Source organism: Triturus cristatus, chromosome 1_2 (genome assembly GCF_964204655.1).
Source record: "Triturus cristatus chromosome 1_2, aTriCri1.1, whole genome shotgun sequence".
NCBI lineage: Eukaryota > Metazoa > Chordata > Amphibia > Caudata > Salamandridae > Triturus > Triturus cristatus.
The window spans coordinates 491,821,245-492,109,602 of NC_140580.1; the positions used below are offsets into that span (position 1 = coordinate 491,821,245).

At 44.2% G+C, this 288,358-nt stretch overlaps 1 protein-coding gene across 1 annotated transcript; it reads left to right on the plus strand.

Moving 5' to 3' along the window:
* Positions 1–73,564: 73,564 nt before the first annotated feature.
* On the plus strand, positions 73,565–218,028 carry C1_2H10orf143 (chromosome 1_2 C10orf143 homolog). The gene is made up of 5 exons (XM_085606208.1): positions 73,565–73,834; positions 124,400–124,485; positions 160,025–160,201; positions 160,324–160,389; positions 216,591–218,028. Exons 2-5 carry the CDS (start codon positions 124,411–124,413, stop codon positions 216,618–216,620), a joined length of 348 nt encoding a protein of 115 aa, XP_085462334.1. The 5' UTR covers positions 73,565–73,834; positions 124,400–124,410; the 3' UTR covers positions 216,621–218,028.
* The last annotated feature ends 70,330 nt before the right edge of the window (positions 218,029–288,358 follow it).

The window sequence follows — 288,358 nt, forward strand, 5'->3', positions numbered from 1 at the left end:
TCCTTATTTCCATGCACCCTCCGCCCCTGATCCTAAATACCGCGTATTATACTCATCCACACAGCCTCTTAAGGGGTCGAAAAGGCTGGCGATAATCATTGACAGGCACATATTTCTGATAAAGAACAAGAAAGCTTTGAGTTGCTCTTTGTGGACCATAGTTCACCACCCTTCTCTGGTGGTGTTTTAAACAAAGGTTGATCCAGCGAAAGAAATGTAAAGCAGCTTTTCAGTGTAAGACGTCAATTTAGAAACATAATAGGGCATATTATCAAGAACGGCGTTAAAATTATTGCCGCTTTAGTGGCAGGAAACTGCCACTAAAGCGGCGATAATGGGCTTGATAATATGCCCTTGTGAATTCCCATAGCAGCCCAGGTTCTGGTGTGAAGCTGGGCTTCTATGGGAATTCACAAGGGCATATTATCAAGCTCATTATCGCCGCTTTAGCAGCAGTTTGCTGTTGCTAAAGCGGCGATAATTTTAACGCCATTCTTGATAATATGCCCCTAAGTGAGCCAGGCAAAGCGTGTGTTTTCGTAGCACTACAACAAGACAGTGTGAAAGGTGAGAGCAGGGTTGTGCTGGAGTTGGCTGTGTGTGGTCGTCTCCAAAGGCGCAACCAGAGCGAAATTTCGGGGGAGGCTAATTCTTTCAGCAATAGTGGGGATGTAGGGGCTCTAAAAAGGGGTGAGAAAGAACAGAGCATCATTTACAAGCAAATGGTCTTTTGAAGACCTGTGAAGTACTTGGGTGCGGGTCAGTGTGTGCGATTGGGAAGCTGTCTCAGGGAGTCCGGGGCAATGGGCCTTGCGCTCCTGGTGGTCTCTCTGCTTATCACACCACGATGATGTTGCTCCTGCACTGCAAAAAGAGAAGGGAAATCGTGAGAGAAAATGGCTCTCTTTAAAGGATTTCTTTTCTCCTACAACGCGACTCACCTGGCATGATGGCTCCACTTCTCAGTAGTGAGCAATGTGCATGCTCTCACTATCTCACTACAGTCCAATAATTAAAAAAAAAACGGACTACCTTTGCGAGGCCCGAAAATAGAGCTGCATACAGATCCGTTTCAAGGGTCCAAAAAATTAACTGCCGGTGCTCAGACCCCCAGAGACCCCCCCACCACTTAAAGCTTTGGATGTAGTGTTATGTTTGCGAAGTTGTAGATAAAATTGTTAGGCTAATAATGGTAATTTTTCTGTGTGCCGTTTGTTTGATAATATCATCCTAAGTACATAGATTACAATTTTTAAAAATACTATCTATAAAGTTGTCTACGGTGGGTTGCAGAGGGAGTACTGTGGGGTGGTGGGGTGCGATGGAGAGGTGAAAAGTATGAGGTAGTGCAGTTACATGTAAATTGTAAAGGTGTATGTAAATAATTAAATAAATACTTGCTGTATGTTCTATGGCAGTGTTTCCCAAACTGGGGTCCGAGGACCCCCAGGGGTCCGTGGCACATTCCCAGGGGGTCCGCAGGCAGCAGTTTTAAAAGCACTGCAAAGTTCCTTGTAAAATTAGCAGTTTTCGAGCAACTATAAAAGTGTCAAGAAAATGCCAGTGATTAATGTACCTGCTGGAGAGAGATGAGAGTTTTGTCCAGTGGCAGCTTTCACTTACCTAATGTCACACAGAGGGTTAATATGCCTACTGCAAAGAATGTGTACTATGCATTTTATAAAACAGTATTTAATGTGCATAGGTCAGTGGGTTACTGATTTTGTCACAGAGATTATTTTGTCACTGTCATAAGGGACAATCGTAATCTAGCACAGTGTCCCATAAACTGTCAAAGAGCTGCTTGCAAACTGCAAGGTAAAAGTTAGTAACATGTGTTTATTCCCAGTCTATCATTATCCTGATGCTGCTATGTTCCCACTTCCTGCACATGAACAATTTTGTAATGCCTTTTTGTCACTTCTATGTGTGCTGCCTAATGCAGCACACATGGAAGTTACAAAACGTCATTTTTATTAAAGATTGTTTATGTGCAGGAAGGGTCACCTTCCTGAACATAAACAATCAAAGGTGTTTTGCTTTTTCCGTTGGAAAAAGCAAAAACAAGGAGAAATAAGGCATTTCTCCTCATTTCGCCAGGTTAAGACCAGGTTTTTCATGGTCTTAATTTTGGTGCTGTCTCCTATTTAGGCTGACCTTGTAAATAGAGGGCAGCGTCAAAATCAATGGGTGTTGGAGTGAAACGCCCACTGCAACTTCCACTGCCCACCTTTTTCACGCTAAGCATTGCGTGAAAGGGGGCCTTATTTACAAGGCAGCGTTAAGCCACAATAAGTGGCTTAACGCTGCCTTGTAAATAAGGTAAAGCCCCTATTGCCACAGGAAGATCGCAAAAAGTGACGTTCCCATGGCGATAGGGACTTGGAAATATGCCCCATAAATCCTTAGTAATTTGAGTATTTGTTTTGTGTGCACACGTGTGTTTATTGTTTTTTAATTACTGTTTTAATGTTTGAAATGTAAATCCTACAAATTGCTTGGGGGTCCCCGGCTTAGAGTGGTGATTCAATGGGGGTCCTCGGGAGTCAAAAGTTTGGGAACCACTGTTCTATGGCACTACCCGTCATCCTACTGCTCCCCTGCCCTGCTCCATCACGTTGCAGCACTGCCTCTGGAAGCCATCAGTAGAACTTACGGAATTGTATGTTATTTTTTTAATAAATTTAACTGATGTAAAAAATAATTGAATCTATTTTTTTTCAGAAAATTATTTCGTTTGGATTAAAATTAGAAAATGCCTAGAAGAACTGAAAAATAAAGACAAGAGAAAAAATATATATATTTGAAGAAAAGGAAACATTTTCAATTAGAAAAAAATTAGAGTACTACACAAACAGTTTCTTCTGGTAAAAACACTAGACAGTTTCTGAAAAAAATATTACGAACAGTTAATGAAAATAACATCACACAAAGGAAAAAGAAGAATTTTTCAAGTAAGGAGAAGGAGACTTCAATTTCAAATAGCAGGAAAAGAAAACATGATAAAGAAACAGTATCTGTTACTCGGAGACAAAAACAATTTCAAGAAATTCGTCAGAGACTTTTTCGAACTAGAGTGATTCAGAATTTAATGAAAACATGCTGCAAATATAAAAATAAAGTGCTGCATTTCAAACAGAAGCAGCGTATTGAAAGTATAGTGGATACTGCTTTAAAACAGAAGTTATTCTTTGTGATTTTGAAGAGGATCAAAGTGTTGGATAAAGTAATCAAAGTGTTGAAAGAGAAAAGCAGAAGAAAAAGACTTGTGAACAGAACCAACTTTTGCAAAATCTTTAGTGGACATTGGAAACATACTTCTACTAGTGAGCCTTTTTTTTAATGAGGAAAGTTACTTCCAGAAAAATAGTTTACCATTTGCAGGTGATACTGGAGGTCGTTGCTACAAAGTTCAGGATGGTGTCCCCTTCCAAAAGAGGAATTGGTTGGTAAAAGTGCAGAAGAGTTAATAGCTGAAGAAGTGCAAGGGAACATACACAAGCTCCTATGTATAAGTGGAGTTGTAGCAGTATTTGTAGTATTCGACAGGAATCTATTGCTATAATGCGAAATTTGCTACGAGAATATACACAGAAAAGTATTAAACAGAAGATTAAGTTGTTGCAAGGATTAGATCCATGTAATGTAAGAAAATATACTGAGAGGCATGGGCATTCTCAGGCTTATCTTTCAAGAAAAGTGTGTAAAAGTGTTTTTCATCACTTGAGGATGTTAGCAGTCCACCATTCAGAAATGCAGGAGTTTGTAAGGAAACTGAACTATGTAAAAAGTCCTGCATTATGTTTAAGTGAACTGAATACAGCTCTTTTATATGGTTCTTAATCAGATGTTCAAAAAAAGTGTGATGATATTGAAATGCGATATTTTGGTTCAGAAGAGCAGTCCATAGAAAGTGAAAGTTTGACAATTACAGATGTTGAAGGAGATGGGAAAGTGATTAGCACTGATCAGTGTGAAGAAGAAATTGGAAGGTTTAATGTAGTGTACTCTGAAATACCAAACTATGTTTGTGTTTGTTGTCGACGTACTCATTATAAAAGTCAAACTAGGAATGTTGATTTGTATTTGAAAAGTGAAAAGGAGAACAATAGTAAGTGGGAAGAATTTGCAACTTACTTGTTGGTGGAAGGTCGATTTGAGTTAGGTAGAGATCAACGTATATGTAAATATTGTTATAACAAATTAGAAGAGAAAAAATGCCTGCTAGAGCAGTACATAATAACTTAGAATTAGTAGCTATTCTGGAGGAACTGGCATAAATGAATACCTATGAGTCGGTTCTAATTCAATCTGTTCATCCTTTTCAAACTATAATACGGATTGAGCCTAAAACAGGTAAACTGCCACCAACAGACTTGCAAAGAGGGCTGAAAGGAAGAGTGGTGTACTTACCTTTGGAATTTAAGAACAATATTGAAACTATTGCTGGAGAGAAAGAGGAAAATGAGGCAGTAGTCATTCTAGTAAATGGTGTACCAAAAAAGAGTCGGAAAATATGGCAAGAATTTGTGGATGTTAATAAAGTTGAAAAGGCTACCTTATATCTTATAGAGAACAATATTTATTACAAAACTGTAAATGTGGATGAACAGGTGATAAGTTTAGAAGATGAATGTGAAATTTCAAGTGGTCAAATAGAGAAAGTGGACAAGTCAAGTACTGAAGAGATTTATGAACCTTACACAATATGTCCTTTGCATTCAAAAGAAGTAATAGGAAGTAGCATTGAGTTATTTCAAATGAAAAAAGGACAGGGAACTCCAATGAGTGTATGGGAGAAGAGTTTGGAAGCTCGTTGTTTTCCACAGCTGTTTCCTACTGGAGGAGGTGGACGATAGGATGACCGACCTGTACGGATTCCAGCTTCAGAATATCGGTCAACAAGATTATAGTCTAAAGATCCTAGATTTCAACAGTGCATTCCATACATATTTCACCTTTTGTTTAAAAGTGATCTGTCTTCTCTCTCATATGCAATGAATCATATACTTAAAACTGGAGTTCATGAATCACTTCTTTCTGCGAAAGAATTTGTGGAGAAAGTTCAAGAAACAGATGAAAATTTAGAAGCACAGTTAATCAATTTGATGGCATGTCATCGTGGAACAAATGTATTGGTATCGTCGTCATGGAGAACTCAAGTGTATATTACGGAAGTGAATTCCAATATAAAAAATGTTGAAATAAAGACTCCTGGTGAACTGTGTTCATTGGATCCTGTAAGTGTGTGCAGATATTTTAATCATAGGTTTCAAGCTATGATGTCTTTTATTTGAAATAAAAAGAATCCACCTCTTGGAGAAGTTACCGATTTCTTTTAGAGAAAGGAGTACCAAGCAAGAGGTGCACCTCATATACATATGCCATTATGGGTCAAGGATGCACCTACATTTGGAACTGATTCTGATGAAACAGTATCGTCTTTCATTGAACAGTATGTGACATGCGAGATTCCGAGAGAAGAAGGAGATAGAAGCTTGAGACAGCAAGTTTTACGTTTCCAAAGTCACCGTTGTGGAAAGTACTGCAGAAGAAAATACAAGTCTAAAGGAAAATTTTACACCAAATGTCGGTTTGGTTTTCCACGTCCAGTCATTCTGTAAGGCACACAATAACTCGGAAATCTCCAAAGAATACCTACAACTTAAAAAGAACAGAAGTGTCAAAGTATATCAATGACTACAATCCAGTCATTTTACAAATGTGGAATGCGAACAGGGACATCCAGTATGTTGCAGATAACTCAATTGCTGTTGTATGTTATGTTACATCGTACATAACAAAATCAGAAAAAACAGTGATGAAACCAATGTGGGAAGAAATTGCACAAGAGAAAATCCTTAGCAAAAAAATGTACAGCTTTACTTTGAAAATGCTTTCCCACCGAGAAATTGGATCCTATGAATGTTCAGACCGCTTGTGCTCTTCAAGTTTACATTCAAAGTCACGAGGAATCATTGGGTAAGTTTAGGTCTTGCCTGCTCACGGAATAGAGTGTTGAAATCATTAGAAGAAATTGAATTCTTAGCAGCAAATTAACCAGACAGTACAGACATTCTTAAAACTAATATGTTGGACACATACTATCCAAAAAGGAGTCGACATCTGGAACAGCTATGTCTGTATGAAGTACTTCAACATTACAGCTTCAAAAGAAATGTTAAACAGAATTTAAAGGAAGGAAAATATGCAGTAGTTGGATGTCATGGTTGTTTAGTAAAACATGCAAAGGGTAATCTTATAAACCACAAGAAACTCAGTTGTGAAACTCCAGATAAGCGAGAATTTTACTATTTAGCCGTTTAAACCATGGCGTAGCGAAAGTGAATTACTTGAAGACTTTGACTGCTTTGACTGCTACGAAGATTCTTTTAATGCATGTAAAGATAGCATTGCATGTACAATTTTCCCTACATATTTAAAAATGTTGAATAATGAAGTTGAACAGGAAAAGACTATTACAGCTGAAATAGCTAATGAAAGTTCTCAAGATAGTCAAAGTAGTGGTCAATGTAGTCAAGATCCTCTTGGACAACCAATACTGGAAAATGAAGCAACGATTGCTATGCATGAAGTCGAAATTGCAATGCAACAAGCACACGAGGAGAATATTACATTGGAAAGGTTAGAAGAACAACTAAATGTTGAACAGAAAGAAATATATGTACAAGTGAGAGAACAGCTAGAACATGGTTTGTTGCGTGAAAAAAAGAATGTGTGTGTTCATCTTTTAAACCTCTTCTGATGTACATCAGTGGTCAAGCTGGGACAGCTAAAAGTTTTTTAATTAAAGTTTTGACCAGTTATCTTCAAAAAACTACTGGTTCACATTTACGTTATGTGGTAACAGCTCCAACTGGATTAGCTGCACACAATGTTAAAGAGGTTACTTTGCATAGATTACTGATGTTACCAGTTGAGCATGATAATAAATTACAATATCAGAAGTTGTCTGGAGAAGCTTCTCATGAAGTGTCAAGAGTGTTGAAGAAAATGAAACTATTAACTATTGATGAGGTGAGCATGGTCTCAAACGTAATGCTTGCTTTTGTACACTTAAGATTGCAGCAGGTATTAAAAACAGATTACGACGTTCTCTTTGGAGGAAAACATTTAATTGTATTTGGAGATCTGCTACAACTAACCCCTGTAAAAGGAGAACCAGTGTTTAAAACTCTTCTACATGAAGGCACAAAGAAATCTCTTGGAAGTATTGGAAATGTGAATCTGTGGTTAAATTTTGAATATAAAGAACTCACTCAGAATATGCGACAAGCAAGCAAGAGATGAAGATTATGCTAATTTTCTAAAAGATTTAAGAATTGGTGTTCCAAGCAAACATGGTAAAGAAGCTTTTCAAAGTCTTCTACTAAATAACTTGTTTACAAATGAAAACACGCCAGCAGAAGTAATGTACAAGAAAATTAAAGGAAAAAAGTCTGTAGTTTGATTAATGCCTATAGTGGAAGAGTGTTATACATTTAATAGAGAGCTTATGAAATTAGAAAATCAAGAAATAGTTCACATTGAAGCTGATGATAAAATCGAGCATCAAGGAATAACACTTCTTCTTTCAGAAAAACTGCAGACTAAATTGGATTCTCAGGAAAAGTATGTATCAAAAACTGCTGGCTTAGTATTTTTACATGTATGTTTAAACTGTCGGGTAATTTTGAGGCGTAATCTGAATGTAGAAGAAGGTTTAGTGAATGGAGCAATGGAGAAAGTTGGTGATTTTCTGAAATATCAAAATAGAAATGGAATTGAATTCTTGAAAGTTAAATTTGATCAGATTACAGAGGTAAGACAGATTGAGAGTTGTGCTGTACATTTTTTGCTTGTAAAAGACTTGTATGTTCATAGACAACAGTTTCCCTTCTGTTTAGCATATGCAATAACTATTCATAAATCTCAAGGTTTAAGTGTAGATAATGCTTTGGTAAATGTAGGAAAAACTGTGTTTAAAGAGGGAATGGTATATGTTGCATTATCTCGAGTTAGAATGTTGTCTGGTTTGTATTTAATTGATTTTGATGAGAACAAGGTTAGTGCTGATGTTAATTGTATAAGAGAATATAATCGTTTGAGAAGGCTTTATGCTCCAAGTTTAGGTGAATATCCTATTTATGAGAAACGTGTTGTGTGTTCAAAACGCAAACATGATGAAGAATCAACTATGGTTGGAATGAAGAAGCAAAATCAAGAGAAATAAAAGATGTAAAGAAACAGAAAATACAAACATGTGATGATGTTGTCGGATACCAATTAGAAAATGCTTCTGGTGTCAACTGCTATGGTAATGTTATTCTAAACGTTATATTTTATCTTGAAGATTTTTATGGTGAAATTATGGAAAGTCAGGAAAAAAGATTATGCTCGGCACTTTATACTTTATTTCAAGAATTGAGAACGGATAGAAGTAAGATCCATTCTGCTTCTGGTATTCGCCAACTGTTGGATACATGTACTGGATCTTTAACGTTCAGTGCTAATATACAACAAGATGCACAAGAATTTCTGATGGTTATGCTTGGAGTACTAGAAGATAAAGAAATTCAGATTGAGAGTTTATTTGGACTCAGTTACAAATGGGAACATATATGTGAACAGTGTTCATTAACTTCAACCACTATAGTTGACAGAGAACAATTTTCCAAATTAGTAAAAGGAGCTGATCACGAGATGATCTGTTCTCATTGTAAATTAACAATGCTATCTACATTATGCCTACAAAGATATGGAAAATATTTGATTATAATTAGGGCTCCCAGTTTTATGGTATATATTTTTTTAACATTTCCGTCTGTATTTATCCATATTTATTTTATAGCCATCTTATTGGTATTTATCCATATTTATTTTGTGTTTCTAGAAAAAATGTAGCTATAAAATGGCATATTCCTGCATTTATATAACTCTTCGATGTGCTCGCAAACATGGATGCGTAACACGTTTTAGCAAACTAAGCAGCCACGTATAACAAAAGACTACACTCACAATTACATATTAGCATGATACTACAAATACATGTTAACATATGCCTGTATTCAAGGAAATCTCATCCTGTATTTTAACCCACCATGCTGTCTGCCTGCTTAGCTGTTGTCTAGAATTCATGAAAGATAATATGGAGAGTTTCTCACCAGAAGCACCATTTTCAGTATTTTTCCGCTTTTAAAAATAAATACAGACAGGAACACATTGTTTTCTGTCTGTATTTATCTGTAAAAATCTGTAAAAACGGAAAACTGGGAGCCCTAATTATAATGCTGCAATGCTGTAGACCAAATGTAAGAAAAGTGGAAACCAATATTAAATGTTTTGTTGCTAGTCAAGTATCTATTTCTGGAAGAACTTTTGCAACAGTTGTTATTGTTTTCCATGCTGGAAGTACTACCACAAGTAGACATTATACAGTGTATTTAAAGTGTCATAATGGTTGGAGTCACTGCAACGATACACACTTGGAAATGAAACCGAGATTGCCTTATGAATTACCCAACTCATACTTGATATTTCTGAAACAAAGATTTTAGATACATCATTCGGTCTAGTGGGAAGGTGTAAAGATACTTTAAGGAATTCATACTGGATGATTTCAAAGCGAAATTTTTGATACATTATTTGTGGTATTGCAAAATGTGAACAGAAACTACAAAGTAAAGGTAAGATTTGAAGATTGGAAATAGTATTGGATGTGTTATTTGTGTTGATTTTGTATTATATTTGCGAGAATTAGGGATTTGGTTTTTTTTAACAATCTAGTTGATTGTTTTTTTTTCCCCTGCTGTTTATGATGAATCTACACTGACATCACTGTGAATAGTGAAGTTAAGTAAAAGCTGATGACAGCAAAAAAGGGAGAATAATTGTTTTCTGAATGTTAAATTAGGTTGTATTATTTAAAAACTTACTGTAATTTGTGAAATATATTACATTACACAGCAGTTTTACAGTTTATTTTGTGTAGCTGAAAAGTTAGAAAAAACAGTACTAATGACAAATAGCACAAAAGTAGTTCGATATTTAAAAAACCTTTGAAATTCACTGAAAAAAACATAGGTTTTACAGACGTTATAGTTAGGAATTAGCATTTAAAACACCTTAGAAATTCACAGAAATAACCATAGGTTTCAGAGACGTTATGGTTAGTTGGACATTTGACTCATATAAAGCCAGAGAAATTCGCCCGTTATAGTTAGTTGAGCTAACTATAACTTGTGCGCCCGCAATGCACTGGTGATGACATCACATATTACATCACTCATGACATGGTCAGTCACATCACTCATGACATCACTCATGACATCTCAAATGGCATCACTGATGACATCATCGAGTGAATGTGTGTTTTTTGTAAAGTTTAAATATTTTTCATATATATCTATGCCAAGGTCTATTGAAGAATGAGTGGATGTAGAAGTGCCTGAATGGATTATTTAGTAGATGCATGACTGACCGCCTTGATATCACAGCCAGTGCCTCTAGTGAAATTAACCACTGCATTAATTCCCCGTTCGCCAAATTGAGCTGGTCATTCATTTATTAATGCACTTGTGACATGTCTGCATTGAAGACCTATACCGCCCTAGTGGGCCTTTTTATGATTTGTCCAAATTAATCATTTCATCTGTAAATTTCATCACCGCAAACTGTACATTGCATTGACACACAGCGCCTGTGCGTAAACCTCATTGAATTATATACCTGTCCAGTTTAATCTACCTGTTTGTGACATGATCAGACATGTCACAAATGCATAAACGACAGCTGCTCCCTCGGTGGAGCGGGAGACTACCACCACCTTACCTTGGGGCTGACAACACCATTGCTGGGGCACGGACGCTGTTGGTTCTCCCCCGCAGCCGTAGCTTCTTGCCTCGCTCGGCCGTCGCGGGGGGAGACTACAGCTCCCAGATTGCTTAGCGGCCTTCCGCACCACCCACTTCCCGCCTGGTCGCGCCCAGAGGCACATAAACGACAGCTGCTCCCTCCGCGTCGCGGACGAGCGGACGGCGCCGGGCGAAGCCCGGGCAAAGGGCAGGCCGTCTGTGGCTGTCAGGGGCCAGAAGAGGCCGGGCCGAGCCACCCCTCTTAGCCGCAATAATGGGTAAGAGTAAAAAGCTGGGAGCAGAGGGGGATGGGGCTAAGAACGCTAAAGTGCCACGTAAGGCAGATACCATTATCTCCTATTTGACTTCCGCTGTGGGGGCGATTGACCAGAAAATCGCTAACGCTGAAAAAGAGCTTGAACTTGAAAGGGTTTCTGAAAATGTGGACAACACACCCTTTATTACTCCTCTATCTGGGTCTACAGAGGGCGAACGCCTTAATCCCGTAGTGAGTACAAAAGCGGATAATGCTCCCTGCTCTTCCCTGTCTCCGCATGCAAGGGGAGGCAGGCCTGGTGGCGTGACTTCTCCGGCCAGAGCAAAAGCTAAGAAATGTGTGCGCAAAGTCAAGCATTCGCAGGGGGAATTGGACTACGTTACCGGCACAAATCTGGGAGACAAGATGGAAGAACTGTTTGAATCACGTATAGAACCCTTGTTGGTGGGCATTGTAAAGGACATTTTAGACTCTATGAACACTTGCGTTGCTGACCTTTTAAATAGATGCGATAAAATTGATTCTTTTATCAAGGACTATCGTAACGATGTATCGCAATTGGCTAATAACAAAAAATCTGTCATTAATACAGGCCCAGAGTCTATGGTTTGTCCAGAGTCACACGTGCCTCTAGGTAGTTCGCAACCTCAAGCGCCCCACACACCACAGCCAGCGGTTCAAAACTTAGGTAATAAAACCACAGAGATGGAGGTTCTCCCAAATTCCCCAAGAGCACATTCCTCTAAATCGAACTTGCCCAAGAACCTAGTAATGCATCCCAAACCCTGCAGCCACAGGTTGCACCTCCCGCCAGACGCAGCGCCGTTTGTGGCAGTCTTAACGGGGGTCCTGCCTCTTGAATCCAATACGAGTGAGTCTACGGAAGACCTCTTAGGCAAATCCAGGGATTGGTGCAGACATTACTCCTCCGGGGGGGGGGGGGCGACATTTCATCCTCTATTATTATGGCCAGAAGAGTGGGGTGGGTGGGACAGGGCCCAAAGTTACTTAAAGGGGACTGCATCGTCGTGAATTTCCGTGGGAGAGACGACGCTGAAAGCTATTTTGGGATGGGTCTGATTTATTTAATAACAATTGTATAAGACCGTTACCACTTGGTTTTTTCTATCCCCCCTGGGGCACTCGGAAAACACGCCCTCCTGTCTCAGGTCTATACCCAAATAGAGATATTAGCACCTTGAGACCGCATTATACCATTAGGTCCCCTATGCCCTCTTTGAGTCCTGTTATTCGTCCACAACGCTCTAACTCGGTCTCCACATTCCCTCAGGCATCTGATAATACCCAGAGTGGGGGACTGGCCCTGTTAAATCGCTTCTCCCCCCTGCGCCATATACAGGATTATGACTGACTAGATAACACACGTTGCAGAAATGATATAACCGTGCACAAGTCAAGTATGAAGACCTCATGTAAAATTTTAAGTTGGAACATCGCGGGCATCAGATCTAAAAGGCAGGATGAGATATGGGCTGGCTATGTTATATCTCATGACATCATAGCACTATAAGAAACTTGGGATACATCGAATAGTTTCTCGTTGGATGGTTATGCCAATTTTTACATCCCAGCTAAACCTAGCTTGGTGGGTAGGGCGAAGGGGGGTCTTGCACTTTTAGTCTCATTGAACCTGAAAGGATCCGTAACTCAGTTAGAATCAGGCTCCCAAAACTGCCTGGTCGTTGAACTGGCGGTAGTAAATTCTCCCACTTTGTTACTTATTAACTTTTATAATTCACCAGATAGTGTCAGTCCAAACCAGCACCTAGAATTTCTAGGGGAGGTTTTGGACAAACTCAGAGTGTCACATAACAGTCCCGAGGTCATCCTGATGGGCGACTTTAATATCCACCCATGCAGCTTGGAGTGTATTGTGGAAGACGATGGGGGATCTCCTTACTCATCATCCACACACTTCGAACATACCAAACAAGGTGAGGTTTTGGAGAGTCTTTTGGCCTCCTCAAACCTCTTTGAATCAAGTTGTTGCATGGATGGGCAGAGGACTTTTACATTTAAAGGAAAAGATTCAGGAACAGTCATTGATTACATATTTTTATCTTCTTTGATTTTGTCTTCGGTTTTAAACTATAGGGTAGAAGACTCTGTTTTCAGTGACCATAATCCCGTGATAGTAGAGGCTGTCCCGGGGGGGTCACTGGTTTATAAAGATATAAAAACCATAAGAGCAACAGACCTTCTTTTAAAGGATCAGAGTAGGAGATTCAAATGGGCTAAAGTGACCCCGGCCACCTTCTTACAAGAGGTTCTGGCCAAGGCTGAAACGGAGGTGGGCATATGTCTAGATCACGCTAACACCAACTCAAGGATAGTTGAGGCTTTCGATACCATCTGTCTTCAAGTAAACAATGCCCTATTGGTAAAAACCAAGTCAGGCGGGCAACTAGGCAAAAAATGGTTTGACACAAATTGTATGGAGCTTCGCTTCAACCGCGAGCCTTGTTTACTTGTCGCGCACCTTTCTAACCCGCGCACTTCATTTTTTTAACTAGAACTTGAATTCCTATTTGCACTCTTGGTTGAATACTGGAATCGAGCGTTCTTTTGTCACACGCCACACTGATGTTTCGAGGATTTAGTTTGGGCACGATTTACACACTTGCCGTTTTCTTTCTTTAACCTATCACGGTACACGCTCAGGGATGTATTTCCCTCGTATTTTAGATATGGTTGTGAACACTTTTTTTACGTTACTCTCGGACACGATCTACCATTTAAACCATTGATGACACATATAAATATGGATATAGCACGTTCTTTTAACGTATACTAATCTGTGTTAAGGCGATGTCCCATTCTCTTTTGTTGAAGTGGCTGTTCCCTCATTTCTTACAACCTACTGATATGCGCAAATCTTTTTGTTATTTAGATTCCCCTGATGAAGGGCCAGGGGGGCCCGAAATGCATTGGGACCGAATTTTACACTTAAGCTAGCATCTTGATACTGTGATGTTACTCTTCGTGATGATTTCCGATACATGATGATATGAATCAACTTTATGTTTCATGAATTAAAACTTGAAATTGAAGATTCACTTCTACGCCTCATCAATCTTTAACAAACATCTCATTCGCGTTCAGCGAAGTATTTTACGGCGCGCCCAGAGGGACGTTGACTGTTGTCAGCCAACGCGTGAAACTTCTTTTGACACAAATTGTACCAAGGCCCACTCTGCTCTTTTAAAGGCATTAAAAAATACTCCCAGAAATAGAGCACTGATAGTATCCTTGAGGAAACAATATAAATTGGCCATCATAGCTCGGAAAAACCAGATCAAGGAAGATGCTTGGAACGACCTACAGTCAGTTGAAATCTTGCGGGATAGTTCCAAATTTTGGGGGGTGATAAATCATCCTTACTTTTCCGGAACCGAGAACCAGGCCATGGAATGTAGTATCCCAGATGAGCGGTGGCTAGCTCATTTTGTAAATATTTACAGTCTGCACTCTCATGGGCGCTTAGACGAGATGTTAACTTTTAACCGGGGTGGTTTAGTCCTGGCCTTTAGAGAGGAGGATGTGGAAAAAGCTATTAATGAGACAATTAAAAACAAGGACCCGGGTCCAGATGGTGTCCCTGCAGACCTATACAAGTCCGCTCCCAAATTTTGGGCCAAAATATTGACTAACGTCTTTAATGCCGCCAGAGATAACAACGTCCCCGAGTCCTGGGCCAGATCCATTATTATCCCAATTTTTAAAAAAGGTCAGAGGGGTGACCCAGCCTGTTATAGGCCTATTTCTTTAATTGACTCGCCCGTTAAAATCTTAGGCAGAGTCATCTTGGGTAGGCTGACCATGTGGCTCGAGGGCAGCGACATACTGTCTAATGCCCAGTATGGCTTTAGGGCTAATAGGAGCACGCTAGACCAATGCCTTAATCTCCACTTACTCATCTGTAAATATACAATCGCGAAGGAGGGGTCCCTGTATATGGCTTTTATGGACCTCTCCTCAGGTTTTGACCTGGTAAACAGGTCAAAGCTGTGGAGGATCCTTCTGGATATGGGGGTTGATCCCCCTCTGGTTGGCTTCTTGGCGGACCGACATTGTGGCTTACTAGCCTCGGTGAGAGTCACCCAGGGAGGAAGGTGTACCAGTTGCTTTAAGTCAGAGAGGGGTGTTAGGCAGGGGTGCATTTTGGCACCCCTCCTCTTTACACTATATATAAACGCACTGGAGCCAGCTTTGGCCAACTCAGTGGTGGACGTTCCGCGTGCAGGAGAGACCAAGATTCCAGTTCTCCTATACGCTGACGACACTGTTCTTCTGGCCCGTTCAGGTGTGGCCCTTGATAGACTACTGGCCACATTTGGTGAATTCATGACCTCTCTAGACCTGAAAATCAACACTCAAAAGTCTCAGGTCATGATTACTGGTCAGGCCAGTAGGAAAAAGAAATCTAAAACTTTTTTTTGCCTAGGTAACGAGGTAAAAAGAGTCCCCATCTTTACTTACCTGGGGGGTGATCTTTGATGAGAAAGGAACGTGGGGTCCCCAACAAAATCTAAAGGGCAACTCTGTAGCAAGATCTGCCGTGGCTATACTAGGTTTTGCCAAACGGTTGGGAGCACGCCCCATGGAGGCTATTCTAAAGGTTTATAAAGCTAAATCTTTGGCTATAGCCACCTATGGTTCTGCCATCTGGGGTTACACAATCATCGATTCCATCCAGAGGGCGGAGAACATGTTTTTAAGATCTCTGTTGTCCGTTCCCCAGTCCACACCCACCTTTACGATACACTCAGAGTTGGGTGTGGGGTATGTTGCAGATTTGATAAAAGTGGCCCCCGTTATTTGCTGGTTAAAAACATGGCTCAACCAGGAAATTTCTTTAACCCACCTGATTCTCAAAGATTGCCTTGCCCTGGACAGAGCTCACAGAATCCCTTGGCTTGTCTACTTTAAACGGACACTTGCAATAGTGGGTCGACCAGAGCTATTTTATTCCCCCAATTGTATTAGCAAAAAGGATGTCACGGTCATTAAATCCGCATTAGTAACCCTATTCAGGGTAGAGAGGGAGGACTTAGAATTTAAAAAGCAATTAGTCAGAAGAACTATATGCTCATAACTGTCTCTGGTCTTGAACCCTATTTGGCCTTTGTAACCAGACCATTTCATCGATCTCTCCTAATCAAATTTCGTTTTAATCTGATACATTTTTTGCTTGGTTTTTATCCCACATGGGCTACCCCAGAAAATGCAACCCCATGTGATTGTGATAACTTTTCCGCCCAAGACACGCTACATTTTATTATGTTCTGTGAACACTATGCACAGATTAGGAAAAAATACTTGTTACCTATTCTGAAGGAGGCTGGTTTTTTACAAGTGAGGCCAGCGCTCCTGTTCTTGCAACTTTTACCCAGCATTAGTATTGCATTTCATGTAGCAAGTTTTTTAGTTGCGGCTGTCCGTATAAACAAGAAGCGTGTCAATGTACGGACAAGCTCTATTATGATCTGACTTGGTCTGAAGGGATGGGGGATTTTCTTTTTGGAGTTAATTTTTACTCTATCAGATTCTTTTATACTGTAAATATATCAATGTATCATATTTATTATTTTTTAACTTTGAACTGAACTCATGATATATGCTAATTTTAATTTTTAATATTGATAATGTTATTTATAATTATCAGTGTAATTGATGAATTTTTGTTCCGTATTTCATGTGACTATGGGCCTTATGTAGGTAAATTACATTTACCGATTCTTAAATACCGAATTTTACCGATTCGGTATTTATGAATCGGTAAATGTAATGTAGGTAAAAAAATACCGATTCGGTAAGTGTCAGTATTTTAGAATCGGTATTTACCGATTCGGTAATGGTAACCTGTATCTGATTGATTCCTATGGGCCAGGAGGCCCATAGGAATCAATGGGAAGCCAGTTACCATTACCGAATCGGTAAATACCGAATCGGTAATGGGGGGAGCTCAATCAAGGGTGGCAGGGTGTCACATTGACACCCTGTTGCACCCCTGATTCCTGCATGTGTGCACATGTGGCACACATACATGCCCTGAGGGCATGTGTGTCTGCCACATTGCACACATCTAAGGGCCAAATAATGCCTTAACTGAGACATTTGTCATTTACCACCAACTTTCAGTTGGTGCTAAATAATGAATCCCCGCACCCACCACACACTCCCCCTACATCTCATTTCTGTATTCGGTATTTACCGAATCGGTAAAATTACCGATTCGGTAATTTTACCGATTCGGTAAATTACCGAATACAAAAATGATCCCCATACATATCAAAAGTCTAAATACCGGTCGGTAACGGTATATTTACAGAAAATCGGCCGTTACCGACCGGTATTGGGCTACCTACATGAGGCCCTATCTGTTTGTTATGTCTTTTTTTGATTTTTATTAATCGAATAAAAGTAATTGACTGACTGGCATTGAAAAATGAATGACCAGCTCAATTTGGCGAAGGGGGAGTTAATGCAGTGGTTAATTTCACTAGAGGCACTGGATGTGATATCAAGGCGGTGTTAATTGTATATACAAAGCCAATACACAATTCTAAATTTAGTTGAATGTGTTTATAATGTCTCCAATGGTCATTTATAGCACAGCTATAATTATTTAACAATGGTTCTATGATTTGCAACCTCTTTTGATTTAGCGATATTAGATTGGTGCAATGTAACAATCAAAAAAACTACGAGTATGTCTTCACTTTTTATGGTTGTAGTTTGACACGTGACACAGAATACATGCACGGCTTAAAATCCCAAAAAAACGTTATTGAAGATGTTAGTGAGCAAGCCTGCTGGGCAGGCGAAACACGTCTGACTCTTTTTAGCTGACATTAAAGAAATTTCCCAAACGACACGGCGTCGACATTCTGTTCGAGGAAAGTGAGCATGTTGTTGGACCGGGCTTCGGAGGTCTGTTAACGCTGACGCGCCTTGCATTCAGGAGGCGGTGGGTTACAGAAGCAAACAAGGAACCTATTTGGATACCACCGCCCCCCCAACCGTGGATGTAGGAAAGCGGCATCCGTGACCTGACATAGAGGCAAGAAAGCTGCCGGAAGGTCTGACTGCGTGCATCATCGAGTCGGAGGACTCGAGGAGGTAGCGGACGGGACCGAGGTAAGCACTTGCTGAATACAGTGTTGGGGAGCAAGGAAAGCCAGTACAATTATTGTTTTTCCGCAATTACTTTATAGTTGTGGTGCCTGGCGGTTCGTTTGGAGCTAAATAATTTACACGCATTTGAACTTCATGGTGATATCATATCAGCTGCTGAATTAAAGGATCGCGAGGAAGCAGCACTTGCTGTATTTAATGATAATATTACAAGCGGCAACAAGAACGCAGTAGCAGCAAATTTGAGCACTAAGTCCACCGATGTGCAAGCCCGCTTAAAAAGACTTGAGAAGCTCAAACGGACAGAACTTTCTAAATTGTGGGAGGCAAGATCATTGAATAGATATTTGGAGGTTAAAAGGATGCCTCGAGGCCTCAGAATATTAGTAGCCCCAATATATGAGGACCCTAATCCAAATATGCTTAGGGAATGGGCTGACAACAACCAGGAGTCATCAAGCAGGATGTTAGCAATCCTAATTAAATATGCATAAATAGACCGAATAAAGATCATGAAAGAGATTGAACAAATTATGGACATGCTCAGTAAAGAAGTTGACGAAGGACCAATCATGCAATACTTGAATGAAATGAAAGAATGTCTAAGCAAATTAGAAGCTACAATTAAAGATAGGAAAGCCCAGAAGTTCCTACGAGATCAAATCGATTATGATAGGGGCCAAATTTACACCTTTACCAAGAAATTTGACAACATGAGAAGACAAAGGATGAATGTAGGTGGTTCAAGTATACAAGCTCAACAATCGGATTTGAGTAGTGTACAAAGTTCCGAGCTTGACACCGATTTGGAAGAAGGATCGTCTAATGTCAGAGTGGCATCGGTTCCATAAGTGATTGATGAGTTTGATTTTTTAAGGGAGGAGAGATGCTTCAATCTCAGGCCAAGACCCCCAGTAGATTTCAAACCACCAAGAGGAAGAGGCAGAGGAGGAAGAGGCGCAAAGGCACCAAGCTATGCAACAGCAAGCGAGAAATTGAAATCCGAAAACAACAAATGAATGTCAAGGATGATCCAACATTCATTAATCTCACTACTACTAGTCTCACAGATGATGAAAACAGAATCCTGAAACTGGGTCCCTCTTTCTGTCCAAGAATGGGCATGGACTATACAGCCACAAGAGTAGATCTGTTCAAATTTGCCAGGTCACTAAAATTGAAGAAGTTCTTTGCAATAGCTCCCATCAAATCAGCCAATTCTGTCACTAATCAAGGAGACCGTAATGATGGGGACTTGGTGGTGAGTGACATCAATCTAATGGTTGAGATGCGAGAACTGCAAATTGAAGAAACCTTGACCAGTAATGAGATGGCCATGCAAGACCTGCCCAGTACATCAAGCAGGGCAATCCAGTTGGCCCAGGAAGAGCAACTTGAAATTGGAGGCAGTGAGACAACACATTTCAAACTGCCTTCGAAATTCATACCAGTGACATCAAGGGACTCTGTAGACGTGTTTAGTGATTTAGTTGTTAATGAGGTGAAAGAATTGTATACTCGAATAAATACGAAGAGAAAACCTTCTACTCAGCGAGCAAAAGAGTATCATGCTTTAGTTGAGAAACTTGCTAATGATAGTGATTGTATTGTCCGCAATGCGGACAAAGGTGGGAATGTGGTGCTATGGGGAAAAGAAAAATATCTCGTTGAGGACAACAAACAATTGGGTAATAGAGTTAACTATGCTAAAACCCACAATGCTGTTATGTATAAAAGCTTTGATGTTTACAACACCCACTTACTGGAATGGCAAAGACAGGGTTTGATCGGTAACGATGAGCTGTCTTATCTGAAAATATCTAATCCCACCACACCGGTGTTTTATTTAATTCCAAAAATACATAAAGACATAACGAATCCCCCAGACCGTCCTATCATTTCGGCCATTAACAGTGCCTTTGAACATACATCCAAATTTGTTGATTCGTTTTAAGCCCATTAGTTACCAAGCTTCCTTCTTTCATCCAAGACACCGGAGATTTTTTTACGTAAAGTGTATGATGTGCCATGGGAACCTAATTTTCTTTTAATGACAATAGACGTGACGACCCTATACACCAGCATACATCACAAAGACAGGCTAAATGCAGTCAGATATTTCCTAGGAGGGAGACCTGCCAAACTCTGGCACCATACACAGATGTTGGTATCTATGATTACTACATGTCTAGAAAATAACTTTTTAGATCTGACAGTTTACATCCACCAAGGGAGATTACATAAAAAAACTATTTCGCAAACCCACCGATGGGAATACGTTGCTACATGCAACGAGCTTCCACCTGGCCAATTTGGTGAGAAGCATCCCCTATGGGGAGTGTCTCCGAGCCATGAGAAATTGCAGTACCAAGGAAGATCTAGAGGTAGAAATCAAGTGCCTAAGAAGTAGATTTGCTGCAAGAGGGTATTCAGTAGAATGCATCGCAGCAGTACATAGAGCAACTAAACTGTCAAGAGAGGAAATACTCTTTAATCCTAGTAAAAAGCAGGTCACAAATAGAATAGAGAACTCCCAGTGTAGAATGATTACCACTTTTAACAACCAACACAATGATATACATCTCATTTTACAGAAACATTGGCACATCATTCGTAATGATCCAATTTTAAAACAATGTGTTCAAAGGAGGCCTCTCATCACTTTTAGAAGGGCACATTCGTTAAAACAAGCATTGGTAAGCAATATGTTACCAGCTGGCAGAGTACCCAAGACTAACAAAATATGGTTAGCTAGGAAGGACGGGTTTATAAAATGCACAAAATGCAAGGCCTGCACCTTCGGTAAGAATACCAGCAGTTACCATCCAGGGTTTACAAAGAAAGAACAGAAAATAAAAGGACAATTTCCATGCAAAACAGAGTTTGCTGTCTACGTACTCCAGTGCCCATGTGGCCTGAGGTGCGTAGGCAGCACAATTCTTCAGGTGCATAAACGGGTGCTACAACATTTGCGAGCTATAAAGAATGAGGACCAATCATATTCAGTTGCCCGCCATTTTAATCAATGTCATAACAAGGATGTGAGTGGACTAACATACTTTGTTATAGATGCTGTACCAGTCAAAATCAGAGGGGGTGATCGGCAGAAAAGCCTACAGAGACTGGAATCGAGTTACATTATTAAACTTAACCTCTTCAATGCCCATGACGAGATAGTCTCGTCATGGAGCACGGTTGCGCTGTGCCCATGACGAGACTATCTCGTCATGAACCCCACCCACTAGTGCAACGCCCGGCACAGGAGGGGGAAAGGGCGTGGCACTGAAGGGGTTAATACCAAAACCCCTATGGGGCTAAATATGGAAGAGGACCTTTATACATACTTATGAATTATCCTTGAGATCCTATATTTTTAACTGTTTCCGTATGTGTGTTTTTTTATTCACTTGCACATTAGAATTTAAGGTGGAGAAGACAACTCGGAATGTTACAGTATCTTGTATAATACTTTATATTTATGTGAGTTAGTATGCCCACTAGGGCTGGACAGGTAGATAAATCAATGAGGTTTACGCACAGGCACTGTGTGTCAATGCAATGTACAGTTTGCGGTGATGAAATTTACAGAAGAAATGATTAATTTGGACAAATCATAAAAAGGCCCACTAGGGCGGTATAGGACCTCAATGCAGACAAGTCACATATGCATTAAAAAATGAATGACCAGTTCAATTTGGTGAAGGGGGAGTTAATGCAGTGGTTCATTTCACTAGAGGCACTGGCTGTGATATCAAGGCGGTGTTAATTGTATATACAAAGCCAATATACAATTCTATATTTAGTTGAATGTGTTTATAATGTCTCCAATGGTCATTCATAGCACAGGTATTTAACAATGGTTCTATGATTTGCAACCTCTTTTGATTTAGCGATATTAGATTGGTGCAATGTAACGATCAAAAAAACTACGAGTATGTCTTTACTTTTTATGGTTGTAGTTTGACACATGACACGGAATACATGCATGGCTTAAAATGGCGAAAAAACTTTATGGAAGATGTTAGTGAGCAAGTCTGCTGGGCAGGCGAAACGCGTCTGACTCTTTTCAGCTGACATTAAAGAAATTTCCCAAACTACATGGTGTCGACATTCCGTTCTTGGAAAGTGAGCATATTGTTGGACCGGGCTTCAGAGGTCTGTTAACGCCAACGCGCCTTGCGTTCAGGAAGTGGTGGGTTACAGAAGCAAACAAGGAACCTATATATATATATATATTTCCAAAAGATAAGCTCCTCTCGTCGGGATAAGCCAGCGCTCTTCTCACGGTGCGGTGCCCAACGGCAGAGCCAAGCCGTTATAAATCCACCATGACTCCTTCCAGCACGGGAAGGAAAAAGCAGGTTGCACTCACGTCTGGAATGTTTTCCAAATTGCAGATTTTATTTTCAATTATAAAAGCATAATCTAGGCAGAAGATCTGCATGTTTCGGTCTTAGCATAAGACCTTGGTCACGATCAAGATGGTACTTCGACACCAACAGTATTAGTACTTTATTTAAATTTTACTGATGTCACTTCCTGTCTTTTTTGGGTGTCACACTACTAGCATTATGAGATATGTAAGTCCTCTTAATTTCATATTTTTTGTATGTGTCTGTGCACAGTGTGAGAAACAAAATATTTTTTTCATTGTGAATCATGTGTAAAAGTAAATACATATGAAACCTTGGGATTGTTAACCCATTATTTTGCAAGACATTATTAACAACTTAAAGTAGTTCTTATTTACGAAGTCTGTAAACCGCCAATTACTAAATAAATTCATCATTGTTCTTATTTACAATTTATCAATAAAGTTTATTTCTTATCCATTTATTTTCTTTTTAATCTTTGTTTCCATATATTCCCTCCAGTGGGTGTTTGTTGGCGGATTATTGCCGTTCTTTCGGTTTCATAGGTTTTTTAAAAAGAAAAGGTGATATCTTTTCTCTAAATCTCAAAAAATGTTTTTATGCAGGGGGTATTCTTTAGAACTAATGGGTCAGGTTTTATTTACAAAGTTACAGGTGGATGTACATCTCTTCACTTTGGTTCATTCCATACGGTGCAAGAGTTCTCAAATTCAAAATATGGCGAGATTCTTTCTGGCGTAATATATATATATATATATTTTTTTTTTTAACCAAACAAAAGAATAACTCGCACTCTCGCACTCCAGGAGTTTTGTATCAAAACTTTTTACTTCAGTATGATACAGCTATCACCATCAGGTCCTCTCCTAACCAACGCGTTTCGACCACTCTGGTCTTGATCACGGTTAGCGGTGATCCACATTTCTGGTCTTATATACACAATTTGTCCATGTCGTCATTAAAATGCATTCTGGGAAATGTGGTTTTTTATGCAGAAACATATAAATTGTGACAGTATTTACAGTGCACAGACTTGATATTTACAAGTTAATAATATCACACCTTTTCCGTTATATAGGCCACATTTTGGGATCTTTATATTCACTATTGCCCATGTGGCCATTATGAGGCATTATGGGAATTGTGGTTCTATTTATGCAGCAAGTGACAATATTTATAGTGCACATTTTTTGTTTTTACAATGTAGTTTTAGTGAATATATCGGCTCAATAAGTAGTGGCTTAGTGCCTGAGGAATTATATGTTCACCTGAGTGTTAGCTATGTTTACTAACACTTCTTTATTTTACTGGCGTAGTGCCCTTGGACTCATTTTTCAGTACTGTTTACAAGAGTACTCTGTAAGTGCTTCATTGATGATCAATGTCTCCATTCATTTTTTTGATACGTGCCCTTTCTTTCATTTACGTAAAAATTTTCAATTTCGGTGACAGTATTTCTGGTGAGTATTTACAGGTGTACATGAAGTTCTTTGTCCCCATTCAATCCAATAGGCTGTTTTGTTTGTAATCTGATGATCAGTCTTCATTCTAAGCGTCTCAGTTTTCTGATGTTTGGCACGATTGTTGCCAAGCCCCAGTATTTCATTTGTTGCCATCCATGTTTCTGGTGTGTTTTCATATGTTTGCTCATGGCGTATGTTAGATCATCATTTTGGATTGCCCGTATATGCTCCAGAATTCTCTTTTTGAGTTGGCAAATCGTGCTTCCAATGTATCTGCATCCATAGTTGCATTCCAACATGTATACGGCATATGTGCTTTCACAGTTGATTCTATCCTTGATTGTGTATCTTCTTCCTTTAGGGTCGGTAATTTCTTTTTTGTTTTCTCCGATTTTGCATGCTTTGCAATTTTTGCATTTTTTGAAGCCCATTTGTAGATCTGTTAGCCACGTCTTTGTTGTTGGTTTGTAAAATGACTATGGACAATGTTGTCTTTGATTGATGGTGCCCGTTTATATGTTATGCTTGGTTTGTCTTTTAGTATTTTCTTCATATCCGGATCTTTCAACAGTATGTGCCAATGTTTGGTCATTATTTCAGATATGGCATAATTTTCTTTGCTGTATGATAGAATCATCCTTATATCTGGACTCTTGTTCTTCTGATCATCTCTTTTGGTTTGTAAAGTCTGTTCCCTGGGCATTTGTTCTGCTTTTCTTCTCCCAAGTCTTACATCTGTTGGTTTGTATCCCCTTTCTAGGAATTTGTTGTTGCTTTATCCATCTTCCTTTCCAGTTCTTTCTCATCAGAACAGTTGTGTTTCATCCGTAAAATTCACCTTATGGTATGCTTTTGATTAGTGGTTTTGGGTGATAGCTTGAGCCATGGAGTATACCGTTTGTGGCAGTCGGTTTGCGGTATGTTGTCATTTTCAGTTTGCCATCTTCCTGATATACCTCAATGTCAAGGAATTGTATCCTTGTTTTGCTGGAGTTATCAATGTTCAAGGCCTACAATTTACACATGTTTAGTTTTTCCACGTATTGGCTGAAATCCTCTGTTGTGCCACTCCAGATTATAAAAAGATCATCAATGAATCTTAGCCACAGTATGATTTTTTCTGTGTTCATATCCATGTTTTTACTCCATGCTCTTTCTTTTTCCCACCATCCCATTGTGAGATTCGCATAACTGGGTGAATATGACACGCCCATGGCGGTGCCGCACACTTGACAGTAGAGTTGTTGGTCCAATAAGAATATGTTGTTTCGTAGGCACAATTCCACCATTTCCTTGATCATTTTGGAATGCTCGAGATATTTAATATCTCTTTGTCCCAGAAAGTAGTCCAAGGCTTGAAGTCCAGTATTGTGGTTGATTGATGTGTAGAGTGATACTACATCAATGGTGGCTAGCAGATAGTCTTCTTACCAGTGCGTCTAATTCAGGATTCTCAAGAAATCACCTGCGTCTTTGATGTATGAATTTAGCGTGGTGACCATAGGTGCAAGGAAGGAGTCCACATATTTTGAAAGGGGTTCATAGAGGCTGTCACAGCTCGATATTATTGGTCCTCCAGGTGGGTTAGTCAATGTTTTGTGGATCTTTGGTAAGAAGTATATGGTTGGGATTGTAGGATTGTCCTTTGTTAGAAATTTTACCTCATCATTGGTCAGAAGACCCATTTCTGATCATATTTTTAATTTGGATTGAAGTTCCATTGTTAGTTGATTGATTGGATTAATTTTCAGTTTTTTGTAGTTACTACAAAAAACTGAAAATAAATCCAATCTTACCAAAGATTCACAAAACATTGACTAATTCACCGGGAAGACCAATAATATCGAGCTGAATGCATTATAATGACCACATGGACAAATTGTGTATATAAGACCAGAAATGTGGATATATTTATATATATTTATATTTTTTATTTTTTTTCACTAAAAAACAAAGATTACAGGGACGGTATAGTTTGAGTCAGGTTTTACTTGGACAAAATCTCTGAAATTCAGCAGTTGTAGTTACCTGAGCTAACTAACTTTCGCCCCCGCAATACACTGCTTATGACCTCACATATTACATCCCTCATGACATGGTCAGTGATGACATCTTAAATGAAATGACTTATGACATCATCCCGTGACTGTAAGTGTTTCATAAATGTATCTGAGACTTAAAGATATATACTAAGCAACAGCATAAGTTAAATTATTATTCTTTCTGTGCTAGTACTAAGTCATACTATTTCTAACATATCTAATATGAGTTGCTCTGTGACTTTATGTATTAGTGTGTGAGTGGATGTCAGAGTGTCTGTATGGGTGTGTGAGCGGGTGTGTGAGTAGATGTATGGATGCGTTAGTGGTTATGTAAGTAGCTGTATGGGTAAGTGAGTGACTGCATAGGTGTGTGTGAGTGGGTGTGTGAGTGGCTGTATTGGTGACGGAGCAGCTGTGTGAGTGGCTGCAAGGGTGAGGGAGTGGAAGTGTGACTAGCTGTATTGGCAAGTGAGTGGCAGTGGCTGTATGGGTGAGTGAATACCTGTATGGGTGAGTGAGTGGCTGTGTGAGTTTCTGTATTGGTGATTGAGTGGGTGTGTGAGTGGCCGTGAGGGTGTATGAGTGGGTGTGTGAGTGGCTGTAAGTGTGTCTGAGTGGGTGTGTAAGCATCTGTATGTCTGTATGACTAGATATGTGAGTAGCTGTATTGATGAGTGAGTGGCTGTGTTAAATTCTGTATGGGTGATTGAGTGGGTGTTTGAGTGCTGTAAGTGTGTATGAGTGGGTGTGTGTGTCTGTGTGACTGGATGTTTGAGTAGCTGTATTGGTGAGTGAGTGGCAGTGTGATTGGTGCTTAGGTGTGTGAGTAGCTGAATGGGTGTTATATATTTTTAAAGTAAATATGTAAAAAAGTAAATATGTAAAAAAAATGAAAATACACTGTAGTACACAATATTTGTGAAATTTAGTGTAATCAGTCTATTTTGAATGTATTTTACCTATTTCTTTCTTTTTTAATTTTGTTTAATTACAGCAGTACTTTCAAGGTAGTCCTGCTCTACTCAGTTACTTTTTTTTTTAAGTATGTGCAAACTTATAATTGATGTAGCATACCATCAAGGTGTACCACTGGTGGGTGAGAGTTATTTAAAGCAAATAATTTTTTTCCCCTTAGGTCGACAAGATGCTTTTTAGATTTATCAAATAGAGTTGGGCTCCTTAGTTTGTGTAAAGTTCTGTGTCAGAGAAGGGTTAGTTCATGTTCTACAGCACCACCTCATCACCCCTTAAATTTGTTTACAGGTATCTGTTCAGGGACACACAAGCAAAAGGACTCCTGAATCCAAGAGGGCCCAGCTGACTAAAGAGATACTAGACCCTGCAGGTCACCTAGCTGGAGTGAGACCTTGGGCCCAGAAGCCATGTCCTTTCTTTACCAATAACATATTGTCTGCACTAACTTCTGAAACCATTATTCAGTGACTGATGGAGGCCTCATCACCTGCACCTTCCGCTCCTTGTCACAATGGGAAGTCATTGCTAATAAGTCCTACAGTGGTCTTATGTTTTTCCTTAGCAGAACATTATCAAGGACAGAAGGAATGCATTTACTAAACAATGGTAGCTGTATCCTACGTCTGGGCCTTTGATGTGGCTAAACTTTCCTGTTCGGGCATATCGCAGGCACACAGGCAGGTAGGCTAAAGTAAGGCAAAGGTAACCCACCTCTGTAGTCAGAGTAAAAAAAAGACTGGAGTTTTGTGCACAGGAATAAAACGTGTACTGACTGCATTCGATTTTCTAGTGCTTGGACATGTACATAAGGCTGAGGAATTTGGCAATCATCAATTTCGGTTTCATATAAAACATTTCAAAGCGTTTTCTCTTGTAAAAGCAGACCCTCTGAATGTCAGTGTTGCCAGTGATTTTACATACATAGGAAAAAAGAGTAAGATTCACATGCATTGACATTTGTAAGTGCTTATGTAAATATGATGCTACTGCGAGAAGAGTAATAGAAAAGCAGGTCATAAATCAAAAATCTAAATTACGTTATCCTGGTACTCCATTCTGGATTTAGAAATGGGGCAGCCGATGCCGCGCGCCGACCAAAGGATTCTGTTTGTTCACATCGCATTCTTCATACCCGCGAAAAACAACCCCCACGGCAGTAAAATCCTCACGTGCGCCAGAGCTTGATTGCCGGATCTCCTCATATCTCCTCAAGTTACTAAGTGTTACCAGTTGCCTAGCAAGAAAGAGTTCGTCATTAGCCATACGTGACAAACACAGATCAGACTTGCCGTTGAAACAGCGGGGGGTGGGGGTTGTTACAGTCTGAACTTCAGAAGCTTATTAGAATAATTAATCGGATACTTCTGAAAAGCATGTTTTAGGCCCCACACCAACTGTGCTGCATCTAGTGGAAATAAGTAACAAAATTATTCAGTCTTTTCAGAATGTGCCGCGCTGCTTAAAATTTCGATCAACGACATGTTCGGTTCTGCCTTTGAATCTGCTTTGCTTGAAAGGAAGATGTGGCGATTAACAACCGGACTCCTTTTATTGCGGCGACAACATTGGCTTCAGAAAGGAAAACTGTTAATAAAAGTGTTTTCGTGCATTAGCAATGTTGCTGCTGAGTAGGAAGAACTCATACATACTTTGATTACAAATAAATGTTTGGTGATTTTCAAGTCGGTTCTGACGAAGTTCAAAGTTCCCTTTTGCAAAGGAAGCAGATAAGAAGGACAGATGGCTGCCGGAAGTATGCGGATAGATGCTGACGATGGTGCAGATTCTCTGATAAACTCTTTGCTAGTTAAGTGTTTTCATATGTTTCTTTAAAACTGTAGGAGAATGCACAAGTGATGAATTGCACCAGTCAAAGAAACCCTTATAAACGAAACTTTTCACTTGATAAACACATCACGTTAAACACAATCTTAAATTACTGATTGCGGCATTCATTCACTGCTATCAAATACTGAAATTATCTTACAATAAAGCCTTGCAGACAGTTTTTCAAAGAGTTTTGGTAGTACGAGTATGCCTCGGAGCTAATAACCTTAAAGTTTTTGCAAAACTTTTTATTTATACATCTGGGATATCGTTTTGATAAGGTAAATGCCTTATTAAACCAAAATTACATAATTTTTCATTTAAAAATGGGCAAACCTACCTCACTGGCTGTATCCCTTACTAATAATAAAAATGTGTTGTAGGCGTAGAATATTTTTGGTGATAGGAGGGCTATGGTATTTTTTTTATTAATACGTGTTTTTATGTCTGGCTTACGGGATCTTATGTCATCATAGAACAAGAGCTTTAAGAAACACTACGGTAAGAGGGGATTTGGCGCCACAAACCTGCTTCTATTGCACTGTTATTGACTACTGGTGAGTGTCCCCTAACAAATTATAGTCACTGTACCTAGTGCATCATTCCATATTTGCCAGCAGCCCAATGGCTCTTGCTGTATATATAGTGCAAATGATGGAAATGGAAAAAACACTTTCATGCTTGTTTTTGTTTGTTGCCTTCTCTTTGATGGTGAGTGATAAGTTGAGCTGCAGAATGACGCTTTAGAGACCAGCCACTCCATAAAGATTGTACCCCTTGTTGCAGACTGACCAGAGAGAAGTAAGCCTGTGTTCCCAGTGATGTGCCATGTTTCCACTACCCCGTCCCCTGGGAGGAGCAATAGAATTGTTATTTTTAGAGCCGAGGGTCTTGGTACCTCCTGTTGGGTTGGGCTGAGTCAGCAGGCCTGTAAAAGATTTATTGGGTCATACCAGTCACCTGTCCTAGTTGGCCCTCCAAAACCCTGGCAGGCATCTTGCTCTTTGTGCTATGCCGGTGATACAGTGACTCTGGTGTTGTGACAACAGATCTTCACGGGTACCCAGGCAGTCTGCCTCAAGCCTCTTCGTCCCTGGCCCACTATTAGTCAGTAGTCTGTCTCAGCAAGGTTCAGTATGTGGACTGCTTCTTCAGGCACACGTTCTCCTCATTTGTCCTGCTGTGGCCTAGCACTACTTTGCTGCCCTCTCTGGGACCTGTTGTTTTTGCATTTGTCACCCCGAGTGGGACGGGTATGCGCAGACGTGAGTCCCGTGCTCTCCATGCCACTGGAATCAAGCTATCCTGGCTGAAGAGGGGTGAAACCCCGAAACCGGTCCTAGGATGCTTGTTTCCAGTCCAGGGAGGACCTGGCTTGGCAGTTCGGACTGGACTGTTCCCATGAGGCACAGGGTCAAGACTGATTTGCATATGGCTGGGTTCAAACTGGAATTGCATGGTGAGCAAAAAAACGATGGATTTAGGCCCAGATCTCTGTACTGGGGTGAATGTATGACATTGTTCTACATTCTGTTCATCAATTGTTGTTTTTGCTCTCTGGGACCTGCAGCACATCCTCTCGCTACCCATGGTTGCTGTCACTGGCTGCACCCCAGGATGTAGTCAAGGCATATTTCTGCATTGAGGAACCTCATCACAGGAACTGCAGGTAGCCAATGTTCTGCACATCGTAGATAAGTATAGGAGGAAGCTGGGACACGAGGGTAGTGTGTCCTTTTGTGCTTGCTTGTGAGTGAGTAATTAGGTGAAAGCATGTAGGGTGTTTACATGTGTGTACGACTGTGAGTGAGAGTGTGTAATAAGGTGTGGTCGTGGGTTAGCTATAGTAGATGAAGTTTATGTTAGATTAATGGATGGTACAGATTGGGGTAGAACTAGGTAAATAGTTGGGAAAATTAACTTAATTGAAACAAACCACCTAAATAAAGGTGGGTGCAAGAGCAGAGAAGAGCTCTGATAGGACGAGAAAGTAACTCTGGTGCCTCTATCTGTTGCTTAAATTGCTAAGTCTCGGCCCTGCCTTCTCCAGTTACAGTTCATTACCTTAACAATTCGTTTTCACATATAGAGTTCAATTACCATAAAATGTTAAGACATCAACTAAAACATATCATCTTCAAAATAAAAAAGCTCTGCTGTAATAACATAAAACCCGATCATAAAATGCTGTATCAACTGAATGCGCCACCAATATTGAAATATAAATACATTTTTGGTGTCTACTTAATATCCCCTTGCTTGAATAAGCTATTAGATCCAGGGTAATTTGAATGTTCAAGTTCTTTTTTTAGAAAAAGTAGAATTGAATTGCAAAAGTAATTCAATCTAGGGCATTGTCAAATCATGTGAGACCAATGTCTGACATCTGGGGATTCAGATCTAAAATACACAGTAGGGTATTCCTAGTAGGCCTTTCCTATCTTTTTATGTGTGGAGTTCTTTGCCCAGACTGCTGAGTCCCTGCAGTCATAAAATTACTATTAGTAACATTAAACTTGTAGTTTGTGACTACCAAAGAAATAGTAAACTTACACAAAATTGTAAATTTACCTTTGTGAACCAGACCTTGTGTGTTATGCATCTGAACATCGTTTCATACAATATATAATCAGTTTAAAAGCCATTGCATTAGGAAAACTGTTCCACTTGCAACTTAGGCACACAATACTATTTCTGCTTTGATAATATGCACTGGAAAACACTTGAGTACATTTCTTTTGGAGAGGTTTCTTTTGAAATTGATTTGCAAATCCAAATATGTGTTTGAATTGGTGGATTAATACAATGATCCTATCTGTAGCTTGGCTCCTAAAATGCTTCATGATGCCCTGTGTTTTAACAACTGATATGAATTTCTGTATTTCCCCATGATAATGTATCTTTTATTTCTGTCAAACATTTTCAATTAAAAAATCTGGTGAATTTCTAGAGCGTATTTTTCTCTGTGTAAGCAAACAACACCTTAGAGTGTGTCACATATTGTAAATTTCCTAAATCATCAAATAATACACGCAACACTGATTCTGTTGATAAACAGTGTAGGAAAGTGCCTCTTTTGAGATGGTTAGCCTGCACTTTTTGCCTGGAACATGATGTGATTTCGAATGAAAGTTCACTAGGACACTGCTAACCAGGATTGGCACAACTTCAGCAACCCCTGTATGTCCCTAGTAAAGGGTGCACCTGCTATCTAGGGCATTGGGACTGAAGAGGGTCCACTAGGGCTGCAGCATGAATTTTGCAACCCTAGGGACCCCTCACGAAGACCATGCAACCTGCCATTGCAGGTTGCATGTCTTGGTGTAGGGAAAACTGAAGAGTCGACATGGCACACATCTTTGTGTGCCATGTCCACATACACTGCATGAGGTGTTGGTAAGTTACCCTATTGCAGGCCTTACTGCCCTAAGGCCGGGTGCACTATATAACATGTGTGGTCATATCAGCCTGAGCAGATATGACCCTATAATATCTAAGTCCGTTCTTTGAATATTGCAAGTGCGCAGGGAAGCTATAACGAGTACATGGGCTGGACAACCGTCATTACAAGTTCCCCAGCAACATGATGACTTCACTGTACCCAGGGATGTTTGGTACAAATATTTAATTTTAATAAATCCACACTGATGCTAGGGTTGGACTTATTCATAAATGCACACAGAGGGCACATTAGAGGTGCCCCTGAAAACCTACCAAACACTGGTATGGTCTCTGAGCAAGCCTGCCACCACCAGACATGTATCTGACTTCATGGGGAAAGATCCTTCACTCTCAGAGGGCAGGAACAATGCTTGCTCTGGGCAGAGGTGCTTCACACCTCCTCCAGGCCAAAATGGCATTCACAGGTGGGACGCTTCAAAGGTGAGGCTGCATTTGAAATGCAACTCAGGCATCTGCAGCTAGTGGAGGAGGCCAACCCCCCTGTCCTGCTCCACATTTGTCAGGTGGATAGGCGATGTGCCCATATTCAGCCAGCACCACCCGTAAGGGGGGGAATGTGATGTGGAGCCTGCTTTTTCAATTCCTCCATCTTGTTTTGAATTAGCCAACCAGGGTCAGGGTTATGCCCACTATCCAATAGAAGTAGTCATATGACGTTGACTATACTTAAAAGCTAGGTAACCATTAGCTACTACCAGGTACTCCTTTAACGCCCCCAAAATGTATTATTTAGGTTGCACCTCTGGACCCTGAACGTCAGATTCAACAGATCTAAGAAGAAAAAGGACAAAGAAGAGCTCCTGACATGAGAATGGAGATCCTGTTGCAGAATGTTGGCACAAACCCCTGCCTGCTGCCTCAAAACCTCAACCATCATGGTGAGCAACTCCAGCCCATCAACAATTGTCACAGAACTCCCTTGGAGCAGAGGAACTACTCCTCTGTGGTCCGCAGGCACTGATACCGCAGAGTCCGGCTTACCGACTTGCAACTCCCTGTCGATACAACAACCGAACCAGAAGCTGTACCCCTGCTACGGAGGGACAGACATGTCCCTCCACCAAGAGAGAGGACACCAGGATCTACCTGAGATGTGCAGTATCAATACCCAAGGTACTGGACCACCTGCAACCAACACCAAAAAGAAGAGTCCAATCTGGACTCCAACTGCCCAGGAGGCAAGAACCCATTGAGGGACATTGGAATCCATGAAGACCCACTTTGTGCGTGGCCCAGCTGTGCAGAAATTGCCCCTACAACCTGCTTGTCCCTGGCCACCAACACCATCTTGATGCACAGCAAGCCCCATCTTGATGCACAGAGCCCGGCTTGCTACCTGCTCTGCACCCGGCCTGCCCGGCCTGGGTACCGACGAATCAGCTGGTCTCCTGTGGTCCAGAGGTGCTTGTGACCCAATCCCTTGTTTGGGGTCCCCTTGTGCAGCCTGTTCTGAGGTGGCCCCCTTCTTTGTAGAGCCTGCTACCAATGACCTCAGCACCCTGCTTCCTGCCGCATCCGGGATGCTCCCGACGATCTGCTGATGGAACATCGGACCTGGCCTTGCTACTCTACTAAAACCCAAAGGTGAATCCAGACAACCAACTATATAATTTTTTTAATATATTTTTCTATTTTCGTCCCCATAGACTTCTATTGGGCGTAATTGCGCACAACTGTGAGTTATTTTCCGAATTGTAAGAACCATAACAAAATAAGTACTTACCTGTGAACGAAGTTCTTAGTCTTACAAATTATATAACATTCTGTGTTATTTTTGCAAATTAGTCTCTGTTTATTCTTGAGTGTGTGTCTCATTGTTCGCCTCTGTGAGTACAACAAACGCTTAGTACTACCCTCTGATAAGCCTAACTGCTCGCCCACAGTAGTACAAATAGAGCATTAGCATTATCTACCTTTGCCTCTGTATACCAGTCTGTGCCTCCCTGGACTCTCTGCACAGTATACTTACTCTGTAAAGGTTATTGTTAGAAATGGGGTCTCTAGTTGGCAGTGATTTACACCCTGTCCAAGCAGGGACCCTCACTCTAGTTAGGCTAAGGAAGTCACACAGCCAAGATAACCCCTGCTCACCCCCTTGGTAGCTTGGCATGAGCAGTCAGGTTTATCTCAGAGGCAATGTGCAAAGCATTTGTACATATGCACACAGTAACACAGTGAAAACACTACAAAAGTAGTCTACACCAGTTTAGACAAATAGCCAGCATTTATCTGAATAAAACAAGACCAAATAAACAAACATCCAACATACACAAGTAAAGATATCACTTTTCAAAGTTTAAGCAAATGTAGTCTATAGAAATCTATAGATGCGTCACTTTCTGCTCAAAGTACCTGCGATGCGTCAAAATTCAAAAACAAAAAGAGGCGCAGGGGATGAGAGGCGCTCGAAAAACAAAGTGATGCATCAGTTCCTTACTCCGAGGGGAGGTGATGCATCAGTTCCTTACTGCGAAGGGAGCTGATGCATCGGTTCCTTACTGCTATGAAGGGGAGTTAATGCATTGGTTCCTTAGTGTCATGGGAGGTGATGTGTTGGTTTCTTACTGAAAGGAGAGGTGATGCATTGATCTCCGGACACGCAGCCTCGATTCCTTACTGCTGGGTAGCGTCGATAAAGAGACAGCGGCAAAGTACAATGCGTCAGAATTCCAGAGGCGCTGTGTCGATGCGGCTGTGACAAAGCAGGTGCTGCATCGATTTCACAGCCAGGAAGCAGGCGATATGATGATTCGGAGTCCGAGCGGGTGCAACGGACGTAGGTGACACAATGCTCAGTCCTAGATCTGTGTTGATTTCTTGGCTACACAGCATTGATGCGTTGATTTTTTTCAGATACACGGCGGTGCTGCATTGAAAAAATGGGGGCTGACTGTGATGGGTGTATATTCTCACCAGTTTGCACTTCCAAAGGGGCCAAGAACTGGATTCAGCACTATTTGATAAGTTGGGGCTCTCAGCAGAAGAGCCCAGGCACTGGTAGGTGAAGTCTTTGATGGCCCTGAAACTTCATAACAGGAAACAAGCACGCGCAAACCCATGGAGAACCTTGAAAGCGTGGAGAAACAGCAAAACCCAAGAAGCACGCACCGCCTACAAGACTGCCATGATAGAACACCACCAACTCGTCTGAACCACGAAGAGGAACTTCATCCAGTCCAGAATCCTCTCCAACTACAGCAACTCTAAAGAACCCTTCAGCATCATACAAGAATTCACCAAACCCCCCCAGCGAAACCTCTGTCGTCCCTCCAACCCAGAACCTCTGCAACAAGCCTGGCTCCTACTTCCATCACAAGATCAGGACTCTCTACAACAACTTCAACAAATGGAACCAAGACACCAACACAACACCTACCACCAATGCCACCCAGCCTACCATCACCGCCTGGACCCCTGTCTCCATAGAAGACACCGCCAAGACCATGAGGAGCATACACTCAGGTGCCCTCACCGAGCCCTGCCCGCCGCACATCTTCAGCAGAGCCACCTCTGCCTTAGCACCAGAACTACGATAGACAATCAACTGCTCCCTTGAAACAGGCACCTTCCCCAACAACTGGAAACGTGAAGAAGTTAAGCCCCTACTCTAGAAAGCCTCTGCAGACCCGACGGACCTTAAGCACTACAGACCCATCTCTCTCCTCACCTTCGCAGTCAATGTCACTGAGAAGATCATCAACAACCAGCTCACGAACTTCACAGAATCCAACTCGATCCTCGACAGCTCCCAATCCGGATTCTACACCAACCACAGTACAGAGACCCCCTTCTTGCTGCCATGGAAGACATCCGCACTCTCCTTCACCAAGGCCACACTGCTGCACTCATCCTACTAGACCTCCCAGCTGCCTTCGACACCATCTCCCATCTCACAATAACCGCCAGACTCCATGACACCGGCATACAGGGAACCACCATAAACTGGATCTGCTCCTTCCTCGCCAGCCAAACTCAAAGAATCAGACTCCCGCCTTTCCTCTCAGAACCCACAGATATCAAATGCAGAGTACCCCAAGGATCCTCACTCAGCCCTCGCTCTTCAACATCTACATGGCCCCCCTCGCTACCATAGTCAGAAAACACGGACTCAGCCTAGAATCCTACGCCGACGACACCCAGCTCATTCTCTCACTCACCAAAGAACCCGACATCACCAGACACCGTTTACAGTAAGGAATGAAAGACATTGCATCCTTTTTGCATTTGTCACCCCGAGTGGGATGGGTATGTCCAGACGTGGATCCCGTGCTCTCCATGCCACTGCAGTCAAGCTATCCTGGCTGATGAGGGCTGAAAGTCCGAAACCGGTCCTAGGATGCTTGTTTCCAGTCCAGAGAGGACCTGTCCTGGCAGTGCGGGCTGGACTATTTCCATTGGGTGCAGGGTCAAGACTGATTTGCATATGGCTGGGTTCAAACTGGAATGGCGAGCAAAAAAAAATATGGATTTAGGCCCGGATCTCTGTACTGGGGTGAATGTATGACATTGTTCTGCATTCTGTCCATCAATTGTTCTTTTTGTATTTGTCACCCCGAGTGGGATGGGTATGCCCAGACGTGGGTCCTGTGCTCTCCATACCACAGGACTCAAGCTATCCTGGCTGATGAGAGCTTAAAGCCCGAAACCGGTTCTAGGATGCTTGTTACCAGTCCAGAGAGGACCTGGCCTGGCAGTTCGGGCTGGACTGTTCCCATTGGGTGCAGGGTCAAGACTGATTTGTATGTGGCTGGTTCCAACCTGGAATGGCATGGTGAGCAAGAAAACAATGGATTCAGGTCCAGATCTCTGTACCGGGGATGAATGTATGACATTGTTCTGCATTCTGTCCATCAATTGTTCTTTTTGCATCCTGGATGAGCAACAGCTGCCTGAAGCTCAACTCGAAAACGCAAGTCTTCGTCCTCGGATCCACCCCCTCTGCATGAGACAACAACTGGTGAGCCTCCGTCCTCGGCGACCCTCCCACACCCACAGATCATGCCCACAACCTCGACATAATATGGACTCCTCCCTCACCATGAACCGACAGGTCAATGCCATATCTTCCACGTGCTTCAACACCCTCCACATTATCCGCAAGACCTTCAAATGGATCCCCCCCGAATCCAGAAAGACTGTCACCCATGTAATCATAACCAGCAGACTGAACTACGCTGGAATCAACAAATCTCTACTCCTAAAACTGCGGACTAGCCAGAAAGCCGCTGCCAGACTCATCCTCGGCATCCCACTACAAGACCACATCCCCCTGCACCTATGAGACCTCCACTGGCTCCCTGTCAAAAAGAGTGACCTTCAAGCTGCTCACTCATGCCTAAAAATCTCTCCACAACACTGGACCCCAATACCTCAACCAATGTATCTCCTTCTATGCACCCAAGAGAATCCTCTGCTCCGCTGACCTTGTTCTCGCTGAAATCCCATGCATGCACAGAGCCAGAACGGGAGGAAGAGCCTTCTTCTACATCGCGGCCAAGACCTGCAACAAACTCCCCCTCAGCATCAGGCGATGCCCCTCACTGCAAGCATTCAGGAAGAGCCTCAAGACCTGGCTCTTCGGATGAGACGGAGCTGCTCAAATCCCCACCCCCCCAGCGCTTTGAGACCCTCACGGGTGAGTAGTGCGTTTCACAAATCCCTGATTGATTGATTGATTGGAAGCAGAATTCTGAAAGCAAAGTCCAGTCCTTTCACTCCCAGGACAGAAGCAGCAAACAGCAGGCCAGCACAACAAAGCAACAGGCAGAATGTTAGTTCCTCGTACAGCATCCAGCTCTTCTTCCTGGCAGAATGACCTTTAGTCCAAAAGTCTTCTGATTTGAGAGTGTCAGAGGTCCAATACTTATACCCCTTTCTGCATTTGAAGTAGGCAAACTTCAAAGGAAAGGCTCTGTAGTGCACAAGAGACTGCCTTTCCTTAACCTGGCACTAGGCACACTAAAATGGGGTGGAGACAACTTTGTATGAGGACAAGCACAGACCTATTCAGGTGTCAGTGAGAACTCCTCCGACCACTCTAGCTCAGGAAGGCACATCAGCCTGGTGATGGCCCAGCAGGATATGCAAAGCACACCTCAGTTCCCTTTGTGCGACTGTCTAGAGTGAATGCACAAGAGCCCATCTGTCATCCTAACTCAGACGTGGATTCTACAGACGGGCAGAGGCATCGAATGGTTAAGCAAGAAAATGCTCACTGTCTAAAAACCAAAGGAAATGATGGACGGAGTGTTGAACATTGCAAGCACTCACCCACAGTCAACTGATCTGGGTTTAATCCATCACCATTCTTTAGCCCACTCTGCCACCCCAGTTAAGACATGGCCACATGCAAATCAGTCTGACCCTGTGCCTCATGGGAACAGTCCAGCCCGAACTGCCAAGCCATGTCTTCCCTGGACCGGAAACAAGCTTCCTAGGACCGGTTTCTGGCATTTCAGCCGTCTTCAGCCAGGCTTGCTTGAATCCAGTGGCAAAGTGAGCAAGGGACTCACGTCTGAGCATACCCTGCCAACTTATGGCGAACAAAGCAAAAACCAAAGGAAATGATGGACGGAGTGTTGAACATTGCAAGCACTCACCCACAGTCAACTGATCTGGGTTTAATCCATCACCGTTCTTTAGCCCACTCTGCCACCCCAGTTCAGACATGGCCATATGCAAATCAGTCTGACCCTGTGCCTCATGGGAACAGTCCAGCCCGAACTGCCAAGCCATGTCTTCCCTGGACCAGAAACAAGCTTCCTAGGACCGGTTTCTGGCATTTCAGCCGTCTTCAGCCAGGCTTGCTTGAATCCAGTGGCAAAGTGAGCAAGGGACTCACGTCTGAGCAAACCTTGCCAACTTATGGCGAACAAAGCAAAAACCAAAGGAAATGATGGACGGAGTGTTGAACATTGCAAGCACTCACCCACAGTCAACTGATCTGGGTTTAATCCATCACCGTTCTTTAGCCCACTCAGCCACCCCAGTTCAGACATGGCCATATGCAAATCAGTCTGACCCTGTGCCTCCTGGCAACAGTCCAGCCCGAACTGCCAAGCCATGTCTTCCCTGGACCGGAAACAAGCTTCCTAGGACCGGTTTCTGGCATTTCAGCCATCTTCAGCCAGGCTTGCTTGAATCCAGTGGCAAAGTGAGCAAGGGACTCACGTCTGAGCATACCCTGCCAACTTATGTTGAGGTCCGCTTTACCTGGACATTGCTTTGTAGTGCTCTGGATTCATTTAGCTCCTGTAAAACAGCCAAACGTTTATGGATGTCAAAAGGTTTTCCATCCGCCATTGTGCAGAACCTATACCCTCATGTGCTGCTGGATTTAAACCTAACTTGCAATCCATATTTGGTATTACTCTATCCCCTACTCCAGGAATCTGAGTAAAAGGAAAGTTCCTAGCATCTAACTTGTGGGAGTACTTTAGAGGAAATCTTGTAGCAGCGCACATTTTTCTAAAATGGTAGCTGCTAAGCTTTTCCCTTCACTTTAAAGCTCATATCCAATGTAAAGGACATTGAGGTGGGCTATCTTTGATTTTTTTTGATTAAATTTGTAGCCTTCAGAGGCAAATCTCAATATTATGGTATTTACTCTGTTCAAATGTTCCTCCAGGAAATCATCCGTTAGATAAATTTCATCCACGCAGGACAATGCGTCTTCATCCAGATTTTGAAGTAATTCAGTTACTCTGGCCGAAAATAACCCCGGGCAGTTCCTATACCCCTGGGGGAGTCTACAAAATTGTCCCTGTGAGCCTAACATGGAGAATGCGGTTAAATACCTGCTTTCAAGCACTATATTTTAGCAAAAAAATAAATCCATTTGAGATATCTAGGGTTGTTTTGTATTTTTTTCACACAATGTTATTCATTAGTGCGGCACTTTGTGTATTTTGTACTGCAAATGTCTTTATGCAGGTGTTTAAATGTCTGTAATCTAAAACTAGACGATATGAGTTGTCAGGTTTCATTACAGGAAACAAAGGATTATTCATTTGAGAGGTGCAAGTTTCAATCACCCCTTGGTATTCAAGTTGATCTAAGATCTCCCTGGCCTGTTTTGTTTTAGCTTCTAGCTTTATTGGATACTGCCTCTGTGGAGTCAGAGTATTTTTAATGACATTTTGTGGTGGGTTGAGTCCTCATCCCATCCAACATGGTTTTTATATAATGCTGGGGCTATGGCTACCACCCACTCCCGTGCATATGTGTATTTTAGATATTTTTTATTTGAGATATTTGGGAACAGGGTCAGAAAATGCTGGTAAAATTACTGTGTCTCCCCTAGTGTAATCTATGACAAATGCTGGCAGCCAATCTTGTTCAGCTAATAGGATGTCATAATCAAATGTCAGGTTCTCCCAAAATAGACCTTTAACTTTCCTGGGCTTGTCCACCTCCATTTGGAGTGTTATTTCATACAATTTATGTGGGACACTTACCCTAGTATCAGGTGTTTCCACCATGATATCATCATTCAAGTCCGCTGTCACCAGAAATCCCATCAGGTTCTGGCGAGCTATTTTACTTCTGACGCACTATCTAGCATTGTCAGAGGCCATCCCCCGTTCAGTAGTTGAGTCCTAAGAATTCTGGGCATGTTTGATCTTTAGACCTGCAAACTTCTTCTTTTTGAACTGAGGTATTGGGTGGCTTTGTCTTCTTTTTTGGAATTATAGTCTTGAGCGTGCTGCTAGTCTCTGGGCTGTGTACGCTCTTCTTGTCTGTCTGACCTTCCTTCCCTCTCAGAGTTTTTTGTTGAACCCTGAAAGGAACGAGAGGAATGTGTATTTGTATCCTGATGCCTGTCAGGTTTTCTAATATTGTTCATATTCCTAAGGTTGTACCTCCTTTCTGAGGGCTCCTGTGGAGGAGATCAACCTTTGGATTGAAATCTTTTTTCTTTATTTTTTTGCTTTTTGTTGTTGTCCCACTTCTTCTTTGAAGAAACAGGTGGCTCCTTAAAGGTGTCTTTTTCGGGACTACCCATTAATTGAGGTTTTAATGCTTTCCCACCCAAACTGTCTCTGCCTAACTCTGCATACACAGTCTCAATTATTTTAGGTAATTCAAGTTCCTGTTGTAAGGAACTGAACTCCCTTACTGATGCTGCCTCTCCTCTAATAGTTGCTAATATTATAGCTGATACCTGGGCAAAATTGCCTAGTAATATAGGGCCATATGTAGGTAGAACCGAATTTGCGATTCTCAAATTGCGTTTTTTGGAGAATCGCAGTTTCGGAATCGCAAATTCCGATGTAGGTATTTTTTCGCAATTATTTAGCGATTTCCAAAAAATCGCGGAATTATATTGCGATTACCCAAATAGCGATTCCTTAATTGCGAAATCGCAAATAAGGAATCGCAAATCCGGGAATCTGCAATTCAGGTGCAGAATGATGACATCACACCCAGGAAGTGTGACTGCCCATGCTGCACCTGATTGCCAGCAGCTGTGATTGAGCCAGTAGCTGTGTGAGAGCCTGTGTGGAGAGGAGAACAGTTTTGCTCAGCTTTTGGAAACAAGCCAAATGGAGTCCCAGGGGCCTGAGAAGCAGCATGATGAACCACCAAGGAAGAAGAAACATAAATTCAGTGACAGGGAGCTGGAGGTCCTCACACAGGAGGTGGTCACCAGCCATGATCTCCCTTTTGGGAAAAGTTCCCTACGAGTTCCAGAGGCCTGAAAGCGCAAGATATGGAGTGACATCCAAGAGAAAGTCAATGCCATTAGTGTCACACACCGCAGTGTCGAGGACCTACGAAAAAGGTGGTATGACATGCGGCAGAGGTCAAAGGAGAAGGTGGCCACAAGACTTGCAGAGGCCAAAAAAAACGGTGGGGGGCCTTCCACTGCAACAGAACCGATGCCCCTGGAGGAGCTGGTGGAGGGCACACTGCAGCCTGAGAGTGTGAGTGGAGTGGCTGACCTGGACAGCTCCGAACACACAGACACCAGACAAGGTAAGATGCATGCCAAAACCCCCTGATACATCCCCAACCCACCCACAACCCCCAAAAGGCAACCTGACTGCAACTCCAGTACATGTCACACAGCACACCCAGAAATGCATTATGGGAGACGTAGTCACATGCACTGATAACTGTGCCAGTGAGACACAGCCAGGTGGAATAGGGAGGACTCCATCATGTAGATAGTGAAAAAGACAGATAGTACCCATGTGAATTTATTGTGTAAAACTAATGCATTACAAATGCCAGACAGGACACAGAACTAATGTGTGCCATTCAATCCACAGCACCACCACCAACACAGGGATAGTGAGGCTGAATGCGAGGCAACAGCTGAGATGGAGGACGAGGCAGGCCAGGAGGAGCAGGGTGAAGCCAGAACTGCAGACACAGCACCATGCAGGCGCCGCAATATTGTAACACCACTACCACTGTTGGAGGCACAGACACCAGACACAGCAGAGGAGCAACAGCCAGTGCACAGGCAGCGTGCAGGACAGCACAAAACACAGTCCCCTGAACACTCCAGAGTAGGGAGAGGGATGAGACGCAGGGCACGGCCGTCCACCAGCGCTGCTCCTGGTGAAGAGGACATGGTGTTCTCGCGCCTCGAGGGCAGCATGCTCAAGCAACAGCGCCTGCAAGTAAAGGGGATACGGTCAATCCAACAGCAACTGGCTGCACATAACCACAACATGACCGAGTTGCGAGGGACTGTGCAGGGAGATTGCGAGGGACAGGGCAGCCCGGCGCCGGGAGAGACATCGCCTACACACACGGCTGGACCGATACACCAGGGCAGTGAGCCCCAGTCAACCGCCACATCCCTGCTGGCCAGAAGATGTGTCAGCATGCAGCGCGCGATGGCCCACTGCTGCCAGGACGTTGGCAGTGTCCTGGTGCAGGTTACACATGCGGTGGACCACATGCGCGCAACTGCCACAGGTGGCATAGGCACACTTGGTGCCATGGACACTGATGAACAGTCAAGCAGGAGCAGCATCACTCCCCCAATTCCACAGGACAGATGCCGGAGTGCATGCCAGGGCAGAGTGGATGATGACTCCAGGGAGGGCACTGCGCAGACACAGCGAGGCTCAACAGGCTGTGCACGTAGGAGGTGAAGGGACACAAGGGACTAATGGCCATGTGTGACGCAACACAGTCCATGATGACTCAGTGGCTGATGGTAGTTATTGCACTGTGACACTAACATGTGCATGCAGGGACTATAAAGTCACAATGTAAGATAACTTCATTCCTGAAGATAAGGAAATAAACATCCCTGTAAGAAACCAATCAGTCGCATCGTGTCCTCATTACTCACTTAGAAGTAGTTTTGTGTGATCTCATCTCGTCTCATGCGTCCGGCAGCCGCACCAGCACCACCTGCCGGACCGCGATGTGGTGCTGGTCCATCCTCATCTGATGATTCAGAATCTGTCAGGTCCACTGGGGTTCCTTTTTTGGTAGCGATGTTGTGTAGCATTGAACAGGCAACCACAATTTTGCAACATGTCTCAGGGCTGTACTGTAGCGCTCCTCCACTCTTATGGAGGCATCGAAAATGGCTCTTTAGGATTCCAAAGGTCCTCTCAATGGCACAGTGTGTGGCTCTGTGTGCGCTGTTGTCCCTCCTCTCACCTGCAGTTGCTGGATTCAGGTACGGTGTGAGGATGTAGTCTCGTACAGCATACGCACTGTCACCTGCGGGGCAGAAGCAGATTCAGATTCAATAGTGTTTTGCCACTGCATCACTCTACTGCCTCTGTGTGTGTTTGGCATGCATTTACCTAGCAGGTAGCCCTCTCCAAAATCACCATTTGTGAGTCTTCGATGTAATGCACAGTGGCGAAACATAAATGAGTCGTGTGTGCTTCCAGGGTATTTGGCCACAATATCAGTGATTATATGTTGGGCATTGCACACTACCTGGACGTTCAGGGAATGAAATGACTTTCTGTTGCGAAATACATACTCATTATGTGATGGGGGTGAGATTGCGACATGGGTCCCATCTACGCAGCCAATGACATGGGGGAATTGGGCAATTTGGTAGAATTCCTGCTTGGTCTGATCTAGTACCTGTGGTGTGCTTGGAAATTGTATGTGGTGATGCAGCCTCTGTACCATTGCATCCAGGAAAGCGTGGAGGAAGCGCGACAGTGCACTTTGTGAGACACCTCCTGCTGTGGCAATGACCCCCTGAAAACTCCCTGATGCCAGGAGGTGCAGTGAGCACAGCACCTGAACATGGGTGGGAATGGAGTGTGCCCTGCGTGTGGAGTGTTCAAGTATGGGTGTCAGCTCCTCTATTAAATCCAGGATGCTGTGTGGGTGCAGCCTGTAGTTCACATGGATCTCCTCATCGGTCAGTTGGAAGAGGGTGATGCGTGCTCTGTAGATCCTTTCCTGGCGTCTCCTTCTCTGCGTGGCATCCCTGACTCGCAGCCTCCTGGCTATCACGTACAGCCCAGCCATGTTGGGAAGTCCCTGTGGCATTGTGGGCCTGTTTAAATAGGTTGCACTTGGTTACCACCTGCTCAGAGTTGGTGGTAATTGAGAAGTGCTAAACTGCGATTATTGAGGAATCACTATTTGCGAATTTTTTGAAAATCTGATTTTGCGAATTCGCAAATTGCGATGTCGGTAACAGCGATTTCCGCTAATACTGGGACGCAGACTGCGATTACGCTAAAATATTCGCAGAATCAGCTTTACGCAAAATTGCTAATCGCTAAATTAGCGATTCGCTATTTTATGCAGCGGACACCTTTCCTACATAGGTAAAGTCAGTTTTGCGATCGCAAACACCCAGATTCTTGCGATTTGCAGTGTTTGCGATTGCAAAAGTGTTTCCTACATATGGCCCATAATCCCTAAGTTCAGAGCAGGCTCTGCTTCCTATTCATTTTGTATTTGTCTTAATACATCTGGTATTACTGCTAATGACGGGATACCATGTGTTCTGGTATATATGCCAGCCAAAACTGTACCCCAAAAGGTACAATCTTCTATCTGTGGTGTTTGTTTTTCCCATGGGCAAGCAGATTGTTAGTTTTCTGTGTTTTTCATACGGGCTGGTATTTGGGAATACTGCTTCTAGCTGGGTTATTTTCTGAGCTACCCAGAATGGCATTCGTTCACTTTTTGCGTGCATTTTACCCATTCTGGGTGTAAAGTTTGTGGTGTGATTTTAGTTGCTGTATTTTGAACTGTATTTGTGTTTGTTGTAGCCATTGCTGGCTGGACCGTAAGTGTCCTCATGACGAACTGTGTCATGTTTCTGTACATTTTTATCAATTCTTTGTGAACTGTAAGTAAGTCTCCTCCTGGCGTTGTTTCAATGTCAGGATGTAGAGTGTAGGCCGCTAATACTGGCCATGTCGCTCCTTCTCTTCCGAACGGACCAAGTCTTACTTTATTTCTTGTATAGGGGAGGGCTCCTTTAAACCAGTACAAATGTTCCCGGTAAGTTAGTGGAACTTCAATGTCCTCATAGGGACAATATTCGTCCGGTATTGCACTTTCTTTGTAGAAGTGAAATGTTTTTGTTCTTGCATTTGCAACTGGGATGTAACCCATGAATAGAATACCTCTGTTTTATATGATTCGTGTGCCTCAATCACGAAAGCTACCGGTCCAGCCCTGGATGTTAGACCGTGTGCACCTAGTTTTATGGTGATGGCATTTCTAACATTTTCTGCAATGTGAATTGCATCTGCATCTTCTTCGTCTGCTGAGAGATTTAGTTCTTGCACAACTCTATCTACGTTTACTGTTTCTTCAGTCATTATTTTAGAGAGGAAGAGCTTTTCAAGGGAACTAAGATAAGGTGTTTTGCACAATTATAGGAACAATGTGTCCTTCAAGCTTGATTAACCAACAGCCAATAAATAGGATTTTTGCCTACTCAGTTGTGGCGGAGTTTGTGCCCACCCACTCCAGACGACTCTGGGGAATTGTGAGTAGAGGTCTCTGAGACTAGCACGACTGAACTACTGAGATTCTACTGTTAAATAAGTACCCAACCAAAGTTGGCGGCACCATGTCGTCTCGTTCCTATACAACCTATACAGGATCTTCGCATTCAGACAGCTTACACTGTTGAATTGGTGTCAGACTGATTCTGAACACCCCCACCGGGTATGTTGGCCTTTTGTACCAGCTAGCTCAGAGTGCCACTAGAATCTCCTCTTACCAAGGAGAGAATAGTTCTTCGCAACCATTGAAAATGACAACCCTGATCCCTCAGGACCGTGGAAACAATATATCACTTTTTGCTCAGTCACTTGTGCTTTCTTAGTCTTTCTTAAAGAGATACACAGAATAAACAGGCTGGATTTTTCAATAAGTATTTATTGAACAGTTGTTATTCTGGTGTAAAATAGATGAGCTGCAACAACCGTTAGACAGTAGCAGATATACAGGATTAGAAGTATTATGAAAGTGAACGGATGATAAAGCTCTATCATCTTGCAGTAATCATGACTACATACAAGTATATAAAATACATGATAATAACAATGCGTACTCCTATTATGCCTCCCTAACTAGATGTACCTAAGTGTACCTAGCATGTGTGTAGGTATTAAGCCACGAATCCCTCTAGGATAAAGTCAACCCCACTACCTGAAGGGAGAGACTGGGGACCCCGTCTTGGTCTCAGGTTTGACACCCCATGAGGGATGTATTTTTTAGACCACTGCGAGCGGGAGTGTCTGCATACAGGAAACTTGGCTTCTCTGGTCAGTGTGTCGGATGGGAAGTCCTGGTCTCCTCTGTCTTACTTAGAAAGGTGTGATGTATATATACCCATAGGTCTCCCCAGGGGTCCTACCTCGCTGTATTACTGTGTCGGAGTTAGGATGATGTTGGGAATGAACTTTGTACATATATATTATACAGGAGATGTTAGTCCTGCTGCGCTTCCAAGAATCCTCATGCATAATTTCGAACAAGGGAAAACCTGCATTCTGAATGCAGTGTCCTATCTAGGTAAAAGATCAGTCCCTGTAAACCATTATAAGTGTAATGTAGGGAAGAATATAGGTGAAGGGTTACGAAGTTACCTGGGCCTATATCAGGGTACCTATATGGAATATAACAGCCTTAAAGGATACTGTTTCCAATGCAAAAGCACTCCACCTTTGTGGATACAATGGGCTACATCATAGACAGCTGTGGATGTAGTCTTTGTGTTTGACCCTTCTTTGCAAACACAAGAATTTTTGCAATATGATCATATTTTTCCTTTGCCGTCTTCTGTACTGCCTCTTGATCAACATAAATATATCATTTATACTGATGGTTCTGCACAACCTGCAATAGGTTCTAAGCAGCAGTATTCTGCTGAATGCGCCATCATTGTTGGCACTATGTTTCATGGTGTTTTTCACCCCCAAATAACTCACATATAGTCTCTAGGAGATTGCAGTGTGCAGTTGGCCAAACTGAAAGCTTTACTCCTTGCACTTGAAAATACAGCTTCTGAATTCCCCACACTTATAGTGTGTGATTCGTATTATCGTGTACAATCCTTTAATGATAATTTAAATTTTTGGCATCAAAATTACTATAGAGATTCCATGGGTAACACAATCAAGCATAAGCTGCTTTGGGTTAAGGTGGCTGATCTTAAAGATAAGTTGCCACAAACTCATGTTATACATGCATTGAGTCATCATCATGTGGGAGCACACGCTATTGGGAAATTCTGTGGATGATGAAACGGGCAAATCTGCAGTAGCCACAGCTAAAATAGCAGTAGTAACACACTCTAAAACTCATATCGATAATGATATTTTGGCTGCCTTAATTGTATTTAAACACGGCACCCCTTTGCCAAAGGTCTTTCCTTATAAATATTCTTATTATTTAAATTACCAGAATGTTCCTTTGTCACTATTCCAGGTGTTGGCGATTGTGTGATACCCACGCAGACTGCAGACATGATCTTATTGTAGCTGCACATGAAGGTGTAGCTTCTGCTCATGTGGGAGTGGCTGCTACTGTTTTGCTCTTACAGGGACGTTATTGGTGGCAGGGTTTATACCAGCAAAGTAAAAAATATGTTCTCTGTTGTGACACCTGCCAACAGTTCTAATGTGTCTTGTCCACCGCAAACATCTTTTTATTTCTAATAAACCATTTGGCTGCATTTGACTGGATCATTGTGGTCCATTGATTTCAGATACTGCATTCAAATGTATCTTGGTTCCAGTGGATTCTCGCTCTAGGTTCCTCTGGGTTTGGCCACAGCGCTCGGGTGACGCTCGCACCATTATTAACGACTTGCGGGCCTTCATCAGGACTTATGCCTGCTGTGCATTCCATTCGGGCCAAGGTCTGGCATTCATGTCTAAAGCGTAAAGCGATTTGATTTAGTTCATGAGTGTACAAGTGCATTTTTGTTCACCGTATAGGCCCGATAGTATTTGTTTAGGTCTCGCCTTGCTATCGCGTAAGCGATCGCTAAGCGAGACTATAGGAGCTTTTAAAAGTGCTCCCAAAAAGCGGATTGCATTGCTAGCACGTGCACAATCACGCGCTTGGTGCCGCCATGCACTCCGCTTTTTGGGAGCACTTCAAAGGGTTTGCTCCCCCGCCCCCAAGCGCGCGCGCGCCACGCTCCGCCGGGTTTCTTTTTTTTTTGTTGGTTTTTTTTTAACTTTCAGCGCGATGCGCGCGTGCGGCCAATGCTTGTTTGGGTAGGTGCGTTGTTAAGGTCCACTGAACACCAAAAGCGAGCAGTTGAAACACAAGCACAAGCAAGCGATAATGCACATGTGGGCATGCAGGTAAAAGTTTTTTCTACTAGGTATTCATTAAATAAAGAGCGCTTTGAATGCTTATGTAAAGAAACTTTGGTTTTTTAATGTTTCCAATATACTTTTCAAAATTGTTAATCCACGTCTTTTTATGTTGAATCTGCGGGCATTGTCTGTTTCGCGATAGTTGCGTGGTCAACGGTAGGAAAGGACGTGCTGCTGACTCTTTACGGTAAGCGTAACTTCATTGGGACGCTTTTTTTTCGGTTTGTATTTTGTTTGCGATTTTTCTGTAGGACATTAATTAATCAGTCTGTTTTTCTCTATTCCGCCTGCATTTTACTTTCAATCGTATTTGCTTTTCCACGGACTACAGTAAGCGAGCAGTAAGTACACGTGCAGACCGAGGTGCAAGTACCTTTTGGTTAACTATTATGTTTTTTTTTTCATTTTCATTTTAACCTTGTTTTTCGTATTACGCGTTTGCCTTAAACAATGGCGGACGTGCTTTTTATTTCTCTCCTTATACTCCCCCCCCACCCCGTCGTCCTCCCCACCGCTACCCGCCCCCTTTTCAGTGCTGGTTTACTTTATTTCGGAGCGCAGCGCCAGATTTAGGGTCACCACGCTCCGTTTATTTATTTAACTTTTTTTAGAGTGCTTGTTAACTCCTGTCCTGAAGCTGTTGGGCTGTCACTTGAACCTTCGCTCCCACCACTGGCCACGGAAGTAGAATAGCCCCCCTGCCGCCTGCAGTGGTAGTTGTCAGTCTGTGCCACTGCTCCGTCACAAAGCTACAAGTGAAAGAAAGTATTCATGGGGCACATCGTAGCCACTCCCGTGGCTCACCCGCCCCTTTTATTCTCATTTGGATCACTATCTTCAGTGTGCTATCCGTCCCGAAGTGCTGCGAGCAGCTGAGCGCTTATCTCGTACATTGGCTTAACACATAAATTGTTCTCGGTGCGAATGGTTGATCACACGTCCCATGTAAGATGTTGCCGAAAAAATGCTATAGTGCGCAGCTCTCTTTTAACCTGGCTTAAAGTGTTACAATCGACCCATACAAGGAAAACTAAGCCACATTCTTAAATTTTAAGTAACAGTAGAGGGCCTTGTATACATCTCCCTCTTTCTCTGACGTTTTTTGCAACAGGAACTGACACCAAGATCAATAAGCCATATCATTTATTTCAGCTTTAAGGAGTTGCCTTATAATGAAGTATTATCCAGAGTGTGGCTGCAAGTATTTTAACGTGTTGGAGCGAGGTCTTGTACAATTTTAGCTTTCCTCCGGTCTCCGGAGATTACTTAAATGACAATCCGACGCTATTCAGCCCCTGCTGTTAGAACGCTGAATTTTATATTGTTTATTAATTCAGTTTTAATAATGACGTATGGAACTTCTCTAAGTTGCTATGGTTTTCAATATTTTGTTTCAGAAAAACGAAATGGTTTTAATTAACTGAAACAAACTTACTAAGCAAACTGTTAGAATTGCGCTCGTCGTGCCTTACTCTTTTTCGGAGAGTTCCAGTGGCAGAATGTAATGCTTCCAGCACCGGGGATCTTTTATTACTAACAAGGCAGTGTGAAAAGAAAAACAATCACCGTTAAATACCTGCCAAGCTCTGACCTAACGATGATAATGTAGTAATTCATGATCATATATATTTTTTTGGTAGTGTGGGTGCAGAAGGTTTTCTTTTAGCCTTACTGTGCTTGTTTTTTTTTTAAACTTAAAGCGCGAGGCGCGCGTGCGGCCAATGCTTGTTATTGTTGCCTCGAAAACTGCAGGACGCATAAGGAACTCTGCAGCAGGTGCTTTTCAATGGAGTTCTAAACACGGCGCCCGCTTTCCCCATCCCCCAAACTGAGCAGGGCCGATGGTGCACACTGTGCGTGTGGGAGCCGTTTGGTCCAGGTGTAGGGAATTGGAAGCCTCAAGTGCTGTGGGGGCTGGGGCCGCAACGGACGCTGTGATATAAAACGCCGGGTTTGCTCAACACTAGTTTTTTTTTTTAAATAGCTTGAGGCATTTTGAATGTTTCTGCAGTGTGCTCGTTCCACTTTCACTATTTAGAAAGGTGAATTTCCCAATTTATTACAAAACACAATCTCACTTTCTCCCGCCAAATCTACTTCTTGGATATTCTAAACGGGTGGCATGCAAAACGTACTTTGACTGGTGAGAATATCGCACTTTGAACATGGCGCACCATGAAATAGCAACCCGAGGCCTTGCTGCCTTTGTTGAGAAGAGTGCGCCTTTCTCTTTGAATTGCTTCAGCTCTGATGGAAGTGACAAGTTCTTGACTCTGTCTACACTCTTGGCGCCATGTTGCTTTGGTCTGAAGGGATTGATGACGTGGCTTTGATGGACTCCAGCCTGCTTCTTCACACTTGGCAGTGTGATTGGCGTTAGCTCTGTATGTTGTGAATAGCAGCCACTGTCTTCAGCACTGCGAGCGAGACAGCAGCTTCCACTTCAAAGGAAGGTAACACAAAATGCACCTCCTTTTAAAAGGGGTATTTGAGGGAGAGTTAGAAGACACAGGGGACTCGCCTCTTTGAGACACCAGGCTTAGACTGACCCCCACTGTGCCGTCTGCTTGCATCAAATAAACAGAAAAAACATGCTCCCAAAACTACACATTGACTTCAGGTTGGTTAGAATTTTCTTTTAGGATCGAATGCATACGTATTTTTGTTTTCTCAAACTAAAGAATAATAAGCTATATAATATTTCTAAATGCACCTAGTAGCTGCAGAATTACCCAGAATTAGATAATGTTTCTCAGACAGAAATGTCAGGTCACCCAGTAAATTTCCGAACCCTTTTTCTCATCTGAGCGTCAGCAGTCGTTTTTAGGTCGAGCCTAGAACAGCGCATGCGCTGTTGCTCGAATTTGTGTAAGGGGATTTTCAAAGTGCTGCAGCCGCTGGCCTAAAGCCTGCGTGCATGTGCGCGTGAACGCGCGCAGCCGCCATATGTCTCCGTCACGGGTACTTCATGAAGGCGCTTTTGCTATAATCGGGCACCGGCGCTTTACTTTTAATGTTAACAAGCATTTGCAATGCAATAGGTCTCGCATTTACGTGAGTTTAAGTTATTGGCATTGTAAATAACAATGCCTTTTTTTTTTTTTTAAACGGAAACAAAAATAAAAGGCATTGTCATTTGCAATGTCAATAGCTCAAACTCACGTAAATGCGAGACCTATTGCATTGCAAATGCTTGTTTTGGAAATAATTAACTGTGACTTGAAGCAGTCCTTAACATCGAGAGTATTAGGTATAGGGCGTGGCTGGTTGAACCATCTCGTTGGGGTGTAGCGAGCATTAAATAACCTCCCTAAAAGATCTCTGGGTTGGCAGACCCTGTACGGAGTGCTTTTTGTCATCAAGATGTATGTTTCAGACCTTAACAGTTCAGACATTGTGGCAGCAGCCGCATCCTTTGACGTAGATAACTATTTTGCTCTTTTACAGGACCTACAAAAGTTCAGTGACACTCAGTCTCACAAATACTTGCCTGCATCTTTCTCTTTGAGTACTGAAGATCAAATTCCAGTTTCTGGCTGCCTTCCGAAAGTTGGAGATCTGGTTCAGGAAAAGATGGCAATGAAAAAAGAATTCAGCCCAACATGCTGTGCTACTGTTCCACTACCTGGTGTCCAAGGTACATGAACTGTGATTGTGCCACCACTTCCGGGTAATAAAGCCAAACACTTTGTCTCCAGTGAACGAGTCAAACTACACCATGTGGCTGATTCTCAATAACATGCCACAGAGTGCCAGTACCTTACCACAGGACTTTCCTTTGCAGCTGGTGAGCACCCTGATGCTAATATTCCCCAGCTGGGGAAGGGGGTCTGAGTCCTCCACCCACAACTTAACTGACACAGTACCTGTTTCAACTATCACATCTTCTACAATGGATGTCATTTATATGGATGCAAAGCAAACACAAGGAGATGATTGACGGAGCGCTGAAACTTTTCAGACACTCACCCCCAGTCACAGATCTTGGTTGAATCCTTCACCGTTCTTTAGCACACTTTGCCACCTCAGTTCAGACACAGCTATATGCAAATCAGTCTTGACCCTGCACCTTATGAGAACAGTCCAGCCCGAACTGCCATGCCAGGTCTTCCCTGAACCGGAAACAAGCATCCTGGGATCCGTTTCGGGGTCACACCCTTCTTCAGCCAGGCTAGCTTGAATCCAGTGGCAAGTGAGCAGGGGAACCATGTCTGGACGTCTGGGCATACCCTGCCAACTTAGGGCGAACAAAGCAAACACAAGGAGATGATGGATGGAGTGCTGAACTTTTCAGACACTCACCCCAGTCACATATCTGGGTTGAATCCATCATCGTTCTTTAGCTCACTTCGCCACCTCAGTTCAGACCCAGCTATATGCAAATCAGTCTTGACCCTGTGCCTCCTGGGAACAGTCCAGCCCGAACCGCCAAGGCAGGTCTTCCCTGAACCGAAACAATCATCCTGGGACCAGTTTCAGGGTCACACCCCTCTTCAGCCAGGCTAGCTTGAATCCAGTGACAAAGTGAGCAAGGGACCCACGTCTGGGCATACCCTGCCAATTTAGGGTGAACAAAGCAAACACAAGGGGATGATGGACGGAGCGCTGAAACTTTTCAGACACTCACCCCCAATCACGCTGGTTGGAACATTCCACACTGTCTGCAGTGAAACAACATCTTTCTCTCCTGTCTGAAGACATGAATTTATCAGATTTTCTTTTAGGTCCTAATTCCCCATGTTCTAAAAGATTTATATATTCTACTTATAATGAAACTTGGAAATTATCCCAGATGGACGCTGCTGCGCATTTAAGACAAATTGACCAAGATAATGTGAATAAAGTGGTTGCTGTTGTTGACAATAGTATTAATACGTTATCGTATCGTATTTACAATTTAAATAACTTTGAATCATCTGTTATTGATATTATGCAGAGTGACAATGTTGTATCATGGGCAAAGTCAGCTTCGATCTATAATCGGGTTTAGTTCAATGCTTCAAATACTCAAAAATGTACATGTTCCATGGCATCACTTGAACTGCAGCAATTTTTTTCTGTCTTTTAATTTAGCACATAAGCAACAACTGATGGCCATGAAAAACGTGACCTCCCCATTGCTGTATTTAGAAAAATTAGAACAACTCCCATTCAACAAAGCCGTAACATCTTCGGTGGTGTGGTTAATACATGGTGAGATTTCACTCCCTATCTCGACATTTCAATTCACAGCTTGCATGAAACATTTCCTAGTTGGTAGATATGAACCCCTTAAAAGTAGCTTAATTCATGAATCATGGTCACTTCCCTTTACATATCATTGTGAACATACTAATAAGAAAGTTTTTATTACTGGAGAAGATGTAACTCTACTGTCAGACATTCACTTTTTTGTAAACAGGTTAAAATTTACGGCGCATTTAATACTTCAGCATCTAATTTAGCTTGTTCTTTGTTAGGAATTCCGGTTCCTGCAATTCTCACTTTCAGTATGGTACTCACTAATGAGAGTTGTCTCATGCTTAGTGATCAAGACTGTTGTGGAATGTGGGCAGGAGTCCTGTAATTTTTGTCTGTTTTCCATTTAGTCACTTGTTGAAACAACGTCTTGTTTCCCCCTCCACATGAGAATGCAGATAGTTCATTGTGTCCTTCCCTTCCAACTTTGAAGGCAGATTTCAGAAAGCTAAGCAGACTCCAAGCATTATTGTTCCAACAAGAAGTAGCTCTTACATCTGCTCGGGAGACCTTCATATTACAGGTGGCTAGAACATCTAGTGCGATACAGTCATTCTTAAATACAAATCTTTCCCTGCACTTTGGAGAATTGGTGCATCAAATATTTAATCCCTCTAGTATGGCCGGCCTTGCCAACTTTTTTAAGATTGTAGGCTCAGGTCTTGTTAGTTCTTTTCAAACAACCTTTGGAGTAATACCGGCTTTTATCCACTCCCTTTTTCTAGTGCATTTGGAGGAATCTCGTTGCTGTTATTCCTCATTTGCAGCATTATCGTCCTGTTCCTGCTTCTCCTCAATGGATGCTTATTTTGCGGGCACTCTGGAACTGCCACCGCTCCAACACTATAGTGAGCGCATGCTTCAGATCTTTGGATTGTTTCTACTGCAGGAACTGGATCTTGATTGGTCCCTAACATTTTGACCTGCCTGGTTTGCCTGCATACAACCATGTTCCATTGTATCTGGTGCCCCTTCGAATGGGCAATGGACATTTGCCTGGCTTCGCAGATGCCAACTACCTTGGACATTGGACTGCTAATGAGTCCCTTTGCGACCCATTTTCAGGACTGTCCTTTGGGTTTGCGACTTCTTCAAAATGCAAGGTTTGAGCGACTAGTCTATGAAGAGGCATGTGCATCGATCCATGGGTCACAGGACACAGGCTTTGCTAATGCAGATGCAGTTTATCCAGCAACTGTCTCAGCATCGGCTGGGACCAGAGATCATGTCTGTTCTTTGAAACTCGTGACTTGGGCAGTTGACCAATCATCGTATGCAGAATCTGACTCCTTTATGGAGTCTTTAGCCTTTGAGATGGCGAGTGACGCAATGAATTCCTCCAAAGCACCATCATGTGATTATTTTTCCAAATTGACATTTTCTTCCATTCATTTTCAGTTAATCCCAAGTCTGAACTATGCTTTGAGTATCTTTGCCTTCTGATTGCATTTATTACATGTAGAATCCTCTTCAGAGCTATTATCCTGACCAAAGGGAGAGTGTTATGTGTTTTCAGCATCGCCCATTGTAGTTTTCCATATGTTACTCTAATTTTGCAAGTTGTAGGCCGCATTTTCTGTTGGACACTTTACTACATAAACACGCTTGCTTTTGTGCCACATTGTACTTTTACACAGAACCTGCATATGTTTTCATGTTTTGTACTTTTCCTGGGATTTAGTTTGAACATCACAGACAAGGTCAACCAACAGTGCCCCTTGTTATTCTCTCTGGTCAGGCACTAGCACCTAGACACAACACGAGAACGAAGCTGCTGTTTTTGAGCACACATATCTTGTCATATAACTGAGCACAAAAGTTTAAGCAACGACTCTGAGCGAAGGTTTGGAAACATGATTGCTATATCAGCTGAGATGTTGAATGTCCATCTGTGAAGGCTAAGGTTTGGGGTCCATCACTAATCCCAGAGATCTCTGATATAAAATCATTTAGTTTCAGTAGAAGGGGGGTTTAAGCTACTCTGTCTTATCACATGACAAGACTTTTACAGTACATGGTTTATTGACCAAGCTGACAGAATTTTTGGTATGCATTTGTTTTCTTATTGTGACACGAATACTGCATTTTAGAGGACAATAGTTTAAATAAATATTCAAATCTTCCTGCATGTCTCTTGGTTATCTTATTGTGGACAAGTACGAGTGAGAGAGTGAAAGGGGGTGTCCTGTTACCAAGATCTCTGAGAGGGTCGATAGTGTTGTGTTCTGGGTTGGGAATTCAATTGCTTCTCTGGTAATATTAGTAGGGCAAGTTAGGCACTATAGCTAGTCAGACTCTGGCTCATACGTACTGAGGTGGTGTGGTGACTTACTCCCAACATGCCTATGTTCTATGGTTCCAAGCTTACTTCTGTGCCATAGCAGAATCCCTGCAACACCACAGAAGGGAGTAGGATTTTCCTCCTTTAAACTTCTGTTTGGTCATCCTGTAAGGAAGGATGAGAGAAGCATATCAAAGAACCTAAACAGGATATTGTGGACTATGGGCTTGGCCTTCGTTCCAGAATGGCTGAGTACATGGAAAAAGCAAACAAAAACCTTGAGGCGAGCCAAGAGCTCCAGAAGCTCTGGTATGACCAAAACACTGCCATGGTGGTGTTCCAACCAAGGCAGAAGGTGCAGTTGTTGGAGCCTGTGGCTCCTAGGGACCTCCAGGACAAATAGACTTGTTCCTACCCCAGCCTTGAGAGAAAAGGGGAGTTCACCTATTTTGTGGACCGATTGCAGCGAGGTCCTACCAGAGCCGTGCCGTAGCGATACCCAAAGTACTGGACTACCTCCAACATATACAGAGACAGAGTACAATCCGTACTCCAACTGGCCAGGAAGAGAACACTCATCCAGGGACGTTGGAACCCCTGTGATCCACTTTGTGTGTGGCCCAGCTCTCTAGAAATCGCCCCAGTAACCTGCTTGCCCTTGACCGAGAGGACCACCTTGACCCACAGAGCCCAGCTGACCTACCTGCTCTGCACCCAGCCCGCCCGTCCTCGGTGCAGACGAACCAGTTGTGCTCCCGAGGTCCTTGTGACCCGATCCGTTTTTGGGGTCCCCTGGACTTACCTGTAAGACCCCTTGTGCAGCTTGTTCTGAGGTGGCCCCTTTCTCTGTTGTGCCTGCTTACAACGACATCAGCACCCTGCTCCCAGCCACATCCGGGATGCTCCTGACGATCTGCTAATGGAAAATTGGACCTTGCCTTGCTATCCTCCTAATACCCGAAGGTGAACCCTGATAACCAAATGTATGATTTTCTATACATTTTTCTCCCTAGACTTCTATATTGTGTAATTGCGCACAACTTTGAGTTATTTTCTGAACTGTAAAAATTCATAACAAAAGAAGTACTTTCCTGTGAATTAAGTTCTTTGTCCTATAATTTATATAAAATTCTGTGTTATTTTTGCAAATTGGTCTTGGAATTTATTCCTGAGTGTGTGACTCATTTATTGCCTTAGTGAGTACAACAAATGCTTAGCACTACCTTCTGATAGTTTGATAGCCTAACTTCCTGCCCACACTCCAACAAATAGAGCGTTAGTATTTTCTACTTTTGCCTCTGTATACCCGTCTGCATCTCCTTGGACTCTCTGTAGAGTGTACTTCATTTTAGTACACTATATAGAGAGCCAGCTTCCTACAGGATGATTTTCTAAAGCAAAACAATAGTTCTCCCACAAAAGAAGAATGTAACAAATCATATAATGCAAAGCAGATGAGCAGCCGATACAGCACTCCATGTTAAATTCATATCTTCAAGCACTTTTTAGCTGGAAAAAAGGATTTTGTTTCAAACAGTCACAGATTGAGTATAGCACAGACAACAGACCATTCAAGGATTGTTTGTAGGTTAGCCAGTAAGAACATTTGGAAATAAATCAGCTCAAATGGTGCATTTTATAAAAAACAAAATTCTTATATATTGCCTAAAAAGCAAGCAGTCACTGGTGTATATTTAATGGCGTTATTGTGAAACAAAAGTGAAATAGTCTACACTCCAAGACACCACACCAAGCCCACATGCATTGATCCTTGCCTGTCAGATAGTTATGTGCTTAGTAAAAACAATAAAGCAGAGGAAACTGTGTGGCAGGAGAAATATCACTTTTTACTTTCTGTGCCAGGAGATAATGAAGATCGTGGTTCTAGGAACAGCCCTTCAAATGTGTGATGTCAGAAAACAAACTGCTATCAAAACTGCAGTGGTGGCTGGCTTGTACCTAGGGTGGTGGGGCAGGGGCGCACAAAAAAATAAATATCAAATAGGCTTACCTTGGTGAGTTGCAGGGCGACGTCCTCCTCCCTCGTGCATCTTCACAAGAAGCACTGATGCAGGAAACTGCACTACCTAATCCTGGCGCTGCTTTCACAGCATGAAAGCAGCACCAGGATTGGATAGAGCGGGCTCTCCCAAGGTTTCTAAGAGCACAGGAGGCCTGCACGTTCTCTACCCCAGCTGTCTAAGACAGAAAGGTTAGAGAAATTTAAAATGCGCATGTCTGGCTGGCCGGCTCAAGATGGCCAGCCAAAGTGACATGTTAATTTTAAAGTGCATAGGTCTCTGCTCCTGCCACACTGCAGCTCTGACCCTACCCCATCCTAACACTTAGTTCAGGGCGGGTGGCTGCAAAATAAAATGGTAATAAATTAACTTTATTACCGTTTTATTTTTTAGCTCTGGGGCTTGTGGAGCGACACTCCTCCGCTCAAATGGAGGAGCCACCCCTGTGCTTGCACAGCGCACATCCTGAACTAAGGCATTTAAAGTGCAGTTTAATGTGATAAAGAAAAAAAGAGGCTCTAAATAACGTTTTTGCTTAGGATCACACAATTTGGACAAGCAGTGAAGTCAGTAATGATACCAGATTATCTGGTTTCACATTTTGAAATTCAGTCACCAGATGGGGACCGCTCTCTCTCTTTCCCTCGCTCTTGTTTACATCAAAGGTCAAAGTTTTTTTTGCCTTTCATTCTTGGTTCACAAGAAGAACAAGCATTTGCAATGCAATAGGTCTCGCATTAGGAAAGTTTGAGCTTTTTGTATTGCAAATTGACTGTTGCAAATGCGACACCTATAGCATTTTTTTTTTTTTTTTTTTTTTAAGTTTCCAAAACCTTTATTGAATAAATCTGGATTACAACCTTATTTTTAGATGCAAGCACATACAGAATGGAGGTATACAATATGAGCAATTCAGAATTTTTTTCCAGCTAGCAGAGCCTAAGAAAAAGCTTTTAAAGCAAATTTATCAGAAAATTAGAAAGGGAGAAAAAAAAAAGGGAGAAAAAAAAAAGGGAAAAGCTAAACAGAGATAAAGGGAGAAGAGAGAAAAAGAAAAGAGAGGAAGAAGACCAGGCTAGAGGCCATTCCAGTATTTAACTTTTGTTGTTTAAATCATTCATCCAATCATTAAGTGGTCTCCAGATCTTAAGTCCCTTAAGTTTTCCTCTCTTCCTCTTATGGGCATAAAGAGCATTCTCCAAATTGAATACATGTAGTAGACGCATTTTCCATTGCCCAAATGTAGGAGGTAGTGGGTCGAGCCACGAGGAGGCAATACATAATCTAAATATGGTCATCACGATATACAGAAACTCCTTACATTTATCCTCTGGTGTTGATACCCCAAGTAGCATAAGTTGAGGAGTTAACAGTACCCTTCTGTTCAAAACATATTGCAGAAACGTAGTGACCTCCAGCCTAAGTTTATCGAGCTCCGGGCATGTAGAGAAGATATGCACCAAATCTGCACCCAGGGTTTTACATCTAAAACAATGGATACCCTCCGATCCCCCCATTTAATAATTTTAGCAGGAGAAATATAAAGATCAAAGAATGTTTAAAGCATTGTGCCCGGAGGTTAGCTGTAGACAATACAGTATTAGCTAATACAATAGCACTTTCCAAGCCGAATCAGTAACCTCCAGCCTTTCCTGCCATTTAATAGAATGCTTTTCAATATCATCAGGTACCCCATCAAGAAATATCCTATAAAGCTTCAAAATTGTAGGGGGGTCCCTGCCAGTAATGACCTCTAGCAGCGGAATCGCAGAGTACCCAGTTATGCCCCCAGTTTTCTTAACAATAAAATCCCTTATTTGTAGAAACTTAACAAAATCACTATTAGTGAGGTTAAACCTATTTTTAATTGTTTCGAATGTAGCCAGCTGCTCTCCATCAAGCAGGTCTGCTATATTGCGCACGCCCGCCCTTGTCCACCGGTCGAAATATCCATCCATCAATGTTACAGGGATCTGGCTATTATCAAGAAATGGTGTATATCTGCTAAACCTGCCCATACCAAGTTTTTTTCTAACCCAGGTTCAATTTGGGAATGCAGTGATCAAGGTCTTAAATCGGGTTTTTTTATAGTAGCTGGGCTCATACATTTTTAACAGACAGCCACGAACTCCCGAGCCCATTAGCATCTCATATATAGTGGGTAGATCATTTGATATCGCGATCATATTATCTTCTGGTCGAAACATGGGCCAATAATATTTAAATGAAGCCGCCAAGTAATATAATCTAATGTTTGGTAGTCAGAGTCCACCTCTTTCAACTGGTAGTGCTAGAAAAAGATTTGCGCGACGCGTTTTTTTATAGGACCATATAAATCTCGCTATCTCACGCTCGATCTGTTGAAACCATATATTATGTATTTCCAGAGGTATTGTGCGGAAAATATATAATAATAATAATTTCGTCAGAACTACCATTTTAATCAAACTACATCTCCCAATAATAGATAGCTTCAAGTTGTCCCATCGACCCATGTCCTTCTTAATTTTATACATTATAGGGGTTAAATTTGCCTCTACTACCTCCTTAGTTTGGGTCCTAACTCGAATACCGAGATACACCGCCTCCTCCACTATTCTGTCATCTGTAGAGATCATGAATTTATTAACTACAATCTGGGGTTTCTCCCTATTAAGCCTATAGCCAGAGATTCGACCAAACTTCTCGGCCAACATTTCGACTTCAACCAGTGTGGTAGATAATTCCGACGTAACAACAGCCACATCGTCGGCATATGCCAATATTTTAGTATCCATATGATCTAGGCTAAAGGGGGAAATATTCTCTGAGGCCTCCAGGAGCCTAAGAAACGGATCCATATATAATGCATATAGCAAAGGCGAAGATGGGCATCCTTGTCTTGTCCCTCTTTCTATAGGGAAAGTTTCAGAGAGGCCTCCCATAATCTGTACCTGCGCTGACGGTTTATACTAAAGAGCCTGCATTGCCCTAATGAAGCCTTCTGCTAAATTATTAGCTTTGAGGCATTTCCATAGGTAGTTCCAGGAAACACGATCAAATGCCTTTTCTGCGTCTAGAAAAGCCACTGCTAATGGAAGTTTTAAGACATCAGAGGAATCCAACAGTGTGATAAGTCTCCTTATATGATCCTCTGTCCCCCTTCCCTGTATAAATCCATGTTGCCACCGGGAAACCAATTGCGGCATGACTCTATTAAGACGAGAGGCAAGGATCTTGGAGTATAGCTTAGCGTCGCTATTTAGAAGTGTTATTGGTCTGTAGGAACCCATATTTAACGGATCTTTTTCTTTTTTTTTAAATATGACGATATTCGCAGAGCCCCAGGACGTCGGTGGTGCATCTCCCCCTTTGACAATATTAAAGAGATGGAGAAGCTCCGCACTTAACTCCTTAAAAAAGGTTTTATAGAATTCTAGCGGTATGGCGTCAGTACCGGTGGCTTTGGATGATGGTAGATCGTATAGCGCTTTCTGGAGTTCCTTATCTGAGATTTTTACTCCGAGATGACACACCTCCTCATCTGCCAGTTTTACTTTAGGCAAGAGAAGAGGGTCCCAGCCCTCACAAGGTAACATATCTGCTGTGTATAGAGCCCTATAGAAGTCTTTAAAAGTGTCTCTAATCTCGCCCTCGTCAGAGATTAAAGCGCCATTCATATTTTTTATTTGGCTTATATGTCGAGCCGAAGTTTGTTGTCTGGTCCTGACTGCAAGTAATCGCCCAACAGATTAACTATATTCATAGCATTTTTGCTGCTTGGCTAAATATAATCCTGCAAGCTTATTTAAGTAAAAATCATTTAGAGTTGATTTAGTCACTAAGATTGAGTCCAAGATTGCAGTAAGTTCCATTTTATCTCTCATGTTTACTGTTAATTCAGTTTCAAGCTGGGAAAGCTTCTGATAGTAGCTCTTCACCTGTTGAATATATCTCTTCCTTCTAGATGCTCCAAAACTGAGAGTCTCCCCTCGTATCCAGGCCTTAAACGTGTCCCAGACCACTCCTGGAGATGCCGTACCATTATTGATGCTGAAAAATTCACCTATCCTGCTTCTCATATAATTTCTGTAGTCTTGATCTAAAAGGATAGCCCTTTCAAATGACCATTTTTAGGTCTCGCCTGAGACAGCGCTTTAGCGCTGCTCTGGCGAGACTTATAGTAAGCACTTTTGGAAGTGCAAACGAGTGCTTTCAGGCCGCCAACTACTGTGCATGTGTGCCGGGCGCGCGCACCATTTGGCAGCCTGAAAGCACTCGTTGTCTTTCACTTTCTCGGCCGCTTTGATGTTTCCGCTTCAGTGCGCTCTTGTTGTTATTCGGCCGCGACTGCTTCCACCCCCCCCCCCCCCCTTTGCTTCTCAGACCGGCTGGATCTTGCAGGCTGATCTCGCTTCTTTATCAGAAATGTTATCGCTTGTCAGGATCACACTCTTGTTGTTATTCGGCCGCGACTGCTTCCACCCCCCCCCCCCCCTTTGCTCCTCAGACCGGCTGGATCTTGCAGGCTGATCTCGCTTCTTTATCAGAAATGTTATCGCTTGTCAGGATCACAGTATTGCTTGTTCCTACTGCAGGCACGACGTACTTTTGTTTACATTCAACTTTCCAAACAGCCTATCACGGTAGAGCGCTATTCCAAACTGAGCCTTCCTTTTCCCCAGCGAGCGCATTGCTCATCTGAACCCCCCCTACTCATTTTTTCACACATAGTTTTGCCTTAATTCCAGCACACTAAAATGAAATCACTCGGGCGAACTCTTTCACAGTGAGTTACATTTTTCTTTCCATCAGAGCTGTCAGCGCTTTCCTGTTTGCTTCCCAGTGGATATTCGGTCCATTGTGATCAGCGCGGCACGTCCCTTCTTGTTTACAAATCACCCCTCCCTATCTCCTCAGCAAACTTGGAGTTCCTCTTTGTTCAAATTACAGGGGCTCCTTGCATGTCACTTCCCAGGCTAGTTTTTTGGGGCAGCTTCAGCTGCATACAAAAATGGGGACTGCACATGCATTTTTTAAAACTTTTAATCAGCCCGACTAGGGCCAGGCTTTATCTTTGGCAGCCGCATGCTTTTGCTGCCTGTTAAATCTTTATAGAGTAAGCACGCTTCTTTAAAGATAACCCTTCCCTGGGAGCACAACACCCGATCCCCCGTCGCAGGCTCCCTGTGCGTTTACCTCCAGTGGAGAGACATGTGCAGAATTGTTTGTCGTGTCAAGATCTGGTGCCGCGTACTTTGATTGTGGTATGAGCGCCTCAACAAACTTAGTTTTTTAAATATATTTTAATATATTCGTTAAACATCAGGCACGCCTTTTTCATTTCATGCACCTGCTGTTTGAGCAGTGCTACAGGGAGAGGGCGGGTATATGGACACTATTTATTTGTTGTAACTCCCTCGGGCCGTCCCACTGCTCAGTCAGTGCTTGTGTTTTTTTTTTTTGGTTTAACAACATGGCACATCCACAACAATGGCGCCTGCTGCCCGCAGCCCACTCTGGTCCCGGGCGCCATGCGTTATTTAGGTTTCAGGCCCGCTTTTACAAGAACATGGGATTTCAGGACTACTTTGTTTGTTCGAGCACTTAAACGGAGCACCTATAAAGAAAAGCGCTTGTATTTTGCGAATCCAGATCTCAACAATACTGAGCGCTCCACTACCCCTTCCCGCCCCCCCCTCCCCCACTGCCTCTGCAGGCTTCAATAACAGTAAGACATGCCCTGTCTGCTGCCATGCGCTTTTGTGGTTTAATGAGTGCCCGTTTGTTAAGTGTTTGTGAAATAATGCCAAATCTGTTAAAATAGTAGGTGTAGTAAGTAAGACCATCCAACAATTCTCCATCAGTTGGCAAGTAAGGGGCCATGCTGGAATGGTAAACTCCAATTCCGGACTACTTAACTATTGGCCTGCCCACTGTTTAATCTGGGAAAGATGGTGCTTGCATGTGCCTGTGGAGAAGGGAAAAAATAATAAAAAATGTATGTTCGCGCGGCTCTTAAGTATGCACCAATAATAATTTTCATACAATTTTTAAGACCTAAATGTTCCGCTAAGGCACTTCGCATATGCTATTTGTACCCTCAAAGGTCCTTAGGCCCTGAGAAGTGAAAGGTGATTGGTGAGAGCAAGTTCTGCTAAGACATTTATCATTTATGGAGACCGCTGTCCTACTCATACTTGTTTGGGCTTATGTGGATGTTTTTGGGGAGCATGGACCAAATTGGCGGCCCAATGTACTACCCTAAGGTCACTGGTTCGAGGCCCTGTGGTTCCAATCAATCTTCAGTTTGTAAATGCTCAGTCACTACTGGTAAATAAATATTTGAGTGCGTAGACTTTAGCATGTGAACTGCCAGAGCCGCGAAGAAATGGAAAACAGGAGTGAGGATAGTATTTAATGTTCTTTGCGGCTCTTGTTCTGTGAGATTTCATGCAGCTGAAAGCAGCCCCGTCCTGTACATTTTTTCTAGGTGTCAGAAGCAGACCTGCTGGCTGAGACCCTCTTGGTTACTCAGCGAGTCTGTTTCATTTTTGAAACATTTCTTCCACCAGCCTGTTAATTTGTAAATGCATGAAGACAGGGGGAAGGTAAGATTCTTTCTGTTTCTCTTGTAAGCCATGGGCCGGACATTGGAGGAGGGGGAGGGTTAGAGCCGGCCACGGTATTCGAAACAAGAATAATCTTACCTCCCCCCCTTGTCTTCATGCATTTACGAATTAACAGGCTGAAAGACAAAATGTTGCAAAAATGAAACAGACTCGCTAAGTAACCAAGAGTGTCTCAGTCAGCAGGTCTGCTTCTGACACCTCTGGAAACTTTCAAGGCAGCTCTAATCACTGTGCCTCCTGCAGAGCCCGGAACTTGCACAGTAATTATCTACCGAGTGCGGGAAGCACGAGTCACCTACAAAGCATTGTGAGGGAAGCCGTTAACAACAAGCATTTGCAATGCAATAGGTCTCGCAGTTACACGAGTTAAAGCTATTGGCATTGTAAATGACAATGCCAATAGGCATTGTTATTTGCAATGTCAATAGCTCAAACTCACGTAAATGCGAGACCTAATGCATTGCAAATGCTTGTTTGTGCTTATTTACCATACCATCCATAGGAAATTCGAAGATCAGTGGGTTATGGTCTGATAGGACCCTGGGGAGTAATTCAATTTTTGCTTCCTTTAATAGCGATGGCGAGACCAAAAAATAGTCCAGCCTGGCACATTTTTGATGAGGGGCTGAGTAATAAGTGAAACCTGGATCCACACCCCTTAGTTTAGGCCACACATCAATAAGCCCCACATCAGTTATTAAATCATTTAATGCCCTACGCACTTGTGGTTTGCGGTCCGCAGTTCCAAAGCTGCCAACATTTTTAGCCCCATTAATGTTTAAATCCCCGCATAGTATATAAGGCTCTGGCCAGGATGGAAGCTCACTAGATAAATGTCTCAAAACTGATGGATCATCTAACACTGAGGAGTATACTGAGCCCAGCGTAAAATAACACGATCCACATTTGATAACCATAAGGATCCATCTACCCAATTTATCCACATTTTTTCTGTCACAGCTCACACTGCTATTTCTAGATAGCACAGCAACTCCTTTTGTCCTACAATCCTGGGTGGTGTGCGCAACTCTCTTAAGCCCCAAGGTATCTAGCAAATTACAATCTTTATTGGCAATATGTGTCTCTTGTAGACATACCAAGTCTGCCCCAAGGAATTTGAGGTCTTCTGTGCCCTCCTTCTTTTATTCTTATCATTGAGCCCACATATGTTGATGGTGGCTATACGGAGATAAGAGCTAGCCATAATTTATTAATATTACTTCCCTCGGAATAATAATATCTTTCTGAAGTAATTCTTTAACTTTCTGGCCTACATTATTTAGAGACTTAACATAGACAGTAATCCTACTGATCATGGCATTCAGAATCCATAAATAACAAATTAGGAAGAAAACCTTGCCTCCACCCAACTGTACTGTGCTTGCAATGCTTGCAAAACTTGCATCATTTGAACCAAAAAAACGGTTATATTTTTCTCCCCCCATCCAACCCCCCCTCCCCCCTCTCCCCCCCTGACCACCCTGAACAAACCCCATCCCCATCCCCCACCCCTACACCCTCCCCTTCCCCTTAGGCACGGCAAAAGGACCAGGGGTCCCTACTGATGTGGAGCCGGAGGGCTCCCCTGTGAATATCCCAAAAAATATCCAATTACACCAGCTCGTACATAATAGTCACAAGTCTTGACTGAGCTAGCCAAGAAAAGAGAAAAAGGAAAAAGTAGATAAGCTTCGGGTCATATAATTGTTAGCACAAAGACCATACATCCCGAGACACAAAAGCCTCTTACAATGTATTTAGAAATTCTTTGGCCTGTATTTCTGATAGAAAAAAAGATTGTTTTCCTTGATGCAGTATTTTTAACTTTGCAGGATTGAGCAAGAATACTTGTGCACCTGCCACCTTCGCTCAACTGTAGCCTGGCAGAAGTCTGGCCTAACAAAGAATTCTTGTCCCTTTCCCTTTCTCTTTCGATTGGGTCTGGCTGCATTGTAAACGGCTTCACGAGCCAGAAAATTATTAAGAGAGATCAGGATGGCACGAGGTAGCACGTCATCTTGGTTTGATTGTTGTCGGATCTTAAAGGGGAAGCGATGAGCTCTTAATATTTCAGTCTTCCAGTCCCAGCTCTTTAAATCCGGGAATGATTCCGAGAATAGCTCTACGACAAACTGACGAACATCTGAAGTTTCTATTCCCTCCGGTATCCCAAGAATGCGAAGATTTTTCCTTCTCATTCGGTTTTCTAAATCAGAGAGCTTCCAGGAAACATCCTCCCTCTGATTTTTCAAGCTCTCTGTAACCCCTCTCTGTGCACTCAGTTCATCCTCAAGTTTTGAGACCCGCTCTTCGACTTCGCATGTTCTGGCTGCAATATCAGCACAGGTTTTGGCGACTCTTTTGATTGAATTCTGTAATTTGCGGCAGGCACTTTGGGCCCTTGAGCTTTCTGCCCTAGTCTCTGCTCTGTGCGCCATGATGAGCTGATAAATAGAGTGAAGAGTGACTTCCTTAGGAGCCTCCTGCTCCCCACCAGGACCCAGAATATCGCCCCCTTGTTCAGTGATTACATCATTAACATTGCTAGAAAACGAATAGTCCCAGGCCAATGACTCCTGTATATTATTAGCAGGCGGCTCCCCCAAAAACCCATGTACCCTAGCTTTCCGGATTGTATCTAGCTCATACGGTGTCTTTTCTTCCGGATGGCTTTCATCCTCAAGAGAGGAAATGCTGTCACTGTCCTCTTCGTGCGGCTTTTTAATCGGGCTGCCGTCTTCTGATGACGTTGAGGGATCGGACATTGAGTAAAATTTATCCCCCATTTCAAGCTCCTTGGTATGTTCAGGTCCTGCAGCTGCTAGAACCCCCACAGAAGAGATGCCTCCAGCTTGATTGGTTGTGCCACTTAGAATGTTACATCCACTTTTCCGGAGTGTATTCTCGGGATCCGCCGGTAGGACTACGGGACCCACAATGCCTCTGCTGCACTCAGTAGCGCCCAGCCCAGGAGCGCAGCTCCCATCCTCGTCGACCAGAGGCGAAATTACTCCAGGGTCGGCAACCGGCACAGAGAGTGCACCCCCCGCTGCTGAATCAGAGACGGTGAGCTCCTGCACAGTTGCCGATTTTGTGTCGATCTTCGAGCTCTGCGGTTTAAAGAGCGGGTGGACACCTTGTTTGAATCGGACAGGCTTGGGTGTCAACTCCCTCGGAATACTATGTACCGGCAATTTTTTAGAGACCTTTGCCGGACTATTAGTGCCGCCTGCGGGCTGACGAGGCTTAGCGTTCTTGGGGAGGGCTTTCGGCGCCATACCGGTTAGCACTGACCACACCACCGGACTCCTCAGCAGGAAAGCACGAAGCGGACTGAGAGCTCTGAACAGGGGCCGCGGATCCGTTTGTGGAGGTAGAACCAGCCGCCAAATCATTCCGAATCGTTTGCTGGTGATATTTCCGTAGATGTCAGCTAGAGGACATTAGAAAAGAGACATTAACAGGAGAGCCCGTTAGGCCAGCTCACTCGGCTGACTGACCAGCCGCCATCTTGCCGCCACCAAGTGTCAATCATCTTGACACCTATAGCATTTTTAATGCAATATGTGTTGTATTTACGTGACTTAAATGTATTGATATTACAAATAACAATGGCTTTTAATTTTTGCAAATAATTAATACTTAAATAAACCATTTGTAATAAAGCCTAAATATTGAGAGAACATATTAGAGCCAGTTGTTGTTGAATGGTTGTACAGATTGATACTGTGGTGGCGGTGAGTGATGTTGTGGTGGTGTCGAGTGATGCTGTGGCGTTAATTGATGCTGTGGTAGCGCATAGTGATGTAGTGGTGCCCTAGAGTGATGCTGTGGTGGTGCTAAGTGATGCTGTGGTGATGCGATAGATAGATAGAGTGCAATAGTCCGATAGATAAGATAAGATAGATAGATTAGATAGATAGATAGATAGATAGATAGATAGATAGATAGATAGATAGATAGATAGATAGATAGATAGATAGATAGATAGATAGATAGATAGATAGATAGATAGATAGATAGATAGATAGATAGATAGATAGATAGATACTGAGGGCGATAGATAGATAGAGTGTAATTATGTAGAATATAATTATGTGGCACTGAGTGGTTTTGTGTGGAGTGTATGTTGATTTTAGTGGCGTGTAATTATGTGGCATTGAGTGTTATTTTGATTGTATCTTGCATTCTTTGCATTGTAATTAATTGGCACTGAGTGTTATTTGGAGTGCATGTGGCATTGAGTGTAGTGTAATTATGTGGTGTGTAATTATGTGACGCTGAGTGGTATTTGAAGTGTATGTGGCATTGAGCGCTGTGTAATTATGTGGTGTGTAACTATGTGGCACTGATTGGTTTTTGGAGTGTCTGTTGTATTGAGTGCATTGTAGTTATGTGGCATGTAATTATGTGGCTCTGAGTGGCATTCGGAGTGTATGTTGCCTTGCCTTGTATTTCTATGGTTCCTTAAACCCTTAGAGGCAATTCTTTTATTTTAGCTAAAAGGATGGTCGTTAAATAGTGGCTATGGAGAAGCTGTGTGCTGAAAGGCAAAGAGAACACGGGCATGAAAGTGAAAGCGAGGATGAAAATGGAATGAGTGTGGCAGGATGTTAGTTAAATGGTGGTTACGGAGAAGCTGAGTGCTGAAAGGCAAAGAGAACACGGGCCAAAGCTGGAAGGAAACACGAGATGCGAGAGGCATGTGTGTGTAGCAAACACTGGTGGGGCTCAGAGCATTCTGTTGCTGCCTTGATGCCTGTGTGTGTGAGCAGTGGGGCTGTGTGTGAAGTGCCTAAATTTGCAAGAAAACATATGGTTATTTAAATCCTTAGACGCAGAATTAATGGAGCTAATGTTATCGACCTTAGAAGGATGAAAAGGGAATGAGCGCGGCATATGTTAACTTTGTAAGCGCAGAAAGCGTGCAGGGCAAACTTATTATTTTGGTTGTTTGAGACTCAGATCTGGGCAAAGCTGCAAGAAAGCACGGAGGGGGGAGGGCGGGCTGTGTGCTGAAAGACAAAGAGAACACAGGCATGAAAGTGAAATCGATGGATGGCAATGCATCCGTGAGACTAGCCCTGTGGTGGGGGAGGGACAGTTGTGAGAGGCGCCATGAGGAAACAATCTCTCGGCATGCTGTGGCGGGGCGGGGGAGCGCATTCCAGGCGGGGAGTGGACCCTTTGAAGTATGATGCCGAGGCTGTGGCTACACGTGCACGCGCCAGTGGGCTGAAGCGCTTCCCCAAATGGATTGCATGGCAGCACGATGCACATGATTGTGCGCGTGCTCGCCATGCAATCCACTTTTGGGAGCACTTTGAAATGCCCCTCTTACTAGAGTCTCGCATAGCGATTGCGTAAACGCAATAGCTAGGCGAGACCTAAAAAGCATCAGTGAAAGAACTGGATGAATGATAAGATTGCAAGCAAGCTTGTTTATTAGGGTTATTTAAACCAGAGGAAAACCAGCCTTTACATTTCACAACACTTAATATTTGCATTGTTTTCCTACTTCGTGAGTTAAAAAATTATAAGGTTGAATAACTGACTGCCTGCATTTGCAGTATTGTATCACCCTCGTGCGTCAAGCAATGCAAATGCAGGCAACTGAAAAAGAATTGTAATTTGTGGCTAAAACTGGATCAGCTGGCTAGTGTCAGGATATTCTCAATACGAAGGAAATTATCGAGTCTGCCTACACGCACACATGGTTTATGCCCTGGCATTTTTATGTGCATTCGTTTTAACAAAAGGTATTTAAACAAGCCAGGATGCAAGGCGTTAAAAGTGTGCAGTAATGCAAAAACAGATCGAAAAGTTCTCTAAATTAGAATAGTTGCTTCCATTTGTGAAGTAACTAACAGGTTATCTGTAAGGCAGTAAACAATGATTTTCTCATGTGAATTTCATGGTATTGTGGTAATAAACTGGAATCGGATTTTTGCGCTGTAGTATATAAAGATGTGACTAAGCATTTGCTAAAGCCATATTTCAAAAGACACAGTGTAAAATGAAAATATTTCACAGTTCTTAGTGTGATCTTGGTTTTATAATCGTGAAAGCCGTTAAAACACAATGTGAAGTTTTACCACTGTCAGGACTAATAGGAATATATGGCCGCCATCTAAATAATGCGGCCAATTTTTCAAATTAAGTGTTGCATTCTCTGGCAGTATTTTCATTCATTTGAGGAACAAACAAAATTTTGCAAATTGTGTGGCAAATCCTGCTAACCTATAATTAGACAATATAAGTTTGTGCCACAAAACCTCATAAATCCACTGGCCCTCACCACGATCTTGTTTAATCAATCATTCATTCATGATAAGTACACCGAAACAAACATTCTAATTCCAATCAGTGACCACTGTGAGCTTCATCTTGAACAAAAAAGCTTTTTCATGGTTCGGGCGGATGTTGGGAGAGGTGTGGGCAAACGTGCAAGAAATGAAGCAGCGTATTTCTCCTACATTTCTATGCCACAGAAGATCGACATATAAAAATCACAATAAAATTAATGGAAAATATAGCACAGGCCAATCACTTCAAAATATAGAATCCAGCAATTCACAGTAACCTAATACTTATTTTCTGTGATGAAGAAAAGCGCTCAGTGCTCAAGTGATCATATGTGGGTATACAGAAGGTGACAAAGGGCCACAGAGATTCAAAGGTAATCTTTGTTACACAATCAAAACAATACAATCTCTCGGCATGCTGTGGCGGGGGCAGGGGAGCGCATTCCAGGCGTGGGAGCGGACCCTTTGAAGTATGATGCCGAGGCTGTGGCTACACGTGCACGCGCCAGTGGGCTAAAGCGCTTCCCCAAACGGATTGCATGGCAGTAGGATGCACGTGATTGTGCGCGTGCTCGCCATGCAATCCACTTTTGGGAGCACTTTGAAATGCCCCTCTTTCTAGAGTCTCGCATGGCGATTGCGTAGACGCAATAGCTAGGCGAGACCTAAAAACCTACACAGAGATAGTGGACCTAACTAAAGGGCCCCAGACCAAATTGCCAAGGCAAGAATGTGTTTATTTGGCAGGGTGGGTGACACACCCCAAAGACCCCCCCAGGGTTAAGGGTTAAGAGAAATTGGAAGATCATGGATATATAAAGAAAACAATAATAGAGGTACAATGCAATCCCTTTTTAATTCATTACCTAGAAGAATTTTAGCTGATTGCTCTTTATGCTTTTCCAAGTTCGTGTGTGCCCATGACTTTGTGCGGAATGCAATTAGTAGCGATACAAGTGCATTAGGAACCCCCTAGTGGCAAGTATAGATGCTAGTAAGTTGCAATCAACCTTATAAAAAGCTTATTCAAAATCAACAAAATACAGCGATAAAGGGCCAGCTCTTATATTTGCTCAAGGATGAGTTCAATAAAAATATATATCATTAAAGTTGCGTACGTTAATCTAAAACCTTCTTATTCTCTGGGATCGAATTAAGATTTTTTGCACCATTTTAAACAGTTTGCAGGCAAATTTAGGCGAAGGTTTTTGATGCCACATCGAGCAAAGAGATAATTTAACTTACTTAATACCAGATTTAGTATGTAAATGGTAAAAACAGATTCATTTAACATTCGAACATTGGCACTTGGCCTACTGTTGTGTCATAGTTGCTTTTACTATTGGCTTGGATTTAACATCCCACATATATGTGTCGAAAGCCTTACTGCGACCCATTTAAGATATTCGACTTTTTTTATAACCTTTGGAGTGCTGGCCAAGTTTATCAACTAACTTGTTGCACATAGGAGATGCAACTACATCACATGGATAAAGTGTATTGTGCAGTACGCTGAATTCAATGTTACGTCATGAATTGAATCCTAGTAAAAACCTCGGTGGGTTCGTGCATTTGTAGTTGTGGAGCCCCATGCAAAACCTGAATTAGGTTGCGAGTTCCAAAACAGGCAAGATAACCGCAACATCACCAAAGACCTGCACGTACTAAAACATAGTCCCTTACATCGCGGCAGTCACACGAACTGGGCTAGGGGGCATATAAAACTTTCCTTGACAGTTCGCTATTCCAGACTGAAAGAAACTCGTTGCTCCTGATTTATTTCACAAAATACGAACAAGGCAGCCTCTAGGTTCTAACAAACTCGAAACCAATCAGTGAGGAGGAAACGTATTCTGCATGTGACTGGGAAGCCTAGTGACAATGGATTGGTTGAAAGGAATTCTTGTCAGAGGATTGGCCAGCTGAACAGTGCTCCGTAATGTGGTGGCTCGAATGCTGTACACTGGTTGACGATTAGCCGGTGAAGTGTTTGCTGGTTGTTCATTGGCTACGATGGTTTTTCCATTGAATGCACCATCTTCGGCACAAAATTTCCCGGTGGCCGGTGCTGCCCGTCGCCGCCTTTCTTCTTTGGCGGGCTGCTTGACTCTTCACTTGTGACTTTTACCTCTTCATCAGGAGTGAGGTAAGGTACACTGCGAGAACACGGTCACAAGAGTACGCTTGTTCTTGGCGCTCTAAGCCTGACACCCGCTGCCCTGGCTGTATCTGTGCCTTATTAGTCCAGCTCTTCTCCGGTCCTTGCCTAAACTCTCTTTGGCTCTCGCGTAGGCTGCTCTTTACAGCACGGCGAGGAGTTTGACGACCAGGTTTTCATTCCCTATCCGCCACTCTGCGACTGCAGGACAGGGCTCACACGCTCTACACCCGCCCGCCCCTTGCACCACCAGGCATCACGAACGCTTGAGTCGGCTGGGAGTGAAATCCTTCGGAAATCAGGCCACACTTACTCCTTTATTTTAAAGTCTCCGCGTTTTCATGCATTACCTGCTGCCCATGTTGCTTCCCTAGCTAGTGCAATAATATGCTTGGAAGGTTCCGCGTAGAATATGATCCTAGCAACTGTTGCTCTTTTGAAAACCGTGTCACTTTCGTAGAGAAGTTAGAAATCCTTATGCGGAGCCTCTGCTGCCAGGGCATACCAAGATAAAGCGTGAACCGACCAGTTGAAAGAAGTGGCACGTAAATTAAGCAGAGGTGGGCGAGCCAACAAATTAGCAGGAAGAGTCATCCAGAGCCGAGCCAAGCGTGCAGCATGACACTATGAACCCGTGTAAGAACAGAGTCCTGAAAATATTCAGCGAGCATCGTATTCATTATAATTAAGTTTCTTCAAAATGAGTATATATATATATATATATATATATATACACACACACACACACATCCTTAACATGTGAAAACTTTACTTCACCAGATTATATCACTAATTTGAAAGGCATTTATTTAAAGGGATAGTTGTTAAGCATGAATTTAGAAACGGCCCCGCCCTGCCCCTGACAATGTCACCAGTAAACTGAGAAGCAAGTCAGTTGTGTGTGCTGTCTAGATTCTTATTATGCATGGAGCATCATTCTCATCTATTTATTCTATCACAAGATGTGTCTGTACAACGCACATTCTGAACTCGCCTATCTGAAGGGGTTTTCATGTGCGATAACGAAGAAAAAGGATGCTCATTGTTATAACATATTTGCCTAGGATCACAACATTTGGTCAAGTGGTGAAGCAAAGCTTTGATCCTGGGTTTTGTGGTTTCACGCAGTGGAATTCAGCCGCTAGATCGAGATCTTTCCCCCTCGCTCTGTCTGTTATTTTGCATTTTTTACATCAAGGGTCACTGCTTTGGTTATAATTCCGTGAGCATGAGGTTATAGCATGGGTGGCAGGCGGGAGCCAGGTCAAAGCTCCGTTCTTTTTGGGCTTCTGGGTCCAAGAGGACACATTCAGTTACATTTTTAGTGGTATAACTTAAGTTTCAATTTAACATGTTGAAGCACACAATCGGCCATTAAAATGTTACTTGGTTCTATGTGTAGCTTAATTGCTTTCCATCCTTCATTGAGCCAGAGAGCAGCATCTTTGTATTTCTAAAACTGCAATAGGGAGGGAAAGGAGCAGCGTGTAATTCTGTGCTTGACTGTTTGAAGGCTCACTATTTCAATGCAAAAACAACAATTGATGGACAGAATGCAGAACAATGTCATACATTAACCCCAGTACAGAGATCTGGGCCTAAATCCATCGTTTTTTTGCTCGCCATTCCAGTTTAAACCCAGCCATATGCAAATCAGTCTTGACCCTGTGCCCCATGGGAACAGTCCAGCCCGAACTGCCAAGCCAGGTCCTCCCTGGACTGGAAACAAGCATCCTAGGACCGGTTTCGGGCTTTCAGCCCTCGTCAGCCAGGATAGCTTGATTCCAGTGGCATGGAGAGCAAGGGACTCACGTCTGAGCATACCCTTCCCACTCGGGGTGACAAATGCAAAAACAACAATTGATGGACAGAATGCAGAACAATGTCATACATTCACCCCAGTACAGAGATCTGGGCCTAAATCCATCGTTTTTTTGCTCACCATGCCATTCCAGTTTAAACCCAGCCATATGCAAATCAGTCTTGACCCTGTGCCCCATGGGAACAGTCCAGCCCGAACTGCCAAGCCAGGTCCTCCCTGGACTGGAAACAGGCATCCTAGGACCGGTTTCGGGCTTTCAGCCCTCGGCAGCCAGGATAGCTTGATTCCAGTGGCATGGAGAGCAAGGGACTCACGTCTGAGCATACCCTTCCCACTCGGGGTGACAAATGCAAAAACAACAATTGATGGACAGAATGCAGAACAATGTCATACATTCACCCCAGTACAGAGATCTGGGCCTAAATCCATCGTTTTTTTGCTCACCATGCCATTCCAGTTTAAACCCAGCCATATGCAAATCAGTCTTGACCCTGTGCCCCATGGGAACAGTCCAGCCCGAACTGCCAAGCCAGGTCCTCCCTGGACTGGAAACAAGCATCCTAGGACCGGTTTCGGGCTTTCAGCCCTCGTCAGCCAGGATAGCTTGATTCCAGTGGCATGGAGAGCAAGGGACTCACGTCTGAGCATACCCTTCCCACTCGGGGTGACAAATGCAAAAACAACAATTGATGGACAGAATGCAGAACAATGTAACTGAATGTGTCCTCTTGGACCCAGAAGCCCAAAAAGAACAATGCAACAGATGTTAGCAAAGGACTGATATAAGACCACCCACCTGTACAGCACATTATGCAGTTGTTAGAAGTTTGAAAATCATTTAACTTTTGACCAGCCACCCCAAAGTATTTTAATGCTTCCACCTCCAGAGTGCCTCTCAAAAGCTGTATGGCAGGGCATTTTTAGGGCGGTCAAGTTTGGGAGATGTGAATTGGAGATATAACGATGCACTGTCTCCAAACTTAGTAAACATTGCCAGTTTGTTTGGGTTTAATGTGCTATTGAAAGTAAACACGGGAATACCAGGCCTAGAAAAATATACTCCCTCACTCACTATGGTGAACCATATTTTATCAGTGCGAGCTATTTAGAGCCTGTTGGCCTGTTCTAAAGCTGGCAAAGAACAGGCATTCTGTTCATTCAGAAACTGAATGAGCAATAAAGATAACTATAATCTTGTTTTCATCTCGTCACATTTGTTGTGGTCAACAGAGGTCAAATGTCACCTTATGTCTTATTACAAATTACTGCTTATTTTATCCTATAGACTAGTACTTGCTTTGATTTCCCTGTCTGCAAAGTTAGAGGATTTTGTCAAGTGAATTGTCGGACAGTTCTGATGGGGTACAGGGAGTGTGAAAGTCTATGATGTCAGTTTTTTTCCAACACACATTTAAATAGCTTGCAAATCGACTATATAAATCTTTCAAAATATATCGCCTGTTAGGAAAGCACTTTTTTTTTTTGTATTTCGGAAGTGTGTGAAAACAAAGGTTTTGTGTTAAAATTGTTTTATTGATTTTGAGAAAAAGGTATACAGTCGGATGATGCGACACAATCAGGAACGATGAGGTACATGCTGCACATGACAAGGTAATGATTAACATATAGCAGTTGGGACATACGAAAGTCAAATAACTGCTCAGTTGTATGAGTGTAACAGAAGCGGGCCGTGCCTGCCGTTTAACTAATATGGAAACAATCTAAAGGCCCCAAGGATAACGTAACATGTGTAGCCTGAAATCAACAATTTGGCAAGTTACCAAGAAGTGTGGCAAAATATGTGTTACATGTTAGCCAAGATACGCCAAGCAGGGCAAGGGGGTGTGGGGTCAAGGTGCGGGGCAAGAGGGGGAAGGGATGTGGAGGGATATCTGCTTCATGTTCATTGTACTAAATCCTAAGGAAGGAGCCCAAGGAGATGTTGAGCTGCAAGACCCTGAGAACTTGGGGGCATATTATCAAGAAACGGCGTTACAATTATCGCCGCTTTAGCGGCAGAAAACTGCCGGTAAATCGGCGATAATGGGCTTGATAATATGCTCTAGAGAATTCCAATAGAAGCCCATGTTCTGGTGTCAACATGGGCTTCTATTGGAATTCTCCAGGGCATATTATCAAGCCCATTATCGCCGCTTTAGTGGCAGTTTTCTGCTGCTAAAGCGGCGATAATTGTAACGCCTTGCTTGATAATATGCCACTTAGTTCCATATATCTATCCAAGGAGCGCCAAACAAGGTTAGAGTGTTGGCGTAAATTGTCTTCACGATTGAAGTGTCAACGCTCCTCGAAGGTATGACACCCAATCCCACCAGGTGTGATATGAGAAATGTTGGAAACATTTCTATTCTGTAAATAGGACTTTGACTGCAATGGTTAGAAGTAAGTCCAACAGCGCCATATCAGCAGTATCAAGGGTCAAAGGAGATGGTGAGGCCTGAGGACCCTGCATAACCATAGAAAACGAAAGGATAATGGGTATATTAAAGATTATTTACAGATGCTTCTGTATAGAAACCTAGTTTGAGTCTAATAATTTGCCCTTGAAGAACATGTGGTGCTATTTTGCAGGCTCCAAGTTCCAGCAATTGTCATTGTCTCATAGATTTAATTTCTGTAGGTGAGCAGGGGTCCAGTGTAAGAGATTCATTGTGAAGAACTTTGAGTAAGAGATGGGGCATTTTTATAAATCAAGAACATGTCCCAATCACATGCCATGTATCGGGTGTAATCTACTGAAACCCCCTTTCGTCAAAATGTTTAGACCTTTTGGCACAGGTAATTGAGACCTGAGGGGACTGAGCGTTGGGCAGGAATTTGTAGATTTTGGATGCTATAAGTCCAGATTTTATTAGGATCAAGACAAATCAGAACACTTAGCTTGAGGATGCGCAAACGAAAAATGCTTTCTGAAGCCCGAATTCCTCACATTATTGGTTTTTGTGCTAAATATTTTTATCATTAAAAGTGCTTGTGATTGGGAAAGGTTGTGGCTATTTCAGTGGCAAATGTGCTGTATGTAAATGAAAGTGAACTACCACATCATGCTTTAGTTATTTGTTAAAAGTGAGAGTTTTAAATATGAACTGAGAAACATTCCTACTCCTACCCTGATGGCAGTGCTATTCTTATTGTACATAGAACAAAAGTTTAGCTTATTAAACTAAACGAAAGATCTTACATATTTGAAGGCGCTCTCATATGAGATGATGAAAGGCGACTCATAAAAAGTGACATAAAATATTTGCCTAGGATCACACAATTTAAAATCGGTTTATGGGTCAAGTGCATTAAAGTTAGGTCGAGTATATTATTCAGTTCACTAGACCTTCAGATCTGGAAACGTTATTTTGATGTTTCAATGCTTGAATACACAAATGCTCAGACTTTTGGAGTTTTGTCACTTTGCAACCTGTTGCTTAGAACAGCTTGGGGACTGGACAATTAGACACATAAACAGCACAGAAATGAGCAGCTTGCACAGCGATGAGGCACAAATAGTTTTTGTACATTTGTTCATATCTTTTTATATGTGTTAGCATATTAAAAACAGAGCTTTTGGAGTTGTCATTGCTTATTTTATCCGGATTGTACCAGTGCAGCTGTCAAACAGTCCTGATGCGAACAATATATTTTAATTGGACATTGGCCTGCCCTTTTCAGTGTGTTTCTACAACCAGCCTCTTTCATTCTTAGGCTGGCACTTAGTCAATCACGTCTTGGCTCAGTCCAGTGGAGTATTCACCTCTCATCTATACTGTGGCTGTTTGGGTGTATCCTCCTACCTTCAGTCCAGTGATTGCATTGAACTACATGAGGGGCTACTTTACAACTGTAACCCTTCCTGTCCGATTGTGCTGGCTCCCTCTCGGGTGTCTTTCTATTATGAGATAATGCTGCATGATTGAGCACATTGAACCCAAACCTTTTGGCTTTACCAATTTTTGTATGTATTTCCCCTGAGTACAAAGTGTGCACTCAGAAATGGGTTCCGTGCATGCTGTATCAAGCATTCCAGTTGTACTTGAATGATGAGGCCCAACAGGCCAAAATGTACTGGGTTTTCTTGTGTTCCGTTTAGAGGGGATGTTAGAAATTGGATTACTGGTTGACTGGGTTGTGAGTCCTGGTGAAGCAGCAACCACATTCCTAGTCTGTGTAAGGTTCAGACAAACCCTAAAATTAACTTGTTCTCACCCTCTGGTATCTTGGCACAGAGAAGTCAGGCTTAATTAGAGGCAATGTGTAAAGTATTTGTGCAACACTTCAAATATTCAAACAGGGAAAACACCAGACAAAAAGAGTCTCACACCAGGTTAGAAAAACAGAACTGATTTTAATAAATAAAACAAGACTAAAACTACAAAAATCGAATGGGTAAAACTGGAATTATTGATGTAAAAGTTTTTATAGTGAGAAATAGTGCCACATAGTGCTATTGGGTATATCTGGTCGCGCCGGTCTGGGACAAAGTCACAAGTTCAGGCTGTCCACGATGGAGCATGGTCCGGCTACATGGACCCTGTTAGGCCTGATGTACACATCACCTCAAGTCCTGGTTGCTGAGCATTGCATGGATCCAGGTCGAATATGCGGCGCACAGCCAAGGCGATACGCCGGTTCCGAGATGCAGCGATTCTGCTCTGTGAGTTATTGTTGCGTTGATGTCTAGCTCTCCATCGCCAGGGCTTGTGATGCGAAGTCCGATGTTGGGGATGCGATGCGCAGTCAAGGCAATGTGTCTATTCCTGTGAGTGGTAAAGCTGTGATGCAGAGTTTCATCGTCGAGGCTGCCGTCAATGAGAGATATGAGGACCTGCATCAGGGAAAGCGTAGTGCAGCGGTGCTTCTAAACGCGATGTGTTGTCCCTGAGAGGGCCAGGTCCAACAGGAGCTACTGATAATAAGTTCAGGCTGTCTATTGTTATTGAGGCAGGTTGCATATATATGGTTGGGCCCTGTCACTAGTAGCACAGTGAGCAAATTAACAATGGAATGAAATGTGAACGGGAATAACTACACATGGCTTATTTTAAGTGAAGAATTACACTCTTCATTTTGTTTTTAGGTCTCGCCTGGCGTAGACTGCGCAGACATGCGCAGTCTCGCTGGCGAGATTTAATGAGTTAGGGTAGATTTCTCTAGTGGGCTTTAAGCCCTGCCCCTCTTTTCCATTGGCTGGCGTCACCGTTTATGCTAAACTGTGGCCAGCCATTGGAAAAGAGCGTCTAGTGACGTACACTTTTCTCTTTTAGAGCCGTCCCAGTTGGATTGCCTCGGTTTCTTTACGTCTGTGGTAAAAGCTTTTCTTATCTTTATGGGGCCATGTGTTTCAAACATATGGCCCCATAAAGACCAGAAAGCTTTGCGAGGGATGAAAGTGAAAGCTGACCGTGCCTTAGCAGCTCAGCCAGGCGTGGCGAGACTCCACCCCTCTGCCATGCTATTCCCGCACACGCGTTCACGGCTCCTGACGTGCTCTCCGAGGGAGCCTTGGTGTGCTGCAAGCTTGGGTGAGTTTTGTGCTGTTTCGCTGTACACTTGTCTTTACATTGTCAGTGCCGTTGGCTTTGGCTGCACTTGTTTGTTTATGGCGCCGACATGCACCAGAGCATGGGCTCTCCACAGCGCACGAGAAAAGGTATTCTTAGGCAGCACTTCATTCTCTTTTCGTTTTTCACGGTGCGGCTTGCCCAACTTAAATTTTTTTTGTCGCAGCGCCCGTTTCATTTAAACTATCCAGCAAGGCGACCATTTCATGAGCGCTTTGCTTTCATCTTCAAAACGCGATCTCCCTATTTAGCGCGGCGCCCATTTCATGAGTGCTGTGCTTTCATCTTCAAAACTCGATCTCCCCGTAGGGGGCCCTCCCTCACACCACAAAAAAACAGGCTGCCTGTTTAATTCTCCACTCTTCCCTGCTGCCGGTTAACAAGTTGACCTCGGGGGCCTCTGTGAGCACTGTGTATTTTCGCACCCCCCTTCCCCCGCCAGCACTCCGCTGTCCATGCATTGCAGCGCCGCTGCTATTGATGCTGTGCCTGGCCCCCGCCGCCGCAGGGACAACACAGCGGCAGTCCAGGCATGCTAACCCCATATCCCTACAGCCAACGCTTGCAACTCCAAGGAAGCTGGTCGGGAGGAGCTCTCGGGAGACCCTCACTCTACCTCTCAGGTATGTCCCTGAACAAACCCGGTCTCAGTCTCTGCTCTGCCTGGGAGATGTGTGCATGATCATCCATCATGATTTCGTGTAGCACCTTCCTTTGAGATGTGGCAACTTCCGTGCGCTGTCTGTACAACCAGTGTAGACCCATCTAAATTGCCTGTATTTAACATATTTAGAATTGCTCTGACCTTTGACAAGTGTATTCAAACTCTAGGTGATTACACCGTGTTCCAAGGATCACTCACTTCAGAGGAGGAGCGTGGATTAGAATTCTTGTCTCCTGGCTCTACCTCTGATGCAGTTGTTAAAAACCATCTTATCGGTTCTGTCCCATTTAGAGCAAGGCCCCTGACACGTCTGGGCTATTTAAACAGGGATACAGATCTTTCCGTTTCTAACTTCAAGTTTGTGGGGGTGATTTGTCTGTGTGGAGGCTGTTGTCGACAGTTGTGGAAACGTGTCTGTATATGACAAGTGTTTGTGAGGGGCATTCATGCATGAGTGTGTAAGCAGTTCTCTGCGTATTTGTGTACGTGTGTGTGGTGACCTGCGTGCTGGATGTAGGTGTGTGTTGTAAGTTTAGTGTTCCAAGTGTATTTGTATAGATGGAATTGTTAAGTGTGTGGGACCAAGGCTGTGTGTTGTCTAGGTCTGCATGTGTATGGCGGATGTGTGTGGTCTGTAAAACGGCATCTTATGTCAGGGGTGCTGTGTGTAGCGCCTTGAGACCTGTGTGTTGTGAAGCAAGCCAGTGTATACACAGTAAGTGTGAGCCTTGGTTCTGATCAAAGGGGCAAGAGACAGCCTGCTCTGAACCCGTCTGACCCTAAAGTGGGTTTGTAATTAAGCGTAGCCTCGAATGCAAGGGGGTTGCAGTGAACATAGCCTCGAACACAGAGACCTGTAATTACAGAGCATCTCTGTAATTGAGCGGAGCCTCCAACGCAAGGCCTCATGAGCTTCTGTTGATGAATACAAGCCCCAGCTAGGCCCGCAAGAGACAAGGGTTCGCTCTTCTGTAACGAAATCTATAAGGAAGTTGGCACGGAAACTGCAAAGTACAAAAACAACGTTTATTAACCCTTAAGGGTGGTCCTACAATCCACACAACACTCTTCAGTATTGCAAGGAGTAGCACAAAGAACTTGCATACACAGTCCCCTTTTATACACAGCGAAGGGGCTCATGAGTGGGTGGATACCACAGAGTTGAAGAACATTACCATGTAGGGTCATTCTCGATACCGAATCAATACATGGGCGGAGCTAACACACTCCTTGGGCCCGCGAAAACACATGGTCAAGCAAAGCTAATTATAACAGATGTGGTCAAGTCTGGGCATGCGCCAGATGGACAAGGGAGAGCTATTTATAACCTGTTGCTAGGCAGATTACAAGAGCCACTAACACAGAAGTCGGACTCTCCTCGTGGTGAACACATGGCAGCATGTCAATACAAAATGGAGTCCGGACTTCGGCCAACATAATGGGGAAGACACGATAAAAGGGAAACACCAATGTTTTCAGTAAATGCTTAATCATATTCTGCCTTAATTTACAACAGACGACCCTTTCAGCATTTACTGAAGACATCTGGCTTCCAAGAATAATCATCGTATATGTCAATTATCATCATTCCTTTAACCTCTTTAGCTAGACCCTTCTGGCGGGCAACTTCGGCAATAGCTTTCTTGTCTGGAATGCAGAATGAAATGCATACAGAACAGCACAATGGTCCACATTGAATACACATACAAAGAAAGAACAGAATTGCTATAATAATGCAGAGACCAGTTAGAACCTTCCAACCCCAGGCAGTAACCAACGCCCAAAACCATCCAGAAAAGGACCAAGTGCCGTTTTCCGTGTGGATTTCAGCTGCTATTTTATGCAGCTTATTAATGGCGTTATAAACGGATGGCGTATGATCAGGAATGAACACACAGCAGCTACTTCCAATAATTTTACAGGCTCCTCCTCGATCAGCTAGCATTACATCCAATACCATACGGTTCTGCAATGCAACAATTCTGGTAATCTGTAACTCTTCCGTAAGATTCCCAAGAGCAGCAGCAGTCTGATTTGTCACAGCTTCTACCACTCTTGTTAATCTTCGGATCTTCCTACTATTCAAAGCGGCTCCGACAAAGAAAAACAGTCCTAAATTAAAATCAATATACTGTTGCAAACTGGTATCAGTTTGATCCACATCATCGATCGATAAAGTACGTTTATATCTATTTACAGTCACATTATTCAACAACTTCAAATCCTTATGATAGGACGCGGGTGCTAGAAATACAGGAGGTAATAGGAATGATACATAGCATACCCCAGACCACCCAGCCGGCAAACGGTAATAACCTTTATTTCCACATACAAAATAGGTATTATGGGATGCTAGGAAGGTGCTGTTGTTCAGCCCATCGATGTTTAATACGGTTATACAATCACTGACACCGACAGGGATAAAACCCACACTCTGGACACACAGGTCCGCTTGGGCTTGGGCCACTTGGATCACAAATTTTTCCTTCCCCACAGTGTCTCTGGTATTCGTGAAGATATAGGGAATGGATTCATTGTCCGGTCGGTACTCTTCCCATTCCCAAATTGTTCCATTCGCTTGTGGATATCCACTCTTATCCTGATGGCATTCTTTATTAAGTCTGAAAAGCAATCGTCCCACTGTCGGTTTTCGAGTAGCAAACAACAGAGTGTACCATGCTCTACAAGAGCCATTGTGAGAGAAAGGAAGTGGTATGAATGGCGTACCTCCTTTCTTCTGATGGGCTGGCATCATCCCACATATCCAACAGTTCGTAGCATTTGTAGCAACGTGGGTGTGATGCAGCATCTGAATGAAAGTGTTATTCAAATAGGATTGCCGATGCTTCAACTCTTGGTATGGCAATGTGTAAAAATAGTGCTCCGCAGGCACTGGAGTCGTCAACACAAGCGTCTCTCGGGCAGGAGTTGCCTCCTCCACAAACCATGTGGTTATACCAACAATAGCTACTGTTAGCATGAACCCCAACGCACAAAGAATTTTCTTCTTCTCCATGTCAAAGGAAATAATACCCTGATATCTTCCTGAAACTAAAAGTCTGTCAGAACTCTTCCCCTTGGGCAGCGGTTGATTTCTTCACCAGCGGGCCAAGACGGGTGTCACTACACTAATGCAGGGCTGATCCCCCCCCCCTTGCCTCATCGGCTCTCCGTTTCACTAACCCAAGGGCCGTTCTGACAGTATGTCCCGGTACTGGAAACCTCACTTCCTTGGTCGCAGATGATATCGCCTTCCTCCAGAAGTCGTATGGTCCGGAAAAAACTCCTCAGTGTCGTTTGGCTCCGCAGCACGGCCTGTTTCTGCTGCTAAGATGTCTCGTTGATCGGTCAACACGGCAGACTCCACCAATCCGGGCGGTACCTTTCGACAGTGCAAGGAATGGATCCAATTCTTCCTGTTCGAGACTCGCACTGCCGTCCTCGTTGCAAGAAGGACCTGCTCAGGTCCGACCCATCTCGGCTCCAAACTGTTCGTCCTGTCGAAGACCTTCAGCATGACATGATCCCCAGGGCGGAGACCATGTCCTTCACCGGTAGACCGATCAGGGAGCGCCTCTCGGACCTGTTGATGAATAGAAACCAAGTTATCCGTTAACTGTGCCAGATAGTCACTCATCATCACACAAGGTACATCATACACAGCCTTAGGCCTTGGTGGACCCCAAATATTCATTGGGCGTCCAAACACAATCTCATAAGGTGTAAGGCCGGTTCGAGAGTGTGGCACCGACCTAATTGACAATAACGCCAGTGGCAAGGCGTCTGGCCAAGTCAAAGATGTTGAAGCTTGAATTTTGGCGATCTTAAGCTTCAGTGTACCGTTATACTTCTCGACTAGTCCTGCAGACTGAGGATGGAACACGGCGTGGAACTTCTGGGTGATGCCTAGGCCCTTCAAGACATACTTTATAACATCTGCTACAAAGTGAGGGCCATTATCACTCCACAGAAGTCTACAGACGCCGTATCGGGGGAAAAACTCTTTCAGCAATAGCTTCGCTGTAGTCATTGCAGTATTGTCTTTCGCAGGGTACGCCTCAACCCACTTACTGAAGGCGCAAACCACTACTAGAACATACTTCAAATTGTTACAGCGCTCAAGCTGGATGTAATCCATCTGCAGAACCTCAAAGGGTGCAGTGGGTGTCGCAAATCCTCCTGCTGGAGTTCGCGTGCCTTTCCCTGGGTTGTACTTCAGACAAATCATACAGGTCTGCACCACCCTCTTTGCTGTGCTAGCAATCTCTGGATGCTCCCAGACTTGGGTAAGCAATTTCACAATTGCGGAAGCTCCAACATGTGCTAGCCCATGTGCCATCTGGACCATAGGTTGTACAAAAGCCGTGGGTAACTTCCATCTATCCATCTGCTTATTTCTCCAGCAACCCTCGTCATCCAGTTCTCCTTCGCTAGCCCATTGTTCCCGCTCTTTGTCAGAAGCGGTCTTTTGTATTTCTCGCACTTCCTCCTTCGCATCATGCCATCTCTCCACCTGTGACTTCACTACGTACATGGCAGTAGTACCGGGCTGCATCGCAGTCTCCCGTGCTACTCGATCCGCTAACGCATTTCCTTCTCCAACCTTATCAACCACTTTCCTATGGGCACTACACTTAACAATGGCAATTTTCTTTGGGTATGTCAATGCAGTTAAAAGATTGTGGACTAACTCCCCATGCATTATCTGTACCCCATGTGACGTTAGAAACCCTCTCTCCTTCCAGAGTAGGCCGAAATCGTGCGCTACTCCGAAGGCATAGCGGCTGTCTGTGTAAACATTCACACACAATCCTGTACTGAGCTCACACGCTCGTGTTAACGCTATCAGTTCCGCTGCTTGAGCTGATTTCTGTGGTATGCGTGCTGTCTCCACTATCGTCTGTAACGTAGTAATTGCATACGCTGCTGAAGTCGTACCATCTGGTAGCTTCAGGCATGATCCATCTACCCACAACTCTCCATCTACATCTGAAAAGGGCGTATCCTGGAGATCAATACGACCCTTTGTTTGTTCCTCAGTCACAAGAATACAATCATGCGCTTTCTGTGCCTCAGGCTGGGTCTCGGGGTATGGCAACAATGTGGCCGGGTTTAATGTCACGCACCTTTTTAACGTAATGTGAGGAGCTAAAAGCGTCAACTCATATCCCGTTAAACGGGCACTGGTCAAATGCTGCGTCTTTGTTTGATTAAGCAGGGCATCAACAGCGTGGGGAACTAACACCAACAGTTTATGGGACAATACAATTCCTTCACTCTGCCGTATTGACACAGCTGTTGCCGCAACCGAGCGAAAACACCCTGGTAATGCTCGGGCGACAGGATCAAGCACAGCCGAAAAGTATGCACAAGGGCGCTGCTTATCGCCGTGCATCTGCACTAAGACTGATAATGCACATCCATCTTTCTCATGCACATACAACGAAAAGGGTTTTGCATAATCAGGGGTCCCTAACACTGGTGCTGAACAAAGGGCCTGTCTCAATTGCTGGAAAGCAGCGTCACACTCATCTGACCAGGGGATCGGGATGGGCGTGTCTTTTGTCAAGAGCGCTAGTAATGGCTTAGCTATGTGTGAAAACCCCAATATCCACTGTCTACAAAAAGAAACAAGACCCAAAAATGCACGCACATCCTTCTGCGTGGATGGCCTTGGTGTGTCCAAAATTACTTGGATACGATCTGGTGTGAGTGCACGCCCCTCCTTAGACAAAAGGTGACCCAAATAAGTCACCTTTGGTCTACAGAATTGCAATTTCTTCCTAGAGACCTTATGGTTGTGGGACGCTAAAAAAGAAAGTAAGGCTATCGTACTTTTCTCACACAACTCCAGGGTGTCAGCCGCCAACAGGATGTCATCAACATATTGAATGAGGGCGACCCCCTCGAGTAAGGCAAAGGAATCCAACTGCCGCTTCAAAGCCTGACTATAAATACTAGGGCTTTCTGTATAGCCCTGGGGAATTCTACAAAAACGATAAGATCTATTGTTTAATGTGAACCCAAAAAGAAATCGGCTATCAGGGTGAATGGGGATAGAAAAGAAGGCATTTTTCAAATCAATCACTGAGAACATGGTCGCCGTAGGCGGGACCAAGGTAAGCAACGTCGTGATATCGGAAACCACCGGGTACTGAGGTATCACGATCTTGTTCACCTCCCTCAAATCAATTATGAACCGATAAACCTTTGCGTCCGTGTCCTTTTTCAGAATAGGGAGAATCGGGCTGTTACAGATATTATAGGGGACTTCTTCCACTACCCCCACTGCGATCAGGTCTTGCACAATCTGTATGAGAGCCTCCTCGCCCTCCTGAGAAATACGATACTGTGGGAGGCGTGGTAGCACCGCCCCCTCCTGGACACTAATGTGGACCGGAGGAATCACCATTTGAATTTGAATTTAAAAACATTTCTAAAGCGCACTTTTACCAAGCGGTTTCTTTTTTTCTTCATTTGTCCGACATCTGTGTCCGAAGTCGCCCACAAAGTTTGGGGGAGGGTAGCCAACAACGCGTCCTCTGAGATCGTACACATCCGCCCAGATCGGGGGTAGTTGTCATTTAATATCACCCTCACACCCTCAGGGGAACAGCGAATTGTAGCCCTAAAATGCTTTAACATATCAAGGCCCATAATGTTATCCGGTGTGTACGGAGCAAGCAGAAACGGACAAGGCGCAGAAAAACAATCAACTTTAAATGCAAGGGGCTGTGAAAGAGGGCTTCGGGAAAGTGTACCGTCAAACCCTACCGATGTAACTATTGAGCCGGATGGGGGAGCCCCCGGAACCAAGTACCTAGACAATGCACTACGTGTCGCTCCTGTATCCACTAGGAACTGATCAGTAGAACCTAAAACCTCAGCCGATACATAAGGACCCGTCTGATCGACCGGCACCTCAACTGATTCGGACCCCCATCCTACGCATTCCTATGCATGCTGAGAATCGTGATATCCCAATCGATCGCTGTCCGATACATGATACTGGTGCTGGCGATCGAAAACATTTGAGCTATCTCGGTGCTGTCCGGCAGTATCGAAACGGACATTATCGTTGGAATTCCCTCTAAAGTTCGAGAAGCCCCCTCTACCTCTCGGCCCACCCGGAGTGTGCCCCTGCCGCGAAGCACGCAACGCTGGGCAATCCCTGGCCCAATGACCCAACTGCTTGCAATACGCACACTGGTTCCTATTCAAATCAGATCGGCCCGAAGGGGGACCATAAGATCCGCCCCTTCCTCTATTATTATTACCCCGGCGGGGCGGGCCATATACTTGTGCTAACATCACTTTGGTTTTAAGATCTTTCGATTTCTTCTCCTCCTGGCCCTTCGCCTCGTGCTCCTGACGCTCATAATACTGGGCAATGGTCAGAAGGGCCGTCGGTGTCGCGGAGGACCAAGAACTCTCACTCGCTTTTAACCGGGCCGCAACTGCCGGCAGCAGATTGGCCACATATTTGTCCGCGAAAAGGTGGCGGCCCGTGTCGTCAGTAAGCGACTGGCCACTAAAATCATGGAACGTTTCCTCAAAACGCGTAAAGAAGTCCGCGACTGACTCGTCAGCTTTCTGTTTACATGCTGCTAACATATTCCAGTCAATCTTTTTAGGGGGGATAATCGTCTTCAACTTAGCCACAATAGCCGCAGGGAGATCTAAAATATTCTGGGGTGGTTTCTGTGCGGGCTTCCGTTCCCTATCCTCATCCTCAAGGTCGGACCACCGGGCCTTGAAGGCAACCGCATCATCTACCTTCCGGACAGAGCGCCACGTATCCGGCGGTAGGATAAGGCCAAAGAACAGGTCTATATCCGCCAAGGTCATAATGCAAGAATTCAAGGCCCCCTCGACTTCTTCATAGAAGGCCGCTGGATTCTTGCGGGGGTCAGGCAGCGCATTCTTTAATGCCATAACATCGGCCCTATGCCATGGAGTATAAACCCAGTTATATACAAAATATCCCCTTGCATCGGCGGAGTTAACATCCGAGCTAGTCCCCGCTCCTTTAGGAGGAACATACAAAGGCGCCGCCTCTCGCATCGGTTTAGCATGCACTACATTATCCTTATCTGACTGGGAGGTGGATGAGTGGCCCCCTGCCGCAACTGAATCCGACCGCTTCTCCTCCTCCGCTCGTTGGCGTGCTTTCTCTCGAAGGGCCAGCACCTCGTCCCGCAAGGCGAACAGCCGCCGAGCCGCCTCAGGAGCCTTAGAGGGAGAAAAAGCACCGTTACGTATTGCTCTGGCATCCGAAGACACTTCGTCAGGCTCAAAAACATGAGAATATTTTCGGAAAGCATTAATCACTTCATCCGCGAAATGACCCAGAAAATACACTTTATCTCTCTCCTGCCATGGCCCCCAAATTTGAAATAATTCCTCCATAGATACCTTGCCTTTAAGCGCACGGAAGGAAATTTGCCGAAGCTCAGCCATTTGCTCGGCCGGCAACATGGACCGTGTGTCTACCTTACCCGAAGCCGGGTCAGAATCCTGCGGCCGCGGAGCGGATGCGCCAACATAAGGGGGCGGAGAGCGATCTAGCAAATAAAAATCATCATCAGGATTATTAAGGACAGGATAAAGCGGCTGGCGAACAACATATTGACCCGAAACTTGTAGCCTACGCTCTTTCTCTTGTCTGTCCGTTTGCTCTTTATCCTCCCGACGCTTCGCTTCCTGCGCTCGCACATGATCATTCTTTCGCTGCTCCTTATCAAACAGCGCTTTCTCACGTTTCTCTCGCTCACGCACTTCCTTCACCCATAATCGCACACACTCAAACATATCCTGACGAGCACGTCGCTTACACATACACTGTTCCACATACTCAATCTTACGTATATCAAACGATCCATACAAAGGCCAACGCAACTCAGGATCCTTCCTAGTATATTTCCTCCATAACGTGCTGTACATTATGGAAGAAAGACCATGCTTCACGTACATATCCCTATTAGGAGTCCCCTCTGGGGGAGCTGGAGCAGATTCCTCGAGGTTCAACCGGTTCCCAAGACAGCAACACCACTTACGGAGTGCGCTGAAAGCAGGCATGCTAGGAATAATGCAAAATATGCAGTATTATCAAAAATGGCACTTAATCGTTGCGCCGTTCAAAGTTTACACAGCTCCGGAGAAATTTCTCCACATTACCTGCCTATATGTGTTGCAACGCATATATTTTCACAAAGACAAATTCAAAATATGACTAGTCACCATCAATCAAACTCAAATAGCCAGACCAGGCTTCAAAACTCGGAGCAAGTACCGTACAACGGTTCTTACCAATCAAGAGTCCAGGTTCCAACTGCCAAGCTCCACAATCGCCCAAACGGCTCTCACGGCAGGACCGACAGAAGAGGTCTCAGTCGATGACCGGCGCCACCCAGATGGTCAGCTCGGAAGGGAAGGAAGAAAAACCTCGGGATGCCAAGGCTAAGACGCCGCTGGCAGTGATCACGTCCCTGGCCAAACTCCTCACCTTCGTCGCGACCAGTCCTTCGAGCATCCGAGTCGCCGATGAGCCCCACGTGACGGGCGCCAATTGATGAATACAAGCCCCAGCTAGGCCCGCAAGAGACAAGGGTTCGCTCTTCTGTAACGAAATCTATAAGGAAGTTGGCACGGAAACTGCAAAGTACAAAAACAACGTTTATTAACCCTTAAGGGTGGTCCTACAATCCACACAACACTCTTCAGTATTGCAAGGAGTAGCACAAAGAACTTGCATACACAGTCCCCTTTTATACACAGCGAAGGGGCTCATGAGTGGGTGGATACCACAGAGTTGAAGAACATTACCATGTAGGGTCATTCTCGATACCGAATCAATACATGGGCGGAGCTAACACACTCCTTGGGCCCGCGAAAACACATGGTCAAGCAAAGCTAATTATAACAGATGTGGTCAAGTCTGGGCATGCGCCAGATGGACAAGGGAGAGCTATTTATAACCTGTTGCTAGGCAGATTACAAGAGCCACTAACACAGAAGTCGGACTCTCCTCGTGGTGAACACATGGCAGCATGTCAATACAAAATGGAGTCCGGACTTCGGCCAACATAATGGGGAAGACACGATAAAAGGGAAACACCAATGTTTTCAGTAAATGCTTAATCATATTCTGCCTTAATTTACAACACTGTGGAGTTTGTGTTTTGTATTCTGTGAGTTCTTGTTAAGCACTGTGGGGGTCTGTATGTGGCTGTGTTATAATTTAGCTGGTCTGAGAGAGTTGTGTTGACCTGAATGCTTTGTATGTGTGCTGGAGTGTGTGGTGGGTATATGAGACTTTGAGCGTCTGTGGTGTGTAGGGGGATCTGTGTGTGGCTGCATCAATGTGTGGTTCTGTGAGACTCCAAGCTTCTCTAGAGGTTGTGTGTAAGGGTGGCTTGTGTGCAGCGCATTCAATGTGTACACTCGTGGAAGCTTCTTGGCTCTCTGTCGCTGAGATCAGACACCTCTACTGGAACATTTTACGTTAGTGTGGGGAAAACTGGAGAGAAAAGCAGCAGGGAGAGGGAGCCAGGGCACGAGGATCCGAAATATCTGTAAAAGCAAGCATGGACATAGCCAATAGGTCTCGCCTTTGGGACCTTATAAGTGTTTAGCCATGCAACAGTTAATGTCTTTGCACCAAGGATTTTGTGCTGAATTACTAAACACTTATAAGGTCCCAAAGGCGAGACCTATTGGCTATGCCAATGCTTGTTTTTACTAGTTACAACTGTATTGTATTGTATTAGTATTTGTATAGCGCAGCTGTGACCCTACGGGTATCCAGGCGCTCTGACAGAACGTAATCACTTGTGCTGAGGGGGTATAGATGTTATTCCTAAATTGCAGTTAGTAGTTGTGGTTGTTTCCCTTGCTGTGGTGGGAGATATTGAGAAAATGTCGGACCAATGCTTCCCAAAGTTGAATTCGGAGAACACAGTTGATTTTTCATTGGTACATGGTAACAATCAACATGCGTATGAATTTGTCAATCATAAATAAAAGTACGAAGTAGGAGTGAACGTATATAAAAGTTGTATCAACCATAGGGACCAAGCAAAAGATGACTCAAGTTTTCAATACTGTTTCTAATGTGGATATAGCATGCATATGTAGAAAGGTAATACAACTGAAAAGTGCTGTGGGCGCAGGTTACACCGCAGAGAGATGCTCAAGTGAAAGATTATCATAGTATAAGGAAGTGTGCTGCAGGCTGAATCTTAAACTATTCTGTGAGCCCAAAGGTATAAGTTGGAGAGACTCTATTGCTATTTGAAAGAATGGTGCAGTTCTATTAGTAGCTGAGTACATTTCAACCAAGTCAGTGGGTCTACGGCACATCAGAGTATTACCTATCGAAAAACTAGCTTTTACAAAGCCAATAGGTCTCACCTTTTGGACCTATTGGTTTTCCAATTCAGTTGTGAATGCTGTGCAGCATCAGCAAAAACGGGAAAAAGGCGTAGCTGTCAGTCACCCCTTTCTCTAGGCACATGCATATTACACAGGTCCCGTTTTCCTTTATTATTTACTGATCCAAAATCTCAAACGCAACTTGGATGGGTAAATAAAAATTCCATTTTTTTTTTTGCGCCAAAAAAATATAAAGAAATGAAGGAAGGAGCGGGTTAGGAGACAATTGGAAGAGAATTGAGTACAGAAACAGGGCTCGGGGAAAGCAGAGCCAGAGTTTAAGAAGCAACAACGGGACTGGATATATGCAGATTGAGAAACACTCGAAATGCAGACGAGGACGGCTGTAAGTGTGAAGACGGACCCAAAAACTCTGGCATACTAGACCATGAATCTGTACACAAACAAGGACAGAACTCGATGTATAGACACAGAACTAGAAACACTGGAATACAATGCAAGGAATCTACACGCAACCAAAGGCAGGACTGAAAGTATGCAGAGTGAACAAGAAACACTGGAATACAACAGACATATAGGTGCTCTAACTACAAGGAATAGGAACCAAGACACTCTTATGCAAACAGGTACTGGAAAGACGGTAACAGTGGCCAACGCACACAGAAAGTAGGAGCTAGACCTAATGCAGAGTAGCAGTTGAGTTCTGGTTTGTGCAGTCTCCGCAGTAAAGATGCCTGTGAGATCGTTGAACACTGGACTCGTAGGGCAGAAATGGGTGCAAGCTCAGTGGAGGAGCACAAGTGCAGGGAAGGAGCCCAGTGTGACTGACCGGTTGATCCGAATGAGCGCTATACCAAGGGAGAGACCAGGAAAACGAAAAGCTAAGAAATCCAGAATGCACAGAAGGCGAAATAGGTAATATCCATAGGAACCAAGACCCCGGATACTGAACAGGACTCTCCCTCTAGGACGTGATCTAAGCATAGTTTGGCGACAAGAAAATGCATGAACCATAATACATGAGCATGAAAGTATGGAAAACAGCTCTTTAGTGATGTGGAGCAAGGTATGCATTATGTTGGAGACTGGTCTAAAGGCAGGATCCCACTGGGCCTTTGTGAGCACTACCTGGTGGCAGGATTACATAATCTCAACATCAGTTATCCCTATGGCACAAAAGTGCATCCTTTATTTTGTTTTGGCTAAGTTATTGTCCAATCTGTTCAGACAATAAATACTTTCCCAAAAGGTAGCACTATATATAGTATTTTTGTGTGTATTTTCTAAAATTTTACAGCCACAACATCAAAGCATATAAGAACATGAATACACTACACGAAACATGGAGAACTACAGCTTTAGGACAGGAAGGATGAGTCTTTTATAAATCCCTTAAACAGTAACATTTTAGCAGTCTTAAATTTGAAACTATTAACCAAAAGTCGCAAAATAATTTCGCTTTGGTTGTGCTGTAGTGCAGTAATTTTTTATGTGTCTAACTAACAGTTGCAAAAGTGAATGGCACCAGTTGGTGTATCTCTTCAGCAAAATGCAACAATGCGTTACATTTAATAAAATATTTTTTTTTTAGAAGTGTACTTGAAGTCAGGAGAGATGGGGTAGAGACAGTCGGTTACATGAAGGCCAAATCCTGCTCCCTGACCAATTTCCTCACCCTCTCTAACTGTACTTTAGGCGCACTGGCTTGCAGCAGGCCACCTAGGTAGTACAAGCACTATATCTATGCAATAAAAAAGCCTCCCAAAAGTAGAAAAAAATCATACTGTCACAAGGAATGACTGGTCAACACTTCTAACAGATATTTGCTTTAAAAGGGTCATATTTTTAATAAACAATGTCGTTTTTTTTTCTTTTATTTTCACAGATAGAATGATGATGCGAGATGTGGGGACGAATGGAGAAGTGAGAATGAATTTGTTGGAGATTATAGGATGTATCTGTGAATATGAGAACTGGTTGTGGTGGACAGAGAGGATAGCAAAGCATTTTTGTAGGTCTCGCCTAGGCAGCCCTTCCGCTGTCTCTTCAAGACATGCTGTATTCAGGATATGGGCAATAAGCAACCCCCATCTTTCTAACTGGCTCCTTTTACTGTCCTATGTAAATGGCTGTTTTCATTGGTTAATATAGTCACTAGTATGTATGTATGTGTATATATATATATATATATATATATATATATATATATATATATATATATATATATATTTTCACCACCACAGTCGTGGGTCTCCTTGCCTCTTTCTGGCGGCGGGCTTGAGATGTCGCGACCCTCAATAAACACTCGCCTTGGTCCGTTTGTACTATGCGTACAGAATCCACTCAAGCCCAAATATTCTTGAAGCGTGTTCATTTATTTAATCATGGACCTGTGACCAAGGTGCTCCGGCACCGAAGCGCGTCGGGTGTTTATTTGCTGCATGTTTAAATAAATTTACACGCTTCAAGAATATTTGGGCGGGAGTGGATCCTGTACGCATAGTACAAAGGACCAAGGTGAGTGTGTGTGTGTATATGTATGTATATATATATATACATACATACATACATACTTCCCTTCTTGCATGTGCTGTTACGCTTTTATGTTATTTACCATACCTTAGGTGTGCTTTTTTTTTTGGTTGACGATTCCATTTTTGAGCTAACACACACAGCATTTGCAATTTTCTGTTTCCTGCTAATCCGACACGGTCGGAGGGCGTTGCTAATCTGATGCGTTCCCAGGACCCTCTTCATGCATCCTTGCACTTCCTCCCTCCTGCTTTGGCTTTCCCGCGGCATTTGCATTTCTTTGATCGGAGTGGTATTAGGGCGCCCTCCAGAACGTTTGTTCACCTGATCTGGATGCGTTTAAATTTAATTGTTACCATATGCATTTTTTTTGAGCTGATGCTGAGACTCGTACCCAGTTCCCCAGGTCCAAAGACTGCAGCTCTGTTTGTTAAGCCACATCCCTAAAAATGTATACTTGCAGCCAATCACAAAATGGACACCATTTACGGATGATCCTAACCGGACTTTTAAATTCAAGTCCTCTTTCCATGTCAATCATTTTGGTATTTACATGACGTCCGAGGTTTAAACAAGCTTCTTACTGTTGCGTTGTCTACAGCATGTTGACTCAAAGATGAGGCTATAAGACAAGAGGTGAAGAATGCTTTTTTTAAGGCAACAATTTCTTCTCTTTCTCCCACTTGTTTATATAAATCTTTCTACTAGTAGGTATCTTTTTTCAGTTCAATGTACAGTTAGTGTCACAAAGTGCTCTTAAAGCTTATGCAAAGCAAATACCGCTCTATGCAACAGACCCCAACCCATTCTGGTGTTCACATGTATGTAATCATTTGACACACCGAGCCCATCTTTTATTGTAATTTCCTCCTCCTTCCCATTGTTTGAGAAATTAAGATGCCGTTTTGTTTTTTATTGCTCTCTTCTGTCATTCACACATCTAATGCAGTATGGCGATGGGAGCGCGTAGCAGAAGCCGGTGCAGCTTTACTGTGTGCAAGTCGACTCAGTGAACTGTGCAGGCCAGACCGCAGTGTAGAATTGCAGTGTTTATTACGTTGTTGTTCGCCTCTAATGAGGCCGGGCCCTAAGCAGTCATGGTTTGCATGCACATGAAAGGTTATGTTTAGCAAATCCTCCCCACCCCACCCCAAAAAGAGGTAGGTTTTGACTTTGTACCGTCAGCATCTTATGCTAGCATATGTTTCTTGCCAAATATATTATAAATGCAAGACGTTTGCCAGAGGTATGCACATCTGCTCTTTAAACTTTTGTCCTGTTCATTGTAAGTGCTTATGTTTTGAGTGGCGTATAAAAAAGATGCAGAGCATGCAGCTCTTAATGGGTGCAGAGTTAATGGGAAAGAGGCTTTTAGCCCTTCTCTGGAATGATTGCCCAGATTTGGAGAGGCTGATACTCGTTTGGGTAGAGTGTTGCTGGTGGTGGCGTGGGATTTGTTATTCTTGGTCAGATGTCCTTTGCTAAGCGGCACAAACGTTTCTCATTTGTGATATGTTTATGGCGTAGCATTGATACTATTTGCTTAACAAAACCGCAGTGTTGTGGGACATTATATTTAGCACAATTTTGATGAAGCTGTTATTGGTTTTTCACCTTTTACCATTCATACATTTGCTTCCTATTTTGAGGATTCTTTTTGGTCCCTGGTGGACTGCTTTATTTGTGTTTCAGGTGCCGTAAATGCTTACTAATCTGTTGCATGTTGGTTTTGTAAAGTTAACATCTGGACAGGCTCTCTAAGCTTTGGTCCTTGGGATTTTAATCTCTTGAAAGTAATTGGGTTAACTGAGGCTGCTCCAATTGCTACTGTGGTGATACAGGCTGATGTATAGGGAATAAAGTACTCTGTAGTGTCTTGCTTTAAGAGCAGATTGTTCTGTAAGTTCTGTGACTCAGCTTAGAATGTAGAATCTGTAGGTTGCTAAGGAAGGCTGCCTAACTGTGCAGTTGACAGTTACCAGTCTTCGGTGTTGGATGGGGTTTCTAATGTCTTTGACTCAATAAAGACTATCTACCCTACTTCATCTGCCTCCTGCGTTCTTGAGAAGATGGTTCTTACATTTGGCGACAACGATCGAAATAAGAAGGACCCACTCTTACAAGAGACCCCAACACACTATTTTATTTAAGGCGCCTCGCAGGGAACTACCGGCCTCATCTCCTTCAACAGACAAGATAAACACTTGTAAGTTCTGCTCCTGTGGCGTTTGTTTTTGGGGCGCTGACCACAGATGTGTGTGCCTGTTTGCACCTTTTTGGCTGACGACCCTATCCCCTGAAGAAAGCAGATCGTGTGAGGACTTTCTGGCCTGCTGCGCATTTACAATGAATTGGCTGACGTCGTTATCTACTGTGTGGAGCAATTGTTGTGCCAATACTTTGGTGAACATTCATTGCGTGACATTTCGGAAAATATTTCGAAACCCCTTCTTGGCGCGAAACAAATTTGTCTTGTAGCACGTGTAGAGCAACTGGTTGCTTGGAGACCTGCTTCGCTTTTGTTTGCCATTCTCCAGCTGCTAACGTTTTTGGTGACGTCCGCCACTAACCTGCATTCTACAAATGTGTTGCGGACCTTCACCGCTGACACACACAGTGTTAGCATTCTTCAAGTGTGTCACGGGCCTCATAGTGTGACGTCTGTTTCTATCCTGTACTCTTCGAGCGCGTCACAGTTCTTCACCACTGACACGCACAGCGTTTGCTTTCTTCAAGCGTGTCACGGCTCTTCACCGCTGACACGCACAGCATCTCTACAAGTAACGTCATCACCGCCATTTTGATTGGTTCTTCGATGTCACTGAGTTTGAGCGCTGACGCGCACAGCTTTTCTTGGGATGATTTTGAATATCAATCTGCCTTATTAATGGGCATCGCGCGTGACACGCACAGCATTTCCTTATAGCATTTTTATTTTTTCCCTGCCTTCGAGTTATTCAACTGACAGTATGTGTGTCACGGGGCTAAGGAAAGAATGAAGATTGAACTAGAGAAGTTGGTTGCCGACAGCATCATACAAAAAGTGGAAGCCACGGAGTGGCTTACTCCTATAGTTATGGCCCGCAAGGCCAATGGTGAGTCCTGACTCTGTGTGGATTTGAGGGAGTTAAACAAAGCTGTGGTGGTTGATCACTACCCGCTACCCTATGTAAGTGAAATGTTATGCTCCTTAAGTGGTGCCAAACACTTTTCCTCCCTTGATTTGACCTCTGCTTACCACCAGGTTAAATTACATCCTGTCTCTCAGCACTTCACAGCCTTTGTGACGCCTTTTGGCACTTTACATTTTTTGAGGATGCCTTTTGGCCTCATTTCTGCTGCCTCCGTATTACGGAGGGTCATGGAGCAAATTTTGAGGGGTGAGGACGGAGTGAAAGTCTACCAGGATGATGTCCTGGTGTTTGGGACTGACACCAAGGAGCATGATTGCAGGATGAGGGCTGCTCTCAGAAGGGTGTGTGATGTAGGCCTTACCTTAAGAGCTCATAAGTGCCGCTTTGATGTAGCAGAAAATTATTATCTAGGGCATTTGTTGTCACCTAATGGCATCAATCCTAAACCTGCTCTTGTTAACATGATCGTCAATCTCAGGGCTCCCCAAGATAAAGATGAACTAGTGAAATTTTTAGGGATGGCTGAATTTTATCACTAGTTCATTCCCAATTTTGCTGGTGTCACGGTAAATGTAAGAAATCTTTTGAAAAAGGGGAGTGAGTTTGTTTGGTGCAAGTCGTGTGAGGAAGAATTTCTGATTTTAAAAGTTCTCTTAAACATAGCTCCAGACCTAGGTAGCTTTGACCCCAAAAATACATCTAATCTAATGACTGATGCTAGATCGAAGGGTCTTGGAGCTGTGTTACTTCAGAAATTTGATGGTGGGGTGAAACCATATTGTTTTTGTCCAGACCCTTGAGAGCTGCAGAGTTCAATTACTAGTTGTCGTTGAGAGGGAGGCGCTTGCCTTATTTTGGGCCATACGCAAGTTACGTAAGTTTCTGTGATGCTGTCAGTTTTCAGTTTTGACCGATCATAAGCCTTCAAAGGAGGTATTTTCTAGGAAAGGTATAGATTTGGTTTCTCACCGTTTTAGAAAATGGGTAGTAGCTCTACAAGAGTTTACCTTCATTGTTTCATATCTTCCTGGTGCGAGTAACACCTTAGCTGATTGTTTGTCTAGATTAGGGAATATGTGTGATGAAGAGGTTGCTGTTCAGGGTGAAGGTGAATGGTTTGGTGGTGAGGAACTCGATGAAGAAGTTGATATGCGGCTCATCAGTGAGGGTATAATTTCTGAAAACGAATGGAAGGAGTCGCTAAGGATGAGTTGTTGCAGAAAGTAGTTTTGATGGTCTTGAATGGGTGGTGCGATAAAAAGGACTGCGGAGATGAACTTAAAGGCTTCTGGCAGGTCAAGGATGAGTTAACTGTGGTTGATGATGTTCTCTTGAGGGGCAGCAAATTAGTTCCTCCCTGCGATCTTTGGGAATGTTTACTGGTGAGTGCTCATGCCAGTTACATGGGAATTGTCAAGACCAAAGAGAGAATAAGAGAAGCTTATTGGTGGCCAGGAGTTGATGCTCATGTAGAAAGGGTTGTGAAAAGTTGTGTTGAAGGTGCTGGCAGTGATATGATTTTAAAATGTAGGACGCAGTACATGGTTAAAAGGAAACAGGCTGACTGACCCTGGAGTGACATTTCCATAGACATTCTGGGCCCTGTAAGAAGGAATACATGTGATAGGTATGTGTTTTGTTATGCATGGATATGTATTCACGTTGGACTGAGATTAAAATTGTAAACTCAGTGGAATCAAGTGTTGTAATTAACGTTTTAGACAAACTGCTTGAGAGGGAAGTTTGTCCGTCTTCTTTGTTGTCTGATAACGGTGTTCAGTTTTCTCCTAAGATCTTTGAAGCATTCTTGTCTTCAAGAGGTATTATACACAAGAAAGCCGCTCTCTACCATCTTGAAAGTAATGGTTTGGTTGAGAGGTTTGTGAAGGTGTTGAAAGAAACTTTGCAGCAGGCTAATGCCTCTGGGGTAAACTGGGAACTGGCTATGAGAAAGAAAGTACGAGAATATAGATTTACCCCACATTCTTCAGAAATGCAAGATTTGGTTTGATGATCGCAAAGCTGTAAAAGAAACTGTTGTGTCGGTGGGGACTGGATGAAAATTAAGTCGCCCCGCCTGAGTACAGGTAATTGCAAATTTAGTAAACCATTTAAAGTTGTTAAGGTTTTTAGGAACGCCATTAAGACCAGTGATCACAGAGTTTGGAATCAATAGAGTTTTGAATTACTCTGTGGGAAGACATCTGCTCCCTCAGGTTCAACCTTGTCTGATCCCTCAGGTTTAACCTCATCCATGTCTCCTGTGGATGGGAACTTGAGACCTCACAGACCAATCTGACATCCTGCCAGGTTGCAAGATTTTATGTAAGGTTACTTTGTATAGTCACTTATTGTTTTGGGGATCTGTTAATATATATATATTGGGGGGAAGGTAATGTAGTGTCTTGCTTTAAGAGCAGATTGTTCTGTGACTCTGCTTAGAATGTAGAACCTGTAGGTTAAGGAAGGCTGCCTAACTGTGCAGTTGACAGTTACCAGTCTTCGGTGTTGGATGGGGTCTCTAATGTCTTTGACTCAATAAAGACCCTACTTCATCTGCCTCCTGCGACTCACATGTCCACCGCTCCAAATTAATTTAATATTTCCGTATACTAATTAACCACTATTTCTGTTTGGGTCCAGGAGTACCATGCTGCATGTCGAAAATCGCTTTGATTCTTCATCAGGGGTGCGAAGCGCCATATACATGCAAACCCCTCCCTCTTCTATCCCTCTACTATCGGTTTCAACATAAATAACAGACTCCTGTGTCCACCCGTCAAATTAATGTAATATTTCCTACATTAATTCACCACTAATCCTTTTTTTAGGTCTCGCCTGCGAATGCAGCGCGGAGCGCTGCTTTCGGCGAGATCTATTGTTGCTGACTTGCCTCGGAAGGGGGACAGGAGATGTGCACGCGCAGGCTTTTGGCGGATTTGAGTTGGTGTACGCGCCTACAGCCACGCGGCGTGCACATCTCCTGTCCCCCTTCCCTCGCAAGCCAGCATGCAGTTTCGCTTTTGTCCTCACCAGCCTCCTGTAATTCACGCACGTACAGACAGACACGCGACGTGCACATCTCGTGTTCCACTTCCAAGGCAAGTCATTAATTTTGTGCCATCATACTCACTGTTGCCACTGATCCTTTGAACATTTGCGCTGCAGATCTGGACGATGCTGTTAAAATCTCGGGACGGGGAGCGCTGTGGGCCCAAGTGCCTGTACATGGTGGCGGTAGTGCGTCTGCTTTTTCTCGCTGCTGTGAAGGCTTCCCAAGTGCTACCTCCTTCGATCCAATACGGCGATCTGACGTGCCCCGGTACTGCTCCCAAGCCCTCTCCACTGCTCCGGACTGCACCCTAGCGTTAGGTCCGCTATAGTCGGGTCTCTGAACGTGCCCCAGCTATCAGCTGCGTACCCAAACACCCATACCACACATGCGCCACACGCTGAGCAAGGAACGCTGATGGGAAATCGCCATAGTCCCCATAATTAGATTCACTGCCTCTCTTGCCTCGGTCATCGCATTGCTCCGTGCGAGCTCTCCTACACCCATTCCCATCCTGCCAGACTTATTTGAGTTAAAACTGCACATTTCTTCATTTTTATCTCGAAAGAGACACAGAGAGCAGCTGATACAATTCCTTTGCTTTTAGCTCCATGCTCACTGCTCCAAATTTCCCTCGTTTTCAGCTCCATGTAGAATAAAGGCCGGCGAGCTGTGGGCAATGCTGCTAGTTTAGACACCAATTGCCGTGAGTCATTGGGCGAAACAGCCTAGGAGGCGGGAACAGACGGACAAGGATGGTTTCAGGAGAGCCCTTATCCAGTTTATTTTAACAAACTTTATTGAACACTTGAGAGTAACCAGAAGACGGTCAAACTAATTCATTCAAGCGTAGTGAAAATCTGAACATATTATTTAAAAGAATAATGAAAGAATGTTGGCTCGAAGTCTGGAAATTAGATGATCGGACTTTAGAAGTGTGCAAGGGTGCATTATAATGTTCAATGGTGCTGTGGCTGCTTGCAATAAGGAAGAGGATGTGGCGAAGCGGCCAGGTTCTAGGTTTCCAGTCTCGGCCTCGGATCAATATTCTGTGATTCTGGGCAAATTACCTAATCCCGCTGTGCCTACAAAAATTAATGCGTTCATGTGTAATGTTACCGGTGCTTTTGTAAATCCCTCAAATTCCTTCTGGTTGAGTTTGTGCTATACAAATCTGGAATAAAAAAATTGAATTTATACACAACTGTTCTGTTTCTGAAGTTCAATTATTTCCTGCTCCCCCCTCTCTTCTCCTTAGTGTGTTTCATGTCTCTCTGCAGCTGTGTGCTCTGCTGGGCAGTGTCTGGAGTCCTATCTCTGGCACGCTCAAACTCTTCACAGGTCTTTAAAGACCAAGTACTGTGGATTTTTTAAAATTTGGGTTTTCATTAAAATGTTAGCTGTGCAAGGAACACCCTCCTACCAGCTTTCAACGTTAGGCAGAGCTGTTAAAAAAATACTGTTTACATTTTCGGAACTGGTAGTCTGTTTTTTAGCTCCAGCCTGAGCTAGCCACACGTGTGCCCGCTCCTGCACCATAGTAAACGTTGTGTCCTGTCACCCATCACTCTCTGACAATCTCTCCCCTACACCACCCACATTTTAAAACAATCATTTACAATCCAATAGGTCTCGCATTTACGCTACTTTAAGCTATTGGCATTGTAAATGACAATGCCTTTTATTTGTTTTAAAAACGAAAACACAAATAAAAGGCATTGTCATTTGCAATGTCAATAGCTCAAACTTGCGTGAATGCGAGACCTATTGCATTGCAAATGCTTGTTGATTCTGGAGTAGCGTGCTACTCGCTGAAGAGCGATTTGACGCCTTGTCAAGGGTAGTAAGCGCTATATTAATGCAATTTACAATTATAATTCCTCTGCATTCCCTACATCGCGTGTGTTTACTCTTGTGCATGCCTTCAGTCACTGACACACCAGTCTACTTCTGACGGGCCTCAGAGAGGCGTTTTTCCAATGTTGATAAAATCAGATCAATGATGTACTGCTCACTTAAAGAAGCATAATCAAGCAGATTACATCTTCCTTTTGGGTCTTGGTCTGCTTTTGGAAGTTATCCTCATCCTAGAAAGCATGAAAAAAGCGAAATTGGTGCGTGTGTGTATTACAGACTTTATTTGTGTATTGAAATTGCATATACCTGATTGTATTTGTAGCCAAGGTTAGGCCTTTGCTCAAGTTTGTAACTTATGTTTTCTTACAGATGTAGGCAAGCCCAGGTACATGCTCTCGCACTGATGCTCACTCCTTTTTAGGAGGCTGTACTCATACGATCAGGGAAAATATTGTCACTCACATTAGAAGACAGCCAGTTGATGAAGTGGCTGTGTTACATTGCCCCTTAATGTGTGCACTTTTATTATTATTTTTTTAAAAGAAAGCATTAGGCTAGTAAGGCAAAATGTGAATGCCACTGGAACGAGCAAGGCCAGATCTAAAACGACATCTACTATTGTGAGGTGTAGCTTCTATGAATTTTTATGATTCAGTAACTAAACAAATGCATAATTTCACTCAAAGCCACACACGTCCACGCCACACAATTCAACTCTACACATTTCCATTCCACACCACATAATTCAACAATAAACCACATAATAAAACGCAACAGCACAATTTTGCAACACACAGCGTACATCCAATATACACCACAGAATTCCACATCATGCTACAAAATTTAACCGCACACCAGATATTTAAACTCCATTACATACTCTTCCACAAAATACCATTGCACATAATTACACTCCATAACATGCAATCCCACTCCACATAATTCCAGTACACTCAAAACCACATCATTACTATCCTCACAATTTCACTGTACACCGTGCTACATAATTCCACTACACAAATCCTCCTCGCATCACACAAATACACCACACACAATATCACAGCTAACAATTCCAATCCAACCCTTATAATTCCATCCTCACCACATACATCCACTCCAAACCAAAACCCATGGGTCAAAGACATTGGCATTTCCAACACCAATCGCTCTAACTCTAACAAATGCGAGACCAATTGCATTGCAAATGCTTGTTGTTTAGGAGTGACTGGTGAGAGTTGAGCGACGATAAGAGGGAGGAAGGGATGGGAGGATGTGTTGAGTGAAAAGCTGACGTTGAGTAGTTTGCAGACTTTGTAATTCGACTGAGCAGTGATAGTGCAATTTTTTTTGTGGCTGCCCTATTCAGAACCATAGCTGGAGGACTCTGCCAAGTGTGAAATTTTACGAGACCACTCATTGTGCTCAGCCTCAGAACACTAGTGCAATGTTTCAATAGGTGCGCACACAAGCAGCAGATATAAAGACTGATATCTCGGTCCCTCATAGACTGATTTTGATCGGATTTGGAGTTTTTTGCTCCAAAGGGCCTCCACTAGTGATGGCACATAAGGGAGTCCCCTGGATCAGGAAAAAGGATGGCTAGCCATGCTTCCACACTTGGGCAGATTTTCTTTAATCTGAGGACCACTGCTTTCTTCTCCTTGCAATAGCAGCTGCACTGTAAGGGCTCTGGTCCTTGTCTTTCTGCCCAGCTCTGGTGATTTCTAGATCTGGGTGTTTCAGCTCCACAGCAATGCTCCATTTGCCGTTTACGATAGACTTCAAGGGTGTACTCTCCAGCAACCCAGATCATGAGCCTCTTGCATCCACAGTGCCAAATCTTAAGGCAGTACATCATGTCGAGTCACAGCTAGAGTCCTAAGTGCATGCCCTATCAGATCACCACAGGAGGACCACTACCCACTAGGCCTTGGTAAGATCCAGGGATCTGGTGCCACAAGCCTTGGAGGTAAATTCCAAGGGAACCCTGAATCTGTGCACCCGAGGTTTCTGACATGGATCGACCGCTGCTCTGGTCCTTCCGCCATGGCTAATCCTCAGCTCATCTGTCTATATAGGGGTTTAAAAGAAGAGATAGAGAATTCTGACATTGGCATGACATGTACCCAACCTAGAAATGCTGCATCATCTCTGCACCTCTAGATGACATCCAGGGACAAGTCCAATGCCTATCCTACCCCCTGCAAAGCAATATTGCAAAGCAATATTGCAAAATATCTAAAATGGTGACATTAGCTCTCTTGGTATGTCTCTTCCACAACACAGACTTTCCCTCTTCCTCAAAAGCAACAAAGAGACCTCCTGCTGGACACTGGAGGTATGTCTGCTTTTCTTATCCAGGCAAGGAGTTGGATTTTCACTTACTCTAATTAACAAGGAGTTGCTGCTTACAGCTCCATGCATTCACACCATACCCCTTCATCAGAAAGCATATTCTAATTCCCTCTGGAATGGGTTTACTGTTCAATAGTGCCTTTTTTGATCTTGCCCAGTGAACGCAGCACATGCGCTGCTTCACCTTGGCGAGACTATTGTTGTCGATTTGGTGCTCGAAGGGAGACAAACCATGTGCACGCACGGACAGGCGAAGTGCACGCGCATGTTGTCTCCTCTCTGCCTCACACGCTCCCACCGCGCGCTACAAGGCAGACACACGCTTGTTGTATATGGCTCGGTCACTTGCGGCCTGCAGGGTGTGATCATCTTTGCTCTGTTTACATTTGAGCCGAGCCTTCGTGCAGGCGGTGGGTGGTACAGTGGCTGCATGGTGGCTTGTGGCCGGTTTGCACATTATCCTCCTAGTGGTTGAAAAAAGTGGGAGGGGCCCGGAAGGGTTACCGTCCTATGTAATATAGCTTTTGACAGAGACTGAACGCAATCCAAGCACTTCGGACCTCTTTCAGGATGCGGCAGAAGTCGTGTGCAAATCTGAAACTATGCTCCTGTCTCACTTTAATGTGAGCATTTATCTGTGCCCTGCTGGCGGCTAGCACACTCTGATCTTGGGCACTTCTACTCCGAATTCTAAGCGCTGTACATGAGCATCAGTTACATTCATTTTTGACAGGCGCTGGGAGATTGAGATTTGCCCAGAATCACAGGATGTTGGGCCGATGCCGCTACTCCGTAGCAGCTGTGGTCCTTATGCCACATACTGTACAAGTGTTTTGACTGTTATGGGAGGCATGCATTTATGCATACTACTGTTTTTTTTATTTTTTTTATTTTTTTTTTAAAGAGTTTTATAGAGCGCATGACTTCACACAATGATTGCTGCTCAGCCTAGAAGTGTGTGACTGTTAACGAGGCCACAGGTCACAAGGATGAGATATAGACAGTCTGGGCTTATCGGGACCTGTGAACTCTACCAATAGGAATGATTACACTACAGGTCCCAGGATGCTTTGTGGTTTTTTCTCTAAAACCAGCACTGTCCGAAAACCCCTATTATGACACGAGGAGAATTGACAGCCATACGTGAAATACGCTTAATCAGCAAAGCACTGCATCCCCTGTTCCCGCTTGCTCTCTCATCACCAGGTTTCCGACACCCCCTCCTCACACAAACAGATCTGCTGCCCCCACCCCCACATTTCTGACAATCCTATGAGTTTGACAGATGTGCTTTCCAGGGAGCAGCCGGAGGGGGGTGTGGGATTCTGCTTAAGAGCAGAAGGCCAGAAAAGGGCTCGGGTCTGCTGGAACAGGTGGGGGAGGGGGCCAGGGAAGGAATTAGATGGCATCACTGTTGTGCTGCTCACCTCCTTGATTGGTGTGAAATGATAAGAAAAGGCACAGTGGGTAATGCTCCCACTACCTTAATGACCCCTGGCTATCTGCCGAGCCAAGGAACACAGGCCCAGGTGTAAGATTACAGCCTGTCGAACTCGGCTGTACAGAATACCTGTGGGAAGGATGTCCTCGTAGCCCAGTGGCATAAATGTGCATTGTGGTGGGGCTACCTATTGTAAGACTCAGGTCTTCAGCAATGGCTGCTTTACACTGCCAGGCTTCGAGGGATCACAATGCCTGCTGGGTGGGAAAGTCTACGTCTTAGCTTAAGCTAAGCCCTACCATTCTCCTCTTACTTTTGTGGAGTAACTCTTTTCACATGGTTCACACTATAACCCCACACACTTCCAAACAAGCACAGCCTATGTACTAGGAAGCTATACAGTGCTTAATTTGTGCCGGTGGTTGCAGGTACTGGGCAGCGCATTAACCATACAATAGGTCTCGCACTGACATTATTTTGAGCTATTGACATTGTAAAAGACATTGATTTTTTTCTTTTTTTTTTCTTTTGTAAAACATGAATAAACGGCATTGTAATTTAACCCCTTCGCTGCTGCGGACATTCCGCCGCAGCGCTGGGGGGGGCAGGGGGGCAGCGCGGTGGGCCTGTGCTCATGACGGAGCCGCTCCGTCATGAGCCACGGTTGAGCTGTGCTCATGACGGAACGGTTCCGTCATGACTCCGCCCATTTGCGTTGTCCCCCCGCACAGGCGGGGAAACAGCGCCGCGTAGGCGGAGCGGCCGCCAACGGGCGTGTCATGACGGAACCGTTCCGTCATGAGCACACGGCAACCGTGGCTCATGACGGAACGGTTCCGTCATGAGCGGGGAAGGGGTTAAAATGCCTATAGCTAAATGTTTACTTTAAGCTATTGGCATTGTTAATACCAATGCCTTTTATTTATGTTTTAAAAAAGAAAACACAAATAAAAGGCATTGTCATTTGCAATGTCAATAGCAAATGCCTTTTATTTATGTTTAGCAAAAGAAAAACAAAAAAAAACCAGTGTTATTTACAATATCAATAGCTCAAAATAATGTCACTGCGAGACCTATTGCATTGTAAATGCTTGTTCTTCAAACTTGTTGGTTCAGCAAATAACAGAACAAATATGTTTTGTGGCAGACTTCTGAAATTATACAATGTACATAAATGTGCGAATGAATTCATATAGGGCAAATCTGACCTTGGGCATGAACTCCAGACCCAGCAATATGTGCAAGGCTACAACTCTTGTACCATGTGGCAATCAAAAGCTACAATTTAATACAGTATTACATGTAAAGCATTCATTTGTGACAATAGCACAAATTGTGGACTTTACAGAAAAGGGAAAGGCATGTTCCATCTCTGTATCCAAAAAGATTATAATGTAATCAGACCTCGTATGCCACAGATGTCCGGCTGAGTAAGAAAGCAGTCTTCTTCACTCACCCTACTCTTTTTTTAAAAATTTGTTTTTTACACATTAACACCCCGTACTTGCAACCTTTGTATTGCCCCTTATTCCAACTATCCGCTCTCTTCTGAGCATAAGATAAGTTTGGCATTGGAGATTGCCAGCTCAAAACAAATGTACACAGAGTATTACAGTGAGTGTGACTCCATGTGGGAGCCTCATGCCCCAGGAGACCTAAGAAGCTAGAGTGCCATGGAGATGAAACTGGGATTTCATGGAAACAAGCCAATGGCCTTATGGCTTTTCCTTTGCCCATTGTTTTTGCTACATGGTTTGAACCTTTGACACTTTCTTCCTAATTTTCTATGCACATTTTAATCATCTCTTTAACCCCTTCGCTGCTAGGCCTTTCCCCCCCCCTGTGCTAAGCCTTTTTTTGGCTATTTGGGGTAGTGCGCGCTTAGGCCCCTGTAACTTTTTGACCACATAAGGTATTCACGCCAAATTTGCGTCCTTTTCTTCCAACATCATGGGGATTCTAAAGGTAGCCAGGGTTTGTGGACTCCCCTGGAAGGGTCCCAGAAATTAGCCAAAATACAGCACAAATTAGATTTTTTTGTGAAAATGGGAAAACCGGGCTGCAAATGAAAGCGTCTGGGTTTTTCCCTGCAAATGGTATCAAAAAAGGGTTTGGGGGCTGGAATCGCCATTTTTCCAGCTTTTAGGGAATGACAGACTTTTGTCAGAAAACCAACATGTTTTACACAGTTTTGGCATTTTTCTGGGACATGGCCTATTTTTGCTATTTTTTGTGCTTTCAACCTACTTCCAGTTAATGGTAGAAATGGGTGTGAAAGTAAAAATGGATCCTGGAAAGCTATACATTTGTGAAAAGTAGACACAATTCTGAATCCAGCAAGGGGTCATTTGTGTAGATCCATCAAGGTTTCTTTATTTAATTAACAGTGAAATATAGGAAAAATTGAAAATTAGTTGAAAAAAACAGCCTTTTGTGTCAACGTTTTCACCTGTAACAACTTCTAATTATGACAGCTCTTTGAAAGCAATATACCTTTTCATCCGCTGGACCTTCCTGGTTGTGAGGATATATAGGACTTGTAGGTTCACCAAGACCCCGACGAACCCAGAGTCAAAAACTGAGCAGCAATTTTTTAATGGTTTTTTATTATGTTCCGGCTATTTAGCAATTATTGTGGCAAAATGTATACATGGAAAAATCGTTATGAAAGACACCTATGTATTTCTGAAATGGGAACAAATTATAAAGTTTAGAAACAGTACATATTTACACATTTTCGAAATTGGGAATACTCATACTAGCATGAGAATTATCGGTCATTTTTCAAAATGACTTTTTTTTTTTTACACAATGTCTTTCATTTGGAAGGCAGAAATGCATCACAAATCAATAGGTAATAACAGTTGCTTTACAAATCTGAATTACCCTAAATCTCCCGATAAAAATGGTACCTCACTTGTGTGGGTAGGCATAGTGCCCACAACAGGAAATGGCTCAAAACCCAACCACATTTTCACAATAAAAATGTACCCTTTTTTTGCGAAGGGTCTAGCTGAGGTTTTTTAACACTAGCTCTGCCGGCACCTAGGGAAACCTAGCCAACCTATACATTTTTGAAAGGTAGACACCCAGGGGAATCCAGGATGGGGTGACTTGACTGCCTCCCACCAAGTTCTGTTACCCAGAATCCCTTGCAAACCTAACAAATTGTCAAAAAAAGCACATTTTCCCCACATTTCTGTGTTGGAAAGTTCTGGAATCTGCGTGGATCCACAAATGTCCACCCACCCCGCGTTCCCCAAAGTCTTACGTGAAAAATGGTACCTCACTTGTGTGGGTCGACCTAGTGCCCGCGACAGCAAACGGCGCAAAACGCAATATGGTCACACCTCAATTTCGCAGTGAAAAATGACCCTTTTTTGCCAAAGTGCCTAGCTGTAGTTTGTGAACCCTAGCTCTGCCGGCACGTCGGTAAACCTACCAAACCCACACATTTCTGAACACTAGACACCCGGGGGCTTCCAGGGAGGTATGGCTTGCGTGGATGTGGTACACGCGACAGGCAAGGGCCCAAAACTTTTTTTGATAGGCAATGTTGATGTCGCCTCACTACGTACTTGAGCCTCCCACACAAGTGATGCACCATTTTTACCGGGAGACCTAGGGGAACGCTGGGTGGTGGGAAATTTGTGTGAGCCCGGTGATGCCACAACTTTCCCACACACAAATGTGTGAAAAAATGATTTTTTCAGCTAAAATTGAGGTTTGCAGGGGATTCTGGGTAAGGAAACGTTGGGGAATCCACGCAAGCCATACCTCCCTAGAAGCCCCCGGGTGTCTAGTGTTCAGAAATGTGTGGGTTTGGTAGGTTTCCCTGGATGGCCGCTGAGCACGGGCCAAAAACCCAGGTGACTCCCCTTGCAAACCCAGGTGGTTTTGAGAGAGGCAATTTTGATGTCGCCTCACTACGTTTTGGGCCCTTGCCTGTCGCGGTTACTTGGGCCTCTCACACAAGTGAGGCACCATTTTTATCGGGAGACCTGGGGAAACACTGGGTAGTGGGAAATCTGTGAGAGCCCGGTGATGCCACAAGTTTCCCACACACAAATGTGTGAAAAAGTGATTTTTTTTCAGCTATAATTGAGGTTTGCAGGGGATTCTGGGTAAGGAAACGTTGGGGGATCCACGCAAGCCATACCTCCCTGGAAGCCCCCGGGTGTCTATTTTTCAGAAATGTGTTTCCCTATGTGCCGGCTGCGCTAGGGCCCAAAATCCACCGGTAGGCATATTGCTAAAAAGAACTCCGTATCTAGTTGGCTTTCTGCCACCCGGGGGGGTATCGGGGGGGAGGGGGGAGAGGGTTGCCCCGATATGCCCCCAAGGGGGGCAGAAACACTGTGGCTATTTTTTTGGGGGGGTGGGGGAATTGGTATGCCCATTCTGGGCAGCCCCGCCCCTACACATAAAAAAAAGCCAGCGTAATAATTGGCGTCTAGTGGGCTTTTGCCCCTATCTGCCCCCATCTGCCTCCCCCCCCCCCCCCCCCGGTGGGGGCAGAAAGTCCACTAGACGCCAGGGAGTTTTTTGGGCAAATTTTAATTAGCGTGGGGGCTGTTCAAAACGGGTATGCCAATGCCCCCACCCTAATTAAAATTTGCCTAAAAAAATCCCTGGCATCTAGTGGGTTTTTTGCCCCCTGGGGGGGCTGATTGGGGGATACTGCCCCATCTGTACCCCACAGGGGGCAGGAAGGCTGTAACTTTTGCAGGGAGGGGGTGGGGGCACGGGCATGTCAGTTTTGGGCAACCCCCACCCTAATGAAAATTTGCCCCAAAATAATCCCTGTCGTCTAGTGGGCTTTTTGCCCCCCCCCCCCGCCTCGGCAGGGCAGATTGGCGGCTAATGCCCCCATCCCCCCCAGGGGGGCAGAATGTCCACTAGACGCCAGGGAGATTTTTGGGGAAATTTTAATTAGGGTGGGGGCTGCCCAAAACTGGCATGCCAATGCCCCCACCCTAATTAAAATTTGCCAAAAAAATCCCTGGCTTCTAGTGGGCTTTTTGACCCTCCGGGGGAGGGGGGTCAGAAAGTCCACTAGACGCCAAGCCATTTTTGGGCAAATTTTAATTAGGGTGGGGGCTGCCCAAAATGGGCATGCCAATGCCCCCACCCTAATTAAAATTAGCAAAAATAATCCCTGCATCTTGGGGGTTTTTTGCCCCCCCCCCGGGCGGCAAATTGGGGGCTACTGTCCCATCTGCCTCCCTCCGGGGGGCAGGATGGCTGTTATTTTTGTGGGCGGGGGTGGGGGCATGGGCATGCCCGTTTTGGGAGCCCCCACCCGAATTAAAATGTGCCTAAAAAATCCCTGGCGTCTACTGGGCTTTTTGCCCTCCCGGGGGGGGCAGAAAGACTGTCATTTTTGCGGGGGTGGGTGGAGGCATGAACATGCCCATATTGGACAGCCCCCACCACAAATTATAAGGAGAAAAAAAATCCCTGGCGTATAGTGGGCTTTCTGCCCCCTGGGGGGCAGATTAGGGGCTTCTGCCCCCCAGGGGGGGCAGAAAGGCTGTACATTTTGTGGGGTGGGGGCATGGACATGCCCTTTATGGGCAGCCCCCACCCTAATAAATTATGTGGGCAAAGTAAATATCCCTGGTGTCAGGGGGGGCAAAAAGACTAAATGACACGCAAAATATTTGGGGGGAGCAAAAGCCCTTGCCCACTGGGGAGGGGTACCATTGGAAAGGGGAGATTCACCCCTTTCCAATGATATATCTTCCGTCTTTCTACGTGCCCGGGGGGCTGAGATAGCCCCCTGAGCACAAAGAAAGTGAAACTGAAATGAGCCTAAAGGCTCATTTCAGTTTCGGTTTCTGTGCAGTGAAGACAGCGCGATGTGTGCGCTGATCTACATTGCCAGAAACCAGGGAGGGGGCCTCGGGAGCTGGGGAAGCTCTTCCCCAGCTCCCAAGGTCAACGGGATTAAATAGAAATCCCTCTGCTGTCTGCAGCAGAGGGATTTTGTGCCCTTGGCCTCATGACGGAATGGTTCCGTCATGAGCACAGGGGCACCGATGCGCATGACGGAACCATATGAGACGTGTGTACGAGGAGGGTTGTCTTCCGTGGTGACCCATCAAGCAGGATGTTAGGCTTTTGGATGTAGTCTCTCTGATGTTTTGCTACTCTACTGTGATGTTACTTTCAGTTCAGATGGCATTCTGTTAAAGAAGTGAAGATGCATGTAGAATCATTTGTGGATTCACCAGTAACAAAAAGCGTGATGCAGGTATAGAAAAACATAGCTGGTCTCAGACAAAAGGGACCATTTCCTGCTATTTTGTTTTTTGTTTTTTTGCAACACTAATGTAGGGCAGTTAGTATAAGGATTAAATCCCACATCAACACGGAACACTGACTATGTAACCACTAGAGCAATCGCCCGAGAAGAAACTTGAACATAATAAGTGCTACTTCCCGAATGAGGTTAATTCAATGTCAGGACTGGAGGCTTCGGATTATGCTTTACACCTTTGCTTTATTCTGATAGCAGTCATTTTAAAACTTGAAACTCAAACCACATTTCCCAAACACCTTTGGGGAAAAAGTGGTTAGCAAAAAAACAAAGAAGGGGCAACACATCCCTCAGTCCAAGTAACCAATCACGATACTGGGTCCATAGTATAGTCCCTCTTCTTCCCCTTACTCTTCCTCTTTCTTAGCTGCTCGCAGCCATGAGATGAGTGTTTTCGTTTTTCCCTATGCATTTTAGTCCTCTTTAATGCCGAGCGTTTTTCTAGCAGTCGTGGGCCCGCGTTTCTGCTGCCCGCAACTGCTAAGTATGTCAATTGTTATTCTTATTGTGCTTGTTTCACTTATACGCCGTTGCCGCTAATTGTTTGCTGCGCAATTGCCGACTTTGTGCTCTCTCGTCATTGCACTGCCTTTTGGCGAACGCGTACCGGTGCTGCTTGCGGCCCAGTCTGTGAGGCGTTTGTGGTTTCTTACCGTGATTGAGTGTTGCTGCTATACGCGCATTGGTTTTTGTTGTGGCCCGTGGGTCCACTTGCGGGCCTACGCGGGACAGTTTCCACACCCCTACGGTGAGGCGCAGAATGCGTCTGCGGCCGACAGGGGCACTTTCCAGCGTGGCGGCGTCCCTCTGGCAACGGCATGCGGAATTCGAACTCTGTGGCGGTTAGCTCGCATTCCGCCCGCTGTTGCCTGTTGCCTCACAACCCCTGGAGAGTTACGCCCTCACAAGAGGGTCTGTAGAGCATTGCTCACCGGCCAGCTTTCACGCTCAGAGTCCCTCTGAGTAGGTTTGTGTGTCTGTATTTTCTTGACGCCCACTGGGTGTATTACACATTGGTTTGCTTCCCCAATGTGTCCCCAGCGCTCTAGTAAGTAGTCCATAAGGCTGTGGAGGTTTCACTGGTGCAGGAGCTTTGGCCCAGTGTAGAAGAGTTTATTATGTCTGAGCAGGCGGACATCCAGTGGGAGGAGGATCTCCTAGCCCAACTTCCATGGGATGATGAATTTTGCTACGCAGTCGATGCATCTATCTACCGGGCAGTAGAAGAGGTCATGGCTCCCATGGAGGAGCGAGCGTTTGGTGCAAAAAATTGCGCGGGAATGTGCTAAGTGGACCCCACCAGTGTCTAATGCCCCTAACACTTCTCAGGGTGTGCAAGGACGTGTCCCAGTTCCTGCGAAACGTTCCAAAGTGGATGGGGTAGTTCAGGACGCTTTCAAGCGTTTGAAAAAGGCCTTTTTGGCCCAGAACCCACCTCAGTTCAGATAACAACTTCTACCCTTCCAGGGGGGGAAGTTCCAGAGGTCGTGGTGTCCGAGGAAGGGACAACTCCTCTAACGGATGCTCGGGTGTTGCAAACGGTCCAAGGCATTCAGATAAAATTTTGCGGCGACCCCCAAGCAAATGTTTCAGCCCAGACCTATTCATTTTTCCCAATAGGAGCAGGCATTAATAGGCGCGGAGGTGTCCGCCCTCTTAGCCAAAGGAGCTATCTGTTACACAGTCTTGCATCCGCAGGGTTTCCTAATCAACATGTTCGTAGTGGACAAGACGGATGTGGGTCAACGACTGGTCTTAAACCTCTGCGACTTCAACAAATGGCTGGTTTATTGCCATTTTAAGATGGAGGGTATTCACCTCTTAAGGGACTTACTCCGTCCGGCAGATTGGATGGTCCGGTTGAATTTAAAAGATGCTTACTTGGCCATTCCTATTTTTCCGCCTCACAGGAGGTTCTTTCAGTTTCTTTGGTTCTGGCAAGTGTACCAGTTCACCACTCTCCCTTTCGGGCTCTCCTCCGTCCCTTGGTGCTTCACGAAGGTGCTCAAACCCATCGTGCAGTACCTGCGGGCACGAGGGACTCGATTTATCGTGTACTTGGACGACATGCTGCAGTTGGTCCAGGATCCGCGTTTGCTTCGGGATCAGTTGCAGCAAGCAGTCAGTCTCTTAGAGAGTTTGGGTTCCGTTTGGGTTCAGTAATAAACACCAAGAAATGCCTGTTAGTTCCGGCACGGAAAGTCACCTTTTTGGGGTTTGTAATCGATTCCACAGAGGCGACTCTCAGTCTTCCAGTGCGGAAGCTGGCCAAGATCTGACACGAGCTGTGGCGCACTTTAAGCAGAAAAACGGTTCCTCTTCAACAGATTGCCCCCGTAGTTGGATTGCTCTCAGCGTCCATCCAGGCAAAATTTCCGGGCCCGTTACATTATCGGACTTTGCAGCGCCTCAAGCGGAAGCATCTGCGCAAAGGGCTTCCCTATTTCCATCCAGTTTCCCTGTCAGAGGAGGCACAAGAAGAGATTCGTTGGTGGCTCTGTCACATGGAAGCCTGGAATGGGGGAGCGATTTTTAATTCCGCCCCAGACCTGGTTATCGAGTGAGATGCCAGCAGATCAGGTTGGGGTGCCAGGTGTGGAGATCCCGTGTGCACAGAAATAGTCCACGTTCATAATTTTTTGGCAAGTCCAGCCCAGCAGGGTCTAGCCTACCCGTCTATGAACACTTTTCGTTCCGCAATTTCAGCGGGACATGCCCCGATGCAAGGCAAACCGGTTAGGGGACATCCCTTTGTTTGTCGGCTCTTGAGAGGGCTCAGTTTGTCGCTTTCCCCTGAGCCTCGGTACTCGGAGTGGTGGGATGTTAATAGAGTGCTTAATTTGTTTTTTGCCCTGGCAAGCTAATGAGTACTTGTCAAGAAAGGAACTGTCAGCAAAATTGGCAATGCTCCTTTTGTCTGATCTCATGTAGAAGAGTTTCCGATGTGCGAGCCCTGGACATCACGGGCAGGGTTTTTTCTCCTTCGGGAGTGTCCTTTACTATCAGGCGTAGGATTAAGAGCCACACTCGCGTCATTGAGTACACAGCATTTCCAGACTCTCCTAAGCTTTGTGTGGTGCATTGCTTGAAAGCTTATGAAGAAATGTCTGCGGAGCTCAGACCTCCAGGGGAGAGACCACTCTTGATTGCTCTCCGGAAACCACACAAGGCAGTTTCATCTCCAATGATCGCACATTGGGTGCGTTGGGTCATGCAGGAAGCAGGCATTAGCCTACGCCAATTCGGAGCTCATTCAGTATGGGGAGCGATGGCCTCCAAAGCGTTCTCGCTTGGGGCAAGATTAGAGGACATCATGAATGCGGCGGATTGGTCCTCAGATTCAACTTTTAAAAGGTTTTATTTCAAGCCTATTAATATGGTGCATTTGGTGGTAAGTAAGCTTTGAACTAGCATAATCCGAAGCCTCCGGTCTGGACATAGAATGAAAAATGTCCTAGCTTCGTAACGGAAAGTTTCAATTCTATTAAGGACTCGGAGGCGAGGATTATCCCACCCATGGATCTCGACGAGACGTCCCACCCGTTAGGAGTAAGTACATGCTTATGGTTATCATTTACTGATTGTACTTGCATACATTGCCTTTTTTTTCCTGTAAGACCTTAATGCTTCGTGGATCATTTTCTGTATAACATGGTCTGGTTTTCTTACAGTCATATGTCATATGATTTGATGCCCTTGTTTGCAAAGTGTTTTGTCCTGATTTTGTCTTTTGGTTCCAGGAGCGGATGCCGGGAAACAGGGCAGCTAGACACAATCTATTGGCGTGACTCGCGCAAAGAAAGAGGAATAGCAAGGGGAAGAAGAGGGACTATACTATGGACCCAGTGTTGTGATTGATTGCTTGGACTGAGGGATGTGTTGTTCCTTCTTTGTTCTTTTGCTAACCACTTTTTCCCGAGGGTGTTTGGGCAATGTGGTTTGAGTTTCATGTTTTAAAATGGCTGCTATCAGAATAAAGTAAAGAAAGTAAAGCATAATCCTCGCCTCCGAGTCCTTAATAGAATTGAAACTTTCCATTACGATAACTAGGACATTTTTCTTTGTTGAGAGTATTTCAATTCTTTAGGATTTTCTGGTCATCCTAAGCAGCTGATGGGTGTTAGGAAACAGAGTCGAGGTTTTTAGAAGGTGATAAGTTAAAGAGTTTTGATACGCAAACGCGATTGGTCTATATTTGATTCACTTGTAATTGAAGTGAGTTGCTTTGCAGAAAAGTAAAAAGAGATCAACTTTATAATAAATGCATGCAAGTTTAAAGTGACTCTTTCTTTAAAAGCTACTGGGAAAATGTGACGTTTGCTGTAGAAATCGGGCTCCTTGCTTTTGGAATCTAATTCTAATCCGGATGGGTAAATCAACATCAGAGCACCTGACAGATCCTAGAAGACAACTTGTTTTTTAGCTTATGGACTTTGCCAGCCTAGGAGTAAAACTGACCTCAAAGGGATTTAAACACCTTATGTATGTGAACGAAAACATATTGTCATTAAGAAATTGTAGATAGGCTAAATCTTATGAAATGTTGATGGCTGATGTCAGTATTTTGCTCACAGTCTGTAATAGCTGCATGATGGTGCGGAGTGTTCCTTGATTTCTGAATACATGTTTGTGGTGTTCTGTTTTACAAAAACAGTACTTTCCACTCCGTGAATGTTTTGCTTGATTCATTTTCTGAGCATGGTAAAATATTTTCAGGAATGATGCTGACAAAATGGGCTAGAGGATGCTAATATCATTCTGGTAATCCAACCGAGTTGTTTTTAAAACCAAACTCCTTTCGTCGTTACTCACTTTTTCCCTTTGCCCCCCCTGTAGAGAAGTGTTGCGTAATCCTTGAAATCTAATGCATTCAGCATGGTTTCAAGAGAAATTGTAACATATTGGGCTAAATGTTCTGGTCTGCTGACTGCGATTAAAACGTTGCAGTGCAAATCCTGCTTCACAGTTCAGTGGTGCCATTCTGCCTGTCTGATATGTTGAGAATAGTATGTGTTAGCGTTGCATTCTGATCCATACTTTTATAAAAAAAAATGTATATGTAAGTGTTATTGGGGATAGTACAATTGTGCAGAGTTAAGGATTTGTCAATCTCAAATAATGCAAATGTATGAATATGATACTGCTTCAATTGACCACACTGTAATAGAACTTTTCAGGTTCATAAGTATTCATTGAGTGGTTATGCCAGGAAACAATAATTTAGTATTAAGAGGAAAATTTCCCTTATGACACTCAATTTATTGCTGTGTTTTTTAGACTGTGCACACTGAGCATTGCAGTCCAATGCCCAGGGTATGTGCTTTGATCCCTAAAACAAGTAAAAAATTGAGTAATCCCTGATTGGCATATTTAACTCTCCTGTAAGGCCTTGGGATATGGTGCAGAAACTACACCCATTGCATGGAAAGCTAGGTCACCTTTGGACTACAGCACTGATTGATCCAGTAATGTGAAAAAGAAAAAACGGTGAAGGCCCACCATTGTAGCCTAACTACTGTAGTTTAAACCTGCAGCCTGGTGTGTCAAAATAATCCTTTTGTCATGAGAGAAAGCTACCTTTTAATTTGAATGTCACCCCTATGCAGGCCATATGGTTAACGAGGTAGGGTGAATGGTATTTAAAAATGGGACATGTATAAATGTAATATTACCATGTCTCTGCAGTGAGAACCCTTCAAAAGCTATTTGTACAGTGGAAGACCCGGGTTGTCCTTTGAGAAACTAGAGTACATATTAAAATATTTATTCTGTACCATTAGTTTTGCGACCAGATACAAAAATAGTTCAAGCACTCTTTTTTTTTTTTATTTAAGAAATATATATTTATGAAAAGCCCAATTAATTTGTAAAGTTTGTGTTTTAATAAATATTTCAGAAAAGTTACTTTTAGTATGTTAGCTTTTTCCTTGCCTGTAGCTCCTGGTGACTAATATATGTTAGCTCTTCAGCAGCTGTCAATCAAGTGCTTGAACTCAATGATGCATGGAAACTGCCTCCAGAGTGAAGACATGGCCTTGTTTGGGAGAGTTGTTTTCATCGCCCATCAGGAAGACGGAGTGTGGTGGGCCCAGAAACTTAATTCACTTATATGGGGCCTGTTACAAATACTGGTCAGGTCACATGTGTAAAGGTACCAGCCTTTGTGTCATTGGTCAGGCTGGCACCAAAGCCAGTGGAAGGAAAGCTATCCTCAGACCTGGTTTTGAGTGACCACAGAAGGGGAGGGGGACTGCTCATTACTCTGGCCATACTTCTCTGTGCACCCAGAGGCTCTGCTCAAGGGGAGAAAGGCTTGCCCATCTTAGATTTGGGGAATAAGGTGTCTGTTGTTTTGTTTACAGCAGGGCAAAAGTGGGTAAGGCTTCCCCAGGGAAATGTTTACCCAATTGGTTAGGGAAGAGATAAGTGTCGCCCCACCCACTTGCTGGTGCCAGGCATAAATGTTGCATCTTCTCAGAACACTTTTTGGATCTGTTGAAGAACAGAAGGACTGAACCTGCTCACGCTTGTACCCAAGAGAAAGAAGTTAATCCAAGAGTCAGTTAGCTAACCTCCTGTGTGGCTACAGGCACACAAGAAACTGCAAAATTCAATTTCCGTTAAGTGCCCATCTGACAGTAGCAACTGAACCTGGATTGGACACCCCAAGAGTCCATAAATGCCTGCTCTGAGGTCCTGGGGGGCTTAGAAGTGAGCAATCTTGTGGTTCTTTGACCACCACAAGAAAGTCTGGAAACGTTTAAAAACTTTTCCTCCAGATCCCCAGTGAATCCCACCAGAAGAGATATCCAACTGACAGTCCCACAGCATTGAATTGGATTTCAACGTCATCCTCTTAAAGTTCAATGCACCCCCGAAAAACAACTAAATCCCATTCTGTGTTGGACTCAGAAAAGTTTCTGCGAGATTTCACCATAGTTCTGGAGCGTCAGTGGGACCAAGCCACGGTGAAGTGTACCATTTCATAAGTGACCATATTCAGAGATTATTCATATAAAAAATTGACCAAGTCCCATTCTGTGTTGGCTCTTAGAAGGAATGTCAAGACTTTTTTTTTTTTTTAAACTGTCAAAATCCCTTTTTACAGCAGGACTTGAAAACTTTTTTGACCTTTTTGATTTTTACCGGGACCAGTCCATGTGGTGTATCTGACGCGGGCTCCATCGTCTGTGGCTGAAATTGCACTGAGCTTCCACTGTATTTTTCTTGATTCTGATTTCACTTAAATCTTAATTGACATCTCCTGTTTCCCTTATTGGATATTTGCCTTTTTGTTGTCATTTTGCTTATTGCAGTTTTCTCTAGTTTCATGAGTTGAGGTGAGGTTTTTATTTTGTTGTCTCTTTGACATTTTAACTTTTTCTCTAAAGTTAGGCAAGTCTGCTCAATGCCACAGTTATCAAGGGTTTGAAATTTTTTATAGGATCTAACGGATAGTAACGTTATTGCTTGTGGTAAACTATCATCCATCACAATTAATAATTCACTTTATTACAAGTGTTAACGAAGCTTAAACTAAAATAAGTCTTTGACAGTATGCTTCCTAAGTCCAACTATTTATTGCACATTAACACAAAGTGAGTGAGAGAGTAGATATGCTTACTTATGTTTGTTACCGCTTGATCCCATCAGTGCAGTAGAAGAATTCCTGTTGAGAGGCTATGTGAATCCACCACTTCTGGATGAAGCTTATCACTACATTTGATAATTCTGTTACTTTTCAGTGACAGCAATTCTTAGGATATATGCTATGAGAACACAGGCAACCCAGGACCGGTATCGCACTTATTATGAGCTCATCAACCAGGACCTGGTTTGGTAGTTCAGACAGTACTGTTTCCTTTGGAGCAGAGTAAAAAGTGATTTGCATATAACTTGGTCCAATCTGAGGTGAAATGGTGTGCCAAATACGGATGGATTGGGATGCGACACCTGGTAATTACCAGTGACTAGGACTAATTTAAGCATTACATCCATCACTTTTTGTATACTTTAATGCATCGCCCTAAGTGGGATGGGTATGCCCAGGTGTGGGCCTAGCACACACTGTGTCACTGGAACCTAGATATAGCTGGCTAAGGAGCCCTAAGTAGGGTGAAACCGGCCCTGAGTTGCATGTGTTTCGGTTCAGGGAAGACCTCGCTTGGCAGTTATTGCTGGACTGTTCCCATTGAAGCAAGTTCAAGACTGAACTGCATATAGCTGGGTCCAAAGTGAGGGGTCATGTTGTGCAAAATAACAATCACTGAACTGGGATGCGGCCTGAGTAATTACCAGTGGCTGAGATCAATTCAGGCATTCCGTCCATTACTTTTATGTACAGCCTAAGAAACTATAGCTGCTGTGTTTGTGTTGTGCACTCTTAGGAAGATTGTTCTGTTCTTAGACCTTTGTTTAAAATACAACACATGAAATCTATATTGTAGATTAATAGGCTTCAGTCACCTTTGATTAACAATATGTCATCTAACTATGTAAAGTAAGTAGGCAGTCCAGCCATATTTGTCAGATTCTCTGGCTATTAACTCCAGAAAACTCTTTCTCAAACCGAGGCAATTAATGTATTTAAACCTTGTCTTTATCAGGTCATATCAGGAGTTAAAGTTACCAGAAAGATTTTGCATGTGTGGTGGTTCAGATTTGGGCACCGTTTCATGTAATGCTAAAGTGCCGACTTTTAGCGCAAAGGAGGTTGACATTAATGGCAAAATATGAGATTAATGAAAAATATTGCTGATGTGGAGGAGCAGAGTTCTTTTTTTATTATGTAGATAGTCTCCAAACGTTTGAGTACTGAGTGCTACTTCTGATCAGTGAAGATCGTGAGCTACTAAAAGGCCGACCAATTAGAGCACTGTTTACGGAGTCCCATCCCATTCAAGATCATAAATCTGTTTTAAGCAATACTTTGCATGGAGCTCAAAATTGTTACTGAAACAATAATAAAATTGCAGTTAATTTAAACTTATCAAAGAAAAGGGTACCGTTGGACCCTGGTGACACTGCACCAGCTGCACTATTGATCACAAGAAGAGCCCCTTTTCCAACTCCTTGATATTTGATTGAATAGTTAATGCATTCAGGATTGCATATGCGAATGCTAACTTTACGCTTCATTGGAGAATAAGAACATGTTTCAGATTTTAAGTTTGTTTTTATAAATAATTGCAAATTGTGTGTCAAGAAGTCACAGATTAAGGTTTGAGAATGTAGATGAGCATGTCTACTTGGGCCCCAGAAGAAAGTCGAATCTAAATTCGTGTTACTAAGGATGGCAGTTGTAAATTGTCCGTCAGACAGATGTACAATACCTAAACACCGCTTTTTGTTTTCCTCATAAATGTTCGCTATCTACCCATGAGATTCATAGTTGGTACCTGAGACAAGCCTTATTACAATATTAACCCACATATCACTACTACTCTTTTCCTTAAGAGATATGTGAAGATATCAACGTGCTCTAATAAACAACTTGAATATTCACCTAGCTCACAGATTGCTTTTGCAAGCATGCTTCTGGAGGTGACCACTTTAGAATCGTTTATTTTCCTGTGTCGAAATCTGCATTTGAACATGAAGAAAATTATTATGATCTCTGCAGCTACAAGTTCCTGAAATAAGCGAGTCCAAAAAAACACCTCTCCGTGTATTTTCTTTATATATTTAAAGTGTATAACATGACGGTTCTAACTGTATTTTTAAATGGTTTCCTCATTTTGCAATGTCAATTAATTTTTAAAAAATTACCTTTTGAATCTGGTAATTTATAAGATACATTGAGACATTTCTGTAGATAATAAAAATATATGTTAAATATGATTTTATCATTTCCTTGTATGTAACTGACAATAACCATTATTTTAAAATTGCGTAGTCTCATTCAGTGAGGAGCAACTGCTGAAAAAAAGAATTGGAAGACTAAAATGAAAAGAAAAATTAAGAAACAGTAACTTGTTCAATGTCTCCTAGTATTCTGGGGTATATAGTAAATACAATGGTCTACCCAAGGATTCGAACAGAAACCTCGGGTAATCGTATGCGTGTTAACAGTGGTTCCTGAAATCATTTAGTAAATTGATACAACGAGCAGATAAACCTTAGGAAAAAAAGACAAAACAGAAAATATTTATTTCCAAGAAGCGACTTCTATGAATAATGTTTAGTAGTCAAAACAACATGATGCCACGCCAGGGAGGATTGTGATAAAGAAGTGATAAGCTCTCGATGCTGGCACGTGACGCACAATAAAATAAACAATAAGTAACTATGCTGATAGCAAGAAAGGAAGATATGGGGTGGGGCACAGTCTAAGGTTGTTGCTGCAAATCTACTCGTGATGTTTTATTTTGTATGCACACAGTTTACTGGATATCATCTGCTCCGATTTAGATCATCCCAAAATGTCGGTGCAGATGGATTTCATGTGCTCACAGAAGCGCCGCATTGGGGAGCAAGCCGAGGGACATCCCATCCATGTAAGTGCAGTTATGTGGCCATTTTGTAGCATTAATGGTCTGCATCCTATGCAAGGACCTAGTCTCACTGTGTTTGTGTTATCGTTGCATTTCTAGGAATGTTTGGCACAGAATTTACACCCTCACCGTACGACTGTACGGGTATCAGTAAAGTATCGAAATATATTTACTTTCGATTGTGTTAGTTGTTCAGGGTCCGACGGAGTCAGAAAATAAACCCAGGCGCCAAATATAAAGTGGCCACCGTTACTGAATCAGAGAGCTAAAATAGTGACCCACATTTACAAATCATGGCAGTTTTACACTGGTAAAGGCATGCTGTGTAAGTGTTTTGCAAGGCATGTATTTCTGTTTGATGCAGGCAATGGTTGTGATAATAAAAGGGAAATCAACAGTAAACAAGAAGCTGACCATGCCAGCAGGTCTGGCTTTAAGGGAATGCTCAATGGCAGTGTGCATCATTACCAGCAAATAGCATGTGAATGGATATGGATTTGTGTGGAAGCAAAAAACTGAAGAATAATATCGATGTAGGTTAAAAGGTCAGGTGACAGTTGCACTGTTAAGCCAGACCGTAAGCATCCATATAGGTTAATGACTCCCCTCCTCCCATCTGCGCTGCTGCCAGAGAAAAACACCATAGATTATCTAGTTATTTAAGCCGCTTTAATAGCATTGTTATGTGTGTGTCCCTAAAAGTTCAAGTTCAGTCAGCTGGTTAAATGTGTGGAGGGCAAGCACTTTTGTTTGTAGAAGCACACAACTCTTCCCCTAAACGAATCATGTACTCCTGGCTCCCAACATGTGACCGCAACTCTTTTCAATTGAATCTGGCATAATTGTCTGCAACAGGTGTGCTGTCAAGCCAGACCACAAATACCACCATACTTTAAAACCTGCTCACACACTTACCTGTCCGAAAAGCCCTTCGTGCTTTGCCAGGTCGCCCTATAGGCCGCCCACCCCAGGGTGGATTTCAGGAGAGTTTTAAGATGTGTTTATTTTGAGTATTTCAGAAAACCTTAACGTGAAGGATCATTCAAGTTTATCCTGATATTAAAATCAGTAAATAGGCATCCGTCATTTTTATTGTATGAGCTCGGTTTCTATTTTGTAAGTCAAAAAAAGCACAAAATGCACATCTACCATTTTTTTCTTAATTTATTCTGCATAAAAGACATTCAGTATGCGATTGAAACATTGTATTGTCGATCCTGTAGTCTTCCCACGTGAAGGGCACCTATACCATCTTTTTAAAGTTATGTTTAGATTTAGAGGATTTTTTATTTATTATGTACTAAAACGTTAAAAAAGACAATTTTATCTAGCCCCTTTGTTTAATTTATTCTGTTGAGTTTGCCGATACAGATGCTTTCTCTGAATTCGAAAAGACTTCTCAGGTTGAATTCCAGTGCTTTCTCGGTTTCATTACAACATAATTGAAAGCACATTTTTCCATTCTGAATACAAGTTGTGTCCTGCAAAGCTTTTCCCCATTATTGGTGTTTCTGGTGGATGCCCTTTTGCAGTACATGGTCAGTGATTGGAGTCCATGTTTGCTGCCCTCCTAGGAGGCGATGGTCCGAGAGAAGATTTTGGAGTCCGTTTTTATTTGATTGGTTATGGAAGCTTAAATTAAAATGATTTTGGGTCTGTTTGGACAAAAGGATCCCCATCCTCTGATGATCACTTGTGTGACCCAGGAAGGCTTTTCTTGCTGTTGGATGGCAGTTAACCACCTAGGATGCTGCCCAGTAGAAAAGAGTGGGGCAAGATGGTACCCAAAAAGCTATCAGCAACCTGAGCACTGACGCAGCTACTGCCCTTCAATCCAGAAAAGATGAATGGCTGCCAAGTGTGATGAATGACATCTTGAGTATTACCTAGTAGAGACTAATTAATAAGAGCCGCTGATGCTAATGATGCCAAATAATGACCAAGCACTCTGCTCTTTACCGTTTGCTGGCTTACGTGGTGTACTTTCCATAAGCATTACTCAATCTACTGTCCCACAAACCGGCCTGCTTTATGGTGGGATTGCTGATCGTGATAGGAGCGTGTCCAGCCATTACTAATAGCGGGCAATCCTCCGAGTGAGGATGCCAGCTCGGCTCATAACGCAAATCTCCTCTGTCGGACTCCAGCATTAGGGAAGACAAGTGGAGCTACGGCTGGGGAACTTCCTTACTGAAGGAGTTCTTCTGACCAGCTCTTAAGTGCAAACAGGATGTTTTCTTAGTAGCAGCCACAGAAATGGAGAAGGAATTCAAATTAACGGACACACCCGTCTAACCCTCCTACATTTCAACCTTACTAATCAATGTATATATAGCACACCCTCAAAAGCTTTAATTATTCATACATATGTTTTGTTACAACTTTTCTTCTCCCCAATACATTTTCTTATACATTTTGTATGGACACATAAAAACTATTTGTACATTTTAACAAAAGCACATATCATGAAACTTCAATTTTGTAAAAAAAAAAAAAAATGACGTGCCAAACCAAACTCTGCAAATCCCAATAATGCATAAAACAAATAGGACACTTTACTCCACAGGCGTTTACAATGCGTGCCATTACCCCGCATTTTTTACCATGTGAAATCTTTTACAACGCAGGGCTTTACAACACAATCAATTACAACGTATTCCTCATTACAACGCAATTTACTATTCCTACTTCGCCGGAGCATTGCTGTGGGGAATGCGATGCAGTGGTTTGCGGTGTTAAGCCCTGTGTTGTGAAAGATTTTGTGGAGTAAAAAATGCGGGGTAATGGCATGCTTTGTAACACATTCCTGTTGAAGAATGTTTACCCATAAAACCAGCCCTACATGCTCACTTCATCACAATCCACACACCCCAAACATGACAACCAAACTGTCAACCCTGTACCCAACACTCTTGCAACCAGTAAAAACACAGCAGACTGTTATTATCTCACAGGTTAAAGAATGAAACAAACACCGCCTCAAAATAATCAACAATTGTTTCCACGGCTATGCAGTGACTGTGGCCATTGTATATTGTAGATAATTACACAGTTACTCCATTTTTTTTTTCGTTGACTGGCTATAAATATCTGCGCACGTTTCGGCGGAAACTCCATCACGAAATCCACTTGAAGTCGTCGCAAACTTATCTCCAAAAGACCTGCAGAGAACATAATACAAGATCCTTCTGAGCGTTAACAAAGAAACATGATCATATACTTCTTCACTTTAGAATGAGACTCCATCTGCTGTGAGAAAACTTATTGTTATTCATGCTTGGGCACGGCCCAACACCAAAAAGCACTCGGACAGATTGGTTGTAAGGGTGTCATACAGACATCCAAAAACAACTTTGTACTTCAAAGGACCCCAGATTTCAAATCGGCTCTGAAATTTAAGGTGGGGGCAAAATGGCCCAAAGCCTCCAAAAAATGAAAACAAAATATCACGAGGAGAGTAAGAGAACCAAACTCTATGTTCATTGACCAATACCTGGAAGTATAACGCGATTGAGTCACTTTGCTACTTAAATGGTTATCAGGTCTCTTTCAATAAAGCCTGAGAGGAGGGATAAAAAGAAAAGAATGCGGCCACGGGACTCAGACTTGCATAGAACAATTGAATGAGAGTGCATAGTGCTGAACTCAACGATGTCCTCTGCAGTCTGTTCAACACTGCACGATATATAAAACATAATCATACCACAACCGTATCTTGATGATGCCAACACGATTTCTTTAAATCCAGTCTAGCCAAACAGGCTTTTGCTCGAAAATAAACTCCCTGCCTGGATAACTAATGCCTCACATATCTGCTTATCCACCCTAGGACAATGCATTTTGGCAATAACATCCAGCTATTATGTTAAGCCAAATTCAAAAGGGCATGTATACAACCACTAAAAATCAAGCTAAGAGAGCCCGAACCTACCCAGATTTTATACTCTAAAATACTGGATGAGCTATCAAGAGCCCACACTTTTTTGAGCCCCCTTACCTGCAAATACAGCTACATGTCACGATCACTAACACTGAGTACCTTCAAGGAACTGGAAAGCTGCTCAAAGACCTCGCAGTTATATACCGTGCTAGCAGCACTCCCCTCGGGTGTGAGTGTGCCAGAAAACGAGTGGCCACAATGGAATGGGGCCAAAGAAGCAAAATGTAACTGCAGGCAGAGATTATACCGACATTATTCCCCCAGGGGAAGTAAAACAAAATGTTGTTCCGATATAAAGAGCATTAAGGGGACTGCCTCAACATTGTCATCGAGGTGAACGATGAAAAAGCACATTTCTCGGCTGTATATCCCTATGTGGCCTGCAGATATGGCAGCCATGTTTGAACATTGGTACACCTTCCATACTGCAGCAAAGATACAAAGTTATTCTTTCGAACATATATATATATCGTGACCACCCATCTATACATAGGATTCAAAGGGGCCTGGAACTCTCTTACAATACTGATGTCTACATATTGATTGAAAGCTAAACATTATAACCTTTTCTCCGGGCCAAAGGTGGCAGACGAGGGGAACTAGGTTGGTAACACTTGGTCTAAATGGTCCCATATGAGTGATCCAAAGGTCTGATCCTCTCATTCCAGAAATAAGGAAATAAACGGACTGCAGTGAAGAGGATAAACCATGCTGCCCATAAAATTGCAGGACTAGTCATATTTAATGACAGTCTCTCACTGGATCTCATCATTTAAACCTAACAGGTGCGTTTTAGAGTAAAGATCCAAAACACTTCGCTCAATTTGCGCAGGTCTGTGATATCTCTATAACTGGGGGCTACAATCTTCTCAAGAATAACCAGTGTATGTTATATGGGTGATGATCATTTTCCATACAGTAAAGGAGAAGGAATGATCCAGGTTGTGTGCCTGAATATCGTTGTCAGAAATATTGTCTTTATATCAATATTGTCCTAAATATAATTTATAAAATGGTCCCATTGACTGTCATTCGTGTGCTCACTTGGTCTCTCCCCCAGGGAGGAGAACAACACCCACTTTGGCTTACTTATTCCATCCAGCCAGTGCTGGCGTTTTATGGCTACGGTCGGCTACAGGGTGGATTCACGTGTTGCACAGAGTGTCTTGTACAAAAACCGCTGGAGAAGTGTAGAAGCATGGAGGAGATGTCAGATGTGGGGTACATATATAACACCATGGGAGAAAAATTGTCTGAGAAGGGCCCACGCCTGCCTTTCAAGTTACTGTAACACACACAGCTGGCGTGGTTTCCTTATGTTTGCAGCGTCTGGGGGAAATGCCAGAAGTGATTCAGACTATTCTGCTTGTTATTTTTCTAAAGATAGATGATTCTGTGTCTCCTACTCAGGATGGCAATTCCAAGAATTTGACATGGTGGGCTCACTCACCTAATGTGACCTGCTTCATCATAGGCCACCTTGTCCCACCATGGTCAGGTGATACTGCCAGGGCGGACTTAATCTCGGGTTGGGCTGTCCCGAAGGAAGTTCTTAGATATTACACATTTTCTCTGGATAACTCTGGTCCAGTTGCTAACTAAAAATACCTCTGGATGTACCACAAAAGTATCCTTTTTATTTACGTGCAACCCTGGGTATGATTTAAAAGATATCGTTGGGCAATCGTGGGGTATGGATCTGGCTATTATGAACCTTGCAGTATCCTAGGTTTAACTGACCTGTTTCTGCCCTTTCCTACAAGCCAAAAAGGTCTTGAGCATTCATCAGGGTTACTATTAACCTCCCTAGTTCTAACACCATATGAGGGGTAAGGGGTTCGTTAATAAAAGCAGAGAGAACCTACATCTCTGTAACTGATAACTTTAATCATGGAGACAAAAGAGAAAGATATTGCAGTAGCATCAATACTGTTAGTCTTGTTTCAAGTGTAAATATCCTGATTGTCATGCCTGCACACTTAACTTGTGGTTTGGCAGTCTGTCCCTAGCAGCTCTTATAAAAACAAGACCAATACATTTATTAAAATACAACCATGGTGGCACATGTGGGACAAATGTAGACTCGCGTAGGTAAAAAAGAAACTTGCCCTAAAATCAAAATTTATATATATAACTGAAACCTAAAAATGTATAAAATATTGCTTTAATAACAAAGCATAAAGAAAGCCAAATTGCATTAAACTAATTTAAAAATACACAATAATGTGCCTAAAAAATTGCAATAAAAAGATGCTGAATTAAAGAATTCCGGATCTCCACTAATGTTTTCAATGTTCCAAGAGTCACTAGAAACCATGTTGTTTTCAGCTTCTGCTGATGACTTTTCCGTTGGTGCCCCAATCGCATGTTCCAAAGAACAAGCATGGTCATGTCCAAACCAATCGGCAATCGCTGAAGATGTGACAGCCAGTAGTGCATGCGCAGAGGATGTGCCAGGACCTGAAAATCCAAGATCCGAGGCATCCAAAGAAGGCTCATAATATGCATTTTGCAGAAATGGCAATTGCATAGGGTATCTCTAAAAGTGGATTATTAACTAACCCGTTAGCAGTTCCACATCTGTAGATTGTATGGGTTGCATTCTAATGCAGATTTTCAAGGCACAGGCAAAAGGGCACAACAAACAGCTGAACACAATGTAACCATACAGGTCCAAAGGACAAGAACCAGTTGTCATTCAGTTCCTTAGGTAAGGGCGTGCAGAAGTACTGTATCATACAGACATGACACATCAGTACATGTGGTAGTGCTAGTCCCATTTGGCTTTGGCACTGTACAGCCATTGCGTAGCAGCAAAAATAGAAGCAGGATTGCAACAATCAGAAATCGAATTAACGGTATGCCTCCAAAGGCACTGAAAAACGGCTAGCGTCTAAAAGATGGAATCACTCTGAAGACAGTCTGGAAAGTACTAACATACCCAGGTCCAGTCGGTTTGAAAAAATGTACTATTCCCGCAGTATTTGAAGCATTAAATATGTGGTGCACCAGTTCTCCCGAGTGTTGTTGGAGGTTAGTGCGTTGTAGGGATTGTATTTCAGAAGAGTACTTTGCAACTTAAAGATCAAACGTCTCTCTTGCAGACGTTAAAGAAACTTTCTACTGAAATAATAAGGCTTTCAATCTACTCGGACTATCCGCTCAAATTAAAAATCAAAATTGAAGGCCAACCAGGTACTCCTCCAACTGTACGAGCCAGTGGAAAAAAGCTAATTTGTACTACAGGTCACAACCCCGGTAACAGTCACCACATAGGGTACACCCAGTATCAGCCTTGGTCTTTCAACGTTAAGGTTCACATTAAAAATCGGACTATCCGCTCAAATTAAAAATCAAAATTGAAGGCCAACCAGGCACTCCTCCAACTGTACGAGCCAGTGGAAAAAAGCTAATTTGTACTACAGGTCACAACCCCGGTAACAGTCACCACATAGGGTACACCCAGTATCAGCCTTGGTCTTTCAACGTTAAGGTTCACATTAAAAATCGAAATTGAAGGTCAAACAGTCACTCCTCTAGCTGTATGAGCCTGTGGAAAAAGCACATTCATACAACAGGTCACATCCCTGGAAACCTGCCCCACATTGGTTACTCTTGGTTAACCCCGGGTACAGAACTCTGCTACGCCAGCAGAGTATGTAGAGCTTTGCCAACTCCGTTGGGAACGAGGAGTTTAGCAAAAAACTCACTCAGCGACGTAGCGGAGTTTGCCCTGCCACCCACCCACCCTGAGGAGACTCACTGCCGCAGGCTTTCTTGCTTACCTGGTCACGCCTGTGCTTCCGTGCCCTGCCTGGGCTGTCCTCCTCCTGGCTGTCTCTAGTCCTCTCCACTCCAGGCTCGTGCGACTCCACCGACTCTGTCACTCTTGGGAGGACTGTTCATGCGCAGTCCTCCCAAGAGTTGCGTAGAGCATAGGAGTTTCGTTTTGCCTGGTGAGTCGGACGAGCCTGGAGTGGAGAGAGGAGACAGGAGACAGCCAGGAGGACAGCTAGGACAGGGCACAGAAGTACCGGCGTGACCAGCGGTGGCCTCCGGGTCAGTGGCAGCAGGGGCTCAGCGGAGCAGAGCGGAATTCCATTGAGTTTTTAGTCAACTCAGTGGAATTCCGCCAACTCTGCCCACCCTGGCTCTTGGTCTCATCCTACAGCAACCTTGGTCATTCAACATCACTTAACTTCCATTGGAAAGTAATCTCAATGCCAGACTGTTAGACCTTGCATCTTTTGGTGTGATTTCCCCTTTCTTTTTGCTTCTGACCCCCTGTTTTATTTCTACTGTGTGCTGCATTTTATTTTTGCTGGTTTTAGGACTCTAGGCACTTAACCACTGACGACCAGGTCTAAAATGAAAGTGCTCGCTGTGTAAATTGTATTGGTGATTGGTGTAGCCTTGATTGGCATATTTGATTTAATAGTAAGTCGCAATTAAAATGCACCAGGTGTGCCGAGGGCCTATAAATAAAATGCTACTCCTGGGCCTGCAGGACTGATTGTGCCACCCACATGAGTAGTTCTGCAAACATGTCTCAGACCTGCCACTGGAGTGTCTGTGAGTGCAGTTTAAAACTGCCATTTCGACCTGGCATGTGCACCCACTTGCCAGGCCCAAACCTTCCCTTTTACTCTGTATGTGCCACCCCTAAGGTAAGCTCAAGGCAGCCCCATTGACAGGGTGCAGTGTATTTAATTTTAGTTTATTTTTCACTATTGTAGGATAACATGGGGATTGCCTTGAAATATCTTGAGTGTAATTTTTAATTGGGAGCAAAGAGAAATTACAGAGTTTGGGGTCTCTGAACTCACAATTTAAAAATACATCTTTTGGTGAAGTTGGTTTTTAATTTGCCTTCTGCATCCGGCTTTCAAGGTTCTCAAAGGGCTTGTGTGTCTTTGCCTCCTGTTAAGAAGCTTCAGGGCCTTCATCTACCAGTGCCTCGGCTCTTTTGTCAAGTAGTACCAAATCAAGTTCCTGGGCCTTTGGATGTGTAACCCGGTGATATAATGAGAAAATCCACATATCGAAACCCAGCGGCTGTTTTCTTGACGCATTGCTGCACAAGATCGATGCATCACCACTGCTTGCCTGAAGCATGATTCTCGATCGACTATGGCGTTCACCGCAGGACCCAGCGCGCTGTCGCAGAGCGTCAGAAAAGTCGCTGCAGCGCATTTGTGACACCTGCTCAGAATCCGCCGCAGCACCTGGTTGGCGACTGTGGAATCGACATAGCACCTGCCTTGCAGCTGGTAAATCTGCGCAGCGCCTGCATCGGCGCAGTCTCCTCGATGCAGCATGTCTGGATTTTTGACGCATCATCCCCAGACACCGGTACTTTGACACCGCGTCGCAGTAAGGATCCGAGGCCACTTTTCCAGAAGCCGACGCAACACCTTCCCTTCTAGTAAGGAAACGTACGCATCATATTCCTTTCCAGCAAGGAAACCGATCCATCACCTCCCCTGGTAGTAAGGAACCAGTGCATTACCTCCCCTGCTTAGCAGTAATGAACCAACGCATCCCCTCCCCTGACAGCAAGGAACCAACGCAACAGCCCCCCTGTGTAGTAAGGAACCAACGCATCGAATTGCTTTCACGGCGCCTCACCTCCCCTGTGCCTTGCACAGTCTTTGTTTTTTGATGCATCAAAGTTACTTTCTTGCTTAAACCAACGCATCCATTGATTTTGATGGACTGAACTTGCGTAATCTTTTAAAAGTGACCGGCTCCGATTCTTCCTGTCCCGGCTGTGTCCGAGCTCAGTTCCGGGGATGCGAGCGGGCCCCGTCAGGAACAAGCAGCTGCTATTTGGACCTCTTGTCTAAACCTTTGGAGGAGACTAGTTTACCGGGAGGAAGACGCTTGATTCTAAACCTACCACCATTCCTAGCCGCCTGGGGTGAGAGACAGTGCAATCTGCCTGAAGGACTCGTGGTCTGTGGCTAAAAGGGTGCAGCAGGGCTGCGAGCGTCTCAGCAGGGACTCCATCTCCCAGGAGTCCCTGCCAGACCGACTGCCAACACCTGGTCCGCTCTCCCTGTTGCTCCGCCCACGGCCGCCCGAGAGGATTACAGACACCTGCCTGCCCTGCTTCAGTGGGACCTCTTGTCTAAACCTTTGGAGGAGACTAATTGTGTAAAAGTTGGTAAAACACTGCTCGTCACACCAGCAAGTTGCCCCAAAGGACTGTGGTAAATGTAGTGGCGACGGCGGGTACGCCTATGCCACGATGTGTAAAAAGAACAGTATGTGTTGCGTTAGCCAGCCCTGGACACGTGTTTCGAGGTAGTTGCCTCTCGTCAGCAGGGAGCAGGTCAGTGTAAAGGGGTGCCGTGTGGACTGCCAAAATGTAATTAAAAACAGGTCAAGTACCTCTCATGGCGCGCAGGTGCAGATCCAAGGCTCGTCAGCCCGTTGGCTCAAGGGAGCCGTAATAAATTGTGCAAAAGTTGGTCGCACACTGCTCGTCACACCAGCAAGTTGCCCCAAAGGACTGTGGTAAATGTAGTGGCGACGGCGGGTACGCCTATGCCACGATGTGTAAAAAGAACAGTATGTGTTGCGTTAGCCATCCCTGGACACATGTTTCGAGGTAGTTGCCTCTCGTCAGCAGGGAGCAGGTCACTGTAAAGGGGTTCCGTGTGGACTGCCAAAATGTAATTAAAAACAGGTCAAGTTCCTCTCATGGCGCGCAGGTGCAGATCCAAGGCTCGTCAGCCCGTTGGCTCAAGGGAGCCGTAATAAATTGTGCAAAAGTTGGTCGCACACTGCTCGTCACACCAGCAAGTTGCCCCAAAGGACTGTGGCAAATGTAGTGGCGACGGCGGGTACGCCTATGCCACGATGTGTAAAAAGAACAGTATGTGTTGCGTTAGCCATCCCTGGACACGTGTTTTGAGGTAGTTGCCTCTCGTCAGCAGGGAGCAGGTCAGTGTAAAGGGGTGCCGTGTGGACTGCCAAAATGTAATTAAAAACAGGTCAAGTACCTCTCATGGCGCGCAGGTGCAGATCCAAGGCTCGTCAGCCCGTTGGCTCAAGGGAGCCGTAATAAATTGTGCAAAAGTTGGTCGCACACTGCTCGTCACACCAGCAAGTTGCCCCAAAGGACTGTGGTAAATGTAGTGGCGACGGCGGGTACGCCTATGCCACGATGTGTAAAAAGAACAGTATGTGTTGCGTTAGCCATCCCTGGACACGTGTTTCGAGGTAGTTGCCTCTCGTCAGCAGGGAGCAGGTCAGTGTAAAGGGGTGCCGTGTGGACTGCCAAAATGTAATTAAAAACAGGTCAAGTACCTCTCATGGCGCGCAGATGCAGATCCAAGGCTCGTCAGCCCGTTGGCTCAAGGGAGCTTTGGAGGAGACTAATTTACCGGGAGGAAGATGCTTGATTCTAAACCTACCACCATTCCTAGCCGCCTGGGGTGAGAGACAGTGCAATCTGCCTGAAGGACTCGTGGTCTGTGGCTAAAAGGGTGCAGCAGGGCTGCGAGCGTTTCAGCAGGGACTCCATCTCCCAGGAGTCCCTGCCAGACCGACTGCCAACACCTGGTCCGCTCTCCCTGTTGCTCCGCCCACGGCCGCCCGAGAGGATTACAGACACCTGCCTGCCCTGCTTCAGTGGGACCTCTTGTCTAAACCTTTGGAGGAGACTAGTTTACCGGGAGGAAGACGCTTGATTCTAAACCTACCACCATTCCTAGCCGCCTGGGGGTGAGAGACAGTGCAATCTGCCTGAAGGACTCGTGGTCTGTGGTTAAAAGGGTGCAGCAGGGTTGCTAGCGTTTCAGCAGGGACTCCATCTCCCAGGAGTCCCTGCCAGACCGACTGCCAACACCTGGTCCGCTCTCCCTGTTGCTCCGCCCACGGCCGCCCGAGAGGATTACAGACACCTGTCTGCCCTGCTTCAGTGGGACCTCTTGTCTAAACCTTTGGAGGAGACTAGTTTACCGGGAGGAAGACGCTTGATTCTAAACCTACCATCATTCCTAGCCGCCTGGGGTGAGAGACAGTGCAATCTGCCTGAAGGACTCGTGGTCTGTGGCTAAAAGGGTTCAGCAGGGCTGCGAGCGTTTCAGCAGGGACTCCATCTCCCAGGAGTCCCTGCCAGACCGACTGCCAACACCTGGTCCGCTCTCCCTGTTGCTACGCCCACGGCCTGTAACCCCGCCCTACTTAAACGATCTAGATCCCTGCTGCGCGGGAGCACGCGGGAGTGCCCGGGGCTAAGCCCGGGCAAAGGGCGGGCCCTCTTAGGCCCTCTGAGGCCGGGCAGGGCTCATTCCCTTTCATCTTTTTTCCTTTCCATTTGTATCTTTTGTTAGCATCGTTGCTATGGCCCAGAGTCTGGACAATGTCATTCTAGAAAAGCCGGGGGGGGTCGTTAAATGGCACTCTCGACAGTTACTTTACAAGGGTTCCCATCGATCTAGATAGGGAATCGACACTAGAAGAGCGTAGGGCGGAGCGCCGTCGCTCGGTTGAATGTCTGAAAAATAGGGCTTCAATAGATCTCACGCCTCACGCCCTCTCCCTCAGTGGAGGAAGTCTCAGTGGTATTGCCGACCTTACATCTTTAGAGAGTGTTCCACTCCTGCTACGTGATTGCACACCTACACCTTGTCTCTCCATTGAACAGCCCATGAGTTATACTCCCCTTCCCAGTCCCGTCAACATAACTGCCAATTTGATCAACCCGACCACTAGTAGGGGAAAATCTGTCCGAAATAAGATGAATAAATTATTGCCGCATAAGGGCTATGGCCCACCACCAGGCAAAAGAAGACGTAAAGGGGGGGAACAACAAAAATCCAAGATTAGTCACACCGACTTTGGCAGGCCTTCCAAGCCGGCCATTAGAACAGATCAGGCGTCAGTAGCCGTACTAGTGAACTTGCCTAACTTGGAAGCCCCCCTTAAACCCCCACATATCGATAAGGAAGTTAGTACCATTGTACCTACTGCCATTTCTGCTGAATCCGTGCTGAAAGCAGCGTTTCCCACCGTCCCACCAGATAGCATGGAACAACTAATTAGGTCTTTTATTCTACCAATTATTGAGGGGCTAAAGAGGGTGGAGAAGCGACTCGAGGCCATCGAGTCTGTTATTAGCAGTAAGGACGGTGCAACTAGGGCCACAGTGAGTACGGCGGTGCCACCCATAACCCTGGTTGCACAACCAACCAGTTCTGCCTCTAAAGTATTATTCCAACCCACCAAAGTTACATCACAACTTCCCAATCTAGCAAAATCTAATCAACAAAGGTTATTTCCCTCATTGCAGGCAAACAAACTAGCTGGAACTCCTGCCAGTGAACCCACGAGGGGAATGGAAAAGGTACTTGTAGGAAAAACGCGGGAGGAGGGGGGAAGCACCAGACACGTAAGGGCACCAATGAACAAAGGTCCACTAGTTGAACTTCCCCCTGAAGCTGTGCCCTTCGTGGTCGTCTTGACGGGGGTCCCTATACTGACCGACAATAAAAGGGAAGGGTTCGCCCAGTTAAAAAATAAAATAATACAGACCAATCACAAAAAACATCAATGGTGAAATAGTGCATGTTCGGCGACTCCCATGGCTGGGTGGTAGAAGTAAAGACCTTGAGGGAGACGTAGTTGTAGTTAATTTCAGAGACCCACGTGTGGTCAATTACATATTAAACTGGCCCACGGGCAATGGCAATAACTGCATCACCCCTCGTGCCCTGACATACTTCTATCCCAGATCACTTGTGTTCCCTCCAACCTACATAAGTGGACAAGCACCTACCTATACAAATTTCTTAGCACCGTACAACACTGGGCATTTTGTGCAAGCACAATACCCAGTACCTGTTGCCGATCCCTTTGGGTGGAATACCGTACCTCCTAGTTTTAACATAACCACTAACAGGAGAATGGATTATTTGAGACCTTTCACACCCTTGGAGACAGTAACAGGTTTGATGTGTTCACTGGCATGGAAGGGTGCGATTGAAGATTACAGCCCTTGCGGGGCATGTGGGCCCGCCCGATTGGGGGTGCTACCCACGTGAAGCCACAACTCATTGAACCCTCTAGTACACCAATAGTTCAGTCTGCCCCCCTCACTGACCGCGATTCCATTATTGATCATGGTAATATTTGTAGGGAGGAGGTTTTGATGGTTGGTGAGACTTGCTCTGTAGATGAAAAAGGCCTAACTACAACTTTTAATGTGCTATCGCCTTTGTCAGTTCCAGTTAGGGAAGCTCCAACCGATGGTGGGGAAGGGGCAGGAAGTCTAATGTCATGGAACTTTGCGGGCTTGCGTCACAAACAGGAGTCCCAAGACTGGGTTGACTTTGTTAATGGTTTTGATATGTCTATTTCAAGAGACATGGATGTGCGAACCCATGTTCCTTCAGGGCTATTTGAATTACTCTATACCAGCTACTAAGGGCCAAAAGGGTCGACCTATGGGAGGTCTGATGATCTGGGTTCGGCAAAACCTGTGTTTTAACATAAGAGTTATTGAGACAGGGAGTAAGGATATCCAACTTATAAATCTTGATTTGGGACCGATAGGGCGCCTTGATTTATACAATGTATATGCCAGGGGTAACAAGGGTGGAAAGTCAGAAGTTTTAGCTTCTTTGGTGGCTCTCCTAGAGACCCACTCCCTGGTTAATAATATCATAATTGCTGGCGATTTTAATCGTACATTCGAACCACTAGACATAGGTGATGACTGTATTGGGTCAGAAGAGGATAGGCATTGGGGTGTCCCTCCACTAGATCTAGACCCGATAAAACGATGGTCTGATGTTATTTGCCTAAACGCCATCTGCCTAGAGAGAGGCCTCCGTGCGTTGAATGGGAGAACCAAGAGTGACAGGGTGGGGGCTTGCACTTTTGACAATGGCCGGAGTAGGAGTAGGATAGACTGTCATGTGTAGTTTGGAAATATGGAAGCAGGTTAATGATATGGAGGTTATGCACAGGTTGGAAAGTGACCATGACCCTCTGTGTATTTGTCACAGGTGGTGGACCTTGCCTAGCGGGAATGTTCGAACAGAGTGGGAAGGTCTCCCCTTACCAGTTCCTTCCAATGATACACGCCGGTTAAAATGGCCTTGTGTACTGGCCAATCAAGATTCTATGGCTAGTATAAATATGGAGGTGGATAGAGCAATTGAGGCCTTGGAGCAGGTTGCCATTGTTACCCAGGGGTCGCAGGAAGCGACAACAATTCACGATATTCTCTTTTTAACCATTAAGTCACATTTCCAGAAGGTGGGTAGGAATAATAGTAGGTCCCTAACCAAGACTGCGAAGTGGTATAATGCACAGTGCAGGATGGCAAGGCTTGCTTTGGGCAGTGCTATTAAGACTAGGGATCTGGCGGTAATTCGTGGTGCCAGAAGTAATTATAAAGATTGTATAGTCGCAGCAAAAAAGGAGTGGGATGAGAGGCACTGGAGAGAGCTACTGGAAGCCTGCGGCTCCAAGGATTCCAGGCTTTTCTGGAGTATTGTTAAATGGGGGAGGGGTGGTGAGCCTGACTGCCCTGATAATAATGTCGAGGAGGAGGATTGGGTCAAATATTTTAAACCTCAATATGCCGAATCTAATCCTGGCAGGGAGATGGACGGGTTTAAGGTTGTCTATCCCAAAGAGCCATTTTTTTGTCTCAAAGAGGTCCTGTTGGCGTTAAGTGTAGCATCGTCGGGTAGAGCCCCTGGAATGGATGGGGTCCCGGTAGACCTTTTTACTAATGATAAGGAACGATGGGGTAGATACATCCGTCTCCTCGCTAATGCAGTCGCTCAAGGAGCACCGGTACCGATGAGTTGGAGGGGTGCAATCATTATTCCCATATTTAAGAAGGGCGATAGGGGGTCGCCTGGGAACTACCGGCCAATTAGCTTGATAGCGACCATACAAAAAGGTTGTGGGGAGGATGGTGGTAAACAGGCTCATGGAATGGGTTGATGAGCATAATGCACTATCACCCTACCAAGCAGGGTTTCGGAGGGCTACCAGCACGATGGACCAGGTGTTTCGATTCACTCTGGTACAGTGGCGGACTGTGGTACTTGGCGATGGCAGCTTGTACGCTGCTTTTGTAGATTTGCGGGCTGCCTTCGACCTGGTGCCTAGGTCCAAGCTGTGGTTTGAATTAAGAAGCCTGGGTCTGCCTGACGATCTACTGACTATGGCGATGCGGTTACATGAGGCAAATTTCGCCAGGATACAGTGGGGTAGGCAGGGTGAGACTACTGCTGATTTTCCGGTAGAACGGGATGTGCGACAAGGGTGTGCGATGGCCCCGCTGCTCTTTTCACTATTTATTAATGGGGTAGTAGCAAGAATGCTATCCGCGAATGTGGACGCACCCTCGTTGGCGGGCATCAAGATACCGATCTTACGCTGATCCTGTCAAAGACTCTCAGTGGTCTGCAAAGTGCCCTCTGTATTTTTGATGATTTTTGTAGGAATAATGGTTTGGAAGTCAACGTGGCAAAGACTAAACTCATGTTTTTTAACCCTCACCGCAGTGTCAGATCCAAGTTGTATTTGAGCCAACACCCACTAGATGCAGTTAGAGCCTTTACTTATCTGGGCATCTACATAACAGATGATTTAAGATGGGCTCAGCACATTGACTTGGCTGCTCTAAAGCATAGGCAAGTGGCTGGAGTCCTCGGGCTCGAGCATAGGAAATCACAGTCGAAACCTATTGCACCAGCTTTGCAGGTGTATGAAGCAAAAACCCTGGGATCTGCACTGTATGGTGCAGAATTGTGGGGATTTGGTAACCTCAATTCGATGCAGATGTCTGAGAATAAGTTTTTTAGGTCATTAACCGGTCTCCCTAAAAGTACACCTCTGATCCCCCTCAGACATGATTTGGGAAGGAAGGCAGTAGGTGACCTGGCAAGGTTACGCCCGATTTTATATTGGAGGCGGCTCTGGACTACACCAGAACTTAAGCATTATGCCGAGGGCTTTCTAGCAGTGATTAAGGCCGATGTCTTCCATAAGATCCAATGGTTGAGTAAACTTAGAACATTGTTATGTGTGCATGGGCTAAAGCTGCTATGGGATACCCCATTAGAAGCATCCTTTCCAAGCAAGCAAGCAATCAAGGAGCTGTATTGGGCCCATGTGTCTGAGCAAGCATGGAGAAAATCTGATGCCGGTTCTATGTCTGGTCGTTTCTTGGAGGTTAAGCCCCTGCCTACACTGGAACTATTCTGGGACATTATAACCAACCCAAGGGATAGGAAACTTTTCTTTCAATTGAGGATAGGTGCCCTCCCTTTAAGGTCTTTAACCGGGAGGTGGAGGGGTTCTACCGATACTACCTGTCCTGCCTGTGGAATTACAAAAGAGTCCATTGGGCACTTCTTGTTTTCCTGCAAAGCCTATGCAGCCCCACAACGTATTTGGTTAGCACCGGCCTGTAAAACTTTAGGTGCTCCCAGCAGCTCTGTAGCTATGAGAATTATTTGCACTAGCTCCTGTCTTCAACTGACTGAAGCAACCGCTAAATTTTTGGGGTGGGCATGGTCCATTAGGCAGAGTGTCATTGTTTAGGAGCTATTTAATTAAAAGAACATAATATTGGTTACTGTGCTAATGCATTGTGTTTATATCTAGTTTTCCGAATTTTGATTGTCTGTACATTTTATGAGGTATGATTTTAACAATGTTTTCTAAAAATTATCATTGTGTGTACTGCTTTTATGAGAATTTCTTGAATAAAGCCTCTTGATTGATTGATATTTTGTGTATGTTGGATTTTTGTCGTTTTGGTCTTATTTTATTCAGATAAATATTAGCTGTTCTAAACTAGTGTGGACTCATTTTCTAGTCTTTTCACGGTATTACTGTGTGTGTATGTACAAATGATTTGCACATTGCCTCTGAGATGAACCTACTGCTCGTGCCAAGTTACCAAGGGGGTGACCAGGGTTTATCTTAGCTGTGTGGCTCCCTTAGCCTGACTAGAGTGAGGGTCCCTACTTGGACAAGGTGCAAACCACTGCCAACTAGAAACCCCTTTTCTAACAATAACAACTTACAGCAGCCAGGGAACCCTTCAGATAACTAGCTTAGTTTGCTTTTGAATCATTACAAGCTGCGTGAAGTGTCAACTTCCTGCAAACTAAAGAATGGCCAAAAGTGTTCTCGCAGTCTGTACCGCAAACAAAAACTCCAGTTCCTCCATTCCTACACCTGTAATGGAAAGGTAGGATCCATGTCCTGTGTACAAATTTCTCTCCCTATTGCTTCAGAGCTGCCTACCTGAAAGTGTTTTAAACATGACGTGAAGTAAAATGTTGAAATTGGCAAATAAATAAACCCATAAATTAACAAATTGGCTGACAGTGTTTCCGTCACAGTACATGATGATTTCCCTAAATGTCCTATGTTAACATTGCGTGTGTTGTGTCATTTTTTGCCATGATTTTCTGCTGTTGTGTGAACTATATGTTAGAAATAAATAGTTAGCGTTTAAATGCTTGTAGGGCACACAGTTGTAATGTCCAGCTTAATTTCATGATGGATCTATGTCTGAATCCATTCTGGCTCCAATAGTGTAAGTACTCATTATAAGACTGGACACAATAATATGAATCGCACACTATTAAGTGTAGGGAATTCTGGATCCGTATCCTCTATTGCCAGAATTTGAGCTTTCAGTTCAGCCAGTGGTGCTGTCCGATCACCTGCTGACTGAGTGAATGTTTTAAGAGACTGGAAGATTCTGTCTTTCATTTTACCCCTTTCTGCTGCGCAAGTGGTGGAGTATTGATGATTTGTTCCAACTACGGGCTGGGCAGACCATCAGTGTAGCCTATAAAGTCTTATTAATCTAGAGGCATAACTTCACTGGGCACAGGGTATTCTTGTTCATATTGTAGGTATGCTGGTGTTTCTAATGTAGAGTAGAAGACATAGTCTACGTCAGTTGCTTTTTGTGAAGTGCCCCACTGTATCCATCTAGGATGCAAGGCTTTCACATTTGGAATGCTTGTTTTTGTAACCGCCTCTAAGGCTGGAATGGGAGTCACGGCAATTGTTTTTTCCCAGGGCCAATGATCTTTCCTTCACAAAAGCTGTCTGTTCTGCAATCAGTTTTTTTTCTGTATGTGCAAAACACATACCTGCAGTGAAATATAAACGTGATTTAAATGCAATCAGTACATTGCCACCCTCATTGAATGTGATGTGTGTAGCTTGTAGTCTCTGCGACTACGCGGATCACCATGTTTGTGGTGTTAAAACGTGTGGGTTCAGGTGTTTAGAAGCTAGCATGTCAGTTTGTACTGAACGTAAGATCTGTTCGTCTGGATGTATTAATTCATAAAATGGTTTAACCCGTTGTGCATAATCTGGTGTGTATGTTCTACCAAAATGTAGAAAGCCTAAATGTGATTGCAGTTTTTCAAGTATGTTCATTAGTTGTAAGAGTGTACATTTAGCTAGGAAATGCGGCACTAAGCTTTTGCCTTCATTTGATGGCTCGTATCATAAGAACAGGACTCAGAAAGGCAATTTTTGATTTCTGGAAGCTGAATTTGTAGCCTATTTGAGCAAATCCCACAACAATGCGATCTACTCTGGCTAGGTGTGTTTCTAAGTCATCATCTGTAAGGTATATGTCATCGACATAGGATATTGCTTCGTGCACAAAATTATGTAACCATCCTGTTACACGGGCCTAGAACAAACCTGGGCTGTTCATACCTTTGGGCCAATTGATAAAATAGGTTTTATCTCCGGAGCGTGTAAATGCTGTCAAATACCTTATTTCAGACACTATATTGTGGCAGGAAAAGTCATTTGAAATGTCTAAGGTTTCATATTTTTTGTGCACAAAATTGTTCATTAGTGCAATGCTCTGTGCATTTTGTACTGCAAATGTGTATGTGTGCGTTTGTGTTACTGTTTAATTGTATATAGTCTTAAGACTAAGCGGTATGAATGGTCTGGTTTCGTTACTGGAAGTAAACGATTGTTTATTGGTGAGATACAAGGCCCAGAAATGCCTTTATATTCAAGTCATTAGAATTTCTGTTATTGGGCATTTAGCTTCACATTTAATTGGGTGTTGTGTTTCCATTTGTGGGCTGTACTCCATAGGTATTATATGAGTGAATCTTCATTCCAGCCCACATGGCTGTGATATGCCGGGGCTTGTGCAAGGGCCCATTCATAGGCATACGCTTGTTTAGCTGCTTCAGGAATGAGAACGGAGCAGGATGGTACTATCACATTTTCTCAAGATAGAACTTTTTGTCCAAACTCAGGTGGCCAATCTTTTTTCAGCCAAGAGAATGTCATAGCCAAAAGTACATTTTTTCCAAAAGAGAACTTTAATTGGGTGGGGTTTATCACCCTCAATTTGGAGTTGCAAATTATACAACCTGCCTGGAGAACTAACTCTCTGATCTGGTGTTTCCACCTGAAGAAACTCATTAGTTGCTCTCTCCACCAGAAACTATAGAAGATTCTGGCGAACTGTTGTGACTTCTACTGCTCTGTTTAGCAGAGTCAGAGCCCACTTCTTGTGCGGAAGTAGAGTCCTCAATATGTGTGACATATTTAAGTTCAATACTAGCAACTTCTTCTTGAATTGAGGTTTTTGTTGTGGAAGGTTTTCTTACTTTTTTATGGTGATGTCAGAAGAGTGTTGCAAGTCCTTATTCGGTTTCATGTACTCGTCCAACCTGTGCTCTGATCGTCCTGTTCACTCTGTGTGTTTTTCTGATGTTTCCTAAAAGGAATGAGTAGGACGTGTATCAGTATACTGATATCTATCAAGTTGTTTGATAGTTTTACGGTTACGCAAGTTGTAGCGCTTGTAAGAGGATTCCTGCAGGTGTGGTCCACCAGATGATCTCACTTTTTCTTTTTTTCTTCTTCTTCTGCCAGCATTTTGTTTAGAGGACTCTGGTGCTTGCCTCTGGGTATCCTTTTCCGAATTGTCCTTCAATTGAGGATTATTAGGTCTAGCCCCCAAATTTACATGTGCAGGTTTCAGCAATACTTTGAGGTAGTTTGCGCTCTTGATCTGCCAAAGCGACCTGTGTGAATGCTGCTGCTTCCCCTTTAATATTACCTAATATAATTGAGGATACTGTAGCAAAAGTGGCAGGGGCTGCCCCATATTAATTTTGAATCTGTTTAAGTACATCTTCCAAACCAGCTATGGATGATGTACCATGCTTGATGTCATAGATTTCAGCAAATACTGTGCCCCATGTAGCACAATCTTCTACCGGGGGCACCATCCCTAAATGTAGGCACATTGTGAGAATTCTGTGTTTATCTTGGCATCCCGTATGGGGAAACACTGCCTCAAGATGATTTGTTTTTTGGGCAATACAGAACGGAATCCCCTACCATCTGGTGAGAACCTTACCTATAATTGCATTAATAGTGACTGGACTGATTGCTGGCATTGCCAAATGCCGTTGTGCAGCTTGAACAGCACTTGCTGGGGCTAGTGTAATTGCTCTCAGATCAAACTTGGTTAACTGTCTGTATAGTCTATACCTGCATAAATGTGAGAAGCTGGCCTGGTATATGATGTCCACTTATGTAGTGGGCACCTTGCACCAGTCAGGACAACCCTTATGGTGATTTAAGAGGTTTTAGACAACCTTAAAAAGCTCTCTAAGTGGTAGCTGTGGTGAGCAGCCTTCAGGTTTAATCCAGGAATGTAAAGCAGCTTGTTTTACCAGAATGCAATCTTATATTATAGATTAAGTGAAAAAGAATCACTCCAAGTATTTATAAAAATATATATTTATTATATAATACTCTGTAGTACGCTAAAATATCGCCTATTGATGGATATGGTGTATAGCCAGATAGGGACTGGCCATGTTGCCCTGTCATTACTCGGACATTTTCAGGTGCAGGTGGTGGGGCGCCTTGGAACTAATTTGTGTGTTCCTGAAAAATACGTGCTATTTCTAAATCTTCACAGGCTAAACACAATAAAACCATGAGGGTTGTAAGGACAGGGACCAGTAGTCATTCAGTTAATGAAGTAAGGGTGCCCCAAAGTGCTATATCATGCAATCGCAACACATCAGTACATGTGGTAATGCTATTCCTATATGGCCGAGGAGCAGAACATCCATTGCGAAGCAACAAAAATAGAATCAGGATCCCGACAATCAGAAATAGAATAAGTGTTATGCCTCTAAAGAAACTGAATATCAGCGAGTGTTTAAAAGATGGAATCTCTCCGAACACAGTCTGGAAAGTGCTAACAAACCCAGACCCAATCGCTTTTAAAACCTTAACTATTTCCGCAGTTTATGAAGTATTAAATATGCGATGTACCAGCTCTCCAAAGTGTTGTGGGAGGTTAGTGCTTTGTAGTGATTGTATTTCACGAAGAAAACCCTGCAACTTGAAGATCAAGTGTCTCTCTTGCAGATGTTAAAGAAACTTCCTTCTGAAACAATAAGGCTTTCAGTCTACTCAGACTATCGACGCTCAATTAAAAATCCAAATTGAAGGCCAAATAGGCACTCCTCTAACTGTACGAGTCAGTGGAAAAGCTAATTAATACTACAGGTCACAACCCCAGAAACCGTGACCACATATCATCACGCCCAGTATCATCCTACAGTAACCTTGGTCATTCAACATTAAATAACTTCCATTGGAAAGTAATCTGAATGCCGGATGAATTACAGCAGCCGGGGAACCCTTCAGATAAAAAGCTAAGTTTGCTTTTGAATCATTGCTAGTTCCGTGAAGTGTCACCTCACTGCAAACTAAAGAACGGGCGAAAGTGTTCTTGCAGTCTGCAACGCTAAAAAAAACATCTGCCCCCCCCCCCCCCCTCCCCATTCCTACACATGTACTCAACAGGTAGGATCCATGTCTTGTGTACAAATCTCTCCCCTAACTCTTCATATCTGCCTACCTGAAAATGTTTTTAATCGGGTTGTGAGGTGAAATGTTGAAATTGACGGGGAAATAAATCCATGAAGTAACGAATCGGCTGATGGTGTTTCCGCCACAGTAAATGGTAATTTCTCCAAATGTTCTACGGCTTTTTTGGACCCAATAAAAAAATCCTGTAAATCCATGTCTTCGGAAAGAAGAGGCCAGTCTTTCTCCACTAAATCTAGGGTGGACTGTTGTAACCATTTAGGGCATAAATTTACTACCCTGTATGTTGAGACAACTCCTGTCTGTGGTCTGTTTATTCTAAAACCCTCTGTGTTGTTCAAAAAACGTGCATTAAACCATTAGAAGCTAATGGCCACACTAGTAACCCTTCGGAACTGGAATGTGACGAATTGTATGTACCATTCTGAAGCATACAATTGAGCTGTTCCTCTGTAAAATTTGCAAATTGTTGCCAACTTTCAAAACTTACAAATGCGGTAATGTGTGGTGTGTTTAAATCCTTTGTCTCTGTATTAGACACACTCTAAACAAGGCCTCATTGTCTTGAACTTGCCAATCTTTTGTTCCCCAAACAGATTTTAAATCAACATTGTGTTTCCAAAAGCTGTACCCTTGTATTGACATCTGGGACATAAAGGAGGCCTAATAAACTAATATTGTTTGTCAGCATATTTTTGTTTGCCGGGTAACGGAAACGTTTATAATAAGGCACTGTGTTGACAGGGTTATTGCCAGAAAAATATGCAAACCTCTATATATGTTTTGTAACTACCCAAAGGTGATGTAGGGCAATGTTCCCATTGTGTATAAATAAATACTACACATGGAGTACTAGCTTTGTGTAAATGGTGCGCATAGTGATGGTAAGAAGAAAACATTTAATCATAATTAGATGTACCACTATACATATCTTCACTTTCAAATACAGTACAATCCTCTAGCTCAGAAAGCATAGACCTAATTGCATTAATATTCCAATCATCAGAGATGCTGCCAGGAGTAATCACATTAACCCCTTCGCTGCCAGGCCTTTTTTTGGCTATTTGGGGTAGTGCGCGCTGAGGCCCCTGTAACTTTTTGACCACATAAGGTATCCACGCCAAATTTGCATCCTTTACTTCCAACATCATGGGGATTCTAAAGGTACTCAGGATTTGTGGATTCCCCTGGAGGGGTCACAGAAATGTGCCAAAATACAGCAAAATTTTGTTATTTTGGGGAAAAATAGGCAGCAAATGAAAGCGTCTGCGTTTTCCCCTGCAAATGTTATCAAAAAAGGGTTTGTGGGGCTGAAATCACCATTTTCCCAGCTTTTAGGGAATGACAGACGTTTGACAGAAAAGCAACATTTTTTATACAGTTTTGCAATTTTTCTGGGACATAGTCTATTTTTGCTATTTTTTGTGCTTTCAACCTCCTTCCAGTTAATGGTAGAAATGGGTATGAACGTAATAATGGACCCTGGAACGCTATACATTTTATTAAAGTAGACAATTCTGAATTCAGCAAGGGGTCATTTGTGTAGATCCATCAAAGTTTCTTTATAGAAAGTAACAGTTAAATATAGGAAGAATTGAAAATTAGTTGAAAAAAAAAGCCTTTTGTGTCAACGTTTTCACCTGTAACTTCTTCTAATTATGACAGCTGTTTGAAAGCAATATACCATTACATCCGCTGGACCTCACTGGTTGTAGGGATGTATAGGACTTGTAGGTTCACCAAGAAACCGACCAACACGGAGTCAAAAACTGAGCAGCAATTTGTAATGGTTTTATATTATGTTCTGGGTATATAGCAATTATTGTGGGAAAATGTATACATGGAAAAATCGGTATGTAAGACACCTATGTAGTTCTAAAATGGGAACAAATTATAGAGTTTAGAAACAGTACATATTTGCACATTTTCAAAATTGGGAATACTCCTACTAGCATGAGAATTATCGGTCATTTTTCAAAACGACTTCTTTTTTTACACAAAGTCTGTCATTTGGAAGGCAGAAATGCATCACAAATCAATAGGTAATAACAGTTGCTTTACAGAACTGAATTACCCTAAGTCTCCCGATAAAGATGGTACCTCACTTGTGTGGGTAGGCATAGTGCCCATGACAGGAAGTGGCTGAAAACCCAACGTGAACACACCACATTTTCACAATGAAAAATTACAATTTGTTTGCGAAGTGTCTAGCTGTAGTTTTTTAACACTAGCTCTGCCGGCACCTAGGGAAACCTAGCAAACCTATACATTTTTTAAAACTAGACACCCAGGGGAATCCAGGATGGGGTGACTTGACTGCCTCCCACCAGGTTCTCTTACCTAGAATCCCTTGCAAACCTAAAAAATTGTCCAAAAAAACACATTTCCACCACATTTCTGTGGTGGAAAGTTCGGGAATCTGCTTGGATCCACAAATTTCCACCCACCCTGTGTTCCCCAAAGGCTTTCGAGAAAAATGGTACCTCACTTGTGTGGGTGGGCCTAGTGCCTGCGACAGGAAACGGTGCAAAACACAACGTGGTCACACCTCAATTTCACAGTGAAAAATTACCCTTTCTTGGCAAAGTGCCTAGCTGTAGTTTGTGATCCCTAGCTCTGCCGGCACCTTAGGAAACCTACCAAACCCACACATTTCTGAAAACTAGACACCCGGGGGCTTCCAGGGAGGTATGGCTTGTATGGATCCCCCAACGTTTCCTTACCCAGAGTCCCCTTCAAACCTCAATTTTAGCTGAAAAAAATCACTTTTTTCACACATTTTTTGTGTGGGAAAGTTGTGGCATCACCAGGCACACACAAAATTCCCATCACCCAGCATTCCCCCCCAGGTCTCCCGATAAAAATGGTGCCTCACTCGTGTGGGAGACCCAAGTACCTACGACAGGCAAGGGCCCAAAACATAGTGAGGCGACATCAAAATTGCCTATCTCAAAACCACCTGGTTTTGCAAGGGGGTCACCTGGGTTTTTGGCCCGTGAGCGGCGGCCATCTAGGGAAACCTACCAAACCCACACATTTCTGAAAACTAGACACCCGGGGGCTTCCAGGGAGGTATGGCTTGCGTGGATCCCCCAACGTTTCCTTACCCAGAATCCCCTGCAAACCTCAATTTTAGCTGAAAAAATCACTTTTTTCACACACTTTGGTCTGGGAAAGTTGTGGCATCACTGGGCTCACACAATTTTCCCACCACCCAGCGTTCCCCCAGGTCTCCCGTAAAAAATGGTGCATCACTCGTGCGGGAGACCCAAGTACCCGCGACAGGCAAGGGCCCCAAACAGCAGTGTAGAAGTTATCAAGGTACAAATGGTGGCCTCTGTTAATTGTGTAGGATCTTGCTAGAAAACTGTTTTTCTCTGAAACTCCAAAAGCGGGCTAACAACCTGGTGGGTCAATAGTAGAATCAATAGTAGAATCTCTACCAGTGTACACACGAAAATTAAAAACATATTCTGTCCTACTCTCATATACATATACAGCTTAATTCCATAGCATGCCCTCTTGCTAGGGATGTACTACCTAAAAACCAAACGGCCCTTGAACAAGACCAAAGACTCATCAATAGATATTTCTTTCCCTGGAGTATAGATCTCAGAAAATCGATCTACAAAGTGATCAAGAACGGGCCGAATCTTAAAAAGATGGTCACAGTCAGGGTGATCTCATGGCAACGCCATAGAATTATCAACAAAATGCAGCATACGTAGCAAAAGTAAATACCGATTACGAGTCATAACTGCAGTAAATATGGCTGTTGCCAACAAGGGGCTAGTAGACCAATATGAAGCCAGGTTCGGCTTCCTTACCACACCCATCAATTAAGTCCAACCCAAAAACTTCTTAATCTCTTCCAGATTTGTGGGAGTCCACCGGGTAGCTCTAGACTGGGGCCTAAGTTTGTCACTGTTGTCCCTCAAAAACTGTTCAGCATACAAATTAGTCTGGTCAACAATCTCACCCACAAATACAACTGAAAAAACTGTATAGGCAAAAAATCTTCACACTCCACTCTACACCCTGCATCACCGCTAAAGGCAGGCAACACCGGCTGCACCATGTTTGGATCAACCCAGAGTCCAGCACTTCCAGTAGGAAGCCTAGCAGCCTCAGGCTGCAATCCAGATGTCTCTTGCACCATCGGCACAGCAGTTTCCTCCTCTAAAACAGGCACTTCATCCGCACTGAGAGTTGCTTCATCTGCACTGAGAGAACCTTCTTCATCCGATGATTCCATGTGGAGAGAAAACTCACTGCCAGAATCTTCCCCTCCCTCCTCTCCCTCAGACGCATTGTCAGTCTCATAATCATGCTCAGAGGAAGATTCAAGAAGGATACCAATCACCTGTTGAGCAGTCCTTCTACGGCTAGCCATAATGCTTACTAATAAAGGTAACTTGTCAAACAAGTCAACAACAACAAACACTTTGTAAAATAAGTAATAAACAAAAAGCACCTTTATTAAATACACATATATACTCCAAAACGATACCACTCACTTGCCAGAGGCAGCTAAACTACTCACCACCACCTACTCTGCACAGACACAGTATGGATCAACAATATCCCACTAAAAGAGAAAAGAAATTACACATAAGACCATGCAAAACACATCGCAAAGAATTTCATGCTCAAAACACTAACTAAATATGCTGCCATTATGACACCACTTACAAAAAAATTCATTCAAACATTACAATATTACTCATTTGGAGTAAATACAACAAAAATGTTTTGCTTACAAAAAAAATGCAACTACACAAAACTGCAGAACAACCACTGTTGAAACCGGAAACAGGAATCTAAAGCTTTAGACTAGAATAAAAAGGAGAAAAAACCATTAATATCACATATGAAAATAATGCACCAGTCCACACACAATCCACCAACAAAGATAAGGGGTAGGTAGACCAAAGAGCATAAATTAAATATTCACCCCCGTAAAAGGTGAGCAACCCTTGCGGCCACTCCCCAACACAAAAAATTGAAAAACACTGGTGTCTAGTGGCTTCTGTCCCCAAACAACAAATACAATAGTAAATTAAAAATCTGCCCCCCCCCCCTCCCCGGGGGCAGACACATCCACTCACGATCTCTCCATCCTAAGCTCTACTCTCGAATCCATTCAAAATTGGATGTTAACTCATCAACTGATTCTGAATCCCTCCAAAACTGAATTCCTCCTCCTCTCCTCCTCACTTTCTTCTCCCCCGGTTCTATCATGGATGGATCAGAAGAATCTACTTAACAAAAAACCCATCATTGTCGACAGCGCAAAATCCCTTAGTGTCATACTCTGGGGAAAAAAACCTCAATCTACTCTCCCACATCAATTCCTGCGCCTTCTTTGGGGGATTTGTCCCTTCTTCCCAGAGCAAGACCTTCAAACTCTGGTCCAATCGCTGGTTCTCTCCAGATTGGACTACTGCAATTCTCTTCTTACTGGCATCCCACAAATCCCACCTGTCCCCCCTTAAATATGTTCTCCATTCAGCAGCTCGTTTCATATATGGGGCCAAAAGAAGCAACCACATCACACCCACTTTATACACCCTCCATTGGCTTCCCATCGAGGCAAGATCTATCTACAAGAATGCCTGTATCACCCACAAAGCCTTGCACTCCTCCTCTCCTCGCTACCTGGCGAATAAACAAACTCTGGAGGCTCTAGACCATCACGTAATGCGCAAAATGTATTGCTTGAACCTCCCACTTTCAAGAAGGACAGGCCGATGACCCAATCCTTTACAGGCAACGCGGTGAGAACCTGGAACTCACCTCCGCTCTGGACCACCCCCTCTTCCCAGTCCTTCAAAACTGACCTCAAAGTTCTCCTCCTGCAAAGATACTTCCAAACTTAATTCACGCCCTCTCTATTATCTGAAGGAAGTCTTTCCATTATAGGAAATTCTGTTCTCCATGCCTATAGAAGTGCCTTCCCAGTGTGTTCCTGTGTTTTGAGTGTCTGCCATTTAGTGCACTTTTATACCTCTACTTGTACTTTGTACTCTTTTGTAACATGCACACATGTCACTTTTTCTCTTGTAACGTATCGTTTGCTACCTCTTGAATTTTGTTTGCTTTTGATACATGCGCAATTTCCACCATTGCCTCATGTAACATAACGTTTGTTCTTGTGTTTTATGTGTCTGCCATCTATTGCAGTATCATACCTCTATTTGTACTTTGTACGCTTTTGTAACATGCAAACATGTCACTTTTTCTTCTTGTAACGTATCGTCTGCTACCTCTTGCATTTTGTTTGCTCTTGATACATGCACAATTGTCACTATTGCCACATGTAACGTAATGTTTGCTTTTGTAACATGCTAACTTGTAATTTTCCCCATATATTTGATTACTGTTTCTATTGTGAATCGGTCTGGGTACTTTAAAATAACAACAAATAATGTGGCCATAAGGGGGGGCGACCCTTGCCTAAGGAGCCGCTCCCCCAAACAGAAAAAAAAAAACAACCCAAAACAAAAAATAAAATCCCTAGCGCTGGTGGCCATTCCTGCTGCACAATCGCACGATCTTGCAGCAGGAATGCATAAAAGACATCGGGGGAAAGGGAAACCCTTTCCTTTCCCTCGATGCCTCTTTCAGTGAAATCCCCCTGTCCCCAGCCCCAAAACGTACCTCTTTCTTCTCCGACGCGCAGGAAGCAAATGGCTTCCTGCGTGTTTGAGAACAAAGGGGAAACCTCCAATGACGTCAGCGCGGCTCGCGCGCTGACGTCATTGATGATGCGGAGTGGGGGGCGGGGGGAGGCAGGGGAAGGTCTTCCCCTGCCTTCCCAGTGTAAAAAAAACTAATCGACCACTCACGGGGGGAGCGCCAGCGCTTCCCCCGTGGGTGAGTGTCATGACGAACTGGACTCGTCATGGGCACACGGCGACTGTGCTCCATGACGAGTCCAGCTCGTCATAGGCATAGAAGGGGTTAAGCGATTTCTTGAATACATACAGTATTTGTAAAGGCTCTGTAAAACCAAAAATATCAAATGGGAACTTATCCCAAACAATGCCATCCGGTACAGGAACTGCAGAAATGATTCACAAGAGACCGGTCTCTTTGCACTTTGTATGATCAAGAATGAGGCTTCAACACCTCGGTTACCAGTTCAATAGCAGAACGCTGTGGGAGTAAATGTCCATTCAGAAGCAAAAAGAAAACTGTCACAAAATCAATCCAGATGAAAAGCAAAAGCAACGAGATGGATATCCAAATATTCCAATGTGGAAAAACATTTATTGAAGCAATTGGATTCTTGTCTAAAATATGTGTGCTACAATGATTAGTAGAAGGAAACAAAGCATTGTTACCAGCATTACAAGAATGGTGAAAAAGATTAATAATTCAACCATTATAATTATTGTGTTGATTATATAGATGCATAAAATTGTACTCTTATCTAACACTACCTATCCTAGAGAGCATTGTGTGAACGTGGTTCTGCCAGATACCTTGGAGTGGTCTAACTCCCCATTTACCTATGTGCATGTTTAATCCGGAAGCCAGTCTGCTATAGAACAGGCTGCCGTCCCCCTCCGGATAGTGATCAGATTCAGCTGGGCTATAATTCAGGCAACAGACGGCCACGACAATACATAGAAATGCTCCTCTGCTGAACAAACGCTTAGAGCCATTTAAATAATACAAACCGGGCCCCTTCGCAATGTGCCTGAGTTCAGATCTGGCTGCATTGTTGATTGTACCAATTCAGAGTTGTCTTCGAACAGACAACAATATGCAAGGGCACTTTGCGCAGTGTATTTTGCCCTTGGGCAAAATGTACAATGGTATGAATATGTGCTTACTTTCTTAGTACAGCATCACATGCAAGCAAAATGTGAATATGTAAAAATTGCAGTGCTTGTTCACAGGCCCTGTTAATCTCGCAGCACTTTCAGTATATAAACCCAACATCCAGTCAGCAGTGTGGGATAAGGTGCGAAGGGTTACGTGACTGGATTCCAACTAGTAGCTCAGGTTCCAACTGTAATCCTAGTTTATTTTGCAACCAAGTGGATTAGAGAACTAGTTCTATGTAGGTTGTTCACATATTGCCTTGTATGTTCTTCTTTGGTTACTTGTCCTTGTGAAGATTTTTCAATGACGGAAGCACGCAAAGGAGTCACTGGTTCAGCGATGAGTGGGTCCCCAACGTGATTAATATTAACAATATTTCTAGAGGCATTCGGATGATCATTCCAATTGTTTCAGCAATGAGACAACCTCTTCCAGCCAGAAGTAATACATACCATGGCAAGGGTTTGAAAGATAAGTTGCCTTTGGATAAAGGCGTTCACAGTTGCAGAACAGGTTAACAGTGGTGAAGGCTCACTGTTGGGAGAATAGGTGATGTTGCAGCTTCTCGACCCGGATGATGCTTTTCTGTAGATCTTGCTTTTCTTGTTGGCAGCTAGGTTGTGGTGACGTTGGGACTTCTGAGCACTCGGCCCGAAGTGTTCTAATGGAGCTATCCACATCAACTTCTTCCTTGTGCAGGCTTTGCCTTAGATGAGGCTCTTTCTCCTGACATACACAGCCCAGCACCTAGGCAGGCAGGTAGGCTCCCCTTCTCTCCACTGATCACATCAGCTTTGTGACTCAGATGGATTTCCAGTTGTTAATGGGACTGGCATCAGTCTGAGGCTTGCACCTGGTTCATTTGCTATGGGAGAGTGCTGAAGCAAAGGAAATGTGAGATTGAGTGACTTTCACCCATGGAGTAGAAACCTGCATTAAGGAAATGATCCCATAAGCACCCCCAGCCATGTGGCACACAGATTAAGGAGGGGGGTAGTTAGGGTGTGCGGGCAGTCTGATATTGACATCACCAGCTATACGAAAAAATACATGACTATTTTGTGCTATACACACACTCCCAATCTAAAATCGACCCCAATATTCTCTACATGTGGGAATACACAAACCCTGATTTCCCAGAACCCCACCCCCACCAGAAGGCAGTTACTTTCTGGATAGAGTTGGTGGCAATGTCTTCCCAGGAGTCTTAGTAAAAATGTATGTTTCTATAGACTCTGGTCAATATCATCTCTCCCGGAGTTTAGGGTACACGGCTAATCGTAGAGGGTACATATTTAAGGGTACAAGGTTATGAATTCAGGGTTAATAGTGCAGAGCTAAGAGCATAGAATGCAGGGTTGATGTTATACGATAAAGTGTTATGGATGCAGGGTCAAGAGTGTGTTTGTGTATGTGTGTTCATTAACTACATTGCATACGTTTTTCTGATTTGTCCCAATGGTGACAAAATGGTGACATTTGGACAAGTCTGAGAAACGTCTGCAATGTGGTTACTTTGTGCACTGGTAAATGGTTTGTGAAAATTAGCCGCTGACTGGGATAATTTGCATAATGTGATTGATTAATCTGTTAAAACAAATAATATTCATTCATATTGAAACCTCCATTAACTAATTCCAGTCAACAATTTGAAAATGTAACTCCTTTGTCAAAGGCAAAAATAGTATTTAACATAATTTAATATCCATGCAAAAGCTGCCTACATGTGTAGTCGGAACGATTTTGTCTTGATTGCCCAGCCCACCCACGTCATTGGTCAGTATTTTAATATAAAACTAGAATCCCTTCATTGCAAATGGGAAATGTTTTCTTTATCATTTGTGCTTTGTATGATTTCCCCAAAAGGGTAGAAAAGAAGACGTTAGACTGCTAATTAAAGCACTTGTTTCTAGAACGACTGAAAAGAGCAGACGGAGGAGTATTTGTGAGAAGTTGGCCTGGCATATGCTGTCTCCTAGTTATAGGGACACCTTGCACCAGTCCAATTCGACCCTTATTGATTATAGGTTTAAGACCACCTTTAAAGAAAGCTATCCTAGTGGTAGCTGTGGAGAGCAGCCTTCAGGCTAAGTCTTGAAGGAGTGTTAAGCTTATTGTTTTACCATAATAACCTCTTGAATAACCAAATGAAAGAGTAGCCCACACAGGTATATATATAACATATATGTATTTATTCTAGACAGAATCCCACAGTCTCTTTATGAAGCTGTGGCAAAGTTACAATATCAAACAAGCATTGATAGACACAATAAATAGCACTATTAACATTGGGCCCCAGGGGGGGACCAAACCATATACTAAAAAAGTGGTATAAGAACCACGACAATTCTACAGGCAATGCCTAGGGCATTTAGGATCGCTGGCCCCTTAAGAATCCACCCAGGGAGGCCCGTGCAGTGGAAGTAGCTGCTATCGGGATCTCGATTACAGCCTATGGAGAATGTCGCGGTTGGAAATAAACAGTTTAAAAATACTTCTAGCAGGAGTACAAAGTTAAAACTTTAGACTTAAGCTTTTGAGGAGCCCACTACCACGAGAGTACCGAGGTACCACTGTTACCTGCCCCAGGGAAGCCGGGTGCATAGGTTGTTTCTTTTGTCGGGTCGCGGGCTGATTTTCAATGGGAAAATAGTCAAACGTTCTGCTAGCCAAAAGCGTTGATGATTCCGTGAAGATCAAAGATGTGAAGATTGTAGAGAAGAACCTGATAGCAGAGGGGACAGAGTCTGGGTCACGGCAAAGTGACCAGGAGGCTCAAAGCAAAGAGCCCTTCGATGTCGGGTGCTTCAGGTGGAAAGTGGTGTAGCTTGGATCTGCAGCCACGGGCTCCGGGAGGCTTCAAGGAAGGCCAGCTTCTGGAGGGCAACTGTCCCACATCGGATGAGGGTCGCTGCGGTGTTAGTGTCCGGATTGGATCCACTAAGCCTTGGCAACCGCAACCCACGAAAGATGAACAAATCTGCTACAGTGCAGACCCACGAGGTCTGGGAGAGGTCTCCTTCGAGGAGACTGTAGAGCAGGCCTGCAGCAACCAGGGGAACTCTTGATTGTCGAAATAGACCTCCGCTAGGGCCCACAAGTCGAGAGACAAGGGACTGCGGGAGGCGGCAATTTGGAGTGCGTAAAAGGGCACCCACGGGCCACCGGAGGGGGCTAGGGCGCTGGTCTTTGGCACAATTGCTGTAGAGTGGTTGGCTCGAAAACGGGCCAAAGCACAACTTCCCCACTGGTCAGGGTCGTGTGCTATGCAAGAGGTGGCCGGTGTCCTGGGATATTGGGGATCTCGGCACCCACGCGGTCCACGGTGCCCAAACTTGTTGAGCACACTCACTGGCCTCTGGGATGCGCTGGAAACCCACCTCAAGGGTGCTGGAAGTCGTCTAAGTACATAGGAGCAGCGAGGTTCCAACCGGGTCACTTGCAGTGTTTCAGGTGCCTGCCAAGCAGGGGGATAACTCCTTTATGCCAAGGGAGATTTCTTCCGTCAGCTGGGCAGCAGCAAGTCGAAGGTCAAGACTGTAAAGTTCAAGATTAATCTGAGGCTCTGGGGCCACGTTATTCACCTTTATTCCCAAGATTAGGGGAGTGTCCAGAGTAGTGTCCACCAATGAGAGGTGAGGCGGGAAAGGGTGGCTACACCCTCTCCCCTTTGTGTGTTTCCCGCCTGGGCGAGGGGCAGGATGCCCCTGAACTGGTTCCAAGCGGTGTATGCAGAATGAGGCTTCTGCAGCTGCCTACGTGCAATTCTGAAAGGACATTTGGTGCACCCACCCTGTTCCAATCCACATTATCCTGTCTGGGGAGATGCTAGCACCTCCCTGTCACAGGAGCCCTATTGTCCAGCTGGCGAGGCTGGGGTTTTCCCCAGCAACAGCCAGCCAGGGTGTAGGTGGCGGGCAGTAGCCATTTGGTGTTACTTGTGCACTTTTAAATTGGTGTCCGAATTCTACCGCTTTTCCCATATCGCCCCTCTAGCAGGGGGGAATCGTACTCTCATGCCCATGGCTGGACTGGGGGTATGATTCCTACATGTTTGACACCAAACACGATATGGTTCTGTGTAGCCAATCTCAAGTTATCGCGTTAGTCTTATAATGCGGTCAAGAGTATATGGTATGGCTACACTACAAACAACCCAGCAATGATTTTACGAAGGTTGCAGGGAGGTCCTACTCACGTAGGGGTCCCCCCTCACACATACCTCAGCACCCTGCCTTGTAGGATTAGCAAGGCCTGCTATAGGGGTGACCTATGAGAGTATATGTGTTGTAATGGGGTGGGATATAGGGTACCTATATCCCTGTAAGGGGTGCTAGCACCACCTTACCCAGACTACAATAGTGGTCTGGTGGTGTCAGTTTGTATGGCTGTCCCAGGGTGGCACAATAAGTGCTGCAGCCCTGGTAGGCCTACTGAGGGGCCCATGCTCTGGGTACCTAGGGTACCATCTACAAGGGACTGTCAGAGCATCCTCAGCATCCAATTGGTTTGTACCTAGTTTACTTCACGTTAGTTTTAGGGAGAAAGCAGATAGGCTGGGGTCCTGGATAGCAGGATCCCAGCCAGACTAGTCAAAAACCACTCAAATACCAGGCAAAAAGTTGGGGGCAACCAGTAGTCCGATTCCACCTTCCTACAGTATTTCATTTATTCGTTTATTTTCATCGTTTTTTTATGTAGAATGGCCTGTTTGTAAAATGTTTTAAAATCTGCAGGGATTCACAAACACTTAAAAGTGCATTGTTTTATACTGTTTTGTGCAATGTGTTTTAAATTGAACTATGTAAACTTTGGTTTTCCTATTTTAAAAAGCATGCATTTTCACTTGTGTTTTTTTATTAGAAAAGAGTTTGCATAGGAGTAGAGTCTGCTCAAAAAGAAAATGGTGGTCTTTTTCAGCCTTTAAAGGAGTGCCTTCTAGGTTACTGGGACATGCAGCTTTCGCCTAGGCAAGGAAACCGAGAAAACTCTTCACAAGACCATTTTCTTAGAAACGTAATGGAACAACACAGTTCAGCGGTATGTTTACTATATCAACGATATCATTTTTCGAGGGCATATTTAAAACAAAGGTAATCATGAAAGAGAAAATTGGTTTGGCTTCCACGGGTGAAGTTTTATATCTTTAATTTGTTCACTAGATTTTTCAAAACCATGAAAGCCGCGGTTCTGTCCAGCCGTGCCTAAGATGTATTGCTGGAGAATCTGTAAGTATATTAACCTTCTTACTGTGACAGAGAATATAGACTTGCACTTAAATATTAGATCCATAAAACATAAACTTAATAAAAATTGCAATTACACTTCTCAAGAATGAGGCATGTAAATAAAAAAGATTGATTTCGTCTTTTGCAAGCATGCTAGCAGAGCGCAAAATGTTCGCTCAGATCTAAAGTTAAAAGTAATTTTGAAATAAGGTTTATAAAACTAACTGTTTGTAATGTTTGCTTAACGCCATCATATATATATATATATATATATATATATATATATATATATATTGCGTAAGTGCAGATACTCTAATTCTTATTGTTTGGGCAAATGTTAAGTTTTTGAGGTGTGAACTAGCACATCAACTTTCTAAGTATGGAGTGAACAATTGATCCGTGTTGACCTCATCTGGGCATTACCCTGTGAAAGACCTACACTGTTATTCCAATATAATGAAGTGATGAATAGTGAGTGTAAATTTGGAAGAAATGTACGGAAACCTCTGTGTGGTCCTAAGACATAATAACACCAGTCCCTTTGGAAAAAAACACCAGTCCCTTTGGAAAAAAAAAACATGCCACCGACAACAGATTATTTTAGTTTTGTTTTATTTTTAGTTTAATTAAAGCATAAAAACGTTCTATCTATTATCTGAACGCAGAGTGCTTCTAATGATTATAAATGGCCAATAAACATATTTATGGGTCCGAAAAATTAAACTCTAAAAACATATACCACTTCTTGTCATTGAAAAATATATAATCCCTACTATTAAACGTGAGCAGTGGAATATCTCTTGTGTTTTAGGAATGTTTTCAGCTTTTCCTGAAAAATAGCAAAACTGAAGTTGTTTGAAGATTTACTGACGTGGAATTTTTGTGAACCTCCGAATTCAAAATGTATCACATAGTTGAATAAAACCTTTGCAAGAGAGTTTATACACTTTTTTTAATAAAAGGAAGAATAATAAGATGTAAAAGCATGTCGATACATACAATTGGCTAAGTGCTCTTTTCATTAAAACCATCTCCCAATTAAGTGCTAGAGTGCCAAGCTTCTTGTGGGAAATTTCTGCACTTTTACAAGTGCCAGGTGTTGTTAGAGCTGTGGATACTATCTTTAAAGTGTGCCTCCCTATCATGTCCTTGCTTGATGGGTACAACGCCCCATATATATACATGATGACATAAGTATATTGCACATATATTTAAACTCATTACGGCATGGTACAAATACGATTACCATATGGCCAAACTGTAGCACATGGCTGACCATCCTCTATTGATGCGAACTAACAGAGTCCCTTTCCGTTACTTGTGACCACACCCTCCTTTCCAGTATACTTCTGCGTTTTTAAAATATGTTCGATCGTTTTTTAAAATTTCAGAAAGTGGCTTCGGGTCAAAGCAAGCTAATATTGCCGATCGGATTGGCCGAACACACCTCTTATTAAACAGCTTGCGCAGTATGTAGCTTCGGTTATTCAGCACCTTTTTGCAGATCCAAAGTGGATTAGGTTCTCTCTCATCTTCCCACAGAGCCTGCAAACCGCATTGTCACGTGGGCTTAGCCAGGGAGAATTGAGATCAAATGGAGGAAAGTTCTGAAATCTGTATTTCATGAATTAATGTTTCAAGTGAATAGGGAGCCCTGCTTCCAAATATTGGTGGGGGCTAGTTCTTTGTAGTTCTGTATTTGCATCCAAGTGTGACACTGCCCTGAGAGAGTGGTTTTATCTTCAAGCAGGAACTGGAACACCGCCACTTTCTTTAGAGGCTTCTTAAATCTAAATTCAGAAGCCCAAGCCTAGTTTTCCATTTTTATTCCTGTACTACAAGATCATCCTGCTGCCCCCGGCTAACTTCTAAATACATTAATGCCAGCTTATCCCTACGGATTATTGCTTCAAAAATGGGAATATCCTCAAACGAGCAGGTGCCCTTTTATAATAGCTTTACCTAAAAAGCTCCGCAGCTGTAAATATTTTAAAAAGTCACCTTTATCAAGATCAAATTCCTCCCTCAGAGACGCATACGTCCTAATTTGGTTGTTTTCCACAAGATCCCCAATAACCCGAATGCCGGCAGTGCGCCACCTACGCGCAACAGAGTCCTGAAAAACTACAGGTAAGGTCCCTAGTAAACCAATCGGAGTATAACGATTAAAATCCGCTATTTTAAACAAAGAACGTGCCTTTTTCCATGCAAAGAACGCGGCCCATAAAATTTTAAACCGCGTTTTTTTTGTAGTAACTAGGTTCGATAATCTGCTTAAGTTTTGCCTTATGTATTGTAAAAGGCTTTGTTATTCATGCAATAATATTGTAATCTGCTTTTGCCGAATAAAAATTTAATAAAAAAAAAAAAAGAAGAAGCTTCTTAAAGTACGGGGCAGTGCACTGGAGATCCCAGAGTATTGTAAAATTTAAATTTGCCAGTGACTCTTCCTGATATCTTCTCACGCGTGAGTTGGGTGCCGATTTATTTATTTCATGCAATAACTGCTGTTTTAAAGAATACTTTGAATTTCTCAAATTGTAGCATGCCTCGCTACAGCTTGTTTTGTGAGGCCAACTCCCATTCTCATCTGCCCCAGTGATGCATTCCTAGGGAGGGAGAAGAGGGGAAGTTTGGGGATCCATAAAGTTCCTACTAGCTATCATTCTCACTTGTGTGTTCGGTGCCCATTATCTGAAAAAAGAACAGGCCAAACCAGGGACCATGCAAAGAGCTTATTGAATTCCTACAGTGCTAGTTTTCATTTGTTACCGTCATACTGATTTAATAGGGAGAAGTGTGGGTACTCTGGGCGATACGAATTTTGTGGATCCTTGCAGATTCTACCTAAAAATATCCTTTTAAATAATGCATGGAAATATCCCCTTCATGCAAAAACAACATATTGTAAACAGGGATATTCTAAAAGTCTTTCTACCCCATGAAAGGGGAATGCCGAGTGGTTTATACTTTCTGAGATAGGGTCTAGAATCCTATGTGATGTGAACAAATCTTGAAAGAGAAGCCATCTTGTTACGGGCTGTTCTTTTCAACAAATAAGAAGGTAGTGCTCCCTAATGGCGACCATTTTCATTAAATCTGCCCATATGTACATAAAAGTTAATTTCTTCAAACTATACCTGGTTTCTGGTGAGAATTATAGAGGAATTCAAGCATGTTTACACGACCTAGAGAGCCTGTCTCGCAATTGCAGCAAGTGGGGGTTCAAATCTGAAACATGTCTAATGAGTATATAAGTGGCTTAAACATGAGGGCAAGGAGAATGTGTATTTTAAGTTTCGATTCAGTTGTGAAATCTGTTATAAATATTTTATTCATTCTTAAAATGTATGCATGCAAGTTAGAATGTTTTCTCAATTGCCTAGTTCGCCGCATGATTTTACAGGGTCCGAGATTGAAGAACAAGCCATCCACTCTCCATTGCGCTCCCTAAGTTATCAAAAGTTGACAGAGGGTTTATTTCAGGGGACTACTGCACCCACAAAAAATGATTTCCCCAAACACTTGGTCAACAGCCCTGCTGCAGTGGCAAGTAGTGTCCTGCATTAGAAAAAGAGGATGTGATACTGTTCGGATGTGGACAGGAGCTTACCCCTGACTCGACCCTTCAAATTGATGCTTACATGGTGTTAAAATAGAGAAATGAGTCCACATATAAACCATAGACCCGAATGACCAGAATTAAACTGAAGACATTTGCTATCAAGGGCATGTAGAAGGCGTTCAAGGACCGTTTGTGGTAAGCCTACATCACCCTGAGACCTCGCATACACACCCTGATTTCGTTGGTGCATGTTTTGCTCCTTATCAAGCTCAAGAGGTACACGCTTTTTCTTTCTTTCAAACTGTCCTAGGGTAGCGTCTCCATAGCTTACCTCTTCACCCCTAATCACTGACTTACAGATCCTAGAGATTCCATAAACGAGAACTGAAACATTGAGTTTTGGACCAGCTGTTCCGCAGCCTAGAACAGTAATCTGTGGGCTTGGAATCCAATTGCACTATTAGGTGGGGTGTTTGAAATATGGTTGTGCTTTGTGATATACGTGGCTGTTTTTTTGCTGATTGCCTAAGCCACTGATTGGTAAACACACCCTCCCAATTGCACCAAATTCTTTTGAGAAATAGGATTACTGGCAGATGTATCCTCGCATGCTTACTACACTGTAATATCCTGCCTGGTGCCTTTCATTTTGTAGAATGGTGACTGTAAACAATGCACATATACGAAGATAATGGAAACCAAAATGTGTCCCAGCATGGCTGAGAACTTGCAACCCTGCCACCGCAGGAATACATTTTCCACAGTTGTGATGTTGTTTGAATTTTTGTGCTTTAACATAACATGTAAGAGCAATACAACTGGTTTATTTTTATATTTTTTTACTTCGGCTGTAGAAGATGAAAGCTGTTCTACATTATTTTGTGGGCAACAAAGACCTAGACTTTTTGAAAAAGGACACTGAAGGTTATTATGTTTTCATTTAAATACTCAATATTAAGCCTTGAATACACAGCCCAACTATTCCGAAGTGTACTAATAGGGTCATTCGGTCTCCAGTGATTGATCCTTAATAGGTTCACATGCTTGAAGAATACCAGACATTGGGCGAGGAATACCCACTATTATACCATAGAAGCAAACCGTATTAACACGACAGACTGCAAAACTGTTTATTAGTACATTCATGTCTTTAAAACTCCAGCCATTGAGGTGCTTGTGCTAAGCATTTCCCTTTCCTTAGTGGCTACCATATCTCTGATTTCATAGCACAAGAGTAAAGGGATAACTTATAAAAGTGAGCGTCTGACTGGGCAGAACGGTGTGCTGCATAGGAGTCTATGAAAGATACCAATGCTGGAGAACTGCAGTTGCAGGTAAGTAAATGACTTTTGTTCCCACAGTGGCTCTTGCATAGATTCACATGCTTGACTGAGAGTAACCCCGCAGTTACATGATCAGAGTGAAAGCAGTGAGCAGACTCATGTTCACTGAAACAAGTTGTGCTGAACCACTTGGCGCACTGAAGAATGACCCGCTGCACTGATATTCAGGTAATAGTGTCTGATGAACATGTTCCTGTTGCAGCAGACATCTTGGAGAGGCAAACTAAAAGTGAGCACCACTGCAAACCTCACACTTGTGCAATGAGCAGACACTTTCCCTGTTGGGTACAGTACACCGTCCTGTGATGCAGACGAAGATTCACAAAGCTATGCCCTCTTGGAAGAGAGGACAACCCTTCCCAGGCTTAGGAAGGAGATGACCATAAGTATTGGAATTCTTTGTCCTCTCAAGACAAAAGTTTAAACTCCTGTGAATGTCTAGAATATACAATGTGATTTCTGCAATTTAATCACAAATAGGAAAAGAAAGACTGGATTATCTTTAGTTCGTTCAGATGAAAATTGGATGGAACTTTAGCTATAAACTCTGGGCGTGCTTCAGCGTAATTGAAATGGCTTTTTAACTGTAAACAACTTACAGTTTTATACAATACTATGGCATGTGCATGACAACTAGTCTAGTATGGGGAACAATAGAGGGACCTCCTAGGATCCTGTATGCATTTGACTTAATTGCTGTTAGGGATCATAAGGGGGAATCGCCAGTATTCATGCAGCTATCTGGCTCAACGCTTCCAGACACCATTTGGTGGTGCAGCAGAAATGGAAACTAGGGTGTGGAACTGAGTTTGCTGACAGTAACTTGATGGATGTACTATTGTCATTACACCAGGTATCATGCAATATCAGAGCCCGCCTTGCACGTTTCAGTAAGGTGCATAAAACATATGTAATCTTGGCAAATTAGATCCCACAAAGACTACTTACCCTTAATGCGAACAGAAAGTCTGCTTTTTTTAGGTCAAGTCTACCAGACTGCACAGAATGTTTTCCAACAGATTGTGTATGTCAGGTAGATTCTATTTTGGCAAGGCACTAAATACACAAGTGCAACACGAGATTCATAGGCGTAAGAGCTGAAGCAGGAGTACACAATAATAAAAAAATGACTGAGAGAAAATCAGTAGAAAACCAAAACACTTGATTGTATAAGTGCAGAGTTTGTAGTGCAACAACGAGTCACTGTGCTACTGCACAAGCGCAAGTCCTATCCTCCCCGCTGACAATCAATGTTACAAATGGGGTTTTTGGCTGGCTAGGCCCCTAAGCCGGGCAAAATCCACCACTCTAGCTAGGGTAAGGGAGTTAAACACACAAGATAACCCCTACTCACCACCTTGGTAACTTGGCAGGGCAGTCAGGCTTATCCCAGAGGCAATGTGTACTCCCTTGGTAACTTATCAGAGCAGTCGGGCTTATCCCAGAGGCAATGTGTAAAGCGTTTGCGCAACACACGCACAAAAGTGACACACTAGGCACACCACAAAAAGACTCCGCACAAGGTTATATACAAATATTCTTTGTATTGTTCATAAGACATATTAGACCGCAATCACATAAATCACTGTGCCGCTAGGCACTTTTCATGACATCACATAGATTATAAACTCACTTTGCCATAAGGCAATGGTCATAACAGCATCAGTAGTGCAATCAAGTAAACACTTTATAGGTTGCACAGGTTACAAAAGCACCATCAGTGACATACGTTATAATATCAGGGCATAAGATGGAGCATAACACCACAGGAATCATCACATTAGTGCCTGAATATGCCACATTACATCAGGCCATACCATGCCGGTTTAGGGAATAAAACAATGCCCACACACCCTCATTAGGGCATGAAATGCAGCAGAAATGTATGACAGCGCACAAAATGCTGAAGGTAGTAAATAAATACTACAACTCCTCACATGACACACTAAACAACACTGGTCACAGCTCCATTTGAGCTTCTATTACATGTTTTTGGGTACCTGAAGCCAAAAATGGAGGGCCCAGGAGCACCTGCGCACCTACAGCCATTGATATAGTAATGCCGGATGTGTACTGTTGGGGAGTACCCCTCGGCACTGGTCCCAGGGTCCTCTCGGAGGTTTTACCCCAATACGCATGACAAATGGACCCTGGACCCAGCACACCAAGTAAGAGGCGGGGGTGAAACACACCCTGTGTACTCCAACCCAGAGCAGGCAAATGTCGGGCGGTTGTAAGTGTACCGCTATCCCTCCAAAAGACTCAATGGTGTTGCATTGATGGCTCTACGACCTCACCTTCTGCAATCCTGGTGACGACTCCACCAGAAGTACAGTGAGGTTCGTGCTTCAGGAAACTGGGCGGCGCGCTCCCGTTGATGCCCCCCGCTGCATGCGGCCTCCCGCCCACTGTGACTTCCAGCTCCCCATTGACGGCGATCAACAGCTCCGGACTCTGCTCGGGGGGGGGGGCGCTGGGGCCCTCGCTGCGTTGGACCCGCGATGCTCAACTGACGTCGGCTTGGCGCCACTTCTCTGACTCCTGCCTTGACCCCTGCTGGCTCGCGCGGGTGCCACGGGCCGCTGCCTCGTCCCACGAATATTGGCAAGTACTTCCAGCGGCTGCTGAACGAGACGTGGCCTCCTGCGCTGCATTGCTATGCCCTGCTGTGGACCCGCGGCGCGCCTCTGAACCTTGCGCCGGTGTTGCTCCCTGGCCTGACTTCAGCCCAGAGCCTGATCGAGACACCTCTCCTCCTGCTGGCCCGGCTGCCTCGTCCCGTGAAGATTGGCAAGCACTTCTTGTTCCGAGCCTGGACGTATCCTCTGGGTCGGGTCGATGCTCCAAGGGGCCCCCCTCCCAACCTCCCCAAGTCTGGATCTCAAAGCAACACAGACTAAAGGGTGGTTAAGCGAGGGGAAGGAAAGGATGGGAACAGCGGGGAGGGAGACCTGTAGATGACACAAGAAAACAATGGTTAGTACCTGGACCCCCTTCCTAAGCTCCTGCTTCACCACCCCCCCCCCTTTACCCCGTTACCAGGCCCTCACTAACCTGTAAAGGAAAAGAAGAATGAGCCAGCCCTCAGGGGTGCAGCGAAGGTCTCTAGGAGCCAACGATTCCGGTAAGGACCTTGTACTGCCAGGCACCCTCAGGGGAATAGGAAGGAACAGTACGTATGTGAATGCCCAGCACTACTGTCTTTTCTGAAAACGTTCAATAGGTGAAGCGCCTGAAAGAGCGCGTAAAAGCAAAGGCAGATCTAGTGGCTTCAAATCAACCACTCCGCAATAGTTACCAAGAGCAGAGTTACGTCACTCGTACTCCAAGTACCCCAGTTCATAGCAAGCCAGTTACCCTAGGTACACACGTTCCAGGAAGAGCAGAGTTACGTCACTCGTACTCCAAAGTACCCTGGTAGGAAGCACACAAAGTTCAAATGCACACGGTTCAATGCTCAAGGTTCAAATGCACAAGGTTCAATGCACAAGATTCAATGCTCACAAATATCACACAGAGGGCGACCCCTCTATACCTGCAATGCTGTAGCCTCTCCCTCGCAAGAACTCGCACTAGCTTCCAAGGGAAGAGTTCGCCAATGTAGGGAAAGAAAGCTACACTCAGGTTTACTGTGCCATATCTCGATAAGGAGCAGCAAGCGGGTCCTGACCCCTTGACTAAGGACGCAAGGGTCCTAGCGTGACGCCGAATCCAAAGGCCAACAACATGCCCCCAGCACTGAACAAACGGAGGTGTGGTGTCACGGACACCCTTACCCAACCTCTAGTTGCCGCCGCGGACGTCGAATGCCTGTAGTTCCAAGAATAATCGGCAGCGTCTTCCGCCGACTGCCGCGACTAAATCAGATGCTTCCGCATCACGTGAGACGCACGTAGGTGACGCCCCCACGTGACCGCGAGCGTCCGGCTGCCGGGAAGTGTAGTCCTTGCGCGCCTGACAGCGCGACGAGCGCTGCAGTGTCCCGCAACACTTCTAGCGGCACCTAACCGAGATGCAGTCTCCTGCGCTGCATTGGCTGTGCCCTGTTGTGGACCCACTGCGCGCCTCTGAGCTCTGCGCCAGTGTTGCTCCCCGGTCTGCCTCCGGTCCGGAGCCTGACTAAGCCGCCTCTCCTCCTGCTGGCCTAGCTGCCTGTCACCCGCCCTGGGCTATTCCCCACCACTGAGCTGTGGATCACTGGAATATCACGGCTGCATTCACGCCTGATTCGGTGCTGGCCTCCGCCGCTGAACCTGCTATCTGGGACTAATCGCTGCGACCAGCCCATCCTGGGTCCAACACAGCCGCTGCGCCCCACATTGGCTGGGCGATCGCCTGTTTGCGGCGGCCACCTGAACTGCCCATCAGATCCTTTCTTCCTTCACGAGCAGCCCATCTGAGTTCTGCCCCCCCCCCCCCCCCCCCCCCCATGGGTGGTTGTGCCTTGAACACCCTGGTCTTCCCCTTTTCTTGCTGTCTTCGCTCCTGCCGTTAGGCTGCTCCAGCCTCCTACGCCCCCGGCCATGGGCAGAACTGACCCCAAGCAGCCCAAGATTGCTTTTGACCAGCGCCGACAGACGCACCAGGAAGGTGCCTAGGCGGTCGGAGGTGACCCCCAGGCTACAACTGAAATGGCGCAATCCCGCGATGATGATCTAAAGGCCAACATGAGGGAGGTCAAATTTACGGTCACCACCATTGCGACGCAGCTGGATCAATTGTCGGCACGCCTGGAAAAGGTGAAGGCCCGGGTCGACTCCCATGATGCTAGACACCTTCATGTTGAGACCAGGGTGTCTGACGCAGAGGACACCGCCACCCAGGACTGTCAAAAACTGCTACAGATGGACAAGCTACTAGCCATTGTACGCGACAAGAACGAGGATTTGAAAGCGCGTTCACGTCGAAGTAACCTTCGCATTACAGGAGTGCCCGAGTCCACCAGCATCACTCGCATGGAGGACTATGTGGAACAGTTGGCCCGTGAGCTCTTTGGTGACATCCTCCTGCCGGTCTTCGTCGTTGAGTGTGCCCATCGTTTTCTTGGCCCCCGTCCTGCTCCTGGCTTGCCGGCACGTCCCATCATTGCCAAAATTTTGAACTTCAGGGACCGCGACGCCATCCTTCGGGCGGCCAGGGAAAAAGGGAACATCCGCCACCAAGGTAATAACCGTTTTACCCGGACTACACCATCACAGTTCAGGCAGCTCGCCATGAGTTCCTACCGGCCAAACGGATCCTACAGAAACATGAGATCCCTTACCCACTAGCGTACCCTGCCAAACTGCGCATAAAACAGGGCACAAAGACTCTCACCTTCCCGGATCCTAGAGAGGCACTGGCGTTCGCTAAAAAACTCGACCAGTCTAACCGTTCCTCACCTGCAAACTCCCAGGCTGCTGCTGCTGCAAGCTGTTGTATCCTCAAATTTACTTTTTCTCCTGATCTGTAATACCAATTTAGACCTCTGGTTCCTACAGCCCTCCGAGGCACCTTTCTTAGTCTGGTTATCTTCAATGTGTAGTTTTTTTTTTTTTTAATGGTCATTCCTAATGTCTGCATATTCCTGCAGCTTGGCCACCCTGTCTCCCGGGCAGGGGTGTATGCCGGGCTCCGTCTTGCCCCCACGGGATAATTCCCATTATGGTCACAAATTCTACCTCTCCAAGTTGTGGGATCCAGGGGTGGGTTTGGGTGGTACCTCGGCCTGATTGGGGGGTTGGTGTGGGTGCGGGGTTGGGGGTGCTCTTGGGGTTTTTTGTTTTTCTGGTGGGCTTCTGGGGATGGGACCCTGGATTTTGGGGTTCATGGCTCCGTCCTGAAGCCCTTTTGGTTGTTTTTGCACAGTCAATTGCCTATGACCTGTCCTTAATCAGGTTTCTTCTTCATGTTAACTATCTTCCGGCCAAGGGGCCAGTACTGTTTATATTATTTGTGCATCTCCGAGACTGCAATATATATATATTTGTTCATATTATGTCGAACTGTTACCTTGATCTTGCCATGCTCCTTTCACACACATCCCATTGCTTCGCTCATCTTCAATCTACGCAGCTTCTGCCCACAATACCACTATTCCCGGACATCCCTCCCCCGACTGCAGCATCATGACTGAAACTACCCTTTGGACTTGCAATGTCCGCGGTCTGAATGACTACCGCAAGGCACGCTTGGTACACGCCCTTCTCACTCGTCACAAGGTGGACATATGCTTTTTACAAGAGATCCATCTTATGCAGCCCACTGCTACTAGACTCCTCTCCCGGCATTGGGGCGAAATCCACTCCTCCTTCTATTCCAATTACTCCCGGGGGGTGTCCATACTACTGCGTAGGGGGCTCCCAATGCAGACTTCCCAGGTGTTCACCGACCCTGACGGACGTTTTGTAATACTCTGCGGCACCCTGCGGGCCCAACCCCTGATACTTGCGGCAATGTATGGTGCCAACTGTGATGACCCGGACTTCTTTGTTCACGTCTGGCACCGCATCTCCTCTCTTGGCCCTGCTGTTCTTCTTTGGGGGGGGAGATTTCAATGTAACCCTGTCCGCCGCCCTAGACCGTTCTGGTTCACATTTCTCCCACCCACGAGCGGCCTCACTTCTTAATTCCATTCTCCTGGACAACTCACTATTCGATGCGTGGCGCCACTTTCACCCTGCGGCCTGCGAGGGCACATGTGTCACGGGATCTCGAGGTTGTTGGTCCTGGCTAGATTTATGGATCACCTCCCCTGACGTGCTGGTCTGGACGTCTTCAGTAGACCGTATAGCACGCACTCTTTCTGTCCACGCTCCCGTTTGCTTATCGCTCCGGTTCCCCCACTCTCCGTGTCATGCTTTCACTTGGCGGCTCCCTTCAAACGCACTTCGCGATTTGGTATTCTGTGATGAGATACAGACCTCAATTGCGAATTACTTTGAGCTCAACGTGGGGACGGTGGACTCCCCGTCCACGCTATGGGAAGGCTTCAAGGTAGTCATTTGCGGGGAATGCATTTCCAAGCAAACTGGCATCATGCGCTCCATCTGTGGTACTCTGGACAAGATTGAAAGGGAGATCAAATTGTTGGATGCCTCTCATGCCCAACGCCCAAGCACTGACACACTTGCCCAGATACGTGAGAAACTCACTGAATTCTCCGATGAGGCAGACAGGAAACTGGCCTTTCTCGGAAGAGAGGCAAGGACGTGTCGTTTCGGTGAAGGCGACCGCCCCGGTAAAACTCTGGCTAACCTCCTTAGTCGGCCTCGCGCGACATCATATATTAGCGCCCTGCAAGATGGTGGGCCATCTCGCACCACCTCTCCTGAAGACATCAAAGCACGCTTCAGTGCATTCTACCCTCAACTCTATACAGCCGGCTCGGTCCCGCACCGTGATGTTCTCAACCAATATTTTGACTCTCTTGAGCTTCTCTGGCTTGGAAATGCACATCGGGAATACTTGGACGAGCCCTTCTCTAAGGAGGAGATTTTAGCTGCCATAAACGGTATGCCAGTTGACAAGGCCCCTGGCTCCGACGGCTTGCCGGTGTCCTTTTACAAGGCATTTGCCCCTCTACTGATCCCACATCTTGTGGCTATGTATAACGAATCCTTTGAATTGGGTCAATTCCCCCCATCGTTGCGTGAGGCCCTCCTAATATTACTTCTCCAGCCGGACAAGCCCCCTTTGCTACCAAGGCTTTCGATACCTTGGAGTGGCCTTTCCTGTTCTACCTCCTCCCTCGTTTGGGTTTCAGTCAGATCTTTATACGCAAGGTGCTACTATTATACACACTTCCCAATGCTCGCGTCCGTATCAATGGCCAGATCACCGAGCTCATTTCTGTCGGTCGCGGCACCCGACAGGGTTGCCCACTTTTGCCCATGCTCTTTGCTGCCGCTATGTAACCCCTTGCGGCTCGTTTCCGGCAGCATTATACTCGGAGAGGAATTGGCTTTGCGGCGCGGACTTTATTAGTCTCCATGTATGCGGACGGTATCACCCTTTATGTTAGTCACCCCCAGGAGAATCTCAGTCCTCTTGTCCGGGAAGTGATACGCTTGGTGGCTATTCCGGCATCCAGGTTAACTGGAACAAATCTGTATTATTTCCTCTAACGGATGCCACGACCCCCTTTGATTCTGACTACCATTTTGTGTGGGCCTCTGAGCCAACTAGGTATCTGAGCGTCTGGTTGAGCAGGGACATAGATGAGCTCTGGAGGGCAAATTTCGGCCGCGCTGTTGATTGGCTTGAGTCCAAGATCCCTCTCTGGAACCGACAGCCGCTCTACCTGGCTGGGCGCATAGCGATCGCAAAGATGGTGATGCTCCCAAAATTCTTATATCTTTTCGTCAACATCCCCATCCCTCTCATTTCTTTTGCAAGGTCCGCTCACTGCTTATCACTCTGGTCTGGGCGGGACGACAACCCAGGATCGCTTATAATTTTCTGACCCTTCTGATGTCGCGTGGTGGGCTGGGAGCCCCAGATTTTAAGCTCTATGCTCTCAGCACTCAGGCCAGTTTTCTTCATTTCTGGCTTCACCCTACTCCGTTTCAACCTCATGTGGCGGTGGAGACTGACCTTGCTACCCCGTGGCCGCTCACAACTGCACTTTTCGCCCCGGCAAAGCTTCTACGCACTGAGATCGATACGGTCGAGACCCTGTGCTGGGCCTAGGATGGTATTCGTAAGTTTCCCGGCTCAGATTTGCTTTCAGCAGGCACCATGCCTATCGACCACCTCCCCGCTTTCCCGTCACTCCAGTCGTCAGGGATGGCTAAACACGCTGCTCGCCTTGGCCTTCTCACAATTTCAGATCTGTACCCTGGGGAGACCACCTTCTCGCTTGCTCCCGACGCTGACCCCTTGGACACTCTGTTATTTTACCAGCTCCAGGCAACCTGCAGAAAGCTTCATCCTACTTTTCCCCAACCCCCCCCATCCTTTGCCTCTCTTGATATGCTTTACGACTCTCCCTCTCCAAAGAAATTGGTCACTAAGATCTATGCTTACACACTAGCGGCTTCCTCCATTTCCAGCGATCTGGCGCGCATTGCGTGGGGCGAGGTCCTGGGTATTGAGATCTCTTAAGCGGATTGGCTGTACTGTTGCACTCAGATTAAGCGCCTTTCCCCCAACTACCGCTTGCATTTGAAACACTTCAAATATATACACAGACTCTATCGCACACCCGCCCAACTCCACAGATTAGGCCTTGTGGCCAGTGATAGATGCCTGCGCTGCTCCGCGCCCGCGGCCAATTTTGCCAATCTCGCCTGGTTAGGCCCCTAGTCTTGGCATATTGGCGGGAGGTCTGTGGAATTCTCTCCGAAATCACCTCTTCACCACTCCAACCTGACCACACGATCTGCCTCCTGGGCTTCGTTAAATTCTGCCCGGACGCCTCCCGTCGTTTGACTGCCATGCTGTTGGTTCTGGCGAGGTGCAGAGTCTCAATGTGTTGGGGCCGCAGGCCCGCGCCCAAGGTACCGCTCTGGCTTGAAGTCGCATCTCGCTGCCATACCCTCCTGTCTTGAGTTCTTGGATTTCCTGCCAGCCAAAACCCGTCCACTGGATATATGGCGCCCACTTGTCCCCTATCTCTCCAGCCGTGACGCTCAGCAATCAACGACCACTCCCGCGCCCCCCCCACCCCAGCTCCCCTCCCGCGGCGGCCGCTGGTTTTGGTCCATAAGCTGGTCTCTTGGATCAACGGCCTCCCACTGCTCTATGTGTTTGACGTTCCCCCCTGAGCACATGCTCTTGCCCCCTCTTAATGGGTCTCTGGCAACTCTTCATAGCATTGTCTCTATTGTCACACGGACGTGAAATGACCTCTGCTGTGCTGCAATGTACTGATGTGCCTCATCTTTAGCATTTGAGTTAATTTAGTCATTGTACTGTGCATATTGTTTCAATAAAAGTTTTTTTTTCTTTTTTTTTTAAATAAAAAAAAAAAAAAGTTTACAAGCGAGAGCACATGCACTCCAGCACTGATCATCAGTGGTAAAGTGCCCAAAGTCATAAAACAGGTAAAAAGAAATTCAGGGGGAAGGCAAGAAGTTTGGGGATAACTTTGCAAAAAGGGCCAGTTCCAACACTCCCCCTACCATCATTGGGGGGAAGAGGGATACGGGGGGAGGCTGTCCTCTATTTCAAAGACCTGTGGTTTGTTAGGTTCATTATAAGCCATAAAATGCAAAAATGCATGTTCAAACTGTAAAAATCTCAAACTTGCGTCCTCCCTTCTTCTTGCTGATTTCAAATCCAGGAGAAGTGCTGTCTTCCAAGATAGATACTTAAGTCTGACCTGTGGATCATCTGAAACTGTACTCCCATGAAGTGGCTGAGGGCTGGGTTCAGCTGCCAAGGCACAACAGCATGGTGCACTGATGGGAATGTCTGAACAAGAGCCTTTATAACATACTTTATAGTCCTCTGCAAGAGCAACGGAGGTGGTCGAGAAGATTTAAATTACTAAATGGCTTTCAGATGACCCAAATTTGATGAATATTTGATGTCCCTTTTGGCAAGGTTTGGCAGAATCTCGTAGAGGTATGGTAATAAATGGTACAAGCAAGACATATAATGTTTCTTCTTTACATTGTAACTCTTAGCAGTAGAAGTCAGCATAGTTTGTAAAAAGGAATGACCTATGACCTAATTCATGCTCACTAGCCAGGCCGAGAGTTTCAGAAACAGTTGGGATGTGCAACCTGAACTTGCTGGTTCAGCAGAAGAGCCAGACAGATCAGGAGGGTAATGTTGGGCAGTAAGACAGCTTAAGTATATTGGAGCAATACTGTCTCAGCCGCAGTGAAGCTCTGAAAATCAGGGTATCTAGTACCTTCTCGACTTTGCTGAAGATCTTGAGGTTAGGGGAAAGGGAGCGAAAGCGTATTTAGATATGTTCCACCAGGTAGTCCTAAAAGCTTTTCCTATGGACTCTTGTTGCCATTCTTCTGGAATAGAACTGGAATTTTGTGTTCATTTGAGTGAGACAGAGATCTAGCTTTAACTGGCCTCAGCAAGCGACGTTCACAATGCAGTTCTTTTTCTTGGTAGTCTTACAAAGAGTTTCTCAAGCCATCTATTTCTTGTTGTCGCTAAGTCCTGGAAGGTGCGCTGTTGAAATCAAACATTGCTACAGCTGCCCATTTCACAGCGTTTGTGCTTCATCTGACATGGGTACTGACTGATGCCCCAACCTTGGCAGGAGAGCTTGTAGGGTGAGCCATATCACATGCAGCTGAAGAATATTGATGTGAAGCCTTTTTTCTTTTTCGTCATCCACTTTAGTTTTTATAGCGTTTCATACCACCTTTCTACAGCTCTGTAATTAACAGATGTTACTTTTAGTCAATTTTCTGATGTCCATGAAACATTGATTCTCCCTTGTTGGGAATCCCAGTGTATCATCTCCAGCACACCAAACTCCGTCATCAGCGTGCATTCAGGTCACTGAGCCATCCTAATCTATGACAGATGGGCACTAATTGTGCCACTTCTATCCTTCTACCTGCCCCCCACCTGCCTGCTGTCCCCTCCTTCCGAACTGTGAGGGATTTAGTTATCACATCATTCAGTTCATCACATGATTATCTACAGTGTAGGATAGAGTTCCTCACTAACTGCCGTTACTAATCATATTTCTGGTTTGGAGCCTTTCTGGCTTAATGTTTATTTTGCCCATATTCTAACAATGATATGATACAAATAATTAAATGCTTTAGAACAAGAAAGCACCAAGTCAAACTATATGCAATCCTAATAATAATCCCTATTACTTATGAGTAAAGAGTGTTTTACTTACCACTTCTGTGCTACTATTTTGGATGAGAGATTGCATTGCATCCTTCCTCAGAAATGGACCACTAAGTGCCCAAGACCTGTTGCAGATTACTAAATGCTTTCAACCAGAAACTGCTTAGTCCCCCAATAAAGACGCATCCTTCTCAGTCTTCAGTGACTCTTTAAATAAGTTTCTTTTTTGCTTTTTTCGTTTGGTTCTAATACTCCATTTATAGATTACTCTTGTATGTTCCCCTAAGTTTTCCTGATGTACAGCGCTCTGATACCTGTATGGGTCATGTTTGCGCTAAATAGTACTCAATTTAAAAAATAGTCACCGGCCCCCAGCAATGGGTTGTAGTGCCATCCTTGCCCAGCAACTTCCGTAACCAGTCACAAATCTATATATCTGTGTCTCTTGTGTGAGGAAAGAGGTGTTGGATACTTCAACATCCTTAGGGCCGTCGTAATGTTCGAAAAGACCAATTTTTAGGCTCTACCACCTCTATTGGAGTGACCAAATGAGGGTGAGGGGTGGGAGGGAAAGGGTTGGGGAAGCGAGCAAAAGAGAAGGGGACCTGAAACGATGAAGATAATAGGCAAGGTTCTTTCCTCTGCTGACACAATTGTGACTTGCATGTGTTTTGCTTATACCTGTACACCAAGACTCCTAGCCTTCTGCCTTGGGTAACCTAGGGATGAACTGAATGATGAACAGATAGCCTAACCAAACCGCATTATAGAACAAGAAAACAAACCTTGATTAGATATACACACAAGGCATTATTATCATCCCCCAACCACACTCCTAATGTGAAAGAATGTCTCTCACATCTAACAGTCTTGACCTATACCCCACACATCATAACCTCAGCCAAATCTCTAGGAATCATCTTGGACAATCGTCTCGCTATGCATGATCACACAGGCGCCGCCACCAGGAGCGCCAACTAACCACTGCACGCACTAAAGAAAACCAAACCTTTTCTTCTGACTGCAGATCTCAAGACAGCGATTCAAACACTAGTGATCACCAAACTAGATTATGGTAGTGCTAGCCTCTGACTATCCAAAGAAAAACAAGCACCACTGAAGGCAACCTTCAACGCGGCGGCTCGGCTCATCACAAATTACCCCCCCCCCCCCAAAAAAAGCAATCACACCAGTTCAAACCTTAAAGCACTGAACTGGCTACCTTATGAAGCAAAGATTCATCTAAAACATTGCTCAGATTACTCATCAAGCCCTTCACCACAACACTCCAACCTAAGTGGCCAAGAAACTCGTCCTAGCGGACAAGGACAGACCTGTAAGAAGCACAGGTTTGCTTCTACAGAAGCCCTACAAATCCAGCAAAAAGAAAACCTACAAGCACTCTTTTTCTGGAATGGCTCCTAAAATGTGGCACTCTCTTCCTCCTGAGACCAGATCCAATCCCTCAACTGCCCTCTTCAAACGTCAAGCAAAGCTTCTACCAATGAGCAGATTCCCCTCCTAATAAAGATGCGTCCTTCCCAGACTCAAGTGACTCGTTGAATATGTTTCCATGCTTTTTTAGTTTGTTTTAATTCCTCCAATTGTGTATTATTCTTGTATGTCCTCCTGTGATTTCCCAATGTACAGCGCTCTGATACCCGTAAGGTTCATGTTCGCGCTTTTTGAAGTCTATAAAAAAATGATCGATCCTGTTAGTTTTTAATCACCTCCCAATCTTTTCTGCTGTTTTCCCTCCACAGTACAAACCAAAAGATCATGGCGGGATGCCTGTTCAGAATCATACAGTGGTTGATACAGTCGTTGAAAACACGCTGCTCCAGCTTGGACACTCCTAGGCCCTCATCTGTCAACACATTTATTCGTAGACATAGGATGGGGGAAATCCTTTGATACGCCAGTCCCCAAGTCTCGCCACCAAAATATGTGGGAGAACTGCCCTTGCAGGAACTAAAAAAAACGAAAACACGATAACATGATCTAATTCTCACCTTGCAATAATATAGTTAATAACTCCGATCAGACAACAGAAATAACAGCTAGGAATACCTAGATTAAACGCATCATCTTAACACAGAAGTGTGCATTTAAGGCCCCGAACAAATGAGGACGCGGCAGAAAATGTATATATAAAGTCTGCTTTCTTGAGTATCAAAGAAATAAAGCATTGTTTCTGAGTAGAAACAATAGAGCACAAACCGGTTAGCACGTGTAAGTGCTCCCACCACACTCAGATGCGCTCTGCTCGTTCCTCTCGGGTGTACCCTCGATATTCCACTGCCCTAAGGCGTGCATTGCCTTTCCAGGGTGCAGTGTGAATCTCCTCAGAGCTTCATAAAGCTCCACGCCCAGCAGCTGTTCCAAATGCTGGTTGTGCGACTCCCTTTTATAGCTGGGACCCAGAGAAGGTGGCCATCACTTTTCTCGTTCTGGGAGATCTGTACCTTTTGCCTGCAGCACTGCGTTCTGTTTCAACGTTTGCCATGCTTTTTAAATAATCTGTGCCACATGCACCACCAATAAAAAACCCTAGGTCTAAGGAACATAAGGTCTTTAGACTTTAACCGGGCTTAAGAGACAATAAATAAAATAGTAGCGGCCTGCGAGACTAGGATTGAATAGGAGAGTTGTGTCAGTGAAAGGACCATGTACATGCCTAGAAGCTTTGCCTGTCCCAAGTATGCTTCCAGCCCAAACAAATGTGCTGTATCAAAGGATGCAGGGAAAGTTTTACATTGGTCTGAGTTCTTAATAATGAACTTTATAATTTGTTGATATTTATATTATTTTCTTGTTGGTCTTTGTTAACATCTACATTATAATTATGACCATTCGAATCCATATTTACTACAGTAGGTTGGAGTATAGTAAAAGCTAACTTGTATAGTCTATTGTGTGTTTGTGTACTGACTGGGGGTCTGAAATGGGGTATGCTCTTTCTTATCTCTGCTTGTCATCTGGCACATCTGTTTTCCAGTTTCTTGTCCTTCAGATATGTATAGGCCAAATGCAGGGGTGTAAGATACCTGCCTGTTATTTCTATCTCTGCTAAGGGATGGATATATTCATAACTCAGTCGGACAGGGAAGTGTAACCAGATGTACCAAAAAAAAAGGTGTGCGAACGCAACACAAAGAGCATAACTAATGACAATTAGATTCAGTTTGTTAGAAACTGAAATTGTAGATATAAACAAACTGTTTATATACTAGCAAGTTCCACCACATTCAGAATTGGGAACACCGACTAAGGGACAGAGTTTTGCATATTTGAGCAATCTGCAGTGTCCAATTGATAGACACTTTAAATCATTTCACTTTTAATTACACTTCGGTTGGCAACTTCAGAACTGAATACTGTGCTAACTTTAAAAGGGACTTTTCCAATGAGAGTTTTAACATGAGCAGTGGGGCACCTCGACACTAACAACAGAGCAGTGTATTATGTTTGTGCAGTTTCATCCTGCTCCTTGGCTGAACCCATGAGCAGTCCAATATAATTGTAACACGTTTAGATGCTCACTGTGCATTATCTCACACACATTGTAGTTATAATATCTTGGAGACCGATTTAGAGTTTGATAGACTGCATACTTGGTCGCAAACTACATTGTCCACCAAACCGTTAGTCTGCCATCATTTAGTCAGGTAGACCTTAAGTTTTTTGTCGACAGACCCTGTTGGCTCAGTTGACAGAAAATATCCTCCAATAGAGATGGGGCTGCTGGAGGAAGCACATTTCCCCACCATCCTCATTTGTGGCGGATGGGGATTTTTTTCTTTTCCTGTCTGTCGCCGCCAGGAGAAAACTGGTGTTGAAGGACAGACAAAAAAATTAACCCACACCCTGGAATTTTTTTTTTAATTTGGTGGACATAATGTCCTGAGCCACCCTGACAGAGTATGCCATTGGTTAAACATTAAATCAGGCCATTGATATTTATAGTGTTTCATACTGCCCTTCTGTAGGTTGTACATGTCAGAAATGACTACTGCTACTAATTTGTTACTTACTATATTGATTTACATGTAAGGCTGAGTTTGCCTTGGCGTGATTTCAACTTTGCTCTGTGATCGACACAGTGACCATGCGTAACCCACTGTTTACCCATTGCCTCCCTCATTCAATTGTTGTATGAGTTGCTCAGTGAGGGAAAAAGAGAACTGACTGGCAAATGATATCTCCCATCATGAAACCTGTTGCCAGCTTTACAAAAATGGTTGAACTGTGGAAGCAGCTTAATTGTCTGCTGTTGAGTACTTAAAAAGTAGGAAAGTTATTTCAGAAACAGCAGCACTCATGCCAGGGATTCCTTGAGTAACAGTTTGGACTTTGGGATCACAATCAAGACCAAGCTAGGTTTCACGAGTAATTAAGGTGCAACGTAGAACCTAGTAGAACAGCACTTCTCTCCTGTAACCTAGTGGTATTCTCTACAATGTATTTTATGTGCTCTTTCTCTTCACTCGGGAAGCAAGGCCTGTTTCCACAGTAGTCTGGATCATTTGTGGAAGCAGAAGTGATTGCCATGGAGACATTACCATCATTGTAATTCAGTTGTGTAGCTAGAGTCCTCTCGGATTGGCAGATGCCCATTCCCTTTCATAGTTGCTTAACTGACCAGGTACTGTACTATACTATAGAGGGATAATTTGCAGTTTGGCATTACACATTTTCTGGTGGTCATTGTGTGTACTCTAATACAGAAGAGTTAATTCTCTGGAGAATTTGGCAAGTGCATTGAATCTTTTACTCATTGCGTAATTTAATACATTTTGTGTTTTCATTGTGTTAGCATGTCTGTCCCTTGGTGTTTTTCTGCAAAATACTTTTTTGTGCTTTGCTATTTAAACTGTGAACGTTTTGTGTGGGATATGCAGCAACTTGTATATCATTATTTTTGCCAGTACTTTCCATTTGATGTCTGTTTACTATGTATTGTCTAATTGGAATGTCCTTGCCCCAAAGGCATATTAAATAGATTTTAAATAATAATACATTCAAGATGCCCCATCACTGCACATTTTTTATGACACCAGTATTAACATCACTTAGGAAATGCAGCTTTAAATGTTTCACATGAAATGCCTGGCAAAGTGTTTGGGTTTGCCTATCCTACAGTGCAGGTTTCTCCAACCAGTTGTTCGTAGCTCACACCCTTGACTTGAGTACATTTTTAAATAAGCAGAAGGTCATATTTTCCTTTTAAAGTTGAGGGAAGACCGTGTTTATTTTACATTATTATCATCAGGCTGCAGATAGCAGGGTCTGATAATTTGCAATGCGCAGTCAGATTTATGACCCGGGCTGGAGCACAGTAGTGAACAAGGGAAACACTGAGGTATTTTATCTCTTAAATAAAATTCCTTGTCAACTCAATATTGTAGCTGTGAACAAAATTATGTTTCTGAATACTTTTAATTAGGAGAAAATTAAAAAGAAGGTAACCAACCTTAATGATTATGTTAACTCTTTATTTTAATTTTATCCCATGTCACAGTGGCGCATGTACAAACAGCAGGCCTTTTTCTCCCAGTGGCAAGTAGACACTGTACCATAAACAAAAATACAGCCATTTTATTTTAAATGAGCGAAATTTAAAGTGCTGAAAATTGTTCCATACTATGAACATTTTTGCTGAACATTTTTCTCCACTTTAAATTTCTCCCATTTAAAAGAAATTGTGTTTGTGTTGTATATGTAAAGGTGCTATGTATGGCTAAAGTTATGTCCTGTGCTGCAAGTACATACAAAACAGGCTCTCAGTCACCCATACAAATATATCCCATTTATTGCACACATGTTGATACATCCCCTAAGATCACACTCTCACTGACCGCCCTGTCTCATTGCCCCTAGTCAAAGTGTTTTGTTCAAGTTGGAGTATCTGGCTCTATGGACATTAGTCTTAAAGTCAATGACGTCTGTGCCATGAAGTGTAGTAGACTTTATTAGAGTGAAGTTCTAAAGTGGAGTAGAGTGTCCTACAATGGAGCGGTGTAGAGGGGAGTGGCGTGCAGTGTAGTGGCATAGAGGGGAATACTGTAAAATGGAGTAGTGCACAGTGGAATACTGTACATTAGAGTGACGTATAGTGTAGTAGTGTGCAGTCGAGAGACATACAGTGAAGGGATTTAGACTGCAGTGGTGTATTGTGGGGTGGGGTAGAGTGTAAAAGCATACAGGCGGGAGACATACATTAGAGTAGGATAGAGGTGAATGCCATACAGTAGAGGAGCAAATATTGAATTGCGTACAGTGTAATAAAGTAGAATGGAGTGGCGAACAGTAGAGTGAAATAGCATATAGTGGAGTGGTGTCCAAAGGACTAGCGTAGAGTGAAGTGGCATACAGTGGAATAGCATAGAGTGGAGTGTTGTACTGTAGAGTGGCGTGGCCTTGAATATTGTATAGTGGAGTAGCGTCCAGTGTAGTGGTGTACAGTGAAGTGGAGTAGACTGGAGTGGCGTACACTGGCATGGGGTAAAGTGTAATAGCATACAGTGGAGTGGCATCCAATGCAAAAGCGTAGAATGGAGTGGCATACAGCGTAGTGACGTGCACTGAAGAGGTGTGGAGTTGCATACAGTGTAATAGAGTAGAGTGAACTGGTGCAGTGTGGAGTTGTGTACTGTGTAATATTGTAAAGTGGAGTGGCGAAGAGGGGGGTGTTGTACATTGGGTTGGAATAGAGTGTAATAGTGTATAGTGGAGTGGTGTAGAGTGGAGTGGCATGATGTAGAGTGTAATAGCATACAGTGGAGTAGCGTACAGTGGTGTGGGGTCCAATTGACTAGTGTTGAATAAAGTGACGTCGATTGGAGTGCTATACACTGGAGTTGTGTAGAGTGGAGTAGCGTACAGCAGAGTGGCATACAGTGGAATAGCGTACTGTGGAGTGGCATACAGTGGAATAGAGTAAAGTGGAGTGGTGTACTGTGGAGTAGTGTCCAGTGAAGTGGTGTAAAGTGTAGTGACGTAGACTGTAGTGACGTATAGTGACATTGCATACAGTGTAATAGCGTAGAATAGAGTGATGTGGAGTGGAGTGGCATAGAGTGGAGTAGAGTATAGTTGAGTGGCTACTGTGTCGTGGCATATGGATGTATGTGAAATATACCAGCAATGTAGATTATAGTTTGCAGAGTAATGCAGAACAGCAAATTGTGCTGCCTTGCGTTTCTCTAAATTTATCAATTCAATGTAGGGCTACAAATGGTAGCCTTGCGTTCCTTCGTAAATCTCACTTAAGTATTGCATTGCCCATGCAACCCTGAGTGACGCAAGAGTTTTGCAATCAAATAATAAAGGTAGGCCTTTGTTTTATTTTGGGCCATGATATACTATGATAATTGTGCAGTATACCGTGGTACATGGCGTTGACAATCCAGTATATAATTAAGTAATGGCTGTTTTTACAGAATGAATGGCAACCATATTAGTTTTACTACTCTTTGGCTGTATTCAGTGTTGGGGCCTTAGATATAGGTAAGTAGTAGGTCCCTACCTTTTACTACTTTATTAAAGTGGTAATAGGTAGGGAAATCTATTTATATATTTTAAAAATATTTTAAAATATGTTTATGGCCATTTACTGCAGTAGTATCGCACATGTTCGTGAAATTCCAGATTGTCGCTAAGTTTAAATGCCCTATAACTGTAATCAAACATACCCTACTTAACTGCAGTACCCAAAAAGCATCCTCTCTGCACCATAATGTATAATCATTCCAAATTTAATGTAAATCCAGTCATTTTCGCTCTACATCAAATACAATAGTCTATGGAAAATGCGTTGGTGGAAAAATGCATTTTGGGACCCCCTTTTATCTATGCACTCCCTGAATGATTCACCAGAAAAATTTGTATCATTTGAAAATGTTATAGGTTTGGAAAGTTTTGTTGTGATTCGTCAAACAGGCAGAAAGTAGGCCAATATGTTTCATTGCCTGTACTTCGTTGCGGAAATTTCGTCAGGGCTCGAGTTTGACAATTACATCACTGGACGTCTGACTTTGTACTCTTGAGTAACTGGTGGTAGCCAGGGGCCCTCGTACCAGCTTCCCACCATGCCAAGGGGTATTTTCCTTATACCATCAATCCCCTAAAGCACTATTCGTTGCCTTGAATATACCGCGTCCATGCGTTCACCGAGATTCGTCTCGTTCCGACGAAGTTACAGGCAATGAAACATGTTGGCCTACTTTAAACTGGTCTGTAACATGCAGTTCGTTTTTATTTTTGAGTAAGCTCACGATTTTGAATAAAAGGGGTACGTCATTTATGTGAGTTAACTCATTTTTAATTCCAAGATATATAGTATCTCTTGCACAACACGGGGTCCCTATTTTTGATACACATATCACTATTTTCACCTCTTATCTTTATACTGGACACATTTTCTTTTCTAAAGGAGAGGAAGTTACCGATGATAAGAAACGTGGGCAAGCTGGTGAGAACCTGCCAGTAGCTCCTCTGGTGTAGCACTTTTCACACATTTTTTTGTGGTTTCTTATACACCATTTTCAGTTAAGGGTATTATTGTTATGAGTTGACTGACAAAACTTACACTCATGTAAGTTTAGGACGGCGGGCATTTAGGATTGGGTTAGACTGGTAAACAAAGCGGTACCAAAAGAGGTGGTGATGGACGGAGCACCCAGTCAACAGATCTGGGTTTGATCCATCACCGTTCTTTAGCCCACTCCGCCACCCCAGTTCAGACATGGCCATATGCAAATCAGTCTGACCCTCTGCCTCATGGGAACAGTCCAGCGCCGAACTGCCAAGCCATGCCTTCCCTGGACTCGAAACAAGCTTCCTAGGACCGGTTTCTGGCATTTCAGCCGTCTTCAGCCAGGCTTGCTTGAATCCAGTGGCAAAGTGAGCACGTCCCCTTTTTGTACCACTTTTGGACGTTGGCATTTCTGTGTGCGGTGTACCTGCCTGCCTGATGTGGAGTGCATGTCTGGCTAGTGATTGGCAGGTGCTGGATGGTGTGGGCGATTCCAGGAGCCAGGGTGAGTCAGCCCAGTGGTGAATAGAGAGATCTACATCTAGATAGGAGGGAGGAGTTGCGCCTGAGACCTGAATAGGACTGTGCCTTCCCTCCACAATGCTGGCTCCGCCCCCTGTGGTGCGTCTGAGCACCTAGCACCCACCTGACAAAGGAGAGAGGAGCTGAGCACAACAAAGTGCTCCGAAGCTCCCCCAAACCAGTTGCATCTGGTTTTCCCCCAGCCCTATGCGACAAAGGGGAATCGGTGTATAAAAGAAGGGGCTGTGACCCCATGAAAATGTTCTCTGGTGTGCTGTTTTAACTTGAGGGGGGCCTGCTGCTGCTGGGCTCCTGGGCTGCTGAAGGGCCCTGTGTGCTGGCCTACCTGAGCCCAGCCTTGTACCCCCTGAACTTTGCCGTTTATTGGAAAGAGCGCTCCATTTTCGTCCCTGGACTTGGGACTTCAAGAGCCTGTGAGCGCTTTATTTTGTCCTTTTTGAGAAGCGCCTGAGAGCGCTTTACTTTTATTATGGAGAGCGCTTCTATTTTATAATTGGCAGCGCTGAGCTGCACCTCCCTGTGAGGGAATCCCCGGTGTTGGGATCCCCCCATGCTTCGTGGGAAACGGGAGCCCACACTACGTATTTGCTGTTTTTAAATATGCCTAGCGGGTGCCCACCCCGCAGGTGACATTATTTAAAAAATACTGGGAGCCTACCCCGTACTGAGAAGGGCACCGCCGCAGCCCGGGCCAACCAGGAAGTCAGGCAACCCTCGCCGAGACGTGGGCGGGGCCTGACCAAGAAAAGCAGGAAGCAGACGGGAGCCTACCCCGCGCTCCAGTGCTGAAGAAGAGCCGGAGGCGGCTGTCAGCTCGAGCGCCCCTCCTGTGTGGATGGGAGGAGCCCTGCAAGCAGCCCCGGACGTCGTGCAGAAGTCCCGGTCCCAGGAGAGGGACCGGGTGAAAAACAGTCCTGCCCGAGCCGCGGAGAGAGCGCAGACGATACAGCAGAGAGCCCGGTGAGTGGGGGCTGCATCTGGAGGCGAGGCACATTGTCGGTGCCTGTGGGGGCAGCCTGAGGAGTGCTAGGCACATTGCTGCATTGCCGCAGCTGCGCCGCATGGTCGAGGGCAGTTGCAGCCGTTCCACCGCACCATGGGCAGTCTCCAGTAAGGGAGACAAGGTGAGAAGCTGTATCTGCCTGTCAATACGTGGCCAGGGTCGCGGCTGCCCCCGAGGTTAGCGGGCAGCTGCTGGAGTCACCCTAGGTCCCACAGCCATTTATGGGCATTCTTTGCCTTCCATGCATTTCCCGAGAGGCCCCGCCGGTGTCCCAGTTTAATTAGGCACTGACTTTGGGTGGAACAGCGACAGAGGCCCCCCGAGCCTGGGTGGATCAAGGAGTTTCCACAACAAACTACCTGGCAGCCCAGGTGGAAAGCGCAAAGGCGCTGGACTGCCACTTGGAGGCCAGTGGGCTCTTGGGTGACATGGTGGCAGATTGGGCCCTGGAGCGAATAATGAGCTGAGTGCACTCAGATGAGATTGCTACGTGCACTGCTGAGCTATTGTCTAGGGGCATGATAAGTTTGTGATGCATAAGAGGGTCTATGCTTATGAGGTCTGGGCCAAATGCTTTTGATGCTTACTGCGATTGCCTAATGTGGTCATGCCTAATACAAATGTCATGATATAATGATTTGCCCAAAGTGATTTATGCATAGTTTATGCCTACTGTGATGTCTGGGACAAATGTGATTTAGGCCTCATGATTATTGTGTAATGTGTTTATGCTAACGAGGTTTGGGGCCTAACGTGTTACTGCCTAATGTCATGTTATGATGTCTAATGCGATAATGCTGAGGTCATTATTGTACCAGTAGTTACTGGTTGTATTTTATATTTGCATTTACTTGCCTAGTCCTGTATATAATTCCCCTGTGAATATTGCCTAGTGCCAGTTGGCACAGAGTATATTATGTGATTATGTTTTGAATGTATTTATGACAATACAAAGGCTATCTTTTTTTATATAACCTTGTGTGGAGTTCCTTTTGTGGTGTACCTAAGGTGTTGTTGCTGTGTGCGTGCGCAAACGCTTTACACATTGCCTCCGGGATAAGCCTGACTGCTCGTGCCAAGCTACCAAGGGGGTGAGCAGGGGTTATCTTTGGCGTGTAACTCCCTTGCCCTGACTAGAGTGGTGGTTTCTGCCTGGCTTTGGCGCAAGCCTCAGCCAACCAGAAATCCCATTTCTAACAGAATCTTAATTGAGTTGTAGTTGTAAAAAGTAAATTTGATAAGTCTGATAATTCTTTGTTAGAAATGGACAAAGACACTAATAGTGCAGATATTGTTAGACGATCATCTAGGATGGTCAAACGACCTGGTTAGCTGGATGATTATGCTAAGTTAATTTTGTGTTTATTTATTAACCCCTTCCATGCTCATGACGGAACGGTTCCGTCATGAGCCACGGTTGAGCTGTGCTCATGACGGAACCGTTCCGTCATGAGCCCGCCCGCGCTCGAACCCTTCAGCACCGCGGCGGAATTCGCCCAGCGCTGAAGGGGTTAAGTTTGTATTTTGTTTATGAAGGAAGGGAGGTGTGTGGTATATCTATACCACTTAATGATCCTTGTATCATTTCTAGCTTGGTACCTCCTCTCTCCTATTTCACTGCAGAATGTATATATGTCATGAGAGGCTGTGTGTAGGACTTGGTAACTAAAGGGCTGTGTGTCAGTTGGTGTTTGAGCTCTGCCCTGCTGGATGAGATATCTTACATGAATAAATCTTCATCTTCAATTCTACCTGTTTACGGTCTCTAACTTCAAATTACTACATTTACGTCACCCCGTTGGCCAAATTGATAAAAACATTTGGATTCACGCTGGTGTCTTATGCGGACGGCACGCAAATCATAGTATCTATCAACAGCTCGTCCTAAGACACTGCGTCACGGTTTAAAAGCTGTATACGTCATATAGGGAAATGGATGCAGACAAACTGTCTTAAGCTCAATGCCTCAAAAACAGAAGTTATGCTTTTTGACAACACACCTATTGTTTGGTCAGACAGCTGGTGGCCAAGTCACATGGGCCCTTCCCCTACACCAGCCGCTAAGGTTAAGAACCTGGGAGTTTTGTTTGACGCCAGGATCTCCTACGAACCCCACATCAACCATACCACAGCAACCTGTTTTTTCATTCATAAAATCTTGAAGAAAATACTTCCGTTCATCCCATTGGAGAACAGTGGTCACAGCCTTGATTGGTTCAAGACTGGGCTACTGCAACGCCCTTCTGACCAGTGCAAGCAAACGTAGTCTACAAAAATTGCAGACCACCCAAAACACCGCTGCTAAAGTTCTGCTTGAGCTCTCTCGTTTCTACTCAGCTTCCAAGGCTCTCGCAGAGCTACATTGACTGCCCATAGGCAAGCGCATCCAGTTTAAGGCCTTGTGTATTGCATTTAAGGCCATACATGGCAAGGGCACACGAGAATTATCGCAACTCCTCAGACCCTACATCCCAGGCGGATCACTTAGATCGTCTAATAGTGGCAACCTCGCTATCCCCAAGATTTCAAAAGTAAAATGGGGAGGCACAAGTTTCTCCTATACCACCACTATGTAACTCCTTGCCCACTTGCCTGAAAAACGGACATAACCTGCTCCAGTTCAAGAAGCGCTTAAGGACAGGCTATACCAGTAACATCATTTTGGAAATAACTGTCTTCTGGTGTTCTCAGTGCCTAGATACCTCCGGTTCATGTTGCGCTTTATAAATCCTTTCATTTCATTAGGGAGACCACCATACTCTTGCACAAGGGCTTACCCTTGAGTCTGAGCCAGGCTATCTGCGACGCTAACAGACCGATGTCCTTCTCACTGTAACACTTCATAGACAGTCAGTCTAGCCTCGAACTATGGCCGCAACACTGACTGCCCAGAGTTCTTCACTGACGTGTGGCGACTGATCGCTGACATGGGACCAGGAGCTGTTATATGGGGGAGCGATATTAATGTGGTCCTTGATCACCGGGTGGGCTGCTCTGGTGCTCCATGACGACCCAATCCAAACGTGACTGCGCAACTCCACACACTTATGAGGGACAACTACCAGACTAATGTCTGGTGGCAGCTTGCTGAGAATAGCATGGTGTGTACCTGTGTTACAGTAGCACACTGTGTGTGGTTGTGGATAGATTATTCACTGGTGATGTTCTTACCTGGGTCACCACCATGACATATTTGCCCCATGCCTTCTCGGACCATGCCCCTGTCCTGCTGGAAGTCTTCCCCAGTCATGGCCACTCCGCAGGCCTTCACCTGGCGCTTGCAGACGCACATTGATCGTATTGCTGTGGGCAAATTGCAGCCCTCTCGCCCAACTAGACTGAGACTCATTCATTTTAAATTTTGGCATAGGCTATACCATTCCCTGGTGAAACACTACTGGCCATGGGGTTGGTTGATGCTGCGTGTGATGCACATCCCTGCAGGTCTCATTCCTCCATCTTGCTGGGGAATGCTTGTGGTTGGCAAGTTACTGGTCTGCAGCATACTCTATCCTGCACCAGGTAATGGGCCTCTCCCTACCACAGCCATTGGTTATTCTTTTAGGATATGTTTAAGATGTTCTACCTGGCGTAAGATGCCTCACATCTATGCTCTTCTTTTGGCCAAACAATGGGTTGCTGTGCATTGGGGCATGCGGCCGGCACCGAGGGATGAGACCTGGCTGCAAGATGTGATTTATTGTCAGGAACAGCTCTCTATCTAAAGGGAACATATGCCACCGAGATTCCGCCCGAAGGGCTGAGGACTTACTGAATGCTGAACTCTCACCCTTCTTATTTGATGCTGCCAGCGCCCTGGGTGTCACTACCCCAGCCAGCCTGCTCGTCTGAACCCGGTGCCTCAGCGCGGATTGTAGAGTTCTGCTTATTTCCCCAGGACCTCCGTCGGTGAAGTGATGCTGTACTGACTCATTCTGTACTGCAATGAATTTCCAGCTGCTTTAAACAGATTTCTGATGGGGGTGCCGATATTATGCTGCTTTAATTATTCAGATGAAGTCTTTTAGTTGTTCATGTAGTAAATCTGAAACTTTACATATGCGGTCTAGTTTATATTACGGGCTTGCTTGCTACTTTTAGTAGGATTGTGCTACATATGAAGGCCAAAGTGAATGAAAGGCAATCCTGGTTATACAAATTGAGATTATTACTTTTTCCTCGTGGCTTATTCTCATGTCCTCCAAATACTAGTTTGTGTGGCTCACTGCTAGGTCAGTTGTTCATTTTGTTGCACACAGGTGCATAAGAAAGATGTTTTTTCTTTGGCTTGTTTGTCCAGTTTTATTTTGTGTAGCCAGAACACGCAAATAAAACTTATGTAGATTAAGATGTATTCTATTCGCTATGTATTTGTTTATAGGTATCCATAAGCATGTGCCCATCAATTAGGTCTTTCAGTTCATGTAGTAAATCTGAAACTTTACATATGTAGTCTAGTTTATTTTTGGGCTTTCTTGCTACTTTTAGTACTATTGTGCTACAAGATCTCACTTGGTTGAAAAACCTTATAACTTAAAAATAACTTACCCAAAAGAATCATCTGTTCACACAAATATCTAATACTGCCAAATTTCAACAAATGGCGACTAGCCATTTGTAAGATAATTTATCACCTTTCAAGTTGCATCAAAGGAGAAGTCATATGAATTGTATTTGGTTAGAGAGTTATGATTTGTATGGGTATTGTGGGTATGTATTGTAGTTTAAACCATAACTCGAAAATGTCAGTCTGATGGCTTTTTTTAGGTCTCGCCTACGCAGCACGCATGCGCTGCATAGGAGACCTTTAGCCGTCGTGCAGCTCTTTTTTTAAAGCACATACTTGTGCTTGTGGCGGCATACGCCTTGTGGGAGTGCGCAGCGGCACACCACAAGCACGAGTATCTGCTTTGAAAAAGAGCAGACTGCTCTCCCCAGTGCGTACGCGCACCACTCGTGGGCTCACATCCTGCTCCTTCTCTCACAATTAACTTTCACGGCAGCGGGGCCGCAATTGTATTTCAGTGCTTTTTGAAATCTCTCTCCATCTTACCTTTTCCTGCTTTTCCGAGAAAGGAACCGCTTCAGTCCAGCAAACGCGATTAGTCGATCCTGAGTTAAATCGCGTCCATAGACCAGATTCGGACAAACAAGTTGGGATTAGCAGGGTTGTGCGCTGCTTTGGCGGGACGCCCCTTTCTTGTCTCCATCCGCCATTGAGGGAAGAGAATAACTGGCTGCCCTCACAAGCGCCCGTGTTATCCTGCACTTGTGTTATCTTGCTGTACCAGCTCTGAAGTGTGTTAAGAAAGTGCACTGCTGCTGCCCATTTTGCATCCGTGGTACCTGAGAAAACAGTTTTACCTATACAGACGCCTAAAATATATGCTTCGTTCGATGTACTGTATGTTCTTCAATTCCTTGTCCCATAACCACCCCGTTCACTCCCGTTGTCCTTTTGCTTTTAACTTATGTGGTTAGATTTTAAACCTTTTAAATCTTTTCTGGAAGATAAACAATTGTTTTCTTTCTGTGCTATCTATCCTGACATTTCTCGCACCACCTTACCCCCTATGCCACCGAGACCTTGTTTTTCAACTTCCCATGTCAGTTCAGTACCGTGTCAGATGTTCCCGCCTGTAAATAAGCAACAGTTATGCAAACAACTTTCCTTCATTTATGTGTGCCTCAATCTCTCGGCTTTAATCTGTTTCCAGCCTATGCAGTGCATGTCGCAGACACAGCCTGCCGTCGAGGTTGAGATTCCCTGTAAAGTTTATGGGCATGGATGGGAAAACACTTTAACGTTCTTTAAGTGCAGCTACCTTGGATTCTCCTTCCTTAAGCTGATGAAAAAAGTCAAGCCAAGGCATAGATGTCCTACAGGGGCATCTTTTCTTCCTCGTGCATGTCTGCCTCGTGCACTTCTGTTTACTTAAGTTTCTTTCTTAGATTTCAAGTGCAACTTTGGAATTCTTTTAAGCCTATCTCTTTGTCCGAGTGCAAACAGTGTTTTAAAGAAAAACATTGATGGTGTGATCACTGGATTCCTGTGCCCTCTGTGTAATACCACAGTCTCCACGTATAAGGTCTCCTTCCAGCTTCTTTATTTGTTTTCACATTTTCCATATTCGAAGGTTTGAGGTGAGCCATCATGGAAAATGTGGAGTAAGCCATGCTGTTATCATTTTATGCTGCTCTTAAATATGAGAATGTGGGCCGTAATCAGAGTGCGTGTTAGTGCTACAGATGTATACCTCAACTTTCGTAACCAAACATGTTGCATCCTCATTTTGCCAGGTCTCATGAATAACATTATATATATATATATATATATATATATATATATATATATATATATATATATATATGTTATCTACTGGCGGTCGCCAGTAGATAGTTATAGTTAGGACCGTGTTTCCATAGGAAATCTGAAAATTCTATTTTTGAATAACTTTGGCGCCGGTTGACTAATCCTCGCGAATTTTTCAATATAGGTGGGGCTCTCCGCTCCTACCCTGAAAGTCTCGGGGTGATTAGTCAAGCGGGGGCCGAGAAAAAAGGGGAGTCCCAAAACGCGTTTTCCCCATGCATTTTTCCATAGGGACCTTTAGTCCAAGGTACAGCCCGAGAGGTAGTCCTCAGGTCAGGGATGTGCCTTTTGAATATCTGGAGTCAATCTGTTCAGTAGTTCCTGAGAAAATTTCAGTTAAAAGTACATATATATCTATAAGCGCGCACGGTGCGCGCACACAGTGACGTGCGCGAGCGCATTTCTGATTGGTTGTTAGATGTCAGTAAACATTCTAATCAAGTGTCGGCCGCCATTTTGTCTCTCGCAGTCTTAGGCAGTGAAAAACAAAGGTGGAGAACGTGAAAAGGGGGCAGGGTGGACAGTTCCTGACCCCCTAGCCTTTGTCAGGGGGTCACTGAAGGACCCCCAAGGGTGAAAAAAACATTTATTTTTTTGACGAAAAAGCGCGGGGTGCGCGCACGGCACGCACAGCACCCACAGCGTGCGCACGGTGAAAAACCTGAAAAAGTCAATCGCGCAGGAAGCCTCAGCAAAATGTTCTCCTGAAACATCAAGGATCCTACCAAGGAGGAAAAAAGCTTTAACATATGAAAGGGCAACAGAAACCTACTAAGGGAAGACTAAATGCTCGAAAGGGGACTACATGTCCCAACATGCTTTGCAACAGATGATGTACTAAACCAAGCCCACTGTGGGCAATGAACTAATCAACTATGCAAATAAATGAAAATAAAAGAGAGCTTTCTCTGCTTCTCCATTCAGCAAGCCTGTGAACAAGATCTAGGAGACATCGAAACGCATAAGGCAATTACAAGATATTCCGCGATGCTAAGGAGATTGAAAAGTGAAGTCCTGAGGGACGGCTTCCTGCCGAGTGACCTGCTAAGCTTTCGGGCCATTGTTGAACATTATATATTACCTACTGGCGGTCGCCAGTAGGTAGTTATAGTTAGGACCACGTTTCCATAGGAAATCCTCAACATTCTATTTTGAATAACTTTGGCGCCGGTTGACGAATCCTCGCGAATTTTTCAAAATAGGTGGGGCGCTCCACTCCGCTCCTACCCTGAAAGTCTCGGGGGGATTCGTCAAGCGGGGGCTGAGATAAAAGGGGGGTCCCAAAACGCGTTTTTCCCATGCATTTTTCCATAGGACCTTTAGACAGGGCTACAGCCCGAACGGCTGAACAGAATTACTTGAAATTTGGCAAAGAGGTAGTCCTCAGGTCAAGGAAGTGCCTTTTGTTGGTTTGGTGTAAATCTGTTCAGTAGATTCTGAGAAAATAGCCTTTAAATCAATATATATATCTGAGCCAGCTTACGGTGCGCTTACGGTGCGCTTACCGTACGCGTACGGTGGCGTGCGCGAGCGCGATTCTGATTGGCTGTTACATCTAAGTAAACATTCGAATCGGTCGAAACCAGGAAGCGGCGGCCGCCATTTTCTCTCTCGCACTGTGAGGGAGGGGCTGTAAACAAAGGGAAAAAAACATATAAAGGGGCTGTTTAGACAGCGCCCATGCACATAGCCATGTTAGTTGAGTCCTCAAAGATCCCTCAAGGCCAAAAACGGTAAATTTTTATTTTTTGAAAATTTCGCCGATTACGCTTACCGTACGCGTACCGTGCGCTTACGCTAAAAAATATATAAAAAAAAAAACGCACTCTGTGCATGGCATATTATGTTCATCACTTACAAATTAAATTTAACAGATTACCTATCACAAGGAAGCGCATAATATGTCCTCCATGTGCGCACGGTGCGTTACGTGGGCACGCGGTGCGCGTAGCGCACTGCGTGCCCACCTTGCGTGTACGGCACTAACTGCGTAAAGTGGGCGCGCGGTGCGCGAAGCGCACCGCGTGCTCACTGTGCGCGCACGGTGCTCGAAGCGCACCGTGCGCGCACTGAACGAACTGCGTTAAGTGGGCGCGCACGCCACGAATGGCGTAAAGTAACTTAGCATTTAAAAAACCGTACAAATTCACTGAAAAAACCATAGGTTTCACACACGTTATAGTTAGGAATTAGCATTTAAAAAACCTTGCTAATTCACTGAAAAAACCATAGGTTTCACACATGTGATAGTTAGCTGGAAATTTTACTGATAAAAAACCAATGAAATTCCCCCGTTATAGTTACTGTAAGCAACTATAACTCACGCGACCGTAGTCCTCTGCTGATGACATATGTGTCTTTATGAAAAAAAAAAAATTGTAATATATGTATAGCTAAAATTTAATGGAAGAAGACATGGGCAAATAAGTGTCTAAATACAGTATTAGCATCAGCAGAGGATTGCAGTTGCGTGAGTTATAGTTGCTTACAGTAACTATAACGGGGGAATTTCATTGGTTTTTTATCAGTAAAATTTCCAGCTAACTATAACGTGTGAAACCTATGGTTTTTTCAGTGAATATATATATATATATATATATATATATATATATATATATCTCAATAACTCATTTTCATTTTGGATAAGGAAAGCACACAGAGTCTCCGATTCCTTGATGGTTTATTGCAGACCCCCTACTCCTCTAACAAACGCGTTTCGCCGCCTGGCTTATATATATATATATATACACAACATAAAAAGGTTACCCTTTTAGAAGAGCCGCAAACAGGTAGATATTAATTTTGTTTTATTCATGGAAGCTGCAACACGATGAAAAGGGATTCCTTTCAAAAGTTCAGGTGCCTGACGCGTTTCATGCACTCTCGCATTTCCTCAGAGGCACATAATTGAATCACTGCGTGCAGCCTCAGGCAGTCTTTAAGTATACAATCACCTGCCCATGTGGGCGTCGGCTCTCACTGGGGTTTTCACTGTGCACATTTTTTAACGTGCAAGCAACTCACTGTAGTTTTATTTTACGGCACTACAATAACCAGAATGCTCAGCAAGAGCCAACGCCCACTGGGGCAGCAGGTGGAACTAATTCAGTAATGCCAATGTGATTCACGTATTAAGGACTTTGCCTCTGAGGAAATGCTGTGTGAAGCATGAAACGCGTCAGGCTGTGTATTTTTTGGAACAGATTTCCATCCAGTGTGTTGCAACCTCTCAAATAAAAACGAAATTCCAGTTATCTGCATGGGCTCTCCTAAATAGGAATCTTCTTTGTTGGATTAAATTGACGGCTGGTCCCGGTCGTGGGAGAAGCCCTGCCACGGAAGTATGGACCGTGCTGCAGCCACTGAGAGGCAGCACAAAGGGCAGAGAAGCCGTTTTTGGGAGGTTACAAGATGCAACATGGTGAGAGCGGGACTCTTTTTCAGACCCACTGGGGTTTTCACTGTCCAAATGTTTTAACGTGCAAGCAACTCACTGTAGTTTTATTTTACGGCACTACAGTAACCAGCATGCTCAGCAAGAGCCAACGCCCACTGGGGCAGCAGGTGGAACTAATTCAGTAATGCCAATGTGCTTCACGTATTAAGGACTTTGCCTCTGAGGAAATGCTGTGTGAAGCATGAAACGCGTCCGGCTGTGTATTTTTTGGAACAGACTTCCATCCAGTGTGTTGCAACCTCTCAAATAAAAACGAAATTCCAGCTATCTGCGTGGTCTCTCCTAAATGGGAATCTTCTTTGTTGGATATATATATGTCTGACCAGACCCGTCCATTATTGTGACCATATTCTTCAAAATCCGGTTATTGACTACAAACGTGTCACAAGAGTGAAAAGCAAAACTTGTTTGCCACTGCTGTTACGTAACACTGTTCACATGCCAAGCTGCATTTAGCAGATCTGCAATAAAAAGGAAAAGCAAAGATCTTTCTTAATTTAATGTGACAAACAAATAAAGTAGTACACCCTTGTGAGAAACCATTCATGTAGATCCAAATAGACATGTCATTTCTTATTTACAAGAATTGTACTATGTAGAATTCGAAAATGATAGTGTATGTGTATGGAACTGATATACATAACATAAAATTATAGATAGGAAGCTCTGAATAAATGGGATGTCTCATTGTGTATCAGATCTCATTCAGAACCCCCAGCAAAAACATCCCTGTTATTCACAGTCACCATTCTATAACTGTCTTTTTTTCTGTGCTTGCAATATTGGCACACCTGAAACAACTCGCTTTTTAAAATATTTGTATATCTTCATTTGATTGGAATTACTATGTTTTGTCAATGCCAGAGGCTTGTGATGTCACCTCAAAGTGCCTTCTATATTTTGTGTGTGTGTTTAGATTTAATGTGTGCACACATCCCATAACAGCAGTGAGATTGGGCTCTGTCCAGACGACACACTTTTTAGCTATGTGTCTAAAGATGGGACTCCACAGCTCTCCCATGCCTCCACCTCCTTGAGATTTTTTTCCCAACAGCAGGGGCCAGTGTCTTACTGGCATGCTGAGCAAGCACCCTTAGTTCAAGTTCTTTAATATACGTTAAGTTATGAAGTTTGCCTAGTTAGGATTGAGCCTCCGCTCATTCGGTTCAGAGTTTTTGAGCATTAACTTTTAAATCTGTAGCCAATTCATGAGGCATGGTGAATGGCCTTAAATGTCGTCATCGTAGCTGAGCACAGTGCAGATTGCCTACAGTATTGTAGAAAATCTCACTTACTTGGGCAGTCCCTTACCCTAGTATTACATAAACAAAAGACATTATGGCCGCCTTACTGCTGTAGGACATGGAGCACCATCAGCAATGGATGGATGCTACCACATGAAACAGAACAAGCATTGGCATAGCCACTAGGTCTCGCCTTTGGAACCTTATAAGTGTTTAGTTACCCAGCACAATATCCTGGGTGCAACAACATCAAGTGTTGCATGGATAAACACTTCTAAGGTCCCAAAGGCGAGACCTATTGGCTATGCCAATGCTTGTTTTAAATCATATTGTAAGTTGTTTGTATTTTTAAACATGTTATAGTTTTTGTTACTCCGTCTTCAGTTCGCCAACTCATGTACCCTTGTTTGGACATCATATGGGTTCACAAATCCAGTATTGAGTCCACGTTATTGTGTTTTTTAAACATGTTATAGTTTTTTTTACTCTGTCTTCTGTTCGCCAACTCATGTAACCTTATTGGACATAATGTGGGTTCACAAATCCAGTATTGGAAACCCTTGCTTTTGAGGGCCTTGGACTGGAGACTGTGAACTCATTTGAAAATGGTTCCCCTGTCCACTTACGGCTTCTCCATTTTATTTGCAAGACTCTGATCAAATCCTTGAGTCCTGTTATAGCAGCCTCAACATTTTGTTAAAGTTTCCACCCGCCAGTCTGAATGCTTGGGGTCTGTGAAGCCAGCTTTGCATTGCAGACCCCAAAAAGGATAACCGGAGAAAAAGCTGCCTTGTATAATTGGACTTTTTTTTTTATTTGGGTCAGTGAATGGTTCATTGATCATAAGTCTAGCTATCTTCTTTTTTTAATTATTAATTATTTTTATTGATTTAACAAAAGAAACGATACAGGTCTTATTGATGTTAATACATATAACACATTTTACCCCCAGTGCCGCGTCAAGTTCCCTGTTAGGATCCTCTATAGAAACTGTTAACTTTATATATGTTCAGTACCAACGATACCAACTCCACCACCCTGATTGACAACCTCGCCAACCTCGGTCTCAGACAGCTCGTCACAACACCCACCCACTCCGTCGGCCACACACTTGACCCCATCTTCTCCTCAAGTTCCCACATCACCTTCAGCCACACCACCGAACTCCACTGCACCGACCATCACTGAATCCACTTCACCTTCCGGAAACCCACCACGCACCACCGCACTCAACAGATCCCCCGTCGCAGCTGGAGCAAAATCACCGAAGACCAGCTAAATATCACCCTCGCACGAAGCCCACCCGCCGACCCCACCGACACTGACACCGCCGCCCGCAACCTCAGGCGCTGGATCGACGACTGTGCAAACACTCTCACCCCGATCCAGAAACCCTCCAACAGATGCACTAACAAGAAAGCCAGCTGGTTCACCGCGGACCTCCAGGCCTCCAAGCAAACCTGACGAAAACTAGAGAAGAAATGGTACCACGAACACCAGACCGCTACGCAGCCCACAAGAACGCCTTCCGCAGACACCATCACCTCATCAGATCCGCCAAAAGGACCTCCTTCAAGGACCGCCTCGACAACAATGCACACAACAGCAAAGAGCTCTTCAACATCGTGAAGAAACTCTCCAACCCTAGCTCCAACACCAACGACATCCCACCATCGCAAGACCTGTGAGACTCCCTTGCCACCTTCTTCCATGGCAAGATCGCAGACATCCACGACAGCTTCAACAACCTGACCGCCCGACAGCCACCAACACCTCAGACCCCACGGCCACCACCCACATCAACCCCCTGCTCACCTGGACCAACATAAACAACGACGACACCATCCACTCCGGCTCTCCGTCAGACCCATGCCCGCACCACATCTTCAACATAATTAGCGCTACCATTGCACCCCATCTCCGCAAGGCCATCAACATCTCCTTCGAGACCGCAACCTTCCCGGAGAGCTGGAAGCACGCCGAGATAGTCTTACTCAAGAAACCCAAGGCGGATCCGAGGGACCTCAAGAACTTCCGGTCCATATCCCTGCTGCCGTTCCCAGCGAAGGTCATTGAGAAAACCGTCAACAGACAGGTGACACGCTACCTGGAGGAGAACAACATCCTGGACCCGTCCAATGCCGGGTTCTGCAGCAACCACAGTACCGAAGCTGCCCTCATCGCCGCCACCGATTACTTCATGGCCCTGCTGGACAATGGCGAAACCGCGGCCCTCATCCTCCTGGACCTATCAGCCGCCTTCGACACTGTCTGCCACCGCACCCTATGCACACGCCTCCACAATGCAGGGATCCGAGACAAGACTCTGGAATGGACCACCTCCTTCCTCTCCGGCAGAACCCAGAGCGTCCGCCTCCCCCCTTTTCGTTCCACAGCCTCTGAGATCATCTGCGGATCATCCCTCAGCCCAACATTGTTCAACATCTACATGGCACCGCTCACCCACGTCGCCCGACTGCACGACCTCAACATCATCTCTTACGCCGACGACTCCCAGCTGATCCTCTCCCTCACCAAGGACCCCCTCACCGCCAAAACCAACCTCCACGAAGGAATGAAAGCCGTCGCTGAGTGGATGAAGAACAGCCGTCTGAAGCTGAACTCTGACAAAACGGAGGTCCTCATCCTTGGCCCCACCCCCTTAGCCTGGGACGACTCCTGGTGGCTGACCGCACTGGGAGCAGCACCAACCCCCACCGACCACGCACGCAACCTGGGGTTTATCCTCGACTCCACACTCTCCATGGCCAAGCAAGTCAACGCCGTCTCATCCTCCTGCTTCAACACCATCCGCATGCTCCGCAAGATCTACAGGTGGATCCCCACCGAAATAAGAATAGTCACCCAGGCCCTCATCAGCAGTAGGCTGGACTACGGAAACGCCCTCTACGCAGGAGCCTCGGCCAAACTCCTGAAAGGACTACAATGCATACAGAACGCCTCTGCACGCCTGATCCTCGACATCCCTCGCCACAGCCACATCACACCCCACCTGAGACCTGCACTGGCTTCCCATCAAGAGGATCACCTTCAAGCTCCTCACCCACGCATACAAGGCACTCCACAACACCGGACCAACATACCTCAACAGACGACTCATCTTCTACACCCCGAACCGCCAGCTCCGCTCCGCCACCCTCGCCACCGTCCCCTGAATCTGGAGAGCGACCACCGGTGGCAGATCGTTCACCCACCTCGCCGCCAAGACCTGGAACACCCTCCCCATCCTCCTATGCTAGACCGAGGACCTACTAACCTTCAGGAGGCTACTCAAGACCTGGATATTCGAGCAGTAGCAGCACCCCCAGCTTTGAGACCCTCACGGGTGAGTAGTGCGCTTTACAAATTTCTTGATTGATTGATAGATTTTCTCTCTTTCAGTGCCAATTCAGCGGTTGGGGAGACACAGAGTTAACCTCTAAGTATTCCATTTCCCCCCACTTTTTATCCCATTTCCAGGGCCACACTCTGCTTTTAAACACTGTTTTCTTTGCGAGCATACACTTGTGCATTTCTTTAGTCCATAGTGGCAAAGTGGGCCCTTTCGCATTTCCCCAGTGCATTGCTATACATCGTTTGGCCAGTGTGTACCCCAGGGTGGCCCACTGTTGCTCTGTTGCGGTGAGATCTGTGAGATCCCATATGTTAAGGAGTCCCAATTTGGGTGTTAATTGGATATCTTTGACCAACAACTTATGCATTTGTCATGTAGCTTTCCCCCAGAATGGTGCTATACTTGGGCAGTCCCACAATGTATGGTAGAATGTGGCCTCTCTCCCACAACGTCAGAGACAAAGTGTGTCGTCTCTGCGTCCAGTCTTGTGTAGGGTGGGCCGGGTCAGGTAGGTTCTGTGTAGGATCTTGAGTTGGATGAGGCGGTACTTTAACGAAATAGCTGCTTCACGTGGGGACATTATTGCGGCCTGCCATTCTTCATCAAGAAGCCCTATATTGGTCTGCCATTTTTCTCGTAGAGGTTGGAGTGGGTCTGCCATATTGTTGTTCATCTTCCTGTATATTAATGATATGGCTTTTTTCTTCAGGCGTTCTGATAATACTCTAGCTCCCAGAGGGGATGTCTCCGGTAATTCCCCTGTTACGGTAAGGGCGTGGAGGATTTGTAGGTACCGAAATACCTCCCTCTGGTCCAGCTCATATTCTATTTGGAGTTCAGAGAATTTCCCCTTTTTCCAGAGGTCTCCAATATTGGAAATACTGATGGTATCCCATCTATCAAATCCCGGTTGGTTGCCGAGCCTCCCAAGTTTCTGGGTGAACCATAGTGGCGTGGCAAGTGGCAATTTATTTTGCGAGCCAAGTTTTCTATTTGCCTGGTCCCATATGTCAATGGTTATGGCAGTTGGGCTGAGGTATAATAGAATGAGGTAGAATATAAAGTCCCATTATACCCCCCTTTCCCCATCTGAAAGCGGTCTAGTTGATAAGCGGGTTCTGTCTGGGGATAGTATACCCAGTGGTTGATAACCACCAGTTGTGTCGCCCAGTAGTTAAGGTGCACATTAGAGAGCGCAATTCCCCCAACATACCAGCTTCTGGTCATTTTGTGCCTAGCTGTACGTGACGTTTTTCCATCCCACAGCAGTGTCCTGACTTCACTGTCTATATTTTGAAAATAGGACTCGGGGATTCTTAACTGGGCATTTCTAAAGGATGTATAAGAAGTGGGGGAGAGCAAACATTTTGAAAAGGGCCGCTCGTCCCATCAACGAGGTAGTGTCCTCCAGTGTTTCACGTCACTACGCAATCTATTTAGGGGGGCTACAAGATTATTATCATAGGAGCAAGTTGGGTCTGGTGTTAGGAAGATACCCAGACATCGGAAACCTTCCTCCGCCACCGTTACCTCACAGCCTTGCAGGAGTTTTGGTACCGGACTATGAATTATATAGATTACTGATTTGGACCAGTTAATAACGTATCCCGAATATTTACCGAAATGAGTGAAAATATTAAGATTTCTGTGTATGGATCATTTAGGTGATGCCAGATAGAGCAGGATATCATCAGCGTAGAGGGATATCCTGTCTTCTGTCCCTCAGCCTATTTCAGTCCCCTAAGCACTCCATCTCCTCTAATCCAGGTCGCTAGAGGCTCAGGCATCAGTGAGAAGATCAATGGTGACAGGGGACACCACTGTCATGTGCCCCTCCCCAACGGGAATATTTGTGAAGTGCGGTTATTTACTTTGACTAGGCCTCGTAGACCTATATAGAGTAGCCTAATCCAACCAATAAATTTCAGAACAAACCCCAATCGCGGCAGCACCTCGAAGAGGTATGTCCACTCAATTGTATCAAACGTCATTTTGGCGTTTAGGAAAGTATTGCGGCGTCTTCTGTGATCACCTGTTTCCGACCCAACACATTGTGAAGTCGGCGGAGATTCAAGGCTGTGTTGCGGTCAGCCATGAAGCCGGACAAATCGGCATTCACCAATGAGGCAATGATAGGGGCAAATCGGGAGGCTAATAGTTTTGCTAGGAGTTTGGCTTCTACATTTATTAAAGAGATTGGTCGGTAAGACCCGTGGGAATTGGCGGGCCTTCCCTGTTTATATATGACTGTGATTGAGACCAGTCTTATATCCTCTGGTAGGGACCCCTTCTCCATGCTTTTGAGATACTTTTCTTGCAGAGAGGGCGCAACCCGAGATGCCACCAGCTTCATGAACGCAATGGGGATACCATTGGGCCCCATTGCTTTCACTGATTGTATGCATCTAATTGCTGAGCAGATTTCCTCATTGGTAATGTCTCCCTCTAGGGCCTCCCTGTCGCTAGGGGACTGAGTGGGCAGAGGCATATCTGCCAGCAGTTGACGCGAGTTCACCGCTGTAGTGGTCACTTGTGAGGTATAAATGTGTTTGAAGTGATCAGCAAATGCTTCGGCAATCTCTTGCGGGTCTATAAGACTATGGGCATCACTAATACGGATTTGAGGAAACAGCGTTTGGCCTATTCCTTTTTCTCAAGCCAAGCTAGCAATCTGCCCGCCCTGTCCCCGAATACATATATTTTATGGTGGATGGCCATATGCTTGGCTCTGGCCATTTCTTAAACTAAGGTTTTATATTCAAGTTGTTTAATATGTAACTTCTGTCTATTGGACACGTCCGGGGTCTGTGTATATTCCGTTTCACTATTATGAAGCGCCGCCTCAAACTTTTCTATTTTTTCTCTTTGGTTCCTGATATGGCCTACTTTAAGCTCCAAAGCCTGTCCTCTTCCAACTGCCTTGTAGGCCACCCAGAGTATTTGCGCGGAGTCTAGGGAGCCCTCATTTTCTTTAAAATAGTTGTCTGACTGTTGTATAAGAGTCTCGTTTATGTCTGGGACTTTAAGGAGCCAGGGATACAATGTTATTGTGGTTGTATGTCTATGCTGTTTGAGTGAATGCAGCCCATACCGGGTAATGGTCTGAGATGCCTCGCGGTAGACTACCTTTACCGCTCTCCCCTCCCAGCTGACCTCCAGAACCGCAAATTTCCCCTGGGGGTCAGCCCATGTTCAATGTACAATTAGTGCCAGGTGTTTGGTCAATTAGGATGCCCGTGCCTCTAGAACCGGAAGGGAACCCTGCATGAACTGCCAGCTTATATCCCCATCTATTCAATGCTTTGCAGTTATTGCCCACCAAGTGTGTCTCTTGTAGTAGGACTATATCTGGGGCTGGTCTATTAAGATACTGTAGCACTATGCTTCTTTTCAGTTTGTCCCCAAGACCATTCATGTTCCATGTGAGGATTTTTACAGACGTTGCGATTGGGGTTGGAGCCAAGGTATAGTCACAAGTGGGGGATACATGACAGAACATAAGACATATAGTTGCCTAGTGTCAGGTACGACCACATCCACAATATCATTTAATGTTGGTTGCTGTATATCTGGCATGGCCCATGATTGCAATGTGCGTCCATGTTCTGAATTTTTATCTGTGTGTGAGTCCGAGTGATCAAGGGAACATTGTAACATGACCTGCAACAGAACAACCAACCCCCTCACTGCCCACAACTCTCCCCCCGCTTCCCTGCCAGTGGATTTCAAACTGCCCACTTCCCCAACAAGGCAGAGTGCCTGTTGCCCCCCTCCCAACAAGGAACGGTGTCTGTGGATCAGCATTGCCCTCCTCCCGCCCAACCTTCTGTATTCAATATCGTAAGAGTGATTCTTAGTAGACCACAGCCCCTGATTACGAGTCTCCCTCTTTGTACAGTTACATCGACAGCCGCTTCTTGTCAAACTTGTGCATCAAAAGGCATGGGTCATTGTTTGGCAGTGATATTTCACTGTGCGTCCGCATCGGATGTACCATAGTTCCTGCCCATCAATATCCTCCGGCGAGGTTTCTCCATCGTTACCAGGTCAGTTCCTTTGTATTTCTAGCTTCCAGAGCTTGAGTCGGCTATTTCTCGACCTACTCCGTCGCCACTCTCCGGGGGTGGTCTGGTCCAATTCCCTTTAGGCCCAGAATGTCTGTCTTTATTGGGATTCTCAACTTGTCTCCATCCCTCATGCCAGTCCCATGCTTCCTCTGGTGGGGAGAAGAACCAATTATTTCCGTTGGTTCAATGCGTAGTTTTGCAGGGAATATCATGGCATACCTGATGTCTCGATCCCTGAGTGCTCTCTTGACGTCCAGGAAACTGCGTCTCTGTCTTTGGACTTTTATCGTGAAGTCTGTAAAAAAGGAAATTATGCTATTTTCAAGTTTGACTGATGGAGCGCATCGCGCTGCTTGCAGGATAGCGTCCTGGTCTCTGAGGTTAAAAACTCTAGCGACAATTGGACGTGGGGGAGCCCCGGGCTTGGGTCGACCTCCAGGGACACGGTGCACTCGCTCGATGGTAAAGTAGCGTGGAACGCCTTTTGCTTGCAGGTGCTTGGTGATTAATTCCTCAATGAACAGGTCCGCTGTTGGGCCTTCTGCACACTCTGGCACTCCCAAGATTCGTACGTTGTTTCTGCATGGTCGACCCTCAGAATCATCCAACTGCGTCTCCAACTTTTCCTGTTTTTCGGTGAGCTGAGTTGGGACATGTCTGCCAAAACCGTTTTGGTGACCTCTTTGACTTCTTTAACTCTAGTGTCCATTTTCCTGAGGTCAGCACATACGTGAGATATTTCAATATTGACTGTATCCAGCCTGAATTCCAGGGAAGTTCACACACTAGTAATGGCGGCCTTGATATCTTTGAGCGTTAGCGCGGTCTGGTCGTCGGAGAGTTGCGCCGTCTCTTGGCCAGTTGTTTTTACAGCATCTTGATCTTCTCCATTTTTGTTCCAGGCATATTTATTTAGCTTAGTTTGTAACGTTGTCTTGCTCCCCTTGCCACCTGCCATTCTGAACACACTAGAGTGTAGTCATGGTGTAGTGTCCTTGAAGAAATGCGGAACTACCCGCTGCCTGCCTGAGCACCACTGGCTGTCAGTGGCCTGTCGGGTGTCCGCTAATGTATTGGACCAGTACAAGTTTCTGATTCATCAGTTGGATCAAAAGTTAAAACAAAGCTAAAAACAGCTTTTTCACAATCTAGGCATAACTATGGAAATATATAACCATCCATATCCATATCGGGTATCCGGTGCGCTTTACATAGCACCAGTAGCATTACATGAGAACACATTCATTTTTGTTAGACACGCGGAGATTAAGTGATTTTCCCATATTCACAGGATGTTCAGCGTCCTTGCTGAGACTCGAACCCAGTTCCCCAGATTCGAGGTCGACAGCCCTAGCAGTTAGGCCAACTCCTCTCCCCAATATATATATATATATATATATATATATATATATATATATATATATATATATATATATATATATATATATATATTCCTTCCCCAAAAAATGAATGCAGAGGAAAGAACGGCACTCAACAGGGCTTTAAATTCACAGGATGTGATTTATTTCCATCAGAAAAAATATCTGTAAAAGCGTCTACGTGTTTGGGCACAGAGTCTTTGTCACCCCGCTGACAACATATTAACGGGCAACATAGAAATGTTATATTCATAGACCTAGAAAACGCGAGACTTTTCTAATACATTCATGAGTATCTACTATGGCGGCCATCTTATGGTAGCAGCAGAGTTTACCAATCTTATGTTGTTTAAATAAACATTAACAAAAAAAAGTATGAGTAAATCAATATGAGTCATTAAAATACAAGAACACAATTTGCATGATATATACAAATAGCTCTCAGCTTAGTACATTGGCCCTGCCACAGCGCAGCCTGTTTTCACAATAAACTCAAAAATAGTGTATGATACAAAATCTTGCCATACACCAATTGTCGCTAGATATATGTGAGTTACCCATTGTGATCACATATTTGTACAACTGTTTAAATTAATCAAAAAATAAATACAGCAAAAATTAATTTTGGAGAATGCACACTCCGTATCCCCATTAAACATAAGCAGGACACCTACACAATTTAGCAATGGCTTAGCACTTAAAATTTCAATTCTTTCAAGTGAAATATACCTGAATATTACAGTGTGTACCATGTTTCTCGGGATATAAAAAAAATTAAAATATATACATCATTATTGAAACTCCATATAACTCAGTAGAATACTGTGTCCAGCTAGAATACAATCAAAGGATACTGCCCCCATTGGGCATAGTAATCTAGCCCCATTGGGCAATGACAATCAAATCAAATATGCACCACAATAATTAAATTAGAACATAATAGCTTGCTCCCGACACTAAGTCCTAAACAGAAAACGAAAACAAAAAAACAAGAGATAGAGCGGCTCTTTTGCTCTCCCCGCAGTGAACCGGAACGCAGACGCCTGTGGAACAGGAACATCCGAGCAGGCCCTGAAAAAAATACATAGAAGAAGAAATTGTGTGTGTGTATATATATATATATATATATATATATATATATATATATATATATATATATATATCCCCGTTAACAAGAAGGACACGTCTGAGACGGGCACTGAAGAAAGACAATCTATGTCTGAAACGCGTCTGCCTAGCGTTTCAGGAACCTTCTGCTCACCTACGAAAATAAAGCTGCTTTTTGTACCTCCGGAGTTGGTCACACTCTTTCATTTGGGGTGAAGAGATTGGTGTGTTGTATCGCCAGTAAAGCAGGCACCGGCATTGTGACCGCCCTCCCGTCCAGGAGCTACGCATTAAACCTGCATCTTTGGGGGGGGGGGGGCGTGGCCAACCGGGCAGCGAGATGGCCGCTCTGTGAGTGAGCTCCGCCGGCTGCACCAATTAATCCTTGCATAATCCTGCTCCAGACACACACGGCGCCCTGCACCACACGCTGGCTGGCGGCGGAAACCCCGGAGCCTCACTGGTCGAAACTCGGGGGCTGCCGAGGGGAAGACGGCCGCGCTGTGGCCCTGGACATCCTGCCAGAGTGCGGGTCGAATCTACGGTCCGCGATCCTGGGGGCCTGAGACGGCCTGCGGCAGTTGCCACAGATCGGGGATTACAGGGCCTTGCGGGAGAGCCCGGGCTGCAGCCTCCGGGCCGAGACGGAGTGGAGGACCTGAACTGCACGGGCCGATGGAACGATCCTAGGCTGGAGCAGCAGCATCGTGGCATATCTCTCCGGCTGAGGGGACCGTGGCTGACACACACTTGCCTGGGCCTTGATTGAGGGGACCCGGACGGCGAGGCCGCCATTTTGTGTAGGACTTCGGCGCTGGGAGGGCGACGGGCTGCAAAGGAGGTCTCCCCGCTCTGGACCGGAGAGGGCCCTGTGCCGAGTGAAAAGTCCTGCAAGGAGAGACGGCAATACCAGAGGTGGGACTGCGCGGATGGCTGCTGCCGGAGTATACTCGAGCGCTGGCTGAGCTCCGGAGGCGGGCGACGAGAGCGCTGTGCATGTTCCCCCCTTGGTTGATAACTGGACCTGCGCGACGATGCGGGTGCGGGGAGGTCCGTGAGGGGCCTGGCCCTGACGCGCTGTAAGTGGGACACCGGGGCCCGTGCCGCATGGTTCCAGGGATGTAAGAGCGGCGCCTGACGTGACATTCTGCTGTTTGTGAACCGTGGGGGCTCGCGCCAGATCAGCACTTGTAAATACATACACCCCTTGCACCCATGATCTGGGGGCCTGCGACGGGCTACTGTGGACACCCGGCTCGGCATGGATGGTAATGCGTGACTCCTGGTCCCTTCCTGGTCGCGGAACCCCATGCTACTAGCCAGAGCCCATATGCTATTGGCGGGGGTCGCGGTGGACCCGTTTGCGAGCTAACGACCGCCAAGTGGACGACTACCGCCTGTGAATCACACAGAGGCTGGGCCAGGAAGGTGGATCCGCGTGGTGCTGAGGTGGTGGCGGATCGGCGGCGGAGCTACAGCAAGGTACGCTACTTTGCGGTCCCTCCTGGGTGTGGATGCTGTGAGGGTTTTCGCTGGGCGTGGACCCGTCGCTTGTGAGCTGAGAGCTGGGTGCCTGCGGAGGTCCTGCTGTAGTCTGATTCCCGAGTGTAGGAGACCCCCGTCGCTGGCCTATCACCGTCGCCATAACTAATAGAACCTGTAAGCACATGCAGTGATCCTTGAGCTCTGAGACGGCTTAGCAGTGACTGCGTGGAGTGCGGGTAGTGCCCCTGGGGTTCCGGGCACTGGCGCTGCAGGCTGATACGTAGCTCCCTGGCATTGGTGCGGGCTGCGTTTGAGGGATACCCCCGAAGGCAATCGCTTCTGGGCCATCAAAATGGGGGGGAAGAATGATGCCAAGCAGCCCAAACTCATTTTCGAACAAAAGCGTCAGGCCAAGCAGCGGGCGACGGATCTGGAACCGGCGGAGTCATCGTCGCAGGGGGCAAGTTCGGACGGGGATCTCAGGGAACTGATGATGGAGGTTAGATCGAGCCTCAAAAGCATAGACGCCAAGCTGGACGGCATGTCCTCGCAACTGGACTCTGTGAAAAAGCAGGTTGACACGCATGAAACCAGGCTGGATGGCCTTGAAAACAGGCATACAGAGTGCTGCGAGTTCCAACAAGCTACCAAATGCCAACTTACATCTATAGAAAAAGAACTGGAATTCCTCCGGGCCAAGACGGATGATTTGGAAGCGCGCTCTCGCAGATCCAACATACGCATCACGGGCGTCCCGGAGACGACGAACACAGGCAGAATGGAGGTGTATGTGTCCGACCTGCTTCACGAACTCTTTGACCCTGCGCTTTCACAGGTATTTGCGGTTGAACGGGCACACAGATCGCTGGGGAAAAAACCACCGGTGGGGGCGCCGCCGCGGCCCATTCTGGTTAAGCTTCTTAATTTCCAAGACAGAGACATCATCTTACGCCTTGCTAGGGAAAAGGGTAAAATCGCGCATAGAGGCAACAACATCTCCTTTTACCCTGACTTCACCCCCTTGGTGCAGGCCGCCCGTAAAGAATTTCTGCCTGCTAAAAAACTGCTAATACAAGCTAATGTCCCATACGCACTGCTGTATCCAGCCAAATTGAGAGTGACACACGAAGGCACCACACATCATTTCACGGATACTAAGTCGGCGCTAAAATTTGCTAAACACCTAGGTGGTGCTGGGGCGAGACAGAGGTCGCCAAGGACGGAGGTGGGAGACAGTCATCTCAGTGAGAATGAGTGATCTCATTGACCTTGGGCACAGTGCCATATCCCAATGGGATGTCTTCCGCTGCTGGTACTCTAACGGTTCCTTTCAGCCTACAGGTGACCTTGTGGATCTGAATCAGCCTCGGGGCGGACGTGGGAGGGCGGCCCCTGCTCTTTGTGTGGCCTTGCTGGCATGTACTCTCATTATAATGCTTCTCTGAGGTGTGGGTCGGGGGCTGCGTGGGGTGGTCAACGCTGGAGTTGTGTCTGGACTGCTATAGTGCAGCCACCCTGTGCGAACGGGGGTGTACGCTTGGAGCACCACGCCCTCATGGGGTGTCTCCCTTTGTTTTTGTGTTTAAGTTGCCGACAAACTCGGCGTGCCTGTGGAGGTGTTTTATCACAACCTGTTTGGGGGGTTGGTGAGGGCGGCGGGTGGGGGGGGGGGGAGTTGGAATGTTTGATGTTATTTTTGTTTACAGTGCCTGATTGGTTTTGATCCTGTCTGATTTTGCTGCGGATATGTATGTCCATCACTGTAATGTCATTGACTTGCTGGTTTGAATAAACAAATTTCCCCCCCAAAAAAAAAAAAACCTGCATCTTTTGGTGTTTGCATGAACTGCAATTGCGTCGCCCCCCCCGTGCTGGATTCTCATATGGTGATGACAGGCGCATGGGGAGAGAGGAGGCAGAATCGATCTGCCTGATAAGGAGGACAAAGGGCTGCTCTTACCTACTGCCGGGACGACCTGAAATCACTGTTGGCAGCACTGGCTGTTTTTGAGGGCTCTACACTGGAGGAGCACAATCAGTGAACTACAGAGCCCAGCATGCAGCTGTTCAGCAGGAGTAGTGCGAAGTGCCTTACACCTGTGAGGTGAAGGAGGGGCGAGTGGTCACGTGACAAGGAGTGGTCAATGCTTTTAAACATCGAGTAACGGACCCCCGTTAACAAGAAGGACACATCTGAGACGGGCACTGAAGAAAGACAATCTATGTCTGAAACGCGTCTGCCTAGCGTTTCAGGGACCTTCTGCTCACCTACGAAAATAAAGCTGCTTTTTGTACCTCCGGAGTTGGTCACACTCTTTCATTTGGGGTGAAGAGATTGGTGTGATATATATATATAGATATATATATATATATATATATATATATATATATATATATATATATATATATATATATATATATATATATATATATTCACTGAAAAAACCATAGGTTTCACACATGTTATAGTTAGCTGTACATTTCACTCGTAAAAAACCAATGAAATTCCCCCGTTATAGTTAGTGCAGGCAACTATAACTCACGCGACCGCAATCCTCTGCTGATGCTAATACTGTATTTAAACACTTATTTGCCCATGTCTTCTTCCATTAAATTTTAGCTATACATATATTACAAATATTTTCTTTTCATAAAGACACATATGTCATCAGCAGAAGATTGCGGTCGCGTGAGTTATAGTTGCCTGCACTAACTATAACGGGGGAATTTCATTGGTTTTTTACGAGTGAAATGTACAGCTAACTATAACATGTGTGAAACCTATGGTTTTTTCAGTGAATTTGTACGGTTTTTTAAATGCTAAGTTACTTTACGCCATTCGTGGCGTGCGCGCCCAGTTAACGCAGTTCGTTCCGTGCCCACGTTATGCGGGATGGGCCATGTACGCACGATGCGCTTCGCGCACCGTGCGCACATTTGTTAATTTCATACCGCTTATATGCCATGCACAAATGGTGCCCTTCGGGCACCATTTGCACACGTGGTGGGGAGAATGTGGATAATTTTTTTTTTTTAAAATTTTTACCGTACGTGTACGGTAAGCGTAATCGGCGATTTTCCGAAAAAAAAAATATGTTTTTTTTGGACTTGGGGGTTGTTTGGGGACCCCTATATCAATGCTGGGTGGTTAGGATCTCAAGAAACTGCCTCTTTAGACATTTTTGGGCTTCGTTTTTGCTGCCCAACTCAGAGAGCGAGAGAGAAAATGGCGGCCGCTGCTTCCTGGTTTCGACCGATTCGAATGTTTACTAACATCTAAGAGCCAATCAAAATCGCGCTCGCGCACGCCACCGTACGCGTACGGTAAGCTTACGGTAAGCGCACCGTAAGCGCACCATAAGCTGCCACAGATATATATATTGATTTAAAGGCTATTTTCTCAGAATCTACTGAACATATTTACACCAAACCTACAAAAGGCACTTCCTTGACCTGAGGACTACCTCTCTGCCAAATTTCAAGTAATTCTGTTCAGCCGTTCGGGCTGTAGCTGTGTCTAAAGGTCCTATGGAAAAATGCATGGGAAAAATGCGTTTTGGGACCCCCCTTTTATCTCAGCCCCCGCTTGACGAATCCCCCCGAGACTTACAGGGTAGGAGCAGAGCGTAGCGCCCCACCTATTTTGAAAAATTCGCGAGGATTCGTCGACCGGCGCCAAAGTTATTCAAAATAGAATGTTGCGGATTTCCTATGGAAACGTGGTCCTAACTATAACTACCTACTGGCGACAGCCAGTAGGTAATATATATATATATATATATATATATATATATATATATATATATATATATATATATATATATATATATATATATATATATATATATATATTAACAAAACCACATCAGTTCTAGTTTTCTCATGTAGCTAGAACTCCTGTTCTTAAGTAACTATAACTCGCGCCCCGCTGTGCAGTCTTGTCATCAACCTTAATTTAACACATTGGCCCCTGGGATGGGTGCCCAAGGCCTGAAAGTATCTCTCTTTCTAAAATATGGCCATATTTCAATTTCCAATCGATCACTATGTCTGAAGATATCACAACCGGGTCACTCCAATGTCTGATATTGGACTCCACGGAGAGAACAGACAATTCAGTGGCCGCCACAGGCAATCCAATAATATCTTCTCAACAGTGCTCCAAACGAGGCCAGGGGTAAACAAAGTTGACCGTGCAGCTGACAGAGCAGAGGATGTGGCCTAACTGCTAGAAAGGTCGACCTCGAAGCTGGGGAGCCAGGTTCGGGTCTTGGCAGGGACGCTGAACATCCTGTGATTCTGGGGAAAAAACGTTTTCTCCTTGTGCCTAACAAAATGAATTGGTCTGTCTGTAATGCAACTGGTGCTCATGTACAATGCTCTGATAAGTTTGGGTCGAGTTCACACTATATAAAACTCCAAAATAGATTGTGTGCAAGATAAAATAGAAGTCCCAATAAACGCTTACTCCAGATCCGCAGTAATGACAGTGTTCTTCCAAAGAGTAACTCACAGCGTATTTTGGCCTACACAGGATAATTTAAAACGTGTTCTGGGATCCCCCTTTTTCTCTTCCCCCACTTAAAGGATCACCCAAAATTTTACAGGAAGGAGCTGAGGTGGATTAACTTTTTTCGTGAAGATTTGTCAAACAGCCCTAAAGTAATTAGCAAAATAAAATTCTCTTTCTTTGGAAACTCTGACCTAACTAGAATTACACAATGTCAACCACCACTGTGTAATCTATATATATATATATATATATATATATATATATATATATTCCTCAAATTGCCCTGAAGCTTTGGAAGCGCACTCAGTCACTCTGCCCTCCGGCTTGTAAGAATGCAGCCTGCCTTAAATGTTCCACTCTTTAATCAGGATGCCGACGCGTTTCAAGGTTCCAAAACCCCTTCCTCATGGGCTGAACAAACAACAGCATTCGAAAGCTCACATGCCTGCATTTCCGGTTTTTATTCATTTGCATATCACGATGGGCGTGTGTGTAAAGCAACAATTATTAAGATGCATGCTGGAACATAGTGTTCATTTCACGAGTTCAAAATGCATAGTTTGTTATTATTATGTTCATTCATACCTTTAGTAGGTTGCCTATAGTAGGTTGTGTCACACGCAGGCAGGCTCAATTAGCATTTTGGAGTGACATGCTGATCCGATAATGAAAGTTCAAGTCGGCAGCCTCGCCAGCTGATTACAGAATCTCTCCCAGTTGGCGATGGTGCAACTCCCCACGGCTGGGCTGCCGTGCGAACATGTATTCCTCAAATTGCCCTGAAGCTTTGGAAGCGCACTCAAAGTCACTCTGCCCTCCGGCTTGTAAGAATGCAGCCTGCCTTAAATGTTCCACTCTTTAATCAGGATGCCGACGCGTTTCAAGGTTCCAAAACCCCTTCCTCATGGGCTGAACAAACAACAGCATTCGAAAGCTCACATGCCTGCATTTCCGGTTTTTATTCATTTGCATATCACGATGGGCGTGTGTGTAAAGCAACAATTATTAAGATGCATGCTGGAACATAGTGTTCATTTCACGAGTTCAAAATGCATAGTTTGTTATTATTATGTTCATTCATACCTTTAGTAGGTTGCCTATAGTAGGTTGTGTCACACGCAGGCAGGCTCAATTAGCATTTTGGAGTGACATGCTGATCCGATAATGAAAGTTCAAGTCGGCAGCCTCGCCAGCTGATTACAGAATCTCTCCCAGTTGGCGATGGTGCAACTCCCCACGGCTGGGCTGCCGTGCGAACATGTATTCCTCAAATTGCCCTGAAGCTTTGGAAGCGCACTCAAAGTCACTCTGCCCTCCGGCTTGTAAGAATGCAGCCTGCCTTAAATGTTCCACTCTTTAATCAGGATAATACTGTAATCCCGGATCCTGCTGGTTGCTATATTTTAATTTAATCGTTGGTGTGATTCAGCGGTTAACAGCAGCGGTGTGTGCCTCCAGATATGCTTGGGCACTTTGAGTTGGAATATATATATATATATATATATATATATATATATATATATATATATATATATATATATATATATATATTATGCTTTTTATAGCATGCTTGTGTGCTTCATTCTCTACTCCTTGTATGTTAGTTTTGCTGATATAATCAGGTTATTGTATAATAAATATGTACAGTATACAAAGTGCGTGTGTGTGTGTGTCAAGTATGGTGGTGGGGCACTTGGAGCTGGACGACGACTGTTTAGTGTCTGGCAGCACTGATTGGATATCCCAAAAGGAGCCTTACCTCTGGGGTAATGTATGGGAAGGCTTTTGGGGCCCCCCTATTTCTTCTCTACGTGACTAGTGGGTATGCCTTTATTGTCTATGTTGTTTCTAGTTAGGAGTGGTGGAAATTTGTGTCCTTTTTTTTTCCATGCATAAGATGCCTTATTTTCCCGAACATTTCTCAAAATATACCTGGCCGGGCCGCTGTGTGGAAACAGAGTATGCCCACAATATTAAATTATAATTTAAATTCACCGCTAAAAAAATATTTTGCAAGCCTCCCGTGGCATTTTCTGCATTGAGTTCATTGTAAGTTTTTTTCCCTCTTGCGTTACCTTTTTCAGTTTGTTAAATTTATTGCATGGAACTTACACTAAATATTGGGATTAAATGTTCATATTCAATAAATGTAGCTAATTTGAAACTTTAGAAAGTGTTTTTATAGATTGAAAAAACTCTTTTGGGAAGTGATATGCACTAGGAATGACCAATCAGTAATACACCATTTTGGGATGTGTAAAACACTAGGAGGAAACCAATCCGCTTTTAGTTTGCCGGCTTTGATTTTGAATTTGGGCGCTTAGATAAATGTATCACCGGACAGCTGGCATAATCTGCGCAATACACTGCAGAATGATGCTCTTTAAAATATGAATGTTCTGCATGTTAACAGAAATTGTGTTGGAACTGTTGGTCTTTGCATATGTTTAGCATGTTAAACTTTGTTGTTGCAGGGTCACATTAACCACATCTTGGGACTGTAGAAGATTGGAATGACATCATGAACATCCTGTATTGTGTCTGGAACACACAGATTATTGGCGTTATGAAATTGTTACAAAGTGCCTAATTCAAACTAGTTAGTGTAACCTATACATTTCAGAACTCCAGTTTCAGCTGCCTAACCATTTCTCAACTAGACAACAAATTCTACCGGTGCGTTAGTAGTGGTATTCTACCTCCAGTCAAATAAGATGTCTTAAAATGGTAGCTTTGAAGCTGAGAAATGGAAGTGATTACGTAGTGAAAGCTAAATGTGCTTTCTTTGTAGCCTACTGTAAAGGAATGAAGTTGGGCTACCCCAGCCTTAAAACTAGAGGTAGGAGGAACTCGCGGAGTTTCACTCAGTGGAATTCTGCGAAGTTACAGAAATTGTGAGATTCTGCGGAATTCTACCAACAGGGGGAAAGATGCAGCTCACGCTTTAATTTGATAACAGTAGCGCGAGCAGCGCTGGATATATGCCCGAAAAACACCATGCATTGCGCAAGAGCATACAGTCATTCGAGTTGATATTGCTGTCGCTTGAGTTGAGAATCTACTCGAGCAGAAGCCCTTTGACTGAGACCACTTGTGAACGCTGGCGACCCCCCCCACCTGGCATTAGATATATTACATATTTTGGAGCCTCCCGGGAAAAACATTCCAACACACGATATTTGACGGGATGTTCAAAGAGTAAATCGGAGCAAACAAAATTCAGCCAATTCCACGGATGGAACAAATATTCTGCCTACCCCTACTTAAAACACATGAAATGTTAAACTGTAAAAAGCCTAGTTCAATATTGCACTGCTAACCCTGTATATCTCACTTATAAGTATATTCCTATTTACTTTATGACCACTTTGTCGCACATAATCATTTTTATAATAATTTACAAAAGTATCTTTATTTTTTATGTTCTACTTCTTTTAAACATTTCAAAAATTGTTTAACATTCTCTTTTTAAAACATGTAAGAAAAAAATCGTATTGTTTAAATGTTGTTTTTATTTGAAGACTAAAACATGTTGCAGAATTCACTGCCTCTATGCTTTTACTAAAACAGGCCAGTTAAAGTATTTTTTTAATAATAGATCTATATAGCTTGTCTTCCCTGAAAAGAAAGGCTGGTTCCTAGATGTGTATTTTGTACTGCACATAGTCATATTAGATTATTTTTGTTGGATTATGGAATAATGTCAAACAGTTTAGAAAATGCTTTGATCATGTTTTATAGTATAAACATTTCTACTACATTTTAGTCTGCCTTTCCAATTAAACTATTTGATCTACAGAATACTGATTTATGCACCTTTTTAATAAAACAACTTTTATTATGTTGCTTTACGTAGAACTAGTGTATAATACTGTAACAATGTTTTAAAATCTAAATGAAGAATGAATATCACTGCTGATTTGTTGAGTTCTTCTTTAGGAGGGAACAAAGAGAGCTTAGTTGTATGTCAGTGTCAACGTGTTTTGATGCAAAAATATTATCAATTGAGCAATCCTTTAGTAAGCAGTCCTTTAGTAATGCTTTTCTTGCAATCTGTTATCTGAGTGGGGTTACTCTGCAAAACTGACTCGCACATCCCACCCATATAATTACAGTGGAAAATCTTCTACAATTCAGGTAGGAAGCAAGAGTTGTTTTTGTTTTTACTTAAAATGATAAATTACTGATCTCAGAGTGTTAAGTGATTATTGAGCTGCGCTCACAGACTAGGTCATCTTTTGTCGAAGCTAAGGCCTAGTGTTGCCTTCTGCAACCCTGAAGTACTGGATAGGTACAGGGAACATTTGTAAGAAAGGTGAATCAAGTACTAGAAAGTGATCTGGTCCCTCCCAGAGCAAAAATCTGAAGGTTAGGAAAAAACCATAGGCAAGTGTAAGTTCTGTGTTGAATCAAAATTTCTTGAAAATAGGTAGAGTAGTGAGAGCATGCACCAGCCAGTGGCATCAAGAGGAATCAAAAAACTGAAGCGACTTCAAGCAGTGCTGCGAAACAGTACGTTCTGATTGGCTTATTTTGTAGTATCAATGGTATAGAGACAGCCGATTCAACTGAAGAAACAAATGCCACAGTAAAATGTGTACTAGTCCACAGAAACCAAGAAACTAAAAGGCAAAGCTCTTCCCCTAAACTAAATGGCAGAATGCAACAGAAAGAATATGAAGACGTTTGCTGCCAAAGCTGTAAGTATAGAAGCCACCTAAGACTATCTAAGAAATGGGCGAGTTGGGGAGAAAGTGGGGCCCGCTGTTATTGAACCCTATGCACTCTTGTGTTACATGCCCCCTTGTAAGATTATGCATTAGAAAGAGGGAATCGCAGTATTCCATGACCTGCTCTCGTATTTTTTTCTTTTTTTTGTTCAGTTTTTTTGCTGGAACTTCAGAGTGTATTATGCGTCCCCATACTTGCTCCTCGCCAGAAGCTGAGCACATAGAAATATGGGTAGACTTCCTTCCCTTGAGCTGCAAGGGAAAAGTATGGGATTGAGGATAATCAGTGAGGGAGAGGCTGTCTCTGTCTGAGGTGTCATAAGACAGCAGATAAGCGCTGCTGGGAAGTATATATTTATAACATACACAAGCTGATGATGGCTATGCACATCCTAGGTCTTACATAAATTTAGGGAAATCAATATACAAAGTCAAAACACAAAGTTAGGGTTGGTGTTCTCCTGGTAAATACATCCTGCCACCTAGGGTGCAGTGGCCAGAACCGTAAGAACCCCAGTTCGACAGAAAAATGAACAAAGAAATATTGAAGCACACAAGTCCAAAATCATGAAATGTGGTCAATAAAAATGTTTTGTGAGATTGAATTAGTGTTTTTCGTGATTTATTCTTTCCACAGTTATTCACATTCCTTGCGTCAAACTAAATATCCAGTAACCTCTAGGCTTGACTATGGTAATGCACTGTACCTGTGCCTGCCTGACTTCCTGGTTAGTAAATTGCAGGTGATACAAAATGCAGCAGCCCTGACTCTTCTGCCTTTGAGAACACTGTTTCCTCTTATTTAAGGAAACTGCACTGGCTTCCCATAAGGAAGCGGATCCTTTTTAAGACCCTGCTGCTAATACATAGGGCTCTCCATCATTCTGGTGCTGTTTATCTTAGAGCAAGGATCGGCTTTTATGTTCCATCCAGACACCTGCTCTCAGCTAACTTTTTTTGGTCAAAATTCCAAGGATCTATCCGTCCAGGATGGCAAGCCCTTTTAGTTTTTAGTACCTTTATCATGAAACAAACTCCCTTTGGATTTACAGAACATTTCAGCCACTTCCCAGTTCCAAAAGAAATTGAAAATGTGGCTTTTTAATCAAAACTAATTGTGAGGTCCCTCATTTAACTTCACTGCAGGATGCATAGCGCCAGGACACTCCCCGGAGTAACAGAGCACTTTATAAATGCCTGTTACATTACATTACAACAAACTAATGGATGAAACGGGCTGACTTAAAGCCTCTCTTTGGCCCTTATTCCGAGTTCTATGGTACTGGGTCAGCTGTAAACTTGAATATGATTTTACCGTTTTGGGCAAGTAAAATCACCCCAGAATTGTGTAGTTATGAGTGAACCCCATGGAATGGAGAATTACTGCATTTTTTTCTCCCGGTACTAAAATCGGAGAACCCCCTTTTCTATTCTGTTTTATCACACACATTTGCCATCTGCATTGAGCAGGTGTAAATATTTACAGAGGCAGGGGGGTGTGGGGTGGAGAAAGCGGGAGATGGAAGGAAAATATTTTTTCCAGAAAGGGGAAGCATTATGTGCTTCCTCCTGTTAAGAAAAAAAAGCTGTATTGAGTCTTGCCTCTTGCAGCAGCCAAAGTATTGTGAGACTTTAAAAATCTGATCAGAGTTTGCAACACCTGGTAAAACCGAGTGTGGGAGAACCTAACCAGTATTAATCAGGCAGAGCAAAATTAATGCATAAAAGTGTGTGCTAATTTCATTTCTACTGATTTGCATGAGGTTGGCAAGACCTCTACAGCTATGTTTAGGCCAGACCTAAGAACATACAGTAGATCATGTCCTCTAGGTCTCCTGTACAACCGAAGAACCATGATTTCTGAATCCTACGATCTTTATTGATAGTCCTATACAGTAGTATAATTCCCCCGTGTGTGCATGTACCCTTGAACATAACAAACTCATATTTATCCATGTGACAGTATGCACAGGGTACTAATGTCCATTTGAGATGTAGCGCCCTGCAGTTGCCTATTCAAGACAAGTGTTTTATGAAATTTAGACTGAGTGCTCAAAGAGTCCATTTAAAAATACAGTGCAGCATTCAAAATTTTAAAAACAGGTAACATTTGTCTAGTATTGAGGGAAAAGTACAGTCTAAGAGGCTTACATTGTAAAGCTGTGAAGAAAGGGGCTGCTGTTTCTTAAAGAATCTAGTAGCTTCCACTACAATGATGAACTTCACTGGCAGGTGCCTCCTTAACACATTTCTTTTTCTGGGCCATGAGGAAATATCATAGAGCATCTGGTTGAAGAAAGAAATGTATTGTTGGATCAATTAACATCATTATAATACTGTCAAGTGTTACAATGTATCTAAAAGAAGCAATACAAATCCGTCTATTAGTCAATTAGCAGTTGAATAAACTCTTCTTCTCTGTTTTTGAATTTGAAATTTGAGACAGGATGGCCAAAGTTTCTCTCATAAGTATCCAACTCTCTCTTTAAAAAGTTTTACAGTGTTTCTGAAAATAAGGAAATAAAATGTATCTACTGAACAAAAAGCAATTTAAAAAGTGCAAATGCAATACCAGAGTGCTAAATTGCATTGATATTCAATGATTAAGAGTTTTCACACTTTAAATACTCGTTCTCAGTTGCACATTTGGCAGTTGAGAGGGGATTGTCAATGTTTGCCTTGTAAGTGTCCAACTATCTCTGTCTTGGAGATAATCAGCTTAAGAATGAAGGCCAGGATATGACTAAACAATTAGATTGTCAGTTATTTTCTTTCTTTTCTGCGGTCATGAGCTCTTTCATAGTCTTGCTAATTGACTGAGTGTTGGAGTCATCCGTGGAAGCACACAAGGCAAAGCTGTAAGGCTCCTGCTTGGGTCTAGGGATTTAATCCATAACCGGTTTTTAGATCTTTATTTTTCTGAAGATATCTCCTCCGAAAATACATTTTTAATGGATGCAAAGGTAAGCATAGTTAAGGTAAACAAAAAGTACTCTACAGATAGATATATCATTATTATTTTTTTCTTTTATAAATTCATTTTTATTTTCTTTATTGGGGTAAAAACCAAATTTTTTAAATCAACTCTGACACGCTATACCCTTACCTCCCTATGCCACTACCCACTCAAGCCCTATAAATACCCTTACCACTCTATAACCCTTCTCACCCCTAAACCTTAAAAATATTCTTCTTGCTCTATACTCCTACCCACCCTAAAAATACCCTTACCACCCTATATCATTACATACCCCAAACCTTTCATATATATGTATCTATTACAGATTGACGGTATCCACCCTGTAGTTCTAGTCAGGGCCTGTGGAATTATGCGATTGTGTGGCTGCAGTGATTTTCACTTAATTATAGATTTTCCACATAATCTATCATCTGCCGCATAATCTGCAGATTATAACACAAAAACTTGTTTCTTGCTTAAATGGTTTAAAAGTTACTAAAAAATGTGGGGACAAGTTTTGCTGTGTGCTGGAAAGCCCTTTGCAAAACTGGGCAGGTCAACCTTTTGTTGCTTATGCTTATACTTGGGTGTTAAACTGGTACTGCTGCGGTGCAACTAATGCCCAGACATTGTCACCAAGTTTAAAAATGAATAAATAATGAAGTCATACTATTACAAAATGTGCAGCATTATGGTGCATAATTTGGCTTTTCATGCCGCATAAGTTACACAAACCTGCTGCATAATTTGTCCTCCTGCAGCATAATTCCAGTGGCCCTGGTTATAGTACGGATTCCGAAAGGTAGGAATTCCTCCGATTTTTGCTTGCTAATAACTTTGTGACCGTTTAACGAATCTTGACAAAACTGCACACCTGTTCTTTTTCTACATTGGCTGAATTTTGTGGTGTTTATTTAAGGGGGTGTCAAGAAAAAAAGGGGGGGTCCAGAACACCTTTTAAAAAAAAAAAAAAAAAAAAAAATTCCCATAGACTTTTTTGACCGATGTAGCAGCAAAATATGTGAACAGATTTACATTAAATTTGGGAGGAATATAGATTGACTTGCAAAGAGCCCCCTTTGTTATTTGCCCTGAATTTGTTCAGTTGTTTTAAGTAATACCGGGACCAAAACTTAGTGATATATTGGACTTTGGTATACTGTTGTACCTTTGCGGCATACTGTGGTACATGGCGATGACGAAATACAATATTATTGGTTTATGAAAGCTGTCATATTGTTTAAGTCACACTTTATCTTTGTTCTGTGTTATAAGGTGAAATACTACTTATTACTCTTTTTGTAATGTATAGGAAGAAATGAAGCAGTTTAGCAGTCTAGAGTTAGGGGAAAGTATTTTTATTGATTTTATATATTTTTTTAAAGCTTACGGTTTGCAGTGGTACTTTCTCAAAATGATCTAGAAAGTACTGCAGAACTTTTTGAAATTACATTATATATATATATATATATATATATATATATATATATATATATATATATATATATATATATATATATTGCAAAATAAAATTAGACAAAATTGGTTGGCTCTTAAAAGAGCCTTTGTGTGTGTTTTTCTTTTTTACATAAACACATTTGAATATGTGTGTCAAGCCAAGTTTTACATTTTAAAACGAAAATATGGTTCCCATAGGTAGAAAAATTTACACCATCAGGACGATAAAGTGCTCCATTTCCATACTTTACATTTAGATGAAAAATGGAGGATATTTTATGATCGCAAAGAAATGCTGCCACTGTCTTGTTCACGTCTTCAAGCCTTTTCAAACTTACCATAATTTACAGTAGACCTCTTCCACTTTTGTGTCTAACAAATATTTGAGAGCACAAAATGTGTGTACGGAAACATAGAAATTAAGATGGAAAATGTCTCCTGCATGTCAATTTCCAATCTAACTCCAGTTAAGTGTCCTACATCATTGCCACCACAGCCTATAACCATAAAGTGGAGATGGCCACATTTACTAACAGAGGAAAGCACAGGGAGTAACTGAGTCCATTTCAAACCTCTCATCAATTCATGTTAGTTCAACTTCTTTCAAACCTAAATCATTTTCAACATCTACTTTCTTAGTATGCTGTTCGACCCAAAATATGAAACTGTCCCCAACAAACCAAGCCCTAACCGTCTTGCACATACACAGACATACAAGAATTGGGAACATAAAGGCAGGCAGACAAATATATAGAGTTGAATGATTGGCCATTAGGAGACTGCTTCATACTAACAGCTTAATTTTGAAAGGAGGACAAATATTGGCTTAAATACAATTTGGGCTACTAATGTAGTACAATACTACCAAAAACCAAGATGAGGTAAGACAATAAACTAGTCTGCAGCATTGATGTTTAACAAGTATTAGAAAGATATTTGATGCACAATTTAGTGGTCACATGACAATGAAAACAAACCGAAAATTAGAAAAGAAAAAAAATATTGTCATCCTCATGTCGAACAGTTCCGAAAAGCCTACCTTGAATATTTTGAGCCCGCAAAGAAATTTAGCAAAAAAATGTTTGACACACACTGCCCAAAGAGAAGTCCATTGTTAGAAACACTATGCACCTATGAAGTTGTTTATTTCCACACGTATAGAAACAATGTGACAGAAGACATCTACACGGGTAAACTTAAAGTAAAACGTACCAGTGGTTGTTCAATACATCATAGTAATCATCATAAACTGCACTGTGACACTGGAGAAAAGAAAGAATGTACTATTTATCACTTTGTCAACTATTTGAACCATGGTGCAAAGTAGAATTATATGTCCCTAATAATGCTATCAAGATGCATTGAATGTTAATAAAAATTGCATTGCATTGACTGAATTTCAACAAATGGAAGAACACCTCAATATTAATTCAGAAATTCAACACAATACTCCATCTACTAATAACAATTCTACTCCCAGGGCTGCTGACCCTCTTAAACAACCACTTATTGATACTGAAGCAGTGGTTGCCATGGACGAGGGTCTGAGTGCAATGAACCAAGTCAAAATGGATATACATAATTTGGATAACCTATTGTGCCAATTAAATAGGGAACAACTAGAAATGTAAAAATACATAAAAGAATTTGTAGGTCATAGACTTCAACATGAAAATGGAATATATGAATATAATACTTATGACCATAAATTGCAATATGTGCATGAATGCACAGGCACAGGAAAAAGCTTTGCTATTAAGTAATTGCTACTTCTGTGCATAAAATCACTAGCTCTAATGTATTTTTAGACTTGGCATCTTTTAGTGTGTTTCCCCTGAGTTTTGGCTTTCTGACCTCCCGGTTTTGACTCTGTTTTTGCTGGTGTAATGATTCTGCGCACTTTTCTCACTGCTGATCAGTGGTATAGTGCAAGTGCTCCTGTGGTAAAATGTGTTATGGATTGGTGTTTTCATGATTGGCCTATTTGATTTATGTGTCAGTCCCTAGTAAAGTGCACTGCGAGTGCCAGGGCCCATAAATCAAATGCTGTTGGTGGGGTGCAGCACTGGATTGTGCCACCCACACAAACTGCCCGTAAAGTGTAACTCTGGCCTGCCATTGCAGAGCCTGTGTGCAGCCTGGGGCTGCCATGTCGACTTGGCAAGTGCACACACTTGCCAGTCCCTAAACCTTCGCTTTTCTAAATGTTGGTCACCCCTAAGGTAGGCCCAAGGTACCCCTGTGGGCAGGGTGCATTGTATGTGAAAGGTAGAACATGCCCTGGTGTGTGTGCCATGTCCTGATAGTGAATTACAGCCTACTTAATTTTTCACTATTGCAAGGCAACCTGTTCCCCATAGGCCTGAATGGGCAGTTTGATTATAACATCCTATAAGCCTAACTGACCCAGGTACCATGGTAGAAATTCGAGTTTAATATGCCTGAAGTCTGAATGATAAAATACATCTTTTAGTGAAGTTAGTTTTAACATTCTGTGTTTGAAAATACCACTTTTAGAATGTAGGTATTTTCTTAGCTAACCATCCAGCCTGCCTCTGCTAGCTTGTGTATTGTCTGTCTGGTGTGTGAGTGACAGGGGCTGGGGGAGACTCCAGGAGACAGGGTGAGTCAGCACAGGGCTGAATAGACCTATCTGCATGTAGATGGGTGGGAGGAGTAGCACCTGGGTCTGAATAGAGCTGTGCCTGCCTTGCACAATGCTGGCTCCACCTCCTGTGGTGCGTCTGAGGACCCTGGCTCACACTGACAAAGGAAGAAGGTGCACACTGGCAGAATGCACCCAGAACTGGTTTGAACTAGGTACAGGACCCTCTGCCTTTAGGGGACAACGGATTTGCTAGTATAAATATTGGGACCCAGGCGCTGACGCCGCCACTGAGCCGCTGCTCGCACCGTTACCTAAGGGCACCGCATGCAGCACCGCTGCACTTCGCACCGCAGCACCCCGACGCCAGCGCTCCCAACTTCAGCAAAGAGGAGTTTGATCTGCAATGCGTGTGACTTCGAGGGCCACAACGACTCCGGAACAGACCTCCGGAACCGACGCCTGTGGATGCCGTGTGTTTGGAATCTCAACGAGATGTCGACGCCCTGCATTTCTGAAAGGTACTGTTTGCGAGTCTTCCCGATGCCATAGCTGGCCCGTGACGCCGCAGTCAGCCAGAACTGTTCGGATATGTTTGCTCACGACACCATGATAGCCCCGGACGAAGCTATCAACCTCAAGGAACTGTTTTATAAGGTTATTTTGATAACGGAAGATTTTTAAGTACTGTATTGTGAATTTTTATCGTTTTGGTCTTGTCTTAAGTATATAAAAATTTTGGATATTTTTCTAAACTGGTGTGGTGTCCTTTTGTAGTGCTTACACTGTATTACTGTTGGTTAGGTGCAAATGCTTTTCACACTGCCTCTAAGATAAGCCTGACTGCTTTTGCCAAGCTACCAAGGGGGCGAGCAGGTTTATTTTAGGAGTGTAACTTCATTATCCTGACTAGGAAGAAGGTTCCCTATTTGGACAAAGGTGCAAGCCCTTGCCAACTAGAGACCCCCATTTCTAACATGTATCTTTTGTAGTTTTTGCTCCTACTGCCTTAGCTGCAGATAACATCAAAGGAATTACCTTGCGTCGTCTAATCTTACTACTCGTGGAGCATGATAATAAACCGGAATGCTTAAAATTAAACACTGATTCATGCCAAGATTTTGGTAGAGTCCTCAAAATTTTTTATAGTTCATGATGACTACTATCATATGATCATCTTGAACTGTGAAGGTTTTAAATTATGAAATAGTAGTGTAACAACTTATAGTTTGGTTGAAAACGCATAAAAAGGAAAGCAACAATGGGTTGACTTTGTGTTCTGTTTATTAAATACAATCCGATATCACTGTAGAAGTTTCGTTGAAATGCTATTTACTAGGAAGTGAGCATAAGACACGTTTATTTTACCCCTCACCTTTATATTATGTATTTCTGATACCTGAAAAACATGGTTGATATTTGTAGAAGGTTTTGTGATGTTTGATTAGTTCTGAAAATGAAATAGTTTTCTTTTTTTTTGTTTATATACAAGGTCAACATGACCAAACAAAACAAAAGTCTCAACAGTAAGCAGGAGGACAATAAAGGCAAACTAAAATAAGTTGGGGAAGACACTGGTGAGCCATGACAAGGTCAAGATGAATTGTCATATTTCTCTCTCTCGTAACAATGACAGTATGGCAGAGGACACAGTATGTCGCTGTGATGACATTGCTCTATAATATCCAGATTCTGCCCAAAAGATATATTGGTACCGCTGTTCTAGGAGTAGGTACTGGTGGAGGGGTATTAAAAAGTGCTACTTCTGGGACAGCTGCAGCAGGTGGGGGTGGAGGGGCTGACAAAGCAGAAGAAGTTGAAGGTGTTGATAGTAACCGAAGAAGTGACCTCTGCCAACGTTGCTGCTTCGGCAACTTGTATCTCCTTGTACATGCTATGTTATTGCGGTACCCTTATAGTTCACAAACACAACCTACAGTTACAATACTAACACATATACTATTAAAACATAACTATCCATGAAAACCCTGAATCCATATTTTAAATAAAAATATTTATTTGGTGTAAAGATCATTAAATGTTATGAAGGTACCGCTGAACTTTCAAGGAAGTTCAAGTGAAAGCAAAACGATTACAAAGATGCTCATAAAGTGTCACCTCCCATACTCCACATCCCCAGTTCCATTGTTGCAAGGAGAGATGGCTGTATTTAGGTGTACTCTGTCCAATCACAAATTTTATAAATAACCATTCACACAAACCAGAGGGTGTATAAACATCTATCTCACGTACCATAAATAATATCATAGCAAATATCTCCCCAGAGATCCATCCGGGTTCAGCAAGGTTCATGACATGTTCCTGACACCTTCTTTTCACTTGTATTTATGAAGTGAACAATTCTTAGCCTTCCTAAGTTATAATAAATTCCATTGTAGATAAACATGTGGGCATCCTATCCCTTTAGCATTATAGTATACACTCTGCATGAACTCCCAGTAGAATATGGATCATTGTGTTGGAAAGAGGTATACAATGTATATAACAAAATAATGATACCTAAAAGGAATATTAAGGATTTTCACCCAATCTTTAAACCATGTAGCAATGGGCAGGTATTAACACAGGAAAGTAACAGAGTACACACCTGTTTCATCCATATTTCATCCTTCATGTTTTTGAGTTTGTTCACGTGCGAACCTGGAATCGTGAACTGCCCGGTCACGTGTGTAAATATACTTGGGCCTACCGGGCCTTATCTTAAAGCATGGAATGTTGCATTATGCAACATTCCATGCTTTAAGATAAGGCCCGGTGGCATGTCTACAGCATTAAGGATATTATGTAACCATAAGTGTCTACCATCTGACCGGATGAACAATGATGAAATTATGGACAAAATTTGAATAAAACTTTCGACCAAGTGGATTAATTGTAGCATTAATGTTATGCATCAAATAACACAGTGCGGCTGGATTGTGGCGTAAATTACGCCACATTATCTCAGGTATTAACACAGACCATTTCTTGCGATCCCAAAAATAAGGGCAGCGATAAGCCACTGTCATACAAGTGAAATCAAAGAATAATCAACAAAGTATCCACAGTCGCATAACCCAATGTAATATGATACATTACCAGATGCACATCAGCAGGATATATCTATGTGCAAATAAGAGGAAAGCGGATGCCATTCCCAGATTTATCAAACATAAATAACAAGCGGGATCATATACAAGACAGCCAAAAGTTTGTAATCACTTTCTAACCAAGCAAATTGTGAAATTGTTCATACATTGAAATTAAACAATACCTGAATGAATGTACTGTCAAACCTGTCTTGACTACTCAGAAACCACCTTCACTTTCGCAGACTGTTTCTGATATTCATGATCTTCAGTTGTCATTAGAAAGTGATAAATATATTAATTAGACTATTCAATAGACTGGATATTGCAGAAGATGTGTTTTATTGTGGATTAAAACAACAATCTAAACTATTTTCAGCTGGTATGCATCGCAATAATGTTGACATCTATCATGAGATGTTTACTGTAGATCTATACCATCTGTGACATGCCTACTTTATGTCAGCTACCAACCTGTCAGTTAGGTGTTAACAATTAATCTGGAAGACGTAATCTTTCTTGAAGATGAATGTATGAAAATGATAATGTCCATGAATAAGAGTAAGGTACAAATTCATTTAATGGAAGCAAATGGGACCAACGTTTTACTAGCACAGAAATAAAGTCTATGATTGACCTAAATATTCATTTCACAGTACCCCTGAGTAATTTTGAATAGCAAGAACTAGACCCACCAGGGTAGCAAAACACTTTACAAACTGCCACAAGTATGTGCAAGTACAGGTCTTGAACATAGCAAACCACAAATAGTGATGACATCCATAAATCGCATACGGAAGGTTAGCATAGTTTATAATCACCGTTTTCCTCCTGTTAAGTAGGCCTAAACAGAACTTTACTTTGTGCAATTCTGTGGAGTTGCAATAAAACTCTGCAAGATTCTGCGGAATTCGGCCAATGGGCCGAAAATGGTCACCTGGCCATCCACACTACTTTTTTACAATAGTAGTACGTTCTGCACTGAAAATTCAGTGCAAATGGCACTGAACAGTGCGCAAGGGCATGGCCATTTTGTTTGCCTGATTCCCTTTTTCCTTGCTGGCTTGCTTTTCCTCCATCCAACCCAATCTGATTTTCAATTCCCAATCCCAACTTTTTTGTACTTGTTTACTGTCTTACTTTCTTTGTGTTTGTTTTATGTTTCTGTGATTTTTTGTACTTTTTGTTTTCCTATTCAGTCCTGTCTGTCCTGTTATTTTTCTTCCTGTTTTCAATCCCAGACCCAGTCCAACTCCTTCCCGACTCAGTCCAAATGGCAGAAGCAGGCAGCCCCACCCTAAGCCCCTGTGGCAATGCAGACGGGCAGGTGTGCGGCCTGCCCCATTTTCAGCAAGGCGGAGGTGGCCTCACTAATCTTTTGGGTGTAGTTCCACCTTCACCGCATGCACGTGGCAGGCCCGGTAAGGGATACGGTCTGCGGGAGCATTGGTTGCTTTGAGGCGAGTGTGGCAGTATGTTCGCTGCAGCACAGGAATCCAGCACACGCAGTAGCAGTTGCAACACTGCTGGGCAGATGTCCTTGACACAAATCTTCACCAAATCTTCACGAAATAGTGTCATAGTAAGTCTTGTAGTCCATGGAAATTTTTCAGGGTAATCTGTTAAGCGGGGAACGAGGAAAAAAGGGGCTAAAGAAAAGTATGTTTTCCCATGTTAGTTCCAATAGGACTTGTCAACACGGCTACAGCCTGAACCGCTGGACAGAATGACACCAAATTTGGCAGAAAAGTAGATTTGGTTATGCAGGTTATTCTTCATGTTATTTGGTGTAAAATTGTTTCCATAGTTGTTGAGAAATTGAAGGAAATCCAAATTTGTACATCAACGTCTGTGACCACTTTTAAAAAGAATAACAAGCTTGTGTAGGGAAACACAGAGCTTTGATTGACTGCCAACATTTCAACCAAGAAGTGTTGGCAGCCAACTTGGAACTCTGCTTTAGCCGAGTCCCACAAAAAAATAACAATAAAGGGTGCAGGGTAGAAATACCCAGGACCCCAAGCCTTGCTCTTGTAGTTTCCCAGGGATCCCGCCATGGTTTTGTTTTAAATTGCAGCAAGAGTCATAGCTAACAAAATAAAAAGCGGGGGTTCCAGTACTTTTTCATATTATAGCCCCCAGGTGAGCCAGGTGCTGGGGACCTGCAGGGTTAATAGAAAAAATTGAGGGGCGATGCAAGGGCTTCTTTTTGCCTTTAGGGACCACCAGCTCCCCAGGGCTACTCTTTATAATTTGAGGGGGCTCCTTGGACCACCCTGAGCCCCAGGGCTTATTTGAAAAATGAGGCAGGGGCAGTATGGGGCCCCAGGGACCACCTCCCCAAAGCTATTTGTTAAATTTAGCAGTGGCCACATGGACCCACCCCCCCATCCCCAGCCTCAGGGACCATCACCTCCCCAGGCCCAATTCCCTTTTTTTTGTTTTTAAAGGAGAAGGGCTGCATCCCTCTCCTGCAGCTCCCCATCAATTTCTGGAGACGTGATCTTGATGCCTAGGAATACATTTGCATCCACCAAAACAGCACTTACTTCTGTTAATTAAAAATCACCCAGGTGTGGTTTCTCTGCATTTCCACCTTGTAAAGTTATCCGTGATGGAGGTGTTTGCATCCTTGTATTCTCAAGCGCAATATTTCACATAGTGTCTGATGAGGGTGTTCATTCTAGTTATCTGCTGCTGAGACCAGAGATCGTGTCTAAACTTTTAAAAACTAAAGGTATGTAAACTTGCCTCGAAACCCCGCTGGTTTGGCCCCGCCCCATATACATTAGCGGTATGCAGCGTCTTCCTGCCCTATTCTCTGGAGGATGGACAGCTTACTAAAAGGCCCCACAGTGCGTTTCCTGATGATTTTGGTGACTGGGTCTTGATGCCTAGAAATACAATCGCATCTCCACCAACAAAGCACTGACTTCTGTAAAGTACAAATCATCCAAGTGTGTTTTCTCTGCAGTTCCATTTTGTAAAGTTATCTGTTGAAGATGCCCGAACAACAATCACATTGGCTAAGTTACGGACACACAAGGTCACTGGAAACATTTCCTTTGCCTCCTTTACGCAGCTGTAGTGTAGGAGATGCACTATACATTTAACCAACGAGGTAGCACTTACTAATTGGCCAGTAGAAAATACTCCAGTTGGGTAGAGGTGTAGCGCAAAATGGTGGCCTCTTCTTGGATAACTGCGCAGAGGAGGATTCATTCTGGCACGAATCACATTTCACGGAAATTGAACTTCAACACGTTACAGTTAGGAAACAAAATTTCAAAAAATGTTTAAATTCACTGATAAAAAGCAAAGTTTACAGGGACGTTACAGTTGGGAACTAGTATTTTAAAATCCTTAGAAATTCACTGAAAAAACAGGTTACAGGGACGTTATAGTTAGGCTCACATTTCACGTGTAAAAAAATGGAGAAATTCAGCAGTTCTAGTTAGCTGAGCTAACTGTAACTTACGCCCCTGCAATGCACTGCTTTTGACCTCACATATTATATCACTAATGGCATGGTCAGTGACATCATTGATGACATCTCAAATCACATCATCCACAGACCCACTCTCACACCCACTAAAGTCCCCCTACATCTCATACCCATACAAACACTCACAAACCTACTCACTGATCCATAGAGCCACACACACATCAACTCACCCATACATCCACTGAAGCAACCACTTGTGAACCTACTAACTGACCAATGCTAGACTGATATACCGGCAACTAGGTGGCATCATGCTTCCCCCCCCCCCCCCCCCTTCTGAGGGAATTACACTAGCTTCCTGTGCCCCAACGCTGTGCTTTTAAGATTTGTTGCTTGGTATTCAAGTCACTGCATGGTCAGGGTCCTGGATTCATAGCCAGCCTCATTTCTAGATACACCCCCTCACGAAACCTTCGATCAGTTCACCTTCAGCTACTATCAATCCCCACTTTCAAATTAAAGCGACAAGGAGGTGCCAAGTTTGCTACCCTGGCCCCTAAGCTATGGAATTCTAATCCTCTGGAAATCGGATCCACTACTGACCTACTCAAATTCAGAAAAGTGCTTAAAACTTGGTTGTATTGTCAGGCTTACAATTGAACTATTCATCTCTCTGCCATTTCCTAGATCCAGCGCCAAGAAACCAATCCGGTGAACGAGCGCTTTATAAAACACTACTAACATAACAATCCAGCCCTCACACATCTAGTAACACAGACACTTGCATACCCACTCATACACCCATACAGCTACTCTCATCCAGCCACTCAATCACCGTTACTCCCACTCATACTAACACGTACTCCCCTATAGTCACTGAGAAAAGCACATACTCTCCTATACCTCACACTCACCCATACACCCACTTACCCACTCATGCACCCATACACCACTCATGTACCATGTCACTCACCCATACAGACACTTATGTACCTGCTCAGTCACCCATTCAGCCACTCCTGCACCTTCTCATTCATCAGTTACAGCCACTGACATACCCGCACACTCACCCATAGAGCCACTCATTCATCCTCTCATTCACCATTACAGCCACTTACACACCCACTCACTCATACAAATACACACACAGCCACACTCATGTATAGCCTCTCACACACCCACTCACTCTTCTATACACTACATACACACCCACTCACTCATACAGGCACTCACACAGCCACTTACCTTTAGTATACATGTTTAACACTAACTTTTAGTAAACACAATCACTGGATGATGTCATCAGTGATGTCACTGATCATGTGATGAATGATGTAATATACCGGACGTGGACCCCTTGCTCACTTTGCCACTGGATTCAAGCTAGCCTGGCTGATGTGGGGTGTTACCCCGAAACCGGTCCTAGGATGCTTGTTTCTGGTCCAGGGAAGACCTGGCATGGCAGTTCAGGCTGGACTGTTCCCATAAGGAACAGGGTCAAGACGGATTTGCATACAGCTGGGTCTGAACTGGGTTGGCAAAGTGAGCTAAAGAACGATGATGGATTCAGCCCAAATCTGTGACTTGGGGGTGAGTGTCTGAAATGTTTCACCGCTCCGTCCATCATCTTCTTGTGTTTGATATGTGAGGTCATAAGCAGTGCATTGCGGGGGCATAAGTTATAGTTTGCTCAGCAACTATAACTGCTGAATTTCTCTGGTTTTGTTCACATGAAATGTGAACCTATCTAGAACGTCCCTGTAACCTTTGTTTTTTTTATTGTGTGTGTATGTGTGTATATATATATTCACTTAAAAAACCATAGGTTTCACACATGTTATAGTTAGCTGGACATTTTACTGATAAAAAACCAATGAAATTCCCCTGTTATAGTTAGTGCAGGCAACTATAACTCACGCGACCGCAATCCTCTGCTGATGACATATGTGTCTTTATGAAAAAAAAAATATTTGTAATATATGTATAGCTAAAATTTAATGGAAGAAGACATGGGCAAATAAGTGTCTAAATACAGTATTAGCATCAGCAGAGGATTGCGGTCGCGTGAGTTATAGTTGCCTGCACTAACTATAACGGGGGAATTTCATTGGTTTTTTATCAGTAAAATGTCCAGCTAACTATAACATGTGTGAAACCTATGGTTTTTTCAGTGAATTTGCAAGGTTTTTTAAATGCTAATTCCTAACTATAACGTGTGTGAAACCTATGGTTTTTTCAGTGAATATATATATATATATATATTTTTTTTTTTTTTTCTACCGTACGCTTACGGTAAGCTTACCGTACGCGTACCCCGCGATTTTTTTTTAAATCAATAAATGTTGTCTTTGTACTTTTCTGTCCTTCTTTGACCCCCTTACAAATGTTAGGGGGTTTGTAACTCTCCTCCTTGCCCCCTTTTCAAGATATCACTCTTTTTTTTTCTGAGTGAAACACACGAAATGGCGGCCGCCGCTTCCTGGTTTCGACCGATTCGAATGTTTACTAAGATCTAAGAGCCAATCAGAATCGCGCTCGCGCACGCCACCGTACGCGTACGGTAAGCGTACCGTAAGCGCACCGTAAGCTGGCTCAGATATATATATTGATTTAAAGGCTATTTTCTCAGAATCTACTGAACAGATTTACACCAAACCTACAAAAGGCACTTCCTTGACCTGAGGACTACCTCTCTGCCACATTTCAAGTAATTCTGTTCAGCCGTTCGGGCTGTAGCTGTGTCTAAAGGTCCTATGGAAAAATGCATGGGAAAAACGCGTTTTGGGACCCCCCTTTTATCTCAGCCCCCGCTTGACAAATCCCCCCGAGACTTTCAGGGTAGGAGCGGAGCGTAGCGCCCCACCTATTTTGAAAAATTCGCGAGGATTCGTCAGCCGGCGCAAAAGTTATTCCAAATAGAATGTTGCGGATTTCCTATGGAAACGTGGTCCTAACTATAACTACCTACTGGCGACCGCCACTCACAAAATCCAATTTACTGCCTGTTGAGGGACGCCTGGGAAGCGGATTTGCGCCAAACTTGCCTGCAGAAACTTTTCGAGGTCGCGCTGCTGGTGGGAGCTCCTCCTTGATCGACGGAGTGTCCAATAGCTCCCAGCGTGCGCTAGACCCCACTCTAGTTGGCTGCCTGCACCGGGGGACTGCGAGGACCAGAAGCCTTTGCTTCCATCACCTGGTGCCTCTTCCCCCGGCGGTAACGCCCATCACCTGCTGTTCTCTATTTATCCTTCGTGACACCCGCTTCGCGGGTGCCACTCACAAAATCCAATTTACTGCCTGTTGAGGGACGCCTGGGAAGCGGATTTGCGCCAAACTTGCCTGCAGAAACTTTTCGAGGTCGCGCTGCTGGTGGGAGCTCCTCCTTGATCGACGGAGTGTCCAATAGCTCCCAGCGTGCGCTAGACCCCACTCTAGTTGGCTGCCTGCACCGGGGGACTGCGAGGACCAGAAGCCTTTGCTTCCATCACCTGGTGCCTCTTCCCCCGGCGGTAACGCCCATCACCTGCTGTTCTCTATTTATCCTTCGTGACACCCGCTTCGCGGGTGCCACTCACAAAATCCAATTTACTGCCTGTTGAGGGACGCCTGGGAAGCGGATTTGCGCCAAACTTGCCTGCAGAAACTTTTCGAGGTCGCGCTGCTGGTGGGAGCTCCTCCTTGATCGACGGAGTGTCCAATAGCTCCCAGCGTGCGCTAGACCCCACTCTAGTTGGCTGCCTGCACCGGGGGACTGCGAGGACCAGAAGCCTTTGCTTCCATCACCTGGTGCCTCTTCCCCCGGCGGTAACGCCCATCACCTGCTGTTCTCTATTTATCCTTCGTGACACCCGCTTCGCGGGTGCCACTCACAAAATCCAATTTACTGCCTGTTGAGGGACGCCTGGGAAGCGGATTTGCGCCAAACTTGCCTGCAGAAACTTTTCGAGGTCGCGCTGCTGGTGGGAGCTCCTCCTTGATCGACGGAGTGTCCAATAGCTCCCAGCGTGCGCTAGACCCCACTCTAGTTGGCTGCCTGCACCGGGGGACTGCGAGGACCAGAAGCCTTTGCTTCCATCACCTGGTGCCTCTTCCCCCGGCGGTAACGCCCATCACCTGCTGTTCTCTATTTATCCTTCGTGACACCCGCTTCGCGGGTGCCACTCACAAAATCCAATTTACTGCCTGTTGAGGGACGCCTGGGAAGCGGATTTGCGCCAAACTTGCCTGCAGAAACTTTTCGAGGTCGCGCTGCTGGTGGGAGCTCCTCCTTGATCGACGGAGTGTCCAATAGCTCCCAGCGTGCGCTAGACCCCACTCTAGTTGGCTGCCTGCACCGGGGGACTGCGAGGACCAGAAGCCTTTGCTTCCATCACCTGGTGCCTCTTCCCCCGGCGGTAACGCCCATCACCTGCTGTTCTCTATTTATCCTTCGTGACACCCGCTTCGCGGGTGCCACTCACAAAATCCAATTTACTGCCTGTTGAGGGACGCCTGGGAAGCGGATTTGCGCCAAACTTGCCTGCAGAAACTTTTCGAGGTCGCGCTGCTGGTGGGAGCTCCTCCTTGATCGACGGAGTGTCCAATAGCTCCCAGCGTGCGCTAGACCCCACTCTAGTTGGCTGCCTGCACCGGGGGACTGCGAGGACCAGAAGCCTTTGCTTCCATCACCTGGTGCCTCTTCCCCCGGCGGTAACGCCCATCACCTGCTGTTCTCTATTTATCCTTCGTGACACCCGCTTCGCGGGTGCCACTCACAAAATCCAATTTACTGCCTGTTGAGGGACGCCTGGGAAGCGGATTTGCGCCAAACTTGCCTGCAGAAACTTTTCGAGGTCGCGCTGCTGGTGGGAGCTCCTCCTTGATCGACGGAGTGTCCAATAGCTCCCAGCGTGCGCTAGACCCCACTCTAGTTGGCTGCCTGCACCGGGGGACTGCGAGGACCAGAAGCCTTTGCTTCCATCACCTGGTGCCTCTTCCCCCGGCGGTAACGCCCATCACCTGCTGTTCTCTATTTATCCTTCGTGACACCCGCTTCGCGGGTGCCACTCACAAAATCCAATTTACTGCCTGTTGAGGGACGCCTGGGAAGCGGATTTGCGCCAAACTTGCCTGCAGAAACTTTTCGAGGTCGCGCTGCTGGTGGGAGCTCCTCCTTGATCGACGGAGTGTCCAATAGCTCCCAGCGTGCGCTAGACCCCACTCTAGTTGGCTGCCTGCACCGGGGGACTGCGAGGACCAGAAGCCTTTGCTTCCATCACCTGGTGCCTCTTCCCCCGGCGGTAACGCCCATCACCTGCTGTTCTCTATTTATCCTTCGTGACACCCGCTTCGCGGGTGCCACTCACAAAATCCAATTTACTGCCTGTTGAGGGACGCCTGGGAAGCGGATTTGCGCCAAACTTGCCTGCAGAAACTTTTCGAGGTCGCGCTGCTGGTGGGAGCTCCTCCTTGATCGACGGAGTGTCCAATAGCTCCCAGCGTGCGCTAGACCCCACTCTAGTTGGCTGCCTGCACCGGGGGACTGCGAGGACCAGAAGCCTTTGCTTCCATCACCTGGTGCCTCTTCCCCCGGCGGTAACGCCCATCACCTGCTGTTCTCTATTTATCCTTCGTGACACCCGCTTCGCGGGTGCCACTCACAAAATCCAATTTACTGCCTGTTGAGGGACGCCTGGGAAGCGGATTTGCGCCAAACTTGCCTGCAGAAACTTTTCGAGGTCGCGCTGCTGGTGGGAGCTCCTCCTTGATCGACGGAGTGTCCAATAGCTCCCAGCGTGCGCTAGACCCCACTCTAGTTGGCTGCCTGCACCGGGGGACTGCGAGGACCAGAAGCCTTTGCTTCCATCACCTGGTGCCTCTTCCCCCGGCGGTAACGCCCATCACCTGCTGTTCTCTATTTATCCTTCGTGACACCCGCTTCGCGGGTGCCACTCACAAAATCCAATTTACTGCCTGTTGAGGGACGCCTGGGAAGCGGATTTGCGCCAAACTTGCCTGCAGAAACTTTTCGAGGTCGCGCTGCTGGTGGGAGCTCCTCCTTGATCGACGGAGTGTCCAATAGCTCCCAGCGTGCGCTAGACCCCACTCTAGTTGGCTGCCTGCACCGGGGGACTGCGAGGACCAGAAGCCTTTGCTTCCATCACCTGGTGCCTCTTCCCCCGGCGGTAACGCCCATCACCTGCTGTTCTCTATTTATCCTTCGTGACACCCGCTTCGCGGGTGCCACTCACAAAATCCAATTTACTGCCTGTTGAGGGACGCCTGGGAAGCGGATTTGCGCCAAACTTGCCTGCAGAAACTTTTCGAGGTCGCGCTGCTGGTGGGAGCTCCTCCTTGATCGACGGAGTGTCCAATAGCTCCCAGCGTGCGCTAGACCCCACTCTAGTTGGCTGCCTGCACCGGGGGACTGCGAGGACCAGAAGCCTTTGCTTCCATCACCTGGTGCCTCTTCCCCCGGCGGTAACGCCCATCACCTGCTGTTCTCTATTTATCCTTCGTGACACCCGCTTCGCGGGTGCCACTCACAAAATCCAATTTACTGCCTGTTGAGGGACGCCTGGGAAGCGGATTTGCGCCAAACTTGCCTGCAGAAACTTTTCGAGGTCGCGCTGCTGGTGGGAGCTCCTCCTTGATCGACGGAGTGTCCAATAGCTCCCAGCGTGCGCTAGACCCCACTCTAGTTGGCTGCCTGCACCGGGGGACTGCGAGGACCAGAAGCCTTTGCTTCCATCACCTGGTGCCTCTTCCCCCGGCGGTAACGCCCATCACCTGCTGTTCTCTATTTATCCTTCGTGACACCCGCTTCGCGGGTGCCACTCACAAAATCCAATTTACTGCCTGTTGAGGGACGCCTGGGAAGCGGATTTGCGCCAAACTTGCCTGCAGAAACTTTTCGAGGTCGCGCTGCTGGTGGGAGCTCCTCCTTGATCGACGGAGTGTCCAATAGCTCCCAGCGTGCGCTAGACCCCACTCTAGTTGGCTGCCTGCACCGGGGGACTGCGAGGACCAGAAGCCTTTGCTTCCATCACCTGGTGCCTCTTCCCCCGGCGGTAACGCCCATCACCTGCTGTTCTCTATTTATCCTTCGTGACACCCGCTTCGCGGGTGCCACTCACAAAATCCAATTTACTGCCTGTTGAGGGACGCCTGGGAAGCGGATTTGCGCCAAACTTGCCTGCAGAAACTTTTCGAGGTCGCGCTGCTGGTGGGAGCTCCTCCTTGATCGACGGAGTGTCCAATAGCTCCCAGCGTGCGCTAGACCCCACTCTAGTTGGCTGCCTGCACCGGGGGACTGCGAGGACCAGAAGCCTTTGCTTCCATCACCTGGTGCCTCTTCCCCCGGCGGTAACGCCCTCTTACTCCCCCTTTAAATTAAACCATACTTCACGCAACGCGGGACGCGCGCGAGGAGAAGCGCGAGGCGAAGCCCGGGCCAAGGGCGGGCCCGTTTCAGCCCGTTACAGACTGTGCAGGACTGGACTGGGCCACGGTATTTCTATTTTTGTCTTCATGTCTATATTTTTCTCCGTTTTCTTGCTGTCCTGTGTGGTCATAAATTAGTGGGAACTCATATTCTAGTTGTAACAGTGACACCAGTTCTGCTTGCGACCCACAAGTTATTGCCCCTGTGACGCAGAGTGCTTAATCATAATCATGTCCAGAGTCACTAGAAGCAAAAAAACAGACAAAACCACCGATATAACGGGTCCACTTGACCTATTTCTACACAAGGCCAATGCAGCCATTGACAACACTATCCAACTGATAGATCGACGGGTGTCTCACGAATTAGAGATGGCCAGAAAAAGATCGTCTATGGGCCCGCTGGCCTCAGCACAAACCCCTATACAAAAGGGGTCGATTATACCCCTGCTGAATCAAACAAGTGCACTAGTTCACACAGTTTCAAACACTGTGGATTTGTCAGCAACACAGTTGTCACTAGGTTCCGATTCTGATTCTAGGGAGGATCTGGAAAAAACACCAGATTTACAATCCCTACATAATTATGAAACGGCCACAGAACTAAACATCACGGGGGCTAGGGAGGGCGCCATACATAAGAGGTTAAATAAGGGGGCGAACTCACATGTGCATCTATTAGTTCCACCAAATGGTGGGATTCCTAGCAACCTGAATATAGACAGCAACAACACCGTACTGTTGCAAACACCATCACCAACCAATAGTGTGATTCTAAATACGCCCCCACGGAACATCACGCCACTGGAGAACCTTGATACACTAGGCGCAGTAGGGGGCATACAAAAACCTTGTACCTCATGTGTGACACTACACGACTTTCTCACAAACAGCATGGGGGAACTGTTAAAATACCATCTGAAACCCCTGGAGAAAAGCCTAAGGGTAATTGAAAAACAACTCGCCAAACTAAATACTCCTGCATTTATGCAGAAGTCACTTAGTACCTTAGACATGGGCGAGGGGAAGATCAAACAACCAAGTAAATTGGCCAAATCGGCTAAACCAATTCAACCATCTACAACACCAGCCGCTTGCCCAAAGTCCTGTGGACCAGATAAAGTAGGGAACATCCTGACCACCAAAAACGTCAAACAGAATCCACAAAATATTCCTAAACCCCAAACTGCAGAGGGAATGGGCCAACTCGTCACCACTAGCGATAACGCACAACCCACCCCAGCTCTAGTAGCCCTAAATACTCAGCTAGCAAACCTAAAGGAGAATACACAAAAACTCCAGAAATCTCAGCCCTCTCAAGCACAGGGGAAACAGAGGACGGGATTTAGACCTAGACGGCCATTCCATCTCCCACCTGAGGCCACCCCGTTCACTGTTGTCCTAACAGGGGTCTCAGAACTAATAGAGGGAGCGGATGAGTCCCAGTGGTCACTGAGAAACAAAGTTCTGCAATGGCTTAGCCAAAATAGACCTATACAGCCATCGCATTATAACAGAATTAACTCAGTTAGAAGAGTGTTTTGGATCGGGGAAACTAAAAAAAGCTTACAGGGTGACTGCGTTATAGTCAACTGTGACGATCCTGCTATGGCTGACTATATCTCTTCCTGGCCAGCACTTGAAAAAAGGGGGGGGGTGGATGTACAGCGCCTTTCCTATTTTTATCCTCCGTTAAATACCCCGAATTATGAAAATAAAACTGGATGGGAGGATGCTCAGGACTGGCCTTGGACACAGGTGGGGTACACTAATAGAAACAGAAATAGGAATAACAATAATAATGGATGGAATAGAGGCTGGAATTCCCGCCCCTGGTACCATAGTAGAGGCAACTCAAATTTCGACTACTGGGAGGGGGTTCCCATGAGGAACAGATTTGACTGTCTAGACATGGTCGATTGACCAATAAAGGTCACCACAGGGGTTTTAGAAGTCACTGCTCCCCTACATAAGATCCATGACGTCCCTTCCCTTTTAGAAGTCACTGCTCCCCTACATAAGATCCATGACGTCCCTTCCCTAGTAGAAAATACTAACCCCGTGATGCCAGAGATTACACTAGTGCAAGACTCGTCTGGAGGTAACCGACTAAGCCAGCAGTTAACAGAAAATTCCAGCAGGTTACGGACTGAGAACGGAATTGGGACAATAACTGAAATTATTAACATAAAACCATATCTGAGTACAGTAGATAGGACCAAGACCCAACTCGATAATGAGATCGAAGCCTTGCAAGAGGGCATGGTCTCACAACTTAGGCAGGAAGAACCCTGCCTCATCACTGAGGGGCTTTATCGGCTTAAGATATCTTCCTGGAATATTGCTGGGCTTGCGAAAAAAGCGCGTGACCAGCTATTTTTAACTTTCATGGAAAAGCAGGATATAGTCTGCCTACAGGAGTGTTGGGACCCATATGAGACATCAGTAGAGGGTTTTAGTACTTTCTACGTTCCCCCGATCCAGGGTAACCGAGGCAGGGGTTCGGGGGGACTTTGTATTTTTACCTCTAACCTCTGTAACATAGAACAGAACATGTACGAGGCAAATGGGCCAAAAGCAGGTGTAGGGAGTTCACTACTAGGATTGTCTTTTAAATTAAATGGGCGCTCCTTTTTTCTGATAAACCTTTATAATAATATGCCAAAAGTAGAGGTAAAAACTCTAATAGCGGAACTGGATTCATTGCTAACCAAAGGCGGTCAGGTGGCAGACTGCTTAATCATAGCAGGGGATTTTAATTGTCATTTATGTCCCTATAGCCAAACAAAAAAATGTGGCATTTTTGACTCACAAGGGGATCCCACCACACATTTTGAACATTCCCTAGCGGGAAATCTGCTAAATCAATTCATGCATGAATGGGATTTGGCTTTTGCAAATGAACTTTGCCAGCCACCCGTAGTGTTTCAAACAACCTTTTTTGGTCATGGGGCAGGTACTGTAATAGACTTCATCCTGGTCTCAAATAGGAACCAAGGTTGGGTGGGTGGGTTTGAAACGGAGGGCCTAGCAATAAGTGACCATTTTCCCATTAGCACTTCCCTTAAATTAGGGAAACGGGGCACGCAAAAAATAACCACCACGGATATATTGCATGGCCGTTCAGTGGCACTGGCCAGGAAAAATGGCTATGCCATTAAATGGGCAAAAATTGAACCCACGAATTTTCTGAAAGATCTACTACTGAAAGAAACTAGTCAATTTAACACCTGCCTGGAACCAAGCATTAACCCAGAACAAATAATACAGGCATTTGATGAGATTAAAGCAGAAATAAACGCCAAGCTAACTAAAAAATTAAAGGCAAGGGAGGAAACGAGAACATATGGCTGGTTTAACCGAGCCTGCACAAGTGCCCACAAAACACTTTTACAGGCTTTAAAGACTATACCCAGGGATAGCAGACAAGTCAAGGAGGCTAGACAAGCTTATAAGCTGACTCTCCTGACAAGAAAGAAAGAACTCAAAAATGCAGCTTGGGAAGCCTTGATAAAGGCAAGTGCACTAAGGGATAATACGTCCTTCTGGAAAGAGGTAAATGCCCCCTTTTTTCTAGATAGGAAGGTAGATTCCATGGAAATTGGCATAGCTGAAGATGTCTGGGTCAAGCATTTTACTGCTCTTTATAAGAAAGACTTACTTATGTCGACCTCACAAGAGGAGTTGGCTGAGGGGAGGGAGATCCTTTTACAACCACAGGGAAATTTCCCACTAAAAGTAATGTTCACCCCTGCAGACCTGGAACAAGCGATTTCCCAGAGTGCAAGCCTAAAAGCTCCAGGGCCTGACGGTGTACCCATTGACCTATTTAAAGGGAATGTAGATCTCTGGGCTCCCTTACTGGCAAATGTTCTAAATGCTTATACCAATTTGGGTTTCCCTAAAACATGGAAGGAAGCGATAGTCATTCCAATATTTAAAAAAGGAGATAGACAAGACCCAAAATGTTATCGCCCAATTTCTCTGTTAGATAATTTAATGAAGGTTGCTGGCAGGGTGTTACTAACCAAACTACAAACCTGGTCCAAGACTAACGGGATACTTTCAAAATTTCAATATGGTTTTAAGTCGGGGGTGGGAACCATAGAGCAGGGTTTAAACCTGTCCCTTATAATAAACAAATATATTGGATCAAAAAAAGGGAACTTGTTCCTGACATTTGTCGATTTAACTTCGGCTTTCGATTGTCTGGATCATGGAACCCTGTGGAAAACCCTGACTAATATGGGGATAGATAAAAACATCCTAACTTTTATCCAGGAACTTTACAGAGATGCAGGAGCTACGGTGAGATATGGCAAAAATGGCGAACAAACCAGAAAATTCCCAATTGCAAAGGGCGTTCGCCAGGGTTGCATCCTTGCACCGTTTTTATTTAATTTGTATATAAACGAGGTAGCAGACTCGATGAATGACCTGGAGGTGGATTACCCCAAGATAAACGGACTCGCAGTCCCGTTATTGCTATACGCTGATGATGCGGTGATTATGGCCCGCACTCAGCGGGGACTCCAAAAGGCACTAACAGGCTTTGCAACTTTCATGAGCTCTAGAGGCCGTATAATAAATGTGGGGAAAACTTTCACGATGTCATGTACAACGAGAAAAAAAGTACCAGACTGCAAAACCTTTGTTAATAATTCAAAGATAGCGATGTCGAAAACTTTTTCCTATTTGGGTATCATTTTTAATAATAGGGGGACATGGTCTGCCGCGGTTACCTCCCGAAACCTGGCTTTTGCCCGCGCAATAGGGGCGGTTAAGCAATTTGCTAAAAAACTGGGCGGGAAACAGGTAGACACACTACTTAAGATCTATGCAGCTAAATGTGTGTCCACAGCTGTTTATGGGGCGGGGATTTGGGGACCTGCAGATAGTTCCGAAATTCAAAGGGTGGAGAATGCCTTCCTGAGGTACCTCTTAGGAGTCCCGCGTTCCACATCTACTACTATCTGCCACAACGAACTGGATAGATTTCACATTAGTGACATTATAAAGATAGCGCCAGTGATGTTGTGGCATAAGATCTGGACATGCGAGGACACAACCTTTAATAGGGAGGTAATTCAGGATTGCCTGCAGCAAGGAAATGGCGCTAAACAACCTTGGCTAGCCTATGTTAAAAAACTCTTGAACTCCATCGGCAACCCAGAACTCTTTTCAGACCCAATATCATGCGCCCAAGTCCCCAAAAAAGCACTAAAAGAGACGTGTCTTGGCCTATTGGAGGAGAGGAGATACTATTTAGATGGGAATAAATCTACCATTATAGCCCACCGCCAGATTTTGCACGAACATGGTTTACATCCTTATCTAGCGCCAAATATCTCCCCTTACCATAGAATGCTGTTGGCTCGTCTGAGGACAGACTGTTTTTTCAGGTTAATAACGTTCCCTACACCGAATGATTGGTCAGTGAAAATGATTAATTGCCCGTGTGACGGAATAGCCACGCAGTCTAACATACATTGCATATTGTTCTGCAAGTACTATCAATGGGGTAGGAAAAAACATCTATTGCCTCTGTTAAAACTGTGGGGCCTGAGAAGCTGTAAAGCAGCTCTCCACAGATTGTATCTGCTTCAAGACGAATGTACTATTGGAGTGATGATAAAATTTCTGTCGTTTATTATAAAATGTAGAGGGTCTATGAGAAGTGATTAGAAGGTTGAGGGTTTGTAGAAGTATTATTTTGTGCCTAATAACATCATATAATACATAAATATGTCATATTTACCTCGACCCTTCTATCACCTTTTAGTATGTAAATAACACTGTTTTAACCGTATTTTTGTAATGTTTGCTTATATGGTGTTTTGTCAAATACCGAATAAAGCTATCTTTGATTTGATTTGATTTGAGATAGCCCTCCCTTCTCCGTGTGAGAGGATTGTTGTCATATATATATATACACACTGAAAAAACAAAGGTTATAGTTAGGTGAATAGGTCATTGACAACATTAACATTTTGAACTGGGAAAAAAAAAACACAACACAATCTCTGCAGTTATATTTAGTTAGCAGAACTAACTATAACTTGCACCCGCAATACACTACTTATGACCTCACATGTTAAATCGCTCATGACATGTCATATGACATCACTGATCACATCTCAAATGACATCGATCACAATATCCAATGAGTGTGTTATTTTGTTTTATAGTTACATAGTGGTGGGTAACTACCATATTACTTTTCTACATAATTTTGTAAAGCCTGTGTCCAGCTAATGGTGCAAGTGTTTACAAAACGCATATGCTCCTAATGTATCATAGGTTTATAGCAGTATTGAACATGTCCTAAATCTTTGCATTGAAGTGTAATGTGTCCAGGTGACAGTTGATGGCTTGTATTCACCATGTTCCACAGACATTTGTGTACTGCACACTAAGTATTGTAAGCAGCATTGGGTTATTAGACTGAATTGTCACAGCGGGACAATTTCTACATAACTCAGTCGACTGTGTGCACCAGGTACTGACCTATGTACATGTGCTTCTTTTGCTTCAGAAGATATTCGATCTCAAAAACTTTCCCCACAGTATGAGGGTTGCAGGTACTGTAAACTTTAGCACCCTCAGACACTGGTTATTTTAAGCGACTATTGTCTTTTTTTTTAGTTTTTTTTTTTTTTAGAAGTGTTGCATAGAGTACAATGCTTTTAGCAAATACTTTTTAATACTCTGTTGTGTATCTCCCTGGAGAGTTACACCGTTTGCAAACAATGTGGTACAGAGTAAACTCTTTCCATAGAGTAAACATTGTTTACAGTACCCACTTTTCTACTCATATCAACTTCATTCCTCAATATAGGTTTGGTAACTATAAGGTGTTTGATACAGATAAAGCTGTCCCTAGTAGGGCATTAAGTTTGGTAAAGGCGTCGAGTCTGAACACTGTGTGCAGAAGCCGTCAAGGTAAAATAACAATGTATGCTGTTGAATTAAGGTTGATCGGCCCACGCTCTAGACACAACAAGCACACAGCTGCACATATCTGCAACTCGGGTGCCTTTAATATTGCATTTGCATGCATGATTCAGGCACTTGGAGAAAACCTTTCCAGACACAGAGAGCAGAGCTGATCCTGTGATGTGATTCACCTAAGCTGATCTTTGAGGTATGGGGTTCCCCATTCAGACCTAGAGACCTTCTATTAGTTCATAAAACTAGTTTACTAGCCAATGGAGGGTGGTTCATAAAGTATTATAGGACCTGTTTTCCACTATCATTTTTAATATGATTTCTCCCTTCATTTTCTATGGAATTGTAACAGTACTGATGGTTTTATTTCTAATCATTTGTCTGCTAAGGTTAGCCAAAGTACTGCACCTTAGAGCACGTAGTTAAAAATAAACATTTTAAACTTTTCCGTGTCTCTGATTACTCTTGTTGTGGATTGATATTAGAATAATAACGAAAAGGTGTTTCTGATTCCCACCATTCCTGAGAGTACTCTAAGTTGCTTGTTTTGGGTTGGCTAATCATTGGTAGCTTCGAGATGATACGGAGAACGAATGAGACACTGATGCTAGTTGGATAGGGGTTCTGGGTACTGAGGTGAGTTTTTTGGTACACCACAATTCACTGAGGTCCTGGTTTCCTGTGCATAGTTCTGTGCATGAGCAGAATACCCGCAACATGGCGCACCTAACATTTTGGTCTTATGATTGAGATGCTTTAGTAGTGCTTATATTTGTCCACAACACCCTCACTCTTGTTTCCGGTTGATGGGAGTGACTGTTTAAACCTACCTAAATAGTTAATATATAGGTTCTCTCAAGCTTGACAATTAAAAAGGTTTCATTTTAAATTCTGCCCTTTTTGTGCTACAGTTTAATATAGATTGTTTTTCTTCTCTGCGTGCTTATGGCTGAAGTTGCTATTGCATTGCAGAGTAGCGCACCTCTCAGGCTCATGGGATGTCAATTATGTTTGTAGTGAGTGCCGATGCATCGTTTCCCTATGAGATGTTTTACTCTTGGGTTACTTTTCTGGAGGTGAATGCAGATAAGACGTTTCACACATACACTCCTACGGCGGTCCCAGCTAATTACACGCCGTATAGGACGCAGGAAATTCCCATTTCTGCTTGGCAGCATCGTATTTGGTTCAATGGCGCCCTCCCCCACACCATTACACCGGTTTGTTTAGGTCCCTTATCTATTCCAGGGGCCACTTGGCCAGTCTTGGCTGGGTTTACTCCACATCCACGTTATTTGCAAGCCCCAGTGGATGACTTACGTCAGCTCCATACCGCCTTGATTACGGTACATAGAGCTTTGGTGCAATACGTCTCTCGCAATGTCCAGGTGGGGGCACCTGGGGTTGCGGCGCAACCAGCTGGCTCGGCCGGGATTACTATTAGTCCCGTCATGGTTAATTCGGTAATGGCAAGCACCCCCAGAATAAGGACGATATGCCTTATTGGCTTGCTGAGAAATTTGACCAGCTGGAAGCGGTACTTCCAAATTCTACTCCTGTGGAAAAACACAGGATCCTTACCATGAGTTTGTAGAGAGACTTGGTCCCAGAGGTAACTGATTGTGAGAACTGGGGTAAAGTGTTTGCAGCAGTCTACTCGAAGTGCTTCAGCACACCGTCTATGACTGTGTTGCCCTCCGTGATCAAGTGTGTTCAGGATGAGCACGGTCCGGAGGTGGCGGTCGAGCTAGGAATGAGGCATGTCGGTGTGTTCAATGTAGTTGCTGATCTCATCCTTGCTAATGTCAAGGGAGATGCAGTTAACTTTCAAGTGTCGAATGAACTGCGCCTCGTCGCCGACGACCCCGGCAGTTACCAAGAAGTATTGCGGAGGCTTATAAGACCATTGGCTGCAATAGTTTGGGTGTTAAGCCTTTTGCTAAAACAGCGCGGCCGCAAACTCAGACGGTTAAGTCTAATAAAGACGACCGTCCAGCTTTTCCTAAACAAAATTGGAAAACTAAGAAACAGGGAAAGCAGCAACAGAAACAGGGGTCTCGTCCTGCGTCACCGGTTCAAGTGACTACTGAACGCACTTATGAATTGCGCGATCGCACTAGAATTAGGTCTCCTGATTGATTTCAGGTTCCTGAACAACGTTCTCCTCGTTCTTCGCAGGAAACATCGGTCTCACAATCCGGTGGAGGAGTACGTGGCTAAGGTTGGGGTGCCCCACAAGGACATGAGCAGCCCCCCCGACTGATGGTAAAGGCAAGCAGGACGAATTTGCACGTCAACGACCTCCGTTTCAGAAAAAGAAAGTTGCTGCACTAACAGCGAGGTATGCCACAGATAGTGAGAAAACAGCTTCGGAACCTGACATGAGCACTAAAGCTGCTAGACAGTGCAGCGGAGGTTACAATAGTGCGGCAAGCACTGCGTCCATATCTGAAGGTGACCGCAACTGACATGTTTATTACTGTAGAAGCTGCTGACACTAGAGTGGCTCCCCCTGACAGACTATATGCCATAGTCCTTTCGATTGAAGGTGACATACAGCGTACCATAAAAGATATTTTGGGAAAATCTGACCTCTACATATGACATTTTGCTAGCAGAGGCGGACTGGCCTCCGGCTTTCGTTTTGGCTGCTCTTAGAGGGGAGGAGGTAATCCTCCCATCTTTTGCGCACACTGTGCCAAAGGAACAACCTCAGAACTTTGCAGAAGAGTGGGCACAGGTGCTTGCTCCAGCGTTGTACCGTACTCAGGTTGGGTGGGATAAATTATCACCGAGCCATGAGATTCCGTTACGGTCTATGCCACAGCCACAACCCCAATATCCCATGTGCCGCGAAGCTAAATCTCACGTCGCAGAAATCCTTGAACAATTGGAATATCAAGGTATAATTGAAACGTGTGTCACCCATGAATAATCCTCTTTTCACTGTAACCAAACCTGATGGGTCGTACCGCCTAGTTTTGGATTATCAGCATTTGAACTCTCCTTGTCGGACGTGCGCGGTACAGAATACCCACAGTTCTGCCCTCGTTGATAGTCTCGTGAGAAAAAGGTTTAACCTGTCCTCTCTTAGTAGTCAATGGACCGCCTTTGTTTCCAGCGGCAAACAAAAGCAGTTTGAAAGATTAGCCATGGGCTACAAAAACAGTCCTGGAGTCTTTGCCACACTTGTAGTCTCTCTGTTGGAGAGCATTGACCCTGATGCACCCTTGTATGTTGATATTATTTATCTCACAGACGACGAACTATGGCCGCATCTGTGTTGCGTTGACCGCATCATTGTTATGTTTGTGGACTTCGGTTACAAATGTAACTTTGCAAAATCACACATTGCGGAGTTTACAGTGCTGTTTTTGGGCTATGAACTCCACGACGAAGGTCGAGGTTTAGCACCTCACTTCCTGGAAAAGTGCGCATGCTTGCAGGCTCCAAAAATTCTGAAAAAACTACAATCTTTGCTGGTTTTTTTAAATTTGGGCGTACTTACATTCCCGATTATGCCCAGCGTATCAAGCCGGTCTATGCCTTGGTACAACCTACTTTTTCCAAATCGAGCTGGCTGCCAGAACATTCAGCTATCCTGCAATCTTTGCAGTCTGATTTTCTTGCTTCTAAATACTTACTGATGCGTGATAACCACACAAACCTGGTAATAACAATTGTGCCTGGCGCAGTGGGTTTCACGTACTTGATGTTCAATGAGGGCGACACAGTGCTTACAAGTCCCACTTCGGCTGAAATGCGCTTTTCAACTGTCAAACGTTTTGACAGCAGTGCAGATGGCGATTCTAAAAGAGAGAGCGCTGTCGCAGGGGAAACGCATGTTGGTTGTCACACCGTATCGTGCCCTAGAGGCAGTGACAAAAGCCAGTGTACCAAATTCTAAAGCTTTGTATCCGCGTTGGATACAATGGGCCACTTCTTTGACGTCTCCGGATGTCACTTTCATCTTTGATGCCTCATTGCAGACTCAGGAGTATTTACAGTATGAATTTGTTCATCCAGCTCCTCTGTCTTTGCGCCCGCTTGAGGAATACCATTGTATCATTTACACTGACGGTTCGGCCCAACCGCCGACGGAATCTAAGCATGCATATTCAGCGGCCTGCGCAATAGTGGCTGATACTTTCGTGAATGGAGAATTCAAGTCTGATGTCGTGCACACACAGACATTGGATGATTGTACCACAGAGTTGGCAGAGCTACATGCTCTGGTGCTTGCACTGGAGTTTGCTGATCCTCGAGTGACTACTCTTACTGTGAGTGACTCTTTTTACTGTGTTCAGTCTTTCAACGACAATTTATTCTTTTGGTCTCAAAATGAGTATCGTGATTCCAAAGGTAGCACAATCAAGCATAAAATGCTTTGGGTTCGAGTCGCAGAACTTAAACAACGTCTTCCACTCGTGAATGTAATTCATACTCTTGGGCACCAACGCGTAGGTGTCCACGCTGTTGGCAACAGTTTAGCTGACGAAGCAGCGAAAACAGCAGTGGCAACATATCTAGTAAGTGAACTTGTATCGTGATTGCACCACTTCAATTCAATGTAATCAAATAGTCCATATTAAATCCGTCAAATGATTAAATGTCCTTCTTTATTATTAATTTGTGATCTTCTTTCTTTTAGAAAAAACACAGCCAACGCGTTTCGTTCTCACCAGAGAACTTCTTCAGGGCTGTAAAACACATATAAAAGACCCCCATTTTAAAACTTATAAATACAAACATGTAGAAATACCATACCTAATTTAAATAAAACACACATGACATAATACCAGATAAAAAAGAGAAAGACATCACCATATATAACATGTCAAATTATGCTGAAATACATAGCGATGTAATAATAATACCCATATGGTTTTGACTCCAAAGGAATTGACCTATGTATGACCATTTTTCAAAGATAACTAACCAAAAAATAATACAAAATTTACAAAGAACAAATCAAAATGAAATCCACATAAAACCGTGAATGTACAAAACAAAAAAATATTTAAGACAGAATAGACATTCGTGTCCACTAAGTTGTCAACAATGATCTGCCACTCGTGAATGTAATGAATACTCTTTGGCACCAACGCGTAGGTGTCCACGCTGTTGGCAACAGTTTAGCTGACGAAGCAGCGAAAACAGCAGTGGCAACATATCTAGTAGCAGCAGTTACAAGATCCAAAAGTAAGATTGATGATGACATCTTGGCAGCAATTGCTGCAACAGAAGAGTGATAATTACCCTCGGGGTTTCCCTCCTAAAGACTCTTATCATTTAAGTCCTGATAAAGTTCCCTATGTGAGAATTAATGACGTTGGTGACCGATTGATTCCCAACGCAGACTGCAGACTTTCCTTGATAACAGCCGCTCACGAAGGTATGGCTTCTGCCCATGCTGGCGTTTCAGCGACTGTTACTATCTTACAACAACGTTACTGGTGGCGCGGATTGTATAAACTGACTCGTGCTTATGTCCTTAATTGTGACATTTGCCAGCAGATTAAACCTTCGACTGCTGCGCGTCCACCTCAAACACAGTTGTACATATCTAATAAACCGCTTGGATGTGTTTATTTAGATCACTGTGGTCCTTTCTCCTCTGATACTGCGTATAAGTACATCTTAGTTGCAGTGGATTCGTGCACACGTTTTCTATGGGTCTGGCCACAAAGGAGTGCTGCTGCTCGAACTGTCATCAGGGATTTGTGTGTTTTTGTGGGAATTTTTGCATGCGGTACCCTCCATTCAGACCAGGGTCAAGCGTTTGCCTCTAAGGCGTACAAGGATGCCATGAGATCTTTGGGGGTCCAAGTCAAATTTTCGTCTCCATACCGGCCTGAGGGCAATAGTGTTGTGGAGCGAATGAACCATGACTTAAAGCAATCCCTGACAGCTAGGGTTTTAGGTACTGGCAGGAACTGGTTGACCCATCTGTATAGCGTTCAATGTGCACTTAATAATCTCCCTAGAAGGTCTCTGGGTGGGCGGACCCCATACGAAATGCTCTTTGGCATAAAAATGTTTGTCCCGGACCTTGATGGTCTAGACATGGCGGCGTCAGCCGCACCCTTTGACGTAGTTGATCATTCTGCTGTATTACAGAATCTACAAGAGACCCGAGACAGTCTTGCAAAGTAACACTTGTCCTCCACAACTGATGCTGCACTTCAGATTCCGGTAGTTGTCTGGCTACCTCGAGTTGATGACCTGGTCCGTGTGAAGGTGGAGAACAAGAAGGAGTTTGGACCCTCTTATCGTGCACCGGTTCCAGTGCTTGGCCTGCAGGGTACAAGAACAGTCAATTTACCTCCACTTCCTGGTCGCAAGGATAACAGGTACATCTTCATTGACAATTTCAAACTACGATGAGTGGCCGATTCTTCTTAGTATGACTCCAGCGGTCTCTTGTCCAGCAATGCTGAGAAATTCTGTTTTGGCTTCGGCAAATACCAACAGGCCTGACGTTGCCATAGAGATGCATACAGTTACAAATCCTTTATTGCCTCCGCCGGCTGGTGGTACAGTTGAAGATACTGAGTATACTTATCCCACAGATGTGTTGTTACCTGGTTTACAATCAAGTGCAGTTGACCAGTCACGTTTTTCATTTGACACTAACTCTACAACATCGAATGCCCCATCGAAAATTTCTATTTTTGCTGTTTGGTTTAAAAGACATTTTTTAATTCCCCCTTGGACTTACATTTGGCTGGGGCTCATAGCTATTTTTTTGTTTGTCGATTGGATTTGTGGTTGTATTTTTTCGTCTAGTAAATGGACACTATCTGACCGAAAGATCTGCAATTAGATTAATTGATGGAACTTTCACACCCCACTTCTCATCACACATCATGAAGAGAGACCAGACTTTTGTTAATATTACTGCCTGGCCTGTGTTAGATGGGATTGTATGGTATGCTGTAAAATTTCAAATTCATGGTCCCACAGAGGTGATTAATGTCCCCAATGTACTTCATGTTTCTATGGGGGATGTTGTGAAACAAAACATACACTCTGATGATTGGGATGCCCAAGCCGTTGAGGCTCTTGTTTCTGATTTGAAATATTATGCTGCTTTTGATGCTGAAAATTTGTATTTAGACTCAGCAAATTATGGAGAATTGTTCTGTTACCAACACTATGGCAATCATTTCCTGCATAAAGCAAATACATTTAGAAATGTTGTTCATTATACGCAATGGGAACATTGTCCAGCTCCCATTGAAGGCAGCTCCAAAACTCTAGTGAGAAAATTTACATATATTACTGATTTCAGTGTATCTAAACCTGAAGCCTTTTATTTCAAAATGGCTGTTGAGCCAGCTTCCAAAGTTAGACTGACCCCTACTAAATTGTTGTATTCCAAGTCCTTTATGGATAAATTAGCTATAGGGGGCTGTGAGCTGTGGAAAGATACCATTGGTCTTAAATCTGTTTGGGGTTCTAAAGCTTGGCAGGCACAAGGCCCAGAAGCTCTGCATCGTGCATACCTTATCCCAAACCACATGTTGTTTTTGAATTCTACCATTTTTCCGACCACCTGCTTTGGATTGGCTACTTCTAAAAAGATGAATTCCCCTACTATTCCTGATCTGGGCGTTTATCCGACCTGGGATAATCACACAGATCTGTCCCTTGATGAATTGCAGTCATTCATTACTAATACATCCATCAATATTTCCAACTTAGATCCTGAAGGATGGTTAATATGGCAGAAAAGTTCAGATTCCTGTCAACATCGTTTTCTGGGTCTGCACCCCGGTTATACACAGGTTAGAATTGACCCCCGATTTGAATCTTCCCATTCGGTTACTACCTATTCTGTAGGAAAATTATGTCAAAACTGGCTTGCACATTCCACCTTAGCATCAGCTAAACATCATTTATCCAAATTAAATGACAATGTAGATTTGAATGATTTTGTTAAGGGCCCTGTGGGTGGCAGGTCCAAAAGATGGGTTTATGCTGGTTACAACGAGGTTTGGAAATTTTCTCAAATTGAAGCTGCTTCTAGATTAAGAGCTATTGATCAAGCAAATTAGGAAAAAGTGCTTGCTGGCATTGATAATAGCATTAACACCCTTTCTTCCAGAATTTACAGATTAGATAATATTGTTTCATCTGTTGTGGACATTGTACAGGATGACATGTCTGTTTTATACCACTGTCAAAATCAATTGCGTTCTATAATGCAGTTTGCATGGTCTTTACGAACATTGAGGGCTGGGAAAGTTCCCTGGGACTACATGAACAAATCGTCTTTATTTCCGCCGTTTAATCTGACTGATAAACAACAGTTCATGACCATGGAGGATGTGACATACTCATTATTGCATATTGAAAAGTTGGAACCTTTACCATTCTCTGTGGCCGAATCAAACTCAGCTGTGTGGCTTATCTATGGATTGATCACTTTACCATTTTCATTGTTTAAGTTCAGTTCATGTATGAAACACTATGCCTTAGGCAGGTACGAACCATTGGGTACCGCTTTCCTGCATGAAGTTTGGTCACTCCCATTTACATACAGGTGCCTGAGCGAGGGTAAAGAGGTTTATTTGAAAGGAGAGGAATGCACTTCCACACCTGATCACTCAGTAGTCTGTAGGAACATCCAATTGCATGGCGCATGCAACGTTCACACACCAAATTTAGCTTGCATTCTGAAGGGAAATCCTGTGCCAGCGATCACACACACTTTCACGTTATTAGCAAACGGTAGTTATTTGCTTTTAAATAATGAAGCATGCTGCTGGATGCTAGTAGGGATTCCGTACATTGTAACTTTTCAATGTCTCACAGCAAGTAGTCTGTTGTAAGAATGTCCTTTTCCCACCCCCGCATAGGAGACTGGATGTATCCATCTGGCCTTCCATACCAACCTTGAAAGCGGAGACAAGATGAGCCGAATAAGGGCTCTATTGTCTAAAAAAGAAGTCGCCCTGACTTCCTCCCGTGAAACATTTGTCCTTCACGTAGCAAACACCTGCACCGATGTGCATGCGCTTTTAAATACTGATCTCCCACTTCATTTCGGTGCTCTGATTCACACTATATTCAACGCTTCATCAACAACTGGCTTGGTGCATTTTTTCAAAGTTGTGGGCTCCGGCCTTGTGACCTCCTTCCAAACATTATTTGGTGTGATACCGGCATTTTTTCATTCTATTTTTTCCAGCGTCTTCGGCAGGCTTCCGTTAATTCTCGCCTTGACTGCTGGTGTGCTGCTGTTGGTTTGCTTGCTCCGCAATGGCTGCGCGATTTGTGCCACGTGACAGCCTGCCCAGGCAGCTTCAGCTGCGCAACCGGATGCTTGAATACTATGGAACATTACCACTGGCCATTTTGAGCGTAGCCTATGGATTATCCTTCCGGTTCTCATACTTTACTTGCGTGCAACCTGTTTTCCATTGCCTAGATTGTCCATTCGAATGGTCTCTGGATCTGTGCCTGTCGAACACGGCGTCTCCTGACCCGGATTATGATCGACTAATGAGTCCCTTAGTGGCTCATGAGTTGGACTGTTCTGGTATCAGGATTATGGCCTGTGGAGCTGCGCACGGAGTCCTAGGGAATTGGGATATATATGCTGCAGCATATGACTTCCTGGTGCAAAGTTTTCTTGAAGAACACGCAAGTTGTCCTCTGATGGTGCTAGAGGCTCCGGTTGTCGAAGAACATGTATGTTCATTTACTTTACTTGACTGGATGGCTGACTCATTTACTGAACATTACAATGACTTCCTCTTGGAGGCGGTTGCAACATATAGTGCCTACACATTGATGGATTAAATTGGCAGTTGTCCATCTTCCGCACATCCTAATCCAGATTTTTTTAATTTTTCTTTTTTTTACTCCACATTGGGCTGTATACTGCCCGTGAGAGCTGTTTTAATTTTTTACTTTTCCCAACAATTTTTTTTCTCGAACTTTCACTACCAAATATATGGATTGGTAATAGATGAACATGGTTCTGTCTCACTCGAACTTGAACTCTGCGTTCCTACATTGCTTCCCTATTCTGTTTGTGGTCCGATCAAGGGAGGGTGTAGTGGCGACAGGGTTTTATGTGCATACATTGCTCTGTTAGCATAAGTGCTTTAGAAGCTATAAGCCATCTTGCCGCTTTGCTGCTTTTGCACACGACACTACGGGTAGCTGTTATTACAAGTAAAACTGCTTTCTTGCTTTTTCTTCACATGAGAACGGTCTGTTGTTCACATCCCTATACGTGCACCGCGACCTTAGTCTGAACACTGTGTGCAGAAGCCGTCAAGGTCAAATAACAATGTATGCTGTTGAATTCAGGTTGATCGGCCCACGCTCTAGACACAACAAGCACACAGCTGCAAATATCTGAAACTCGGGTGCCTTTAATATTGCATTTGCATGCATGATTCAGGCACTTGAAGAAAACCTTTCCAGACACAGAGAGCAGAGCTGATCCTGTGATGTGATTCACCTAAGCTGATCTTTGAGATATGGGGTTCCCCATTCAAACCTAGAGACCTTCTATTAGTTTATAAGACTAATTTACTAGCCAAGGGAGGGTGGTTCACAAAGTATTATAGGACCTGTTTTCCACTTTCATTTTTAGTATGATTTCTCCCTTCATTTTCTATGGAATTGTAACAATGCTGATGGTTTTATTTCTAATCATTTGTCTGCTTATGTTAGCCAAAGTACTGCACCTTAGAGCACGTAGTTAAAAATAAACATTTTAAAAACCTTTCCGTGTCTCTGATTGCTCTTGTTGTGGACTGATATGAGAATAATAACAAAAAGGTGTTTCTGATTCCCACCATTCCTGAGAGTACTCTAAGTCGCTTGTTCTGGGTTGTCTAATCATTGGTAGCTTCGAGATGATACGGAGAACGAATGAGACCCTGATGCTAGTCGGATAGGGGTTCTGGGTACTCAGGTGAGTTTTTTGGTACACCACAATTCACTGAGGTCCTGGTTTCCTGTGCATAGTTCTGTACATGAGCAGAATACCCGCAACATGGCGCACCTAACATTTTGGTCTTATGATTGAGATGCTTTAGTAGTGCTTATATTTGTCCACAACACCCTCACTCTTGTTTCCGGTTGATGGGAGTGACTGTTTAAACCTACCTAAATAGTTAATATATAGGTTCTCTCAAGCTTGACAATTAAAAAGGTTTCATTTTAAATTCTGCCCTTTTTGTGCTACAGTTTAATATAGATTGTTTTTCTTCTCTGCGTGCTTATGGCTGAAGTTGCTATTGCATTGCAGAGTAGCGCACCTCTCAGGCTCATGGGATGTCAATTATGTTTGTAGTGAGTGCCGATGCATCGTTTCCCTATGAGATGTTTTACTCTTGGGTTACTTTTCTGGAGGTGAATGCAGATAAGACGTTTCACACATACACTCCTACGGCGGTCCCAGCTAATTACACGCCGTATAGGACGCAGGAAGTTCCCATTTCTGCTTGCCAGCATCGTATTTGGTTCAATGGCGCCCTCCCCCACACCATTACACCGGTTTGTTTAGGTCCCTTATCTATTCCAGGGGCCACTTGGCCAGTCTTGGCTGGGTTTACACCACATCCACGTTATTTGCAAGCCCCAGTGAATGACTTACGTCGGCTCCATACCGCCTTGATTACGGTACATAGAGCTTTGGTGCAATACGTCTCTCGCAATGTCCAGGTGGGGGCACCTGGGGTTGCGGCGCAACCAGCTGGCCCGGCCGGGATTACTATTAGTCCCGTCATGGTTAATTCGGTAATGGCAAGCACCCCCAGAATAAGGACGATATGCCTTATTGGCTTGTTGAGAAATTTGACCAGCTGGAAGCGGTACTTCCAAATTCTACTCCTGTGGAAAAACACAGGATCCTTACCATGAGTTTGTAGAGAGACTTGGTCCCAGAGGTAACTGATTGTGAGAACTGGGGTAAAGTGTTTGCAGCAGTCTACTCGAAGTGCTTCAGCACACCGTCTATGACTGTGTTGCCCTCCGTGATCAAGTGTGTTCAGGATGAGCACGGTCTGGAGGTGGCGGTCGAGCTAGGAATGAGGCATGTCGGTGTGTTCAATGTAGTTGCTGATCTCATCCTTGCTAATGTCAAGGGAGATGCAGTTAACTTTCAAGTGTCGAATGAACTGCGCCTCGTCGCCGACGACCCCGGCAGTTACCAAGAAGTATTGCGGAGGCTTATAAGACCATTGGCTGCAATAGTTTGGGTGTTAAGCCTTTTGCTAAAACAGCGCGGCCGCAAACTCAGACGGTTAAGTCTAATAAAGACGACCGTCCAGCTTTTCCTAAACAAAATTGGAAAACTAAGAAACAGGGAAAGCAGCAACAGAAACAGGGGTCTCGTCCTGCGTCACCGGTTCAAGTGACTACTGAACGCACTTATGAATTGCGCGATCGCACTAGAATTAGGTCTCCTGATTGATTTCAGGTTCCTGAACAACGTTCTCCTCGTTCTTCGCAGGAAACATCGGTCTCACAATCCGGTGGAGGAGTACGTGGCTAAGGTTGGGGTGCCCCACAAGGACATGAGCAGCCCCCCCGACTGATGGTAAAGGCAAGCAAGACGAATTTGCACATCAACGACCTCCGTTTCAGAAAAAGAAAGTTGCTGCACTAACAGCGAGGTATGCCACAGATAGTGAGAAAACCGCTTCGGAACCTGACATGAGCACTAAAGCTGCTAGACAGTGCAGCGGAGGTTACAATGGTGCGGCAAGCACTGCGTCCATATCTGAAGGTGACCGCAACTGACATGTTTATTACTGTAGAAGCTGCTGACACTAGAGTGGCTCCCCCTGACAGACTATATGCCATAGTCCTTTCGATTGAAGGTGACATACAGCGTACCATAAAAGAGATATTTTGGGAAAATCTGACCTCTACATATGACATTTTGCTAGCAGCGGCGGACTGGCCTCCGGCTTTCGTTTTGGCTGCTCTTAGAGGGGAGGAGGTAATCCTCCCATCTTTTGCGCACACTGTGCCAAAGGAACAACCTCAGAACTTTGCAGAAGAGTGGGCACAGGTGCTTGCTCCAGCGTTGTACCGTACTCAGGTTGGATGGGATAAATTATCACCGAGCCATGAGATTCCGTTACGGTCTATGCCACAGCCACAACCCCAATATCCCATGTGCCGCGAAGCTAAATCTCACGTCGCAGAAATCCTTGAACAATTGGAATATCAAGGTATAATTGAAACGTGTGTCACCCATGAATAATCCTCTTTTCACTGTAACCAAACCTGATGGGTCGTACCGCCTAGTTTTGGATTATCAGCATTTATAATTGACTATATGTGAGACTGCCTGTATGGATCAGTGTGTGCTTGTATTAGTTATTGTATTAGAGTGGAAGTATGTATTAGTATATGTTTAAATAAGTGAGGTGGTATATGCGTAACTGTACAGGTGAGTAAATAAAACTGTGATTTATTATTTCCATTACTGACTAGGTGTGTGAATAACTCTATGAATGAGAGGCGGTGTGTGAGTGTCTGTATAGATATGTGACTGGATATGATAATGCTGTATTGATGGCTGACTGTATGTATGAGTGACTGTATGGGTGAATTAATGGATGTGTGTGTAGACCTAGGAATTAGTGAGTGGATATGTACTAACTGGTATTGGTATGTTCATGGTTTTGAAAATTATAGTCTCTATTTTAAAGTGGGTGTATCAACTATTACATTAGGGTCTGATGAGGCATCAGATTTTCACATGGATGATGTCATCAGTGATGTCATCAGTGATGTCATTGACCATGTCATGAATGATGTAATATGTGACGTCATCAGCAGTGCATTGTGTGAGGCGCGAGTTATAGTTAACTCAGCTATAACAGGGGAATTTCTATGGTTTTCTGAGTGAAATGTCCAACTAACTATAACGTCCCTGAAACCTATGGTTTTTTCAGTGAATTTCTAAGGTTTTTTAAATGCTAATTCCTAACTGTAATGTCTGTAAAACCTATGTTTTTTTCAGTGAGTTTCGAAGGTTTTTAAATGTTAATTTCATATTTTAATATTTATAAAACCTATATTTTTTCTGATCTTTTTAATATTTTCGAACTCTATAAACCTTTTTTAACTTTAAGAATTATGTAATGTTATATTCAATTCAAAGAACTTTATTCGGTTATTAGAAAAATAACCTTAAAAGCACAGTTAAAATATCACACCAAATTTCCACAGGTTTTAACAATAGAAGGATAAAAATCAATAAATGCAGATAAAAAACTTAGTTAAAACATCACAATTGATTTATGACATCTAAAAACATTTTTTAAAAACACAGTTACAGAGGCAATGATATAGACATTATCCAAATACTGCAAAGCCAAGAATGCTGGTCGACATTGTCTCAGACCCAGTCTTTTTAGTACAGGAATAATCCATGTTTTCCTAGGCGTCGAATAAAATGTGCAGAAAAACATTATATGAATAGATGACTGGGCTGATATATCATCACATGGGCAATTACAGAGTGTTCTGGACCAATCATTTACCTCCGGGAAACTCAAAGATCGATGCAGAATATCTAATCTAAAACGTGTCAACAGAAACCTGTCATAATCCCTAGTAGTTGACAAAATATATGATTGTACATTTGTCGAGGTCAAAGTAAGATGGTGTGCTACCACGGAAGTCTTGGCCATTTCACTTGATAATCTAACTTCATTCATGTATAACAAGCAGATATTTTTAAGGTCCTTCCTTGATACCCTACACATAGTAGATGGGTCGTTATAATATTCAACATGGCCTATTTGAATCAAAAAAGTTTTAACATATTTCAACCATCTTATGTGTTTTGCCCCATCAATGCCCAATGCGTCCTTTAAAACTTGGCGATTAAAAGCAGATTCTTCAGTCGTCCATACCCTATGCCACAAGAGAACAGGCTGTATCTTGATCACATCCCTGATATACGGCAGACCCAATTCAGTGTGGCAAATAAAAGTTGACGTACTCTCAGGTACTGCTAGAAGATACCTGAGGAAGATGTTTTCTGCCAATTGTAATAAATTAACATTGCCACTTATGGGGCTGGTATCTGGTGATATGCCAATCGCCACACATGAAACTCTATAAATGGGTAGCAGTTCCCCCGGAGAGCGTCTACCCAATTTCCTACTGAAATTGGTTAGGGCCATCAATGATTTGCTAAATAACAACCTTCTTTCTTTAATGGCCCTACTCCAAGAACCTGACTGGTCGAATAGAATCCCCAAGTATGAGAAGGTTTTTGTACACTATTGCCCTAGTATTAATATAAACACAGTTTTTCTTTTTGATAGCCCCAGTCCCACACTTCATAGAGAATGTTTTTGAGCAGTTAATTGTGAGGCCCAAATTGGTCATGAAATCTGTGAAGGAAGTTTCTACCCTTTGAAGACCAACAGGTGTGCGTGCTATCAAGACCGCGTCATCAGCATAAAGGAGTGCAGGGATGGGTCGTGTAGCTACCATTGGCAGGTCCCTGCACTCCTTAACTAAGACACCTTCAAGATTATTTATATATAAAGAAAATAGGAATGGGGCAAGGACACAGCCTTGCCGTACTCCTCTGGAAACCCTAAAGTGCTTAGTGCAATCTCCCCTCTGTCCAAAACGAACCCTTGCCTTCGCCCCGAGTATAGCTGCCTTAAAAAAGAAATAATATGGTTATCCACCCCCAGCCCCTCTAATATCTGCCAAAGCTTTTCGTGAACTACACAGTCAAATGCTGATGTTAAATCAACAAAAGTCAAAAACAGCCTTTCCTTTTTAGCTTTGGAATATTTATCTAAAAGGATATGTAAATTTAAGCCCTGGTCAATTGTTCCTAAACCCTTACGAAAACCATATTGCAAGTCGCTTAAAATAGAATGATCTTCTGCCCACACATGTAATCTGTCCAAAACCACACGCCCTATAATTTTAACAGTGGAGTCCAATAATGAAATTGGGTGGTAGCAGGCCGGATTTGATCTGTCACCCTTTTTAAAAAAATAGGGACTATGATAGATTCATACCAGGGTGATAAAAACCCACTAGAACAACATGTGTTAAAAAGTAACGATAAAATTGGTCCCCATAGATCCATATTATTTTTTAAACAGGTCAACCGGGATACCATCCGGCCCCGGCACCTTACCACCTAAACTGGCCAATATAGCCACACACCTCACACAAAGTAAAAGTCAATCCACAGTCCTGAAAAATGGGTGTAGAGTCCACAGCAGCCTCATGTACCAAGTTTCCCTCGGTATCCAGTATTTGATTAGTATAAAGCTTGGAGTAATGGGAAATCCACTCTATCTCAGGGATAGCTATCTCAATAGTGGCTTTAGATTTGTCCGCCAAAAAGGGCGCATTGACCACCTTCCAGAAGGCAGAAGAATCCCGATCAATTGAAGCCTCATGCAAGGCATTCCAAGCTTCCTCTCTTAAATGATTCGTCCTGGCGGTCAGTGTCTTCTTGTAATTTCTTCAGGCTTCCCTAATAAGATCCTGGTCCTTCACGTTTGCCTTTAGTGTGTGTTTAAGGTTTGTGTAAGCCTTAGTACAGGCATTATCAAACCACCCTTCACGATGGTTCACCCTTTTTTTTAGCATTAATCCAAAGAATATCTTTTATTTGGGATGAAATAGTCAAAAAGTTATCTATAGTTACTACATGGGAGGAATTTTCATCGAGGCAGGCTTGAAACATATTATAGCACCTCTTCACTAACTTTGTAATAAAATCCTCCGGATCGACTTTTGTCCATTTCAATGCAAAACCATTTTGCCTGCTCAGGGTAATGTTCGTCAAAAACTGCGTGCCTCTACCTTTAGTATTAAGGTCTTTATAAGGTGCCATAATGTCAATACTTATTGGGAAATGGTCGCTTAAAGCGATATCGTGGGTAGTAAAACTCACAACACGGGGGAAATGTCTGCTAGATATCAAGATATAATCTATTGTTGAAAAGGCACCTCGTCCATTAAAAGTAGGGTTAAATGGGACCTCGGTTGTACAAAGATTATTAGCAAACCCCATATCACAGGAGAATGCTATGTCATTCAAGAGGTCTCCATGTATTATTTGAGAAAAGTGCGGAGGGCTAGTATCTTTACCATATGATAACCCACAGGTACCCTTATCAACATTTTGGCATAGGGAGCAATTAAAGTCCCCTCCCCATATAACAAAAGCATCTTTGGTTGTCCGTGATGTAATGTTATATATATTCAAAAAATAATCTATAAAAAAAAAACATTCTGCGAAAACTAGAGTCCTTTACCGGTAGTCTACCAAGCTCCATCAGCACACAAATCCTATCCGCCATATTAAAATTATGCGTATTTCGTATCCGACGAGTTTGTGGCACCATGTCCCGCGTAAGAACATATACGTATGAGGTCGCGTCAGCTGCTACTCGGTATGCGACGGGTACGCAATACCAAACCGTGAGTTACATCATGTATGTATGGGGTCGTGCGCGTTGCATATGCGACGACTGCATGCTGCCAGGCCCTGTGTTACGTCATAGATGTATGGTGCCACGCTCGGAATGCCTTTCCATCATTTTTTTTTTATGTCTCAAAACTATATCTATATAACTATAAAGTGTATATGAGAGCAAGCGATAATCTAAAATATTTTAAACATTTGTATATTTCGAACTGTAATAAACATCTACTATGGTAATATTTTCTCAATATTGCGTCTGGTGCGGCCTCCTTGCATGCTCGCTGCGCGATTCCCATGTGACCTTAAAGAAAAGCATTTGATTGGTTCATAACATTTCCCATTGTAACAGTTGGAGTACCCCACCCATTTTCGCCATTCTCTCTACAGTGTTTGATGACAGACTCCTCTACTGCTTAGAGAGCTTTTTTGAAAACTTTTTGCTATGTACACATATCTGACAGTACACACAACATGCAACCATCAACTTCATCAATATTCATGCTCTGTAAAGCAGCCTTCCACCTGTGATAGCCATGCATCTAAAAGCTACATAACAGAACGTTTCCCCACTGCCAGAGGTAACATGGTTGCATACGCTGTCCACAGCACAATGTAATGTGGTACGGCCCAGGGGCAGTATCATGTATAGATAATGAACACACAGACACAGATTGATAGTGGAAGTGGGTACGGGCACGTGCACTCGACTCCTTTTTATTACCAGGGTCACATATCCAGTGACGTCTGTGCTGGATGCGTGTGCGGTGAGTGTAAACCAGCCCTCAGGGAATGGTTGCTGCTAGCATCAACTACAACAGTAATCATTGGATCACACACAGATTCAATAATAAAAGGGTCAATAGTTTGTGCTGCAGTAAGGTAGGGACAGTAGATGTAAAATAATACAGAAAATATTCTATCATAAAAGAACCATAACTTGTGGTATACTGAGATACAGGCAGTAGATCTGAAATAAAGGGTCCAGCAGTTCTAGTGCACTCAAAAGCATTCTGCATGTGCACAGCCAGAGATGAAGTGTGCTGCGAGCGGGCCATACTAGCAGCAATGTCTGTTGCCATCAACACCGCATCATCTGCAATAGCGACTCAATCTCAATTGTGAACACTGCTCTCTGCAGTGTAGGCCAGAGAGAGCAGTCAGCAAAGACCCACAGCTACATAAGGTGGACTTGAGCTACAAAGTTTGTCGTACGCGAAGCAACAAAAAGCGTGTGCGGAGCCTGCGATAACGCGTATGCATGGTGCGGACACAGCGCACTGCAGCAATGTCTTTTCCTACAGGACTGCGTCATCTACAATACCGACTCGATCTGAATTGTGAACACTGCTGTCCGCAGTGTAAATTGAAGGCATTAGTCACACAGACATCCATTAATACTTTTTCTCAGTTCCTCTTCCCAAAATACAACAATATAAATTACAGAAAACTCTGCAATAAAGAAATCAAAACAATTCGAATTGCGATTTCTACTGTCCACAGTGTAGACTATTCAGTGTTCCTTTGAACTTGCAAGATGAATTTCACCATTGCACCAAACATATAACTCCTCTAAAAAAAAATATTCAAGCAAATATACTAAAAGAATATTCTGTATATTTCAAAACGTTGTAGTTAGTTGCCTACTGAATTCTGTACTTAAACAATCGCAACTCGATCTGAATTGTAAGCCCGGCTGACCGCAGTGTAAGCCAGAGGCAGTAGTCATTAACACCTCACAGCATCGTGCCGTTGGATTCGGATGCACGGAGTTGGTTGCGGCTGGTCGGAGGGGGTACACAGAAATCATCACAGACTTTAACTTCTGACATCCTCAATCATATAATCAAGACCCTGTTTCACTGTTCGGACCTTCTGTACTGCGGTGTAGTCCTCCGACTACAGTTAACCAAGCCCAATAATAATGTGCAGCAGTTAACTACGGAAGCACAGACACTGACTGATGCACCTCAACAGAAACAGTTCTGTGAAAAGCAAGCAGCAGTTAATATAGGACACCATCCATTGTGGGATCAAGACACCGTTCCACTGCTAGGACCTAGAGTTGATTGCATCTGGTGGAAGGGAGTACCTTCATCACCACTCTGAGATGCAGTTCTAACATAGTCCATTGTGGGATCAAGACACCGTTCTACTGCTGGGACCTAGAGTTGGTAGCACCTGGTCGAAGGGAGTACCTTTATCTCCACTCTCAGATGCAGTTCTTACATCGCCCATTGTGGGATCAAGACCCTGTTCCACTGTTCGGACCTGCTGTTCCACGGTGTACTCCAGCCACTACAGTCAGCCAAGCCAAATATTCATGTGCAGCAATTAGCTACGGAAGCACAGTCTGATTCACCTCAACAGAGGGAGTTCTCTGAAAACTCATCAGTAGGTAATATAGGACATCGTCCATTCTGGGATCAAGACACCGTTCCACTGTTGGGACCTAGAGTTGCTTGCACCTTGTCGAAAGGAGTACCTTCATCTCCACTCTCAGATCCAGTTGTAACATTGTCCATTGTGGGATCAAGGCACCGTTCCACTGTTGGGACCTAGAGTTGGTTACACCTGGTCGAAGGGAGGACCTTCATCTGCACTCTCAGATCCAGTTGTAACATCGTCCATTGTGGGAACAAGGCACTGTTCCACTGTTGGGACCTAGAGTTGGTTACAACTGTTCGAAGGGAGTACCTTCATCACCACTCTCAGATGCAGTTCTAACATCGTCCATTGTGGGATCAAGACCCCGTTTCACTATTCGGACCGGCTATAGCGCAGTGTACTCCAGCCACTGCAGTCAGCCAAGCCCAATAATCATGTGCAGCAATTACCTATGGAAGCACAGAGTCTGATGCACGTGAACAGAAGGAGTTCTGTGAAAACCCACTAGCAAGTAGTATCGCACATCGTCCATTCTGGAATCAATACACCATTCCACTATTGTGACCTAGAGTTGGTTGCACCTGCTCCAAAAGAGTACCTTCATCTCCACTCTCAGATGCAGTTCTAACGTCGTCCATTGTGGGATCAAGACACCGTTCCACTGTTGGTACCTGTTGGACTACTGTGTTAGTAGTAAACAGAGCACTTCATGGTGCTGGGGCTCAGGCTGGGCGCTGTCTGCCTGTGTCGCGGTAGCCAGCGTTGATCTGAGAAACCTTTCGACCTCGCAGACCTTCCCAGGAGCTTCCGCCGGCACGTGGTGGGCCTTTTCACATAATGCGGTAGCGAAAGGTGAACTGTGGGGCATATGTGCGTCGCAGCGACCATGACGGTTTCTAGGTAGCAGCAGGCTGAGAGCATTATTCCCGCCGCCACCTTCACTCACGAGGTCAACCTCAGGGCGGTGTAAGCTGCACAGACCTGGCAGACACGTTCGCCATTCCGGAGGAGAACCACACCCAGAGAAACGTGCCTTTTATTCATACCCATATGCTAGCCTTGCGTATGCCAAGCCAGCCCACTACGCTAAAGATTTGGGGGGGAGAGGGGGCATGTACGCGCTGTTTTCGAAATCTTCCCTACTGACTGTACTATTATGGTTCCATTCACTATCTACTTCCCTCAATAGACCATCAGTGTATGTTCACATGTACATGTGTGTGCTCTGCATACTCAAGTCTGTCCGGCACATCCCCTCAACACTTTGCATTGTATACTTTTATAATCGAGAATCACTTGCCACCTTCGCACATACTTTGCTCCCATCTCACCCCGCATTCTGCATTGTGTAACAGAGTGCTACGCCATGTTTGCTTTATGTACATGGCTAGCCACGGTTCCCACAGTCCGTAGTGTCGTTGTGTCTGATAGGTGTACATGTGGTTTGTCATGTTGTATGCGATTATATAAGGTAGCGCATTTATTCACGAGCAGTGGTTTCTCCCATTTACATATCGCTGTCCTAAAGAGCATACAGAAGTTTTTCTCACAGGTGCAAACTGTGACCACAATGGCAGTCAATCATTACTATGCAAGAATTTCCAACTGCATGACACTTCTAAGCTTACAGCCCCCAATCTTGCCTGCTTTCTTGAAAGCATGCCAGCTCCCACAATCAGACCAACATTCACACAGCTTTCTAACAGCAGATATCGGGTTCTCAATAACATGCACTCCTGCAGAATGTGAGGTGGCATACAGTATGTCCTTACTGTTTCAAACAGAGTAACTTCCTGTAGCAATGTCTATTCCCACCCACACAAACTAACTCCCAAACTTCAACTTGGCCTTGAATCCCTACTTTGCAAACAGATTTAATTAAACTAACCAAACTAAAGCGCTTTTCTTCACAACAGAAGTGTCCCTTACTTCTGCAAAAGAAATTTATCGCCTGCAGATAGCACAAATTTCCAGTAAAATACAGTTCCTTTTAAATTCCAACCTCCCATTACACTTTGTGAATTGTTACCCAATTTTCAACACATCTCACACTCAAGGTTTGGCACACTTTTTAAATACGGTCTCCTCCGGCCTTCTCACAGCCTTTCAAACTGTTTTTGGTATAATAGCACACTTCATTCATTCGATCATCTCTGGAATAACAGGAACAGTGCCCAAAATTCTCGCTCTCTTTGCGGCCATCCTACTACTATATTTGCTTGTAAAAAATGACTGCGCTCCCTGTGGTAACAAGCATCTCCGACAGAATGCGCCTCTACGCAAAGCTACATCAATACCGTGAAAAAATGGAACAACTTTTCGGCTGCCTGCCTCTATCTATTATCGGAGCCAGCTACAACATGACATTTATTTACACATATACAATCTGCGTGCAACCATCTTTCTATTGCAAAAATTGCCCATTCGACTGGCGAATGGATGTATGCCTTGCCAACATCCCAACAATCGCTCCCGATATCCAGCAATTAATGGAGTATCTTGAAATCCATGAACTCGATTGTTCAGGCAGTAGAGCAATGGCGGATGCAACGCCAAAAGGTATCGTGGCGGAATGGGATTTCTGCGCAGTCGCGAAAGATCTACTGCAACGTACGACATTTGACAACATCGAAGATTGCCTGCCAATTCAAATTGCCACTCCAAAGTTCGAGGAACATTACTGTCCCTTCGAAGATATGAATTGGATCGCTTACCTTTTCTCACACGATGGCAACAATGACCTCTTGGAAAATTACGCATCTCAAGCCGCTGAAGAACTTCCGGACTGCAATCTCCAAGACTTGGACTTCTTGGATTGATTTTCACCAACTTTTTTGAGTTTTTCCTTTACATTTTTTAATACACTTCAATTGAACTATTTTCATATAATAACTTTCTAAGTATGCTCAGGCATTTGAACTCTGTTTTCATTATTTCCCCTTACGTCTCCAGTCTAACCAGGGATGGGTGATGTATGGCCTATCCAAATATGCTATTTACTTCCTAAATAAGCCTAAACCCAACATCCATTTTGAAACCATCTCTATTCTTTGTGCACACGTCTCTCTGCCTGCCTGTTATCCACGAAGCCCTTTCACACAAGTTTACTGATCCTCAGCCTCTACTCACGAGCTGGGGATCAACATCAAAAAACACGAAATTGTTGAGGAACTGGTTGGCACAGTGTGCTAATCGTATTCTACCTTTATTTTCATCATAGAATTGAGCCTTTCATGTCTAATAGCTATTGTTTATGTCACATGGAACTGTTACATGTAATGTGGAATTCACTACTGCAGCAGCTTCAGATTTGAATATAACCGAATCGGTTGGAGTTTGCCTCAGCTCGATGCCAAGCTCTTTGCACAAGAATTTTTTTTGAAAGAGCTGAAGACAATAATGTATGGTTTGATGAGAAGGGTACCTAATGTGCTTCTTAGAAGCACAATTTTGTGTTTCTCTCAAAGTTACGATGTGACTAGAACTATTGCCAATTCTGACACGCACCAGATTGAATCTACCATACAGGAGATTGCTGACTGTTCTACTAAGGACTAAATACTTCGCTTCACACTCCCTGTATAGCACACCCTAAACACCCCATAGATGTTACAGTGCTCCTACCCTCCCCTTTCCTACTTTTTTTGCCCTTTTTCCCCCTTACTCATTTCAACGGAATCACAAAATGGCGGCCAACACTTCCTAGTTGCAACCGCTCGCACCGCTCACAGCCAATAAGCAGCAAGCTCGTGCTCGTAACGCCTCAGCCAATCAGATGGCAGAATTCCCAAATATCGATATCTGTAAATGTTGATATTTCTCCAAAACTACTGAACGGATTTACACCAAATAAACAAAAGCATGTTTTCTAGACCAAGACCCTTCTCCCTGCCAAATTTGGGGCGCTTCCGTTCACCCGTTCGACCTGTAGCCTTGTCTAACGTTTCCTATGGAAATTAACATGGAGAAAACACGTTTTGGGACTCCCCTTTTGTCTCGGACCCCCCTTGATGAATCACCCCCAAACCTCCCACATAGGAGCTGATATGAACAAAGAATTAGTTTGGAAAATTCAATGAAGATTCATCAAACGACGATAAAGTTATAAGCAAAACAAAAAATGTTCTTCCTATGGAAACTTGGTCCTAACTATAACTACCTACTGGCGACTGCCAGTAGGTAATATATAAATATATATATATATATATATATATATATATATTTATTTTCAAAACTTACCCTGGACAGAGCAGGCAGAGTTGCTCTACGCGGTGCTCTAAGGAGCTGGCCAAAAATTCAGTGGAGCTCTGCTCCGCCCCTCCCACGCCCCTCAATAAATATTTTTAAATAAAATGTACAATTAAAGTTAAAAAAAAAAGCTCACTTACCTTACCGCGGCATCCTGGGCTGCCCTCCTCCTCCTGTGTCATGGTAGGACAGTGCATGTGCGTGCATGCACAGTACTACCATGACGTACGTCTGACGTAGGGGATTAAGTCAAGGATGAGGAGGGCAGCCGGGGACGCCACGATAAGGTAAGTGCACATTTATTTTACTTTAATTGTGGAGTCGGAAGTTTTGCAGGAACGTCACGTACTCCGCGGAACGCGGATTATGCAAAATTCCGCAAACTCCGCCAGCGCAGCGGAGTTCGTGCTCGGGGTTATTCAAAACTAGTTTGTCATTCAAATCCGCTGCTGTCTGGAAAGTTTCGGGGTGATTCGTCAAGCAGGTCTGAGAAAAAAGGAGGATTCCAAAATGTTTTTACCCCATGCAATTTCCCATAGGAATTTTGAACATGACTACATTCCGAATCGCGGAGCAGAATTACATCAAATCTGGGGGAAAGAAGGATCTTGGTGCAGAAAGAGTGCTTTTTATAATTTGGCATGAATCAGTTTAGTAGATTTTAAGTAATAAAAAAAAAAGTGTGCATCTGTTTTGCCACAAATTTGAGGAGGATCCACGGATCTGTGGCAAAATTAAAATAAATGACTAGTGTACGGCTTCAATGCTTGTTTTTTCTAAAAACGTTTTACCCATGGGCGGGCCAGGTGCTGGGAGAGTGGAATTGTTTATATTAATATGGGGAAGGGGGCACATGTGGCCCCTCTCCCCAGGCTGATTTTGCTCCTGGGGACACCATCCCCCAGACAATATTGATAAGGTGAGGGGGAGCTGTACAGTCCCCCTCACTGGGCAGATTTTCACCCTGGGAACCAGGAGTGGGCACATGGCCCCCTCCTGGGCTGATTTTGGCCCTAGGGACCCTATCTCCTGGGGTCCTGCCAAAGTTAGTAAGGGGAAGAAAGAACGCAGCCCCCTACCCAGGCTGGCTTAGCCCAGAGGACCTCATCCTCCAGGGCCCAGCCGTTTTAATATTGGGGAGGGGAACTGCACTGCCCCCTCCCAGTGCTGGCTCCTGCTATGTCCCAGGGTTCCGACACCCGGGACATAGAGTTTCCTTGCCCCCACTGGCAGGGAAACCGGTGTTTGCTCTCGCTTGGTGGGAGCAATTTCAAAGCTCCTGCTGAGTGAGGGCAAACACGAAGTACACTTTCAGCTGGCAGGAGCTATAAAAATGCTCCTGCCAGCTGTTAGTGGACTTCAGATCTGTTTACATGCCCACAGTGATGTTGACAGGGAAAGAGATCTGCATATTGCTATCGCCTTCAGAGGGTAGTATTGTATTTTTAGCTGTTCTCTGTGGGCAGGACCTATGCCAACTCCTGGTGGATGACTGGAGCTGGCTGCAGCCACAGGGTCCTTGGGTCTCCCACCGGAGGCCCCTACAAGGATTTGTGGGTGCCCTGGGTGGGCATCAGGGCACCTGCCCTTTGTAGGCCAAGCCCTGGGGAATTGGGTCCCCTGGGCTGATAAATGCCTAGGGAGGGGGGAGGACCCCTCCCCCTTTAGTAATTGGCAAGGCTGCAGGAGATAGGGTTCCCGGGCCGATATTTGCCCCGGGAGGGTGGCAGTGTGGCCCCCCCTCCAGTAAAAAGGCCCTGGGGGATGGGGTCTCTGGGGCTGATATCGGCCCGGAGGGGGGTCGCGTGACCACCTCAACCCTTTTGTAATTGGTCAGGCCCTAAAAACTAGGGTCCATGGTACTGATATTGGCCCTGGGAGGGGGGCTGAGTGCACCCTTCCCACTTATTAACATAAGCCAAGCCCCAGGTGGTGCGGTCCCTAGGGACTAATTTGACCCGTAATCCGGGCCGTGTGCCCTCTCTGATATTTTAATAAGGAATGGGGTCCCCAGGGCCAAAATTGGCCTTGGGAATGGGGCTCCATGGCCTCATAAATGTAATGATTGTCTCTGTGGGATGGGGTCCCCCAGGCTGTAAATGGCCCAAGAAGGGGGGCCACATACCCCATCCCCTACACGTGTCCTCTGCCCCCACAAAATGTGCTGGACCCCAGAGAATGGGGTCCTTGGGGCTGAAATCGACCTGGAGAGGGGGGGCTGCATGCCCTCCTCCCCCTTCACAATTTGGCCAGGCCATGGGGTTCCAAGGGCTGAAATTGGCCGAGGGAGGGGGGCTGGGTGCCCTCTCCTGTTAAAAAATGTGCAAGCCAAGGGGACGGCTTCCTAGGGGCCAACAGCGGCCCAGGGAGTGGCCCTGTGGGTTTGCTGCCTTTGGCAGGGTAAGCCACAATGTTTGGCCGCAGGCCTGGCCTTGTGGCCAACCCCCAAAAAGCATGGGCAAAGATAGTGTGCAGTGTGGGATTGACTGTGTCAGGCACCGCGGCCGACACCACCCCCGATGACGTTTGCATCAGTGAGCGGAGCCGTGAGCCCTGCCTGCCGTTCCCTGACGGTGGCTGGGGGCAGCGCTTGCGGCATTTAAATACGGGATTCATGCTGGTAACACGCTTCGCGTTCCAGTTTGGATCCCGCCAGGCCTCTCACAGCTGTTCCCAGTATTTCTTCGCTTGCCTGCTCTAGGAGGGTGCTCTGTTCCTTAGGGATTCTTGTTGCTTCTTTGAGTTTGTTGGCTCTTGTGGATTCCCTCACTTCCTTGCTTCCTGGTTCTTGGTTGTTTTTCTGGTGCTAGTACTGTCTGCCTGTTGCTAGGAGACTCTGCAGCTTCAGTGTTCTTGTTGGGCTTAACCCCTTATTGTCCTGATTCTGCAATTCAGTGTGTTGAGCAAGGAGTTTTAAAACTATCAGGAATTCTTTTGTGTCTGGGCTATTACATACATTGTTTATAGGGGCACAGCACTTTTTCTAAGAGCCATTGTCTTTTTACTCGCTTCAGGAAGTTCTTCTGTTCTTTAATTCATGCTATAGAGAGAAGGAATACTTAGAATTGCGAAGTACATTGCTCTAGGCTATACAAATTATTCAATCTTGCCCCCTTTTGGCCTCTTCGTTATTTTATTTTTGTCCCGTGTATGCTCCTGCTAAGGAAATAGAGTTTTTTGGTTTTCCCTGCCTTCAGGAGTACGGGAAGTAGTGTTCACTCTATTTTGGGGCTTAATATTTCTATTGAGACCTTCGTTAAGACAGTAAAAGGTGTTTATCGTCCCTGGGAAGTGGTTTCTTGCACAAACTGGTATCTCCTATACAAGGTAAACCTTAAGGACTAGGTAGGACCTGTTATATATCCTGTGTCACCCATACTTAGTTCTCACATCTGTTTCTCTTTTTAGGATTGTAGCAGACCCTCTCTAGAAGACCCAGCGGACGTCTACTCCTTCTCTCTTCCCTTGTTTTGTTTCCCTCCTTCCCCACCTTCCCTCTTTGGCTTTGACATAGTTGGGCTAAGGAGGTGGGTGAGGGAAGTTGGGGACTAGCATTGTGTTCATCCATGCCATCCCTGCAGTAAACACAGGTGAGCCCTTACAGACTGCATGTGGGGGGCTGGCCTCTGGTTGTGCACAGCAGTGGTTGGATTAACGTATGGCAATTCAATATTACTTTACGTTAAAAAAACCCTAGAAATTAACTCAAAAAATCTAAAATTGCAGGGACCTTATAGTTATATAATAGGAATACAAAACTGTAGAAATTCACTGAAAAAAACACAAAGGTTACATGGATGTTATAGTTAGGAAATAGAATTTAAAAAACCTTAGAAATTCAATAAAAAACCAAAGGTTACAGGGACGTTCTAGTGAGGTCCAGATTTTACACACAAAAAATCATAGAAACTCAGCATTATAGTTGGTTATCTCAAGAAACTATAACTCGTGCACTAAGGTAATTATAAATAGGGCTCCCGGTTTTATGGTATATATTTTTTTTTACATTTCCGTCTGTTTATCCATATTTATGTTTTGCTAATTTTATCTGTATTTAATTTGGGTTTTTCTGGAGAAATTAAGTTGAAATTTGTTTATTTCTACATTTATTTATTCGATAAATATGCGCTCATGCTTGAATGCCTACTAGGTTTCAATGCTGTAAACACCTGCAGAATATAAATCAATGCACTTATAAGAAAATATGCAAATTTCAGTATCAACTGTGTGAATATCAACTGCTGTTAAAGCCTCTTTACTTAAAGTCCTTTCTTTTATAGCCCCCTTACCTATCAATCCGCACAGCTATGGCCTGGCAGTCATGGCACAGTATTTAGAATTACTCAAAAAGCAACCCAATTTCCTTTTTTATTCACATTTAAAAATAAATACAGACAAGAAAACAAATGTTCTCTGTCTGTATTGATCTGTAAAAATCAATAAAAACGGAAAACAGGGAGCCTTAATTATAACTTGTGCCCTCGCCATGCACTGCGAATTACCCCATGTATTACCTCACTCATAACATCTTCTAGGACGTCATTGATAATATCAGTTCAACATCTGCTCAAATATTATTGATGAGAAAACTCTGCGTGGCTGGTGCAAGAGTAACAGTTACTTGAGATAACTCTAACCCTAACTGCTGAATTTCTATGATTTTGTGTGTGTAGAATCTGAACCTAACTATAATGTCCATGTAACCTTTGTTTTTTTTTTGTGAATAAATATATATATAAATATATTTACATATATATTTCTTCTCCAATATGTTTTGATGACTGATGCCACACACCAAATCAAAGGTCACGTCGCCCCTTTGAACCCAGCAAAAGTCCATAAAATGGCCGGTACTCTGTCACACATAAAAGATGATGATGCTGCAACCCCATGTGAGGTCAAAACGCGTCATTTTCTTTCTCCGCCCAAATAAATCTTGTGAAGCAGACCCAACCAGCGTGGCTCGTTCTTTACCATGTAATGAGATGAGGCTCATTGTTATATTTGCCTTGCTCATTAATGTTAGGTAATTAATTTAGTAACACACGTTAAATGTCTGTTCATATTCACTATGAAATATCAATGTTTGATTGTGTTGGTGTTCTTACTTAATTCTTGGCAGTCAGTGCTATGATTACCTAGCTATGATGTGATGCATGGGCGGGAAACATCTGGCAAAGGCTATGTGACTAATCAGTATCATCAATCATCACATCCAAACTAAATTCCAATGTTCTAGGGGACCATCAATGTTCAGCTACTGTACTGTGCCACTATGGACAGTATAAACGTGTTTGAGCTGAGCATCATAATTTGTGCTTTTGTTGTTTTTACTTTTTTCAGATAGCTACTCCTGTTGCTGGAGCTGGCAACAAGTGCCAAACCCAGGCACCATCATGGCAGGAGATAGCTATTTGGCTGCAACAGCAGAAGTTGGAGGCAGGCGCTGATGAATATCGCCTGCTGGAAGAAGAGGAGGAGGAGGCACAAGCCTAAAGTGCCTTGGGCCACCTGCCAGGCCCGCCTCCAGCTTGGCCACGCCAGCTTCGCCTCCGCCGCCAACTGCAGCCAGGGTCTACTGCTGCCCATAAAACCAGTCTCCCCACCTGGTCCTTTTTGCTTGTGGCTTTCCTTTGTATGTGGTATTGCATAGCATTGCGGTTTTGATGCAAGAGTGTGACAAGAAGCTGCCCTCTGTAATGGTCACATACTACACATTAACTTTTCCCTCTAAACATTCCTTACCTGAAGTCCTGTGCCATGTATGTATTCTTCACAAGGTTACTTAACCTCTTCCTGCAGTCCAGTAATTATTTCTACCCCTCCACCAGAGTGTTACTGTCAGGGAATAGAAAACATCTCTTGAGGTTTTGCAGCTCCCAGCCACCTATCCATTCTATCTTATAGTATACTAGTTAGTGTAGTTATTGCCCTTTTCTTACCCTTTGTAACTATTTAGGACCACTAATTGGGTATGCCAACAACATACACAGTAATGTAATATCTCTCCTTCCAAAGGACAATTTCACTACTAAGTTAACTCGTTCTTCAAGTTCTTACCTGAATCGATTAAGTGATGGTACCTCTCATAATCTTCAAAAACCTAATTGCAGGGTTTCCCAAAATGGCCTCCTTAATGGTGGTAGTTAGTGTTATTGTGCTATTCCAAATGAGGTGAACTCCAATTAGAAGATCATTCAGAAAGATTATCCATCACAGGCAACTAGACTGAAAGAAAACACTGAATTTGTGGGTTATCAAAGACCAGACCACCATGACAGAAAAACTTATATTATAAACACTAGCAGTAGTAGCTTCCAAGCAATCGGGGCTTAAATCATAAAAATGAATAAAACTAAAATTACAAAATCCTCGAGTCAGGACACAGGCGGAGAAAGTTTGGCTACTCCATGTTGCATAGATCTTGTAAGTAACACAGGGAGGGCCTGAGTCACAATGATAAAATTACACTTTTGTTGTTAGTTTACTGACTCATGTGGCTCTTGCAGTGTAAGTGTATGGCTAGTAAAAGGAGTTACTAATTCTAGTTAGTTACTACTCTTAATTGTAAAGTTTTGGTAGTCAGTTAAACTGCAAGAGTGAACTTACATCAAAAGTGCAAATGTATCTTTGTGAATCAGGCCAGATAGTGCACAATAGTACTACCTATCCTGACTTTCTGACTCTGCGCTATAATGAGGTTACCTTTTTCCTGCCCGGGTGGGTAAATGGAGCTGGCATGGGCTATTGTTCAGGTAAGTTGAACCCGCAATGAGTTGGTGTCGTTTTTCACCACATCTGTCTCACCTAGTGTGTGATCCATTTATGGCGTAAATTCCTAAGTCACACCTCAATATAGCACATAGCCTGGCGAAAGAAGATTATGGGGTTTATGGATGAGAACCGGGGGTTGGGGAAAGGTATGAAAAAGACAAACACAACAACAATATTAATCGGGTCGATGAGCAGCACATCATCATCATCAAATCTGTTGTTGAAGGAAATTACACAGTTCAGTTAATGGATGCATTGCAAACAGTCCTTTAGCCCCAAAGACCTATAGTAGAACCTGATTGTTCTGTCATCTAGGTTTGAAAAATACAAATTAAGGAAGAGTGACTCCACAAAGTTTTAGAAAATTATGATTATTAAAAGAAAAATTATAATGTATATAAATGAAGGAAATCAAATGTATAAAGCGCGATGGCTACCCTAAGGCCTCCCAGCGCTACGGACAGCACAGCCAGGACCCAGCAGGTGAGAGTTAAATGCAGTTCTTGTAAAGCCAAGTTTTTCAGAGCCTCCGAAAGGCAAGCAGATTAGATTCCTGTCAGAGAGAGTGGTAGGGTGTTCCAGAGAGTAGCTGAGTTTAAAGTGAAGGACCGTCTGCCACTTCTAGTTCTCTTTATTCTAGGGGGAAGGGAGAGGAAGGTAGTGGTAGAGCGGAGGTCTCTTCTGGGTTGGTAAGGGGTGATCAAGGATTGGATAACCGAAGGGCCGTTCTTCCAGAAGGCTTTCTGGGCTAAACACATGGCTTTAAACTGGATTGTTTCTCTAATCAGCAGCCAGTGCAAGGCCTTCAGGGCTGGTTTCGCAGACTGCCGCCGAGGGATCTGTAGGAGCAGGCGAGCAGCACAGTTTTGAATAGTCTGGAGCTTGCTGATGGTGTATTGAGGGGCACCCAGATAGAGGACATTCCCATAATCCAGGCGAGAAAGGATGAGCGCCTGGACCATGATCCTTCTGGCCTGGAAGGGGAGAAGGGGAAGGATCTTATGCAGCATTCTAAGTAGGCCAAAACAGGTGGCTGATAGTTTTACAGCCTGATGATTGAAGGTGAGGGAGCGGTCTTGCCATACTCCCAGGCTCTTAATCTGGTCTTTAGGGGTTGGAGCGGGCCCAAGGCAGTTGGGCCACAGCAAGGTGGAGTTGAAAACGGGGAAGTTGCTCGGAGCATGAGTTCCGTTTTGAGTTTAAGGCATGAGAAGTCCATCCATCTGGCAATCTCCTCTAGACAACAGTCCTAGGGTGTTAGATGACCGCTCGGGTGGTTTAATGCCACCACGAGCTGAGTGTCATCTGCATAGGTGACAATTTTTACGCCAAATGAATGGACAATCTCTGCCAATGGTCTCATGTAAATATTAAACAATGTGGGGCTCAGGGAGGAGCCCTGAGGAACCCCACAGTTAAGTGGCAACTGATTAGAGACATCTCCTTTGAAAACCCTAAACAATCGTTCACTCAGAAACTATTGTAACGAGGTTAGGGCTATACCGGAAACTCCTAGATTTTTACGTCTGAGAATCAAGATGTTATGATTTACAGTGTCAAAAGCGGCACTGAGGTCAAGGAGGATAATCACAGCATTACCCCCTTGATGCAGGATCTTCTTAGCCTCCTCCATTGCTGCAAGGAGGGTGGTTTTGGTCCCCAACTGGGGACAGAACCCCATCTGGGAAGAATGGAGTAAAACATTGGATTCCAGGAAGTCCACCATGATGGTATTTATGTGTTTCTCCAGAATCTTGCTCACCCAGGGGAGGAGAGAAATAGGGCGGTAGTTGGAAAAATCGTCCTGATTTAGATTGTTTTTTTTTAACAGGGCTTTGACCATGGCACATTTCCAGGCCAAAGGAACTATGCCAGAGGAGATGGAAGAGTTCACCAGGTCAAGAATATCAGGATAGATGGTTTCAGTGGCTAATGTGAGGATCTGAGGAGGGGCAGGATCAGTGGGAGAACCAGATTTGAGTTTAGTTATGATAGGATCCAACAGAGCAGAATCAATGAGGGGAAATTTATCAAGAGAGGTTTGGGTTTTGAGTTGCGATTCTGGCGTGGAATCTATAGGAAGGGAGTTCTGTGAGGTAGGAAAGGACCAATAGATGTTTTGAATTTTATGTGCAAAGAAATCTGCCAGGCTGTTACGAGTAAGGGGTCCCTCCGGCGAGGTTTGTTTCATAGGTAGTTTGGTTAAGGTCTTGGCAATACGAAAGATTTCCTTGGGGGAATTTGCAGAACAAATGATCTTGTCTTCATAAAAAAGTGCTTGGGCTGCCCTAAGTTCAGACTTGTAGCATCTGATAGCCTCCCTATATTCGGCTTTAAGGAGGACAGATTAGTCTCTTCTCCATATCCTTTCTAGCCTTCTGCAGAATTGTTTCATCTCTCTCAGCTTAGGCGAGAACCATGGGGCGGTGTTCTGCCTGCTAATTATGTGTTTCGCTTTTTTGGGGAGTACTGAATCCAGTGATCCCTGAATCCAGAAGTTAAAATTCTCGGAGGCCCGGTCGGGATTAAAATCATTAGCAAGTCTGGTAGCTTCCAGGACTTGCTTTCATTGGTCCGTAGGAAGTTTCGTCCAGTTCCGTTCCTGGACGGAGGTTATATTAGGAGGGGAGGATGGTCCGGGCACTTCCCAAGAAAGAGGGATCAGAAAGTGATTGGACCACGGCAGAGGGATGGGAGTGCTTACCCTTAATTCTATACAGTTACTAAAGGCCTTTTGAATGAGTGGGTGTCAGTACTTTTTCACTGAGCTGAAGAGCCAGAAGATTATCGATCAGCTCATTGACCAACTTATCAGAAGGATCACCTAGATGGAGATTAAGGTCACCAAAATGGGTGGTCCATCTGCATTTTTCATCTTGGAATGTCCAACTTGGGTGCATGGCTGAACCGGTCCAGTAAGGTAAGCAGGAGTACTATGGAGTTTTAGTACAGAAGAAAGGAAGACCTGTGGATTGCAAAACAGTAAATGTTGATGTGGAAGAGTCAATGAGAAGGTAAGCTTCTTGAGGACCAAGAGGCAGAGCAAGAGCATAGGCTGCTGAATCATGACTTGTGCATTTAACTGAGAACAATTTTACAACTAATCCAGAAAAGTAGCTACATGTACCTGGCCGATCAATCGCACAACTGCCATAACATTTAGCCGTGTGCGTCCATCATGTGACATGTCTCCAGTTACCAATGCACCTCTCTACAGTCCACAGAGCTGAGTAGGCCTCTTTGAATCATATTGGTTTCCCTTTGAAGTAGATGGGCATTGTTCATAACTTCCTTCTTCTGCCTGTTGAGGTAGTCCCACACTGAGTCCGACTCTGTGTCTTGCCTCTGTCTGACTCCCTATCCAAATGACATTGAGAAGGATAGACCTGTGGTGAACTGATCTGACTGGTCTGGGCTCTTTAGAACCTGGAAAACATAGTACATAAAGGAATTAACCGTGCAACTAAATCTAGCTAAGTATGAAAGGGGCAATCACGTTCAGGCAGAATCACTCATCAGACCCCAAACATTGCAAATCGTACAAATCAAGTTTACAAATTACTTGAATAACACCCTCGCTGTCTACCACCACATAAATCATCATCACTCACTTTTTCAATATATCTCACGCATTGGTGCAATAGTTGCCTGTTCCAAGCATGGAGGTATACATTTCTCTATTTTATCTCCTCTTTTCCTGTGGAAGAAATAAATAATGCAGTCTTTTAAGTTAATCTATACTGGGGCTGCCCAGCTAGGGAATGAAAAAAGAATAGGCATTGGAAGCATTTTCTTCATACCCTTTAAGCAAATGGAAGGCTTCATCTGTACACACTGGTCCAACTCCAATTCAGTCCATACATGTGAATAAATTGTGAGGCTGCATAAGGCAGCCACCAAATACATAAATGCTTCTCTAGCTATATCCATTTTTTTGTTTTTGAAAAGCAGTTCCACAATAATGTGAAAGTTCTATTGTGGCCTGCTCAGTCAGGGAAGTAGAGTTCAAACTCCGAGGGTTCACCCAGAATTTGGTCATCTATCGCACTCTGACCAATTGCTCTCATCCTCGTTCAGTGCTGTTTCAGGAACAGTGTAATTTTGTGGCATGAAGTGTTGGTTCATTTGAATCACGGTCAATCTCTCCATGGTTTGAGGTGAGATACTGGTCCTTCTGACAGTGATACTGCACCAGCTGCACTGAACACACGCTCCACAAACACACTGACTACCAGACAAGCCTGATACTTTATTGCCAGCCTGCTGAGCTCTGACATTGTCACATCTTACCATACCAATAGATCAGTGGTTTTTGATCAAGGTAGACCTCTTTTTGGTCATCCAGAGAGACATGGACAATCCTCAGAATGGCCATTGGTGCTGCCATTCATTTGAACTCTGTTTCCTTCGCCTCTGCACTTGACTTTATCCCTGCCACTTGAAACCAAGCCATTGCAGAGGTTGGGTCTGATTCTTCTGTTACTGGTGTTAGCTACTGTGAGATAACAGCACTTCCCTAACTGGAGATTGAAGGCTGCCTACCAGAGCTTCTGCCCAGGACTCTTAACTTCCAGCCATTCTTCTCTCAGGTCTCTTGCTTGCTTAACAATCCATGTCTTGTATTGTGAAACATCCCCTTCTGGAAAAGCAATGAACATGGCCAGTATTTTTTTGTACTGTGGATCATGTATTGTGGCACATATGTACTCTTTGGAGGACACAATCTCTCTTTGCAGCTTTGTATTAACAGCCGAGCAAAGGAATGAGCTCTGAACCAACTCATACGCTTGGCTTATTGTACTGCACTACTGGCTGACTTCCCATGTGAAAACCTAAAGAGGAAGCTGGATTTGTGTCAGCCATTTTACTAGCCCTTATTTGTCCATCTCCATGGTCATGCTTTTCCCAGTTGCATACCCTCCTCTTTGAAGGACATAGTCTGTGATCGGTCCATACTGCTCAGACATTGCAACATGTAGTATATCGAGTTCCACCATGCTGACACCTCCTGTATGAGGGCTTTACCCGGTGCTCTATTAGCATGCAGACTGATCCTCAACTACTTCCAGGATTTAAAAGAATGACTGAAATGAGTGCAGATTTATCTGCAGGGGGCCAGATGTTGTGATTATGTCTTCTTTCATGAGAAAGTCCTAAACAATCAAGTTGATGCAATGCTCCAAACACCGGACCCTAAAATATCCACCCTATGCCATTGCCTTTACTATATTATTGCCATTGCCCATGGCAACAAATCCAATTCTGAGACCTCTGGGTCACAGTCATTCCAGCAGCTTGCTGTTTGTACAAGATGTTTGCAGCTTTATGGAATTTCTCCATGGTAAACCTCACTATTGTTACATGCAGCTGAATTCTCTTAAAACTTTCTTTAGCGCCGAGACTTGCAGATACCTGTTGCCTCACCCCCACGAAAAAAATCATGGTAAACAATTAAGAAAACACTACCATGAATTCAGCAATGCCCAAAACAAAAATCAAGTGTGCTATGACATTTTTTGCACAACACACAGTCTCCCAAGGCATCAACATATTAATACCCCACCTAAATTTACTTTTTGCAGAAAACATGAAATACACGAATACATAAAACACATTTTGCTTTCATGCCAATGCCTTCCTTGACTTAAAAACAACACATGGTAGACTAGGCCACATGGTAAAATAAATGAATAGTGCAAATTTCACAAACATGGAGAAAATGTACTTAACTGTGCAACCTTTTTCCTTATAAAAGTTAAAAGTTCAATGTAAAAATAGGCCCCCACCTACAACTCCAGGCCACCCACCACAATCACAATTAAAAGTTGAATAAAAGGTACAAATGCATAGTAGTGCATACCCACTATCAAACACCCTTATCCAAAAGTTTTTTTTAACATACTTGTTGTGATATCACAAAAACAAAGTCTTTAAAATACAATGGTATTCATGTAGACAAAGAGAGTGATCTTTTCTCTTCAAAATCTAAATGAAAGTGACCAGGAGATGGACAAAGCACTAAGAAAAGCCTTCTGGATGGGACGAGGAAGTTTGAGATTCTGTGTCACTTCCTTACTGTTGGAAAAAAAAAAGTACAGCAAAAAATACTTTTTTGTAATAAACTACCTGAATCATCCGTTCGAGTAGAATATTCACTAGAAAAGATATTTGAATGCTGCTCGAATAGAAAATGTACTCGGGAAGCAGCCCCGACAGCTCTCGTCCGCTGGCGTTATGAAATGGTGCCAGAAGGCTCTGTGATGATAGGAAATTGCTCCAGCGGGCGGCAAATCTCACACGCGCTCACAAGCATGCGTTGTGGAGCCTTGTATTGTTCCTGTAAACATCGTGAGGTGCAAGCGGAAGAATAATTCCGACACTGAAGCACTCTAGGGGATATAAGAAGGAGCCCATTCATCAGAAGGTTTTGTTTGAGGTTATGATGTTACATCCAGGGTTGGAAGACATTTAGGGCTTTAGGTAAAGCTAAGAGCCATAACCATAAAAGCAAAAAATAAATATTACAGTGCCTCAGCTATGAGCTGTCGATCTCTCTGTAGAAAGTGAAGTGTGTTGGGAATACCATCAACACTTGAAGAACTCCACCATAAGGGATGAAAGTGCTCACAAGTGAGATCACTTGTATTACTTACTGGGAATGATTCGGCGGATAATATTTACACGATCTCAGGATTGTGCTGTTGATTCACATCTGCAGTTCCATATTTTACATAATTGTGGCTTGTCTAACTATGTCAAATTCTACTGACGGGTCAAGAAATAGGATGTGTAGGCAAGATTCATCTTTGTGTAGGATGCAAAGTGTGTTGCCCACAATTTGTAGCATGTCTTCTCTGGTACATCTCACCTGAAGCCTGATTGGAACTCCTCAAGGAGTTTATTAAGATTGATTAAATTATTGAATTGCCCAGCTCCACAGCTCTCCAGTCCTTTGGGTAGGAATGGGAGGGTGTTCATATCTTTTTTGTCTGCTCCTTGCATTTTGAGTACATGATTGACTTAGCAATTTTTCAGTTTTTCGAGTACAACACCATGGGTTAAGGAGGAATTATCTTAGATATGCATTAATATGTGTCAGTTTTGATTGTGATACCGCTGCAGATTTTCAGGTTGAGGCATTAGTGAGGGGTGAGAGCATGTTTTTATTTGTCATGGAATACATTTCAGAATCTCTTGCAGTGTTCTGTAGACTCTGATATACAGAGAAACTGTGGGTGGTCTTTTTTTACCAATGTCAGTAGGTTTCTAAGGGCAATTTTTAGTCATAAAAATTTCTAACTTGAAGAAGGATCCCTTGGCGTCTCATGTTTTTTTTGGGTTTTTTTACTTTTTGCTTTTCAGTCATAGGTTTGTACAGTTTGGTGTCATTGATGTTACCACCATAGCCTTGCTGCCCTGTTGCATGATTTGGGCTATTCTGTTTATTGATCAAGCAAACTTTGACTTATAAAACGTTTCTTTAACTATATACATTGAAGTATTTGAAGGTGCTCTCATATGAGAGGATGAAGAAAAAGGCAACTCATAAAAAGTGACATAAAATATTTGCCTTGGATCACACAATTTAAAACCAGTTTATGGGTCAAGTGCATTAAAGTTAGGTCGAGTATGGGGGTGTGGTTTGGACGCCGGAGAAGATGGCGGCATAGTGCGTCGCTCCTCCCGTGGCAGTGAAACCCGGAGTAATTTTGGAGTTATAACCTGACACATAGGTAACGAGAATGAAGATTTTAGCGACCGGAGGTTGATGCCTACCTCTGGGCTGAATTTGAGTCGTCGAGGTGGTCCTGGAAGCAAGTTTGATCAAAGTGCCCTGGAGACTGACCACGAGCGGTGCGCAGCCGTGGGAGCCTGCTGGTCCCCGGGCGGACGCTGTCGCTGTTGCTGCCGCTGCCTCCCCGGAAGGTCGGAGGAGATCACGTTGCCACCACATCAAAAGTGAGTGGGCCTGAGTGAAGGACTGGACAGGGTGACTATAGATCATCCCCGACACGCTGGGTAACGCTGATGTGTGGAGTATGCAAAATGGCGGCTGTAGAAAATCTTTGAGAGTCTCTGAGAGTCCCGGCGTGTGTCGGAGAGCGAAGACAGTCTTCAATAGAGGAGAGGTCAACACAAGATTAACACTAAGCGTATGAAATGTGAAGTGTAAAGTATTTTATATCACCCCCAAACATGATGGGCATTGCCGGTAAACATCGAGGTATGGAAGAGGCAAAATGGCGGCTGTAAGAGTCTCCGAGGCTCCCGTGTGCTGATCGGAACGCGAGGAAGGCTACTATAAGAAGGGAGGCCAGCGCAGGACTTCCACTGGAGCGTATGAGGGGTGAAATACTCCATGACTAAAGCTGCATGACTAAAGATGCAAATGGGTGCATCGTATCACAGGTAGAGAGTCGTATTGGTGCACAGGATCACTCCTTCACTCCTTACAAAATGGCGGCTGTGACGGCGGTTATTAAGGCTCCTCTCGGGACATTGAAGTCAGCAGTTAAGCAGTTAGCACTCACAGAATCAACACATGGAGTGCGCATTGTATGCTTAGGGAATACGATTGAAGGCAAGATGTACTGATGGCAACGTAGGTGTCATGGCTTTTTCCATAAGCGTATGTGCGGGCTGCGCAGCAAGTGTGTGTGACCACCACCATTATTTTATACTGTTGACCTGAGAGACCTGGGAGACCTGAGAGATCTGAGAGATCTGAGAGACCTGAGAGATCTGAGAGAGGCTGAAGCACCATATCCAAGTTTGTAACACACAGGAGTTGTGCAGTACATGGATCACAAGAGAATCGCCGAGAATGCACGGGTAGCCCGGATCTGCTCAGATCTGCTGAGTGAATAGGTCGAGCAAGGAGGTCTGAGCAAGATGAACGCGATGAAGTATATGCTCAACGACATGCTGGTCGCAAGTAAGGTACTGAGATACACTCTGCAGTTTTAAGTCTCTAACCACGCCGCTGGCAGCGGTAGGAGGGGTCCAGGTGGTAGTACCCTTGCTGTGGTAATATCTTGTCCGTGTGCACCTATTGTGTCTGGTGGAGGGCTCCTAGCCAAGAGCTGTTTGGGCCTGCTTAAGAACTATCAGTCTTGGCAACCGCATCAAGTGGCTTCCAACAGTGATTACAAAATGGGGGACAAGGACACAAAGAACCTAAAAAGACTTAAGGCTGAACCTCCTGTTCCAATCTCACCCATCAAGGTTAAAAAGGATGTGACCGACACGATGGACATAATACTGAATAAATTAGAAGAGGTGAAGGAGATTGCAAGGTCCACAAAGGAAGAAATTGTAGCTATCCATAAAGACATCCGAGACACTAATGCCAGACTTACGGAGTCAGAGTCAAGAATCAGTCGTCTAGAAGACTCAGAGACCAAAACCTGTAGCTCTCTTAAACACCTACACATCTCCACAGAACAGATGTCAAGGAAGCTGTCGGAGTTGGAGGACAGAAATCGAAGAGGGAATTTACGCATTTTTGGAATACCGGAGGGATCAGAAGAGACATACAAGTCCTGTGTCCCATTTCTGGAGGCATGGTTCTCGCAGGCAACCAACCTTAACTTTCATCACCCATTGGAATTTGATAGAGCTCATAAGGTTCCGGGCAGGATCTTGCCGGGTCAAAAAGGACCGCGACCTATTGTTTGTAAACCCTTGCGCTACCAACATGTGGATCAAATACTGTCCTTTGTGCGCAAAAATAACCACGTACTATGGAAATCAAGTAAGGTTTACATATCACAGGACTATAGCAAAGAAACTGTTGGCACGAGGAAATCCTTTCTTGCGTTGCGTCCAAAGTTGAAGTCGCTGGGCCACCAATTTGGTTTTTGTAGGTCCTGCAAGGTTCCGTGTCTTCGTCAAAGGTTCTCCACAGATTTACACAGATCCGCTAAAGCTCAGGCAATTTCTGGAAGGAGGCGAGGATCTGCATATGGATACATCATCAATGGCCTCTGCTTCCGCCTCTAAATAGGATCTGATCTCTGACTGCTTACGCAACAGATTATTGTATCATTTGTGGTAATATATTGATGGGTCCGGATGTACGGATGTACTGCTGTACTGTTGTACTGTTACACTGTTGGTCTATGTTGGTCTATGTTCATGGGGAAGGGGGATATACTAGTTCTACACTGGTTCTATCTTAGGTTCTCATGTGTATTTTGTGCCTTGTTCAAATGCTAATCACTAACTGGTATGCTAGGTGCACTAGTGGTTTCCAATCAGTCAAGAATTCTGGAGGTGCGCCCGCTGCCTTGCTTATAAGAGGAGCCTGTATTGTACCGTATTGAGTTCCTTGGGGTAGACGGGAGGCCTGTTCGGTTGTGCTTTCTTGTTCGGTATGGATATGTGGTTACTGTGGTCAATGAAAGTAGAGAACCCCGCTTGGGGATGGACGGATCTATATTTGCATTATTCAGTTGTTACTTAAAACAGTGCTATTGTTTACTGGATACACTAGTTATGTGCTATTTTGTATGTTGGGTTAACTCCCGAATTATCAACATGGATACGACTTGAGGCCATGGGAGGGACACTATTTTTTCCGTGTCACCATGTCTACTAGCTTATCTCGGGGAGGGGAGGAGGGGGAGGGAGGATTGGGGGAAGAGGGGTGGGAGGGAGGATGGGACAGGGGGATAGGGTGGGGTAAATGTTTGCTGTTTGTGTTACATTTCTTTTAT

Bases quoted from the DNA above. Each gene is read 5' to 3' on its own strand.
- C1_2H10orf143 (XM_085606208.1), top strand. From the start codon at position 124,411: ATGTCGGTGCAGATGGATTTCATGTGCTCACAGAAGCGCCGCATTGGG. The intron at 124,486-160,024 runs GTAAGTGCAGTT...TTTTTTTATTAG, and splicing joins CCGAGGGACATCCCATCCAT to AAAAGAGTTTGCATAGGAGT. The intron at 160,202-160,323 runs GTATGTTTACTA...TTTGTTCACTAG, and splicing joins TGGAACAACACAGTTCAGCG to ATTTTTCAAAACCATGAAAG.